Raw genomic sequence first — 258443 nt, forward strand, 5'->3', positions numbered from 1 at the left:
CGTCCCATGCTCAGGCTACGAGACAGGGCAATGACTGGACAGCAAGGGAGGAGAAATAAGATGGTTTAGGGACAGGAGCAGCTCATACAGCGTAAGTCCTAGGAGGATTTACCACATTCGTATAGTGGGGAAGCTAAAGAATCATGCCAACAGCCTTCGGGAGCGCCCCCTGGTTAAGGGAACCGGTGAGATGCTGGGGAAGCCAGCGGGGGACACTCTACCCAGGAGCGTCACAGCTCACCTGGGGGGGGGTATGGGAAGAAATAGTGACAATGCAGGGCGATCCGTGGGCGCGCCAGGGACCGCTCTCGTGGCATCGGGGGGAGAGGGCATCCAGGGCAGGAAGCTTCCTGAAAAGCAGTTTTGTCGAGGTTATGTGATCTGAGCTGGTTTTAAAATGCCTCATGGCAGCAGTTGGACAGACTGGGAAGGAGGCGGGGGTCGGCAAAGCGGAGGGAAAGAGGCAGCTCCGGGCAGGCTTCCAGGAGCAGCGCTGAGCCGTTTGCACAGGCCACGGAGGAGGTGGCTGCAGAGGCTGGGCAGCCCCGGTTGGTGGGGGCCCCTGGAAAGCCACTGAGGAGCGTGGGTTCTGCGGGAGCCACGGGAGACTTCTGATCAGGGCTTGTGCTGTGAGCGAAGTCATGCTTCAGGACCAGGAATCGAAGCATGATGTGGGGGACCCCGTCCCCTTCACTGCCTGGGCTGGATGACACTGTTTCCCAGCCGTCCCGCAGCTGGAAGTGCGGTTCCCCTGCACTGTCGGGAGGCGCCCCGCACAGTCCTGCTAGCGAGGAGAGGGCAGGGTTTTATCACCAGCTTCTCCTAAATCCACCGGGGCGATATTTTATGAGCCTTTGAAATGTGGGCTGTGTGATGGATATGCGATCGACTCTTAAATACGGCACTGCAAGCTCAGCCCTGCAATCATGTGGTTATGAAATATTATCCGGCCTGAAACCATAAGGAAAAAGCACCCTTTTAGTCTAACCTACTCACAGCACACGATATGAGAGCCTAACCTTTGAAGGGACGTGGAAATACTGGAGAACCGCTGACTGCACGAAATGCAAATGAGAATTCCATGCGGAGGGATTCTTCTCTAAGAGTTTTTGGTGTGTTTTTCTCTCTCTTGAATGTTTGCTCCAGATCACGTCACCTGTTTCTGCTCCAAATGTTTCCAAGGCCAAAGGTCTGTGCCTCAGAGATTTGAGGCACTTGCTGTTGACCTACATGTGGTCCCCAAGGGAAGGGAAAACGATAGAAGGAACGAGAGGATGGGCAGAGGGACCTTTTGGTCTTTTTGGTTAATCAAAGCTGGGCCACAAAGCAGTGCTTTCATTGGAAATCTTGGCAATAATACATGAAGTGATTGGTCCTGGCCCACTGCATCTCCTCTGCCAGGTCAGCATGAGGCTGGTTCAAAGAAACCTGAAGTTTGATTTTGACTGGTTCCTAAGGGGTACTGAATGCAGGTGGGCAAAGCAAGATTTCATTCATCGCAGAAGCCTGTGCCTCTTGCCACTGTGAACCCGGGGTTGGCAGTCATAGTGAGAACACAGGTCGGCAGAGGGAAGGAAGGGCAATGAGAACCAGTGAGTTTTCCGTAGAGTTCTGCACACAGACACGTAGCCACACAGCTGTCTCTGACCAGGGACCTCTTGTCCCTGTGACATACAGTATTCCAGCTTCCCCTTCGATGAGCCGGTCTCATTTCGCATCCGTGAAAAGTGCAGGCCTCCCGGTTTCCTTGCCATTTCATTCCCATTGTCCGCAGTCATGTGGCAGCCATTACGTGATTGCTTATGGTTATAGACTCTCTATTCTTAAATGATAGGACAAATCACGGGTTTAAAGAATACACAGAAGCTTCCCTGTGTTATTACGGGACCCTTGCTGAGATTGCCTATCCACCCTCTCAGCTGCTCCTTCATCTCCCCTGCCCCCCACCCCCTTTCAAATTGCTCTTGAGACTTTCTGAGCAGTTGGTTCTCAAAGTGTGGTCCCCAGGTCAGCAGGATTAGCACCCCCTGCAAACTGTTAGAAATGTAAATTTGAGGTCCCTACCCAGGATCTACTGAGTTGGGGGTGGGCCCAGCCATCTGTGTTTTAACAAGCCCCCTCCCAGGTGATTCTGATGCATGCTAAATTCTGGGTGTCTGAGTTTGAGAAACACTTGTCACACAACAAATGGCTTATGACATTTAAAGTGACAAATAACACATTTTGTTATCTACCTGGATGCACATCCAGGATGCAGAATAAAAACAGGATCTGATGCAGTTCACCTTCATTGCTATTCATTGTTGACAATTTCTGTAACAAATGGGGAAGCTTAGCACTTTGCAATTTAACAACTAGTTAAACACCACTTAACCCCTTAGCTCTAGCCAATTGCTTTTCCTCCACGCCTGTTTCCATCCCCACCTTCCCCACCAGTACCCTCCGGATTGCTGCAGTCACTCACTATTAGGCTAATTTGCTGCTCTGGGAGACAGTGTTAAGATGGCTCTCTGATTAGGTGGGAATTGATTAAGCAGAAGCTGCTCTATGCTATTGCTAGATCCGTGGAGGCCGCGAGAGAGCTCCTAATTCCAAGCCCCCTTCCATTTTGCTGTTGCCTCAATTAAGCTACTTTTCTATGATTCTGGCTCATTAACATCAGTGACTCCTGAATGCTGAATGGCTGTTCTCATCCTAGAGGCTTTCCAGCCATATGTGAATGATACATGCTCAAAATCCCTCATAATGACAGTTTCCTGTTGTCCTGAATGTTTGTGACAAGCCGAATAGCAAGGTGGAAATGCAGGTTTTGGATAGGATCATCCTCTTGTATATGAGGTGTGGGTTCTCTGCCATGCACCTTTCCCCCCACCTTCTTTCCTCTGGGTCAGGTCCTGAGTTAATTAAGCTTTGTCCCCGGGGCCTCAAGACCCAAGTTTAAAACCATAAGTTACTGGACTTCTCTAGGCCTTGCGGTCTTCTTCTGAAAGACCTGGCAGGAATGGTATTTACGCTAGTGGGTAGCCGTGAGTTCTGATGGAGATAATGTATGGAAAGGCTCCTGTAGTCATGCTCCCCAGAGATGAGACTCCTGCTCTCCCTGGTTTTCAGATCCCCACTCCAGTGCACCCTCTTCCCGAAGCACTTTGTTGGTGTTGCTTTCTGGCCTTGGCAATTATGTGTCTGACATTATAGTTACAATTTTACCCCTTCCTTTTAGACTGTGAGCACCTCCAGGCTAGGGGATGGCTTGGTGCAGCCTCTCTCCTCCATCACTGTGGCCACCAAGCCTGGATAAGCATCAGAATCACCTGGGAGCTTTGCAAAAAGGAACACTAGAGAATCTGGAGCCTAGATTTTTCATGAATGTCACAGATGTTCTTGCTGCAGGTGGGCCTCTGACCCCGGTTTTAGAATCAGTTCTACCAAACTCAACATTTCCTTCTATATATTTTGTAACATTCTCTTTACTTCCTGAAATGGAACTCGGGTAATAGACCACACACAGAATATTTAAAACAAACATAAAACTCTAATTGTAATATAAAGGAGAAGTAACATGCAAATAATTTATAACAAAGTAGCTTGTATTTCCATATGTGCACAGCTACATTAGAAGACAGTGAAATAGGTGTTTGCTTTTATTGTTCATTAGTTTGGATTTAAGAAGTATTTAGCAGAATATTTTCAGTAATCATATGTAAAACCTTATAAATAAGGGGTAAATAAGTCTTTCTATGTATATCATGGAAAATAAGACAACTATAAGTGTAGGCTGGTACAGGTGTGTTATGGAGAGGACTCGTTAATCATGAGCGACACTCCTGAAACTGTCATGATTTTTGGAGATGGTAAACAACTCTTTCAGGTTCTGAATAGAATAAAGCCCATCTTCCTCTCAGTTTATAGGGTAATCGAATTCCTAGAAAATTCAGTTTATTTAAAATTGAGCAAAATGTTTTCATAAAATGCAGAGTTAAACTGTAGACTGAGTTAATTATGTAAACTTTGTTTTTTCTCTTTTATGAAAGTTGTGTGGGACATGGGACAGTCTATCATCAAGAGGGACCTCCTGGGGTATTACAGGGCACTAGCATTCCCCCCGCTCCTCAAATGCCAGCAGAGCCCTGCAATCACTGTTAACAACCAAGACCTCTAGGGGCAGTGCCACTCCACTGAGAACCAGGAGACAGAAAGACATCAGCCCTAAACTATAATCAACACACATCTCTTGTGGCCCCCAGCAGGCTGTCCCCAGAACATGATCTATACATATTTGATGACTATGAATGATCAGACTTTGGATACCTGAAATAAATGACGCCTATGCAAAACAAAGTTTATGAGCGTGATTTTTTTTTTTCTTTCCTAAACCAGAATTGGCCTCTGCTCTTTGTCACATTGCAGAAACCCTGGGGTACTTAAAGCTACACAAAGCCTTTGTTGCACATTGGGCTCTCTGGAAGCAAGTGCCGAAGTGGGAGGGAGTGTGGGGTGCAAGACGCTCTTTAGGGACCAGTATCCAGGAAGGGAAGGAAGCAGGATAGGGCAGAGGAGGAGGTTGAGGCTTCAGCCAACCTGGTGGGAAGTCCTGGAATGAGTCTTTACAGTCATGGTGTCTTGCTTTGCACCCAAAGTGCTGAGCCTCAGTCAGCAGATGCTCATTGTCGCAGGAACTGCCGGGAGGGTGTGATCTCAGGGAGGCTGCTGTCTGCAGCTGAGGCAAACCCTGCCCAGCGTCTGGGCTCGCCCTTCCCCCAAAGGAGGCTCTGGCCACCTCACCTCCGGTCTACCACAGGCTTTCCTGCATATCTTCACTTGTGCCTCACAGTAACCTTAGGCGATATCATTCACACAATTATGGTTCCCATTGTATGGATCATGAAACTGAGGCTTAGAGCATTTTCACTAATTTCCCTGGTTTAAGTACCTAACTAGTGTCTCAGTGAGGACTGGATTCCAGGCCTCCACATGTCAGGTCCCCTCAGTGATGTCCACAGGAGCTTGACTATTCCCTCCCTCCCTCCCTCCCTCTTCATTTGGTTAGTGTGAGGCTCTGTGCCCCATGCTGTAAGGGGCTGACCGAGCTGCTGAAATCCGTCTCACTCATACTGTTTCTTTTGTGGTTGGTTTCGTAGCCTACAGGTAGATTAGCAGTGAGGTAGAAATATCTGAGTCCTTTTTAATTCCCAGCTTTTATCACTTGATCAGCTTAAGGAATTAATTTAAAAAATCCTTGACATGCCCGATTGCTGCTTGTTTTGTGATAAGATTTTCCTCATAGGTTGTTTCTGGCATGGCCGAGGACATTTGATTTAGCGCCTCCTAAAAAGAGCACCTTGGGCCTTCGAGGTATCACTTCCCAGGCTGCAGCCAGCTGGGGCTTGTGGGCGAGCCCGCGCCGGCGGCAGCCTCAGGAGTCCGACCTGCACGCGGGAGGCGCGCCCCGCTGGGCCGCTGGCCCGCTCCCCTGGCCCCGTGCCCTCTCCCTCTCTCTGCTGGGCGGCCTCGGTTCGGGCTCTCAGTGGCCCATTGGAAAGAAAGGCTCTCAAGTCATCTCCAGGGCCCCCAGCGGGAACGACTGTCTTTAATCAAAGACGAGGCATTTTTGCTGCTGTGTGTTGGGATAATTTTGTGTTTTGAACAAAACAAAGAAAAAATGACCACCAGGCTATGAGGTTGGCCATAGGCAAGGTCGGTGAACCCTTTGAATTGTGAACCTTATTAACTCTGACAGATGGGATGAGCACAACAGGAGCACAGTTCTTCGTATGACGGTTTAATATTTTTGAGGCCAGAACTCTTTTTAGATAGTTTAATTTTAAAAAATTACAAAATATGTGTTCTATGTTACCACGAAACCTCCTCTCACCTCTAATGCTGTCATACCCTTCAGGCCATTAATATTAATAGTTGCTCATTTATTCAAATGTACACATATACTCACCCACTTGATTCCTGTCTTTTTCATAAAAATATTCTAAATATTTTTTAAAGGGCTTTATCCACAAAACAATGTGTTATGGATATTTTACCCCCCAGGTCAATATATAGCTTTATAATAATCCATAGTGTGGATGTATCATGATTTATTCAATCATTTTTCCTATTAATAGACATTCAGCTTGTTTCCAATTTTTATTATGAAAACAATGCTGCAATGAACATCATTAGCACTAATAGTGCTTCTGCAGGCACCGTGGAGCTGGGAAGGTGAGCAAGACGGAGATGCTCACTGCTTTCTAGAAGTTTACATTGTAGTGGGGGGAAGACGTGTGTAAACAGGGAAAGCAATACTTAAAATAGGAAGTAGCAGCTAGAGATAAGAACTCTGAGAAAAACAAAGCACAATGCTGTATTAGGGGAAAGGCCTCTTTCAGGAGGTAGGTTTAAGCTGAGACCACAGGACCAGGGAGACAGCCCTTTGGGCACCTGCAGTAGGAGTGGTGCAGGGGAGGGAGGTCAGGTTCTTGTTTTGGGGTCATTTATGAATCCTGAGTCTGCCAGATAACCTTCTGCAAAAGGTGTAGCGATTCACATTTCCCTGTCTCAGAAACCCTGCTTCCCACACTCCTCAGCTCTAGGTGTTATTAGGCTTTCAGAATTTTGTCAATCTAATATGTGAAAAACAGATATTTCCCTGAGTGCTAATGAGGTTAAACAGCTTTTTATATGTTCATGATCTTTTCACATTTCTCTTCCTTGAATATTAACTTTGTGATAAAAAAATTGGGTCATCTAGTCTCTTCTGACCATTTTATAGGAGCTCTTTGTCTATTAAAAATTTTTTATTTATTTATTGATTTGAGAGAGAGAGAGGAAGGGATATATAGAGGGAAACATCATTTTGTTGTTCCATTTATTTATGCATTCATTGGCTGATTCTTGTATGTGCCCTGATTGGGCATCAAGCCCACAACCTTGGTGCACCGGGATGATGTCTAACCAGCTGAGCTATATGGCCTGGGCTGTCTGTTGCCTCGTATATGTCCTGGCTTATTTTCTCTTCATCTGTGTTCAGTCTCTCCACTACTGAGATTCTGAGATTTCTTTCCTTCAGCACCAGAGAGAAGCAGCCCTTGTTAATCCTTAGGTATTATGGGCCTTGGGCCTTGAGCCTATGAGCTTTTCAAAGGCCTGAAAGCATGTGTGAAATCAGGAAAAAAGTTTTCTTTGGCTTCTTGAATGCTGAAAGAAAGCTGCAGAATTGAAGGCAATGTATATTTAATCAAATGCCTATAAAACATAACTTTCTGTCAACTAGTCATTTACAACCCTACGCAATATATAGTTACTTATAACTCAAATAAAAGTAATGTATATTTAGTGTGGAAGGTGGGTAGATTTTTTACATTTTTAATATGGTGCCGGGCAAGGCTTCTAAATGAAAGAATGGTCCGTGGCCTCAGAAGATTATAGGCCACCCTTGAATCGCCCAGAATTCTTTAAAAGAAGGCATTTTCCTCATTCTGTGTCTCTCTCAAGTTCCTTGATATCTCCTTTTCTGTACACTGTCTTGGATTTCTCTGCTTTATCGCCCCCTGTTCACTTGGAGGTCTGCCCTCAGGCTTCTGCTCCTACGGTGCCCCTGACTGACCCAGCTCATTCCCAGCTCTCACGTTAGCCTCGTGTTCTTTGGGGCTGTTGACTGTTCTTTTTGGAAGCTCTTTGCTTCCTTTATTTTCCTCATTTTCTCTTAGTTTTCCTTCTACCTCTCTGACCATTTCTCCACAATTTCCTACCTCCCAACTCAGCGTTGGTTCTTCACCAATCCTTCATTGACTCTTCTACCCTTGGCTAATTCAGCAATTCCTTTGTCTCAGCTGCCCTCACTGTTTGCATATACTTCCTTGAATCCTTTGCAGAGGAAAAGGAATATAAATTTTCAAAAGAATCTACACATACCTCCCACCACCACAAACAAAACCAACAATCCCTTACTTAACCCAAGAGAGTGTTTTAAAACTGATTTTGCAACCCATTAGTGGGTTGTGAATCTAATGGTCAGTGACTACGTTTAAAAGATAGGACAGAAAATACAATTTTATATCACACGTAGTAAGGTAGGTATTTTTGTATGAAACTTTTGTTAAAGTTCTGTATTTGTGTGTGGTATCACAATTTGTGGGATCCAGTCAGTACAAAATGAAAACCTGGGGCGCCTTGTTAAAAAGTCATTGGGGATTTCAAGATGGTGACAGCAGAGCACTTACCCAAGAATGAAGTCCTCTGGACACGGGGCCCTGCTCATTGCACATCTTCCCCTTGAAGCCAGCCCTGGGGGGCATGGCTGTGTGATCTGGGTTGAGATGTAAAATTATTTTCTTACTATGGGTCACAGGCAAATAAGTTTCACAGTCACGTTCTAATGTGTTCCAGGAGTCACAAGCGAGGGTGGCTGTGGACATCTAGTGGGGGCAACTAGCTCTGAACCGTCTGATCACCTCTGCCCCGCCAGCCGGCTGTACTTTCTCCATTCCCGCTGCCTGGGCCCAGTTTTATGCCAGTTCCAGCATCTCCCCTTTCTCATCTTTAGTTGGCCCTCTCCCTGGCTTGCTTAGCGAGTTTGGGAAACACCCCCTCGGGAGTCCCTTGGGGAATGGCTTGGACACTGCTCACAGTGAAATGCCAAGGCTTTTCTTATTTGCAACCCAGCTGGCTCTCCTCAGCATTAGTCTATTTACCCCTTCTTAGAAGTTCCACCTGGATGTCCCTCGTGTGCTTCAGCCTCATCTCCCACCCATCATTCCATCCCTCCCAAACCCGCTCGTTCTCCCATAGTCGCCACCACTGTTTACTCAGTTGTCCAAGCTTAAAACTGTGGGGTTATTCTTCACCCGCCCATTCTTCCGTCTTCCCCACCTCCTCACATCCCATGAGTTGCCAAGTCTTGTTGGCGTGGCCTCCCACGTAAGTGCTTTGAGTGCTTTCTCTCTCCCCGAGTCCAGCAGACAGTCTGACTCCTTGGCAGGCACGCAGGGCCCTTCACGCTGGTCCCCACCTGCATTCCCATCGTCTCCCTCCCTGCCGCCCACCCCTGCCCAGCCCCACATCTGTTCCCCTGAGCTCTCGGGCTTCTCAGCTGCGAGCCAGGGCACCTCCTCCCCCCTCCCCCTGACCTGGGACATTTGGAAATGATGGGGGGAGGGGGGCAGAACTCTAGTTATCAGAATGATTGGGAGTCGCTGCCAGCAGGCACCAGGTGGGGTCAGAGATGGTAACTGTCCCGCAGTGTGTGGGACAGTCTCTCAAGCGGGGAATGGTCCCACCCAGAACTGCAGGTAGCCACCCTGTTGAGAAACACAATGGCGCTGTTTCATGCCTCTGTCCTTCGCGCCTGCCATTGCCTTGGCCTGAGATGCCCCCCTCGACCTCTGCCTGGGGAGCTCCCAAATACCTTTGAGGCCCAGCTTAAGAACGCAGCTTACTTTCTGAAGTCTGTGCTCCTTTCGCACCAAAGTGAATCGGCTCCTCCCCTTTGTTCCAGGCCGCCTGCCTCCACCTCCTGCAGAGCACAACTTTGTGTGTGTCTCTCCCTGCAAAAGAGCTGGTCTTGTTCAGCTTTGTAGTCCCTGCCCCTGGCGTAGTGCCTGCAGGTAGTGGGTGTGCAATAAGGTAAAGAGGGTGGAATGGCTGAGAGACAGGAAGCCATAGCCTTTCATCTGTGTGGTTCTTGGATTGGGCTTTACTTGTCACATTGAATTTTGTCTTCTCCTTCCTGCCCCCCCCCTTCTTTTCCTTTCTCAATGGCAGGCTTTCTAACTCTGGCACACGCTTCTTCATTGCCACAGATTGGCTATCTTCCATAGCTACAGTCATCTGCAGTTCCTCGAGGCATCTAGGAATTGAAATAGATCTTGGCCATCTCTGCTCCCGAGGTGTGATTGCAGTAGTTACAGCTCCCGTTTCCAAGGCAACAGCCTTCTGGTTAGAGTAGAGTGCTTCTCGTAGTGCGTCTCCATTAGGAGAGGGGAGCCGTAGGACTCCTCTCTCTATATTCAGATTTCTCCTGCTTTATTACGTATAAAAGGCCAGTTTACATTAGAATGGGGCAGGATAGAACATTACTCCACTCTCCCAATTTTAAAATGTTTGATTGAAACCTACTATCTCTACCAACACGTCCGTATAAGTAGCACCCAGATCAAGAAGCAGCACCCAAAGCTGAATGATTTTTTGTGGAACTGTTGGATATTTTTTTCTAATGTGCATTTCTTATTTTAACTAAGAATCACATTTCTTTTCCAACTAACCTTAATCTAAGATCCTGTGAGATGGAGCCTGATTTAAGAGCCCTGGGCAGTCAATTGACAGGTTAGAGAGGGAGCTTTAGATCATCCCTATTTGAAATAACCATTTTAAAATGCCAGCTCCCCAGCATTAGGGGGGCTCCCCCTGGATCAGCTGCTCCAGGCTGATGGACTCACTCTGATGTTTGAAAGCAGTGCATACTGGGAAGGATCACTCCAGGCTGATTCCTCAAGCCCACCAGAAACAGATTCGTGCAGACATGCAGACCCCGCTCCTCATCCCATTTCCCGGTTGGTCTGTTTCTCTCTGTCTGTCTGTCTCTGTCACACCTCTTGTATGCCTTTTGGTGCAAGAAGGATTTTAGAATCCTCTCTCTTCAGAGTGAATCCCACCTGTCATCCACACTGTGTGAATATATACAGTTTTGTTCACCTCTCTGGTCTCAGTTTCCTCACCTGTAAAATGGGAATTGTATACTCCTTTTGTAGACTTTAAGGAGTAAATGAGACAATGAATGTGAAAAATTCTAGCATTGTGCTTGGTTCACAGAAAGCCACAATAAATGATAGGTTCCTCTCTTTTATTATCATCTTAAAATTGAATTTATTGGAGTGACACTGGTTAATACAATTATATAGGTTTCAGGTGTACAATTCTATGATACATCATCTGTATATTGTACTGTGCATTCATCACCCAAAGTCAAGTTCCTGTTCATCTCCATTTATTCCCCCTTTTCCCTCTTCTACCTCCCCCTACACCCCTTTCCCTCTGGTAATGACCATACAGTTGTCTGTGTCTATGAAGTTTTTTTGTTTTTGCTTAATCCCTTCACCTTTTTGACCCAGCCCCCCAACTCCCCTTAGTCTCCTCTTTTATTACTCAAAGTTGAAACTTGTCAGAGCCTTTATCACAGTATTCCTAGATAAGTGTTGTCACCTACGTGATCTCTGCCTCCTATTTCCCCCCCACAATCTATCTCCAATGCTTGCTTCTTCAGATTTTTCTTCCTGATCCACTATTTCTGCCTTTACTATATTCATCTCAAAAAAATCAATAGATTTTCATGGCATGTCTGCTAAATCTGGCAAAGAAGGATTTCATAGGTTGGCTCCAGAGCTTTTGGCTTACCACTGTCATGTTGAGAACTGGTTATTTCAGGGAGTTAAGACACTGTAATGCATGTAGCAAAGTGTTTGAGACAAATTTAGGCACTTGAGAGACATATATAGCCTCCTCCAGCCTAAGCAATTATCTCCTTGGTGCGCCTCAAGTTTTCCTGCCTCTGTGCTCACCCAATTGACAATGCCCTCTTATTGATTTGTCATTTGGGCATTTCAAGCACAGATACTACTTTGCCCTTGGGCCATGGAGAAGGGGTTAGTTGGCAGTTCTCTGGCCCCTCTTTTCCTGCCATAATCTGCTGGGTTCCTCAGCCTTGCCACACCTGAGACATTTGAGTCCGACCTGGAGATCCTGTCCCATCTGACTTTGAGGATTTAGGAGCTCCAACTTTAACTCTGTAACTCTGGGTCAAGTCAAGTCTAGCCCTGCCTTTGTGTTTCATGTTGGAAAATTGGGCTTTGGTTTGGCTCCCAGGTTGTAATTTCAGCCTTGCACCTGATTGTGATGACTCTTCTCAGCTCCTTCTCCCTCGGCAACTTACTCATCCCCAGCTCCTCTGGGATGGTTTTCTCCCTTGGATCCTCGGAGCTGAGGATGGGTTTCCATTCCCTACAGACAGACTTCCCCACACTCCTGGTATATTGTTTTTGGACACTCCTACTCTAGCCCTAGACCAGCTTACTCAGATAACCTGGGCCCATAATTTCCAGATACCCTGTCTAATGGAACAGCTGCCTCTTTGCCCCTGGAAATGTCACGCTGAAAGAGCCTTTAGTACACTCTATTTGGAACTTGGCTCTCTGGCCTCTTACCTATCTCGAACAAGGCGGAGAATCAGGAAGTAGTCTGAAAAACAGAGCTTGTGATCAGTGAAACCTAGATGTCTTACAAGGTCTAAGGATCACATTCTTTTTATTTTTTATTTTTAAATTTTTATTATTTAAAAAAAATCCTCACCCAAGGATATTTTTCCGTTGCTTTTCAGAGAGAGTGGAAGGGAGAGAGAGAGAGAGAGACAGAAACATTGATGTGAGAGACACATAGGTTGCCTCTCGGAGCCGGGGACAGAGCCTGCAACTGAGGTATGTGCCCTTGGTTGGAATCAAACCCTGGACCCTTCAGTCCGCTGGCCGACCACTGAGCCAGACCTGCCAGGGCTGAGGATCGCATTCTTTATTCCCAGGAGGCCTCTGGCCCTCACTGAGAGCCTTGTGCTCTTACCTTAGACACATTGCTGATAGGTTTTGGCTGATTGGCTTTTAAGTGCACATTAAATTAGAAAAAGCCAATTACAATGGGGAGGAAAGACAACCTAACAGAAGAGGAAGAGTGGGGAAAGTGATAAAAGCATAAAAGAGCTGTAAAATAACATAAAAAATTCTGTAGTGATCTAGCTGGCGTGGCTCAGTGGTTGAGCGTCGACTTATGAACCAGGAGGTTGTGGCTTGATTGTGGGTCACAGCACATGCCCGGGCTGTGGGCTGATCCCCAGCAGGGGATGTGCAGAAGGCAGCTGATCAGTGACTCTCATCACTGATGTTTCCATCTCTCTCTCTCCCTCTCTCTTCCTCTCTCTGAAATCAATAAAGACATTTTAAAAAATTCTATAGTGATTTAATATTTTAAAGCATGCTGAGAGCATCTTTGAAATACAGGCTGTCCACATGGTGAAACTTCACCATTGGCAAAATGTGCGATTACAGCCCTTACTGTAAGAAAGGGTGCTACTGCACATTTTAAGAAAATTTCCATCTGAAATGGCTAATATAAAAATTATTTTCACATTTATAAGGGCTAAACTTTTATTCATTCATCTATTACTTGCCAGGCACTGTTCCAGGTGCTGAAGATACATTAGAAAGCAAAACAGACAAATTCCTTGCCTTCCTGGAGATTAATTACTTAAGTAATTCTCGACATAGATTAAATGGGAAAAAATATTTTTAAGATGTCCAAAACTGGCTCTATGAATGTCATATACCATATTGAAAATCTCTTTGGAGCTTACACTAGTTATTTCATTTTTCATCACAACAGGAGGTAGGAAGTGTGTTTTGTTGTTTGCAGGTGGGGAAATGGCAGAATTGAGAGATGTAATGACCTCCCTGAGGTTTTCCAGGGGTTAGTGACACTCCTCTATGCCCACACTGCGAGATTTCCCACTTCCAAGTTCAAGTCCCGGGGTTGGTACTGTTGTTCAGTTTGAATAAAGAAAAAGGAAAGAAAAAGTCCAAGTATTCTTTTCTTCCTTTTTGCTTTAAAGTCCAAATTTTTAATATAAAAGGTAAAATGTAAAATGATGTAATGTTTTATCAGTTCTAAAATGAATTTCTCACCCATGACTTTCTGGGTCAGATAGCAACTTAAGACCTGCTTGTGTATATTAGTGGCTTAACTGACTCTCTTAAGGATATAATTTCACCTGCAGTTTTCCTTTCCCCACCTCCCTTCCCTCTGGCATGCTTCTAGGAAGCTCCTAGCTGTTATTTGAGGTTTTCTAAATTATCAAAATGAAACAGCTACTGTAGCTTTTATTTTGGCCCTTAATCAGAAAGGACTGAAATTGGTGGTGTTCAGTGAAGAATTCTTTAGATGGTCACCTCTGATTGGCCCCCCGAAAGACTGTGGGTTCAGCCCGGCCAGGCAGCCAGCACCCTCACATAGGTTCCACTTGCCTGGGCAGTGACTTTGCTATGAAAACACAAAGCCTTCGAGTACAGTCACAGAGCCCCTTGCCTGCATCCAGCTTGTGACTTTCTGCTTGGAGAGGGAGCGTCTGATTTATTATTTTTTTACTGAAGGTCATTTTTAGAGGGATATGTCATATGCTTTGCATTCTAGACTGAGTTTTAATTACCTCAAACCAAATATGTAGGCTTTAAATTTTAGCCCTTGGAGGATGTTATAAAATACTTTTACTACTGAGGTTCAATTTGTGAAAACATAGGTGGTGTGTTATACGGCTAATAAAGCCAAAGGGTTGAAATATGATCAAAAATCGTTCTTTTGTCTTTCTTTTTAATATTAGGGAATTATGTGCGCTTTCAGAGTTAAAGGAAAGTGATACCCACTGGTTTGTGGTAGTCTTTTGGCAACATTTAATATGCTCCGTTCATAAATGCTCTCAATTATACTACGACGCATATGAGAAGTCCTACACTTAGGAGCTCAAGAATCCCAAAACAAAACACTCAGTCATTTTTATTAGACAAGGCAGAGGCAGTAAAGAGAGAGAGAGATAGGGAGGGAGAGCCAGCCCAGGCTTTCATTTTAAAAAAGCTTTTACTCAAGGAAGTACGTTAGCATTTCTGTGACTAAAATAAGGAAAAACTACCTAGCATATGGAACGGGTTAATGATATGTTTACTCTTCTCTGGGTTTTTGGCTGCGATGAGATTAGGGGTTGATATTGGACAGGGTAGTTCTATGAGGACTCACTTCTGCAGGAGGCTGACTGGGTTTTCTCAGCGTTTTTGGCTGCTGACTTTCACCATTCTTGTCATCCAGCCAAGTAAGTGGTAATGACTATTCAACTGAGAAAGTTTAGTGTCTTTTAAAGTAGACTCTGTGTTCTTTTTTTTAAAAAAAGACTTTCTTTTTTAAAGAGCAGTTTTAGGGTCACAGAAAGATTGAGAGGAAGGTGTGGAGACTTCCATGTACCCCCATCCCGCACAGGCCTCCCCCACCAACAGCTGCCCTCACCAAGTGGTATGGTTGTTACAGTTGATGAACCTATATGGACACATTACAATGTAATATTTCTTTTAAGAAAAATAAAACCTATTAAATCTGACCTGGTCATTTGATCCTAAGTATTTTGTTCTGTTATCTGGAATCGTGGGTTTTGATTTCCTGAACTATAAAGATATGATTTTTGTCTTCACCCTCAGGGGTGTGGGAGAAGATAGGTTCCCACAAGTGTTGGGAAGGACTCCAGTGCCCGGGTATGTCTGCCTTTCTTGATGGAGGAACGATGAGGACCAGATGAGAGCTTTGCTAGATGGATGAGATGGATGTTAGGGCAGAAGGGAGACTTTCTCCTGTGATGATGCCCTGAGCCGGGGGTAGGAAGGCTGCTTCTTGTTACAGATTACTTATTATAGATCTTGATTTCAGTGAACATTGATACTAACAACACAAAAGGACTGATGTTATCAAACTAACATCAAACACTGACTGTGGGTGCTAAAAACATGGTAAAAATTTTCTTTCAAGAAATTTAGGGTGCTTCCTATTTAAGGAACAGAGGCCAAAACAAGAGTTGCCCAGTTCAAGATGCTTCAAGAGATACATTAGGTAGGATACTGGTTTGGTCAAAATAATGACACAGAAATTTGTTTTAGTCTCGTCTGTCCTGGCCTGAGCCTGAGCAGACCAGGTCTTGATGTTGGGGATAAAGGTACTGTCTGTCTTACTACTGTGCCGTCTCTGTGACATCTTCCAGCTGAGATGGTTGCCCCAGTCTCTATCATAGCAAAGGGGAGTAAGAAAGGAGAGGGCAGCCCTAGCTGGCTTGGCTCAGTGGTTAGAGCGTTGACCTGTGGACTGAAGGGTCCCGGGTTCGATTCTGACCAAGGGCACATACCTTGGTGTCAGGCTTGTCCCCAGCCCTGGTTGGGGTACATGCAGGAGGCAACCAGTCGATGTGTCTCTCTCACATCGATATTTCTCTCTTTCTCTCGTTTCTCTCCCCAAAAAGCAATGGAAAGAATATCCTTGGGTGAAGATTAAAAAAAGAAAGAAAGGAGAGGGCAACCTCCTTCAAACATGTGGCTCACATCCCATTGCCCACACCAGTCACATGGCTGCTTACCTGCAAGGGGGCTGGGAAACAGACTCTCTAGGTTGGCAGGATGTGCCCAACTCAGCCTTCATTTCTGTAGAGGAAAGGGAGAGTGGGTACTGGGGAGACCCCAGGAGCCTCTGCCACACAAGAATAGTAGGGCATATTCTTCAGTGTTGCTGATCTTACGGCGGCTTCTAGGCGAATTCAGACTTGACACTACACCGTTTAAAGAGGCATAATTATTATCCACAAACAACATCAGAACATATCATGCAGTGTTTACATCTTGCTTAATGAATTACTCAGATGTCCATGTCGGGAAAGTCAATTTTGAATGTATTGTCATGAAGTTAAAAGTGATGGTACTTTCTTTAAATGTGTTTTTTGTGTGGAAAGAATGGACTCATTTTGGTGAGTTGGAATTTTTGCACAGAATTTCCGTTAGCACAAATCCGTATGCATCAAAATGAGAAAAGGCTTCCAAAAGGGTGACCTCCAGGGAGCAGGTCAAAGTATTTCATTCTGGATGGGAATTTGATTCTGGAGTTGTCAGTGGTTGGTCATTAGGGTTGACTTTATGATGTTGGTTCTAGGAATGGAGCCAAAGCGTTATAAACTCATTATAACTTCCCCCACCCCCTGTGAGTAACCATATTAATTAGGAATTTTAGGGCCTGGGTTCTAAAATAATCTTATTAAAATAGAGTGATGTCTCTTGTCTCTCTACAAGGAGATAGTGCCAGAAAGCTCTGCCATTTATTCCTTTTTGGCTACTTCCTGTCTGGATTTTGTTTACTGTTCTCTGCCCAGAGTGCTCTGTCAGAGGGAACTACTGTATGGGCAGGAAGGTTTGTTTGTATGAAAGTATGTGACTATTTTGTTCTGCTTGTTAGGAAGTGAGCCGTGGTTGACACTCAGATTCTTGCTGTAAAGCCTAGCATGCACCGTGCATTATAGATTTTCAGTTGAGGTTTCTAGATTTGTGTGTGTTTGCATTTTGCCCTTGGCGTTTCTCCTATTCCATCACACACAGCAGAGGTGATTTTGACACCTGAACTTTTCAGATCCTGTTTTCCTCATAAGGGTGAAGTAGACTTAATAGGCTCTCTGAAGAGTTAGCAGGCCCTGTCTCTTATTTAATATGGAGCAAACGTTCTTGTTGGCTTAGCATGTGTTGTGTCTCCAGCAGTGTTCTGGTCTTTTGTATGGCAATGAAAAGTCTGAGTCTCTAGGGTCCCTCGTTGTCACTGTACCTTAAACATTCTTCAGGAGACTCGTCCGTAATGACAAGCACTACAGAAGAGACAGGGATCAGCATCACCAAAACTTCAGCTTTGGCATAAAGACTTAGGGCAAAAGTTTTAGAAAAAATTGTCTTTTTTTTTTTTTTGGTTAGCAGGAAAGCCTTTGATGAATTCCTCTCTAAAAGATTGTTTAGTTCAGGTCTCTGCTTCCAGGAAAGGTATTATTACCATTTTTCAGGGGAGGCTACTGAGACGAGTGGTTTTGTTCAAGGTCATATAAGGCAGTGCGGCCTCTCTCTTCATGGTACCGCATTATTTTTAATAAGTTATAGTAAGTGACTCTCTGTTTATAGATGAGCAAAGGGCAGCTATAACCCCCCCAGGAGATACTTCAGGGCTTTAGATAAAGTAAGAACTAGAGAAGGCAGACTCCCTCCATGGTGAGTCCTTCCTGCTGGCAGTGTGGTGTCTCCAGGTCCAACTCAGCCCCTGGGACACAGGGGTCTCCAGCATATGCCTGCCGCTTGTTGAATTAATGACTATGAATTAAAAGAGAGTTTAACAATGAAAAAGAAAGAAAAAAGATTTGAAAGAGAAATTTTTTCAGGTAGCCTAAGGAAAGTTAGATCATTTGCAGGAGTTTGGAAAATCATGGTGGGTTAGAAAAGAGGAACCTAGAGCTATTTCAAAGCTGAACTTTTAACTCCCAAGTCTTTTAAGTGCCTATGTTTGTCCTTACTTCTTAGGGTTATAAAACCATTTTTATAATGAAGAGGTTGAATCTCTTGCTGTGTGTGTTCTCATTGTGTAGCTGGGAGGGTGCCAGAGAATGCAGGTGTGCACATGAGAGCACGTGTGTGTACGTGAGTGGGAGCTGATCACCTAAGGCCTCAGGTAGGAAAGATGCCTGACTCAACGGACAAGCCTCACATCTCCAGAGCCCTGGGGCCATCCTGCTTTTCACTCACTAGTTAATCTGGTTAAACTCCTTGGACAATAAACACATTATTGACTTTATAGCAGGACTGTGTTGAAGGCTACTTTACCAGTCTTTAAGAACTGGAAGGAAATTTTTAGAAATATCTTTTATGTCCAGGTCCCAAGGCTTTGGTGCCTGATTGAGATCTAGATAACTGGAAACTTTGGCTTCTTAGTTTTAGTGTGTTGGAAATTCTTAAGAGTTCATGAGTGTCTCCTTAGAGCAATGATTACATTTCTACCCTACAAAAAGGGATACTGAAACAAAACAAGAAGACATATTTTGAAACACCATTTAAAAGAAAGTGGAACTGTCACTAATCATTAGGAAAATGCAAGACAAAGCCAAAATGAATTATCACTTCATACCCTTTAGGATGGCTATTATCCGAGAAACAAAAAACAATAATATTGGTTAGGAGATGGAGATACTGGAGCCCTGTGCATTGTTGGGGGAATGTAAAATGGTGCAGCTGCTGTGGAGAACAGTGGTTCCTCAAAAACTTAAACATAGACTTACCATTGATCCAACAATTCTACTTCTGTGTGTATACCCCCAAAATGGAAAGCAGAGACTTGAATTAATAGCTGTATATCAGTGATCATAGCAGCATTTTCACAATAGCCAAAAGATGGAAACAACTCAAATGTCTATCAGCAGACGAATGGATAAACAAAATGCGTTATATCCACACAATGGAATATTATTCAGCCTGAAAAAGGAATAAAGTTCTGGTGATATATGCTACAACATGAATGGATCTTGAAAACATTATGCTAAGTGAAATAAGCCAGACACAAAAGGACAGATATTTATGATTCTACTTATATGTGGTTCCTAGAGTAGTCAAACGCATAGAAACAAAGTAGAATAGTGGTAACCAGGAGCTAGGGGGAGGGGGCGAGGGGGACTTATTGTTCAATAGGCACAGTTTCCTTACAGGATGATGAAAAATATTCTGGAGATATTGGCGATGGTTGCATAACAATGTACATGTATTTAATACCACTGAATTTTATACTTGAGAATGGTCAAACCGGTAAGTTTAATGTTATGTATGTTTTGCCACAATAAAAAAGATTTGTGTAAAAAAAGAAGTTCTTTTAAGATACTGAAAATAAAAGAGAAAAATGGAGCTGAAGAAAGTCATGACTGTTTTTCTTCAAGATTTATAATAATCAGCAAAATGCTGACTAGTACTCTTGTATTGATTCTCTTAAGTTTTATCAAGTAAAAGAACTCCTCTGTGTGCCTTTGTTTTTAAAAGAATACCTCTGAAAACTATTGTCAAGTCATATTGAACTGACAGATATCCAGCTTTCTTAGGTGGGTCTACATGGTGCCCACATTTGGCCAATTGACTTCCTTTGCAAAAGGACCTAAAAAAGAATTGATCACCTTTGCTTTAAAGAAATCCCATGCAGCTCTGGCAGCCACCTCCAAGTGAGTCCCAGGAACTGCTCAAAGTCAGGCACCTGCATTTTAAATTCTAAACCTGTTCAAGCAGTGTGGTTTCTCTTTAGGGGTTGGATTAATGTGTTTACGTATTTTTCTGTTTTTCTGAAGACTGGGCTGCTTTTAGAAGTTTAGAGACTCCTACTGACTTCTTTGTTTTCTGCACCTGCAGAGGTGCCCACAGCATGAATCCAGTTTTTTTCTGCTTCCTCCCATTGTTCAGACTTTGTCTTTAATCTGTGACCTCTGAGAAGATTGAAGCCGCTCTCAGCATGGTTCACTATTTATTGGGAATGCATGGAAACCTTGGACTGGGCTCATGTGGGTGGTTCAGATTTCACAGGAAGTAATTGGTTTAAAATATGAGATTCTTGACTTCTGTTTATGCACAGAGCCTTGCACCCCTTCTTTTCCTGTGCCATTTTCTGGAGCACCTGGGCCTTTGTTTTAAATTTATTCTGTGAGAGGTTAATGTATTTGTGTATACATGATTTCTTCTTCAGAATGAATTTTAAAGTGCATTTTTTAATAAAAATTGAGCCTGAAACTACATGCTTAACTTAAGGTTCATGATTATCTATCATCTATCTATCTATCTATCTATCTATCTATCTATCTATCTATCTATCTATCTATCATCTATCTATCTATCTAATCTATCTATCTATCTATCTATCTATCTATCTATCTATCTATCTATCTATCTATCTATCTATCTATCTATCTATCTATCTATCATCATCTATCTATCATCTGTCATCATCTCTCTGTGTCTATGTATCTGTCTCCCCTCATTACCTTCCCCAGGTTGGTTTATTTCCTGATGTAATAACTATATGCACTTTGGTTTTGTTGCTTTGATGTATATACTTGTGCTCAAGTTGTCTTATCTTTTGGCTCTGCTGTGCCTACATGTACCTTTTGTAAAGCTGTCAGTATATGGAGAATATCTAAATTTTGGAGCCTTAAAGTTAAAAGGTCTTTTAAAGACACACAGCCAAAGACACATAATAGAAAGTCACGAGTTTTTTCTGCTAATGATCCTGACACTTAAGGGCTAGTCCTGTTTTAAGTTCACACACCTAGTGATTTGGAAACCAGCCTGTTGGACACTTGCTAGAAACTCATTCTTTCTTCATGTGGAATCTTTCCTTTTTTATTTCTGTTTATTTTTATTTATTTATTTGTCTGAATTTTCTGCCAACTAGAGAAAGAGTGCCCAATTCATACCACTTTCACTTATGTCTTAGCTTTGAAAATGTGCTCAAATTACAGGTCATCCATACATTTTATGTCAAATCACATACACAAAAGATAGCCCTGTTAAAAAAAAAAATAACTTCAGAGTATTATAAGAATCTCCTCCGATCATTTTTCTAGATTTAGACCAGATAAAGATTCCTTATTAAACTGCCCTTATGGTTACCCTTTTAACAGGTCTCCTGAAATGTCCAGCACAGACATACGATTAAACGTTTCTTTCTTTGGCAGAAGCCCTCATGTTAAGCGCAGCCTCCTGCTCTGGTTGTCATTGTGTGACTAGCTTGTGTCGTTACTCTGTCAGCTTTCCAGTCTGGCTTTCTCTTGCCTTCTTGTCCGAGTGAATGTGTCGCCTGCTGTGGGGCTGCCTGGCGTGGGGATGACAGGGGGCTGCCTCCTTCCACGCGGGCAGTGGTGACAACGGCAAAGCTTGTAGCACTTGGAGAGAAAGGAAGCTCCCGCACTGCTCAAGACAGGCCTGCGCTTCATCTCCCTCTTCTTCTTTTTTGTTTTGGACCCATAACTATAATTCATAGACTCTCAATTTGAAAACTATGACCCTTTAAGGTAAGGCAGGTGAATAATACCGAGTTTGTGTCCAACTAGGAGACTGCGCGGTTGGCTGTTCATTTGGTTTTGCTGCCCTGGTGTCTATTTTTTATCTCAGGGCTGCTGGGCAAGGCTGGACCCACAGCAAAAGGGACCTGACGGTGAACGGGGCCCTGGGCTGCTGCCTTGTGCCAGCCGCACCACCCAGCTCCCGTGCCTTAGCCTGGGGTCCTTTGCGGTGAGCTGGGGTGACCTACTCGGGACCGAGCTTCCCGACTGGGAGAGCCGCGCCCAGCCAGGACGGCCCCAGATGCCCTGTGCAGGGCCCCGGCGGCCTTTCTTCTCCTCTCCTCTGCTGCTCCTCTGAGCATCTTCCTTCCCTCTCCTTCTGAAGCCCACGTAGAACACTTGGCTACCAGCCGTCCGACCAGAGTAAGAAGTCCCCGAGGTGCCCTGAGCCAGCCAGGCCTTCCCTGGCTCGGCTGCCGCGGGAGGCCCCAGGGCAGCGCCCCCGCGGGCTCTGGGAACCTGCTCTGTGGACGTGCGCGGTCAGGGGGAAGAGCCCTTTGGGTAAGGCCACGGCCTGGTGGGGGTGCACCCCCCTGGGCGGGCGAAGTGCTCTGCCGCGCCTGCCACTGCCTCCTGGAGTATCCATTTCCCTATAGTTTTAGAAGGAGCATTAATTTTTAATTTTTAGAGAATTTTTAAGAGTTAATTTGAGCCAAACTGATGACATACGCTGCGGAGCAAGATCTCAAATGCTTCAGAGAGTAACAGTTTTGCGGCTAATTTAATGCGTTTGAAATTAAGGAGGGAACAAGGAAATTTACATGGACATAAAAGAAAGCAAGGCAGGGGGTGGATTTCAAAGGTGTGTTAACCTAGATGCACAGAAACAATGGACGGGGCTTGCTTAAGGCAAAATTAAGCCTTTTGGTAACCAAGTTATATGCCTGGGGCATAACTACCCACCGTAACCCACCACATTAGGAATTTATAATCAAATCACCCTGCGAGGTTACTTTCCATAAAATCCCTTTTTTGTCCATAGTTTCCTCTTTTGGTCATAAATTAATCCAAAGGATACATTGATGGCAAACGTTTTGGTCATATAGTTTGGTTTCACAGTGCCAGGAAGGCTCATTCCTAGGAAGTCTCAGTATCAATGTCATCTTGACCACTGGGAATGGAGACAATACTGTAATGACCCAGGATATTTTTTTGTTTTTTTTTTTCTTTCTTTTCAATAAAGGCCATAGGACCTGACTGCCTTCCATTTATTTTCTTTTCCTGTTTTGGGAAAACTTGTCCTCAACACAGACCTAATTGTTAAGAAGCATAAATTTTGATACTAAAGCAAATGCATACATACAATGGGGACTCAGATGGAACATAAGCAAGAATTTTTAAGGTAACCACGAGGGAAAGTAATTTGATTTTGTATTTGGGATATGCTCCTCTGCTGCCGGAAGGATAGTTCAGGAAGCCTGAATTTCTGGCCCATTACAGACTGCAGTTGGACATTTACCATGAAACCTCATAATAAGGAATTGAATGGTTTTGCTGTTTTAGTTCAGTGAGGCCAGAAGATTTGCTGCCTGTGTATTAGAGAGCTGGATATGGAATACTCCCACGGGGGGGGGGCAAGAAACATTCATGTAATCTTTCAAGGAACCCTGGACTGATTGCTAACATTTCTAAAATGAGACTGAGTGATGAGAGGTAGCCAGTTCTGGAGGCCACAGTGTTTTAAGTAGTTAACTCGCTTGTTGGTTGCAGGACCAACCACACAGAGATGCTCTTGTCTCCTCATAGCGCTTTACACAGTGTGACTTTCTTTTCCTGGGCTACAAAAAGAAGATAAAACTCTAACCACAGTGCCTTTTCCCTGCTCAGTTGAGGCCACTGCTGAAGTCCTTTTCTGTGATTTCAGCACCCATGTGGAAATTCTGTGGAGAGTTAGTAAAGAATTAATTGACTTATGAGGCTCCTACCTCCATAAATTAATATTCTCTGGCTTTCCAATTGATCCAAGTTTCTTTTTTATATGTTTATTCCACATACATATGTGTGTGTGTGTGTGTGTATGGAATAACTCATATTAATAGAATAATGCAGAAATCAACATTATTGAGATATTATTAAACTGCCCACTATATTTATTGACATGTATGGAATACAGCAGCTACCTGAATAACATCGTTTCATTCAGTGCTGTTTCTTTATAACGTTGATGAGGTGGAATGTAACTCAATTAGCCTGTGGTAAAATTCCGTTCCTAATATGTCATTTCACCTCGGTTCCAATAACGTATCGATGACACTGAGTGAGGACTTGCAGAATGAGTGAGTGTATGTATGTGTGCGTGATGTATAGCAATAGAGTAATGTGGATATCGACATACTGGATACATTAATAGACTGCCCACTGTGCTAACTGACATCTTAGAATAAGATTCTAATAATGGCAGTGACAAAAATCCAAAACCAACCAGTAGATAAATTGGGAATGTCACCTGGGTTTTTTTGAATCCCCTTTCAGTTTTACCTGAGTGATAAAAATAGCTTCACCAAAACATTGAGACATTTGAAAAAATAAAATTACTCATGGTTGCACCACCCTCATACAAGAGCGGTTGGTCATTTCTAAGCAAACAAACAACAACAATGACAAAAAACACTTTGTAATAGGACTAAGGATTTGTGACTTCTTTGGGGAGCACCTGAGGATAAATTGGGGGTATAGGTGTAGCCTTTGCTCTCTTTTAGGTACAAGATTAAGAGTATAAGTTGTCTTTTAAGAACTCCTTTTAAAACACAACAGAAGTAAATACAGATCTTTTGCCTAGCAGGATTTAAAAATGAATATAAATAGTAGCCTTATGATTCTTGTTAAGATTTAGTTTAAAGTAAGAATTCTGCAGCTAAATATTTGAAAGCTTGGGGAATATTTTAAAAGTATAAATTATCAGGCTGTACCCCTCAAGATTTTGGTTTGTGAGACCTGGGGCAGGAATCTATATTTTTAAAAGCCTCTCTTAGAGATTTTGGTGGTTTGGGAATAAATATTTAGGTAACAGAAGATAAAAAGCAGAGCCGTGGGGTCTAAAAAAAAGTATAAACAATGTCTTATGCCTTTTCTTTTTTGCTAAAAGATTGAAGAATTTATTATTATATATGTTGTTTTGAGGAAGTTTTTTTTTACTTAAGCAAAATAAAATCTGAAGATACTTACGTTTTTTTCACCTCTGATTTTGCACCTACCTAGCAATTTCAGGATAAAACCACAAAAGAACCCTTATAATGGCTACTATCCCACTGTGAAAGAATAATCCTGTGTAGTTGACCATGAAAACAGAGACCGATGTATAAATGTTAATATTACTCTTAGAACTTTTTGAATATAGAAATATTAATATTTATTTTGGGGGAAAATTGAGCAGTAGAAACATTCTTGTTCATATTTTTATAGTGAAGATTGACATTTATGCTTCAGTTGTTGAAATTTAGGAGATTGGGAAATGATCTGGAATTTGGGTCCGCCCAAGTGTAAGTCTAGATGAACCAGTCGTTTAGTCTGCGTACAGTTTGCAGAAATGAAATTTAAGCCAATTTTGTTTTGAAATTGTGAATCACAACAGCACTAAGACCCCGAAAGATTAATTGGCAAAGAATAACAACAGATTTTTCATAGGAGGAAATACTTGTAAACAGGCCTACAGAGAAATGTTTCACTCCAAGTCAAAGGAATGGAAGTAAAAATAATGAGAAACCATTTTATGGCTATTAAATTAATGTAGATATAAATAAAACAAAGCTTATGTGACCTTAGAAAATGAGTGAATTCTTATTTTTCTGGCAGCATTGTTAACAGCTCTGTTCTTTTAGAAATCACATTGGTAGTGGATATAAAAACTTATACAAATGGTCAGACCCTCTGACCCCGTTAACCCACTCCTTGGAATTTAGTCTAAAGAAAGACTCCTAAAGAAGAAAAAAGCTATAAGAAAAAAAGACATTTGTTGTATTGTTATTTCCGATGGCAAAGAATTAGAAAAAATGTAGATGACCAACAATGGACGGATAAAATTAGAATATTTTCTAGTTGTCCCAAATGATATTCAAGAAGACTGTGGAAACAAAGAAAAAGGTTTAGAATAAAACATAGTAAAATGTATTTACATGTATTATAATGAAATATGTAAAAAAATTGTCAAGAAGTAAACAGTTTTATTATGGTGTTGGCAATATATGTGAATTTTAAAACATTAAAACATTTTTAGCAATAAATGAAAGTCATTTAAAAGGGAGCATTATAAAGTTTGTCATACCCGGAGTGATTTTCCTTTCTTCTCAGCATAATGCAGGAAAGATGGGTGAAATAAAATGCTTTTCATTTGAAATCTGAGGGACTTGACACCTTTTCTCTTTTTACTATACCTCCCAGAATGAATTTTCAGTTCTCTTTTCTGCTTAAAATTTTGTAGCCACTCAAGCTAAGTTTTAATAGGCTGTGGGTCAGACATCTGGATTTAAACCCTATTTCTACTACTTACCAGGTGTAGACCTTGGAGAAACTTTATAACCTCTCTGTGCTTCAATTTCTTCATCTGGAAAATGGAGATAACTGGTGAGAATTAAATGATATAATGCATGTAAACTACACTATAAGGTACCTAGTACTGAAAGTACTCAATAGTTAAAGCTATTATTCTACACCCATATTTTCGAGGCATTCTTGATTGCCCACCCCACTTTCTTCCTTGGTGACAGAAACCCAATTTTGTTCAAGCACCTGACTGTAATACGCCCAGCCCCCAGGGGTGAGTGAAGACGTCTCAGAAAATCAAAGCAATCCTATTCCCATTTGGCACAAATTGGTTTAGAAGTGAGCAAGTGACTTTGTTCTGGTCCATGAGATATAAATGGAAAGTCAGCTGGGGGCTTCTGGGAAAGATATTTCTCCCTTATGAAAAAAGAGAGAGGTACAGGGAGATATGTAATCTTCTCTGCCTGCCCCCAGTTTTCCTGCTGTGGACATCCTTGTGTGATGATGTGTTTTCTGCAGCTGTTACAGCCATTTTCAATCACAAGGGGATGGTTGCCAACAACCGAGGATGGCAGAGCAGAAAGAGAGGGCCTGGTTCTGTGATAACATCACTGAGCCATTGAACTCAGCCTACAACCACCTACCCCAAGAAATTTTGTTAAGAGAGATAATTGACCAAATTGCTAAAGCACATTTTAGTTGTCTATTCTCATATTTGCAGCTGAAAACATCCTAAGTGATAGATAAGGTAAGTTTAATTGTTAATTGTCTCATGTAGCGATTTAAAAATCATGCCACTTAAAATAAATGGCTTTTCTTGAGTAGATTAAAAGTTATGGAATAAGTCATCTCCTCTGTTAGTCTTTCATTGTAGATGTAAGATTTTCATTATAGAAACAATGCTTTTAAAATTTAACCTTGGTTAATACCTGTCTTGTATATTTTGAGCCTAGAAATTTCTTTGAAAGCTACTTTGATAATAAAAATGAAATGTAGATGGACTTGTATGCTTTCCATTATCAACATGAAAAATATTCTCAAAATAAATACTGTAATGAAGCAGACCTTTTGGTGAGAGTGAATGTAAACCTGTAACTCTACAATTGATGATCCAGCTGCAGCCCTGATAGGATTATGACTTAAATATTTTGACTATCTGCTTAAAAATAAACTTTAGTGCAGCTGATGAAGAGATTATGTGTTTTAATGGACGTGTTTGCAGAAATTACATATCTAAAATAAATAGGAAGTGGTATTTTTCCTTTGCTCTATCATAAAACCTTTTACTTCCCAGTGTACTGTTTGAATAAAAGTATGCTGGTGCCACCAGATTCTTGCACACACATGGCAAAAATGGGAAGTTCTTCCTCTTTTGTAATGTGAATATTGCCCTATTTTAAGAAGGTTAAATTAATAAAAATTACTTATCCAGTGTGTTGTCTAGTGGGATTTTCATAACCAATGTGAGCTTTATACTACATTTTTCTTACATATTATAGTTTTCAAGAATAATACACACTTTCTCCCTGGATAGCTAAAAATGTGAGTTTTCCCTAAGCAAAATTTTTCGCTCAAATCAAGCAGCCCAACCATCACTCCTCAAAGTACATGTACTTAGTACTTCCCTCCACATGGACACCACATGCCACTCCTGCTTCGAGTTCCCCCTCAGCTCCCCAGAGATCCTTCTTCATCTGTAGCGAAGATCTGCTCCCACAGCATTCCCTCATTGCAGGCTGGTCCCTGCATTAGTCAGGGTTCTCCAGAAAAGAATCAGCAGCATGTATATGTATGTCATGTATATGTATATGTATATGTATATGATGTGTGTATAATAGAGAATTGGTTCATAGGATTGGGCAAACTGGGAAGTCCAAAATCTGTAGTGTGGGTGGCAGGCTAGAGGCACAGGAGGGCTGATGCAGCTCTCACTGGGAGGGGTTGGGTCCCAGGCCCAAGGCAGTCTGCTGGAGAATTCCCCCTTGCACAGGGAGCCTGGTGTCTTGTATATTTAGGCCTTCAGCTGATTGGATGAGGCCTCCCCACATTGTGGAGGGCAGTCTGCTTTGCCTAAAGTTCGTCCATTTACGTTTAGTTAAAGGGAAGGGGGCCGATGGGGTGGGAGAGGCCCTGTCCAGAACCATCACTTACTGTGCACAGTTGACAGTGAATGCCTTAAGCCCACAGCGACCTTGACATAGGGCCCTGTTGCGGCCGTCTCCCACTTCTTCTTGGGCGCCTGCACTCAGCTTGGGCTCCGTCTGAGTTGGGCTGGACTTGGAGAGAGGAGACTTGGGCTCCTGCCTTCACTGTGTTGTGTGGTTTTGGGTATGTTACCGGTCATCTTGCACATCAGTTTCCTCATCAGCTAAAGGGGTGTAGTAATAAGGCCTCAGAATGTTGCGGTGTGTGTGTGTGTGTGTGTCAGAGGTTTTGTGTAAGTGATTTGTCTCCTGCAGAGCAGTATATGAATGAAGGTTGGGTTTTTTCTCTATTCCACTTGCTGCCACCAGACAAAATCTAATTCACATAAAGCAATTGATTTTGCTCTAGGTACCCAGGACTTCTGCCAATATGATTGCTTTGTGATTTGCCATTTCCCCCCCCCCCCCCAAGGAGCAAAAGGGCATAATTGTAAGGCATTTGTTTCCTCAGTTGGGGAGCCATATTTCAACAACCTGTGCCCAGCTGCTCACCCCTCCGCCCTCTCCAGCGTGACTTACAGCACGTGTGGGATGCACGCACGTTCGCGCTGGCTTGCTTGGAAGCCCTTGCTGACGGTGAGGAGATGAATAATTAACCTAACAAGTTCTTGCCTGATTTGCTTGTTGCCCAGTGTCATGTTCAGAGATTAGACTTCCTGGGCAGAAGATGAAACATTCTTTTCCCTTATGCCATTGAAAATAAGGACTATGCTTGAATGAAATTAGAACTGACTGTTCATTCATTAGCTTGGACATTCATTCAGTCAACACATATTTATGGCCAGGATTGCATTGTGAACGATGCTGTACCAAGATAGGGAGCAAGGAACAAAGGAGACGAGAGGGAAGGAGACTGGAAAGACACAGATATTTGATGGCTAGGCTGGGGAGTTTGGATTTTATTCTGTTGATGGTAAAACATGGGCGTTGTGAACACTGGGCTTGGAGTTAGACCACCGAGGTTTGCATTGTGTCTCTGCTATTTCCTAGACTCAGTGCTTCAGCTTCTTCATCTATGAAATGGGAAGAATGATAATATTGTACATATTTCCTGGTGTTGTCTTGAGGGTGAAATGAGAGAATGCTTACAGATCTGGCAGCAAGAGAGGGGGAGGCGGCTACAGTGGGGAAAGGCTGGGCGGGTGGGGAGACGGGCACAGTCCAAGCAGGATGCTTGATGGCACCAGGGGCCTGGGCATGCAAGCCCCCTTTGTAGGGATGGCTGGGCAGCGTAATTTAAGATTGGAGGGATCATTTATGTCAGGGCATAGTTATTCATGGGTTACAGCCTGGCTCTCATCTTTGGCCCCATTTCTTTCTTCCATTTTCTTCATCAAAGCCTGGCCTTCATCAGGGCTCATGTGACCATATTGTGTGAGCATTCCTGATGTCATTTTCTGGTTCGGGGACAGAAAGGAACATTAGAGATGGAACATTGAGAGAGAATCCAAAGTACTCCTCCTTTTTCACATTTTTTTAAAATCAGTTTCCTACTTTCACTTCAATCAGATAAAAGAGGTTGCCTGATAGCTGAGCACAATGTTAGGGAATATATTTTATTTCGCTTGCCTTAATTTTAAAAATGCTTCTGGAAGAATTTAGGTGCAGCTGTGATTTGATCAGCCTTGATTCACTTTTCTGTCATTTTAATTTTACCTAAATGTAAAGATATTCCAGCGCCCTTCGGAGTCGCAGTCAGCTGTGGCGGCTGCAGCTGGCTGCTGACTAGAGATAAGGAGCTGAGGCCTCACAGTGATTCTCGGGTGACCAGCAGGCCGTGAGGGACAGTAACCCCACGTACCGCTTCGCTCTCAAGTCTTCCCCATCCCCTTTACCTGATAAGAACTAAAAAGGTCTTTTTGTTATGTAAGGTATGTGAGCACCCTCGAGTTTATCTGCTTGGTAAATTGAAATTTTCATGTATTTTTTAAAATAAGCCATAAATGTATTCCTTTAAAATTGGCTACTCCTAGTGTCACCCACTTCACCCTGTGTTTTTACCGTGAATGGAGCAATGGATCATCCTGATAGAGGAAGGGGAACAGCTGAAGAGACCATTGGCATCACTGCCTGAGATCTAGAGCTTAAAAACATTGTCAGACCAAAGCTTGGCATTAGTTAGATTTGTTCATGGTAGAAAGTGAATAGTAAACTGTCTCTGTAAATGTCATTTCCTCCGTCTTCCATTTTCCTATCTCCCCAGCAATGGTTTCAACTGACGTGTGAAACCTGTGGAATGTTCTGATCCAGCTTTATCCTGACATATGCTTGGTGACAATGAATAGAAATGATTATTAGCAAACAGTGTCAGAAACATTATAATTGGATGACCCTTCAGAAAGGCAGGGGAGTAAACAAAATTACTGCCCGCTGCTTATATGCTGACCAATCCAGAGGCCGACACATTTTTCTTATTTGTTAAATAAGAGAGCGGGAATTGATTTTCCTCTAATGTCATTGCATTTTGTGATGTGTAAATTTATCTCAGTATTTTCCCATTACACCATGGGTAGTTGCTTAAGAGAGTCTTGTCCAAGCATTTTAAAAATTACTCGGCTTGTGTTGCTCCTGACATGAGATAATAAGAAGATTGAAACTTTAACACAAGCGCTTCCTCTGTCTTTTAGAGCCACCTAAGTTGGTCTGAATTTCTTTGCTCTTTGGAGGTGTGGCTCCCAGTGTGTGAGGAGTATTTGGTTATTTTGACGTTTTTGTTCTGGAATGTGATGGTAATGACTGTGTGCTAACTTTTATACATAAGTCATCTCTCGTCTGTGTTAACATAACAATAGTACTGTGTTTACTAGTAATGCTGTTTTATTTCTTCACTCCCTTGTTTTGGGCCCACAAATCTTTCCTATGTCTTTTCTATATATTTTCTTGGCATTCCCTTATGTTTTAAATGTTAGTTTTAGGAAGGCCCAACTAACTGGAACTAACACTGATTCAATTAATACAACATTTAGGGTTCAGGCCCAAGTTTCTCTTGTACAGTGCTGTTGGTCTTAAAATGAAACCATGCTTCTGTGGCACTGGATTCCTCATTTCTTAAGCTCTCTAAGAGTTCTTTTAAGCTAGTCTTAAAGTTGTCTTTGCTGCTATTGGCTAGAATAGTGACATCTTAAGACAAGTTCAGCAGTGTGAACTGGAAACATACTGCATATTGGTGAACATGTGTGTACAGTAAATACTAAAACACCATAGTTTATTTTTTCTTGCTTTGGTTTGATTTGTGGAGATTTATGTCTTTAAATAAGGAGCTTTTCTAATTTAGTGTTATGGGTCCACTATAGTCATTAGAACTCTTGGTCGGTGAGACTGGAGGAAATTTTAGCACTTTCTAGAAACGCGGTTCCAGCAGAGCTGTAATTGGAGCAGGACAGTATAATCTCCCTGAGCAAGCAAGTTTCCTGCTTACTTGGCTAGTCACAAAATCTAGGCCTCTTTATTCAGGTCTGGGAGAAAGGAACTTGTACCTGTGTGTGGTGCTTACTTCTGGGCTTGGACAACCTCATGACTGAGAACCCCAGCACTGGGGCTTTCAGCTGACAAAACTTCCCTGGGTTTTCCCCCTTTGAGTTGTAGAGAGACTCCTCACAGGTTTTCTGGTCTTGTCTCGAGTGTTGAGGTAGATCCAAGCATGACCTTTTCCTCTCTTGATAGGTGAATCAAGTCCCAGACTGCCTAGCTGAGAGCGTCCCGTTGGCCCTTCTAGACCTCCGGCAGCTGAAAGGAAGGGGGCCATTCCCAGAACTGTCTGAGCGTATTTCGTGGGGAGAACAGCCTGGTGGAGTTAGAAGTCGAATTCTCTTGTTCCTAGTGAACCTGGAGAGTGGCCATGCCAGTGTAATCTAGTCACTGTGGCTGGAATTGGGGACAGAAATGCCTTAGCAAGAGTGGTTTGTAGACTTGCTGACGATGGGCTTTAATGTCGGGCTCTTCCTGTCTCTCTTGAGAAACCTGGTATGACTGAAACTAGGAAGTCTTACGATCAAGCATATCAAACATTTTTTTCCCTTTGGCCAGAACTAGAACTTGATTTTACTTTTATGGATAGTTCAAATTACTGTAATTACAAACTAAAATTAAGTAAGACAGAGCCACACATCACATCATAAAATATTTGCTACAAAGATCTGTTATAACTTTAGATTTTCTATGCTAAATATTTTCTTTATTATTGTATAAACAGTATTACATTTATTTAGATAATTAGCTCCTAAAAGAACCAGTCATGAAGAAGGATCTTGGAATTTCCCAAGAATAATCAGCACATTTCCAGGCACATAATAGGCATTCAATAACTTGATAAAAGAATGAATGATAAGAGTTTAAATATGGGTCTATAGATAAAGTTTTCTTTACAGAGCACCCCAGCAAGTTTTTATATACAGTATAGGGTACTAGTAAAAGATAAATCAAGAAGTTAAACCTAAAAGGAGACTTTTTAATGATGGGGGGGGGGTGAAGCACAATAGTATAAATATGTATTTTTAAGATTAATATTGTACAAGTATCTTTATGTTTGCAGGCTTTAGTTTATTTATTAGTAGTGGAAAAAATCTTTAAAGAGTTTCTTTTCCTCTTTCAGGCTACCAGCAGTATGTAGTAAATCATCAAAGTAAATTCTTTCTTTTTATTACTCATATTAATATTAGAACCTGACATACTGGAGGCACACAATCTTAAGGAACAATAAGCACCTCTGTTTCTTATAAGAAAGAACTATCTTACTTACAGTTACTTCTGATTTTTAAAAATATTAAAATAATATAGATTCTAATATTTTCTTTAATCATTTATAACTTTTTAAAGATTATAAAAGTGCCCTCGCCGGTTTAGCTCAGTGATTAGAGTGTTGGTCTGCAGATTGAAGGGTCCTGGGTTTGTTTCCAGCCGAGGGCACATACCTTGGTTGCAGGCTCGTCCCTGGCCCAGTCAGGGCACATGCAGGAGGCAACCAATCAGTGTGTTTCTCTCACTTTGTTGTTTCTCTTTTATATATGTAAAAGATTATAAAAGCAATATAAAATCATTATGAAGAATACGGAAATATGGAGAATTAAAATACCCATACACTTAAGTACCCAGAGATAGATCCATTTAATTTTGATATATTTCTTTCAAGCCAGAATTTTGTCATGTAGTTTACAGAGTACATGCCATATATAATGCTTTTGGTGAACACGAGTTCTCTACACGAGTAGAGAATCTGTCTACTGCGCTCCTCTTGAAGATCCACATGCATATTGGCAGTTTTAAAGGCTCTGAGAAGGCCTACAAGAAAGAAAGTATTTTCATTTTTTAATCAGTGTTGCCCCCAACTTTATTTGACTACCAATAAGAGTTGGCTCTGGCTATGGGAAATTCCCCTTTAGTTTTTCAGGCCTGACCTCTTGGTATACCTCAGAAAGAAGATCAAGCTTCAGAAAGAGAAAATTTGCCTTGGGAAGGAGGGCTCATCTTCAAATGCATGGTCGCTGTGGGCTGCATAACACAACTTTGCATACCTTCGACCCCCAAATCAAATTTATTCACGGCCAGTGCTTCTAAGTCTTTGCCAGCTGTGGATTATATGTTTGGGGAAAGCCGATGGAGAGGCCTTTGATCCCAGGCTGGCTTGTTGTAGAATTTCCTGATTGCAAAGAGCAAACAATTACTTTTAAGAGAGGATGGGTTTGTGTTGGGCGGGTGGTGGCGAGCAGGCCATACAGTTGTGAGATTTGGTTATTCTGTAGGGACCGTGGCCTCGGATCTGTCTTTCTGAGATGACTGTTATCCGCAGTAAAACATTGCCACATGCTGCTGTGGTTAATCAAAAAACTTGCTTCAAGACTGATGCAGCCACACTCAGTCTAAACTGGGCACAGAGCTTTGCCACTCTCGGGGAAAGACTTGCTGGAAGCGAGTTAGGCAGCACTCCAGCGCTTCCGAGCAGGTTTCCTTTATGCTTCCAGCAACTGTCACTGCTGTCACTGCGTTGTTGTTCTGAGAACAGCTTGAGGGATTCCCATCTTGCTTCTTGCCTAGATCTTTCTCTTAATTTCTGAAATGCTGGCAGCTTAACGGTTGAAGTCTCAATAGCTCTTTTTTTTTTTTTTTTTTAAAGAAGATATCAATCTGGCTTGACTTGCTTCCTGAGTATATATTGCTATGTAAGTTTCCTCCTGTACCTAACAGTTCAACCATTGGTATTTTAGAAAATATAGAAATCATATGATCCAAGTGTACATAAGGGAGTGTGCTTGAGAGATTCGCACAAAAATGAAAAGCCCTTTATCTGACTGAAAACCCACATTGAAACCATTTGAGGAGAATCAGACTGGTTGCATTTGGTTTTTACGTAAGCGTCCACCTGGTCACATTTTTATCTCCTGTTTGAGGTCTGAAACCCATCAGGAGATGGAAACGGCCAAAGACTGGTTACTAAAGCAAGGAAGGTATGCAGTAGAGCCGGCAGGAATATAGAATGTGAAACTTTAAGTCGACTTTCTGGAAGGCAGCTATGCTCACCACTATACCACCAACGCCCGCTTCTGGGACAGTGTAGATGATACGAAAATTTTATGAAGATCCAAATTAAAATCGAAGCAAAACTAAAAACATGTTTCACAACTTATGATGATGATGCTTGATTATCTTGCATGGATACTAACTTGTTTGTTCATGTCGGCGCTCAAATTTCTTTTCATTGTTGAATATACAGGTCTTCTCCTCCCACTTGGTCAGTCTTACTTGCTTAGATAATGTCCACTTGAGGAGAGACCTGCTGTTACCAGGAACAGCAAACTAGGTCCCCTCGAATATTTTGCAGTCTGTAGCAGAAACTGCTGATTGTCCCCAGTATTCAGCCTTCCTTTCTTTATAAGTAATATTAGCTTCTCCTGGAATAAAGACTATATTTTCTGGCTTCCCCTGCCCCTAGGTATGGCTATGTGACTACATTCTGACTAAGGGACTTAAGTGTGAAATTTTCAGAAAGGGGGAACGTCACCCTTCATTAACCCTGCCCCCTCCCTTTTTTCTGATGCCTGGAATTGGATGCGATGGCTGGACTTGAGCAGCCATTGTGGATCATGAAGTAGAACATGAAGTGGATGCTGAGGTGAGTTTTGCAGTAGGATAGATAAAACCTGGGTCCTTATTGCTAGAACACCGTACCATTCCCGGGTAACTTTCTGTTTAGACCTTGTTTACAATGAGAGAGAAATATGCATCTGTCTTGTGTAAGCCTATTTGGGGTTTTCTGTACTATGCTGAGCCTAATCCTTCTGTTATACTATGCTAACCTTAGGGCCAGTTCTTTGTCAGGGTCACGGTCATAGCACAGACCTAGAGAAACCAAATTCACCAAGAAGAATCAACCTAAAAGCACTATGCTGAGCCAGCTGACCAGGCAGATTCAGAGCAGACTCCTTACCTCTTCACCGCTTCTTTATTTGGTCTGATCACTTACTGTGGCAGGGTGTCAGAACTTGATAGGGCTTGCTTATTCATTCATTCAGCAAAAAACTGAGTGCCTCCTGTATCCCAGGCATTGTGTTAGGCTCTGAGAATCCAGAGAGAGCAAAACAGCCAGTCTCTTTGTCCTAACAGGGCTTACAGTTTGGTGTAGAAGATAGATATTAATCCAAGAGCCACACAGTTATATTATTACTCTACAGACTGTGATAAGTGCTCTGAGGGAAAGCGCAGGAAGCTACAAGAACCTACACAATGTGGGAATCTCATCCAGACTTGGGGGATGGGTGGGGTAGTTAGGGAAGGCTGGACAGGGGCTTTTGAATTGAGATCTGCAAGGTGAATTGGATTGAACTGGCGATGAAGGGTATATAGGATGTTCTAGATAGAGGGAATTGTCTGTGTAGGTGTGAGGAGGGACAGAGCTGGTGCATTTCAGGGGTGGGAAGGCAGGCACAGCGTCACTGCAGCGTGGTGCACAATAAACAAGGAAAGCAGGGGAAATGAACCAAGCTTACATGGCAAGGATGCCACTTTTGTAAGGAATTAAGCATATCTTTTAGTACAAAACTACTTTAGGGAATCTAACAAGTTCCAAATCTATCACAAAATAGATTAAGCAGTCAGACCTTTTGTATCTTTGGGAGTGATACCCTTGGATATATAATTAAATTCAAGCCTTTTCTGTGTGATTCTCTTTTGGGGTGATTTACATATTGTTTATCAGCCATCACTTAGATATTTGCACAGGTGGACAGTGGGCACGAATGGAGCCAGTATTAAAGACATCACACAAATTGATGCTTCTGGTGAGGACGTTCATGCTATGGAATATTATTATTAACACATGTTCTCTTGAGTAGAGCCGCCTTCCTTAGCAGAGTGGCTTGAACGCAGGTGAGTTAGTGAGTCTCATTTTTGAAAAAGGTGTTGTGGAAGTGGTGCCTTTTAAATGAATGCTACTGAAAGTAAAAACAGCAGAGTCAGGAAAACAGAATTATTTTCCAAACATGTTTTATTTATAGATTGGTGAGTTCTTAGAAAAGATGTTTTAATAATTGATTCCTTCTTTGTTTTGAACAAATATAGTATTTAGTGCCTTTATTTTTAATCTTCACCCAAGAATGTTTTAGAGAGAGAGGAAGGGAGAGGGTGAAGGGGAGAGAGAGAGAGAAAAACATCGATGTGAGAGACATTGATCGGTTGCCTCCTGTACACGATCTCGCAACCTGGGTATGTGCCCTGACCTCGAATCGAACCCAAGACCTTTAGGTGCACGGGACGATGCTTAACAATTGAGCCACCCGGCCAGGGCTGTGATTTTCTTTTAAGCATAGTAACTAGGAACGGAACATTCAAAGGAGCAGTACTGTGTGAGAACAGAGGTCTATTCTTAGGGGAAAAAATAATACAGTCAGCTATTATGCGGGACCCACAATTGATGGCAGGCGACCTAAAGGGGTCGCGTTTGCTGTAAAACCAGCCTGTGCTGCCTGCCTCTCGTCAGCTCCGTTCTGTGCCACAGCCATCGCTGCCCCGCCAGGGCATCAAAGGACACTTTGTTTCTTCTATTTGCTTGACTTCTAGTGAGAGACAGACAGCAGTGTCTTGCTTCTCCCATTTTCTCTGTAATGCTCCTGAGCGACGATTTGCCTCTGCTGCTCTACCAGAGACAGTATTCAGACCGCCCCCTCTCCGTGTACTCGAAACAAACGTCTAGCGTAGAGTTGGGAGAAACTACTAGGCCCTTAGACCAAACCAGGCCTCAACATGATAGAAATAAGTTAAAACAAGAAATCTTTTATAGTATCTTCTTTTTTTTTTATTGGTCTACAGAAATATACATATTCTCCTGTCACTTTTTCTTATTTTTAATGAGTTCATTGACTAGGCGGGGCGGTGCGTTCAGGATGCCGTTGAGTTGCAGTGGGTCATACGCACGCTTGTGAGTGCTTTCAAGGTAGGGACCATGTAGCTTCTCAGTCTGGTCTTTATGTGGGTATAGTAGATGCTTGGTGATGGGTTTTGAATGTAATTACGCACAATCAGCCTTCAGGAGAAAAAAGTGCCTAAACTTAAGTTCTGATTCCTCCAAGAAGGCTTTGCAGAGAAGTCTTTTGCAGCCTGTGTGGCCTGCACAGGCGTGTGGGCTGGGGGATTCTGGGCATTTGGGGTTGTGTTGAGAGGCACCTAATTGGTTTTTACTATAGCACTATTTCCTCTGGTCCTATTTCTACCAAATGTACAATTATACTTAGATTCATTTGTCCAGGTGTCTCTTACAGTCAGAAGTACTGTTTTATGGTCATATAATAAATAGCTCTCATCAGCTGACTCCCTGTTTTAAGCCCTCACTGCAGTGCTGAGGGCCCTGCTCAGAATGACTTGTTTCATGTTATTTCCTTTGATTTACTGCCACTGAGAACTCCTCCTAGAGCACTTACTGCCTCTGCCATATATTTGCTTACCTAATCATGGACTACTTTGTATTGTTAGTTAATTTTTTTATTAATATAAACCTCATCTCCCTGTTTTATAGCTTTTGGAGGGCAGAGATTATATCTTCTGCTACTTTTGAGCCTCTCTCAGCACATAGTAGGCAATCAACAAATGTTTGAGTTTGGAAATTCCAAGTGAAGATAGTTTTGATCTTGTAGAAGATTCTAACAATGTAGTTCTATTTAGTGGTGGTTTGTTTTGTTGAGTTTTGTTTTATAGAATCCAAGACCATGCTTAATGGTGCGCTGAGATTTTTCACATGCATGCTATCTTTCCTTGGGGTATGTGTGTGTGTGTGTGTTGAGGCTGAAGTTTGTAATGCTTAACAGCACAGGAAGCCCACAGGTAGAGAGGCTCATTCTGCAGGTGAAACATAGCACTGATTGAACAAATGCTAATAACAATGGATGAGGAATGCAGTTTGAAAGAGTTAGCATTGTGTCTAGACTGCTAACCCTCTCTTTAGCCTCTTCTTTAAAAGGCTCTATTGAGTTCACACTATTTTCAAAAAAGAGCTCCAATTCTTATCACTGGGAAGAAGGTGATATTAGAAAGAACTTTACTGGAATTGGGCTTCAGGTGAAATTTGGAGAGAGGCAATCAAAAGGAGTCCATTAGCAACTTAACTTTAAAAGTTCAGCAAAGTTTTGTAGTTTTGAACATTGGCAGCCACCAAATTTCTTTCAGTAGGGTTAAGTGAAGCTTGGGGTATTTACCTAACAGAAAGCATATGCTATTAAAAAGAATGAGGTGGTAGGCATGCATGACATGAGATCATCTACAAAAAGTCAAAAAAGCAAGTTACAGAGCAATTCTTGAAATCTGATCCCAATCATATAACAAAACAAAATGAGATTTCTGTATATACGCACATATCGTCAATTCGTAGAAAGAAGTCTGGCAGGATGCACACCAGACAGATGGACGGTTGATTACCTCTGGGAAGTGAAGACAGGTGGGTTTTCTGGTTTACTCTGTATATTTTTAAAATTGAGAATATGTTTATATATTATTTGGTTATTAAAAAATACAGTCAGTGGTCCACAGACGTTCCCTTGTCATTCCAGCTTTGTAGTTTCCTATGAGAGCAAACCAAAAGAGCAGTTGAACATGTGTAGTTTTGAACAGTTTAATTGCATTATTTTTCTTGGCCAAAGGTGAGTGTAGTTAAACTTGAGTTATTGTTAACCTGTGAGAAGCTGTGGTATGAAATAGAATATAAGATGTTTCTGCTTATTCCCTTTTTAAAGTCAGTTTAGACGTCTTCAGATATTGGTAGAAAAAAGTGCAGCACTTCATTTGTTTAATAATATCACTTATGTGATCAAACTTGTATTTTTGAGCAGTTTTACTTTGGTTAGAGACATTCAGTGTCTGAGAGGCATTTTGATCACTTCTGGAAAGAGCCATGACACCACCTTACACAATGCTTTTGCACATTTTAGCCATTGGATCCTTCTAGGAGCAATGCGTGGAGGTCAGGCAGCATTGGTTCTGCTCAACACAGGAGGAAATCATGCCAGAGAAAGTCAAGTCATAGAGCTGGTAAGTGACAGTGTCAGGAATCAGATGGAGCCAAGTGTCGCAATTTTAAGTTTGTTGTCTTTCTACCTAGCATGAGGGTGTGTGCCATAGCAGGGCTACCCAGGGCAGAATGTACTGGGACCATGTTTTGTATGGATTAAGCCTCAAACCATTGAAAGGTGTTGTGAGGGAATCCTGGGCTAGAGGACAGTCAATCCTTTTATTTAATTTTGGTAAGACTGCAGGTTATGGTGTTCTGGGGAGATGCAGCCACAGATGTATCAACGTTTAAAAAAATGCTTGGCAGCCTAAACTTTAAGTAATAAAGCTAAACATAGACGGCGAGTCCTTGAAGAAAACTTGTGTTGTCTGCATTTGACACCAACATCCCGCCTTCCAAGATCGTTTTTTTCATCTTTGCTTATGAAGTGCAAGTTCTGTTTATTTTAATCAGTATTTGTTTCTTAGATTATCTGGGTGTGTTGTGATTTTCAGCATGTTAGATACTTTTGTGATTAGCTCAGCAATCACGAAATATCATTTGCTGACAAGTTATGGGTAAGCATAAAGGAGTTTCTCTTTTCTGATTCTATAGTGATAATATTGTACCTCTCTGAGAGGCAGCATAGGAAGGTGGTTAAGAACATGACTCTGGAGCCCTACTGCCTGGGTTCTAATCCCAGTTTTTTTTTGTTTTTTGTCTTTTTAAAAATCTTTATTGATTTCAGAGAAAGGAAAGGAGATGGAGAGAGAGAGATAGAAACATCAATGATGAGAGTCATTGACTGGCTGCAGCCCGCAACCCCGGGCATGTGCCCTGACCGGGAATCGAACCCCGATCGCCTGGATCCTAGGTCGACACTCAACCGCTGAGCCACGCCCAGCCGCGCTAACCCCAGTTTGGCACTTTATTTATTGTGTGATCTTGGAGCACGTTGTTTAACTTCACTGTGCCTTGCCTTTAGGAACCTGCTTCCTAGAGCCATTGTGAGAACTAAAGGGTTAATTTAGATATGATTTTAGGTGCATGCCTGGTACAATATAAGTGCTTTATAAATATTATCTATCAGTATTACTAAATGCCAAACTTTTTGTTTTCACATATTTTAATTACATGGTAATCAAAAGGAGAAACCAGTTGTCATTATTTAATTCATTAGGTCTTTAAACCTCTTCTGTGTTTTTTAAGGACTTAGAGTTATTCCCCCATTTTGGGGAAAAAGTTTTATTTTTACTTATACGTGGACAGGAAAAATGTGAAAGACTTTATGCTAAGATGTTAATAGCATCATTTCTTTGAGTTTTATTAGGGATGATCTTAATTCATTAAAAATTTTCTCATTTGCCTTTTCTGAGTCTCTATACATGAGCCTATATTACTTGTAGAATTTTGTTTTAACAGAACCCAGGAACACTACTAATATTTTTGGCATTTCCATAGAGAATGTTAGTTGTATTGTTTTACATGTGAATATGTATTTCACATATTATATGAAATTTCACATTAAGTGAATGTTTTTGCCTTTTTGTGATTCCCCCCGTTTTTCTTCATTCGAATGAAAGCATTGGTAGGATCAGTGACACAAATTGTCAATTACAGAGACTTCTAGAACATAGCTGCAAGCTTCAAGTAACTTCTCTTCAAGTAGCTTTTGCCCGTTATGTCTGATAATTCTAACATAGGCTGGATTCCCGCCGGACACCCTGATTTAGCTATAAGGTCAACTAACTGTAGAACATGGACCTACTACTTCTAAGGGGACACTTTCTGCATTTACCTTGAAAGACACACTTAACATCTGGGGCCTGGAGAAGACGGTGATACAGCTGTGACTGAACTGTGAGGGTGGTTATCTAGGACCTTCATAGTCTACCTGATATTCCTCAAAGCCTGTGAAGAATTGGACCAGGTCAAAAAGAAAATGTAGAGTTTGCAAATGTGGCCTTCAGCAGTATTTCTAGTTGTCAAAAGGGAGAGCTGGTGACTCAAGTAGAGTAAATGATGACCACCTAGTATTGAAAGCTTCCGATGTGCCATCACCTTACATATCTGATCCCTAGCATTCATCTCAGCTCTGTGACATTGGGAAGTATGACAATAACAATAATTAGGATTACACTAGTAGCCAACAACTTATGTTTTTTTGAGCACTTAACATGTGCCAGCCTCTGAGCTAAGCTCTTTACATGATTATCTCATGTCAACCTCATCAAACTTCAAGAGGACTTGCTATCATAATCCTCATTGAATAGTTGAGGACATTGAAGCTCTGAGAAGTAACTTGACAGAGCTAAGATGTGAATCCAAGTCTTTCTGACTCCCCAGACATGGTGGTTCATCATGACATTATATTGCTGAATTGTTCTATAGTTAAGTCTTTTTTTTAAAAAAGAATTTGGTACCTGAATGTCTTAACTTTTTATGTGGTGATATAAGTTTCTTTTAATCTCTTTTGTATTTTTCTAGTAGTGCTTACATTTATGTGTAGTTTTATAAGAATGTTTTTATGTAAATTATCTGTTTGTTTTTCAAAAAACAACCCATGGGTCAGTCAGGACAGGTGTTTCCCCAGCTTTCCCTATGAGGAGTGAAACCCTGAGAAATGGACTTGTCCCAAGAGCAATGGACTTGCCCCAGCATGTGACAAGTAAATGTCAGGAGCTGGAATGAAGTCTTTGGACTCCTGGTCCAGTTCTCATTCAACTCTGCTGTGATTTTGGCACCTCTTTCTCACAGGTTCTCTGCCTTTTTCTTCTTGCCCCAGAGGATTACTTTTTATTAAAACAAAAACATTGTCCTGGTTATTTTTAATAGTTTAGTAGGATGGGGACATGCACATGGGGTCGGGCAGGAGAAGCAGAAGACCAGGAGTTCGCACACCTTAAGTTGTGTGTATGGGGAGGAGTTCATTAAGCCCGTGGGGTAGTAAGCCCGGTGCCTACCCCTTCCAGAACCTTGGAAAGGGGCCAGGGGGCAGCACGTCACCCAGGACTGGCGGGGCCTGGCTCATTTCCAGCTCTCTGCCCCATTTCTGCAGCCCCTTGGGCAGCTTTCCCTGAAAGCACAGCTTCAGACCACCCGTCAGCAAATGATTTCTTTTTGAAGAAGTTGCCCTGAAGCCATTTCTTTATATGAAAGCTCTTAGTTCATCCCTACGCTAGAAATTCAATTTACCACCAAATGAAGTTTTTAAAAGGAGGTTGTTATTATTTTCTTTTAAAGAGAAGTATCGGAGGGCAGGGTTTGGTGGAAGCAATAAAGAAAACCATTACTATAGATTGAGAATTAGGTTGCTGTTTTCTGGTGAAGATGGCAGGAGGGAGTGTTTTCCATCTCACAGGATGATATAGTTGTCACAACAGCAGCAGACTGCTGGGCTTAAAGGCAGCAGCGAGACCGACTATTGTAGGGTTCTCTCTGGTAGCTCTCAGGGAATTGGGTCCAAATTGTGGTCCTTTTTTGATTCAGATTCTGACGTCTAATTTCATAAGGAGAGATTGAGTTATGAAAGAAGGAAATGTAATAGAGAAAGATCTGAAGATGTGGGCTGTAACCCTAGCCACGTGACTAATTATCTGTGTGACTTTAGAAATGTTGCTTAACATCTCCAGGCCTCAGTTTTCTCACTGGTAGACTGAGGTGGCTGGACCAGATCTGGGGTATCTGACCCTCCCTATGCGTCAAATCAGCTGGTGACCTTCTTAAAAATCCAGATGCCTGGGCCCCATCTGTAGAAATTCTGAATTCGTTGGTATGAAGTATGACCTGACATCAGTATTTTTATTTTATTATTTTAAATTTATTTTTATTGTTGAAAGTTTTACAGATGTCCCCCTTTTCCCCACATTGACCCTGACATCAGTATTTTTAAAGGGTCTCCAGGGGATTCAAATGTGTAGCCCAGTTAGATTGACTCTAAAATTCCCTCTAGCTCTGACAGTCTATTTTAAAGTATACATAGTTGGTTTCTTACCAAGGGATTTATAAACTGCACAACAGCTTGTAAATGGGTTTACTGTAATGAAGAACACTGATCATTTTGTCTTGGAAAAACACAGAAAAGTTATTGAAGAATTATTGAAGCTGTGCCATTGATTTGTAAGACAATTCTCCAGGGAAAGCCATAAAAGTTTTCTTCTATGAGATACTGAAGATGGAAGAAAGTTAGAGAATTTAATATAGCCAGAAGGGAGAAAGTGCTCGTTTTTAGGGAAATGAAAGTGTTTTTCCTTAGAAGTTTATGCTAGGAGAATTTGTTCATAGCCCTAGAAGAGAGTGTTTGGGTTACAAACTATTTTTAAGGTAAGTACAGTAATTTCTAACCCACACCACCTACCTTTTAAGTCCAAACAGAGAAAATCATATTTTTATAAATGCCAAATTATTAGGTCTGTTTTGGGGTCAAAACTTAAGTCCTTGCTAATAAAAACTACCCTTTTTTGAGAATCAAATTCCCCCCAACCAGTTCTATTTTTAAATGTAATGCACTGAAAAACAAGATTAATTGAATATTCTTTTTATTTACTTAATTTCAAGTGATTAACCCTACAGAAATTGGGCTGAATTATTTCATAGTTTATACTTGGATGTCAAAAGGGAATGTAATATGTGTGCATAAAATTTGATACCAAAGGTTTTCTTACAAGTGCTTTCTGTTCAAATCTGGTCCCTCAGATCCCCAGAGGCAGCTATCATCCAACACATAAGCGGGTCATAGTAAATCCAAGCCCAAGGTCACCTCTCTTCCCTTCCCTTTCTCCCTCCCCACCGCACACATAAAAAGCTTTGGCTACGTAATCCTCTTTGTGTCAGAAGAATCTAGGCAAGATGCTGAACCGTTGTTTCTTCCGAACAGGAAGTCATGAGAAACTTCACATTTGCTTTTAATTTGGAGCCTGTGATCTGTAACAGTTCTCTGTGAGGAAAGCGGAGAGTAAATGACCTCATGCAGCATCAGGTAGGAACAGAGAGAGTAGGGTAAGAGGTGCTTTTAAGACAGTCAGTGTGGACGCTCATTACTAACCCCTGACTCTTTTTCCTGAAAAGGGAAAGAATATTGAGTTTGTATTTAAAAATCCTATGAGGTTTTAAAAAAATGTCGGGTGTTAGATTTTTAAGTCCAGAAAAACATAATGAAGAAAACAAAATGACCCTAAATTCATCCCCTAGGTAATCTTTTAAGCATTAGAAGAAACTCAAATATCTGAAAGGGCACAAAGGCTACTCCCTGCATATCTACTTTAAGGAGAGAACTTTATTTTTTTATTTCAAATGTGAAGCTAGAATGTAATAGCAACTAATATTTTTTTGACCAATCATTATGTGTCAGGTCCTGGTCTAACTTACAATTCTCCAACAACTATTAGAACGTAGGCAGCATTATCCTCACTTTAAAGATTGGGAAGGATGCTAAGTAATTCGCCCAAGGTCACGGTTAATGTGCAGGAGAGCTGACATTTGAAGCCGGACAGCCTGGCTTCCAAGGCCCAGCTCAGAGACCATTTCTTTACGCTGCTTATCGTAGAATGTTTGGGACTGAAACTGTAGCAAGTTATAACTACTCTTGCTAAGTGACAGGACTGCTATGAAAACAGAAAGTATCTTAGGTTTTTGAAGAACACAAGTGAAGAACATATCCTTCTACTCCTTCTTCAGGCCTCGCCTTTGGGATCATCTCCCAAAAGCAGAATTTGGTTCCAACAATGATACCTGAAAAATGATGAAATTTTACATGTTGTGTCAGATGAAAACTATTATGTTTACCAGGAGGAAAATGCCAATTGTGGAGACACTTCTGCCCTCCTTCCTTTTTCATTTGTTTAATTTTTTTCTAAGTGTCTTCAAACTACGGTCAAGATAAGCCACGTAGAGCCCCCTCTACCAGAGGAATGACAATGGCTGCGACGGTGTTTCTTGTGCCCTGTCTGAAGATGTCTAGGACTTGATTTGCCTCTAGAATATATCTTCAGGGAACACTTTTGGGGCCAAGATCCTTTTTTCTAGTTGAAACCAACGGCTGAGAAGCCCACATTTCATAAGCATATATAGAAATTTCTTTTCCTAAATGTATTTTATTACACAAATGGGAGTGCATCTACCACTTTTGCGGGCTTGCTTACACACCGGTGGGCTCACGTATTTATTCATTTATCAGACTTTTTTCTTTAAAATATTTTTTTGCATTAAAACTTATTTACTGTATAAGTAATAAGTGAAAGCACAAAAGAAGCAGATGTCAACATCAGGCTTACAAGAATTAAAATCTGAAAAGAGCAAATGGTGGAGAAGGTGACACTGAGGATAAATGTATTCCTCCTGAGCCCCTCACTCGTGGCTCCGTATCCTTCGGGAACTTTCCCCTGGAGGGGATGGGCAGTTGAGGCAATCAGTTGCTTTCCTCGTTAGCAGTGACTTTTCCCTGTCGTGGAGGCTGAAGCAGGAGTTTGAGTCAGGCCTGCTAGTCAGAGAATAACCAAACTATTATGCTAAACAAGATTTCCTAACCTAGCAGTTATATTTTACAGTAATTCAAATTATGTAAATGTAGTAGAAGAATATGTCCTCCCAAATGCATTTTTAAAAAATAACTCTCACATCACATAATATATCTGAAAAGCAAATGATCAGTTCTAAGTCTACCTGTGAGTCCAAATAAAGTGGGCTCCTGAATGCCCATTTAATAAAGGCTGTTAAATGTCCAGGAGGTTTTAATGCTCATTTATATTAGTAAGTCAATTTCTAAGGCAAGATGTTTCTGAGACTGATTGCTATGGGCAAACTAAACACGTTAGCTGGAAGCTATGCTTGTAATCCGTTTTTTCTTTTTCCCCAGATATGTAATCAGCCTGACACAGCAATTAATGGAAGCATCCGTCTTCCAGCTGTGGAGCCTCCCGGCCAAAGCGCAGGGTATTTGTGATTGAGTCTGGCCGCCGAACAAATTGCCAGTGTCCACCTATAACAACTCTCCATCACAGTTCTTTCTCGAGGGCATATTCCTCCTCTCAAAATACACATTGACAATACTTTGAAGAGTGGAGAAAAAGGCAGAGAAATAAGAGAAACCCATTATATAGAGGACCCATTTTCTAGGCTAACAAACATGATACCAAGAACATAATAGTAGCTAATCTAACTCTTGGTTGGATCATCACATCATAGGATATATAATCAAATATTTAGGCCTATGAAATGACAGAAATTTACCCCTGGAGAAAATGGATATATAGTGTTATTCAAATTTAAATAGTATGGTAAGGGAGAAGAAATAAAAGCTGGGAGGAGATTAGGCCTGCTGTAAAAATAAAGGATTAGATTGTGACGACTTTTTTTTAATCTATATTTTTCTACATTTAAGAATATTGTATACTGTTGTTCTTATGTAAGTGTTCTGGATTGATTTCAGAGAAGTTTATGTTGTGCAGACTTGAAAAAAAAGTGACCCTAGAATATTCGTTACGCTTTATTTCTCTACGTAAGGGTAATAGGAAGGGTGCCTTGGGAAAGCTTGTGACAGCGACGGACTCCCTTCGGCCAGGCCTTTCGCTGCCTCCCCGTGTTGTGTGAGGCCTCTTCCTGCCTTAGGAGAGCCGTCTGTCTGGCCAGGTTGTGATTTCTTCTGCAGAATGTCTTCTTCCCTTGGGGGCTGAGATGCGAGCGTCCTTTGTGTCTTAGTGTTTTCTCCTATTACCAATAGAAAAGTAAGGAATCCTTTTTCGGTGACTTCCTCTCCGTGATCCATTTGGTTCATGATCTTCTGGTCTCCCAGACCCTGATTATTCTCAAGACCCTTAGTCAGGGTCCCATTTGCTTTCACAGTGCCAGAACATTTTCCTTTATTCACTGTGTTTAAATCAGCGCTCATATCCTTCGTGATTACTTATATCTGTGCTATACATTTGTGTATTAGTCAGGATTTTGTTAGATGCAATGACAGAAGTCCCGCTCAAACTCGTGTAAGCAAAATGACATTATATTGTGGAGAGGATGGTGGTGATGGCTGCGGAACAGTGTGGATGTGCTTAATGCCACAGAACAGTACACTTAAAAATGTGACTTATGCACCCCCCCCCCCTTTTTGGAAGTCTAAAGGGGCTTTAGGAAACACTCTTTTTTCCTCTCTACCTCTTGATATCTAATATTTAACTTCTCGTCATTTCTTTCTAAAGCCCCAGAAGTGCAAGTTTCCTTCAGCATGTGACACAGGTATATGGGAGACGGGAACTGGACCAAGGGATGGGCCACAGATGGCCTTGCGGAGAAGCTGGCTGTTGAACTTGGTTATTGGCTTGGGAGCAATTAAAAGAAGAGCTCACAAGGTGTGAAGATGGGAAAACCTAGGTAAACAGTCCACTTTGGCTCTAGAGTGCCCTGTACAGTGTGTGCAAAGTCAAGGCAGATAGTATAGCGGAGCTCAAAAAAGGTGGCTGGACAGAGCAGTGTGTCCTGTGTGTTCTAGACATTCCTGGGCAATGAGAGGAGAGGGGGTGGCTCCTGTTCGGGGACCTTGACGGGGCAAGAGTGTTAGAGAACAATCATCTCAGTAAACACTTTCCGTTCCTTCTGTTCGCGTGTCTTTCTTTTTCTTTTTAAAAAAATTCAAATGTCTTTTTTATCCCTTCATTTACAGAACAGTCTTCCCATCTCTGTGCCATTTTACAGGACTTCTCCTAAAGTATCTCAAGCATGTAATTCATTCTGTCTGGTGTCCTGATCTCAAGACTTATCCTTTCCTTCTAGCTCATTCTAGTGTTTTACCTATGCCTATACATTTTCTTATTTATAACCTAAGCCCTCATGCTATTGACAGTCTTATTCTATCTATCAGTAGGAAGCCGAGGGAACATTTTAGTCCAAGAATGAAGGGCTTTGTTGCCGAATATCCTTTCCTCTGGGGCCAATTACTCAAATGTTTTCCTGGAAGCTGTGGGAATCGTGTATCCTGAGCTGAACTGTAGACTTTTTAGATCTGGAAGGACCTAAAAAAACCCAAAACCCCCAAACCCCTCAACAAAAAACATGCCATCCCACTTGCTCATTTAACAGATGAGAAAACTGGATCCCACAGTTGTTAAATAACTCTCATGTTTATATTACCTGAAAGGATAAAAGCCTCGAGGGTGCACTTCAAGGAAGACCACGCTGGTGATTCAGAACTATGATTGCTCTGCCCCAAAGTGGAAAACGACCTCTCTGGGCTTGTTACCTAGCCGCCTTCCTATTGCTAATTTCTCGATTGTTTTACACAATAATTTCAAGTGCCTTTCAGATACAGAGTAGAGTGTGCTATTTTTGCTGCCTCCTTCCACGAGAGTCTATTATGTCATCCAAGCAAATAATAGTCCTTCTCTAGTAGTCACTTGAATTTTGGTGGGCTGTGATCACACCAACGTTTTCTATATTAAAAACCACTAATGTATTTCGGGAGCTATCCAGCCTGAGTGAAAATCTGAATCTCTGGGTTGGTTTTAGATCCCGTGAATGAAGCCCTCGTGGTATTTACATCATAGCTCACACCCAGAATCTTTCTTTGCTTCTTTATGGGTTTTGACGGACTGAAAAACACATGCATCAGTGAGGAGACAGGAGGTAACTGCGATTATTTAGATAACCTAGTAATGTGGAAGGTAATTGGGCCATGAAAAAAGTGGAAAGTAAATGAAATGACCTCTGTTCCTCAGAAAAACCAGGCTCACTTGGCAAACGGTGATGAGAAAATAGCCCCAACTCCTCCTCCTTCTTCATGCTCTTCAGGGCTGATGATTTGTTTCGGAGCTTTTACAGATCAACCAGCTCTGCCTTTCTCTTTGTGATGGTGGTTGAGTGGTGTTTTTTTTTTGTTGTTTTTTTTTTTAGCCAAAGGATTGATTTTGGTTGTATTTCTGTCACGGTGCTTGCTTTTAAAGCTCCTGGCTGCTTTAGGTTTCATGCTATTTCAGGGCAGTAACATAGCATTTCCCAGAAGTTGATGCTTGTGAGGGCAGAACATTTTTTCTGCTGGAAAAAGACCACAAAAGGTGGTTGTATGTGGGGTGATGTGAGTGCGGAATGGAAAGCCTGCTCTCTGCCAGTTGTAGAAGGGAAGAGGGAGACAGTGGGTGCCCCTTTGCTCAGTGTCACAGAGAGAGGTCAGGGTCCAAATCAATTCCTAAACACGAACCTGGCTGGTCAGCCCGGGTCACTTGCCTGCCCTGGTGGTGAGCACAGCTGAGGAAAGTGTCTTAACCTTTTCACTTGAATCACAAGGATTTAGGAGGGACAGTTCCTAACTGGGGGGGCAGGACAGACTGAAAAGTCATGGATTGTCCCCACAGCAGCATTGATTCTTCGGAGGGCATTGATTAGTCCACAGTAGGCTACTCAAAAGAAGTTTGCTGGGTTACTGATAGGATGAACCAAGTGTGAGACTTTTGGGGTGAAATATCAGCTCATTTTCTCCTTTAACTAGAAGTATCATTCTTGTATATTAGTTCCAGGTTAGGACAGTGGTTTCTGAAAACTCTACCAGAGTTTTACACTGTAGTTAGAGTGACGGTTGTCTCTGTACCTCCACGTGAGTTGCTCTTTTGAGTCTTTGCAGTAGCCAGAAGAGGTGGGTGATTCCCTCTTGGTTTTATGGATAAGGTGACAGGCACCAAGGGGTGAAGTTTCTGAACCGGCAAGGGTCAGAGCAAATCCTTGAACCCAGGTCTGTGTGACTTTTTGTTTCTTTCCTCTACACTCCAGCTGCTTGGGAGAGAAATGGAAATACTGCTGTTAATCAGGGTTGTGAATTTGAATAAAAATTGAGAAGGACACGTGGAGAAAAGAGCATCATAAATCTTAACATAGAAGCTTAAGGCTTTGAAAGACCTTCAGTATGTCATGGCTCCTAGGATCACTCAGTTTGATGAGAGATAGTTAAGCCCAAAGTCTCACCTGCAGGTTGATTTCTAAGCTGCGTGCCCCTGTGCCAGCAGGGTCTGTGTTGAGACACACACTTTAATTAACTGGAGACTTAGTGATAGGGCTTAATATATATTTCTTAAAGCACCAGATACTTTTCTCAGATACTTGGTCTGAAGAATGCATTTCTTCCTCATTAACAATATATAGAAATATTTATTTCCGTTAATTGAAGCCATTTGAGGGCATCAAAAATTGGGGAAATTTTCCCTAATCCATGGTTTTAAGGATGGATTAAGTTGGAAACTATGGATTCACTGCCTTACACTTGCCCATTTCAGTGTTAAAGTGAGATATTACTACCAGCTAACCCCTGCACCGAGAGGACCTCATGCTGCCAAAACCTTGGGTTTCTGTAGCCTCGCCAATGCCACACAAAATAGCCCTTTCTCTACCACAAGCAAGAAAAAGCTTCAGTTGAAAGATTGGGACTGGCTATTTACTTCTTAATGTTTTTCAGTAAATGGAGTAAAATAAAACTGGCATAGGAAATTCTGATATACAACTGAAGATGAGCTATAAACTTGCTTTTTAAATATAGCTGCTGGTTCATCCAGTCCCTGAGTTTTGGTTTGGTCTAACTTTGAGCATCCATCCGGAGGAAGCGTCCGTGAGCTTCTGGCCCAAGGCCTTGTTTCTCTTGTAGCTATTGATATCATCGGGCTTCTGTGTTCTAGTTACTCTTAAAAATTCCATTTTAAATGCAGTTTCATTTACACATCTGTTTTTGAATTTAGTTTTTATCATGTTTCTTGTCTCTCCCAATTATATCAGTGATGGGTTTTAACTGCAAAATTTGGAAAAAGAAAAAAAAAACAGGAGAAAATATCTCATCTGTAATCTAATCACTGAGAAATAAATGCTGTTGACGTGTTGCTATTTTTCCTTTTGTTCTTCTCTTTATGCTTACTTATTTATGTATCTGTATATATACTTAAAATATAGACTTGCTATCTGTTGTATATGTTACTTAATGCAACATATTCCTTTTTGCATGTCTGCCATGTTCCAGGCCTTGGATATGGGTGTTTTTTATTTTAATATTGTTTTTCCCACTCAATATTATATAGCAAATATTTCTCCAAGTCTTTAAAAATATTTTGAAATGTCATTATTTAAAAATATGTTTTTATTGATTTCAGAGAGGATGGAAGAGGGATAGAGAGATAGAAACATCAATGATGAGAGAATCGATTCGCTGCCTCCTGGAATTGAGCCCTTAACTTGGGCATGTGCCCTGACTAGGAATCAAACCATGACCTCCTGGTTCATAGATTGATGTTCAACCACTGAGCCACACCTGCCAGGCTGAAATGTCATTTTTAATAGCTGCATGATATTCTACCATTTGGATATGCCATGTTTTATTTCATTATATCCCTAAGATTGAATAGTTAAGAAGCTTCCAACAATTTTCTATAATAAACAACACCCCAATAAACATCTTGAACATAAATCTTTGTGCTCATCCCTGATTGCTTCCTTAGGGCAATTTTCCAAGAACTATGAGTATAAAAAATGTAAAGATAGGTATAACTTATTTGAATGCATCTTTTCAACTGCAAACTCCATCTTATTTCTTGATTGTTTGTCTACTAAAGTGACTTGATTGCCTTAAAGTGATCCTAAAGGTCACACTTTAAAATATATTTTAGAAAATAGTCTATACTTCCAAAGATATACATTTTTAATCTCCTAAAGTGACTTTGGTTAAGCTATGAATCTTTCTAACAAGGAACGAAGAATTCTAAGCTTGTTTATGCAAGAAGTCTAATAAACCAGATCATTAAAAGTGTTAGAATTGTCTTGTTTATGAAAACTTGCAGTTGGTTTAAATTGGCTATTTAAAGATTGTATGAACCAGGTGCCAAGAGCTTAGCAGGCCCAATTCCATTATTTGCTCAACAGCAGCTTCATGCTTAGGCTTAGCACATAAGACTGGTAATTGTGGAATGATAGGACTATACAGTGCTCAAGTGTATAATAAGCCTTGCTTAGTTGGAGTAGAGAAATATTTACCAGTGTTCTGCTAATGAGCTGTTATCTATATCATTTAATTAGCTGGATTTATTTTAGCTAAGGTTAAATGTGTTTAATATATTTGATAGAGGTCTTGAAATAATGTGTGCTGAAGTCAATTAGAAGAAATGCAGAAAAAATTCCAAGCAGGCTTTCTGTGGAGTAATCACCATGGAGATATTATTTTGGTTCATCTTAGAAAACCCAGAAAGCTGGTTGGAAGAAGATACACTGAATCCTAATCCATGCCAAAAATAATATTGTCTATATTATAGACACTTCTGTTATAGGCCACTTATGGAAGCAGATGTACAGTCCTCTCATTTGGAAGGTACTTCTCAGTCAACCTAATCTTGTTTTGGTGATGTACCAGACTGTGTTCCAGGCTGTGCAGCTCACTGAGTGGCTATTTTTAAGGCTGTGTATGAGGCAGCAGTCATGTAGACTCAAAATTATCCTTGAGAATCCCTTTGGAAAGTTCCACCTAGGGGGCCTACACTGACTTTCATGGAGGCCAACACAACCAGTCTTTTCTGCAGAGTTGGAATGGATTGCTGTTTCTTGAGCATCAGATAAGCAGTTGGCTTGCGTTTAGGGTCCAACTAGTATGTAAAATGTTTCTTTAAACACTGGAATCCCTCTCCGCTTTGTGATATGCTCACACTGGGAAAAGCTTGCTGAAATGAGACTGACTGAGGGAGCTATGGAATCATGTTTCCTTCTCTCTCTCACCCTGGGGCGTGAGGTCATACAGTGAGATGGTTGGCGTGCGTGCGTGAGTGTGTGGTGTCCCTGCCTCCCTCCTTTCTAGTGGGTGTTACTGAATTCTTTTGAGTGAAAGCATGTGTGACGTGACACCACAGCAGTTGCTATGAGGCAGAATTTAGAAGTTCTTCTGTGAGACCCTACAGTGACCTCATTGGTTAACACATACCATAAAAGTAGGGTAGAGAGGCAGGACAAATGAATGTGCATTTTGAAACGATCCTATAATAATACTGTAATGCTCCCTTCCCTACATTCTACGGGCATAGATTTACTGAGGGCCTACTATGTGCTAGGCGTTAAGGATACAGTGGTGACCATAGTAGACCTAATTCCTGCCCTTGTACAACTTACAGTCTGGTAGGTCCCTGAGAATTCACCTTTGCCTAGGTAACAAGGGACTGACTAGATCGTCGTTAAATCTATAGGAAACATATTTGGTGTGGGAAACGCTTGCTTTTGGTTCTTGATTTGGGACTGTGTGATGGAAATGGTTTCTTTGAGAGCTCTCCATTATCTGAGCTCACACTCTTGCTGGCTTATACAAACCGGCCTCTGATGGCAGCAGGCTCTCACCAGATCACTGCCGTCTTGCCTTGTAAAAGCCCGTGTGCTGCCTGGCCTCTGGCATCTTCTGTACCCACCAGCACCTGCGCCTCCTTGCTCCAGCTCCTCGCCCTCAGGAGCTCCATGCCTGCAGTAGCTCCCCTCCGTCCCCCGAAGTAGTGGTGGTAGGGTGTGTGCTCGTGACACAGAGACAGAGTCAACGAAGTAAATTCCTGTACGCGAGAGTTTACTTTTGATGACTCACCTTTATCACTAGTGTTGGTCATACCCCTGGAGAAGAGAGCAAAGCGATTGGATCCCCAGTTGCGTATGTTCCTGTGGCTCTTTCTGTCTTGATCTGTTGACCCTTCATGGGGCTTCCTTTTGCCGTGTCCTCTGCCCTAACCTCTTATCTGAGGTGCGCTTTACAACGTTCTGTTCTTTCTTAGTGAACACCTGGGACTTCCGAATTTGGTAGAAGAAAGAATCTCTGGTGGGGTGGGGCAGCAGGACTGTGGGACCCTCACTTGGTCCCAAGATTCTTGTGCTCAAGATGGCACACCCCAGGTATGCCAGGGTCTGCATAATTCACAGGATTAACATGACTTATCTGCCCAGACAGGTACTATTTTTGTCAGTCAGTGAAAAACATTATTTTTATATTGAAACAAACGTGGGTATCTTAAGGCATAGACTGCAAAATTTATATGAATTTTAAGTTAAAAAATTAGTTTCGAGGCAGACACCCTGAGGAGTACATTCACTCTTGTCTTCTGTTACAAGAACTTTGGAGGAAGAGATTGAACAGGGCTCATGGAAGCCTGGCTCCCTTGGCTGAGTTATGTGAGATATGTGGGAAGCATGCAATGCATGCTGGTTGCCTGACCTCCCTGCTCCCCACTCCCCTCCCCCAGGTATCCCCTGTGTTATCTCTCGCACTGAAGGTGCTTTGCTCCACCTGTCACCCCTTCTGCATGCCTTCCTGTTCCACAAACGCTGCTGGCATTGCTCCTGGGTTTCTTGGGACCTGCTTGAAGGGCGGGCCCTGTGGTCCCTCAGAATACTGAGGTGTGTAGAACAGGACTAGGGAGTGCGTGGAGGTAGCCAGTTATCAGAGTGGGAAGCACGTGCTTAGAGAAAGGGCATGGGGTCCACCCGGCCTGTTACTTTCTCCTGGCACGTCGATGCACAGTGGAGCCTACATAACATGAGCGGGTGCCAGCCGGCCCGGGTAAACCTCGCCAGTGGAGCAGGACACGGTTCGTTCGCTGCAACACTGATCAGAGCCGAGTCTGCCCTGGATGCTTCCTGTTCCACCAAAGGCTGCAGGAGGGCATTTGTCCCTTCAGCTTTCGCTGTCCACTGCATGGGGCTGAGGCCATGCTCAGCTTCTGCTTCTGACCCCTCTGAAGCTGCTTCTCTCCGTGAGGGAGGAATGACATCTGAGTCGAAGGAAGCCTATGCATGCCATTCTAGTGCATGGCCCTGGCCCCTTAATCTTTCCAAGACAGGATGTTCCGACAGGTGTGCTGATCCTTCTCTCTCAAGGCCTGTCTTGCGAGAGGAGAATTTGCTTCCTTCCCAGTCTTTCTGGAAGAAGGCGATGGAGTAAGACAGGCATCAGCCTTAAGGAAAATTTCTAAGTGTGCCAAATGTGTATTTGATACCTTCCCCGAGGATCCCAGCTCTGTGGAGTGGGAAGGCCACGAACTTTGGAACCAGGCAGATCATCATCGGGATCTGGCTTTAGTCCCTCGCTAGCTTTATAACTTTGGTCAGGTTGTTTACATTACTGAGTAATTTTCTTCATCTATAAAAGGATGGTGTTAATAATAACTCGCTGTTAATGGTGAGGAGGAAGCAAGGTAATGCTTGGCATGTAGTAGCAACTCAATAAATGCTCCTCACGGCTGCTGTACTGTATGTTTCAAGCCCAGTGTTGCACCCAGGGTGGCCCTTCTTAGGAGGTTCTAACACACACTATTTTCTTTCCTTGTCTCTGTTAAAAACACCTACCCCCCCCCCCCCCCCCCCCCCCCGCTGCTGATCCATTTTTAGGAGTCAAGAAAACAAACAGCACCTATATAAAGGAATTCTCTAACTAGCTCAGAGGTGATCTCAGCCTAAAGGGGAAACTTTAACTCAAGGGAACTTGTGTTTTTAAGAGAAATCTTTTAGATAGCAGGAGTGGGATCCCACAGTTACTGAGAAGTGCTGTCTTTCCCCAGCAGCCCGCCTTCTCACTGCAGCTCTCTTTTCACCTCCTCGTAGACGAAACCCTTGCGCGGATCCTTTGCTCTGATTCATAAGGCAACCTTGTGCTGTGTGCTGAGCCAGCACGCTTATCTGCCCGTCTTACAGAGATCAGAGGCAACTGTTAAAGCACTCAGCCCTTTCTGACTTTTCACTGCAATTTCCACAAACTGCCTCATGTCTTAGAGGAAAATAAAAAATGGGTCAACTTTTAAATCTTTGAATGCAACTGATGGATCATCTAGGTTTCTCTTACAGTAGAGTGGCAACTAGGCTAACTTATTGATTGGAAATCATTGCCTGAAGTACTTCTGAGGTTGTGTCTGTGTGAGATCAAAAGGAGTGTCATGCGTGGTTAGTGATGTCTGCTGGAGGCACAGGAAGGGGAGGGGCAGCTTAGATCACATATTTGTCATGACTTTCTCAAGCTCTCCAGCCACTAAATCATTCCAGCATTTCTCTTCTCATTTGCTCTCCCACTCGAGAGCAGCGGGGAATCAGAGGTGTTTCCCAGCTAGGCTTACTCTGGTAAATGACTTAGCAGGGCTGGAGCATGATGCCAACTAAAACTTTTCTTTGGTTTTTCTGTAGATTTCATATTTATTCTATTCTTGATGCCCATTGACGTGAATAATCGAGTTGTTATGAAGTTCGGGTCTTGGCTCCCAAGGCCTATAAACAGCATCAGGATTTGGTCCATTCGAAAAAAACTCCCCAGAACGTTCTGCCTTTTCATCTCTGAAGAGCCATGAGCATGCGGACTGTAGGCAAAGAGATGAATTGCGTTCGTGAATCACTTGAGCAGCACAAAGGAAGCCAAGAGCTGCCTCTATTAGTATTGCTGTTGTTTCCACTTTGCCTGTATTCGACATGCCTGGTGTTCAGATGGCCTAATGGATGAATCACACTATGTTCTGAGAAAGGCAGACAAACAGCCTGGAGAAAATGGGTCACTTACATGGAGTTTCGGGTCATTCTTTTCCAAGGTTACATTGGAATCCATTTGAAAGCATTAAAAGGAAAGCTCTTCTTTAAAAATAGACTCCGGTGTGTGGCGTGGCTCAGCTTTGCCCACTCAGCTCTCCCAGTGGGAAATGGCTGGTCTTTGGATGTTGAAAGTGGAAGCACTAACTGCTCTTTCAGCTCTTTCAGGAAGTTTTGTTTAGTCTCCATTCTCTCCTCCTGCCCCCAGTGGGGGGAGAGGTGGGGTGGATTATCAGATACATTTTTTTCTTAGAACTAAGGAGAACCTGGCCAGCTCTGCTCTCTGGCCTCCATGTGGCTCCGGCACTGTTGGCATGTGTGTGGGTGGTTCTTTGCACCGTGACCCTGACGAGGGCAACCGTGGGCAGGTTTAGGTTACACCTTGGTTTTGAGAGTTTTCTGTGAAGTTGCTTAGAGAGAAAATATCTAAAATACCTAACAAATCTTGAGCATCCAGAGTAAAATACATATTTAGAAAGTTTGAAGAAAATAATTTTAATAAGTTTATCAGTACTATCCAAGACTACTATAAAACCATAATCCAATAATAACAACACAAGCCCCCATCACCATTTGGCATCTCTTCTTTCCTTGCTGTGCAATTTAGAAAAGGGGGAAGGGGGACTTTAAAATTTTACTTTGAGGAATCTGATACATTTTTAAAATCATTTTTTAATCCGCTGATCCTGTTTGGAGGCTGACTCATAAGTACCCAGGGAATATCAGCCTCTTCCTCATTTCTGTTTTTCTTTGATTTGCCAAATATAAAGGTTAGGATTATTCAACCATATGGGACAGGATTTCTTTCTTTCTAGAACATTTTTGGGACTGCAAATTTTGACTCAATACTACCAGTCCATGGGGTATGCTCCCCTTGGCTGGTGGGCAGGGAAAGGTGTGTCACACACACATGAAGGAGAATCATGGCAAAGGAAGGAACTAGAATAGGGTCTCTCTCTGAGACTTGAGATCAGTGGTAATGACCTGAGTTGGTGTGAGAAAGGGGAGGGAACAATTTCATTTTCTAATGTCCTTTTTTATTTCTTGCTGGCCATGGAGATGCTAGAATGATAAAAGATCAGAGGAGTCATCTGAGAGGTCACAAAAAATATAATCACCTATAAAAAGAGAAACCGCTTAATGTGCCAACACAGGCACAGTTGTTTAATTCAGGATGATTCTTACACGGGGATCAAGTAAAGGAATGGAAAGAATGTTGTGACTGTGCGTCAAACTACAAGGGCTCTGGCAAGAATGTCCCGGCCTCATCGGTGACCTAGGACTGGGACCTCAACAGAGTTATGTAGGAAATGGAGTGGTGCAAACTCCTGGGGACAGTGGTCTGAGGGACTTGGGGAACCCCTCCAGACCTCTTGTAAGGCCCTGAGCAGGAAGACCCTTCAGATACCTGCCACCACCCTCGGAGCTGTGATTTTCTGGTTGCTTACTCTATGGTCAGTTTCTGGGTAAATCTAAACTTGTTCCCAAAGCACCCAGAACTTTCCCAAATACACCAAGAAGAGTTTTCATTTAATTTAGTGTGGGGCCACATTTCGCAAGTTTTTAATAATTCTTCTACTTTATTAATTTACTATCCCATCCCCATTTTAAAAATCATTTCTGCTTGAGGAGTGAATTAAAATATAGGTAAATTCCTCTTACTTTCCATGAATGAAATACCCTGAGAGCAGGTCTGATGTATGTTCTCACATACGAATATTAGGAATGTATTCTGAGGAGCACTGGCCTTATTAGGATATACCTTCATAGATTTATATTTCGGGCTCTTACGCTGGATGACTGCTTCAGAATTGATGATGGGCAAGGGAGGAGTCGGCCCCTCATGTCCTTTACCTTCTATGTTATTACTGATAACACAGTCCACCAGTGTGCTTTCTGTACATCACTTGAGACTTTTGGAAGTACTTCCACCAACCCCTATTGCCTGGCAGAGGGCAGCTCCATGACGTCAAGAACTGTGCTTGTTTTTGCGCATTCTTGTGTGTCTAGCCCTAGTGGTGGCCAGCACATGTCCAGGGCTTTGTGATATTATTTATTAAGGAGAGGAAGGAAGGGAGGGAGGAAGGAACATCACCTCTCTGCCTCACAGCATCTGCCCTGCCAGTACTTTCGGGTGCGTTCCATCACCTCTTAGCTGAAATTGCTGCCACAGCTTCCATGTGGTCCCCTCCCTTCAGCTGATTCTGCCCTGCCAGTCCATTTCCACACCACAGCCAGTTTGAGCTTTGTAAAAGGTGATTCTGAATACGTCACTTTCTGCGTGAAGCCCCAACTGCCTCCTGTTTCCCTGAGGATACATGGCAGTCCTTTATCCCACCTTGCCCGCCCACACCCTGCCACTCTCCTCCTCGCAGACCACGCTCCAGCCACCCCGAGCTGCTCCTGTTTCCTCACACCTGCCACATTACCTCTGGCCTCTGTGCCTTTGTAGATGTTGAGCCCCAGCCTGGAGTCCCTTTACCATTAGGGCTCCAGCATTGATGTTATCTCCTCCCAGAAGCCTTCCCTGATAACCAAGGCTGGGTTGGAGGCCCCTCCTGCGTGATCCCCCAGTTTTCACCGTGATGTAATTGCTTACTTTTCTGCTTTCCACTAGATTCCAGAGTTTCTTGAGACTGGGGACTGTGTCTTATTGCTGAGTCCGCCGAGTGCATTGCCTCATCAAGGGCACTTGAGAGATGTTTGTTGAGTGGGTGAGAAGACAGCATTGTAGGGTAGTTGAACTAGTTAAGTGTGGTAAATAAAATGCCACACTTTATTTACCTGTTCATCAGTCGGAGCCAAAAAGAGCCTTTCAGTGACCGGCAGTAAGCTTGGGCCATACTCTGATTCCCCAAACCTTACCTGCTGTCTCTGGGAAATGGGATGGGGGCGTCGCTTCTGACCTCACGTGGTTTTGTGAAAATTGAGGGAGATAGTGTAGGGAAAGCGTTCAGCACAGGGCCGGCTCCATAATGAGCTGCAGTAAATTGTTCTTCCTTTCTTAATCTCTTCTCCCCTCACCTGCCTGCTAGGCCACCCTGTGGATTAGAAGAATAGAATTTGGGCATCAGATTGGGAGGTTCAGTGCAATGGTTTTAAATCCTCTGCCAGACAGCTGAGACACTTTCTAAAAATACGGACTCCTGGCCTCACCCCGAGGGTCCTGGATGGGTCCAGAAATCTGTAGTTTTTTTCAAGTTTCTGATGCTCAGCCATCATTGGGAGCCTTTGATCTCGTCCAGCTTCTCACCCAACGCAGGACTGCTACTTACGTCGCCTTTTCTGGAAAGTCTCAGGGACTGGGCAGCTTGCTGCGTTTTGAAGTTTCCTGTTTGTTGTTGGACAGCTGCTCTAATCGTCAGAAACCCGCCTATCTACTGGGCCCAGTTCTGCTTCTGGACAACGCCCGGCCTTTAGTTCAGGTCTGTCTTCTAGGGACATGTGGATTAATCCGCACCGTCCTCCACATAGCCACAGGTACTCACAGTTACTACTACATCCCTGCAGAGATTTTTCTTTTCCAGGCTGAACATTCTTGATCCTATAAACTAGAGTTTGCTAACTGGCGCCTGTGGGCTTCATCCGGTCCGCAGATGTGTTTTGTTTGGCCTGTGGTGGTTGAAAAATATTGAATAAGTTGCCAACATTTAAAAATCATAGCATTTCACTGAAAAGTCTGGAGCTCCAGCATCTCTTGAAAACTCAAAAGATCTGGATTCATAATTTCCGTTTTGGACGAGACACACATTCTCCAGATTGTTACACTAATTTGTAGATTGTGGGTTCAACCTCTCCATTTTATTGCCCTGCCCCCACCACGTAAGTCGTTATTTCACGTGTCTTTAGACCTTTCATTATTCTTGTCTTTTCCTATCTGTGCTCCAAAGTGTCAAGTGCTTTCATCGTTTAAAAACATTATTTTTATGGTTATGAAAATATTTAACAAAAGTATTATAGAAAATTTGGGAAATTACAGAAAAATAAAACCCTGTTTAGCATTTTTATAAATTTCCTCCGAGTCCTCGTTTTTCTGTGCATGTTTATATATTATTATGAAACAGGGATTATGCTGTAAGGAGTTTCATAGGCTGCTTTTGCTGCATTTTCCATATCTCATTAAACTCCTTTGAAAGATCAATTTTAATAACTAAAGTATTCTGTTTTTTGTATTGTAACTTTTTTATTGTGGTGAAATTACACATAGCATGAATTTACCGTTTTAACCATTTTGAAGTGTTCAGTCCAGTGACAGTATATTTACAGTGTTGTGCAGCGAGCACCACAGTCTAGTTCCAGAGCATTTCGTCACCCCAAAAGGAAACCCCATGCCCATTAAGCAGTCACTTCCTGCACCCTTCCCCTCCCAGTCCCTGGCAAACACTAATCTGCATGCTGTCTCAATAAATTTGTTTTACCTGGATATTTCATATAAATGGAATCATATGGCCTTTTTGTAAATTTTGTGGCTTCTTTCAACTTAGCATGTTTTCAAGGTTCATCTGTGTGGCAGTGCCTGTCGCCATATGTCATTTCTTTTTATGGCTTAATAATATTCTGTTGTATGACAATGCCATACTTTATTTACCTGTTCATCAGTTGGTGGACATTTGGGTTGTTTCCACCTTTTGGCTATTGGAACAGTGCTGCTTTGAACATTTGTGTACAAGCTTTTGTTTGAACACCCATTTTTAGTTATTTTAGTATATACCTACGACTGGAGTTGCTGGGTTATATGGTAATTCCGTGTTTGAGTTACTGAGGAACTTCCAAACTGTTTTCCATTTTATACTCCTGTGAGCAATATTCCAATTTTTCCACATCCTCATTTTTTGTTTTGATTTGTTTTAGCTGTCCTAGTGTGTCTGGAGTGGTATCTCATTGTGGTTTTGATTTGTATTTCTCTAATGATTAATTATGTTGAGCATCTTTTCATGTGCCTGTTGGCCATTTGTATGTCTTTTTGGGATTTATGTATCATAACACTGAGTAGTTTCCCGAGCTTTGACATTGGTTTCTTTCTAATTTTTGCTATCATGAATATTGTTGTTGTGAGCATTTCTATACAAAAATTGTCTAAATGTCTTGTTATTCTGTAGGATAGCTTCCTTGAAGTGGGATTATGGGGGTCAGAGGTATGCTGTTTCTAAGTTGTTGCTATGAAGGATCAGATTCAGCACTGCCTGGTTGAGGAGTGCATATAAGTTGCTTGGAAAGTCTTCTCAAGTACCTGTGCTGGGATTTTATCTCTGACTTACTGCATAAGGCTCATTGCAGGGGGACACAATTTCCCAGGAGATTCTGATATTCAGCCTAGCTATGAACCGTTAGTCAAGTTTCTTCTGTGGCCATGTAGGTCTTCCCAAAAAGAAAGAAAGAAAGAAAAAAGGCAGCATTCACTGTCCCAATACTCTGACCAGTTCTGAGAAGATTGGTTCTGCCACTTCTTCAGGTGTGGGCAACATGCTTGGGGCCCTGCCGTTCTCATAGTGTGAGCTTAACATCACCTGGACCCCTCAGTGGGTTTTTCCCTCATAAAATCTGGCCTTCTCCTTCTTGTTCTTGGGGAGTTGATTGTTTTGAACTTGTCTTTTCTGGTGAGGAAACAGGCTTCTACCAACTTTGTGACTTGCCCTAGTTATATAACACCTACTCTCCAAAGCTAAAGCAAACCCAGATCTCCTGGCTGCCCAGATAATTTCTTTCCACTTCCCCCAGTGGCCTTGTTTTGACATTTTTGATTGGTCGTGATTCAAGAGGGGAAATGTAGTCGCACATGCCAAATGTACTCAGAGCCCTCTAAGAGAGAGGACGGGCCTCAACACGTCTGGGCAGGCAGTTGCCGTCACTTGAGACCTTAGTTTTCCTGCCTTTGGCCAAACCCAGTTCTATCCCTGGGAGGAGGAAGGGGAGCCAAAAATCCCCTTAGTTGGGACAACGGGGCCATGATCTCAAAGGGGCCATGAGCATGTTGTGCATTTTAGAACCGCTGGAATGTTGTGTATTGACTGGGTAACAGTTGCTAAGGGTTTTGATGTTAGGTGTGTAGTATAGATGCTCAAATCTAGATTTAACTTGCAAATATACAAATGGGGCCTCCATGCTATTTAGAGCTTCTTCAGGGAGAAGTTGATGAGAAGGGTGTGTGGAGCCACCAAGAAAGGAGCCCTCTCAGTTATGGTCTGGGGGCCACAGGAGGCTTCAGGGCCCAGCTGCCTCCCTGACACCCAGTCTCAGGACTTAGTTGCCTCTGTGGTTGGGCTGGTGCAACTGAGGTCAAGGGCTCTCCCCTTCCCCCTTACTGCAAAATAGAAACACACAGCAAATTAGGTTTTATTTAAACTCAATAATTCCTTCTCTTTAGTAAAAGGTCATACTTTCTGCAATGTGGCTGTCAAGATTATGTCCTTCAACTTGGCATTCAAGTTCCCATCCTCTGAGTAAATCTTGCTTTCCTAAAGTTTAAAAAATATGTTGAAAGCTAATTTTAGATTGGGAAGGGTAATAAAAAAGAGAGAGAGAGAGAGAATCCCAGACTTCTCTGTGGCGCCACCTCAGTTAAAAATTATATGCAACTTTTAAATCTGAAGACTTTGAGATAAAAGGCACATTAATTTTCTTATGCCTAATTCATCTTCAGAGCTTTCTCAGAGTTACTTATATTCAGTATCAAGGCATAATATATGTCTGGCATATATACCGAGCTCTCAAATCTTATTTACCAATATGATAAAGTTTAAGACATGTTGCTAAATATATTTTATATTTAAATGGACTTGGTAAATTGCAAACACAGCATTGCAACATGGAGTGAAAGGCCAGTGGTAGTTTATCATATACCAACTAGTTCATCAGCTAGTTTATCAATACCAACCTTTTAAACAGAGCTTTTGATTCTTAAATGAACTCAGAGTTTTTTTTGTTTTTTGGTTTTTTGCTTTAAATTACAATCATTTAAACTTCATTATTACTTTCTCCCTTGTTATTCATGTAATTTTCTAGATGAATAGGTACAGTTTAAATGACTATTGTTTAATGGGCCCAGAACAAAGTGTGTGTGTGTGTTGCAGGGGGTGGGGTGGGGCATGGGAATGATAGGGAGGGAAGAGATTTTGGAGTATTTTCAAGATTATGCAGGCTGGAAGTAGTGCATTTTATTATTATTATTATTATTAGAGTATTGTTGACATACGGTATTATGTCAGTTTCAGGTATAAAGCATAGTGATTCGACATTTATATACCTTACAAAGTGATCACCACAATAAGCCTAGTTACCATCTGCCACTGTGCAGAGTCATTATGATATTACTGATGATATTCCCCATGCTGTGCATGACTTCCCCGTGACTTTTGGGAAGTAGTGCATTTTACATTAGTGTTAGTGCAATGCTCTGTGGCAGCTCAGCTCAGGATTCATTTATGTCTTTAAGCAGAGGCTAGGTGGGGGTCGGGGGGAGTATATGAGAGGAGCTGTTCAGAAATGCAGTGACTTGGAGAAGGGGCTCCTGAGCATATATGTGTCTGAAGTCACTGCTGCGCCCTGCTTATTTATCACTCCAAAGTATAATTTGTTTTTTCTCTATCGAGCTCATCTATTCCCAGGCCCTATTCAAGTCCTGCCTTCTCCACAGACACCACTGACTTCTTAGCTGTTCTTATTCCCCCCTTTTCTGAGTCAGAGGACGCCCCTAAAATGTTAGGGCTGAAAGGACCTCCGAGCTATCTCTCCAATCTGTCATTGTGTTGAAGGGAAACTTGGCACCCATTTGCGTGAAGTCTGTGGAACACGGCTCAGTCCTGTCTCGCAGTTTAATTGTTTTGTGTGGGTTAGGCTTGTTTCCTAGCTATATTTGGCTCTCTCTGAGGAAGGGACTAGGTCACACATTTCTTTTGTACATTTCATAAAAATAGTATGTGGTAGGTACTTAGAAAATTCCTGCAGCTCCGGTAGCACTTGCTGTGAAATGCTCTGGAAGGATAGATACTGATAGAGGCTTGTTTGTTTCAGCACAGACTAGAAACAGCCCGGATGGTCATCCAGAGGGGATAATTGAATATAGTGTGATATTTTCATATTGTGCAGCATTATATAGCTGTTAAGAGAAATGAATTATTTGTATAGCAACTGACCTTGGGGATGTCCTCAATATATTATTGTTCTTGCAAATAACAAGAAAGGAAAATAGTAAAATCCAACTTTGATTAACAGTGTAACTTCCTATATCTGGCTCTATATTTCTATATATTAGCAGGAACATGGGGAAAGATCTGGAAGGATGCTCATTAGCCTGTTAAGAGTGGTGGTGGGAAAGGTTCTTAAGTTTTTTCTTAACCTATTCTCTGTATTGTTGCAACAGGGGAAGATTAAAAACCAGCAAGAGGAAAAAGAAAACGCTTAGAGGTTTTCAAGCATTAGAAAGTCCCTTTCCTGTGATAATTCTTTCTAGTTTTAAAACTTTGCACAATTAAAAAAATGAGTTTGCCCTTCAATTAATTTTTAGAATTAGGAACTAAAGATAACATTGTACTTGGGTTAGGGTTTTTGCTTGTTTGTTTGAGCTTGTGACATGAAGATAAGTTTTTATTTTTCTTTCTCATGACATGAAGATACTTTTTTTTAAACAGAACCTAAACTATGAAGGTAGCACCAAAACCGAAAGCCCTGTAGCTCTGGTTTCTGTGGTGGGGTGGGGAGAGAAGAGCAGGTTGTGCAGATGCAGGATGCTAACTGACTTCAGAGCCCTAGGAACTTCCTGTCCCAGAGCTGAACAGAACAGAGTGCAACCGAGGGCCTTGCCTAAGTGGAAAAGTCAAGAAAGCAAGTGCTGCAGGGCTTCCGGTGCTCCCCCGCTGGCCGGGGTGGCTCTGCGCCAGGGCCTGCATCACACAGGGGAAGCTGGGGAGAGCCTTTCTGAATGTGGGCAGCAAGCCCGAGCTGCTGGCTCTTGCTGCAGAAAGGTGGACATAGTTCATTTACCTTTCAGATCCACGTCTTGGCCACCAGGAGAATGTGCTTTCTCACAACTGATGGACACTCTGTCCCCAGGACGTCTTCTCCTTGGACTGTTGTTGCAATCTCCTAAGTTGTATTGCTGTAGACTTTACTTCAGGTTCATCACACAATCTGTTTCCATAGTTATCATCCTAAAGCACAGCTCTTGGGTCACTTCCCTGCTCAAAAGCCTTGCATGGCTCCCAAATTCTGTAGAAGAGGGTCCACATTTCTTAGCCTGGCATTCAAAGCTTTCTATCCTATGATCCCTGTCAACTTCTGAGCTGACCTCACTTCCCTCATGCTTCAGCCAAATGAAATTGTTCCCTGTGCATGTCCCGTCTTCCCAGCTTCTGCTCATATTCTTCTGAGGTAGGAACACTCTCTTCCCTTTCATCCACCTCTGCCCAATTAAGTTCTCTCTGCTCTTCAACATCCAGATCAAAGGCTGCTTCTTTCAGGAGGCCACCTATGATTTCACTTTCTTCCCCATGTACTTCTCCTATGTATTTACCTTACACTCAAGTTGTGTTTACTCACACACTTCCTCTCACATCTTAGTGACTCCATCCAGGGAGCCACTGACCACAGCATCTCAGTGTCGGAATTTTTTATGCTTAGTAAATTTCGTACATTTAATTAGTCTTTGCTGGATTTTATTGAATACAGTTATCTGAAACTTACCAGATTAATCTTTAAAAAACATGTTTTGCATCTCTTATTGGCGGGGGTGCTGGCAGAGAAAAAGAAAATAGGAACTGGGTTGACGTCTCTGGAAGGAAATACGATGTGACCATTCTTTTCTGCAAATTTTCCCATTTTATGTTATTTAATATTTTTCAGCCTCTTGGACTCCTCTTTTCCTGCTGCCTTATCATTTCCTTGTGACATCTGTCACTGATTGCCCTCGCCATGACATGGGGTGGGGAAGTGGAGAAGATTCTTCCTGGAAGACTATATATACCAAGGGAATCCCTAATGTATTTGCATTCCCATGACTTCCCTGGTTTTGCGGGCAGCAGGGGACCCTCCAGTCATCTCAAATGGGGAGACTAATTGAGGTCCTGGTTGAGCTCCCACCTTCAGCGGGTGAGTGGTTTGAACAGCCAGAGGGGGGAAGGTGACTCAGTTTTGCACCTGGTTCCCTGTGGAGAGGTGGTGGGAGTTTACCCGCGATCTTCTTTTCCAAGGAATATATATGGAATTCAAAGAAAAAGAACTACAGAAAGGAGGGAGCAGGTTTAAAAGAAAACTATCACGGTCTTTGGAAAGACTTGGTTGGGCAAAAAGTGGCTTCCTGGTGTTTTGAAAGAATCGGGGTTCTAACAAATTTCAGACACAGCCAGTTGTGAGTTTGCCTAAATCATGAATGACTTCCTGTGACTGAGTTAGTCCACATGTCTCGTATGTGGCCCTTCCACCCTCCTCAGACACGGCGCGGAGCTGCCGCCTTCCTGATGAATGCCTTTTATGTCTGCACGCGGATTTTATTGTTGTTGTTTTTTTAAAGTTATTATTTTTTTAAACATATTTTTATTGATTTCAGAGAGAGGAAAGGAGAGGGAGAGAGAGAGAGAGAAACATCAATGATGAGAGAGTCACTGATCAGCTGTCTAGCCCGCAACCCGGGCATGTGCCCTGACCGGGAATCGAACCCCGATCGCCTGGATCCTAGGTCGACGCTCAACCGCTGAGCCACGCCCGGCTGGGCTTGTTGTTGTTTTTAAAGGACACTGGAATTGCTTTATTTAGCTTCCAATTTCTGAGATTCTCAAAAATTGTAATTACTATCAACTATAAGAAAATATTACTTTCTAAAAAAATATGTTTTTATTGATTTCAGAGAGAGGAAGGGAGAGAGAGAGAAACATCAGTGACGAGAGAGCCATTGATCGGCTGCCTCCTGCACAACCCCCACTGCGGATCCAGCCCGGAATCCGGGATGTGCCTGGACTGGGAATTGAAATGTGATCTCCTGGTTTGTAGGTTGATGCTCAACCACTGAGCCACGCCAGCTGGTCAAAATATTACTTTTTTTATAGCTCATTTTCTATTATATATATATTTTCAGGAATACTATTTTATTTTTGCCCTTATTATGATAAGGGTTGTACATCCCGAGCATTGATAAAAACCCATGTTTGTACAATACATCCTAAAATTGAGAACCACTTTCTGTGTCTGAATAGACACACAAAAAAAATTACTCTGAATACACTTATTGCCCTGTAAATTTTCTTCTGGTTGTGTACATTTTCCCCCCTACAAAGATCACTAGAATGACTTATATTGATTGACATTATTAAATCATCTTTCATATTTGAAACCACATGAATTCAATATGTTATAAGATACAGCTATACAAAGAATGTAAGCAAAACTAAGATAGGAAATAAAACATCTATAACAATTTTTCAGAACAGGAAACTTGTAGAAGTATATTGTTCTTTTCATTTAGCAAAAATTACAGGGATTTAAATATTCTGTATGAATTCACCTCTTGGATCCATTGTGCTCTTACTTAAATGAACCTTCTTTAAAAGTTAACTCCCAAGTGCTATTTAATTGACTTGGCTAAAGTTTAGATTTGATCTCAAACCATTTGAAACTAGACAGAGTGAAAAAAGATGTGGAGAGTTGGCAGCAGACCTCAGTCAAAATATGGCGTTTGGCAAAACATATCTGCCTTGTTTTCATTTGCTTTTCTCTTTATGGACGTGGCTTATTTTTGAAATACTGTGGTTTAAATTCAGTGATCAAGTGACAAGTCTGACAAAACAGAGCTCACTTCCACCGAGGTTCTGTAGGGGAAAAATGGAAGTGTGCCAGGAACGAAGGGAAGTAACCTCTGTTTCACCTGGAAACATTAGTGTCTCAGGGGCAGGAGATTTGAGCTCTATATAAAGAATGGAGGAAAGTGGCCAAGATGCTGAGCCAAGCTTGCATCCAGGAACAGAGCAACATCAGAGAACTGAAAACAGTATCTGTTGTTTCTACTCTACATATCCCTGTAAGTAGCCGTTGGGGAGCCCAGGTAAAGGAAGATCGGAAAGTTCTCGCCCGTGGTGCCTTGGGTTGTGGCGATGGCCTTCTCCTACATGGCCCTCCAGCTCCATCTCAGCCCCTCCAGCGTTCAGCGCACACCTTGGGCGGCTTCAGTGTTTGCATAAACTCTTGCTCAAGAGCCCAGTTCCTGTTTGCCCACATGATTAGGCTAAAATTCCTTCTGCCAGCTTAGTGCTCTCCCCACTCAGTTATTTACTTTTCTAACCTCTTCTTTTACTCTTCTCCATCAGGAAAGATTTATTCCAGTCTCAGTCTTCAAAGCCCAGTGCAACACCAACCTTCATCTTTCAGATAACACACCCACACCGAGCTCCCCTACTCTGAAAGATTGTAGCTGTTTGTTTTCTAACTTTTGGCAAGGTTGTTTTTTTGTTAGTTATTGTTAGAGATATGTACACATATGTAGTCACCATGTGGCATATATACACACACCCCTGCATGTGTGTGTGTATATATATATATAGAGTATATATATCGTGATATTTTTTTTTAGTGAGTCATGTAGTGTATAATATTTCTCTAGAAAACACATAGAAACTGAGGCTGAGTTGATGATCATGAATTATATATATTGATTCCTTCTTCATTGCATTGCATTGTATTAACATGACTCGTGAGAGAAAGTATGAAACTTCAAGAAGCAAGAAAACTCAGTTCTGGTCTCAGATCCTTTGACCTCTTCACAACATGGAATTAACCTCCTTATGAGCATCAGGAGATCATAAAGTAGCAGTATAACTGTACATGTTCGTGATAACCTTCAGTAGTAAAGTTATGACTTCACATCCCATCCAGTGGACATGAATATGTGGCACACTTTTTTTTTTTTCCCCCCAAATCTTTATTGATTTCAGAGAGAGGAAGGAAGAGGGGGAGAGAGATAGAAACATCAATGATGAGTCATTGATCAGCTGCCTCCTGCACGTCCCCCACTGGGGATTGAGCCCACAACCTGGGCATATGCCCTGACTGGGAATCGAACTGTGATCTCCTGGATCCTAGGTCGATGCTCAACCACTGAGCCATGCCCAGCCGGGCATGTGGCACACTTTGATTAGTCAAAGAAAGATGATATGTTATTCAGGTGAGTTGCTTTGATTTCGGTTTTATAAATTAGGACCCTAAGTACAGAGAGCTTGTGTGGTGTTTTTGAGTTTGTCCAGTGTAATAAAGGCCAAGTAAGGCTCAGTTTGATTTTTGCTCCCCTGCTTGTAAAAGCTTCTCTCCCAGTATGATGGTCCCCTGTGCTTCACAGGTGGTGTTCAATGGGTTATAATCCTAACTCGATTTATTTGCTCTGTGATTTGATAGGAGATCTCCCTAGATCCCTTGGTTTTCCTACTGTAAGATGGACACACACTTGACTGTGAAAGTTTTTAAGCTTCTTAATGCAAAGTCAGCACTAATCACTATTTTCATTGAGTGCACATTAGGCATCTGGCCCTGTACAAGGGGTGCTACATATGTTATGTAATTCCTTAAACACATCTTATAAAATAGCTATGATAACACCATTTTATAGATGAGAAAATAGTATCTCAGGTCAATCTTATACCATACATTAATCTCCTACTGTGGATGAAAAAGAGAAAGCTCTCAGGCCTGTGAAAATCAACACTGCCTCCAGATTTCAACTTAACTGATCATGTTGTTTCATCGCTTCCTTTTGCCTAACCTTTTCTGAGTGCCTGGGTTTCATTTTCCCTCATGGTAGCTATTCTTTGGTAAGGGTGGTAATGAGCAGCACTGTATTAAAGAGCAGAGAAATGTCCTAGGAAGAATTCAGGAAAGGAAGGTGCAACAAAGGATGTACATGTTCCCAAAATTGGATAATTGGTCTCTAGATAAATATAGTCAATGCCTACGTGTTATTTTCATTTTGGACAAGGTTAGATAATAAATTAATTTTTAAAATTTTCTGACTAAATATAGTTATTTTTTCATAATGTACAAAGAGTTGATGAATAGCTGCAGATAAGGAGGGTATTACTGATACTTGGGATTTTATGGTTTTTTTTCTGTTATTAATAATTGGAAATAACTGGAAATGTTACAGACATTGGCTCTGCAGCATAGTTTGTAGGAGATGTTTCAGACATGCAGTCCTGCATTAAAAAGTGTTTATGAGGATTCAGTATATTCTGTACAGTTCTTAAGGGAACCAGGTTTTGATTTTATGATTGTCATTATCTTTCTGTGATGGAGTGAACTTCTCCCCTAGTAAAGAGTGATCTATGTTCAGGAGGCGCCTAATGGCCCACTTGCAGCAGGTTGCACAGCAGGACCCACGTGAGTAGAGCTAACAAGTTTTGTCCGTTAAATTTAGTGACTTGAACAAATTTTCATTTTCCTTTTGTAAAAACACAAGCCCTGCCTTTTACAGAAACCAGTTGTTACTTAATGAAGTGTTTCAGCATGTTCATATAAGTTGATGGTTTCATATGGCCAGATTATCACTGCATCAGCTATTAGCTGCTAATAACATGCCCCCAGCTTGCTTTCATGACATGCTGGACTCAGAAGACTCGAGGATGGGCAGATGTTGTGGAATATCATTTTTCCCCTCTTGGCTATTGATTGATTCCCAACACCCACTCCCGATTAGAATGCAAGATGTTTTCTTTGATACTCGGAGTCTTTAATTACCCAATCAAATCAGAAAAAGATGAGCAACACACCGGGAATTTGGGACGCACAGCGAGAGCATGTTCTTGGACTTCTCACCGTTGACCGTAGTTGCAGATGCTCAGTGACAGCCTCGATCACTCTGCCTGTCTTCCAAAGCCAATGGATTAGTAAAGGACATGCAGCTCTGACAGGGAGGGTGAAGTGCACCGTACAAAGTTTTAGCAAAAATCAAAGCAGCGGTTTCATTAGGGGCTTTTGGAGGAGGGACTCACGACCTGATTGCAGGTGGGAGTGGATACTCTCCACAGGCGGCACTCTCTTCATAGAACCCACGGTGGGCTTTCCTCTTAAACTGTCGGGTGCACTTTTTAAAAGTGGGATTGAAAGAATAATTGAATCGGGTTTTGCAATGATGAAAATGATCCTTTAAAACAATACATTTTCTTAAGAACCTGGACCCTCAGGGATCAATAGGAAAGTTTTGGGGTTTTTTTTTCTTTTTTTTTCTTTTTGGTATGTAAATAGTGTGTATGTTTTCTTATTACTAAGAACTCTCTTAGAAGCTGAGTTTTTTAATGTCTCAAAGCGCATTCTCCTGCCACCTTACTTTTCCTTAATTACACACCCTGAACATTTACCCCTGTCTCCCAGGTGACAAATTACCATCTTGCTCCCCCTAGTGGAACTGTAACTCTACTGCAAAATTTGAGAAGACTAGTATGTGTTTGATTTAGCATCATATTTGTGGAAATTGGGTATTTTCTCAATTTGTTTTCAAAGGCGGGATAAAATTAAGAAATGTTGCATTGTGTGGGCTGATAGGGGATGTGCTGATAGAGAAACTGGTATTTTGCTGATAAATTTTCAGTTTCTCTTGTTAGCAAGGTTAGCTACATAATTTATAGTGGCTGCCAAATCCAAGGGGCCTCTCTGCTCTGCACTTCTCCATCTTAGAGGGTTCTGATTTCATCAGCCTTGTAGACGGTCACCTCTAGCAGACGACTGTCAACACTCCTGGCAAAGATGTTAGGGTGTGGATAGTTGGTGATGTTAAAACAGGACAGGTCGCGTCTGAATATTGGATCCCGCTTGTGCCATTGGTAAAGTAGGCCCAGGAAGGGAGATTCAGTCCCTTCTGAATCTCCACGAGGGACTGTGACGATATCCATAGCACCTGGCGATCGTTTCCAGTTTATAGCTGCTGACCGTGCTAAGAAAATGCTGAAAGGACTGCATACCTCTCTTAAGAGTTTAAATTTCTTTTTAAAATGGAATTTACTGGGGTGACATTAGTTAATAAAATTATATAGGTTTCAGGTGACTTAACACTGATATCTTGTTGGATTCTGCCTCTGCTTGTCATCTCGTGGTTATTGGGGTTTGTTATTTGTTTTCTCTTGGGCTTCACAGAGGCAGAAAAGTGCACACAGGCATTTGGCCAGCAGCACGGAGACATAGAGTTATGAAGCAGATAAACAAGATTCAGTATTTTTGTTGCAATCCTGAGTTTGTGTCTGACTCTGTTTTATGTGAAATATAGGCCTTGCCATGGGGCAGTTAGCCTGGAGACTTGGTCAGCGGGTAGTCAGCAAGCACGTGGAAGGAGCTCCTTGTTTCAACAGAGCAACCAGCTGACACTGAGCTAGGAGAACACTTGCATTCTCTTCAAGACTTCTTTCCCACAATTTAATTGTTGGCAATTTGAGAACATATCTCTGAATTGTATACCTTGGCAGGAAGGTGGCATTTTGGGCAAAAAGAGATACATCAGGCCCAGCCAGCATGGCTCAGCGGTTGAGCATCAACCTATGATCCAGGAGATTGTGGTTCAATTCCCAGACAGGGCACATGCCCGGGTTGTGGGTTCGATGCCCAGCAGGGGCTGTGCAGGAGGAAGCCGATCAATGACTCTCTTTCATCATTGATGTTTCTATCCCTCAATCTCCCTCTCCCTTCCTCTCTCTGATATCAATAAAAAATATATTTTAAAAAAAGAGAGAGATGTCTGTTTACTTGCTGGAAACTTTTATGGCACAGGGGAAAGCTGTGGAGTTCTTGGCATATTGAAATATTTATTTTCAGTTTTAACAGTTTTTATATAGTGTTTGCTCAAGGAATGTTACTATATCCCACTGACAGTAGTTATATTGGTCCCCTCATTGACAAGAAACTCCATTAAAACCTGTAAGAAAGGCAGCTGGATGGTAAAAAAGAAAGTTTACAGAAACAATAAGACTTGGATTCTGACATAGATAGCACAGGGAGAGGTTGGGGCAGGTGATGCTGAAGATTTTACCCTTGGCCAATGTTCACCAGTTCCTTAGAATTAAGCAGGCATTTATTAAAAATCTAAATTCACAGGCCCGCACCCTGGATATACTAAATCAGAATCTCTAGGGAAAGGATCTGGGAATATTGTTTTGTGGTTTTTTTAAAAAAAAATATCTTTATTGATTTCAGAGAGAGGAAGAGGGAGGGAGAGAGAGAGAGAAACATCTCATCATTGATTGGTTGCCTCCTGCACGCCCCCAACTGGGGATTGAGCCCACAACCCAGGCATGTGCCCTGACCGGGAATCAAACTGCAATCTCCTGGATCCTAGGTCAATGCTGAACCACTGAGTCATGCCCAGCACAATATTCTCCAGGTCAGAATAAACTGATGAACAAAATAGATCCAGAGACAAAGAAGCTTGGAACAGACTGAGGAATCTCAGAGGGAAAGGGGGAGTGGGTGGCTGGGGGAGTGGGGGGTGGGGGGGTGGGGAGAGATTAACCAAAGAATTTATATCTATATGCACATAATCCCTGGACACACACAATTGTGAGGTGAAGGCTTGGGGGGGATGAGTACAGGGTGGAAGGGGTCAGGGGGGAAAACAAGGGAGACATCTGTAATGCTTTCAACAATAAAGATAAATTTTTAAAAGAGACAAAAAGAAAAAAAAAAGAAGAAAGAAAGAAAACGTATTATTTGTGTAGGGTTATATGGCTACAGAGGGGTTTTCCCATATAGTATCTCATTTGTCCCCAATAACGGTCCTGTGAGGGCTGGGCAGCGAAGATCGAGCTCGCCCCCAGGTTGTGCAGGGGAAGCGAGCTCCGCACGTAGCCGGCAGGCAGGGGGGCTGGCTCTGCACAGGAATCTTCACCATCTGGGGCAAGCCCAGCCCCAGCCCCAGGCCCACCACGTTTCCTCTCGTACCCCACACTCTGGTCACCGGGTTGATGGCAGCGTTTCCAACACATCAGGCTCTTTGTGTGTCCATACCTCTGCGTGCCCTCATTCCTCGGCCTGGAACGCCCTTCCCTCCCTGTGTGCAAGCTCGTGTTCATTAGGGGGCCTTCCTGAAGCTTTTCTGGACGTTCTCCACACCCCACCTGCCACCCGAGCAGAGCTGGCTTCCCTTTCAGCCGTGTCTCCATCACACTTATAGATCCTACTATGTGCTGCGTCCTGTGTGATGTAGGCGAGGCCAGTGGGAAGCGCTCGGTAACGCCCTGCCTTCCTGCTCCTTACGCACCACGATGCCACATCCTTTGGACAGGCGGTGGGTTGTAATCGTGTTTAAAATACTCAGTGCTCGTTGGCTGAAGCTATGGGAAGTGTCCAGCAACGGTTTCAAAGGTTTTCCAAACATTGACAAAGACGTGTTCAGGGGGCCAGCAACATGGCCATTAATGTCCCCTAGGCATGGAATGGTGTGAGGACACCCCGTGAGAGGTGGCAGGGCCACGGGGGACTCAGGCACAAAACCACCGATTTGGTCGTTTCCGTGATGGGGAAGTTAAGGGCCTGTCAAGGGCAATTTCAACTGTGGGTGATTTTCATGTTATACTCACAGCCCCAAGTGAGATGTGACTGTCTGCGATGGCCTTCAGGTCGTATTGCAGTTGTTTCTTTATGCACATAGCCCCCCACTAGACTTCTAGCGGGGGTGGGTCTGAGCCACAGTCTTTGTCTGCCAGCTGATCATTGTTGAATCAACTTTTGGGGAACCTGTTTTCTAGCCATCTGTCTCTGAATGCAATGAAATGTATTTAATTATAGTTGTAATTCAGATTCTCCTGTGTTTACAGCCCCCACTGGTCCAAGCCATCTTCAGCGGTGACCCGGAGGAGATACGGATGCTCATCCACAAGACCGAAGATGTGAACGCTCTGGTAGGTGATGCCGTGGTTTTAGCTGCTTGGGCCTCTTCACCTTTTCTGTGCTGTGGACCTCGCTGGTACCTGGTGACAGCTCAGGACTGCTTCTCAGAATTCTGTTTTTAAACCCATAAGATAAAATGTATAGGGTTGGAAAGGAAAGATATTGAAATACAGTTATCAAAACATTAAAAATAAAATTTGCGATATAATAATAGATGTGCTTCTTTAGCAACACATTTAAATAGCACGATACAGCAGAAGATCTAACAATGACCTTAATTTAAAAATAGCAGTGAGCGTGATCAATCTTCTGCGTTGTTTGAAACTAATGTAGTGCAAACATACCTGTGATTGCTGCTGGTGGCCAAGTTACTGCTGGCACTCCTGAGGTTGGCTGCCTACATTCATAATGGAAGGAAATAGAAAATGTCCACTAGAAGTCAGTGAAAATAAAGGTGTAATATTTTTTATCTAGAACCCATGCTCTATAGCAGGGCTTGACCAATTATGGTATGCCACCTGTTTCTGTACAGACTACCAACTAAGGATGGTTTTTACTTTTTAAATGGCTAAAAATTGGAAAAGAATAATAATATTTAGTGACATGAACATTATATGAAACTCAAATTTCAGTGTCTATAAATAAAGCTTTGTCAGAACACAGCCATGTCAACTTTTGCACTGCAACAAGGAGTTGAGTAACTGTGATGGAGACTGTATGTGGCCCAAATAGCCAAAAATGTTTACTATCTGGCCCTTTCGAGGGACAGGTTGCTGACCTCTGCTGTTGTGTGTCCATGAACCTGGGATCTTGGATGAACTAGGCATCTGATGTGTACCTGAAATCATGTGTAATGTATGTGTGCACCTGTGGACATTTATATTTTTCCATGAAAGGGTCAAAACATTTCACCAAATTATTCAAAGGGTCTATGACCCCTAAAAGATTAAGAACCACTGTATTGGGAACATCTCCAAACAAATGGACCTGTGATGAAGAAAGAATTAGTCAATAATTTACCCTTTTAATAGCTTCCTAGACCTGGGTCGAACAAGCAATTATATGCAGTATGTGCTGCTAATTCTCTTAATGTAATTCAGTTCCCTACATGCTCCAGTCCATTGGGGAGAGGCTTTCTCTTTGAAGTCTCTAGTGTTAAGTAGAAACAGCAGAAAGAGTCGAGCACATTGTAGTGTAACGAAAGCTCTGCCACGGGGAGATGAATTCTGTCTGAGGTTGTATCCCTATCTGGTCGGCTGAATGCTTCATTCAGAAGGCGGGACATTGGGTGTGACCATTGTTCTGTGGCTGTGCAGGTTGCTGTGGCTTTTTGAAAAAGCTTTTGGAAACCTCTCCCCTGGAAACAACGGGGCAGTGTTTTGTGGCATTTTTGCAAAGTAAGCACAGATGAGGCCAGGGCCAGACAACTCGAGAAGGCAGTTGGGCATTTGTCTAAGATCTGTGGGGTGTGACCTGTATTTCTGAGAGGGTCAAGGCAAACAGTGTTTTGACATCACTGGAATTTGCTCAGCATGTTTTGTGGCTGTGGCCCAAGACCAGGCAAGCCAAAGGCAAGGTTCCTATCTCTTCCTGATGATCACGAGCGAACAGAACTTTGGTTGTCTTACATACCAAGGAAGGTTGTGCTGGCCTCTGAATGGCCTCCGTTTCTCCTTAGGAAAGTGACAGTCGCTGGCTGATGGCGGTTAGGAGAGCTTAATCTTCGTTGTCGCTAAACTCTACTACTGGATTAGTCAGATAGGTTAACTACAGTAACACATAGACTCCTAAATGTAAATATGAGAGAAGTTTAGTTCTCTTATGAACACATTAGAGGGGTGGTTCCTTTCCACACAGGATCCCAGGTGTCAACATGTGGCTTCTGAGGTCACCCGAGGGGTTCGTCTCCAGGCTAGCCAGCCAGCGGGAGTGAAAGCATGGGAGCGAAGCCCGGGAGGGTTTTTATGAGTCACCTTGGAAGTGGCACAATCACTTCCACTGCCATCACCGCCACCGGAACTCGGGCGCTAGCAGCACCTACCCGCCAGCGAGGCTGACGATTAGCGCGGCTGTGTCCCAAAGAACTGGAGCAAACGGACGCCGGTGAACACCTCGGGTCTTCGAGAATGCTAGGGAACTCGAGCCGGAGCACTTTTCTGTGCCCTGCACTCTTCATTCATTGAACGGTTATTTACTGAGATGAGGCCCAGGGGTCCCCGGGGTACAGCCGTGAGGAAGCAGCTCTTTTCCGCATGGAGCTTGCACCGCGGCGGGGAAGTCAATGAAGAAGTCACACTGCTGTGCATTTGTGACGGGGAAAGTCCAGGGTGCTGCGGACGGGCCTGGGTTAATCACAAGGGACCGATGAAATGGTGTGTAAATGAGACCTAAGAGTTCTGTGCACTTTGCTTTTATTTGTAAGCCACTGGATGTGCGGCAGCAGGGCCGGGAGGGGGCCGGGAGGGGGAGGAGTGAATGAGCCAGTGAGCGGCTGAATGAAGGGATGAACAAACACGGGAGGGCCTGAGTTCCTTGGGTGGGCCGTGTGGCTCTCCAGGGTTCACAGCCCCTTTCCTCCACTCACACCTCTTTTTTTTTTTTTTAATTAAAAAATTTTTTTCAACTGCAGTTTACGTTCATTGTTGTTCTGTATTAGTTTCAGGTGTACAGCACAGTGGTTAGACAGTCTTGTAGTTCACAGAGTGGTGCCCCAATGCTTCAAGCACCCACCTGGCCCCGACATAGTCGTTATAACAGTACTGACCATATTCCTTATGCTCTACTTTACATGGCCACTCTCACCTCCTTAGGCTCCCTCTTCACACCCCCTTCTCCCTCCCTCAGGTGAGTCTGAAGGAGATGATTTGCTCCCCCACCCTGTTATTAGGAATGGTGTAGACGCTGAGCTGCCCTCTGAACATCAAGCTTTTCTTTCGCCAACACTCTCTAGGGATCAGTCGCGTGGGCTCTTTTGCTGAGTGTGGATTAGGTGGTTTAGGGGAAGTGGTAGTTAACCAAGGGACAGGGAGAAGACAAATATGGATCAGAAACCTCAGCCTGGAGATTCCTTTCAGGAGGGAAGAGAAGCTGCAAACCAGTACATTTAAATGTCAAGAAAGGGGAATTAATAGTAGAGGATCCTCCTGTGAGTGGGAACACAATGATCACCTTCTTTCCTTCTCAGCCTTTGCTTTTTTCTATCCCTGTTTATTTACTTAATTTTTCTTGTCTGGCCTAGGTTCTGATTTGGGGGGCCTTTCTTTTCCTTTTACACCTCTCTGTGTCTTTTGATGGGTTGCATGTTATTTGGTGTAAGCACCCTTTGATTAATGGAATCAGATATAGAAAGCAGTCTCATTCAGGTTTGCCTCTTTGTGTTTCTCCAGACTTGATTTCCCACTAATAGTATTCACGAACCCTATGCTTTAGCCAAATCAGATTGCTCAACCCATTGGTATTTATTCTGTTCTCACTTCTCCCCTGTTCCAGTCCCTCCTGCCCTTGCTTTCTTCCTTAGGTTGTCCTAATTTCACTTCCTTTCTGCTTCCTTTTCTGCCACCTTGCCAGCTCAGCCAAAGAAACCCAACTCTTCTCTCAACCCCCATAGCTCTTTGTATCACACTGGTCACGTCACTTGAATTATTTATATGTTTTACTTTTGAGTCACTGTGTGCTTGTTGACATGGCCACTATGTCATTTATTCTCATTTTCTCAGTCTCCCAGTCCAGTCTTTGCAACACATGTTGAGTGAATGACTAAAGCTTGCTTTGGTACTTATGTTGAGCCAATTTGTGGTAACCTATTTTTCGTTTCTGCCAAAGAAAACAAGTTGTCTCATAGTGTGTGGCTTAGTGTCCCTCAGGTCACAGTTGTAGGATTGAAAGTTCTCTTTGTAAGACTGGCAGTCTGTAGATGGATTTGAGAAGCCACTGAAGGATCAGGAAGGGCACTCTGAGTCTTTTTTTATAGTTTCTCTGGCCAGTAGCATGCCAGAACCTGGAAATGTGGGAAGACAGTGGTATGCTCGGAGAAATCCATTTAAGTTGACCCAGATGTGGCTGATAACTAGAAAGATTTTAGGAGGCTTCAACAGACTAACCAAATTGAGCTCAAGATAGAACATCTGAATTAAAAATGAATGCAGAGATTCTGAAAACCAAAATTTGAACTCAGTAAAGGCATTTTTTGGATTATGCTTTGACAAAATGACATTAACAGTTTTACTGTGCTACTGTGGGAGAGGGGCAGAGACAAATTGGTGCCTGTCAGTGGCGAGTGGTGAGGATGGGGGGAGGGGCAGAGGGGGGACCAGGCCGTGTGAGGAATGGTTGATGTTTTAGCCTTGGAAAGGACAGGAGAATGTTCCCAAATAGTTCAAACACTGTCAAGTCAAAATGGAACTAAACTTAATCATTTTGTCATGTGGTGGTAAGCTATAGAAAATAAGATTTCAGCTCAAAATATAAAAAATAACTTAATAGACAGAGTTGTCTAAAGAAGTAATGAGTTGACTTGACAAGTAATAAGCTCCCTGAAAGACTACTAGGCTCTGGGTTCTCAAGGTGACTGATAGTTGTACATATGGCCCTACTCTCCTAACTTGTGCCCTTGGCCAACGTTGCTAATGGATCATGACTTTTTTTCCTTTGACTTGTAAAGACCAAAATTTCTTCTCAGTACATCACTATTAAATTGGATTTGGCCTGTAAATTGAAATGTTTTTTCTATGCCTGGCCTAGGTGATGTTTAAAGTCTGTTACAACTGTGAAAGACTATAATTACAAGATTTGTAAGTCTCATATGATAGCAAACCCATGATGTTCATTTCTTTTTTAAAGCATCACTACCAGATATGAACACACACACACATGCCCACCACCCAAATAAAATGAACAATAATTATACCAAATAAAATGAACAATAATTCCTCAATATCATCTAATACCCAGTGTATATTGAACTTTATTTTGTTCTAATAGTCTCAAAAATGGTTTTTACACTTGGGTTGTTCCCAAGTTGATTATTTTAATCCATCTATTTTGTCAAGCTCTTAATATTTATTATTTAACAATAGGATTTGGCCCAAATATATTGGCATATTTTGCTTACTTTCTCCAATTCCAGGATGGGAAGGGATGATATGTGAATATAATAGAATAAATTTTGAGGTAACAGCTAAGCTTATGTTGGCAAAGAACTTATAGCGGAGAAAAGAGGGAAACAGGCATTAAAGATGCAGTTCTAGACTCTGGCCATTAATTCAGGTGCTAGCCTCTGATCCAAGTGAGAAAGAAGAAACTGTATCAACATTGTATAATGAAGGGACTTTTCAAAAAACAAGATAAATTATCCACAGTAAACTCGTAATTTGTTCTTGTGTGCACGTGTCTCAGAATGATGAGCACAGTGAGTGTAGTAAACATTCATCACCATGCATAGTTACGGATGTTCTTGTGATGAGAACTTTAGAGATCTGCTCTCTTCGCAATGTTCAAATATGCGATACAGTATTATCAACTATAGTCACCATGCTGTATATTATTATATCCTCACAACTTATTTATAACTAGAAATTTGCACTATTTCTTTAAAAATAGAATATTTATTTTATTTTTTTCCTTTACCATTTATCCCCTCTATGCCTTCTTCTGCCTCCACCTCCCCCTACAACCACCACAGTGTTGTCCATGTCCATGAGTTCTCGCTCTCTCTTTTTCGTCTTTTTTGCTCAATCCCTCCTACCAAGTAAAAATAGAATATATTTTTGAATCCACCCAGAAGGGTGCAGTATGACTTTACCTAAAGAACCTGAAGTGATAAGTGTAATGTCTTCTCTAAATTTTTCTCAGCTTCATTCTGCCAGGTCAAATTCCCTGAACATTAGAAATACAAACAGTGTAGCTCAGCCTTTGAAGCTTCCAGATTTCTTGTGTATTTTCACTCACTGGTGTATATTTTACTTTTTTTTCTTTTTTAATAAAGAATTTGACAGGAATAAAGACCTGGGATGTTTTGTTAGTTTGGGGACCTAGGTGGCCAGTGGGTGTGACGACCTGCTGAACTCTCACTCAGTGTTGCCACACCGGAATGCAGGCACGGTGTGGCCCAGACTTAAGTTTTAAAGAGAAAATACAGGAAATCTCTAAATTGTTAAATGTTGGTTCCAAAAAAAAAAAAAAAAAAAAGTCCAACATTGTTCAGGCCAAAGAAAATACATCTGTGGGCCAAAGTCGGCCCGCAGGCCACCGTTTTGCTAACTGTGGATGAGATCAGCAAGTGTTCAGCAGTTAAGGTTGCTCCGGCCACTTGCATCTGGAAATCTAAAGTGTGCGCCTGAAGCCGGGGACTCAGTTTTCCAGAGCGATCAGTGGCCTGTGTTCTTCAAGCGCTGGCAGCACTTCTGCCTCAGTGGCTCCCGGGGCAGGTTGGTGGTCCCTTCATTGCTCTCCGAGGGGTGCTTTTTATCGTGAGGGCGGGTGCCTGGTCTCTCAGCACGTGCCGGGCATGGTGTCACATCCCCTGCTCCTTGCTGGACCACTGCCCAGGATGTGGGGCTGTGGTTTGGAGGCCATGACCTGTGTCCTGTAGATAATGATTCCCGGACTGCAGATGGCACTTAGCAGGCTGCAGCAGTGCGGCTGCACGGCCAGCTAGAGTGCGTGGAGGCAGGCTGGTTAGCGTCATTCCTGAGTGCCCTCCGCAGGCGCTCAGCAGCTTGCGGCCTCATGTCTCTAGCACTGGCCTTGGAGGTTGGAGGAGCAGCCTTGCAAAGCTATACAGTTTGCACCCTCCAGATAGTAGAGACGAGTGTTTTGCAGCTATGGAAACTATATTCCAAATGTGAAGGCATTGGTATTATTTTGCAATCGTTGGGCCTTTTTGACAGCACAGAGAAAAACGTTGCCATAAAAAGATGTACTTTGTTAAGAACTTGAGAATGTAAACGGTTTTAGGATAAAAGGTATGTATGGACCTTTTTTTCATATTAGATATTAAATATTGGGAGGAGGGGCTGTAAATGTGCATAAATGAGCTCATTATTCTTAGAAGGAAGACCGGCAGTCTCTGACATAGTATGTGACAGACTTTTGTGACATAGGAAATGCTCTGAGCACAAAAAATGTATTTATGTACTATTGCTCTGAGGCAACCTCATGTACATTCATTCATTCACCAAATGTTTATTAAATACTTGCTGGAAGTGTAGCACTGCAGCTGATGCCCCAGGTACTTCTTCATACATTTTTTAAAAAAATTTTATTATTGTTTAAAATATTACAGCTGTCCCTTTTTCTCCCCAATGACCCGTTCCACCCTATTCCTTCCCCCTCCCCTGTCCCTCTCCCCACCATTGTCCATGTCCTTGGGTTGTGTATATATGCACATAAATTCTTTGGTTACTCTCCCCCTCCACCCACCCGCCCTCCTCCATCCCTCTGACATTCATCAGTCTCATCTGTGCTTCGATGTCATTGAATCTGTTCCGTTCATCAGTTTATTAAGTTCCTTAGATTCACGTATAAGCGAGATCATGTGATATTTGTCTTTCGCTGCCTGGCTTATTTCCCTTAGCATAATATTCTCCAGGTCCATCCATACTGTCCCAAAGGGTACGAGATCCTTCTTCTTTACAGCTGCGTAGTATTCCATGTGTGTAAATGCCCCACAGCTTTTTATCCACTCACATACTGATGGGCACTTGGGCTGTTTCCAGATCTGAGCTATTGTAAACTGTGCTGCTATGAACATCAGGCTGCATATATCCTTTCTGATGAATGTTTCAGGATTCTTAGGATACATTCCTAGGAGTGGGATCACTGGGTCAATTCTTCATACATTTTCTTAGTCAATGGCTAGGCAGCATTGTCCGTTACTGGCTATTTCTCAGGGAGCCCCAATATGTAGGAACCCCTAAGGAAATAGGATCTGCAGTTACAGGCTCAAGATTTTCCATTTGGAAGAAATCTGGAGCTGTCTGATACCCTTCCTCCTAATCTTTCAGGAATTGATGGTAGTGGGCTTTCTTTTTAAAAAATCTTTTTGTTTTATTATGAATATTTTCAAACAAAGAACAACTGTGAACCCACCACTGAGGTGGAACAAATGTTAACACCTTGCCATATTTACTTAAAATAAAATTTTATAGATGTAGAGCTTTCCCCAATATAAACACATGGTCCATGTGTCATTCATGTCTTTGCATAAATACCACCTTATCTGGGACACCTTCCCTGATTTTCTTGTATATATAATAGCCCCCTCCATCAGCCTCTAACCTCTTCTGGCTAGCACTTTTCACCAGCTAACATACAGGGTGTTTGTTTGTCTTCTGTGTGTCTCTCTCCACTAGCATGTCAGTTGTGTGAAAGCTGGGATGTGGCTTTGTTCCCACGGCATCACCCCTATTTCCAGTGGGGCTGGCACAAAACAGGAACCAGTGAACAGAGCTGAAGCCTCTATAGGCTTCCTGAGCCATCACCTCCCTCCCTGCCTCTCTCCTCAGAGATGTTTCATATACCCTCTCACCCTTGTCGTTAAATACTCTGATTTTATTTATACCTTGAAATCTATATGTATGTGTTGTGTACATATGTGCCGAAATAATAGATGGTGTTGTGTATCTTTAAGAACATTACGTATGTCAACTGTTTCTATCCTCTGTAACTGGCTTTTTCTCACTCAACATTATGTATTCGAGATTTATTTGTATGAATACATGAACATTTACTTCACATATTTCATATTCCTACAATGTATCTTCTAGGAGTTTATCACAGTGGGTCTGTTCTTGGCCAGAGCCTTTTAACCACAGGTATATCACTCTTCTTTTTCAGGGACTCTCTGGGTCTGACCTATGGTAGCAATTGTACCAATCCTAGAAATGGGTTAGAAAAGTGGTTAAGATGGTACATTTTATGGTATGTGTATTTTTCCAGAATTAAAAAATTTAAAAACTTATCAAATTGTACACTTTGAAAAAATAAATTAGAAGGGGGACCAAATCAGAATGCTCAATAAGGATTGCATTCTTTGTAAATATAAAAACGTGGTAAATGGTATTTTTAGAGAGTGAATTTTACCCAACACCAGTGAATACATTTATTTATAAAATCCTTTTTTCCAAGGAATTGTAATGTAGTTCTTGGTACCTTAGAAGATAGAATTCCCTCAAAGAAGACATACAGGTGGCCAACAGGCTGAAAAGATGCTTAACATCCCTAATCACCAGGGAAGTGCAAATCAAAACCACAATGAGGTGTCACCTCACACCTGTTAGGATGGCTGTCATAAAGACAGGAGACAGGAAGCGTGGGTAAGGATGTGGAGAGAAGGGAACCCTTGTGCACTGTTCATGGGAATGTAAATTGGTGCAGTCACTATGGAAAACAGTATGGAGCTTCCTCAAAAAAAAAAAAAAAAAAGAACTACCATATGATTCAGCAATTCCACTTCTGGGTATTTATCTGAAGAAAGCAAAGACACTAACTCCAAAAGATGGAAGCACCCCATGTTCCTGATAGCATTTTCACAGTGGCCAGCTGTGAGAAACTAGGTGTCCATGGGTGTATGAGTGGGCAAAGAAAATGTATGTGTATGCAAGGGAATATTCTCTCCGGCCATGGAAAGAAGGGAATCCTGTTTGCAACAATATGGATGGACCTAGAGATTATTACACTAAGACAGAGAAAGACAGATTTCATATGCTGTCATTTATATGTGGAATCAAGATGAAAAGGTAAATATGTGAGGTGAAAGAAGTGTTAACTCCATGGGGGAATCTTCTCACAGCATATATGTATATCAAATCATGTTGTATACTTTAAGCACCTTACAGTTTTATTTGTCAATTATAGCTCAGTAAAGCTGGGGGTGGGGCGGGAAGAAAATAGAATTCCCTCAGAGATCAATCATATTTCAATATAGAGTTCATCCTTATTACAAAATCTTTAATGATTTTTCTCTTAAGGAGGAAAACTGGACAACAAATATATTGAGTTGCCCTAAAATGACAGTCAGAGTTCTTGGCTTTTGACAAGATTCATTTTACCCCCCATAATTTTGAATAATGACTCAGTAGCCCTTGGCTAAATGTGAAACTGTTCTAGAAAGATCCCATGACTGACCCTGTTTTGCATTTTGCTCATATGAATTCATCGGGGCTGTACAATGAATATCTTGTTTCTAGAGATATGGTCAGACTTTAGTTAGCTATTTAGCAATTTCAAAACAGGTCATGTTACTCATTTCCTAACTTTAATTGGTGTATTTCCTCAAACCTTATTAAACTTGAATATTGAAAGACCATATGTAAAACACATGTGGCAGTTAAATTAACTATATAATCATTGCTGTGTCACTTCTATCAAACCAGCAGACGTTTATTGAGCGTCTACCGTGTTCCTGGCACTGTGCCAGGGGCTGGGGCCGTAAGTTGAATAGGACTGGGTTCCTGGGTTCCGGGACATGTAACCCGGTGGCTGGGACAGATATTTAATCAGCCTATCAAAGGAAATGGTCAGTGTTACCATAGAAATAGAAATGCTGTCCTTGTACACGGTGTGGCCAGGACCCTCAGCCGCAGCGGCAGGAAGCACTCGGGGGGGTGCGGGGTGGGGATGGTTGGGCAAATGTACAGTGACACGTATCCACCATTAGAGTATCAAACAGAATAGTTTCACCGCCCCAAAACCCCTCTGTGCTCTGCCTGTTCATCTCTGCCTCGTGTTTTACTGAATTTTACATATAACCTAAGTAAGAACAGTTTGCCTGCCATGCCGAAGCAGCTCCAGCTAGACTGCCCCCCAAAGCCCTCGCAGGCCACCCTGGACGCACCGCTGACGGCATTGACTCCTCCGGCCACCCTCCGCGAGAGCGGCTGTGTTCAGCACAAATGCCCAGAGTGCATGCCAGGGCCCGTGGCATTCGATTCTGCAGTTTCAAAACCAATGAATGCGACGCATGTGCTCACGACCAACTTGTTGGTCACTGCCCTCCCTCTCCCATTGCGCTTGACAACCCTCATCTTTATAGAGAGGCTGGAAGTCCCTGAACAGAACCGCCTCTGTGCTCCTGAGGGTTGGGGGGTCGCCTGTGCTCCAGATGTCTGATTATAGTACAAACAGACCTATTTGCTTTTAGAGAAGCAAATGTTTTCTGTGTTCAACTGAGCTTGTGAAATTTCATTAAGAAGCTAATCATTAGCCCTGATTAAGTAAACACTGGATGTTTGGCATGAATATTTTAACTTCCTATTTCCAAGCTGGCTCAGCCTTCTCAAGGTTACTGGTTGTCAGCTGGGACCAATAATTTTTCAGTCACCTGTGCAGTTTTTATTCCATCATCAGAAAATCCTGCCCCTCCCCCCCTTCACCTGGGGAAGAAAGCCAAGGCTCTCCCAGAGCCCCAGGCATGAAGCTGGTTCTCTAATGCTCATTAGAGGACTTTTCTGCCTCAATTTAAATAGGGGATCTCTTGGCTGCCTACCCAGTAAAGGACAAGACACTAAATTCTGCTTTCTAATTCAACTTGAAATTGCTGCCATTTTCTATCCTTTTATATTTGCCCTTATAAACATTTTAGGTTTAACAAAGATCACACTTCTTTTTACTGACATTCAAAAATTCTGAAGGCAGGTTAATATTAAGCTTTTATCTTCAAATATAGGAAAGAGCAAAAGAGATAAAGATGCGCAAAGCTTAAAGCAGTTACTGCCAGGAACTGAGATGTTAATGTCACCATAGACACAATGAATTGGGGTGGTATTAGAAAGATTTTCTCTGGGAAACAATACATTATGGCATTTTCCAAAGTGTGTTTCTCAGAGTCCAGAACAAATGGAGAGGAAAAAAGAGGTTTTGTGGCTAAATTAAATTGGGAAATAGTTCTGCCAATTTCCCTGTGTTTTCATGATTTACAATGCATGTTGACGTATTAACGATTCTGAGAATTCCTGCCATAAGAAAGTGTGTTCAAGTTCTTTGAACACAGTGTTTTCCAAAGCCATTTAGCTTTGAATACCTATCTTTTTAAAATTTATTTTAATCTAATACCTAGTACTGTCCCTCAAAACCAGTGGAATATACTTACACTTTGGGACATAACTGTTCTAGAATGAGAGTCTCTGGAATGGTCTGTGGCAGTAGTTCTTGAACTTGCGTGTGCATCAGAATCCTGGAGGTTGTCTCAGTACAGGTTGCTGGGCCTCACCCCCACAGTTTCTGTGTTGGGAGGTGCAGGATGGGGCCTGATAACCTGTATTTCTAATATGTTTCCAAGCTATGCTAATGCTGCTGGTTGGGGACCACACTTTGAGAACTACTAGTCTGTGGTCAAGCTGGAAGGAAATGAAAATTCCAAGGAGGTGGGGGTAGGGGTGTTGTAACTGGTGCACTGATATACAGTGTGCAAGTTAACATACTCATTCAGCAGGTGCTGATTGAACCTGCTGTATACCAGGCACCGTGCTAGGCCCTGAGGATGCAGCAGTGGTAGACACAGGCCTGGTCTTGGCCTTTGGAAGCTTATAGTGTAGTGAAAAGACAGTCAGTTAACAGGGAAAGGAAGTGAGTCAATAGTCCATGTAAACTGAGAAGACTGCTGTGATCCTGAACAAAGGTGGCCAGGAAAGAGCCCTCTGGGCTGGTAGCAACATTTAAGCTGAGACTGGCCATGAGCAATGGGAGGCCATAAAAGATGGGGTTCATGTTGCAGTCCAGGTAGACACAAGCAAAGGGCCTGAGGGGCTTGGAGGGAAGGGAGTGACAAGTTGCAGGAATTGAAAGAAGGCCAGTGAACTGGAGGACAGTGAGTGAGAGAGAGAAAGGGGAAGAAAAGGAGGTTGGAGGGGAGATAAGGAAGGGCCAGGTCATCACAGCTGAGGGAAGAGTTTCAGGTTCAACCTGAATGCAAAAGGTTCTGGTGAATATTTTAAAGAGTGTTGTGTGAGGAAGGATTGTGAGGGGAGGAATAGAAGCTGTGAGACCAGCAGGAAGACCATACCTGGAGCTGGGGTGGAAATGATGAGTTTGGAGTTGGGCTATAGCTGTGGTCAGGGCTGCTGTGCACTCAGGAGCTCTAGGGGGCATCACTCACTTGTAGCCGCTGGAGGTGGAGAGACTTGGATTGCTTCCAGGTGTATCACAGAGGTAGATCAGGAGGTAGATCACACAGGGTTTGATGAGGGATTAAATGTGAGGGGCAAGTGGCCGGTGTGGCCCAGTGGTTGAGTGTCAACCCATGAACCAAGAGGTAACGGTTCGATTCCCAGTCAGGGCACGTGCCTGGGTTGTGGACTTGATCCCCAGTAGGGGACGTGCAGAAGTAGTTGATCAGTATTTCTCTCTCATCACTGATGTTTCTCTCTCTCTCTCTCTCTCCATTCCTCTCTCTGAAATCAATAAAAACATATTTAAAAAATTATTTTAAAAAAATATACAAAAAAATGTGAGGAGCAAGGAAGAGGGAGGTGCCAAGAATGACCCCTGGGCTCCTGGCTTGAGCAGCAGAGATGGGGAAGAGATGTAGGAAGAGGAGGAGGGGGAGACAGTTCATTTCTGAGAGAGGGGACAGAACTAAGAGCTACTTCTCCGGGGATAGTGAAGTCACCATAGCCACCATTATCCTTCAAATATAGTAATTGGCTGTTTGCTGATACACAAAATAAATGGTGCTGGGATTTAATAAATACTCCTATTAGAGAGTAGCCTTATATATCGTAGATCAATGACTACATGATTGCCCTGAATTAGAAAACAAATAAGGCCATTTAATACTAAACATAATGTTGCCTTTCTCTAATAATTCAGAGAGCTCTTCGGAATCTCACAGAGACTGCTACTATTGCTGTGTAACAAACCACCCCACAGTGCAGTCTCATAAAACAGCCATTGTGTTATACTCATGGATTTTGTGGGTTAGGAATTAAGACCGGGCAGAGTGGGATAACTTTTCTCTGTTCCATGATGTTTGGGCTCAGCTGCAAAGACTTGTCAGCTTGGAGGGGCTGGAGTCACCTGGAGATGTCTTCACTCATGTGTCTGGGGTTGATGCTGGCTGTTGGCCTGAACACATACACAGAGCCTCTCCACATGGCCATGGCCTGGGATTCCTCGCAGATGGCACCTACAGGGTAGCTGGATTTCTAACTTGGCAGCTCAGGACTCCAAAGGTGAATCATTGCAAAGATCTTGAATCTCTAAATTACATGGGACAGGTAACTAAATTCATGTTCTGCTTAATAGGATACTAGATAAGAAAGAGATTGCTGTGCTCAGCATGCTGCTGCGGGGGTAATTTGACTTGTAGGGAGGAAGAGCCTGTAAAGGGAAAAAGCTGGCTGTTTTGCATGAAACTAAATGACAAGGATACTCTCCTTTTGACCGTGAGCCAGTCATGTGGTAACAGGTATTTTTCCAGTCTTTTCCACTTGCCCAGCCCTGAGAAGTGAAGCAACTGAGCATGGTTCATGCTTATGGGATAATATAAGGATGTTCATAAACTAGGACATATAAGAACAGGTTTGAATTATTTATAAAACGTTACCTGGACACAGATTTCCCAAGACCTCTATTCTGAGATCTCTCTGGGCGGGCTTCACCACGAAGTAGCAAAGCACAGTGCTTCCATTAGTGTAGAAATCATTCTTTTTTTGTTAAATTTAATAGGGTGACATTGTTTAATAAGATTATATATGTTTCAAGTGTACATTTCTTTTTTTTTTTTTTTCAAGTGTACACTTCTATGATTCATGATCTTCATATTGCACTGTGTGCCCACCATCCAAAGTCCAATCATCTTCTGTCACCACATGTTTGACCCCCTTTGCCCTTTACTATCCTCAACCCGCTTCCCTCTGGCAGCCACCAGACTGCTGTCTGTGTCTATGAGCTTTTGTTTGTTTGTCTTGTTTGTTCATTTGTTGCTTTATGTTGTATATCTCACATTTGAGGGAAATCACATGGTTCTTATAGAAATTATTATTTTTAAAAATATGTCTTTATGGATTTCAGATAGAGGAAGGGAGAGGTAGAGAGAGACAGAAACATCAATGAGAGAGTCATTGATCGGCTGCCTCCTGCATGCCCCCTCCTAGGGGTTGAGTCTGCAACCCGGGCATGTGCCCTCACCCAGAGTCGAACCCTTATCTCCTGGATCTGCTGAGCCACGCCGGCTGGGCTAGAAATTATTCTTGGTGTGGATTTTGAGTAGGCCTTGATGATTGGAAGATACCAGTCTGAGTTGGATGTTCCAGCCCTAAGTAAGATCCTTGATCTAAGGCAGTAGATTTCTAAAAGGGGAGCATAGGCATCCCAGGAAATGTGCAAGATCACTAATTGGAAGCAATAGATTACCTACTTCTATTTCTTAAAAACATTTTAATGTATATTTTTGTGTGCATCTTACAGATGTTAAATATGATAACATAGTAGTGAGTGTATAAAATTGTGAATGATTAGTTAAATAAATGTTTTTGTGCTCAAAAAGTTGCTTTTTTCTGGTGGGGTGCTGCTTGAAGGCATTTCTTATCACATTTATACCTTGTAGCTAATGCTTTTCAAACTTTATTATGCATACAAATGACCTAGAGAAACTTGATTTTCCACAGCTCAATGCAAGAAGGATTAGAATTTGGGGAATCGGTTCACACTATTTTTTTTTCCTCACCTGAAAAAATATTTTTAATTGCTTTTTAGAGAGAGAAAGAGAAGTGGGGGGGGGGGGGGGGGCAGAGGCATCAATTGGTTACCTCCTGTACAAGCCCTGGCTGGGGATAGAACCTCAGCCTTGGCATGTGTCCTAACCCGGATTCAAAACACAACCTTTTGGTGCATGGGATGATGCTCCAACCAACTGAGCCACCCAGCCAGGGCGCGGTTCACACTATTTAAGGTTGGAAGAGACTGATTTATAAACTTAAATGCCATATTTATTACTTTCCAAAAGCTTGAAAACCAGACCTATCATTTATGCTTGTTATGCTTTTATCCTTGGAAAAAGTAATTTCTCTCAGGGTAGAAAACATCAGAAAAGAATTGGCTTAATGAACCTTAAATTGAAAAGATAATTAAAGTTGGAGGAATCATGCTACCTGTTGTCAAACTATACTACAGGGCCATTGTAATCAAAACAGCATGGAGACTTGACTTTGGGTGGTGAACACACAATGCAGTATACAGTTGAAGTATTACAGAATTATATACTTAAAACCTATATAATTTTATTAACCAATGTCACCCCACTAAATGCAATTAACAAACAAACAAACAAACCCCCAGCATGGTACTGGCATAAAAACAGGTAAATAGATCAATGGAACAGAATAGAGAGCCCAGAAATAAACCATGCATTTATCATCAATTAATATTTGACAAAGGAGGCAAGAAAATACAATGGGCAAAGATAGTCTAGCCAATAAATGGTGTATGTTCATTGCAGCGCTATTTACAATAGCCAAAACTTGGAAGCAGCCCAAATGCCGTCAGTAGATGAGTGGATAAAAAGCTGTCGTACATTTACACCATGGAATACTACTGGGCCATAAAAAAGAAGGAAATCTTACCTTTTGTGACAGCACTGATGGACCTGGAGAGAATTATGCTAAGTGAAATAAGCCAATCAGAGAAAGACAAATACCACATGATTTCACTTATATGTGGAATCTAATGAACAAAATAAACTAACAAAACAGAAACAGGCTCATAGATACAGAGAGCTGTCAGAGGGTGGGGTGTTGGGGGGCTGTGTGAAAAAGGTGAAGGAATTAAGCAAAAAAAAAAAAAGAAAACACAGACTGTATAGTGATTATAGGAGGGAAAGGGGGGTGGGGGAGGTAGAAGAGGGTAAAGGGATAAAGGTTGATGGAAGGAGACTTGACTCTGGGTGGTGAACACACAATATGATACACAGAAGATGCATTATAGAGCTGTGCACTTGAAACCTGGATAATTTTATTAACCAATGTCACCCCAATAAATTCAATTTAAAAAAGAAAAGAAAATTTTTGGTCCATAAAGAATATTTGCAAGAAGCCAATTTAGCTTATTGGTAGGTTGATCTTGGGATGCAGCATAGAATAGGCTAAAAGGCGAGTTCTGGTGGCCAGACTGCCTGGGTTCCAGCTGTACAAGTGGTACTGTCACCTTGGGCTGGGTAATTCATCTCTGTGTCTCTGTTTCCCCATCTGTAAAATGGGGATACTCACAGTTCCTACATGCTCTGAACATAATTCATGGGAAATGCTTAGATTAGGGACTGACACATGTTATGAGTCTAACCAGTGTTGGTGGTTCTTCTCTATTCTAAGGATGTTTCTTTCTAAAAAATTTAATTTTTCTCTAGACATATTGTTATCAGGTAACATCTTCTTTTCAATATTCCTCAATTTCATTGGGTGCCTTTGTCATTTCAGTCTTTTCAACTCAATTGTAATAGAACAGGGATTCTTACTCCTTTATCTTTGTATCCTGGAACCTATTACAATGCCTAGTTTTTACGAACCACATAACAGTTTATGGCATTACGTGTGTCTCAGAGCATGTCTTTGGGTTGCAGTTTATTTGGTCCAAACTATTGCTTTTGGCCAAAGGCATGAGCATACTTAGAAAGAAAAGTACAGATCCCAGTTGTCAATTGGGAAGCTTTGGGAGTCCAGCAGGCAGAGGCAGTGTGTAAAGAAAGTGTTGGGATGGGGGCGGGGAGCTGTGCTAAACTGGAGCATGCATACCCCAATAAAGAAATTCCAATTTTAGATGTTAAAAAACCACTGTGCCAGCTAAACAGAAGATCTCTGGGAAGACTTGGGATGTAATTTTTGAGCCCTGATATAATTAGCTATAGATTAAAATTTACAAATATATGTTTGTTGCTTCTACTGAAGTATGAACTTAAGGCAAGATCAGCGTCATTTCTCTTTGTCTCAGATCCCTTTCCCAGGCCCATTGTAAAAATTACTAAAAAATCCTTCTGTCCCTTTCATAAAACGAGTCAAATCATTTACATTATCACTGTGTCATTTGAAGTGTATTTTCTAAAATAAGTTCAAGTTTAGCCCAGCCGGGCGTGGCTCAGCGGTTGAGCGTGAACCTAGGATCCAGGCGATCGTGGTTCGATTCCCAGTCAGGGCACATGCCCGGTTGTGGACTTGATCAATGACTCTGTCATCATTGATGAGAGATGATGTTTCTACCTCTCTCTCCCTCTCCTTTCCTCTCTCTGAAATCAATAAAGATATATTTAAAAAATAAAATAAAATGAGTTCAAGTTTAAATGCTGCCACATGTAAATAGAGGCTCATAGTTACTATTAAACTACTTCATCGGTTGGGTTTTAGGGTGAATGGTTCCTGATGCTGCAGATGGCAGCAGCTTCTCATCAGCAATGCTTCCACAGCTTGTATTTTATGGTGGAGTCCTCAGGCAAAAACTCCAGCAGTTGGCTGATTTGCCCATTGTCTTTTAGACATAGAGCTACATTTTCTGAGCTTCTGTAGTGTTCGGGGCTCTTCTTATGTTTGGCCTCCTGGTTATCAATCTCTGCTCGCCCACAGGAAGTGAGATACTACATTGTGTGGCCTAGTCACTGTGGTCCATTCTCACTCCAGCTTTCTTTTGCCCCAGTAATTACCAGTGGTCGTGGCAGCAATTATAGTTTGTTCACCAAAGATGAAAGGCTTTTCTGGCCAGGTAACACCTCCCACATGCTGAGCATATTTTTATTTCTTTCATCTGGTCCTGCGCATCTCCAGTCACAGCCCCTACGCGAGAGGATGTTTATCTGGCCCTTGGACACATTTTCCCTCCTCCTGTTTGGATGGTGCCATCTTGATTACTCTGGAATTTAGATGAGACTGGGTGGGACACCTTATCCTTCCCCATCTCTGTCCCCACCCCATCTTCTTTCCCTATTTCCACCAACTAGTGGGAATGGGCTGTCGGGGAAAGAGTAAAAACCAGATTAAATGATCCTGGGCAACATTTGTTGAGTGCTAACCATATGCTAGGTTTTATTAGCATCATTTCATTTCATCTCACAAATCCCCAGGAGGTAGGGATTATCATTATTCCCATTTTACAGACAAAGAAATGGAGGTTTATAGGAGAGTCTTGTAACTTTCCCGAGGTCAACGTGGCTTTAGGGGGCAGGGCCGGGATTTGAATCTGGTCCTCTGTCTCCAGAGCCCACTAGGTTGCACTGCCATGGTCAAGGTGGCTAAAATCCAAGGCAGAATCAACTAAGTGCAAAGTCCGGGGAGGACTTTGGAGAGCCGCTGCTGGGAGGGCCTTTGGGAGATGAGGCTGCGCCTTCTAAAGTAAGACATCTTAGGGCTGGAGAAGATGGAGCAGGCGGTTCTGATTAAGAGGCAGGCCTGGCTGAGTTGAGGCCTGGAGTCAGGAAAGCCAGTGTCCTGGGGCTGGGAGGGGTCCCTTGGCAGAGGGTGGGTTTGACAGGTATGGAGGGGTAGGGGAGAGCTGCAGGAAAGGGATCAGTGGGAGGTGCAAGAATCCTATTAGAGGAAGACTGTGCCCCCCCTCCCGTTGAAAGTGAACTGAGATCTCCCAGCCAGGGGAGGGGATTCATGACCACACATGCTCAGTGTGGAGGCCAAGCCTGCCTTTCTTTCTTCCACTAAAAAGACAGTGCTGTGGGGAGGGGCTCTCCTGAGAGCTGCTCTTCAGCTGGGGGAACATGACCTGCCTGACCCCACAGTGTGGCCTGGAGAACAGAGGGAAAGGCTCCTGTATCAGGCCTGCCTGGGACCTCCAGCAGCACAACAGCTGTGCTCCCCTCCTCCCACTTCAGCCCTCTCCTCCCCACACCCTTCACCTTGTGCTGCCAGAGAGGGGTCCTGCTACCAAGGCACAGCTGGTGGCTTCAGAGGCCAGCCCTCCAGTGACCTGAGGTGTGTAGAAAGTTCTCACTCAGCCAGATTGGAAATAAAGTCCTTTCTTACCCTCTGAATAAAAACTTCTTCGGGAACCCTTGGTCGTAGCCACATGACATTGGCTGATTTGGATGTGAGTCCTCTAGCACATTTTTTGGAAATCCATCCCTCTGGGAAATTCTTGAGGGACTGAGAAAAAATTAAATACCACCTCTGACCCTGCTTCCTTGTTGTTGTTGTTGTTGGTAATCCTCACCCAAGGATATTTTTTCCATTGAAATTTTTTTTCCCCCCAGAGAGAGTGGAAGGGAGGGGTGGGAAGGAGGGAGAGGCATCGATGTGAGAGAGCCACATTGACTGGTTGCCTCCCTCATGCACCTTGACTGGGGCCGGGGGTCGAGCCTGCAACCGAGGTACGTGCTCTTGAACCTGGGACCCTTCAGCCTGTGGGTTGACGCTCTAACCCCTGAGCAAACCGGCTAGGGCATTCACAAACTTCTTTTAATTCCCCACCTTAAAGCCAAGCATCTTTCTTATTTGCCTCTTGTTTGACTTAAATCTATTACTTGTCTTCCGCTTTTTTCCTCATGTGAATTGAAATCTCTCCAAGGTACCTATTTTGTGTTCAGAGTTTCTTTAGACATCTCGCTTCTAGTGATCTCTGTTTGTTATCACACGAAGCTTGTTGGGCCTAAGTTGTCAGTTATTTCCCTGCTTCTTTGATATTAATGGGAGTTTGGACTGATGATTGGAACTTCTGTGTTTCACCACAGGAAGGCTTTGCAGGGCTTGTTTTCTTAATATTGCTCCATCTGTCTGTCTTGGTATGTAAGATATTTATATGTAGGGAGGGATGTTTGTCTTAGCGCACGACAGATACTTATAATGAAGATTAGATCATGCACTTCTGAGAGTCTCTAAAGCATGTAATAAACAATTCTTAATCTTTAAAACAAAGGCTTGGGGCACCCCCTCAGTCTGCACAGTATTTTTAGCTGCCAGAATAAACTCTCTGCCCATGTCAAGCTCACTTCTCGTGTATATACTCCAAGTTCCTTATTTTCTTTCATCTGCTTCTTTGGTAAACAGACGGCAAAAACTTCCTCTGCCTGATCTCTCTCTGACACACTGCAAATTTAGCTCAGACGCCAACTGGCTGTGTGTGTCTTTGGCTATTCATAGAAAGGAAAGGTTTATCTTCCTTCCTTCTGGAGAAACCTGGGTCTTTTCCTGGATCCTAATCTGCAAAGGTGCTGTTTGTAATTGGAGGTACAGGGTAATGGAAAAATCTCTCTTTTTTTGATACTTGAACAATCTGTTAAAAATGACTCCAGTGTGTGTTGATCTTACTGTGCCTGCTTTTTGAAGTAGTTTCTCCTCTGGTGTTCATGGGTGGTGCAAAGACCCACGGGACCACTCATCAGTGTTGGTTATCACAGTGAGTCCACTTGGGCGACAGATGGAAGTGCATGCCACTGGCACAGAGCGCTTAGCTTGGCTACTCTGCCTGAACACTACTAGAGTCCTGGCCTGGTCCAGGTTTCTAATTTTGATCCAGAAACTACCCTTAGGTCAGTATTAAGATACAGATTGGAAGCCAGGAACCTAATTCTTTGACATGTTTGCTGTGTTGGGCAAGTCATGTAACCTAATCCAAGTGCTCAGATTCCCTCTCATTTAAATGATGATATTAAGACTTAACAACAAGGTTCTGAAAGATGTGCTTCTCCTGAAGGGGATGTTATGCTATTCAAGTAGTAGAATAGATAAAAAGGTATTTTAAAAAAAAATTAAGAACATTCCATAATTATGCGGTAGGCTTTGTTTCTTCTTCTAGACCCCCTAGGGGTATCGCTGGCCTAGAATCTATTTTTACTGTATTATTACTAGTATTCTCTTTCCCCTTCTATCATTGTATCTCCTACTCTTTGTCTAGCTTATGACAAAGTAGAGTGGCCTTAAACTGAGGCAGAGGGTGAACTGCAAAGTGCTGGGTACTTTCACCTGATTGAGCATGGGGATGACTGTGGCTCTGTGAGTCACCCTTGGTCCGGTACATCACTCAGGTTCCCGCTAGAGAGCAGGTTTGAGCAACCCTTGGTCCATAATAGACATGCATGGATGTACTGGACGCTACAGGAAACTTTTAAATGCATATTAATAGGGACACTGGGATTTACAATCAAGAATTTTTACAATATGATCTCATGTAACACACCCATTTTATACTATAAAAACTTTAGTTTGAACTAGCCATGTCATAAAAGGGGCCACAAAATTGGCAAGGCCAGTCATATAATAACAGGCCAACAGATTTAGATACTAGGGTGTTCTTGGCTTTATTTGAGGCCAGATTCTCAAACAGTGCACTAACTTTGCTTCAGGTTAAATGAAGTCATAATTTGGGTTGGGTTAGTCCTTGTTGAAATCACTTAGGTGAGGTTTAATTTGTTGAACCAAACCCTGGAACCAGTTTAATTCATAGAAGAACATATAATTATATAACTTTTATCCCAAGACTCAAGAGAAATTTTTTGGTAGCTATAGTGGTGATTCAAAGGACATATGGGGCTAAAATTGAAAGCACTTGTAGAGATCTCAACAGAAGAAACAGAAATAGAAAATATTTGCGGAAGTCTGGTCTTGGTTATTTTTATAATTCATCACTAGTAAATATACTGGATTCTCAAATAAGCAAGTGTGTTTTCAAATATTGAATCTTTTTTTTACAGAAAGGTAATATAGCTATAAGAGGGTGAATCATGGTTGTATATCTTACTGAATTTTCCAAGGCATACCTTTATTTTATATAGAATAGTTGCATGACTGCTTGATTCCCACTTACCTATAGTAATTACCTGCGCATACATTGACAACATAAATTCCCAGCTAATGCAGACTCCTCTTTTTATCCACTTAAAAGTTAGTCCATCCCTTCATAAAATCTACTTACCAGACCTCCTAACAAATAGAGTGGTTTGAAAATCATTTCTTGTCATGTGTGGCCCCTGCTTGCCATCTGTTTGAGATATCAGTGAGTCATGAAATGCCTAAAAGCACTAGTCTGACAGAGCAGAGGGCTTGAACTGTCAGAAAATAGAATAATCTTCTTGGGCTAATCAGATTGTTAGGTGGGTTGTGTAATCAAGTAATCACAGGAATGATGATTAAAATTAATAGTGAATCCACGAATCTCTGGAAACTAAAATGCATGCTAGTTTTATGAGAAACCTCAAAGACAGCATACAGACTAGTTACCGCTGTTACGGAGCAACCAATGGAAGTTTGTGGAAGAGACCATGCATGCAGACCAGCTTGCTTTGGCCAGTTTCTACTGAGCACCTAGTGTGTTGTTACTCTAGGGATAAGCTGGAGTAAGACCTAGTCTTTATCCTATGAGTTCTCGGTGTTGAAGTCACACGATTATCTATGCTGATGGCAGTAATGGCTCTGCGTGGAGCACTTGCTGTGCAGGGGTCAAGCCTCATGTCTGCCTAGGGCTTTGTTTACTTGAATTATCTTGAATTTTCATATTTGTTTTCTAAGGTAGATATTATTATCTCCAATGTGCCAATGGGGAAGTATTATATTCCCCTGCATGTGATTATACTGCCTCTTGGCACAATATGTTAGATATCTTGCCAAGGACTTGGACGGAGTCTGACTGGTGAAGGTCGAAGCTTGGCTCTGCTGTGTACTTATGGGGTCTGGAGGAAATTTCTCAACTTACTTGAGCCACAGATTTTCATCTATAAAACATAACTAGTAATGTCTGCCTCAGCTCTCAGGTTCGCTATCAGCATCCTCAGAAAGGCCTTACTTCACCCCTCGAAGGAATTTTATTCCCATCTTCCCAGTTACTCGATCCCATTGTCCTGTATTATTTTTGTTATAGTGATAATTACCATCTGGAATGATCTTAGTGTCATTTGTTTACATGACTGTTGTTGGTCCCCCACTTGAATGTAAGTTTCATGAAGTCAGGGATTGGGCCTTTCATGGTTACCCTTCTGTCCCCAGAAACTGGTTTTTGGCACATAGTAGGTAATCAGTAAGTATTCCATGAATGGGGGTCTAAGCAACAGTTAATGGAGATAGAAAGGAGAAAGTAACCATACTCATGTTTAATGTCCTTGTGAGCAATTCCAGAAAGAAAATAAATCATTGAAAGCTTTGAACTATGCTGTTAAGGTAGGTAGAAAGGCTCGGATTTGTTTTTAGCCATTACGGAAGGTTTGAAAATAAATTCAGATTCATCACCCAGTGAATGATGGTCCGTTCTTGACCTGAGCTGGTCTTTCATAAAAGGAGCAGTGAGGCCATCACAACAGGGACACAGAAAATGGGATCTTTTGTACATGTGACTGTGGGAGATGCTGAGGGAAATGTTTAACCAGAACTCACCTGAGTAGGCGTCTCTTCCCACACGCATTAACCTCAGAGAGGGTGACTTGTCTTACTATGCCTACAAAAGGCACCTCCAGGCACCACTGACTTGTTTATTTTTGCCATTGTTTCAGGATTCTGAGAAGCGGACTCCACTCCACGTGGCCGCGTTTCTGGGAGATGCAGAGATCATTGAACTCCTGATTCTTTCAGGTAAATACCAGCTGTACTTAAAGTCAACTGCAGATGAAAATTTAAATTTTATTACATTGACTACTATAATGAACCCAAACAAAATGTCTTTATTGTGCTCATGGAAGTTTATATGATCAGCGATTTTGCCAGTAGATGTGTAAAACAGTGCAAGAAGTGGTTCTTATTGAAAAATGACATCTCCAGTAAAACTTACATATTCCTTTGAAAAACGGATTCCTGACTATCTAATCAGGCCCAGTATTGTATTTGAATTCAGCATATTTGCATATCTTTATAAAGGAACAAACAAGAAAACCGGTTCCTTAAAGCCTATATGAACAAACACAAATGTGTGTGTATTTACACGTATTTGAATTGCATAAAAGCCTACAACTCTGTAAAGTATTTTATTTTCTAAAAATTGGAAGCAAATATGGCAAACACATGTTAAATCTGATTTACGTGTGCACTGGTTTTTGTGATATCATTCTCTTTATTTTTCTATGGACTTTAAATATTTTATCTGATTTTAAAATGCCAATGCTTTCATGTTTGGAAACCTGTATGCTTGGTACATCTCACCAAACAGGTTTCTAAAGTCAGTATGTGCTTTCTGCCATGAGTATTTGCCAGACAAGTCCCCGGAATGAATCTGAGCACATGTATGCGTCTTCGTGTGGATCGCATGCAGACTGGCTAGCTTTCTTCCTCCTTCCTTTTATTTAGGAAGATTAAAGCCTAGAGGAAATGCCTCTGCCCACAGACTGCAAAAGGCCTCTTCTAAGGTTTGGCCTTTGTTCGTAGTAACAAAGAGAAACTGTAGAACCCAAAGTAAGCTCCACCAGGGTAGGAGCTGATACAGGTGTTTAAGCAGATGTGAAGAACGTTGTGGGAAGGAAACTGGAATTGTGCTGGGATACACAAGGAAGATTCACATTGCCCTCTTTTTGTTGTGTTCATCTTCTGGAGGTGGGATTTCCCAGGAAACAAGTGTTCTGTGCCTTACAACATGTGCGCCCTATGCTCCTGACAGTTGCGTAGAGATCAGGTTATATTTTCTATGGCGTTCCTTGTGTTCTTGAGAGCTGGCCTTCCTTCTGACAGTTCTAAAGCTATTCCAAGGCTGCATGCCAAACAAACATGCATTGTTTGGTGCTGGCACAGGCTATGGCTAAGAGCTAGCACACACCTGGCCAGTTGCCCCAGCAGTGGAATCTTGGCCCATGGAAAATAGTAGGCAGAAATCAGTGGGGCTGTAAAATGAAGAATTTTGTGGTATGATACCTAATGGTCCCAACTAGCTATACTCACCATCCAAATACTGTATTAAGAGACATGTCAGAGTCTCAGAGTCATGTTAGGGTCATGAATGTGCGAATTCAGAACTTTGTCTTAGACCACCAGCTTTGGTTTTTGTTTATGTGTGTTTCCACATCTGAAAGGAAGATTGTAGTTCTGCAGCATGAAGGTGACCCATCTGTTTCCCTCAGGTGTCTAGGAGTTGGTGACTGAGAAACTTGGCTTCACATCACCTTCACATGACGTGGAGTCCACCAGCCGCTCTTAAGTGTGGCTCATTCAGTAGAGCCAGGAGAAGCTGTTCCATATATCTTGATCTGTATACCTCTTTGGTCTTAGAATTACTAAGCTGTTAGCCTCTCTAGTGTAATTTTGGGTGGCACATGCCATGGAATCTGTTCCCCCTCCAACTCCCGCTGCCATCAAATTAGAAAGATTTAGGGTATGAGAGAGCATTGGGAAAGTTCTTTAGAAATTTTACCCAACCGTGGAAGCTTAGATAAACGCTTGGGATTCACACGGCTGTAATTTTCCTTTAGAAGTCCTGTAACCAATTTGTATATTGTAGTCCTAAAGAAATATCACTGTAAGAGCATGATGATTTCATCTCTGAGCTTACATCTGGCAGCTGACCCTTTAGGGAATCCAACCAAACTGTTTTCCAACTTAATAATGAATGAGGTGCTAATGATTCCCATGTTGGACAAATAATTTGGCCTTGCCAGAATAGCCCATTACAGCTGTGTTTTCTATTGTTGTATTAACTTACAGAGTGGAGTGCAACCCAACCCTGCTTAATTCCTACCGACATTATCTCCTATTCGCCAGGCGGATGGAGTCCCGAATGCCTCTGAGCAGACAGGGGAATTTAGGCCTTGCGAAATTCCTCTTCCTGTCACTGCCAGACCGGATTCTGGCTTTATTTCTCCACACCTGACTCTAGCTTCTGTTTGGGAGTTGGCCTTGTCAGGCTTAATTCAGAGAGAAGGTCAAGAGCTTGCTTTTTCCCAGAGATGTGTGAATGAGATCAACATGAACCAGTTAGTGGATAGGGTTAAGAGACAAGGGTTGAGCACAGGAAGCGGAGCACACAGAAAAATGACCACAGTGACAATAGCTTGTAGAGAAACTCTGGGATGCACAAGAGTTAGAGCCTTGGGCTGAAGGAAGAAAACTGGAAGGACCCTACTTCTAACATGGGAGTGTTTGTGAGGTATAAGTACTAATTTAAAAAAATAATAAATTTATTTGAATGTAGGCCACCAAACAAGTGGTGTTCCTATAAAAGTATTTCCTGTGACTTTTCAAAATGTGATTTCCACTCCCAGTGAAAATTGCCTCCTGAGCCATGGCAGGTCATTCTTTTGATTCTCTTATGCATAACAAGCATTCATCCCCAAAGGTTGGATTTGTTTATTTATTTTCCCCCCAGGGGCAAAAGGGGTGATTAAATCAGGCAGTCCTGCTTTTGGCCCCCGGTGTGGTGTGATTATAAAGGGATGAGCCATTATCTGGTAGGTAAGTAAACTGGCTCCAAAGGCAAATCCAAGGGGAGTTCTAAAAATGTTCTGAGTAATTGCCACATACATGGAATTATCATGCATGCTTCCAAGGTCATTGCTTTGAAGGGCACCGCTCCCGGACTGTGACCGTGATAAGATTTGGTTTGTTTGGTAAAAACAAGAGTAACTCTGATCTCATGATATTATATTATAATCGTATTTCATGTGACCTTTTGTTTATATTTATTTCTGCAATTAAGCCAAGCTTTGGCTAAGTCAGCCTTAAGAATCAGTTATTCTCTTTGACCTATAAGATTTTTCAGTCAGCTAGTCCTCCCTTTTCTTTGTGCTACTTTTCCCTAGACAACAGGGCTAAGAGAACAGAAATCTTGCCTCTGGAAAAGATGCCCAGAGTTCTCGTTACTCCTGATCTCTGAAAATAAAATCAGGTGTTCATAGGAATGAGATGAAAAACATGCTTAACTTGTAATCAGGGTTTATGCCTGACAGCTCTTAGTTGGGTCTTTGTTTCTAAAGAATCGGTATAGCCTAGCACTTTCTTTCTTTTTAGTATTTAAGCTTTAAAATGTCCTTGGGTAAAATGCATTTGCCTTTAAATCATTAGTCATGCAGACCCCGTGTCCTTCAGTGCACAATGGCTCCTGACAGGCAGGTAAATAACATGAAGCTTCCTTTAGGAAAATCAGTTATAAATATTCAGCCATCTGACGCCTCCCTGTGACATGTAAACAAGGCTGGGATGTGTTCGGGGAAGGGGTGAGGAAGGCAGTGGCAGGGGTGACGCTGATGGAGTGCTGCTTGGTCCCCGTTCAGAGAGCTCTGCTTTTGTCGTAATGATTCTGTTGTTGGGGAGAGGAGGCTTTCCTGGCAGCTGCCCCTTCAATCTTCTGGAGGAGGGGGAGCGGCGAGATGGGGACTTCAACAGTGACCTGCGAGGAGCCACTTCCTAGTCATTGTCTTCCAATAACTCAGGCTGCAGGGAAACAATGCCGTGTTGTTTGTCACCCGCGGGGGCGTGCTGCTCTATGAGCTCAGCAAGCTCGGGGCCATTTTTCTCTTTGAAAGAATTTTAATATTAAAAACCACATTGGGATCTGCATCAAACTGAAAGTTTTCAGAACATATAAATAATAATACTAATAGCAGTGCAATGTAAATGTCTAACTATAACTTATAAGGAAAAACAATAATAGAAAAATGAGGGACATAGGCAAAGAATCTGAACAAGCAGTTTTCAGAGAATGAATTATAAATGGCCAGGAAACAAACATATTAGAAGATACCCAACCTCGCTATTAAACAGGAAAGCCCCCAAATGAGATACCATTTTCTTCTAATCAGATCTGCAGTATTTTCAATGACCAGCAGTGTGAAGTGTTGGTGAGGATGTGGGGAAACCAAGCAATCTTACTCACTGTGTGGGTGAGCAGGCTGGCACACTTTGGAAGGTTGAGGCTATGTATTAAAACCAAAAGTATGCATCACTTATGACACACAAAGGCCATTTCTAACACTCTATCCTAGACCAACGCTTGCACATTTGCATATGGAGTCATTTTATGGATGTTCATAGCAGCATTGTTTGCATAGTGAAATACTAGAAACAACTGAACTACCTATCAATAGAGAGAATGTCTTAAAAATGTTGGAGTACATCTGGCAATGAAAACCATCAACATAGAAAATACATTTTTGAGTGAAACAAAGGGATTCAGAGTGTTATTACAATACGATACAATATATGTAAAAACATGCTTAGGAAACAATGCTATAGATTTTTAAAAATTATTGTGTAACATTTAAAATATACCAAAAGAATATCATACTACTCAGCTTAGTTTTCTCCTTTTTCTAAGGATACACATATTTGCATATGAAGGCCTGAAAGAAACTGGAAGCCCCCCCAACACCCCCCACCCCTGCCCCAGAGCTGCCTGCCTGCTCTCTATCTATAAGTCTGTCTCTAGTTTGCTCAGTAGTTCAGTTTGTTCATTAAATTCTACATATGAGTGAAACCATGTGGTACTGGTCTTTCTCTGACCAGAGCAGGAGTTTTCTTCAGGCACTGGGGAGAGTGCAGCACTGGGGATGGTAGTCAAGGGGACTTTACCTAAATCTGTAATGATCCATGTTTTAAAGAAGAATTCATCCAAAGAAATAAAAATAAGAATTCGTGTATTACTTGCATGATCAAAACATGAAGTAGAACAGGTCTGTTGCTGTTCGTTGTGATAGGCAAATGTTCATAGCTCCCGGTCAAGCCAGCTCAGTTGAGGAGATATTGCTGAATCTCTCTTTTAACTAGAAATCATCCTCCAGTTGGCAGCTCTTAATATTAGGTCTGGCCTGGGCTTAGAACTGTGCCGTGGCAGATGCCCCCGGTCCCTATCCCTTCATCCCCGACTGCTCCAGTAATAGTTAGCAAGCAATTATATGGTGCTTACTGTGTGCCTGGAAGTGCTCTCAGGGCTTTTGTGGTATATCCTTCTAGACTGTCCGGTGTTTTTTACAAAAATGCACTCATTCCCTATGTAATGTTTTAGTATTTGTTTTTTTGCGTAACAGTAGTATGTGAGCATCTCTCAACATTGTTAGGCGTTCCTATAAAGCATCACAGCTGTGCTCTTCCTCTCACGCCAGCGTTGCTTCCAGTATTTTACTTTATGATACCCTTTCATAAAGCATGCTTGAAGATTAGTCTTACTAGTCCCTGATACCTATTTCCTTTAGAAACATGTTGTAGAGCATTCTAATGCATACACACAAAGACAGAATTGGTTGTATGCAGTGGGGGTGGGGAGGGAGGGAGAGGGAAAGAGGAGAAGGGGGGAGAGGAAAGAGAGGGAGGTTGAAGGTAAAACTCTGACATGCAGTGGCAAAAGCAGGTAGACTCGGGTCTGGGCATGTGCTACCCACGTGCGCCTTGGCCTTGTCAGCATCCTGGTAGGCTGGCTGGTGAGGGAGCTACTGGGATGAGATGCTGAGATTCCGAAAGTGGTGAGAGCAAAATGACATTTGGGGAGTCAACATAAAATTCCCTAAGATTCTAGACCTCTGCCACGTGTGGGTAGGCATGGCTTCCTTGGTCCAGCCTTTCCTGGGGGAACTTACCTTGCCTCTGTTCTACAGCTGGGGGTCTGCCTTTGGGTTCAGCCGCAGTGATTGTGGAGAGAGGAGAGCATGAGAAAAAAGTTAGGACACTAGCATGTAACACATCCTTAACTGAAAAATTTCTTTTCAGATTGGACTGTACAACCAACAGCATCTTGCTGTTACTCTCTTACTCCCCTAGTGTACACCTTGGGAAACCCTGGAGGGCACTGTATGGCTGGGCCACTTTATATAGAAAGGGTGGAAGTGTCATTTTCATATCAAGGGCCACTAACAGAGAAAAAAAATAGTGTAAAAAAAGCAACTTAACCCCCCCCCCCCATTTTATTAAGAAACATAAAACTTTAACTGTGTTAGCTTTCTTAAAAACATTGTATTAGTAAATATTTCAAATATACAGAAAAGTGTGGAAAAATATAATTAATACCCATGTCCACCCAGCTTTATGAAGTCAAAGTTTCCATATTTGCATTGTATCTTTTTTTAAAGGAAATAAAACATTGAAGACATAGTTGCAGCCCATTGGCTGTGGAATTGCTGGGTGGTAGGGTGCACATTGCCAACTTTACTAGGTAGAATCAAATTGCTTCCAGAAGGGGCTTATACCAATTCACACACCCACCATCTGTATTTAAGTCTTCCTGTTGCTCCATACTCTTACTAACTCTTGGCATTGTCATCCTTTATAATTTTCACCAATTTGATGGATGTGAAATGGTATGTTAGTGTTGCTTTCATTTGCCTCTCCCTGGTGAATTTTTTAAAACTTCCTGAATTATTTTATTTTACAACTAGTGCATTTTGTCATTCAAAACATCCAACTTTTTTCCAATTATAGTTTACATTCAATATTATTCTGTATTGGTTTCAGGTTTACAGCACAGTGGTTAGACAATCATATTGATATTTAAAGTACCCACCTGGCACCGTACGTAGTTATTACAATATTATTGACGATTTTCCTTTTCCTGCAAAACAGTCATCCCCATGACTATTTTGTGACTACCAATTGGTACTTCTTGTTTTTCTTTTAAATATTTTATTTTTTATTTTTCAAGGGGTAGATGGAGGTGGAAGAGGCCATAGAGGGGATAAATGGTGATGGAAAAAAGTAAAGCAAAAAAATTTCTTTTTCCAACTACAGTTTATGTACAATATTGTATTAGTTTCAGGTGTACTTCTTAATCCCTTCACCTTTTCCACCTAGTCCCTCCCTAATGAATTTTGAGAAGTATCTTTTTATAGGTGTCTAACTATTCGGGTTCCTTCCTCTTATATTAGCTTTTTAAGTTTATACACAGACAACACAAATTTACTCTGTCAAGGACAATGAATATAATAAAATATTTATTTCTTTTTCATATTATAACCCGTGTTTGGAGGTAGGGGGAGAAAAGTGTGACAGAAAGACTATGCCTCTCACTTCCATGAGTCGTAGATTGAGAGCTGAATGAGGCATTGGAGGGGATTTGGAAATAAGAACTGCTAATATTTTTCTGGTGCTCTGCAATTTACACAGCACCTTCCAATTCATTTTATTCTCCAAGCACCCAGTGAAGTGGGTCGAGGGCTATTACTATTGTGTGCTTGTTAGCTCATTTTACAGATCGGTGGCTCTTGGTCACTGGGCCTGTACGTAAGTGCGGGACTCAAACCTGGTCTTCTGCCCAGGGATTCCACTGCCCTCGTTCATTTCCCTCCAGAGCGTTTGGCCCAGGGCTTCCTGCTGCTGGGGAGGGAGATGCCTGCTCCCTTTAATTCTTAGCAGGCCCAAAGTGATTTTACTTGGTCCTTACTGATGTAAGGGGCTTGCACTGTCTCAGGTAAGCTGCCTGGATGGAGTTAGTAGAATTAGGATTTAAATAATTTTCAGCTTAATAAACTAAGCAACAATTTTATCAGTGGCTGTCAACCTTGACAGCATATTATAATAGCCTCGGGAGCTTTTAAAGTACACTGGGGCCTGGCCCCATCTCAAACCAGTGATGTTAGAATGCGGGAGGGGAGAGGAGGCAGTCTGCCTCTTTGTTTTAGGGATTATTATGTTCTTGTTGTCCCTAATTAATATTGTTGATGGTCATTCTTCAGTTAAAGAGAAAAAAAATTATGTACCTTCTATGAGTTGTTATTTCCTTTTAGCTGATGTCTTGAACTAAATTGCTAGCTCACTTTTACCCATGAAAATATCTTGCTGTCTTTAAAACACACACACACACACACACACACACACACACACACACACACACACACACACACAAGGATTCTATTTTTTAAGCTGTCAGCTGGCCTTGGCCTTGGCCTTGGCCTCGCAGAGATTAGTCAGCCCCGCTTCCACTTGGCCCAGGTTCACATCCGGGTCCCAGAGGCACCTCCGCCGCCTTCCCCTCCCCCGCCTCCCTTTCTAGTTGCTTCGGTTCATCTCTCCACTGCCCTTCCTCACGAGCTTCCTTCTTGTTGTCCTGAAGCTAAAACAGTCTCGTGTTCCTGCATCGACACAGATCCCTATATTCACTCCTCCTCTTCCTCTTAGGGGCCCTTTTCTAAAACTTTCTATTTCTGATCAGAAGATTGATTGAAACCCTGAACCCCCCCAAAAGGAGCTGAGATGGGGTGTTTTTATCATTCAGTTGTAGACTTGGAGGGCTTGTATGCGTGGGGATTTGTGAGGGGCCACGGAAGGAGGGCAGGGTCTGTTTTCCCTGAATCCGTTCATATGGAGCTTCTCCTCCCTGGTGAGGTGGCTCCAGAGACGACCATTAGGCACATCTGTGAGTGTGAGCTGATTCTGGCTCGTGTGTGAACCCGTCTGCCCATCCCTCGTGTGAGGGAGCCATGAGCAGCCTACTTAGGCTTTATGTTGTGCCGTCCAGTAGCTCTGTGAAAGCTGGCTTATTCCTACCGAAATATCTGGCTAGTCTCAGAGAAAGAATTGGGATTCCTGGATAAAGCAGATTTCTGCTAATCCTCTCAGCCCAGATGAAATCTCATCAGAACTCAGCTTTACAAGATTTGTTTGAAAGTTGACTGGCCTCTAGTACACATTCATTGGAAGGCTGCTCATCGCTGACAGCTTGCCAACAAGGGTGCTATGGGCCCTGCGAGAGAAATATACTTAATGACTAAAAATAAAATAATAGATCTGCTTATATATTTTATATTCAGGAACACACACACACACACACACACACACTCGAAAAGTTTTTTATTTTTCAGAACATACATCTCCGTAGACCTGGAGACTCTCAGTTTTCTCACCGCTGTGTCTCCCACCCAGTGAGATGCTGCATTTCTCATCTAGTCTTTACCCAATTCTGTGACATTCTCAGTTCTTCATCTTGCTCCTTCTGCTCTACGGGGTGTCTCCTCCTGTGTAGTTGCCAGAAAGCACATGACTGATACAAAGGAAAAACAAAACGAAACGTGGTGATCGTACCAGGCAGATGAGAGTGCGAGGGACAGGATCTGACGTAACGTGAGCAGAACTCCCCTGACTGCGCCATGCCTCTAACCTGTGCCGTTTGGTTCCAGGAGCTCGCGTAAACGCCAAGGACAACATGTGGCTGACCCCACTGCACCGGGCTGTTGCCTCCAGAAGTGAGGTGAGTGACTATCTTATTTGATCTAGCACCGTCAGTCCCTACATAGAGAAAAACTCTTTCTGCTGAATTAGGGGTTCTCACTGGTGAGCAAAAGGCTTTTACTTCTAATGCAAAAGGGTTACCAGCATTGAACAACTGTTTTTTTGAGTACCCCCTGCATGCCAGGCATGGCTGGGGGTGACGGGGTAGTCCGAGATCGGCAGCATGGGCCTTGATGTCAGTGAGTTCTCGATCTGGAGGGGGAGGTAAACAGGTAAGCTGATCAGTACAGCACCAGAACTGAGTCAGAGGAGGAAGCAGCCAGCCGTCTTCCAAGAAGAGATGCCACTTGAGCCAGGTCTTAGAGGATGAGTAGGGACTTACCAGGCCAGGAGGAGGAGGGACGGTACTGGAACCTGGGGTGAGGAGGAAGATAAGCCTGATAGTAGGACCTGGGTTAAGTGGTAGAGGGCTGGGTGTCCTCTGAGCACCGGGAAGTGGTCAGAGCAGAGATAAGCGTGAACAGGACAGGATTGGGAACCTTGTGAGGTGAGTTGGAAAGTAAGCCAGTGGGTGAATGTTGATGCTGTTATCTGAGAAGACAGAGGCGGAGGACCAGGGGGTGGGAAGCTTATCAGTTCTGTGTGAACAAGTGAGTTTGGCAAACACATGTCTGGAATGTAAGCCCATGAGGGCAGAGACCTGTGTTATGTTCCCTGGTGTATCTCAAGCCTGGTACATTGTAGATGCTCAAGAAGAATTTATTTGAATGCTGGAAATTCAAGTGAAAATGGTTAATTGATTACTATTATTTATACAGATCTAGAGCTTAGGAACAGAGAGTGATCATTGAAACCATGGCAAGTGTTTCCGCTGGTCCAGAGAAAGTGTAAGGGTCAAGAAGAGAAAACCAATGTGGGGAAGGGGTGGCAGGAACCCTGGTGAATGTGAACGTTGGCCTGGTCAAGAAAGGGATGCCCACAATGCAGGGATCCAAAAGGCTCTAACCTCGGAGGTACTTGGCATTGGATAACTAGTCTTTGTAGCTGGCTTTACCAAAGGACGTTTCTCCTCTGCTCCTGGAGAGGTGATGTTCTCCAGGTACACCTAGGAGCTAGGGGTGTCGCTGAGAATGCACACACCAGTGTTGCAGGCGTCGATGGCTGGCAGTTGGCAACTGTCTGGAAACCGCACAGTGTACTTGGTAGATGACTGCCTAGTGCTCACAGTCTTCCTTGCTGTGCTGTGTGATTTGGGTAGGTTTTATTTTTTTAAATTTATTTTTATTTTATTTTTGTTCAAAATATTACAAATGTCCCTTTTTCTCTCCAATGACCCATTCCATCCTGTCCCATCCCCCTCCCCAGTCCCTCTCCACACCATTGTCCATGTCCTTGGGTTGTGCATATATGCATATAAGTTCTTTGGTTACTCTCTCCCCCACCACCCACCCGCCCTCCTCCATCCCTCTGACATTCGTCAGTCTGATCCATGCTTCCATGTCATTGATCTGTTCTGTCCATCAGTTTATTAAGTTCTTTAGATTCCGAAACATGTAAGTGAGATCATGTGATGTTTGTCTTTCTCTGCCTGGCTCATTTTGCTCAGCATAATATTCTCCAGGTCCCTCCATACTGGGTAGTTTTTAATAAGAGGTTGGTTGTATTCTCTTTCCAAATAGCCCACGTGGAAGGAGGGACGCATATGACCCTAACTTGCCTGGCTTGGACCCTGGGGAATCTTCTTATGGTCCCACAATCTTCTTATGATCCCACATTTCATTTCTTTTTAAAAAATATATATATATTTTTTATTGATTTTAGAGAGGAAGGGAGAGAGAGAGAGAAACATCGATGAGAGAGTCACTGATCGGCTGCCTCCTGCACGCCCCCTACCGGGCATCGAGCCCGAAACCCAGGCATGTGCCCTGACCAGAAATCAAACCTCGGTCTCCTGGGTCATAGGTTGATGCTCAACCATTGAGCCATGCTGGCTGGGCCACATTTTCATTTATTTTACCTGGGAAAGCAGGTACGATGGGCTGCTTGACTTCATACAACCAGCTTTGTGAGACCAGCTCCTTCACAGAGGAGTTTTTCTCGGTCTTTTAAAACCTGTTCATCTTTGGTAAAATTAAAAATAAAATAAAAATTAAGTATCTTTTGAACAGTATGGGTTTGTTTCCTCTTTTAACAAGAACCAGATCTTTTTAGTTTAGGAAGACATTTACTAAGCACCTCCTACATGCCTGGCATTGTGCTTGCTGGTAGAGCTACAACAACAGAAAAGACACATGGCCCCTGTGCTTAGGAAGCATGTAGTCTGGTGGGACAGAAAGGCACAAAAGCAAGTGACTTTGGTACTATGTGATCTTCACCTTTTTTAGCTAGACTAGTGGCAAAGACTTCAGTCCTCAAAACATCTATCCTCCATCAACCATCAGCTTACCTTTTTACGTTATCTTTGTTATGTTTGAATTCAGTCAACTCCAAGATGGATCAGCCTTCCTATCTGGGGAAGGCATTTGCTGTTTCTCTAAAGAACCAGCTCCCTCTGCAGGTTTTCTGTGGGGGGAAAATCCCTTGCAGGTACCTCTTGCCAGGAAGGAATTAAAATGCAAACAGGACCTGAGTTGTAAATAATCAGGGTCATTTATAAGCTTGTGCAAGAAGATGTCTTCATACTAATATCTTTCACAGTAGATTGAAAAGTTTACTATGAAAATTGGAGTGTCTGTAACCATTGTTAGAACTAACTGAGGGCCTCTTAGCTCCAAAGCACATCACCCTGAGTGTAAGAAGTCCAGATTTAGGAAATTCAGATTTCCCTTTTTTGAAGTTGATCATGTTGCCATTACTCCATGACTCCCCTAAATCATAGCTGGGGAAGGGAAGCAGGCTTTAGGGGGAAAGACCAGGGAAGGTTCGGGCTGATAATTTGGCTGTTAGCACTTGCCAAAGGGGATATGTGCGTTCAACATGAGCACTGGCACATCTGTCTATTGCTTAGATCCACAAGCAAAGCTATTACATGAATATGTATTAACAATCATTCCTTCGTTGAAAGGCTTGTAAACTCTATCCTGTCCTTGAAGTCCCTGTGCTTCTAAAATGCAGGTAATGGATCTCTCAGGGTTCAGCGTTGAATCGGGGAAGCAGAACCACCATGGGAGTTAGAGAATATGATATTTATTATAGGAATTAGACCGCGCACAATTGTACGAGCTGCTGTCACCTTGGTTTCTGTGGGGTCCGGAAGTCACTGTGGTCCAGTAGGGTCTGCAGTTAATGAGAAAATCTGGATGTGAAGTGGGGGAGAACAGGGACAAACGGGAACCCCTGCCTGCCTCTAAAACTGCCTCACCCTCGTGGGTGTGGGTGACTTGTAGAAGGATCTGGATGCTTCGCCTCTGGACTCTCCCATGCCTGGCCCAGGCCTGGCAGACACTGAGGAAGCTGTGGCAATATCACCTGGTACTGCCCTGTGCCAACGCGGTGATCCAGCGGGCCAGTGACGTCGTGCACGAGCTGCAGCAGCACCCACCAGCCAGCGCGTCAGCCAGGCCGCGGCTTCACCTGTGCCTTCCCAGATTCATGCCCATGAGTCTTGTGGCCAACCCTGAGCAGAACCGTGCAGGGAGGGAACTCTGGGAAATGTAGTTCGACTTGGCTAACTGGACACAATATAAAGCGACCATTGAAATTGTTACTCTGTTTTAATGAAAAAGATCTTCTAGACAGTAAGTTCCTTAAAATTAGTGCCATGTACATTGCTTATCATTGTATTTCTAGCAACCAGCCTGCTCAGTACACAGTTATTTCTGAGCAATTCATGAAAGACTGGGGATTCATGTTAACTTCAGCTCCGTGAAGATGCTTTTCTGTACAGCTGCTGTCGTGCAACTGGTATACCCCACAGAGAGTGCTGGAGATAACCATCTTCCACGCATGCAAGGTGAACTGACTTGGAGTGCCCACTAGAACTTGCAAAATCAGGATGAGTTTCGAAATCACATGCAACACCCATATCAGTGTAAGTCCAAGATATCAGTCAGCACAAGTCAAAATTCCTGAGCCTTCTCTCCATCTAGGCAAGTTTTATGTTCAGATTTCTGTGCCTGGAAAAATAATGTGTATTGCTGAATTCATTTCCTGAGGCTGTTATAACAATAGGAGTATCAGGTCATAATCTTGCTGAAACGTCCACCCCTGCCTGAATTATGAAAGCTCCCCTGCAGACAAGGAAGCAGATCGAGACATGGCCATAGCCCTTAAAATCGTGCAGCATAGGTTGGGTTCTGGAGATAAACCTTCAGGGGTGGCTTGGTGCTGACCAGGCAGTATTGTGTGCTCCCTTCTAGGCCCAGTCCCATATCCTACTTCCACCTCTACCCCTCCCCATCTGGAATTCCCGGGAAGGAAACAGCCAAACAGATTCATCAGAGCCAAACAGCATTGTCTCCTGTTGATGCCCTAAGGGCTTCGCTCATCCCCCTCTTTACTTCCAAGGCTGTGAAGAAATGGATGCTCTCTTACCAAAATATTAGGGAAACATATTTTGCAATTCTAGATAATGTAGATGAGCAAGATTTGGGGCTTCCAGGGAGAATTTTCTGAGCTGTTGTAGATTATTTCATATTGTTTCCTCTGTTTAATTTGTTCTTGTTACATTTTTGTTTTTCTTTCTTGGAAAAGAGCAGCTGTAGGGGAAAGGAATTAAATGCTTGCAAACCTGGAGTGTTTAACACATGTTTATTGAAGCCCACTGGATGGAAGGCACTGTTAAATGTGCTAGAGGGGCCCTGAGGGGGTACAAAGGGAGCTTCTGGGACACAGTGTTTAGGGCAGACGGCCAGCACACAGCCTGTGGCCTGCATGCAAATACAGCTAGCTGGCGTTTCACACATGCCTTTTCTTCTATAATGAACTGATATAGCACAGAGGAGAATTGATGGACTTTACAGTTTCCTGTTCTGGAGGCTATCCTTTGGATAGAAAAGTTAAAAATGGTTGTATCCTGTCTTTGGAGTGTAGCATCGAGGATGTTGTGTGCAAATATCTATTGCCGTGATGAACACTTATTGAGCACTTGCTGTATGCTAGACAGTATGCTAAACACTTATTGTGCATGATTCTGTTTTAACCTCCGAGCCACTCTTTGAGATTGATACTGTGATTAAGCCTAATTTAGGAAACGTGACCTCGGAGAGGAACCTAAGGTGGCAGTAAGTTGAGGAGAGTATAACTAGAGAACCTGCTCTCTTAACCACAGTGCCCTACTGCTTACTTTCAACCATCTGAGCCCCCTTATTGATAGTGTTCCAGCCAATAAAATGGGTCTGTTCCTGTGTCCATGCAGACAGACGTCCCAATGGGTATAAAGGTGTTTCCCAGAGTTGAGTAAGATAAGAATTTTATAGCTTAAATGTTAAAAACTCATGTTTTCCTCTTCCTTCTAAAAAAAAAATTGTTATTATTGTGGGCTAAATGACAGTAGACAGGAGAATTGGAAAAATTATATGAGAGACTAGAATATTATTGCCTTCCTTAAATTATCTTTATAATTATAAAACGATAACCACATAGAGAATATAGCTCATACCTGGAATGGGAAGAAAGTAAGCATTTTATGACCTTTTTGAATAGAAATGAGTCGTACTCAGACTTAGTGTGCAGTCAGGTCATCTGGATGCTCGTTAAAAGTGCCTGTTCTAGCACCTCACCCCAGTGATGAAGCCTGTGGGTGGGCCCAGAAATCTGTATTTTGAAAAGAGGATTCTGATGCATGTGGTCTACGTACCACACTTTGAGACCCAAGATTGAAGACTGAGGACAATTTAATATCTGGCCTTCCCAATGTTTGAAGCTAGCGCTTCTTGAATAGTTTCTTTTGAATTTTTCATATCCCACAGTCTCCAGTGAAAACCCCCTTTATACTACTAGTTCTTAGAATAATCGTCCTCAATAATAATTATAATAATAAAGGGTGAGTTTAATTTAATAATGGGTACTTTTTAGAGGAATCATCTGATTAATTGAACAAATTAGTTCGGCTCCAATTTATAGAATTCTTACAGAATATGAAATTGCTCTAAGTAGTAGGGGGTGAAAGCCCCAATGATTTTAGTAATAGAGTAAATGCCTTCAGGACTTGCGTGCAGCCTCAGGGACAGCAGCGCATGGTAAATGCCTTGTTAATACTTGCATATTATTACTTAGTTTGCTAATGATTATACTAATATATTTATTCTACCCAAATTTATTGAATATACACTGTGTGCAAGGCATCTGCCAGGTTTTGTAAAGAGCCCAGAAAATTGTATAAGGCTCACACCCTGGTCTAAAGCAACTTGGCAGTTTATAAAATTGACGTTGCCTGTGCCTGCAAGGACTCTGGAGTCATAAACAATTACTTTTCCATGAGTAATTTTTGACCACTTAAATACAATGCACATCTAAGAGTAAAAAAACAAATATTAGAGGTGACAGTGTTTAGGACGCATGCTTCCTATTTCTTCTCATCTTTTCCATGTGCCACAGTGTATGTCTCTACTTTTTGTTACAGGGCTGGAGCGGCCTTTTGTAAAAAGGGAAAGTCATAAAAAATAGAAATAAAGCGACTGCAAATGCCATCTCCAATTCCTTCCCGTGTGACATCCTATGACAGTCCCTTCCTGTGTCTATTAGTACTTATATAGGACAGCCTGCTATGGAGTGGAACCAACAGGCCCAAGATCCTAACGCTGAGTGTTTGCTGACTGAAACCTCCTTTCAGGGGAAATGCCAGAATCTTCACACTTTCTGGTTCATTAAAAAAGAAAGAAAGGCTTTGAGGAATCACCACTCACAGTGTGGCCTGAGTACTGGTCCAGAAGCTTTCGTTTACTTGCCGTGATAAGAGTGAGCATTCAGAACCTTTTAGGGCAATTTGATAGAGTAATTTCACGCCTCCCAAATTTAATAATAAAATAATTGAGTTTATAATTTGCGTCTTTATTTTTTCCATTTTATTATTCTACTTTTAATTGTATTTTACAAAAATATTGGCTCTTGATAGATTTGAAGTGATATAATTTTAAAAACTCGTCCTTTACCACAGATAGTTCGAGAAATATCATGCAAGTAACTTTTCTTGATTCAGAAAGTGTTCAACTTTTTTTCCCCTACATTAGTTTCTGTTTTACCTTCTAAATTTCTGTCAGAGCCAATATGTGATACAGGAAGAGAGACTTTTTTTTTTAAATTACAGAAATCATTAATTCCCTAAGTAGCCATAAAATTATGCCCTCTTAAAACTATGTTAAAGTGCTTCCAAGATTAAAATTTGTGAAATGTCCTTGTGTATTTTGTTTTGTTAGTCTATCCTGAATTTACATAATATTTAATGCAAAGCAAGAATCTGTACAAGTGCAATAAAATAATGCACAAGGCAAAGGTATTAAAGTAACAGTGTGTATTGTTATTTTGCTGTGAATGTATAAAAAGGATACTGTACCAGCTTTTACAGTACTGCTTTGAGATGATGATCTTCAATCTTTTTGGCCATATATCTGCAAAACTTTTTCAGCATGCATTTCAAGATGTGCATCTCATTTATTTATAAATTATATACTGGAAATACTATCATTAGCTAATATTTCAAGGCACAATATCCTTAGGGGGTGAGGCTTTTCATTTATCATAGTCTTACATAACCAAGGTAGATAATAGACTTCTGATGATTTTCCTCTGTTTTGGCCAAGCTCTTGTCAGATCTGATTAAATTTGTCATTACTTTTACCTTGTAATGTAGGTGATAGAAAGCTTTTACTAGGAGTAGAAGTGTCAGCTCTGTGACTTCCACATTATTTATATGGGTTCCTTGCATAAATCTTGCTTATTTTAGAATGCTTTTAGTTTAAGGGTACATATTACAGTCTGTAAATCGACTTGGCAGGCCCATCCCTGTCCCTTTGGGTGCACTCCAGGCTAATGAATGGAGCCAGGGCAAGGCCCACCCCCTCAGCACTGTGGAAGTCCCTCTCTTCCCTGAGGGCATCTCCAATACTGTGAGGCAAGATCCTCTATGGAGCTGACTGAGGGCACAGTGCCAACCCAGAAGTTAAATACCAGCTAAAATGCTTTCCTTTTTAAAGAAAATAAATATAAATGAAGGTTCCAATATTTTCTTCCCACATCATAACAGATTGTCTTGCATCTACATAAACCGTATTTATGAGACCAAAGATGATAAAAGTATTATTTTTCTAATTTTAATTTTAATGCTTCATTGTGATGTAGCTTTTCTTTATTTTTTGTGTACCCATCTAGTTTTTAGGATAGATCCTGGGTAATGTTTTCCTCAGTCTTCCATAGTTCTAGTAGGTAAGCATAACATATACATGTTTGGCTCTGAAATAGGTTCAAGGAATATTTAGTAATCATTACTTTATTATTCATCTTGCTGAGGATGGGTGGCTTATATCTTTCCCCCCCTTTTTGATAATCTTAAGTTGTTTGGATGAGCCCTATGAGCTCATTACCCTTTATTTATAGCATCTGAATGAACTCACACTATTTATTTAAACTATAGTCTCTAATTAGCAAAGTTAATTTCTCTTTGCTCTCATTCTACTAAGTTAGCCATTCATCTCAACATGTTCCTACTACTGATTCACAGAACATTCTTTTTATTTCATCATTGATGTCCCTGGTAAAAGTACTAATTTTGAGAGTTTGAATTATCTGCTATCTGGAGGCATTTTTATATACTTGCAAGATCAAGCAGATTGGACAGTCCAGGCCTGTGGGGATTAGGGTGGACAAAGGTGAGCTCTTAGTCCATGAGGGGTGGCAGGAATGTGGGACTGATGCTTTTCATTGGCTCATTGATGACACATTGTTAAGCTGTCCATAAAGAAGCCCCATTAACTACTCCAAAGGGTGTCCCTGGAAATAAACAGAAACAACCAACAGCTGTATCATTCCCTTGATTGAACAGAACAGTGTCTTCAATCCTGGCTGCATAACCAAGTCCCCAGGGAGCTTCAGAGAAATTCTGAGGCCATATAGATTCTCTGGAGTGGGGCCAGGCATCTGTATTTTTAAGGCTCCCCAGGTGATTTCATTGCACAACTCAAGTAGAGGTATAGTTCAAGAGGCTAACAAGCTGATTAGGTCCTCAGAAGGAAAATAAAAAGTGGGAGGCTCAGTAAAGGAGAAGGAACTCAATAGTAGGAAAAAAAATGACCCCACTGCAATGTGGAAAAGGTTGGAAAAACAAAAGTCTGTAACTTCTAGTTGAGGTAGTAACAGACATCCTCTCTGCTTGACTGCTTATTGATCACAGAGTGAGAGCTAAGATGTTGGCTGAGAGAACTAAAGAGTTATAAATTGATCCAAGAATGTCTGAAGGGCTTTGAGGCCATTGGCTTTGGAAGAGGGAGACTTATTGACAAACACCTCTAACCTCAGTTGATCTTTGGGGGCCTTTTGGCCGATGGATATTTCACCCTGATGTGCACACTTGCACATGCATGCTCTCTTTTCACTAAAAATACCTGATACCTTATAAGGAAGCCTTATCCTTAGAAGGTTTATTTGGTTTTGGAGATGTGCCAGGGCTTTTGGCCTAACAAAGAAATGTAGAGTGAAAACCTGTTTTAATCTGTGCCACTCTTGATCTTAATGACTCATTACTTTCTTGTCACAGAAGAATATCCATCTGAAGCCAGCTTGTGAGGGGAGGGAGCCTTCCCTTTCCGTAGCTCCAGGGTCTGGTGTAACATCTTACACCCGAGTATTGATCGAGCATTTGTCAGTGACCCGTGCAAACTCTGCTTTGGTTGTAGGAAGCAGTGCAAGTATTGATTAAGCACTCAGCTGATGTTAATGCAAGAGACAAGAACTGGCAGACCCCCCTCCACGTAGCAGCAGCCAATAAGGCTGTCAGGTGTGCAGAAGTGATCATTCCCCTGCTGAGCAGCGTCAATGTCTCCGACCGAGGGGGCCGCACAGCCTTGCACCACGCCGCTCTCAACGGCCATGTGGAGGTGGGTGTCCTTATCGTTGGCAACCAGAATCCTCCCTATGGGCTCTCTTAGCCCCAAGTGGGACCTAATATTACTTCTGAGACTTTTATAGAACGTGATGATAATATTTGTATGCAAAACTATTTTTAAATTTAAAGCCACAATGAACTGAAAAAGTAGCCGTCACTTCAGTCTTTTTCTCCGATGCCTGTGCCACAGGGTTGGCTGTGATGTCATCTTCTTACTTTGTTTGAACTCCGGATCTCCAACCTGCCTTGACACTATTTTTGGCTCAGATCACTTGCAGGTGGTAAGGGACCCTCACCATTACACGGTGTATGCTTGATTTCATTATTGGTTATCTTTCAGATGGTCAATTTACTCTTGGCCAAAGGGGCAAACATCAATGCATTTGACAAGAAGGACCGGCGCGCTCTGCACTGGGCAGCATACATGGGTAAGGATGCCATGAACGGAAAGCAGAGTGCATGAAACCTTCATTAAAGAAGCGCTGGGTCTCTCACTGACCATATAGGTTTTTTCTTGGGCAAGTCTGACTTCTTTTCAATCTTGGGATTCAATTGGATTAAGATTTGGTCCATTTTACTGGCACTCCAGGAACCCTGTAGTTGGGCAGTTGCTTTGCCAGAGATTTACTTTTCCTATAAGGAGGAGGAAGGATGAATCGTGGCCTGGACCTCACTGAATATATTTCAATCTGGATTGAAAAGCTGCACAAATTGTGCTTATTTTACCTTGTTGTGGAAGCAAGATAAAGTGTTTAAAAAGAAAGAGGACTGGCTAGTGAAGGAAGGACATAAATTCTATTTGTCTTTTTTTATTTATAAATATTTTTGAAAGAAACAAAAAGGAAGGATGGATGGACAGCCCTCTGGCTACTGTGTAGGTTGAGGTGACCAGAGTCACTGTGGATTTTCCTGTTTGTCCACTGCTAGCAAAGCTGGGGCTTGCCGTCCTTGCTTCTGCCAGCTTGACTGGCGGAGATGGGACAAGAAACGACATTTCTATATTTTTCCTTTTCACTTTTGTTGGCCCAAATACCACTGAGAAATGATAGACCATATAGAGTTTATTCCCAGTGTAGTCCCGTGGGAAATGAAGATCCTTCCTTTTGTTTCTCATTGGAGAACATCCTGCAATTGGAAGAGCAGACAAGATTCTATCAGCACCAAGTTATAAACAGCCTGAGTGCCCATCCACAGGAGATCGTGCTGGTAAATTATGGGAGATCTACACAATGGGACGCTGTGCAGTAACTACAGTGATGATGTCATCAGTATTTATTAACATGGGAAGACTCTCTGATGTGTTAAGTGAAAACAGGTCATAACACAGTATAAATAATACGATCCCCATTTAAAAAAATCTATACAATAAAAACAACCTGGGATATATTATAGACTGAAATGTTAACTGATTATCTCCAGGGATTGATGATTGTGGATGATTTCGGTTTCCTTTGACTACCTTTTGGCTTTTTCTGAATCTTTTTAAAGAAGCATACAGGCTTTTTATCTCATAAAACACACACACATTAATTGTGGGGAGAAAGAAGAGAGTGGGCTGGATCAGGGATGACATAAGTTATGCGCTACTGGATCTGAATGAACCTTTGGGCTTAAAAAAACAGACTCTTAAGATTTTGTAAGCATTTTCCTTTTTAAGGTGACGTGGAGTTCTGGGCTGGCTGAAGTGGATTGGCCGTCTGCATGGTCCTTGCAGGACTGGAGCCCTGAATGTTTGCCAGGCCGATCTTCAGGCAGAACACATACTAAGCTAGTGTGAGATGGACTCAAAGAACCTGGGCTTCCAAGTTTGTTCTTTGCTGATGTGCAGAACATTAGTGTAGAATTGCTTTAAAGAAGTAAAGTCATCATTTTGTGTGTCATCAGGATTCAAATAGGAAAAAACATAGTTGACTATCTTTAGGAAATAAAAGACAAAACCAGGACAAAAGATAGCACCACTTAAGCTTAAGATAGCACCACTAGTAACTGAAAATATTTTTTTCTATATACAAGGCTTGGGGGGAAAGAGTCAAATTTTAATTAAACAAGCCAAGACCAAACTCTCTGCCTCTCTCTCTCTCTCAAACACACACACACACACACACACACACACACACACACACACACACGTATGCACGCACACACGCTCCTGTTTTTTCACACACAGAAGACACTGCACACACATTTTAGACTCAAGAGTCAGTACTCATCTCTACCCTTCAGTTATCAACCATGTTTACAGCAAGGACCCTGAAGTATCGAACCATCTTGAGTCACAAAATAAAGGTTAAATACATTCATCATATTGTATGTAGTGCGATAGGGAACAAAGGAAAATATTCTCAAAAATATGCCAATAAGTGTTGAAACTAGATGGGTTTTCTGTTTAGCCAATAATTCATGAGACTACTTTTAAGTTGAACCATCTGAAATTGCCATTTCTGTGGGCAAAAAACACAACAACAGAAAATTGGTCAAACAGCAGCAATTTCGTATAATTTAAAAATTAATCTGGAGTCATCTAATTAACTGATTTTTCCCCACTAGTTTTTCCAAACCAAGTTGCCATTGTTGAGCTTTTCAGCAAGGAATAGCAGTTGGTTTCAAAAACATTGCTTTCATTTTAACATAATGTTTTTAAGGCTGTGGTACTAACATATTATAGGATTTGGTTCTTATTTATTTGCAAGCAGGCATCTATCTCTTCTACTAGATCTTGAAGAGAAGGCTCACGTGAATCATCTATTTCCCCCCCACAGCATTTACATAAAGCCTGGCACATAGTAGGTACTCACAAAGTATTTGTTGAATATTTTCATGAAGCAGCTTTTTATAAATAGCTCAGCAAAATACCGGTGGCAATAAAAGGTAACAGTGATAATTTAGGTGCACTGAATCATCAAATTGTCCTGTAAAGGTTAACGATGTTTTCTGCTGCTTGCTTTGTGAAGGCCACCTGGACGTTGTGGCACTGCTCATTAACCACGGCGCAGAAGTGACGTGTAAGGATAAGAAGGGTTACACCCCCCTGCACGCTGCAGCCTCCAACGGACAGATCAGTGTTGTCAAACATCTCCTGAATCTGGGGGTGGAGGTGAGCTACGATTCATGCATCACCCCAAGGTGTATTTGGGGGCTTTCTGTTGTTCTGAAGTGAAATCCTATGTATTTGTGGGTTTTCTTTTGTTCTGAAATTAAATCCTGTTTGCATTTTATTTTTCAATGTTTATTTATTGATTTGAGAGAGAGAGGAAAGGGAGGGGAGAAAGGGAGAGAGAGAAACATTGAAACATTGATTTGTTGTTCCACCCTTTTATCTACATCTATTCATTGGTTGATTCCTGTATGTGCCCTGACCGGGGATCAAACCCACAGCTTAGGCATATGGGGACAATGCTCTAACCAGTCATTTTTCAAAGCCTGGCCAGGATTCCTCACCCCACCTTCAGAATCTGGCCTTCTAAATTGTGGCTTACAAGCCTAAATGAGCAGGGACAAACAGCAGAAGTGTCCAGTGCTGAGCTGGAGAAGTCAGCCCAACCTTCAGGTAGCAGAACAGGAGCAGCGGTGAGTCTCTGGAACATCCCTGTCTCTGGAGGAAAGGAAACCAAGTGACAGTACTGAGACCATGATGGTGAAACCCAGCAGTCGGGGCAGCAAGAAAGAGCTATGGCCTAAGCACCCAGGACAGCCTCACGGCCCCGCTACAGAACGAGGCCTTGTGAGGTGTCAGACGGCAGAGCCAAACCCAGAGTGGCTTCTGAGCCCAGCTTCTGAGTTGTGGCTCCACAGCACCTCCCTGCGCGTCTCCCACCCCTTTCGCTTCAAGTTCACTGTTGAGTCCCAGGCTGCTTTCTCGCTCCCCTGATTCAGTTCTCCTCTGGCTTTTCCAGACAGCTGTGCCCTTCACTTTTGAATCCCTTCCGTAGTCCCAAACTCTTTCTCCACAAGTTGAAACCTCTCACTTACTTGTCCTCCCCAGTTCACTTTTTGTCACGTTCGGTCTTTGCTGATCTTCATCTCTAGTGACAAGCATTTGCAGGGTGACCACAATGGCAGGAGTCAGCACTGAATAATTATGTCAACAGGTGGACATTTCCTTTCTCTGGCATAGCCATTAGGCTTTTTGTGGAAAATGGGGTAAATTGGCTCCAGTGATTTTAATCACCCGTTTTGGACTCATTCGCAGATCGATGAAATCAACGTCTACGGAAACACGGCGCTTCACCTGGCCTGCTACAACGGGCAGGACGCTGTGGTCAACGAGCTGACGGACTACGGTGCTAACGTGAACCAGCCCAACAACGGCGGCTTCACCCCCCTGCACTTCGCTGCTGCCTCCACGCACGGTGCTTTGTGTCTTGAGCTGTTAGTAAACAACGGGGCGGATGTTAACATCCAGGTATGACACCCTTCGTTTCTCGCTCTCAGTGTTAAACACCTTTGCATCGCACCTCTATCTGAGCAAAATCAATTGCTGTAAATGGTGTCATGTTTGCCACACAATGATTTGTAACCCTGAGGACCTCGACTCCCACAGCCCCCTCCTGTATTGGGATGCGATAGAAACTGAACGGCATTGTTTCTGCAGGAGTGACTGTCCAGCTGGAAGGCACTGAGCTTCTAGCCATGTGTCCTTGGTAGCCCAGTGAATGTTCCAGAGGAAATAAGGGATCTCACGGATGTTGATTTGGTTTAGATTCTGATACTGAAGTGAATGCTGAGCTGATAGGGCAGAGCTGCTGCGTGATTTCCGGTCTGTTCCCAGCCCTGGCATGGCCCTCCAAGGTGTTTCTCAAATGCCTTCCTATAGTCAACCCCAGATAGTGGCTTCAGTGACTTAACATTGACCTGGTCCTAATGGTGAGCCCTTTATTCAGCAAACTTACTGAGGGCTACCTACTGCCCCGTTTGGTACTAAAGGAGTCCTCCAAGATGAGAGGTGATCTCCAATCTTCAAACTTGGAAGATTGAAATCAGTTGAGATGAGGAGAGGTAGAAAGAATTTGAGAGTAGGTATTCTAGATAGACCAGCATGAGCAAAGGGGTTGGGAGTTCTGGATAGGAAAAGCTCTGGACAAACTTTAGGAAACTAGTCAGTTTCTTATAACAGATAACCAGGGGGAACTTATGCATGCAGTCCTCATGATCCTGATTTACATCACTTGAATGCATTTTGATTATAGCAGAATATCTTATCCTGCACCAGGTGAATTCCTCTCAAGCACAAAGCAATCCTGAAGCCAGGTTCCAGTGTATTCTGCCTCTGTTTTTGAAAAATTATTTTTAAGATTTAATCTCAAGAATATTGGATCAATCTATTTTCATGATTTTCTCTATTCACTATTAAAATCTTTCAATATTTTTCTTGTAATTTCTAATTGTGGGGAAATATGGAACAAATTTTCAGAATAGCAATTTTTACTGCTTGAATAGAGTATAAGTCATGTGAAAGGAAAGAGCCAAGAACAAGCTGAAATGTGACCTGAGGAAGGAAGAGGGCTTATTTACTGGCTAAGGACTTTGAGCTTACATAGGCTGTGAGGGCCATTAATATTAGAGAGGTTGTATGATCAGAACTGAGCATTAGAAACAGTAATCTGGCCATAGAGACACCAGAGACAGAAAATATAAAGGAAAAAAGAAGACTACACAAAATTTCAAACTTTTATATGATTAAAGAAAAAACAACAAAAGAAATAAAAAACAGAACAAAAACCCTAACATACACTTGAAAGAGGGAAAACTCAGGTAAGTTTTTCTGCAATATATATGATAAGAATAGAATTAATATGCTCAATATATAAGAGCTCATAAAAATCAATAAGAAAAAGTTTGATAACCTACTCAAAAATATGGGCTAAGGCAGATCACAAGAGAGAGCATGCAATATCCATTAAACCTATGAAAAATATTCAGTATCACTAGAAAATTAGAAAAAATGCAAACTAATACATAAATAATACTAATACATAAATAGTGTATAATACACTAATACACACCAATGTTTCTCTCTCCCCCAACCCCTCTCTAAAATCAGTAATGAAAAAAGAAGAGTTAGAGAAGAAAGGAAGGAAATGGAGGGGAATGTAGTGTCTTCCTGAATGTGGAAAGCAGGTAATAACAAAAAAGTAGAATAGATGAAGAGAATTTCAGAGTTCTAGATCTTGTAAGTGGAGACCCTCCAAGGTCCTAAGATGAACATCTTTGGTGATATTGAAAAGTAGGAACTGGAGTCCAAGGTGGGAGAGTCATCTTGTGGGATTGAAGTTAGAGAGGATGGTGTTGAGAGGCAGGAGGCTGGCAGGTGGCCAAATCCTCAATGTCCCTAGACTTGTGGACATTGTCATCCTAGTGTCTGAGGGACATCCTTAAAGCCTCCAAAGAAAGAAAAGTTATTGAAGTTAAATAAAGTAGCTCTCTTCACCAACCTTCATTTCATTAACTCGCAGGGTTTTCTATCACCTATGTAAAACTTGCCGACGAATGCTCTCAGGGTGCTTGATCCCGAGGTTAGAAGGCCCTTTTCTGACAACCTACCTGCTTCTCCCAGTTAACTGACAGGGGTCAGTTCAGGTTGGATAGGGGCTTCAGCTGTATGTGGTGCATCGGTTCATGGCAGCCTTCGCTTCCCCGTAAAATGGATCTGGAAAGCACAGTTACTTCGTTTTAATATTTAACTTTTCCTGTGGACTGCTAATCATCAGTAGAATATAGGAAATAGCATTTTTAAAATCTGAGACTTGGGTTTATGTGTTTTTTAATCTATGTAAATGGTATTTTGAGTCAACTCTAGTCTTCTCCCTCAGTCTCCCTATATCTACTTGGCCTACATCCTCTTGATTTCCTAATTTTCTAGAATCTTCCTTTGCCATTCCAGATGGCCTCTGGATACACAGGTCATCTAACATTTCCGTAGAGCCATTCTGTCTGACTCTGGAGGTAGCTTTCTAATTGAAGTTGTTATCTCTCTTTACCACGTTGCTCCGTGGAGTTTGAAAGTGTTTGTAGATTGCAAGACAGTTTATATTTGTTTAGACATTCTAAAGTTTGAGGGAAATTGCATATTGAAATGTAGCCAACACCCACCCACATGTTCACTTTGTTTTCCTCTATCCTCACAAAACACTAAAAGCAGTGTCTTCATGGGCAATGACAAGATAATTGAAAGAAGAGGAAGGATATGTGTCCTGTGTGCATTTTACAATCTCTCATTTTGCTTAGATTGACCATGACTTTGACCTTGTAATATTAGTTTATTTGTGACAAATAATGACGACATAATACTTCATACAATAATCCATTGAAGGTTCACTTTATTTTACAAACAGGAAGAGCATGAGAAAGCATAAAATAATATTTCTTCTACATTACAGACCACATTGTAATTTCTGCAGCTTCTCGAGGCTCTCTTTGGGAAGCATTCAAAATGGTAAAAGCACTAAACACATAGCCACGCCAGATATGCCAGGTTGCCTATCTCCTGGTCACTACCATTCAGCCTGCCCGTGGTCTCAGTTCTTTTCTGTCTGTGGGCCCTTAGATCATTCAGCCCCAAGAGAGGCTGCATGTGAAGCCCATCACACATCTACTGAAGTGGGCCTGCTCCTCTTTTTATATGTACCAGGACCAAATCATAGAATTAGGCCTGTTTTGTAGAGGTTGAAGGTGAAACTGGAGTAGGCAGTGAGAGGGACATGGCACTTGGAACTTTGGAGAGCATGTGGGAAGGAAAGGAGAGGAATGAATGAATGAGCCAACTATGTATCATCTCCCGCCTTTAGAACCATTAAAAAAAAAAAAAAAAAAGGCCTGTGTATGACCTTTTTGCAAACCGGGGTTTTATATTGCTCTTCCATTGAATTAGAAATCCCTTTTGAGCCCTAGCCAGGTGCTCAGTGGTTAGAGCGTCGGACTGCGGACTGAAGGGTCCTGGTTCCATTTGTTTCTCTCTCTTTCTCTCTTCCACTCTCTCTGAAAAGCAATGGAAAAAGTATCCTTGGGTGAGTACTAAAGGAAAAAAAGCACTTTTGAGTTTCTGACTATATCTGGACCCCCCTCTCCCCCAGGGGACCTTAGTGTTAGACTCTGGAGGCACCATTGCCTTTTCGTAGGGCCACTGAGCTAGTGACTCCCGGAGGCAGCATACCACAGAGGACACAGTGCCGCCAGGTTCCCGAGGAGGGAAATGTCTGTAAGTGCAGGGAAGGTTTTGTGAGATGTTGGAGGATGCGGAAGGAAGGCATGAGGCCTGGAAGAAAAGAAGGAAGGGATTTCCGAGAAAACTCATGGTTGAGAAAATTGGAACATTCCATTAGGCCAAGGATTCATCTTCCTTGGATGATGTTGAATTCCGTCCTGAAAGAGTACTAATATTTGTCATACATATTCTTAATCCCCATTATTTCTTCACAATTTATGACTGAACTATGAATCAGTAAAAGAGCTTTTTGCTTAATTAAATAAATCCTCAAAATAACAAATTTTCCAAGTCCTAAATCTGATGAGAAAATGCATCTAGAAATTGGAAGGAGACTAGAAATTAAGAATAAAATTTATAAAAGCAAAGCTTTGAATAAACAGAGGAACTGAACACATCCTCTCTTTTGAGAACGCAGGGAATAGTTTATCTTTGAAGTTCTCAGAACAGCGGCAGCGAAGGCAAGTCATCCCCCCCCACCCTGTGTGAAAAAGTCTCAGGCACATATGAAACTTATGAGGATCCCTCGTTTCAACCTGAACATCCTGAGTTCTAACTTGTAAGGCTGGATGCAAAGTATTGTCCTTTTGACCTTCGTTAGTGTTCAATGCTTTTGGACATGATGAATTCCTTTTACATCTATACCATGTGAACAAAACTGCCCCAAATGACTGCCATGACACTGGTAATGCTTCCTGCCCCCCCCCCCCCCCAATATTTATTTATGAGAAAAAAAATAATCAGCAGTGGCCTGGACGAAGTGTTAGATGCACCCAGGCAGCCATCTGCAAGGATAAATCTGAAATAAGCATCACCACTGACCATGACACTGTCCTTTGAATTTTACCTGACTTTGGTCATCCTGTTTATTTGTCCCTTTACCAAAGACACACACACTCCAAGAGAGAAGAAGGGTGCGGTGCTTGCTGTCCCTGAAATGGGACCGGCTTTGTAAACTACACACTGTAGAAGCCGGTTACTTCTGCTTTGGCTCACTGGCTGCAGTTTGGTTAGTGACTGCCAGGTTGGGGGTTACTCCTTGGAAAAGCCTCTAAGCTATTTTCTAGGCGTGGAAAAGTGCTAAGTTAAATATTTATAAAGATATTGTCTAAATACTGAAATATTTATGGCTTTATCTATTTAACGAAACGCTAGTTATGTTTTCATATTAAATTTAAGAGAAAATATTGGAGCAAAAGTTAAAGAAATAGCACCACCTAGGGACAAGTTGATGTCAGCTCTGCAATTTCTGTTTTCTCTCTCCTTGAGTCTTAGACAGTCATCACTTTTTTATTGGAGGGGCGTATGTTTTATGTCCTATCCCAAGTAGTTCCAGAGTCTCAGTCCTTTAAACTGCCAGCACTCCCACAGGCAGGACGCAGGCTCGGGGGTCAGAGAGCTTCCAGGGGCCCTCCTCCGCTGTGGGCCCATGGTCAGCCACGGCCGCCGTCATCATCTTGGTTGCTGCTGCTTTTCCCCTAAAAGCACCATTTCAGTAAACCTCCCAGTTTACTTTCAGCTTTCTCAGCCTTTTCTGATTCAGGTTATAATGATATAAGATGGAGAAAAGATCCTATGAGCTCTTGTTTGCCGCCTGCCCGAGAACCTTTCGCTGAGATGCAGTTCCCGCTCTGGTTCTCTCTTCCTTCGGCACAGACTGAGCACAATGCCTTTCTTCTTTCTCAGGGATAGACTCATATGATAAAAATTCTCTGTCAAAGCTTTGTGGTTTTATAAGCTATTCCAGCCCCAGTCTAAAGCAGTGTGCTGTGCCAGTTACAAATGGGGCTCCCCTTACCCCAGTTCTGACTCAGTGGGCCTGGGTTTGGGCACAGAATTCACATTTATAACAAGAAGCCCTGTGATTAGGTGCAGGTAAGTCCCTCGTTCACTCTGAGAAACACTTGCTTAAGTAATTATTTGTTTTCCACTGTAGAATTTTTTAAACAAAGAGCCATTTTAAAGCACAAGTATATGAGTTGCATAACAAAAATGAACTTGCACTTTAGAAACCACATATTTCAACCTCAGACTTAAGAAAAATGTTTCTCCTGAGCCTTAGAAAAATAACAATTACATACTTTTTTTCTTACAATACTCGAATGAAAGAATACATTCTATTGAGGATACCTTTGGTCTGAAATGACAGTCATATTTTTGGGGGTATTACTATTTTAAGAAGAAATTCTGTAAAAGACTATTTCTTCTTTTAAAGTTTATCTTTATTGTTGAAAGTATTACAGATGTCCCCCCTTCCCCCCCATTGATCCCCTCCCCCCGAATCTGCCCTCCCTCCAGGCCTTCTCCACACTCTTGCCTGTGTCCATGGGTTACGCATATATGCTTATGAGCTCTTTGATTAATCTCTCCCCATCCACTCCCCCACCCCCACCTTCCCTCTGAGACCCCTCAGTCTGTTCCATGCTTCTATGTCTCTGGATCTACTTTGTTCATCAGTTTATTTTGTTCATTAGATTCCACATATGAGTGAGATCATGTGATACTTGTCTTTCTCTGCCTGGCTTATTTCACTTAGCATAATACTCTCCAGGTCCCTCCATGCTGTCCCAAAGGTAAGAGATCCTTCTTCTTTACAGCTGCGTAGTATTCCATGGTGTAAATGCCTCACAGCTTTTTACCCACTCATCTACTGATGGGCTCTTGGGCTGTTTCCAGATCTGAGCTATTGTGAATTGCCCTGCTATGAACCTAGGGGTGCATAAGTTCTTTCTGATTGGTGTTTCGGGTTTCTTAATTGTGTAGGACTTCAGTATTTGGTATACTGATGATCAGTATATAGATTCTAGACATTTTTTATGTTTTGGCTTAATCTGTGTCAGGAAGTTCCATCACTTATATCTTGAATAATAAAGAGATGTATAAATTCAGTACACATTTCCAGGTGATCGTTAAAATGGCAGTTTGCTAGACAGCTGAATGCCTTAATGCTGTGATTTCTAATGAGTTCAGTGAAGCAGCGTTTCTCTTTTGCAACAATCGGAAGTGCTGTTTTCCTCTGGAGTTAGAGTGGGAATGGTGGAGGATTCTAGGTCAGCTCTGAGAGCTGCAGTGACTTACAGCAGTTTGGTCACCATCAGGTCAAACAGGGCCAAGCAAGTTAACACATTGTCTTTTTTCATGTACTATGGACAAAAGTTGAAAAAAATTCCTTGGAGGAAACTTTCTTCATCAGTAGGTTACCGGAGATGAAAAAAAGTTTGGGATGATTTCTTCAGTTTGAAACAAGGTGGTTTAAAAATTGTTAGTATAACTAGAAACATTGCATTTCTTCTCTAAAATATTGACTTCTCTAGGCTTCTTCACAATGTGATGTTATGCAGTAACTTGAGATATAATATATACTTTATCTTTTGATTTCTAAATCATCTTTTACGTCTTGTGAATTTTTTATCATATTAAAAAAAATTTTAATTGATGTTTTCAGGACATTGCGAGCAGTATCCACAGGGATGTTTCAGACATGGTGTGCCTGGTCCATTGTTTCTCTCTCCCTTCCTTTTTAGAGTAAAGATGGCAAAAGTCCCCTGCACATGACAGCTGTCCATGGGAGGTTCACACGGTCACAGACCCTCATTCAGAATGGTAAGAGATTCTTCCACAGTGTCACTATTTGGGCAGTTTTCTGGTCTGATGAATTTGGCTGCCTGTCATCTGAACGTGAAAGATGAGGCTCTGTTTTAGATTTTATTAAGTTCGGATTTACAGTTTCCTTTGATGTACTTTGCTAAAAGCTCTTGCTCAGACATCACATCACCATCCTGCTTAGGAGTGACGATATACAGCAACCAAGTTTCTCAGTCCATTCCCAGCCCGTCAAAGAACGTGTGAGTTTTGAAACTAGAAATGATATGCATGCTCAGGCTCAAGGTCCTGCGCTTTTCGCCCGGAAGCGAATAAAAATAAGTATTGTACATTTCCTAGCAGGAAATCGGAATTATTTAAAAAGTTTAGAATTCACCATCGTTCCCTAAGTTAAAACTCATTGGGCTACTTGGGCAAAGGTAGGAAAAAATTAGGTGATTCAGAAGAAAGGCAGGTAAGAACGTGATATAAAGAATCATAACAATCAGATGCTTGATAGAGAACTTGGACAGTCACATGATCTAGTAATTTTCCAGGCTCACAACAACAGTGTACTTGAACCAGTGAGCTGTCCCTGCAGCCAGAGTACTGGGGAATGTCGCTTCACATCGTGGGTGGTGGCTGGCACCTGTGAGTAGATTCACCTTGACATTACAAGTCTGTTATTTTAGCAAATGTTAGAGACAATTGAAAAAAAAAAACAACCAACAGGTTTCGCCCAGATTTTATGCTGACGTTCCAGGTGATTCCAGCAGTTCCTAAACTATCTTTAGTTGACCCACATTTCTCCTTCACAAAATTCTGGCATCAGTCAGTTTCCTTGGACCTATTTTTCTCTCATCTGTAAGGACTTTAGATGACATGCACTTGAATTATTAGTGACACTAAGTTATATTGTAGGCACTCAGGTCATAAAACCAAACAGTCATTTGACATTTGGATGGAAGACCAGCCAGTGAAATTATGCTTAGAAAGCAGAATATCTGCAGCAAAGCAAATGGAATTTATAAGCATTTCAGTGAAACTGGAAGGGGGGGGGATCCTAATCAGTTCCTGGTGAGTCAAGGAAGGTAAAATGAAAATTAACTGCACAACACTCATTCTTTCTAATTAGAAAATGTGGTGTGCCTTTGACGTTCACTTTATTGAAAGGACCACTTTAATTGTTTCATTTTATTGGGTGTGATCAAGGGGAGGTGGCAAGGAACCTAGTGTCTCTCTTTTGGTCAATGTCCTTACCCTACTGTATTTCTCAGTTTCTCTGTTTTTCAGAAACAATGTCCCCTGCCTTTAAAATAAACAAAACTAGGGAGAAATTTGGTATATATATTTTTTAATTTAATGTGAATTTAATCAGTGGGCCTTACCTCTGGCATAAAAAGCTTTGTTCCCTGTTAAAGCAATTTCAAGCTCCAGTGACCAGACCAGAGAGAGATCAATTTTTCACCTTGTAAGCACTCCCTTCCTCAGGTCCATCCTGTGGGCTAGAGGACACAGGCCATCTCCTTTGAATCATGTTATGCTAGTGTGCTTATAGCAGTCACTCCAGCAAGGGAAGGGGGTTGCTGGCTGCTTTAACCTCTCCAGAAGCCATCCCTGTGGACCTGAAGACTTCCATGTCCTCTCTGGACATTCTTGCTAGACTTTTGAGTTGACATGAGACCTGAAAGTGACCCCGTCTCTTGTCCTCTGTGATCATGGAGCTTTGTTTCAGAGCCTATCTCATTCTTGGCTGGCCTGGCATCTTGCTTATTGGTTGGATGGGGTCCAGGGCTCTCAAATGATGGGGATATAGTGGCTCTAATATATAGCCCGTTCTATGTAATTACAAAGCTAACATTGGTTGAGTGTTCACACTCTATCAGGCCCTTGGCTAAGCATTGCACATAAATCCTTTCAACCACCTCATAAGAAAGAAGTATTGTTATATTTACATTTCAGAGATGGGGAAATTGAGGCAGAAAGTGTGTGACTTTTGTTGGGATATGTGGGAGGTATGTTAAGGCACAGAGATTGGAACTGAGGCAGTCTAACATCAGAGACTGGATTTTTAACTACTAATGTGTTTTCTGGATAAACAATAGCATACTAAAAAATTTTTTTTAACTTGAATTGTATTTACTCCAGGAGTCACTTATATTTGGAATAGAGTTGTCCCTTTGAAAGGATGATCTTGAATTCTCTTCTCAGCTGAGAATTCTTTGCATTCATTACACACGTGAGAACTGGGAGTTCTTCCATTTGACATTTTAAAAAACTCCCTTAGGGAGAATAGGAAGCTCTTTCCTTCCCTCCTGTTTGTTGGCTTCCTTCTGGGAAAAATACAGGGGCTCACACCACAGGGCCCGGTGTCCACCCTCCAGAGTGGGTCACTGCGCAACAGGACCCGGAATGCCAGTCCCATGTGGGGCCAGGGGCGGGCTCCCCAAACCAGTGAACATGCTGCTGAGGAACATTCTCTGTGTTTGTTTATTTGTTTTGTTAAATCACTCTGGTGTTTGGACTTTGTGTGGCATTTTTCTGCCCCTCTGCTCTCTAGTCAGGGCTATTAGTTCTTCATAATAATTTTGTTTTTCCAGAATTATTCAGCTTTGGTAAGACAAACATTAAACACACACACACACACACACACACACACACAAACCTCTTTAATTTTTTTAGTTAGCAGGACTGCCTTTGCTGTTCAGTCACACCCTTATCTGAAGCTGTGTTGTCACAGCCAGAGCGGGAAGGAACTGAGCAGAAACACCACGTGGTAACAGGAGGCATTTGATCCAGACATTTGCACCAGGCAGCTGCTGGGATGCTGTTCAGTAGGTTACAAAAGTTCAAAAATGATGTTTTCTTCCAGAAGCTTTATAAATAAATAGAGTTTGAAGAAGAAGAGTCAAGTGATAGGTTATGATGATTTATTGTGAGATTTTTGACCTTTTGGCTTACAGTTCTTCTGAGGCAGCTTAGTGAGATGACCAGTCTTGCTTATGCAGTGAAAAACTAACTTCAGATGAAGGCTTAGGCCGTGCTGCATAAACGCTCCCTCTGACATGCTCTGCACACGTCTGAATTCACAGATATGTATTTTCCTCACTATTGTCAGTGACAGATTACCAATATTTGACTTGCAACCTTTAAATGAATAGTGAAGGTACTTAATTTGCATTCCAAAAAACCTTAAAGGTTTTCAGGTAAAAATGGAAAGGTTTGGGTAAATGTAAAATGAAAATTCATTCATCTAGAGGTTCTATTTTAATATAAAACATTTATGAATAACAAACACCCATTCTGTCTTTTACTTTTCCACTGTTATGTTTTCTTGAAATGTATTTTATTATTTTTAAATTTTTAAAAAATTTTAAATACATTTTTTCTTATTTCGGAGAGAGGAAAAGAAAGGGAGGGAGACATAGAAACATCAGATTGGCTGCCCGCTGCGTAAGCCCGCAACCCGGGCATGTGCCCTGACCAGGAATCGAACCCTGACCTCCTGGTTCATAGGTCGACTCTCAACCATTGAGTCACGCTGGCCTGGCTTTATTTTATTTTTTGAAATGTATTTTAAATGACAATAAAAGTATATGTGGAAGTTATCTATATATTTTTTGCAGTTTTAAATTGACTTATTAAATGATAGTACAATAGCAAGAAGAAACTTTATCAATTCAGCCTCTCTTTTCCATCCTTTTCAATTTTTTTTTCACTCTTCTTTTCCTCTACCCAATTTTTGGCATGTTTGAGGCTGATAAATATGGCAGTCCTAACATTTGTTAAGAAAGGTTTGCTGGCTTTTGGCTGGGAAGGACCAGGAGTGATTTAGTGTGTTTTCAGGGTAAAGGCTTCTCTGAAGTCTGGGGGGCTGCCTCCCACATCTCCCCGGCTCAGCTCCGTGAGTAGACCTTTCAGGCCGACCACTGTAGGCAGTTCTTAGACAGGTGCGTGTACCAGGATTGCTCTGAGGTATCCATGGAGACACGGTGGCTGCCTGTCCCCAAGGTTACATCACATCATAAAAATGATTGATCTAAGTTGGATGCTTCTAAATTCGGATAAGTAAACAATCTGTTGAGTCCCTGGAAGATCATAACTAATTTTTTTAAATTATTTTTCCTGATTATAAAATTAGTATATGCTCACTGTCAAATAAAATTAAATCATTAAAGAGATTGCCCATGATATTCACCGATGTGTTTCCCCAACTCCATCCCAAGAATTTCTATTGACAATTTGGTGAAACTCCAGATTTTTCTATGTATTTAAGAATGTATATATAAAGATATGTAATCATTACTTTTACTTTTATAGAAATGATTCTAGTCTATTTTAAAGTATACAATTCAGTGGATTTTAGTATTTTCACACAGTTTTGCCACCATCACCACTATCTAATTCCAGATCATTTCATCACCCCCAAAAGAAACCTCATAGCCATTAGCAGTCACTCCCCATTCCTCCCTCTCCTTGATTCCTCCTTATTTATTGATTTTCAAGGGCTTTTAAAATCTTTGGGAGATTACCCGGTTATTCACTTATCAGTAATACATGTTGCAGATATTTTCACATGTCAGTTTCTTTATTGCCAGGGTGTGGGTAAAGCCTTTCTAACTACAACTTAAAATCTAAGTACAATAAAAGACTGATACATTACAAAAATAATTTTTTTAGAGTAAAACACCAAAGACAAATGAAAATCCAGAGGGAAAATATTTGCAACATGTATTACTGATAAATGGGTAATCTCCCAGATGTTTTAAGAGCCCTTGAAAATCAAGGGATAAAAGAACCCCCTTACACACACACACACACACACACACACACACACACACACACACACATTTAGAAATATGGGCAAAAGTCAATAACAAATAGTTCAGAGAGAAAGATAAACAAATGGTTCTTCCATATGTGAAAAGATGCTCAACTTTCTTGATAAGAGAAATTCAAGTGAAAACTACACTAAGATGCCAGTTCTCACCCATCACATTGCAGATACTCATAAGCTTGACAAGGCTGTGGGGTAAAGGCACACATACATTGCTGCTATAATTGCAAAATTGCACAGGGCGTAAAGAGGGAAATTTAGCAAATCTAACAAAACCACATATTCATTTACCCTTTGACCTAGAAATCCCCTTCCTAGGAATTTACTTGGGAAGAGATACCCAATAAATATGAAACAATATATGCATGAGGTTGTTGACTGTAGCATTCTTGATAACAGCAAAAATAATATTTACAACCTAAGTGCTCATCCATACGTGACTGGTGCAGTGAACTGGTACGAATCCATGCAATGGAAACTAAAGCTGTACAAAGATGAGGAAGATCTCCAAGAAGTGACCTGTAAAAGCAACTTCCAGGATACGTTGTTAAGTGAAAAGAAAAAGAGAAGGTGTGAAAGAGTGTGTGCTTACTTTTGCAGAGAAATGCGGGAAGCATAAACCAAAACTAGTGAAGATGATTACTACAGGATGTGGTTGAGGATGACATGGAAGGGATAGAAATGACAGTGAGGCTTTTTAAAAATCAAATTTTGACTTTTGAAATGTGCACTAAGTACATTCACATTGTTGTGTAATCATCCATATGGAGAACTTTTTCATTGTCGCAAACTAAAACTCTGTAACCATCACAAGCAACTGAAATGTGCATCACCCAGTAATGGAGTAACTTGACCTGATGTGTCTGCTGAGGAGATGGAGGGGGAAGCGTGCATCATCTCCGGGGTATTCTTGCCAAAATGTTTAGCCTGAATCTAGTAATAAGGAAATAATCAGGCAATTCCAGAATGTAACATTCTACAGGACTCCTGTCTTGGCCTCCAAAAGTATCAGTGACATGAGAAACTAAAAAATAAATAAAAGGCCAAAAGATTGCTTTAGATTAAAGGAAACTAAAGAGATGACAACCAAATGCTATCAGAATTTTTTATTGGATCCTGGATATATTTTTTAAAAGGTTGCTTTTAAGCACATTTTTGGGACAATTTGAGAAATTGGAATATGCATTGCATATAACATAAAATTATTGTATCAATGTTACATTTCTTGGGTATAATGATGGAATTATGGTTATGTAGGAGAGTGTCCTTGTTTTAGGGTTGAAATGTCATATGTCTAATTATATTTACATATATATAAAAAGAGGAGAGAAAGAAATGTAGGAAAATAAAAAGTTGGGGGAAAAGGCAAAAACTGAAAATACGAAGAAAATATATTATTATGGGCTGTAGATGGTTAATGTGATAGTCTTTATAAATATATTTCAGTTCATAGTTTATGCTTTTACTCATTTTACTCATCATATTTTAAATTAGATAATCAAACTACATAAAATATTTGCCTGAACTCTATTTCCCTTGGTTTTTATGCTTTGGTATAAGTTTTACATAGGTCTTTAGTTCAGCAGGTAAAATTAAAAATGAATATGTCTTCAGAATTACATTTAATGGAATTTGATTGCATTGTTCCTTCAGAGCAAGAATCTAATTGTGAGGTTTTAGGTCCTTGAATACAATATGGAAAGATTTTTCAAAAGCATGTCTGATAGACTTCTTTCTATGCAGATTTAATAATACTCGTACTTCAGAAGGAGAAGCATTCTTATACTTCGGAGTAGAGAGTCGAAAAGAAATCAGCATGTGATCAACATGAGTGACTAGCATAAAATGCACTATCTGATCAACCTGAATCCTTATATTATCCTGTATTAAAAAACCTTTTCCAGGAGGTGAAATCGACTGTGTGGATAAAGATGGCAACACTCCTCTCCATGTGGCTGCAAGATACGGTCATGAGCTTCTGATTAACACCCTGATAACCAGCGGAGCTGACACAGCCAAGTAGGTCACTGCAGAACTACGGGGGAATAATTGCCACGTGTGGAAACACTGCCAAAGGGATTCTGACATGCAGCAGATAGTCCCATTTATCCAGGTTAAGGTGGATCGGTACCATTATGCTAAAGCCAAATTAAATATGAAACTAAATTAAGTGACTTTTAACGACAGATATAAGGAGGAATCAAATATATTTTTTAGCCACATCAGTAAGAGGCCTATTCTAGTGGTTTTAATGAAGGAGACTTGAACTTTATTCCTCACTCTGCTTTGTAATCTTCTGTTCTTTCCCATGTTCAATGTCAGTTAAGCAGGAAAAATAAGTCATAAGTGGGCAAATTTAGAATTTATTCAGGATGCTTGCTTAATTTTAATTATATAATTATAGGGTACAATTGAGTAAATATGCTATGTAGGGAAGGGGACCTGACTTTATTTTACACTTCAGTTCAACATGAATATATAAAGCATCGGTACCAGTCTCTCACAATGCTGGGTGCTATTGGAAGTTTCAGAAGTAAGTTACGTGGTTGCTACCTTCAAGGAGGCCATAATTGTGTTGGAGAACCAAGGCCTACCTAAGACAAAGAACCATGCCAGATGGTATATAATAAAGTTCTAAATGAAACAGGACTTAAGTGGCAAGATGTTTGGTGTGGACAATATGCCATAGAGTGTGGACAGGAAGGAGAGAGCTCCAGTGTGGCCAAAGTTTTCAGAAAAGCCTCTGGGGAAGGTGAGGTTTAGGTAAGCAGAGGGTGGCAGACACCCTAAGCAGAGTGGGAAGTAGGAACAAAAGATGAAAAGAGTACAATTCTGGGAAGAGTTTGGGCCTGACAGAGTGTGTGTGATGATGCCATGCTCTGCCTAGAGGTGGTATCATGTCCCGGGTTGGGGGCCTAGGCTTTCACGGGCACTACCCAGGCTCCAGCCCAAGCTATTTTGCTTGTGAGCTGTGTGCCCTTGAGCCCATTGCTCAATCTCTCTGTGCTTTGGTTTCCTTGTTTGAAAAATGGGAGTAATAATAGTACTTACCCATTGGTTTGTTATGAGGATTACAGGAGGCTCAATTACTAGTACAGCTCTCTGGAATAGGTTAAGTTCTGTATGAATTATATAAATACATTTGCTAAGGTTATGAAACAAGATAATCCCTGTTAAAAGCTCTTTGAACATTGCCTAGCACAAAATAAGCTATCAGTAAATGTTAACTGTTATTTTATTACTTAGTAATGTGTAGTGGAACCAAATTAAAGAGGGCCTTAGATGCCTGAATAAAGAGTTTAGCCTTGATCTCAGAGACTGTGGGTAACAGTAGCTAAATTTTCAGGTGAAGAACAGTATGAGGGCATTGTTCATATGAGGAATTTTATTTTATTTGACACTTTGGTACAACAGAATTGAAAGTCTTGCTTGAGAATGAGCCAAAATGTAAATGGCCCAGGCAGGTGTGGTGGGTTTCAGTGGCCTTCTGGGCTCTAGTCGAGTGGTAGAGAAAAGATCAAGAGCAAATGACCGTGGTTTATGAGGTTTGTTATGACAGTCACTAGGAACATTGACTCTGGATTCTGCAAAAGAGGGGACAATTCAGCAAAAGGAAGGATGGATAGCAGTTTGCCAGGTGGACAGAAAGATAGAGGGGGGAGCAAGGAAGGATCTTCCAGAAAGAGGGAACAGTAGTTACAAAGGCATAAGCGTGTGAAGGGTTGAAAGCGGGTTCCTAAGGCTGGATTATCTGCTGGGGGGGGGGGGGGGAGGGAGAAATGAAGGGGATAAGCAGGAAGAGCCACATCTTGAAGGACCTAAGGGGAAAATATCAAATGGAGGGGGAGGAGAGTTGGAGAAGATTAACTTTGCTAAAGGCCTCCCCAGAAAATCACTGTTCTCTGGACTCCTTGTAGATCTATGTAGGCTAGCTGATTAACGGGGAGAAAAGTAGGTCTTTCCTTCTGTACATAAGTAAACAAACACATAACATTTATGAAATAACCCATTTATTTATTTATTTAATTTATATATTAGTTTTTAATCCTCAGCTGAGGATATGCTGTTTTATTATTTTTATTTTTATTTTTATTTTTATTTTGGACAGAGAGGAGGGGAGAGGGAGAGAGGGAAAGAAAAACATCAATCGGTTGTTTCCCATATGCACCCCAACCAGGGATCGAACCTGCAACCTAGGTGTGTGCCCTGACTGGGAATCAAACCTGCCACTTTTTGGTGCATGGGACGACGTTCCAACCAACTGAGCCACACAGGCCAGGGCATAACCCATTTTCATTCATAAACAGTATGGCCAAGTGTATTTTAAAAGATCTCTATATGGCCCTAGCTGGTTTGACTCAGTGGTCAGAGCATGGGCCCATGGACTAAAGGGTCCCGGGTTCAATTCCAGCCAAGGGCATGTACCTCGGTTGTAAGCTTGATCCCCGGCCCTGGTCAAGGCATGTGTGGGAGGCAACCAGTCCATGTGTCTCTCTCACATTGATGTTTCTCTTTCTCTCTCTCTCCCTCTCTCTCTCCACCTTCCACTCTCTCTGAAAAGCAATGAAAAAATATCCTTGGGTGAAGATTAAAAAAAAAGATCTCTATACAACAAGTTTTATGGTCATTACTTTCTTATGAGTTTATTTGAATTTTATTCTCAGGCCTTGATCGAATGACCTTTGTTGTTCTCCTTTGCTTCTCTGAACTCTTAAGTCAGAGCACTTTCTGCAGCTTGATTCAGCACTCATGTAACTTTACGTGGAGTCAGAGCCCTTTGGTTTTTCTTTAACTTTTTCAAGTTTGGGGCACTTGTCTCTAGGGTTTTAATTTCTTTTCTACCTGAAAAATTATGCTCTCACTTCTTTTTCTGTCTTAACTGTGGCAGAATTAGGGATATTGTAGTTATGCAGTTAACTGTTCTGACATTCATTTATTCACTAAATGGTTGTTGAAGGCCTGTTAAGTGTCTCCCACTGTGTGAGGTCCTGGGGTTACAGAGGTCCCTGACCTCTTGGAGGCAAGAATTAAAAAAGTAGTTATAATCATGTGTGCTAAGTGTAGTGCCAGAACAATTGCCAGGTGCCACTGGGATATTCAGGGGAATGTATCTGGGACACAGCAGAGCCAGGGACTTAAATTATTTTTATTTAATGTTACTTGAATCTGTATAAACCTAAGACTAGATAGAAACTCCTTAGGCTTTTGACTCTAATATATCAATAAATCCAAATAAATTACAAAACACATACAAAAAACATTCACTTGAACTGCACAGGCTGTTGAGCAATATTCATAGGTGCTTCCCCATGACAGGCGCCATTCTGAAGGGTGACATCTGTCACAGTAACACTGTGGACTAAGTGCTAGGACTATTACCATCTTACAGGTAAAGTAGATGAGGCACAGAGAGGTTCAGTTACCTGCCCAAGGTCACAGAGCTAGTGAAGGGTGGAAATGTGCCTCCATCCTGGCTTTCTGGATTTGGAGCTCACGAGGCTTGCTGTCTCTCCAGGAATGAATGATGTGATAGTCCATGTTTCACCAAAATTAAAGTACCATTTGTATGTATTCTGGTCCTGGAGGCTATGGTGCTGACTCCTTAGAGTTTAGTACATGCTACAGGAGTGGAGGTTTTGCAGTGGCTTAAACAAAGTGGTGGGACAGTGGACTTGTCACACAGCACAAACTATTGCCTAATTTTGTGCATTCAGAAGGCCCACTGTATGCATTTTCATTGGCCTGCCGTAGGTTCAGACATCATTTATCTATTAAGTCCACCTTTATTTTTTTTCTGATTGCCCCCTGCCACTTAAAGTAGTACTGCACTGCAGCAATGGGATCCTAAATACAAGCCCAGGCGCTGGATTTGCAGAGGGATGTAGTGATAAGGTGGCGGTTCAGATGAAACAGGCTATGCTTTTGTGCTAATTGCTTTAACTTATCATCAAAAGGAAAAGACAGTTTTAAAAATTTTTGTAGAGAGCTCTTGAAAGCCCAAGGATATTTTCAATGACCCTCAGAGATGCACTGAGTCTGAGAAAGGCTATGAGAAGCAGAGGGGAAAGGTAAGAGAGTTTCAGGTAGAGGGACCCGCATGTGCAAAAGCCTGGGGCAGGTCAGAGCCTCCAGGAAGAATGGACAGAAGTTCACTGAGATTCCAGAATTCATGTAGGTTAAGCAACAGCCAGATCCAGGAGGGGCCTTGTAAACCACATTAGTGTTTGCACTTGATTCAAAAGAAACAACTGAAAATGCCTGTAGGTTGCTGACAGCAAGGACCAGGCTTCATTGTTGTCACTTATACCCAAATACTATAACTTTAGGGGTGCGTGGATAAATACTTAAATGACATAAATAAAATTAATAAGAAATTGATTTTTTGATTTGGGTTGATCAGTAGAATAAGAACCATAAAATAATTTGATGATCAAAAATCATCAAATGTTTTTGTCTCATTTGCTCAATAGGGAGAACTACACCAATGCCATCTACCCTGGGAGAGTCATGAGATGGGTATAGTAAAGGATTTGAAACATAGAAAGACAGTAGAAATGCTAGATCATCACAATTCCTTAAAAGAAGCTTTTAAGGAACCACACACCTGATTTTAAGGAAGTACAACCTGATTACAACTTCAAAACTCAAAGACTGCTGATTATCCAACTAAGCTAATAATAATTGCAAGGACAATAATAATACTAACATGTATGATAATCGCTTACCAAGGGTCAGGCCCTCTACTTAGCATCTTGTGTACATTATCTCTAATTAATCCTTACAGTTGCTTGATAAAGTCAACATTGTTGTTATCTTTATTTTCTGGATAAGGGAACTATTATGTAGATCAAATAGGTAGCAAGTAGCAAAACTAAACTCAAACTAAAGTTTCTGACCCTGTTGCCTTAACCACAGTGTTCAGCTTAAGAGAAAGTTCTAGAAAAGACTAGATGTGGGAAGGAACAGTCATGTCTCTCTGGTACCAAGGCAAATGCTTAGAAGAGCTGATATTCTAATGGTGCAGAAGTCCTTTTCTCACCCCTGATAGCTGTCTACAAATTATTCTGACCTCATTTATCCTGAAATAACTGGATAGGAGACACCAGCTAACAGCTAAATTTGAAATAGCTTATATAAATATGTTCCATTAATTTTATGACTGGTCAGATAAATGTAGCGGTTTATTGGAATTGGTCTCCTCTTTCCTGTAATTTATGCATTGTTAAGTTTAGTGTTATCTGACATCTTTAGTTCTTGATCTTCCTAGATGTATACCTGATGATGTAAGAGTTATCCTTCTTATTTGACTTATAAGACAGTTAAACCCTAGTTTTCTTGCTAAAGGTTTTACTATCCTTCCTTTATAAGCAGTCTTATTTTATAATAATAAAGGAGTAATTTTATTTTGTGATGCACGAATCATTTCTGAAGTGATTCAGAAATTCTGAATTCTACTTTTACGTTCTCTCCAATCTTGGCCTAATATTTAGTTTTCATATTTGAACCATAGAAGCATATTCAAGTTCAAATTCCAATGGAACTTGAGTCTAAATTAATATGTTTTCAAAACCTACACTGAGGTAGTGACTTTTTGTTAACTGTGGAATGAAAAATATATATACCAAACAGAATTTTTGCTAGACCTTTTAGAGTAGTTCTCCCTCCCTTATCTTCTCAGGTTTATAAGAAACAGAAAAAATAAAATCATGATGAATTATCTAAAGACAATGGTTAAGTGATACAGTTGATTAGAAGTATTGATAATGACGATTATAGACTGTGTTATAATACTATTGCTCTCATATTATCACTTGTACTTTTTCTGTTTTCCTGATTGGTTTCTTATAGAGTTTGATGCTATTTTCACTAATTCATTTGCTTGTATTATTTTATATAAATATATTTTTCTGTATCTTTATATCTTGTTATAGATGATATATGTTATATATTGTGCATATGTATACACATGTGTATGTATATATATTATGTATATAATATATAACATACAATTTTAATATGCTTATATTTTAACATTTCATATATATAAGGAATGAGGAAGGCTCAAGGAAACCTCGAGCAATCCTTCCCTTGATTTCAGGCATATTTTTTCAGGAACTTGAAACAATCCTAGAAAATATTCTATCCATTTTCCTCTTGCAAATGTCCAGAGATATTTAATCATATGTTTTTGCTTCAACTGCCCAAAATAAATAAAGTTGTTAGCTAAAATCTCATTAGCTTAAAGCTCCATTTAGTAAGAAGCATTTAAAACATGCTATACATTAAAAGAAATTGCTCTGTTTTACTGGCATCAAGAGGGAGCAATATAAATAGCAGCTCAAACAGAGAAGCTTCTCCCCCATCCTCCAAAACATTCTTCCTTTTCAGGAGCATTAAGGTTGTCACTGATGCAATTGCTTTTCAGAATTTTTTTTAGTAAATGATGAGAGAGGCAATTACAAGCAGTTCTGCGCATGACACTGCCCAGAAGACTGGCAAATTGCATCTCTTGATGGATGCCAGCTATTATATACACTGGGCTGGAAATCTCCATATAGGGAAAAGAAAAGGAACAGAGGGAAGACTGAACAAAAACACTAATAAAAGAAAGACGTTTTCATGGAAAGAGAGAGGTGGTTAGTTGCTGGCAGCCTCAGATTTTGCAGAACACTGAATACCTTGAAATATCTGTGAATGTGTATGGTGGACACATTCACACACATCATAATAATTTTTGAGATAGCAAATAATGGTCATGTATCCAAAACTTAACAAATTCAAATCATATGTGTTTTTTATGAAGTGTAGAATAATAAAGTGGGCCACTTTGTACAGAGAAGAAGCTTAGGTAATTTATCCTGCAGGTGAAAATAGACGCACTTGCTTGTGTTATGCAGAGGATTTACAAAATCTGAGATCTATTATTTGAATATAATGAGATGTTATGAGAAATGATCACTAACATTATAAATGCTTATAAGTACACAGGAATCTACAATTCGGCACACGGCTTTGGGTCCTTGTTCGAGGAGAGATGGTGGGCGAGAGGAGGATTGATTCTGAAGGCACAAGGCGCTGCCCTCAGAAGGCTGCCTGGCCCTTAAGGGAGCATCCTGGGCACTGTTATGGTGGGGGATCTGTCTACAAAGTGCTTTTCTAGATTCTTTCTATACCACTGTTAGGGAAAATATGCTAGATTTATGAAAGAGATGCAAGATAGTGTTTATTACTCCCAGCTGCGTTTTTGTGGCTGGCATCCTGATGTGGGTCGATGTGCCATATGAAAGTCTGTTAGGAAGATGAAGTTTTACCTGCAAAAGGTAAACAGTTTTTATTCTCATTTTTATTTATTTTTAATAACACACCCATTATTAACTTTCACCAAAGTGCTTGGCACATAATAGGTGAATAATAAATATTTATGTATTAATTCAAGGAATTCAGTGGGTCGAGAGAGAATTTGTCTTATCTTTAGCACTTAGTATAGTATCTCATACTTAGAAAGTGTTGAATACATGGATTAATTAATTAATGAGATATTAAATTTCTAACCTGAAAGAAAAAATAAAAGGAAATTAATTTTAAATGTAAAGAGTCAAGTAATGTTTATGTGAAACACTTTCTTTAAAATATCCATCCCTATTGTTATGGTCTTTTACTTCTGATTTAGGTCCATGACTTTATGATTTTAAGGTAGAAAATGACTGCATAATTATTTCTCCAGTGGAAGAATTACAGTTATTTAAGCCAAGAATCCCTTAACGAGGCATTGTGGATTTAATTTTCATCAGAGAACTTTTAGAATGGTAATTGTCCTTCTGCATGTAGCTTGAGATCTGTTACCGTGAGCTGCTCTGTTTTTTTCCTCCTCAGGTGTGGAATCCATAGCATGTTCCCTTTACATTTAGCAGCCCTAAATGCTCACTCTGACTGCTGCAGAAAGCTGTTATCGTCAGGTAAGTAACTCCATTACCACCCACGAGGCTTAATGTGTCCTGTAAGTGAGCCACGTGGCTTCAGGTGTCTGGTCAGTGAGTGGCTGCCTGTGATTCATGTCATTCATTACCTGCTCTGGGGACAGCTCCCAGCAGTCCTTGGTGTTGTCGCTGTTGGAATGTCAGTATTCCTGCCTCTGAATGGGAGTCTTGTCTGTTTATCAAGTTAAAGCTTGGGTGATCCAGAGTGAGAGACAGGCAGGGATGGCCATAGCTTACAGAAAATTTGTTTGTCATAATGGAGAAAACATCTTGGAAGCTTAAAATGGTGGCTTAGCATTTAATATTTTTTAACAAAGGAAAGAGGCCAAATCCCCACATTTTGACAGTAGAAAATATCATGTTACCTTTCTACTCCATGGGCTCTGAAAAATCACTATGGTTGATTTCCTCCAATTAGATTTAATTTTTATATTTTTAATGTGAGCCTGTTTGAAACCAAGAAATTTCTCCTGGTTTGGAGCTTTGCTAATCTTTCTTATCACTGCTTCCACCAACCTCCATGTATTAAGAAGTTCCTGGCTTTCAAGGGTGATAGCTGCAAAGCAAAGATTGTTTATGAATTAATTCAACCGATATTCCAGAGGCATTTTTCCCCCTTTAAGTACTTTACCTGTGGTTGATTCTGCTTTCACTGCTTTTGGCACGTTTAAAAATGATCTCTGCATGAAAGCACGTTTCCCAAATCTTAAGCCAACTGAAAGCTGATAATACATTAAGAAAATATCTGTTCCAGCATGTTAAGATTACTTCTTTACCTCCCATGTTTTCTCCATGTGTTCTGTCTGCCTATCTATTGCCCTACTTATCTCAAATTGGCTTCATAAATTTCTTTCCTGGGATTGAAATGTGGGGCTGTGGTTCACCCAGAGCTGAATGAGAATAAATCCTTCTTGACTTCACGGTTCTTCCTGTAAAATTGCCAAGCTTGAGCAGTTACCATTCGTTTCCATGACAACCTCTTTCTGACTACAGTTGCTTGCATTCTGGTTTTTCTACTAACTGATTTTTCTGTCTCTGCAATGTTTCTTGTGGTTTAACTAGGACAAAAGTATAGCATAGTATCCTTGTTTAGTAATGAGCACGTGCTGTCTGCAGGCTTTGAAATAGACACCCCAGATAAGTTTGGAAGAACGTGCCTTCATGCTGCTGCTGCAGGAGGGTGAGTAGTTAGCAATTTGAGTTATTTTCATTTATAATTACTAACTCATTTTAGTTGACTTAAGTTGTCTGTGATTCAAAGGCAATTTCTTTAGTAAAATGGATAAGAATCATTTCTACCAACACCAACTATCACTATATTGCATTTCCAGATTTACTCGCATTGTTATTCCAAAGAAAAATTTTAGCCCATCTCTTATAGAAAATAGTTTTTCTTTTGTTTTATTCTCTCTTTTTACTTTACGTTCTTCCCATTTTTTTTTTTTAAAATTGTAGATTTTCACCCTATAGAAGATGCATCTACTTGGTACTCACTGCACTGAAAGAAATTAATTTGAGATTTGTTCTTAAGTTTTTCCTTTTTGTTGCTGGTAGGTGGGTGATGATTAGGGGAATCCACGGTGGAATTAATTCGTGTTCATTTATAGGCATTTTTCCAAAACTTATTTCAGAACTGATTTTTAGGTCTTTATAAATGTTAAATGTGAACAATGGTTAAGAAAACCCAAAAGATAAGAAAGAAGTGATTTAATTCTTGCCTTTTTCTTTAAGTTGTAAAAAGAATTTTTCATCAGGTACTCTTTTTTTATACCAGTGGTTAGATTATGGCTCTGATCAATATATTGTTGATATATGACTTACACACATTAACCAAACGTGGCCTTTCTCAAATGGCTTTGTTTTGGTAAGATGTTGGTTCTTAATAAATTTCCTAGTCCTTAAGGACCAGCAACATTTCTCCATTTATCTCTATATCAGAAGTGGATTGACTATGAAGGTTTAGGGCCCCTTATTTTCATGGTTCCCTTCTGAAGTCATATTTAGTTTTATATTAATAATTTGGTATAATTTTTTTAAAGAACCTCCTCCCCACCTCATTCCCCCAGATCACATGAGCTTCATGAGATGCACAGCTGGGATCTGTCTCTGCCCTCGATCCTTTGGCTTTATTCAGAAAGGACAGGTGCCTTCTATCAGCTGGCATGCTACACCAACACAGAGTGGTCTCAGAAAGTTCTTATGTTTACGAAGGAAACAGCTAGTTCTTTTAGAAAGGTGGCTGTAAAGAGCGATGTGGGGTAAGGAGAGCCCTGCTCAGGTTTATCATTAATGAGCTCACTTTTCTTAAATGATAATAAAACAGTAAATCCTAGGCCACTTCTTAGCATTCTAAGTTTAGAACAATGATGGATGATTGTCTCCTTTGATGCTCACATTTTAAAAAATCAGAATTGTATAGAAATCGACAACACACCATTCTGAATTCATGTATTAGAATTAATGTTTAGCTACATGCCCTTCAATAGGAAAATTCACTTCAGTGGGTCCTCTGCTCTCTACTAAACATGATTTATTGCTTCTGCGAATAACAAAGAAGCTTTGGAAGATCACTGTGCTCCATTACATCATTTTCGGCCTTGGTTGTGCACATTCATTTACCTAGATTACAAAGACAGGGAAATGCAGCTGTTTTATTTTCCATTAAGGAGAGTCTGGGTTGAAAAGGTTATCATGGTGAATCCATTCTGCTATGATATAATGTGGTGCTCATCCACTCTGGCTCATTGTTTAAAGGTGACATAAAACTCTAGGTTTAAAGGGTTGTTTCATAAACTCTTCATGGTTTTGAAAGAGAATTTTAGGATAAATGATTTAACCATCACTGAAGGGCTTAATCATGTAATAATCATTAAGATCTATAGTTATGGAATTGAAAATGTTTCATCAAGCTCTTTCATGTATTGATTTTTTTTAGCTTTGAAAAAGTAATTTTAGGATCTTTAGACCCTTCATACGGCATTGCTCTAATATGTTTAGATTATTTTTGTGTTAGCAGAATTTAAAGCTGGATATATCGTTTCATCTCTCCCTGCACTCTGCAGAACACAGCTCTTTCTGAAGAGAGCCCGCAATTCACCTCTACCACCTTAATGATGTTTTCCCTGTCTTTCTAGTAATGTGGAATGTATAAAACTCTTGCAGAGCAGTGGAGCGGATTTCCATAAAAAGGACAAGTGTGGGAGGTATGTAAACAGGGAACTCTGCTTCAAGTGCCTAAATAAAAGAAGCAGGGAGCAGTCCATCTGGAGATCACGTGATGTTGAAATGGTAAACAGGGGAGCTAGCTGGGGAGATCCCATCCTCAGAAGGAAATCCCTTGTAGTGAAACCCTAGCAAAGCAGGCGCTAGCCACAGGAAAGCATCTCCCAGCTTCTGTTTAGAGGTGCCAATTGTCTGTCTTCTTCTTCTAATTTTTAAAAATCCTCTACGTGGATAGAGTTTAGAAACTTCTGTTTGCAGCAGAGCAGAGCAGTTTAGCCCTCCTGAGCCAGAATGTGGTCACATGATCTAGAGCATTTTCTTATATTTATTGAACATTTCATCTTGGGACAAATCTTTAGACATATTTAAAGCATTAAACACACACACCACCACCACTACCACCACCACCAGTAGTGGGTCATGGAACTTTTCTTACCTTATTGGTCCTTTACATGGCTAAATCATGCCATTATACTATCACAATACATGGATATAAATTTTTTAATTAAATTAAGTTTTTATTTATTTTTTCCATAACTTCTCTCTCGCCCTCCTCTCCACATGCACCCTGGATCTTAGAGTTGCTACCGATTTCTTCTCTTATCAACCAACATAGAACATCTCCTATTCATCTTCCAGATTTATGTCGTGACACCCCCCTGCCCCTCTGACAGCTGCCCCTCCCCTCTGCTCCCCTTGCCCCCCCGCTCCATGACTGCAGCATCTACCACACTGTTCCAGTGGACTCTGCCTCCTGCCTCTCTCCTCACCTGACTATGGGTCTCTTGAGGACAAGGACTGGGCTTCATTTTCTGTTTAGCTCCAGGCTCTGCCACATACCTAATAATTTTCAGTCTAATTAATAAAAACACAAGCAAACCTCAGGCCATTTAGTTGGGATTCAATAATGGGCTCATCTAGGGGAGAGAGAGATACTCCATAAAGGTAGATTGGGACCAGCTTGGGAAGGTCTTCAACTTCAGACTAAGGAATCAAGGCTTTTTGTTCAGTGGAGAGAACCAAAGTTTTGGGACAGGATTGTCATATGTGGGTATTGGACCTTAGAAGACCTAGTTCTTCATTCTTAACAACTAGAAATTCAATGGAAGTTTGAGTCAAGATAGGCTAATAGGGATGGTACTGCAATATCCCATGTAAGCAGTAATGTAGACCTGAGTCAGGGTAGGCATGAGGAAGGGAAAGAAAGAATAGACTGGCAGGTGGATGGTCTTGTCTGAAGCCTCTGTTTTTGTAGCCTCAGTTGCAATTTACAAAGTCAAAGGAAGGCCTATCCCTTGGCCTCCACACTGTGGGAGAGGAAGAGCTTTCCACGCCCATAGGAATACTGCAGTCAGTGCTAGTGCTGCTGATGGGTCTCTTCTTCAGACTGAATGAAGTTAATAAATTGCTGTTTGTTTTCCAGGACCCCTTTGCACTATGCAGCTGCAAATTGTCACTTCCACTGTATTGAGACACTAGTGACCACGGGGGCCAATGTTAATGAAACAGATGACTGGGGACGGACAGCTTTGCACTACGCTGCTGCTTCAGACATGGATAGAAAGTAAAGACAGCCTGTTCCCGTTTCCTCTGGGGGGAGGGCCGGGAGGGGCAGGGTTGGCTGATTTTCTTCATTCTGCCTCAAGGAAACTGTCACTGAAGAATCTGTCTTACCCAGACCCAAAGGAGTTGGAAATGCTTCACCCCTATCCCCAGTTCCCCCATTCTGCTCACTTTACGTGTGATTATTACATGTCACCGCACAATTACTTCTCTGATTTTTGGGTTGAATGCCAAGTGGAGCTGTCAAGACGAGGTTTTCAGTTCATTGTAAAATCTGTTATAATTTATTTTGTCATATGCTGCAGTTTTCATTATCACCACTTAAATGCTTCATTTGCTGGAAAACTTACATTTGCTAATATGTATGTCATATGTCAAAAATACCCATCTATGCGTAATCCTGGGAGCCTTCAAATGCAGTGTCAGTATGTGTAAAATAGGCACTGTTGTTCCAAGCCTGGGTGTGAATGCTCTTTCAGGAGCCAGTGGGAAGGAAGTTGTTGCCCTGGACACGTTTGGATTCTGGGTGGCTAGGATGGAAAGCAGAATTGAGTGAACCAGTTCAAGGGGAAAGCATAGGAGAGGTGTCCATGATTTATGAGATTGTTTTCAAAGACAAGGACCAGGGCCTCCTTCATAGGAATAGTTCTTAGTGACCTTCTCTTGAAAGCTATTGAGCCTGCTGCCTCATGCTGTGGAATTGATCCTAGGTCAGTGCTATCTCCTTTTCTTACAGAGCAGTGGCTTCTAGACAGTGACTCACAGTAAGAAGTACATTGTATATCATGGCCCAGCACATGCAGTCACATGTATATGTTTTATGTATGTTAAATGGAAACAGAAATTTTATAAAGCCGTATTTACTTTTACTATGCATAATGCATTCCATGTTCTTTCTTTTCATTAAAAGATTAGTGATTGCAACCCACTAAATTGATTTTATAGTTCAGTGATGGATTATGAGCCATATTTCCATAGTTTGGAAAACACTACTTTCCCCCCCTTCATGTTTAATATAATATTGGCAAGTCAGATGTAGTATACATAGCCATGCAGGTTATTAACTCAACAAACATTTATTGAGTATCTACTATGTGCCAGGCTCTATGCTATTCACTTGGAATAGAATCAGGGAACAAGTATACTTCATCTGTTAAGAGCTGGAAAAGGAATCCTGGATGATGAAGAATTGCTTTGGCAGACAAGGGGTGATTAGGACCCCATTCCTGGATAAGTGAGGTGAATTGGTGAGGAGGCAGCAAAGAAAGTGGTAGGAGTCAGAGAAGTTTAAGCTAAATTACCTCTTTTTAACTTGGAGTGTTTAGTATATTTATGGAAGGGTAGACAGCTTGGTTGATGTCTTAATTGCTGATACCTGGATGGAAGTTTTAGGAAAGTCACATTCTCAGTTGGATTCCTTGGGAGAAAATGGATTTCCTGCATAGTGCTGGAGAGAACCATGTATAATATATATCTTCATTGAAAACTCAACAGTGCTTATCTCTTTTGGGTTGTGGGGGAATCATTGATATTTAAATTGCACCAAAATCATTAGAAACTTTGCCATTAAAAAATTAATTGTAATTTTTTTCTTTTCCTTACGCTGAGAAGTAAAACTACATTGGGAAACGCCCATGAAAATTCAGAAGAACTTGAAAGAGCCAGAGATTTGAAGGAGAAGGAAGCTGCATTGTAAGTTACGTCTCAGCTTAAGCACAGGTGCAGCTACGATGCTCTGTCACTTCTCTGAGTTGCCATGTGGGCCAGCCTTACTATTTTTTTTTTTTTAAATGTATCTTTATTGATTTCAGAGAGAGGAAGGGAGAGGGAGAGAGAGAAACATCAATGATGAGAGAGTCACCGATCGGCTGCCTCCTGCACGCCCCCAACTGGGGATCGAGCCCTCAACCCGGGCATGTGCCCCAACCGGGAATCGAACCCCGATCACCTGGATCCTAGGCTGATGCTCAGCCGCTGAGCCATGCCTGGCCGGGCCAGCCTTACTATTTTGGGGTTTCTCTTGGGATCTTGAGAAAGTGATGTGGGCTTGTCTTTAATGAAGAAGAAACTGTCTTTTAATACATCCTTTAATTATGCTATTTTCACCCAGGGTACTCTTTCTGAAATTGTCAGCTTTGACATGTCCATCACTGTGATTGATCAGCAGGTTTGGGAACCAGGTGTGACTCAAATATCATTTCTGACTCTGCCATGTATCATGTGCCTCCGGCGACACATTGAAATTCCTCTTAGGGCCTTAGGCTCTCCTTTTATGACCCGCAAATGATTACTTAGTGGATTCAGTAAATAAATGTTTTGAGATTTCTGTGTGAAATACACCTGAAATACACTTTCCTCTTCATCCCCCAAACACACACATCAACTTAAAAACAGGCCCCTGCTCCCTGCAGCCAGCTGCTCTTGTCCCCCCCATCCCACCTGCTTAGCTATTGCTGTGATAGGGGTGGGAGGGACTGCCACCACCCAGGGGTGTTGATTCATGGGAAGCCCTAACGCTTCATCCTATGCAAGCCCTTCCTGCACTACAAGTCACAGTGACAAGCGTGTGCTGCCCAGCGTGGTGACCAGCACATAGCTGGCATTCAGTAAGTATTTGTTGAATAAATGAACAAACGAATGAATGGTGCCCACACTTTGTGTCTTGGGACCCAGTGGCTATAGGGCCCTAAGAGGCTGCACACACACAGTCCCTCTCCGGTTGTCAGAGGAACCAGTTTCTCTGTGATCTGAATGCTGTGACCCACTCTAGGGTCTTCCTACCGCCCACTAGGCTCTCCTCTGGTGTCCAAACCATGGAATATAGTTAGAAATTGTGTATAGAAATTAGAAGGATATAGTTAGAGAGTATGGCTCTGGTGCAGGTTGTGGGGCATAACGTTCCTGGGGCGGGGACATGAAACACAGTTGAGTAAAGCAGAATGGCCGAGGCTTTACTCTGCTACTCCAAAATTAAACTAATCACATTAAAGACCGTGGAATTTTAAGCCACCTCAGCAAATGCTCCAGTCTCCTGTGAAATGCAAGCTTGCCCTGGGCCAGAGCAGTCCTCTTATAGCTGGTGGAGAGGGAAGGGGCAGGAGAGGCAGGGGAAGGCGAGGACCCGTCGCCTGAGAGATCTTTTGTGCAAAGAGAGGCTACTCCCCTTATCCAAATACACCCCTGACCTAATGTGCATATCCCGATGCTGCAGCTGAGGTGCCAAAATTGCTAGCCAGGCCCTGGGAGGAGAAAAGATAAGCATTTCCAGTTAAGTCGTGTTATTCACTGACCCTTGGAGAACAATGTGGGGACTGTTCCGAATTCTATACGACTGCTGTTATTTCTAATAGCGCTGTGGGCAGTGTAGGTCGGGTGTATTCTAGATTAAATAACTCTTTGGGAGCAATTCCAAGTGTTTTCCAAATTACATACTAAATTTGTCAACAGATCTTTAGAATATAATCCTTCCAGAAGCTGGGGCTTGTGTGTCCACTAGCATGCCGTTCCTATTGAATGATTTTATTTAAAGAGCCAACTTCGGTTTAAAAGGAGTCACACCTGGAATCCTGCCCATGGGCATTTAATTACCAAAACTAGAAAGGACTTCCTTATAAGGCATAAATCACCAAAGGCAGTGTGATATCAGGGCTCCAGTAATAGTTTGACTTATTATGGATCAGTCATGTGCCATGGAGGTATTTGGTTTTAAAAATTTATGTCTTTCATCACTTTTTCTAGAAATTAAAACACCATTTTAAACTGTTGCTATGTGCGATTTGTTTTCTCTTTTTGCCTTTTGCCAAAAGATAGGTAAATGTCATTTTCAAGTTTTTGTGTAAACTACAGAAGTTTTCCATTGGAAGTTCTTATTTAAAGTACAGGCTTATATTTAGAATCTTACCATTTTTATTTGATATGAAATTGAATCAGCTTGGTTTTGTGAAGAAATTGTTTGTCCCACTGCCACAAAAATAAAAATCGAGATGACGGAGTAAGTGGTGTTGCCGACTGACACCCCTTTCCCCAGCAGTAGGCCCTGAACAGAATGTACATCCTCAGGGACTTGTGTCCTGGGGCTCTGGGCCCTGGGAAAGCTGGAGCCACACACTGTCCTCTAACCTATTCCAAAGATTGAGGCTTTTTTAGATGAATCACAACTTTGTCATTAAAGCCTTTTAAAATGTATTATTTATTATTTGTTTTAGTCTGAATTCCTAATGGTGCAGTTTGAGCCTTTTGTTTCATTTTGTGGTTCCCGAATTACGCTTTTAAAACGGTCACCCATTCCTTTAATCCTTTTATTGTTTAGGCTCCTCTTGGTTTCTTTGTTATTGTTTTCTTATGCTTCTTAACTTTCGTTTTCCAGCCTTTTGGTCTCAGCGTCTCCAATGGCAAGGTTACAAATAAACCCCCTCTGTGAGGCTTACCCTGCTGCCAGGGCCTGGCCGCTTCTTTATTACAGTTGAGACTTTGTCTTTTGAACATGGGGCTCTGACGCTTATTAGTCAGTGACCCTGATGACAGAGAGGATGAGAAGAACTTAATTACCCTCTTGTTGCTAAAGGCTTTCCTGAATTCTAGAATGGCAATTTTAAGCTGAAATAAAGGAAGCTGCAGAAAACACACCTCTACACGCCTTCCAGGACATACATCCTCACTGCTGTAGGATTTTTAAAGAAAGACTTAAACTCACAAAGGGTGGAGCATTCATAATTGGAGGAAATTTACATTCATTATCTCTTTTGGTCCAGAGATATTTTCTAAAACAACCTCATCTTTATTCTTACAGATGCCTAGAGTTTCTGCTTCAAAATGATGCAGATCCGTCCATCCGGGACAAGGAAGGGTACAACAGCATACATTACGCGGCTGCCTATGGCCACAGACAGTGTCTGGAACTGGTGAGTTGTTTAATCCTGTTCTGCTTTCTCTAACACGCACACACATGAAACCTGAAAATGCTGGTTTTAATGCCTCAGTAAATGACCGTACTGCCTAGTTAGGTGCCCAATAGAAGTCACCTTGAAGATATTCTGTGTGATTAACTTGTTTAACTTTACGATATGTAGGTCTCTTTGTTCCTTTTCTGCCCATCCTCTCTTAGAAATGACTGGCAGTTAATTCTTTCCTACATTAATTTGGGCTGAGCATGTTGGACCTGTGTTACGGACACAGTCTGTATTTTAAAAATCATTTGGATGTATCAAATAAGCTCAGTTTATATTTCTGGAGGCACACTCAGCACCCCAATATTCAGTAACAGTGTTGTAAGGTGATTTACTTAATCATGAGGCATATTGGTTTGTTATGGTCCTACATTGGTAGTTTAGGGAAAGAAATTGGCCAAGGGCAAGAACATCAGAATTGACTGGAGTTTCCAAACCACTGAGTGTTTCAAACCTACAGTGAGCAAGGAACAGCGTGGGGTATGGAGAGACACAAACTCAAATGCCCACAGGGACCAGACATGTAAAGGAGTGAAGGAGCCCAGGTATAGAATAGGGAGTGGTGGGGATTGTGGCAAATGGAGAGCACATGTTCTGTCTGAAGGGAGAAGCAGCTAGTCAGCTCCAGCTGACTGAGACCCGATAGGAATGCATACCTGGGGTTACTAGACCTCCAGTGTTTCAAGAGGAGGTAGAAGTCTAGACTTTTAATGTGAAATTTCCTGTTTTGAAAACCGTGGGTGGGCCAGGAAGAAAAATGTGGATTTGTGGCTGAGTTCTCTCTGCTGGCCACCACTTACCATCTACTGAGCATCACCCTTGGGTCAGCTTCCCCAGACACATGGGCTATCCCAGCCTCACTATTTCTGGTCCGATAATAGGGGCCACCTTTACTGACTAGACTCCAGCTCTTTTACTTATCCCTTTAAAAGGAGAAGTCCTGCTTTTCAGAGTTATTTGGAGGTGTGTTTGGGGAAACACTTGCACAACTGCACAGTCTACTGAGAAAGGCATGAGGCAGAAAGGAAGTGAGCAGTGACGTCCGTGCCTACATAGAAATGACTAAATGATGCCCCAGCTCGTTCCTTTACCTTCGGTTTTGTTGCTTATTTCAAATGGTTCCAATTAGGGTCATTCTTACTCTATTTCTTTTAACTATGAATAAGGTCACACAGTTTGGAAGTAAAAAGGTGATTATTCTAGTGGGTTTTTGTGTGGCATTTATTGGTGAATTGTACCTACCTTCATCATTCTTGAATACTTTGAAGCCTTCTCTCCTGTGGTTCTTGTGGATGCTAAGTATTTCTTTGTTTGACCTTGGGGTGGCATTTCTCCCTTCTAATTTTGATTCCATCACAGTTCTTCCAGTTACTGTGGTCATATAACAAATCACCCCAAGAGTTAGTGGCTTAAAACAACAATAATCATGTATTAGCTCTCACTGTTTCTATCGATCAAGAACTCAGGAGTGGCTTAGCTGAGTAGCTCTAGTAAAAGGTAGCTCTATAATCTATAATCTTATGATATTATAGTCAGACAGTGGCTGAGGCTGGCGTGATCTCAAAGGCTTCCTCACTCACATGTCAATCATCTGGGTCGGAAGATTCAAACAGCTGACTTTCCTTGGGCCTCTCTCTCTGTCTCTATGTGGTTTCTTTATTTGGTTTTCTATAGCTTGGTGGTTTCAGAGTAGCTGGGTATCTTCCATGGTGGCTCAGGGATCCAAAGGCATGTGTCCCAGGAGAGAGCGAGAGTGAGATGGAGAGCGAGAACAAGTGAGAGAAAGAGACCATATCACTTTCAATGATTGATCTAGCCTTGAAGTTCACACAGGGTCACTCCAGCTGTATCCGTCCAGGGAGGTGAAGTAGACTCCACCTTTCAAAGGGAGAATTGTCAAAGAATTTGTGGACATATTTTAAAAACACCCAGTTTCATAGGAACAGGGAGAAAGCCAGTGATTTGACAGCCTTCTATAAGATACATTGTTATACAGAATCACAAATGGCAATGGGACAATCCCTAATCTTATTGACAGCAAACCAAAACCACAGGGGCATTAACTGGTTTGTCCAAAGTCATAGCTCTGGTCAGTGGAAGAAGCAGGACCATGAATCAGGAATCCTGATTTAAAAAAATATTTACCACACCACTCTGCCTTCCATTGCAGGTTAAAGCTCCACCACCCCTCAAGGCTTTTCCACATAGAGCAAAATCTTGTAGGAATTGGTTAAAATATAAGGCAATATCACTTTTGCCTTCTAATACCAGCATTGCTGTGGAAGTTGATCTAGACCTCTCAGCAAATAAGACTTAGTGTTTAGATTTCACATAAGAAAGGCTCCTCACAAAGTGTGTGTGTGTGTGTGTGTGTGTGTGTGTTCAGGTATTAATCAGTGACGGAGCTACTGTAACTACCTATTATGAGCCTGCATCCCAAAATGTACTCGAGACACAGTTGCTTTTAATTAGTTTTCTCTATGAAAACTATATGTCATAATTGGACATATCAACTTTTATTACAAAGTTTATTATTATAGTCTTAAATACTTGTGCTGCTTTACAGTACTTTGATAAGTTATCTTTAATCCCACAGTATAGTAACTACGAGAATGATTGTCCTGTAACACCTTCTTTCTATGTAAATAATATATTGCACATTATTTTTATTTTTCAGGAAAGTCATTTCAGGGCCCTATGTCTGTTAGCCAATGAAAAGGTTTTTTGTCCACAAGAAGGTTTCACAAGTCCAGTTAATAATGAAATTACCCCTTTGATTAGATCAACACTTGCCCTGTGTGATTTACAAAGAGATGATTATTCTTGGCACTCAGGTGTGGGTGGGAGGAGGCTGGTATTAATTGAACATAATTTGCACTGTCAGCTGAAAAGGACCAGATTATCAGTATAAATTGGTAGAAATGTCACCATTATTTGCTTTCATAAAAGAACCTTAGTGGGCCATTTACAACAGGGAGAGGATAGAAATTATCCTCTCGTTTTCCTGAATCATTGAAGTTATGTAGAAAGTTCTATGTATTTCCATTTTGAAATGTATCCTAAAATTCCTCTTGAGTGTAGTTCAACTAAGCAAAGATCCTGAGCAAGCTATAAACATTCCTGCACCCTGAACCCTCCTACTAAAACCAAACACCACCCTGGGCTCTGTCCTGGGAGTGGCATCATAGCGCCAGACCATTGTAGTCATCTTATCCCCACTGCTGGCTCGCCTAGCTGGGGACGGATTTGGGAGAGGGTGGGACCACCACCAACGGCATTTATTGTGTGTTCATCACACACCAGGAATTTAGCATACGTTATGCCATTTAATTACTTTTTCTTTCCGTTTTATTGAGAAATACTTGACATACAGCACTGTCTATGTTTCAGGTGTATAGCATAAAGACTTGACTTACATATATGGTGAAATGATTACCACAGTAAGTTTAGTTAGCATTCATTATCTTATATGGATAGGAAAAGAAAAATAATTTTCCCCTTGTGAGATGAATAAGGCCTGTTCTTGATATAAGAAGTGGGTTTTTCTGGCGGCACCTTTTCTAATTTTACTCTCTCTCTCTAGGACCACGTTAGGAAAGCAAACTAATTCACCAGTATGCACTAGAAGGTACACTTCTAAGACCCATCACTGCCGCGCCAGTTTTCTCCCTCATCTCACCACAGAAACACCCCTGTCCTCTGAGGGCTCAGACTTTTAACAAAGTGGTTCTGACTCTGTGCTGAGTGTGAGAGTAAGGCCAGTGAAAGACATGTTTTTGGTCCTCTGGATAGCTTATGGGAGCCTCTGAGCAGGAATTATGCAGGGAGACCTTTGTTTTTCTGTTTGTTTTTTTTAAATTTATCTTTATCGTTGAAAGTATAACCGTGCCCCCTGCCCCCCCAGAGACCTTTCTGTATGTCATGTTCTAGCCTGTTTCTGGCCTGTGGAAGGACTAGAGAGGATGAATGAGTGTTCGTGGCCTCTGAGCCTTTCTTACCCAGCCAGGGCCTTTGTCCTTTGGGAAGTGGAGTAGGATGCAACAGGATGGTTGGCCATTAGAGACACCTGATTTGTGAGGTTGGTAAAAATGTGTCTTTTGCCTCTCTTCCCACCTAGTGGAGCAATTACTGTGATTACGCATATCATTAAATACGTATCATTAATTTTGATGCATATTTTATTTGACTGTGACATTTAGCTTGGTGTGTGTTTACTTGGCATTCATGGTTTGTGGGTCCTGTCTGTGATCATAAGCTTAGAATTTATAAACCGTATTTTGTGTTCAGCCTGTTTTGCTATAATAAAAAAAAGGAACAGACATTATTTCAGTTGTTTTCACTCTATTTTCCTAATATAAACACATACTGAATTTGTTCCATAAGCACCAAACTTCTAGAAAGTAGTGTGAACCCCTCGGCCTTGATAGAAGAGCCAAGGTTCAGAATTCTGCCAAGTCTGCTTGCTTAGGCCAATGCTCTCGGCTGAACTTGATCAAAGATATATATACTACTGCGTGTGCAAGCAAAAATCTGCCCACAAATGTATGCCGAGAGCTGTGATCAGTTATATTCAATTGTGCACAAAATGTCAAAGCAGATGGAGGAGAGTTGGCTCATACGGCATCTTGTCTGAACAGAACTTATGTTTCAGTGGTAGAAGGGAGTTGGCAAAGAAGAGCTCTCTGCCTCCCTGTTCCTTTATCTGGACTGTGTTCTTACTGACTCTGAAGAGAACAGAGAATCATGCTTCTATTTGGAATTTGTGTGTTTATACGGGCATACTATATTGCTTTTACAATATTAAAGATTTGTCTGTGAACATAAAGATTTTTGTGGTTTTGTTATTGAAATGGAAAAATGTATGTGCCAATTACATAAATTGCCTACAGAAATTGAGAGCGATTGTTTGAAAACTCCAGGCTTCTGATTAAATTCAGTCCAAGATTTTGCCATGCCAGGTCACTGGGAATTTGGCTGCTTCCCTCTGGCCTTCTCCCGCTGTTCTGAGCTAACTTGAACTTCAACTGTGAGAGTATGTGGGGGTGACAGATGCCCTTGCATGTATATTCTAGGAGTTTCTGAGATTCTCTGAAGAAAGACAGAAGGCAACTATATTTTGAGCAAATGAACACTGAAATTATGCTACTTTCAAGTAAACTACTCAATGTTTTGGGTTGTTTCTTGTGTTTATCACAGGACTTTAAGAAACCATTACTCCTTGGGTCTGTCTCTGATGTACTTATATTAGCTATGTCTAATTAAGCATTTTAAGGCTAAGAATGCAGAGTATAGGAAAGTTTTAAAAAGAAGAGCTACTAAATAGTCACCTGCAGACAAGAAGATGAAAAACCAGCAAACTTGAACCCTAACCTCAAGCAAGCCTTTGATGGCTTTTTCCTATCCCCAGAGGTACTGCTAAGAGAAGGACTTGGGGGTGTCCATGACCTCCTAGCAGGCGAACTTCCAGTGAGCAGTGGAAACCTCAACAATGCTGGTCTTGTTTTTTCTTTGCTTTAATTCAACCGAGACATAAAATCTTATGGGAAACTCTCATTAAGGGAAGGAGTAGAGGGGTGGGCATATACTTTGATGCTGCTGGCAGCCTACTCACTGCTATGAATGTAAATATAAGCCCACAAATTTTGAATCAGGCTTTGTATGTGAGTCTATGTTCAGAACAATAGAATAGACAATATTTTATGACAAAATTTTCTCATGATTTCTTTGTAGTATAACAGATAAAAAATATATATTTTGGCTTTACCATGAATGAATTTGGCAGCTGATGAAAGAACATTAATGGAATGTATTACAACAAGCAATTTCAGTTTCACCTTTAGTTGAGGGGTCAGGAGAGTGGAGCCATTGCCCCTACCTTTCAAAGTGAGATGCTAGTGTGTCAACCCCCGGCCCCCTTACCCATTTAGGAAGCTCGATGTCAGAGGGCAGGTTTCTTTGGAGACAGCTCTGCTGTGAATCCCAGCCCTGCTGCCCTCCTCACAGTGCAGGGGGCAGGGATGCTTTCTCCTGATCCCAAGCTCCACGAGAGAAGTTTTGAGGAGATTGTTCAGATATCTGATCCATGTCTCATGCAATTTAGGGAGTCGAGTGGACTGGCTTGTGATAAATCTGAAGACTGAATGGCTCTGTCCAGAGCTTGCTTGCCAGAAGTTAAATAAAAAAAGATCTGTGTTTGAGAAATATTCTACCCTCACCAGTGAAGGGTCAAAAGTGTATGTTTCCCAATGTCCAAATGTAATCCAAGGGCCAGAGCTGGCCTGGAGTTCTGGGTCCTTCTCAAGGGGGGCTGCCTAGAAGGGTGCGGAGACCCAGGATGCTGGTGGGGAGAGGAGAATGTATGTGAGCAGCAGGCAAGTGCATATACCCAGGCAAGGGAACTGCAGGCGACAGCCCCAGCCATAGGGGATCCTGGAGAATCTAAGTAAGCATCCCAGAGGGACTTTTTTTTTTTTTTTTTTTTTTAAATATATCTTTATTGATTTAAGAGAGAGGAAAGGAGAGGGAGAGGGAGAGATAGAAACATCCATGATGTCATTGATCGGCTGCCTCCTGCACGCCCCCGGCTGGGGATCGAGCCTGCAACCCGGGCATGTGCCCTGACCGGGAATCGAACCCCGATCGCCTGGATCCTAGGTCGACGCTCAACAGCTGAGCCATGCCCGGCTGGGCAAGGGACTTTTTTTAAACATCTGACCTGGTCAAAAATTTCATTGCAGGAAGGGTGCCAGTCAGTGAGACCGTTGTCCCTGTCCCCTCTGTGTCCCCCTTCCCCTCTCCCCTTCAGTCCTGGAGGAAGCAGAGGCACCCAGAGAGGGGAAGGGAGGAGGAGCCCTAGGCTGGGGACCGGGGGGCGGGGGGGCCTTTGGGATGGCAGAGAGAAGCTTCAGCGTTACAGAGTTTGTGATTACTAAGGTAGAATAGACATACTAGTCACTGACCTGACAACCAAAGAGCCCAGAGGCCCTTTTATTACTTGTTGGAGATTTGGTGTGAGGTGGCAGGGAAAGAAGTAGCCTCGGAGAGGAGACTGGGGCCGGGATAGGGCAGGAGAGCAGCCTGACTGTGTGATGATCCCCGCGACTCACTAGTTCAAGGAGCGTGTCCTAAATATGTATGCACTAGACAGCAGAGCTGCAGTATGTGGGGAACAAAGCTGACATAGAGAGATTCACAGCTATAGTTGGGGACTTTAGCCCCTCTCTCTCCACAACTGATAGACCAACTAGACAGAAAATCATCAAGCATATAGAAAAACTCAATAATATCATCAACCAGGAGAATCTAATTGACATTTATAGAACACTTCACCCAATAACAACAGAATATGTATTTTTTTAAGTGCCCATGGAACATTCACTAAAATATCCTGAACCACACGATAAACCTTAACATTTTTGAAATCATATGTAGCGTATTCTCCCGCCACAGTGTACTAAAACTAGAAATCAGTACCAGAGAGATAGCAGGAAAACCTCCAATACTTGGATATTAAATAAGAGACATCTAAATAATCCATGGGTCAGAGAACATCTCCAGGGCACCCCCCCCCCCTCAAAATACATTGAACTGAACGGAAATGAAAATACAACACATTTAGGGAAACAATTAATGCCAAAAAATTTATTGCACAAAATGCTTACATTAGAAAAGAAGAAAAACCTCAATTCTATAATCTAAGCTTCCATCTCAAGAATGTAGAAAAAGAGCAAAATGAAACTAAAATAAGCAGAAAAAGGAATTAGTAGAGAAAGGAGCAGAAATACATAGAATGGAAAAAAGAAAAACACAGGAGAGAATCAATGACACAAAGATCTGGTTCTTTGAAAAGATCAATAAGTTGGCAAACCTCTACTAAGACTGATAAAAAAGAAGACAAAATAAATTTCTAATATCAAGAATGAAACAGGCTGCCACTACAGACCTTGCAGACCTCAAAAGGGTAATGAAGGAGTGCTATGAATAGCTCTACACACATACATTTGACAACTTAGGTGAAACGGAGCAATTCATCAAAAAAACACATACCATCACAACTTGCCTGATGTGAAGTATATTATTTTAATAGCCTTATAACTATTTGGGAAATTGAATTTTAGAAACTCTCCCAAAAGAAATCTCCAGCTGCAGATTATCACACTGGAGAATTCTACCAAATATTAAAGGAGAATTGAAACTAATTTTATGCAATCTCTTCTGAAAATGGAAGAGGAGGGAACACTTTCCAATTCATTTATAAAGCTAAAACCCTGATACCAAAACCAGACAGTACAAAAAGAGAAATATAAACTAGTATCTCTCATAAATGTAGATGCAAAAATCCTTAAACTATTAACAAATAAAATTCTGTAATATATACAAAGAATTCTATACCATGACCAAATGGAATTATGACAGGGAAAGCCTATTTTGATATTCAAAAATCAATCAGTGTAATTCACCATATTAACAAACTAATGAAGAAAATCTACCTGGTTATGTCAAACAATGCAGGAAGAACTTTTGACAAAATTAAACACCCACTCAAGATTTTAAAAACCCAAAAACCTTCAGAAAAATGGGAAAAGAGGGGAACTTCCTCAATTTGATGAAAAGCATAGAACAACTTGAAAAAGAACAGCTAACATTGTACTTAATGGTGAAAGACCAAAGGCTTTCCCCTAAAATAAGGAATATGGTAAGGATGTCTGCTTTCACCACATCTTATTAAACATTGTGCTGGAAATTCTACAACAGTAACAGGCAAGAAAAGGAAATAAAAGGCATAAAGATCAGAAAGAAAAGAAATGAAACTTTCTCCATTTGCACAGTACAGGATTGTTTACATAGGAAATCCCAAGGAATCAAGAAAAACCTCTAGAATTTATAGGTGAGTTCAGAAAGGTTGCAGGATACAAGATAAACATATAAAAACCAATTGCATTTTTACATATTAGAAACAAGCATGTAGACATCAAGTTAAAAATACATTATTTACAACTGCCAAAAAATGAAATATGAGACTTGTATGCTGAAAACTACAAAATGCTGATGAAAGAAATCAAGGAAGACTAAAGAATGGAGAGCCATTCTGAACTTCATGGCACCTAAGTTCATGGAACTTTGATCAACTTGTCATTGGACCCTCATTTCTTAAAAGAATCCCTTAAACAAAACAAAACCCTAATTCTCCTTCAAGGCCTTTTCTCATGGGGGAGAATTTAACAATCATTCCCGTTTTTAATAAAGTCATAATAATGAACATTTATTGCAAGCAGGTTGGGCTAGGCCCTGTGCCTGCATCATCTCATTTAATCCGCACAGCAACACTAATGGAGTAACTCCTATTTTTATCCATACTTCACATGTGACTATTCTAAAGTACCAAGAGATTGAATAACTGGCCCTGGGTCATGCAGCTGGTATAATGTAGAACCAGGACTCAAACCCATGCTTATCTGACTCTGAAGTCCAAGCTTTGAACCATATGCTCTACTGGACTGGCAAACTCCAGGCTTTGAAGGACAAAGCTGTCTCAGAGCACCTGCATTTCACAGCATCCGAGACTGACATCCAACCAAGATAGCACTGAGACAAGCAGCCTGTAGGCTTTGTCAAAGGGAAGCAGGAGAACCTTGGACAATACCAGTGACAGTTATGTCTGTGTCGTCCGTTTCTTTGGAAAGCCTTGTCTTGACTGGCAGTCTGTATTTTCTGTTTCTGTCAGGAGAGCAGAACCACCTTATAGCATTAAGCACCCAGTGAGGGGTAAAACAGTCCTAGGTGCAGTTTTCAAGTACATCCCATTTGCAATCTTTAGCACTAACCCCTGGACTTCGGCACATATTTTTATAAAAGGACCCTTGAACCCAGCCTTCATCCTGGAATCTCTGTTCAGTATCTTTGTAACAGCTGCTGTCAGCATGGCCTCACTCCCCTTATTGATAACAGCTGCCAGGGATAACCACTTCCAGTGGGGGGGGGGTTGGGAGGAGGAGTGACTTCCCAGCAAGATTGTTTCTCCAAAGATTCTTTATCTTGAGCAGCTGCCAAGGATGCATCACTTGGGAAATCTAGACCTGTCCTCATGATAATCACTCCCGTCTTGACCCCCATTCAGTGAGGGAAAGTGTAGCGGCCTGAGCATTTTCCATTCAGAATAAGAGCCCACATACACACCTGCGCCTCCAGGTCATGAGGTGATGGTACAAAGAACAAAGAGCCTTTCTAAGATTCCAGAGGGTAGAGCTCAGCCATCTGTAACAGCTGAAAGGGATATATAGCAAAACCAAATTGCTCAGCAGTAACTGAGATTTGCTTTCTTGTATGAGCAGATCCCTATAACCTAAGTGGTAACATCACTGCATTTAAATTTTCTGGGCCATTCGGCACTTGGCAAAGTAATTTTGTTGATATTAAACAACAAAATATACTTGGTCACTGGGAAGGCAATTTAATATAAAGTGACAACTTCATAGCACTTTTTTCCCCTCAGAAAAATCTATAATTTCCCAAACGTGTGTTTTACTTCACACATACAAACTCATTTTTTTAATTACGCAAAGATTTTTCAGTTTGTAGCAACCTTCTTTGGGTCTCAAATTCCTCATGTTGATATGAGACTAACTGTAGTAAGAAATAACCTGAAGTAATCATTTCAGACAAGCAGTATGTTTTTGGTGTCATTCTCTCTTAAAATATATATTTTAAATGAAAGGAATATTACAATAAAGATGATACTTAGTATTTCCTCTGTACTGACTGGTCTTTTAAAGGCTCTACTGGTATTAGCAGTTGGTGAGGTTGGAGATCAGGGTCAGCGTATTGCCTCTTACAAGATCACAAACTTTATTAGTTTTCCTTATCAGTCATATGAGTTGTATAAGCAAGAACATCCTTTGTGAGTTTACAGTGAAAAATCCAACTACTCAGAGGACCAGGGGATTCATGTCATTTGCTACAGCTATGTTCACTTCTAAATAGTAGGCTCAATTTTATAAACTGAATGAAGATCAGAAGTTTTCTTCCTGAATATAGAATTAAAATCAAAGGAACTGAGTAAGTCAATGAGCTCGAGCTCTAGTGACCTAACATCTCTCCTGCTCAATACCTAGTGCCTTGTCAATCAGAATATCCTTGGCAACCTGTCCAGGAGTTCTCTTCCCTAGGCAGGGTTGGAGAAACCCTTATCATTGGTGCTATTTTTCCTTGATTCCATGGAAACCAACCTTGTAGTCCATTGGGACAACTTCTATGATGTGACTTCTCTTACATTAGCTACCTTTAGGATGGCTACCTTCTGGAGATACAGAGTGAATTATAGGGCACTGTGCTGGGACCCATGACTGACATAGAAACATGTTAGACATGGACATTACTTGCAAGAAGATTATCATCTAGTATGGGAGATAAAACATGTGCAATATAAATATTGGCTCAAAATGTCACTCATATTTTCTAGTTCTCTATAGAGTAATAATAGGATTAAAATAACCACCCCCAAATTATTTCTCTGGTGCTGTTCCCTCCTATTCTGCCAAAGCTTTGGCTTCAATTCCTTCTGAAGAGGTTTGGTTGTGTTTCCCATGCACTCAATGCAATTCTCTTGGCTACCACAGGACACTCACTATTTCCCTCTTCTCCTGCTCTTGCTTGCTCTGGTGGTATCTCTGATTATTGTTAACATCCAAAAAAGCTGGTAGGTCACAGGAGTCTAGTAAAGATGCTGCTCCCTCACACCCACCAATGGCAGTGCAGAGGCTGCCAGTGGCTGTGCCCAGTGTGTGGAGCCTACACTCCACCTCTCCCACTGACTATCCTTAGATCTCCATACCACGTGGTGATGTTGAAAATTCAAGAACCCACATCACACGGGCCTGAATTGGAATGCCAGCTCTGCCATTACCTACCTGCAAGGTTTTTAAGCATTTTACTTCACTTCTGTAAACTTCCATATCATGCCTAATCTATCAAGTTGTTCTGAGGATTAAATGGAATGATGTAAGTAAAGAGTCTAGCAATCTGGCATATCATAGGTATAAGTAGAGCTATTGTTGTATATTTATTTAATGTATCTTGATTGCCCCTATCTCCTGGGCACTGGGCTATATGCCAGGTCTAAAAAGATGGAGAAGTTTCTGTATCTGGGAGCTTACTGTCCAGTAATGGGAATCAGCATGTAATTAAATAACTATAATAAAGGACTACAGTTGCTCTGTTAGAATTCTGGACTTCTCTTATTCTTATCATTCATTATCCAAGATAAAATATGATGTCCCAGAAGAGAGATACAGGTGACATGCTATGAGAGAGCTAAGGGGACAGAACGTCCCATTTTGGGTTCAGTGGTTAATGGGATGTAGTGACACTCACCAGCCTGATGTGTTTTCTGTTTGTCTTTGGAGTTCTTGTTTCATCACCCCACCATTTGTGTGAATGAAGAGTAGGAGACCAAACCTGAAATGAGTGATGGAGGATGCATGTGGATGTTTGGACTTGCTTTGATAAATTGACCAACATCTCATTTTCAATATGTCAGAGAGCCTGTTTTCATGATGGTCTCTTTCTTTTTGGTGATATTTGCATCATCCACTAAATAGGAAAGTTGTAACTGACATAGCACATTGGAGTAAAAGGAAAATGGATGCTGTATGTCAACTTGTGCTCCTGAATCCCATCACCATCTGGGATCAGCCATTCATAAAAGATTAAATGTGAGGCAGGCCCACATCTGAAGACATGTGTGTCAGTCTCTCCCATCTGTTTTAATTTTGCTTAAACTAATAACGGTTTTCTTTACCCACTTACTTGAATCTGTGCTGATTCTTTTAATGTTCATCAGCCAGAAATAGTCTATGGTGCTTAGCCAGTGTTTCAGAATCTCACTAAGATTAGCTTTAATTGAACCAGTAGAAAAAAATTTTAAAGCTGTATATTTTATTGTCAGGGCTAGAATCACTAAAATGTTATTGATACTTAGAGCAGGAAATTTATACTATAATTTAACATTAAAAATGGTATCTGAGGAGACATATATTTTGGTCTGCACAGTTTTTGTGGGGACTAAGAGCAGTACAGCAAAATGTCCTTCTGAAAGCAGGATACTTTTCTGTTGCATAATTTTTTTTGGTATTCAAATCTATTATCTCCTTTGTTCTCTTTTTATGCATTTTAAAATTCATATTGCCATGTCCCTCGGCTTCTAAATTGCTCCCCAGCCTAGCCCTAAATAAAATACCTCTTGCCCTAGGCAAATAAATTTACCTTGTACTGAGGAAAAAAGTAAATTAACATGATGATAATATAATTCCGGGTAATTTGGGGATATCATTTTAATGAAAATTATAGCTGATTAAAAGAGGTAACTTTTAAACTTAAGAATTGCTCTCAGAAGTCACCATGGAAACATGAGGCCAGTATTGTTGTTTTTTCTGGTAATACACAAAGAACTGTATATGCTCAGCAAGTAGAATTGATCAAATGTAACATCTATGACCCTGAATATTTTACAGGCTTGACTACCTGTCACCATTTCAATATGCCTGTCACTTAATGCAATCAAGTGTTTTGCAGTGCAAAACTTCAACTGAATTAGCTCTCAGATGATTACTTTTGTTGATAGGTATGTGGATAATGGATGGGGGACTGAGTACATTTTAAATAGTTTGAAACCAAGGAGACCAGCTGCCTTTTTGTCTTAGATGCCAACTTATAGTGGTGTTTAGGCCCCAGAGTTATATAAAGACTCTCTAATAATCAAAGCCTTTATAGATACCACCTTATTAATAAACGAATAAAGCCCTTGGAGAGAAATTAAGCCAACTGACATAAAATCTAGACTTCTTTAAATTTCATTAAAATTATTTATTATTCCTTCTCATCTTGTATGATGTTCCTTCTCTGTTTAAAAAGACCTTAATTTGCAGAACACAGAGCAATAACAATTCAATGCTGGGGGGGGGGAACCTAAAAAGGTTCACATTCTAAATGTCAAGAGAATACATGTCTGAATCCCCCAATTTTGCTCTATAGAATATAAAAGAAACCTTTAAAACCAGTAAGAAAAAGATAGGCAAGCCAACAGAAAAATGGGCAAAGGATTTGATCAGGCACTTCTCCAAAAAGGATATCCAATAAACATAGGAAAAGTTGCTCAACTTCATTAGTTATCAGGAAAATGCAAATTAGAACCACAATATGTTTATTAGTGTTCTATTGCTGCAATAACGAATTACCCCAAATTTAGTAGTTTAAAATAACACCAGTGTATTATCTTACAGTTCTGTAGGTTAGAAGTCCAATACACTGTCCTAAAATCAAGGCATCGATAACAACGTGCCTTTTCTGGAGGCTCTAGGGAAGAATCCATTTCCCTCCCTTTCCAGTTCTAGAGGCTGCCCTCATTCCTCAGTTTGCCCCCTCTCTCCATTTTCAAAGCCAGCACTGTTGCATCTCTCTGACTCTTTTTCCATCAACAATACAACTGTGTGTGAGCATAGCCCGTAAAGTTTCTCCACTTTTAAGAACTCACGTGATTAGATTAGGCCCACCCAGATAATCCAGGATAATCTCCCAGCCTCAAGGTCTATAACCTTAATCCACCGCAGATTCCCTGTTGCCATGTAAGGTACTATATTCAAAGGTTCTGGGAATTAGAATATGGACATCTTTGGGTGACCATTATTGTTTCTACCACAATATGTTACAACTTCATATTCACCAAAATGGCCAGTGAAAAAGAAAATACTGTGTTTTGGTAAGGATGTGGAACAAGTATAACTGTCATACACTACTGCTGAGAGTAAAACCATTTTGTCTAAAAAAGACTTTTTTGGTAGTGGGAGGCACCTTTTTGAAAGAGATCTTTCACAGATTATAGAATGCTGTATTGACAACTTTTTTATTTCAGTACTTTAATAATGTCACTCTATCGTCTTTTGGCTTGCATAATTTCTGATGGAAATCTATAATTCTTTGTTCCTCTGAATGTAATGTTTCTTTTTTCCTCTGGCTGTCTTCAAGATTTTATCTTTATCTGTGGGATAACAGTAGCTCAGCTAGCATATATGTGAGTGTGTTACTGCCTCCCTCTCCACTTTGGTATTTATTCTGCTTGAAGTTCCCTTGAAGTTTCTTGATCTCTTTTTGAATTTGGAAAATTTTTCAAATATTTTGCTGGCTCAGTTTCCCTTCATTTTCTAGGACTCCAGTTATACATATGTTAGACTGTTAGCCCCACAGGTCTTGATTTTTTTTTTTTAACTCTTTTTCTCTCTGTGTTTCCACTTGGATCTTTTCTATTGCCCTATCTTTAAGTTCACTGATTCTTTCTTCCATAGTATTTAGTCTGCAGATGAATCTGTTGAAGGAATTCTTTATCTCTGATATTATAATTTTTTTTCTAGTATTTCCATTTAACTCTCTTTTAAGTTCTCTCTGCTGAAATTCTCTATTTGTTTCTACATATTTTATACCTTTTCCACTTTAACATGTTGATCTTAGGTATTTTAAAGTCCACGCTTGATACTTCTACCATATGAATCATCTGTTGTTGAATCATTTTGTATTACTTTATCTCTTGAATATTCTTGGGGTTTTTTTCTTGCTTTTTTGTATCTTTCATAATTTTTGAATTAATGATTGGTGTTGAGTGTGGAAGAATAGTAGAGACTGTGGTAAATAATATTCACAGCTGGAAATGGGTAGGATGCTTTCTCAGTGTAGGCATGTGTCAGTCTAATGAAGAGCTGAGCTAGGTTTAAGTTTTGTTGTTGCCATGGTTATCCTCAGTACACCAGAGGCTTCAAATTCCTCTGGATGGCCTGCTGTTACCTTGGGCTTAAAGTGGAAACTGAGGTGCCAAGTGTTTTTCTCAGTGTTCCTGCTTCACTCTCACCTTTCAGCAGTCCCTGCATGCCTCCTCTATAGAAGTAGTTCCTTTCCATGCTCTTGGTTCCTTCTCAGCAGTAGGTGGTTGTTGCTTGTTGCTTGATGCTATGCTTATTGTGGGGATAAGAGAAGGACTTTTCAAATTGTTGGTAATGCTGTTTCTTGGTCTGTGAACTGGTTACGTAGAATTCTTGCCACTGGAGTGATTCCTCTGGGTCAAAGTATTATGTTTCAGTTAAGCTGAAATTAATTACTACCTGCTAGTGTCTTAGCTCAGAAAGAGAAAAACCCTGAGAGAATGAGAAATAGGACAGGTAAATTTTGTTCTGTGAGGGAGACTTGAGCAAAGGCCAGTGTTAGAGCACTCAGTACTCTTCCATTTTCCCAGGTCTGTCTACCACAGGTGATGCTACCTGGACCCATATCTTTTTCATATTCTATGGTCTCAAAACATCTATCACAATAGCATCCATACAGAAAGTATTCTGTAATGGTGCTTTAACCAAAGAGTTACAGGGACTGTTATTTTAAAAGAGCTCTGTGCTCATTGGCAAACTGTCATAAAGCAAACAGGAATTTCCCCATGTTAACAATGTGGAACTGGAAGTAGCTAGTGAACAAGATCAGTTACCTGCTGCCCACATAATTTATTTCTCACTATTGACATTTCAAGACAGCCTCATTATGACTGAGTGGTAGATACAGGGATTTTCTTATTTTGTACTCACACAGGAATTTCATTATCTTTTGCTTAACTCTCTAGACTTTAATTTTAAGAGGATGTGTTTCTTTTCAATGATGATACTTATTAGTGTTTTATGTGGCTTTGCCTTTGAACCTGAAATGTTTGCTGACTTTTTTTTTTTAGGTGGAGTTGTCACCTCTTGCTTTGATATGCATAAGTTCAGTCATTTGAGTTTCCCTAGGATCATAGCAAAAGCAAACATTTTCTCTCAATTCTTTGTTCACCATAAAATTTAGGTAAATGTATGCATCTCATATATTGTAGGAATTTTTGTGCTTCACTTAGGCCAACATCAGGTACCTTTTATTATCACCTGCCAGAGAATTTCATTGAATGTATACATTGTATGCAACTTTGGACATTGATTTTCATCATATTATATTTTGGAGTCTTTTCAAGGTTTGAGCCTTATATATTCAATATTTCCTAACTGGCCTGTTTGTCACCTGATAATCTATTCTCCACTTTTGTCCTTTCCTTCTATCCTTATATTGCCAGAATATAAGGATATGTATACCATGGAAAATAGAATTTGAGGAGTCTTTTGATAAACTAGTTCTTGAGTAACATGTTCACATGTTACCCATTAGCAATATGTTATACAGCCAGCTCTATAAGTAGGTAATACTGGGTGAGATTTTGATCTGATTAGTATCTATGACTAGTTATTTATACTTTTCCAGCATAAATACTCAGGGTCAATATTTAAAGGATAGCCTATAGGTAAAACTGGATTATAATTAGGGAATGAAATAGAAAGACAAAAATGGTATAGCTACCTTATTTCAGGCCTTTTCTGATTGTAAAAATAATATGTGCTGAATTGTAGAAATTTGGTAACATCAAAGAAATATACAAAGAAAATTGAAATCCCCTATAACCTCACCATCCACAGATAACACCACCTGTTTAAATTTTGATCTACTTCTTTCCAGTCTTTTTTCTCATGTGTATGCAGATACATGCATGGGTGTGTGTTTGGTATGTTGGAGTAGCTTTTTAACTACTCAACATCTTCAAAACAATAACAACAACAAAATAGGAAATCATTTTTAAAAAGAATTAACTGCCCTAGCCAGTTTGGCTCAGTGGTTAAAGTGCAGGCCCATGGACTGAAGGGTCCCGGGTTCAATCCTGGCCAAGGCCACGTACCTCGGTTGCAGGCTTGATCCCTGGCCCTGGTTGGAGTGTATATGGAGGCAACCAATCGATGTGTTTCTCTCACATCGATGTTTCTCAATCTCTCTCTCTCTCTGAAAAGCAATGGAAAAAATATCCTCGGGTGAGGATTTAAAAAAAATAAAAAGGAATTAACTTAGTTTCTTACTCAGGAGTGGGGCAGTCAGGCAACAATTTAATTTTTAAACTTCAGCATAAAGACTATTTTATGTAGAATTTGGCTAAGGAGACAAATTGGGGCCATCTGGTTTTAATCCCCCTTTTACCAACTGAGCCGAGTGGTTCACCTTCTCTTCAGTCTTCACTTCCTGTGCTATTTGGCAGAGCTGTACACACCCTGGCATGATTACCAAAATAAATTAATCTTTCTTAAGTCTGCTTATAATTAATAACTCCTGACAGGACGTGAGTCTTCTATAGGGTTGGAATCCTTCCTAATTTTCTCTAAGATAAGTAATTCGATGCTAAGGACTGATAAGACTCTTTCCTCTGAGTATCTGCCAAACAGCCTGCATCTGAAATGTGGGTAAGATAATTAAAATCTGAAAATGGCTGGAGGTTTTTTCACGTGTCACAACATTGAAGAAATTTATTCTACCCCATCCCCCAAACCCAACACTTTCCCAAACAAGAAAAGATTTAAAGTGGATCAAAAATTTCTATACCGTCTGTCATTTAGATGGTTTGGTTAACATCTGTTTTCTATTTTATTCTTTGTTCAACTGACAAATTTTGTGTGCAAATTAAATGTGAAGGTTGGGTTTCTCACTAGCTATGAATACTATCGAGGTGATGATTACACTTTTCTCTGGAACTTGGTCTATATGCCAATGGAATCATGTTTGCTAAACTCCTTTATAAGAATATATTGGGACATTTCTATCATAGGGCTTCTCTTTGATAGCTTGTCTGACTATTATGAAAGTCTGCTTCAGAAGTCTATACTGCCCCGGTAATAATGCTTTCCTAAGGGTCAAAGGAAATATTTTTCTTTTATCTGCTTTTATTTCATTTCCTTAGAGCAAGATTTTTCAACCTTGGTGCTATTGACATTTTGAACAAGATAATTCTTTGTTTGTGGAGGCACTATTGTGTGCATTGTACGATGCTTAGTAGCCTTGCTGTTCTCTACCTACCAATTCCTCCCCCACCCCCAGGTTTTGAGAATCAAAAATCTTTCCACACACTGCCAGATGTTCCCTGGAGTTTATAATCCCCTTGTTGAGAACCTCTGGCCTACAGAATAGTACTAACATCTCAGTGGTGACAATATAATAGGTAAACCTTTATTCATTGGTGAGATATAACTGGGATTCCAAGCTAGTAGTATTGTTTATTCATCTCTTCTACAAAGTTGCTATTAAGTAATTCAGAAGGCACAAGTAGAGAGCAGTTGAAGGAACACAGATTCTGATTTAACCAAGCTGGTTCCTCCTAGTAGCTGGATTTGGTAGAAGCTTATAGTTTTGAAAAGGTTGGGTCTTACTCTTTGTAAGGAGGCAGATGAGTAATTTCACATGTAGAGTCATTCATCCCAGGGGCTCAGTTCTGCTTCTGAGAGTGCTATGTATGCTCTGTCAGAGCCCAGGCACAGCTAGGGATAACCAAGGTTTATTTATACAGCTTTCATTAGTCAAGAACTTTCAAAAAATAACCTGGTGACTTGCCAACAGACGTAGGCTCAAATTTAATTGACCCAAAGTAGCTATAATTATTTAGAGAGAAAGGTTTAATTGCAAAAAAGGATATTGCAGCCTGGCTGGCATGGCTCAGCAGTTGAGCATTGACCTAGGATCCAGGAGATCATGGTTCGATTCCCAGTCAGGGCACATGCCCGGGTTGCAGGCTCGATCCCCAGTAGGGGGCGTGCAGGATGCAGCTGATCAGTGACTCTCTCATCATTGATGTTTCTATCTCTCTCTTCCTCTCCCTCCCTCTCTCTGAAATCAATAAAGATATATTTAAAAAAAAAAAAGGATATTGCAAATTTGGGATGAGGGAGAAGTAGAATGCTTCGTTATTGGTGGTCAAGGAGTGCCCTGGCCAAGATAGGCCACTGGACTTGTTTGGAAGGAAGAGTAGTATATGTTAGAATAGAGGTACCACAGGAATCTTCTTTCTTTGATTAAAATTACTGCTAGGGTCAAATTCTTAAAGGTAAGAAGTCAGAAAGGCATGTGATTATTCTAAGACATATATATGGCATGAAAAACATAAGGCGTATTTAATGTAAAAATATGAAAGTTAAATAAGCAGTAAAATGTTCCCTTGACAGCACAGAATTTAAATATTAGAGCCTGGTTGTGTGGATGCTACGGGAGGCTAGACAAGAATGCTTTGCTGCCTTGCACTTATTTAGAAACCCCCATTACCCTCTGTAGTAGTGTCCCATGGACTTGTAAAGGTTATGGGAAAATACTTGGCGCATGAATTATTAGAAGATGACAAATCTTTAATGACTAGATACATGAAAATAGGTCTATTTAGGAAAGCACAATATAAAAAAATTAATTATGTCACAATTTTCAGGAAATCTATAAAAAATATTCATTCAGATAGCTAAAAGTAAGGTTTAAGATTTAACTTCTTAAAGGACTGGCAAAAACGATTTCAACAAAGAAATTGTGTGGGTTGGTTTGTTTGTTTTCTCTGAGAATCAGATATTTTAAGTTCCAGAAGGCATATGTTTAGTTATTCAAAAATTTACTTATTAAATGTCAACTGTAATTGAAAAATAAATTAAAAAAAAAAATTTCACTGAAGTCAATCTTAAATTCTTACCTCTTACCCTCTTACCCTTCCTTAGAGTCCCTTTTGGAAAAGATCCTTCTCTGCTAAGGTCCTATGACACATGCTGAGTATCTTTCATTGCCACAAACATGTGGCACTAGTCTTCTAAGATGAGAAATTCTTTCTTCATTAATTTGTAGTGGTTATTATTAAGTGGACAAAGCACTTAATTACTTAAGTGATCACTCTGAGCCCAGTGTGTGTATTTTCCAAGAACAGTTAAGGCTAACTGAGTAGACAGTTAGATACCATAATATTTTGTGTTCACTCATGTTTGTAGACCATTGCATTTTGGTTATCATCTTAAAATAGCAATTTGGATACTTTATTTACCAACTGGAGATAAATGTTTAAAGAAAATTTTAGTAGTCTTCTAGAGACTAGTAGTTATAAATACTTTTTTTTAAATAGAAAGGCTAACTTTTTATTCATTTTCTTGCAAGTTGAAATTCATTTTTATTAAACTAGTGGAAAAGACCAGGTTTTGTCTATTTGTTTTGGTTGAAACATGAATCAATTTGTATTTTATTTCACTTACTAAGGATGAGCACAGTAAAGCTTTGAAAAGTTGTAACAGTACACGATTCATTTTAGAAAATATGCTTCTTACTAAGAAAAGAATTTAAGGGCAAGTACACTACTGCAGCTGGGCATGAAAGAACAGCTGGAGATGCCATGGAGCTATTTTTAGTGAAGGAGAGACAAGTTTCTTGCTCTGTTTGAGGGTTCAGTAACTGGCTCCTTGGAGATCAACTGCTTTGATGAGCCTTGCAGATATAAAAATCAGAGACAGGAGTGGATAGTGTTGGAAACGATAAACTAAGACCCAGTGAAGTGTATCTTCAAGCATCGCACCTCAAGTGGCCCCCCAAAATTAGTTAAATTACCAAAAAGAGTTTGCCAACTATAAATCAGAAGCCTTAATATTCTACTTTTTGCAACTTATCAGGATATCATTATGAATATTCCTAAAGATTCAGCCATACATTCATAGCTGTTAATATCAATAATAGTAATAATATCTAGAAGGGGAGAAAGTTAAATTATTGAGACATTATTACACCAATTCATTGGGATGCTGTGTAGTTAGTTATTCAAGTGGCATGGCAAAAGAATATTCAGTGTATGCAAAAATGTTCACTACACGTTAATCACAAAAAGAAGAGTTATAATATAATACGTACATCATGATTTATGTGTATTTATGGCCTTTTCTTTGCCTAGGAGGGCTCATAGTAAAATGTTAACTAATTATCTGGCTGTACCCATTGTGGATTAGAGTCCATGTTATTTTCTTTCTTTCTTCCTTTTTTTTGCCTGTTTTTTAAAGAGTGGTTTACAATCATCTCATTTTTTTTGTGTTTTTTTTTTTTTAAAAATATATCTTTATTGATTTCAGAGAGAGGAAAGGAGAGGGAGAGAGAGAGAGATAGAAACATCAATGATGAGCGAGTCATTGATCGAGCCTGCAACCCGGGCATGTGCCCTGACCGGGAATCGAACCTTGATCGCCTGGATCCCAGGTCAATGCTCAACCACTGAGCCAAGCCCAGCCAGGCACAATCATCTCATGTTTTTAAAAAAATTACTGCATTAAAACAAATTTATTGAATAACTTCTCTGGGCCAGATACAGTTATAGCCAGGCAGTGTATTAAATAATGCATGCATCCCTGAATATATCTTACTTAGAAGTTATATTTTATTTAACTTAAAAAAAAAAAATAGAACTTATATTTTAAAAGTCCAGGGGAAGAAAAGTTGTCAAAACTTAAACTAAGTTCATTTTAAAGGAAAATGAAGCTCATCAGAGTGTCCAGTAGTGCTTAGAAGAGGAAGCCTCCTGGCCTGCCTTTAGCCAGAGGAAACATAACCAGCACCCGAACGCCCACCCCGTTCTCGCTCCCTGGTACCAACAGTGCTTTTAGGCTGCCTGCCAGGGAGCGTGAACGGAGGGGCAAATAAACACGCTGCAGGTGGGACTATCTCAGAATTATGGGGCAGGATTCAGATGGCAGTAACCGCACTACCGTGGCAAGGACAGCACAGCAGTGCAGCTTCTTGACTGCAATCGAGGAGGGCAGGTTTAATGAAGACAGCGTGGTCAGCGTGTGGAAAGGGTAAGAAGAGGGCCTGTCTGTGCCGCAGGGTCAGGAGAGGACGGCGTGGAAACAGCGCAGCATCGGCCTGTGCAACTCCACTCACAAAGGCCCTGTGCCTTCCTGCTGCCTAAGTGGGGAAGCGGGACAGAAAAAGAAAACAGAAAAAAACACCCAAGTTATGTTTTAAGCTGTGTATCTGTTGGTGAAATTATTGGAACCTTTGATACATTTTTTGGCACTTTAATAAAATCCACCATTAATATTTAATTCTAATAACTTTGAGTTAGTTTTTCCAATCCGGCACTCTCCCTGAGCTGGAAACTTTTTTTTCAAAGCTATTTCAGCAAATACATGCTGAAATTAAGCTATATTTAATATTTTTTTGCTTAGACATAAAACTTCCTTTTTGTACCTTTTTTTTTTTATGGCATAGCAAGGAATTTGTAGAAGCTATTTACAAATTGATGGGTTACTTTAATATTTTAAAACCAGGTGAAGTCTCAGTCTGTGCTTTGGGGTGTTTGTGCATTTATCAGGATCATGTCACTTTTCAGGCATATACTTAAAATTGATCCTCATAAATAAATGCAAAGCGCCCGCCCAAGGAAAACATTCATTATGGGCCAGACTTTAAAACTGGATTATGCAATTGGAAGCTGCAGGCGTTGGTGTGGAATTTAGCACTTACTGAGTTTATCAACCATTTGGGCAATTTCAGACTAATTTGGTATTTTAAGAGAAATCCTTACAAAACACACCTTTTTACGGTGATAACATAGAGAAATCTCCCAATATTTTTTATGCAGTTATGTTTATTGCCATTTTTATTAGTTAATAAAATTCTAAAGGCATCCTGCTAGTTTTGATTTTGTTCCTTTCAGATAAGCTTTCTTGATATTAATCTTTTGATCACTGACCCCTTGACTTAAACAAAAACCGAAATCACACTTCTATTACAATTACTTTTACTTTTGACACTTTTATTTGTGAATAGATCATGCTTCTATAACTTTCAACAATCTAATTTATCTTGAAATGAGTGCTTTCAGTCTCTAATATATTCCTAACTAATTCAAACACTAAATTAGAGAATAAATGATACTGTATGTGTCCTCAAAGGAAAAAAACAACAGTCTAACTTTGGCAACTGCACTTTTGTGCAGCAAAGGAAGGTAGCTTGGACCCATCAGTTTTGAGCTAACAGCGTCAGTACCGATTTTCTAAATATAACTGAGTTTTTTTAGCTGCCTTTCTGCTGCACACTGACATGTTTGAAATCCCACATTTTAAACATTAAAACAGAACTGCATTTGAATTAGATTTTCCCAGAGTTTTTAGAGAGTGCATGAAAAGTATTTTTAAACGTGGCCCTTTTTGAATAAAGCCTTGTTAAAACCAGAGCAATGTCATTCTGATAGATAATTGGGAGCAACAGGGAAACTTTACAGGCGTATAGATTTCTTTTAAATTGCTCTTCTGAGTGACAGAGTTACACAGCGTTTTAAGGTTTTCTTTCATTAATAGGAATAAGGTAGTAGGATAAGTGCATGGATAACATGAAACTTAATTTTAGTCAAGTTTCACCTGTCTTCTTAAATCCCTTATTGGGGCTATTAGCAAGCAAGGAGACTGGTCACTGTGAGAACTCCGAGAACCTTCGTGATATGCTTTATCAAATTAAGTGCCCCTGCCTCTCGCACCTTCTGTTCAAAGAGCTAATTAACAGCTAGAAGGAAAAGACAAACAACAGATGGGGAAGGAGGCATAGACACCCCCAAATTGGTGAAAGACCCTCTGAATACCAGGGTTGAGATGGCTCCGTTTGCATCCTGGTGGCCTAAATCCCCAAAATGTTGTGTGTTTTAAATGATGGACGCTCTTTGCTGAAGATCCTTTATTCCTGCCATCAGCTGAACACGACTAACATAGAATTGCTGGGTCTGTGAAACTAAAAGGGTTTAGGACCTGATTTCCAAACTAATTAAAATTTATGAGTTATCCATGGGCTTTGTGGGCTTGTGACACAAATTATATTTTGTATTGTGGTGGGGGGTAGGAAGCAGGGTGCTTCCCCAGGAGACTGGAAGTTATTTACAAATGTGCTCTGGAGGCTGGGAAGTCATTTTTAATTATGTTTTTGTGGGGTTATTTTGTTTTGTTTTGGAAGTGGAAGGGGAAGCTGTGGAATGGGAACATGAAATTGGAAGAAACAGGAATTAAGTCCTATGGACGCTATGCTTCCTTCTTTCCCGTGAATGCTGGCTGCTCTGTAAGGAAGGGTGGATATTCCCTGTTCAATAACAGCAAAAGGACAAGATAACAGGAGTCTGAGTGGGGTGGGTGGATGGCCTAACACCTCCTAGAAAGTGAATCCAGGAGGCCAGATTGGCCAAAATGCCACCTGCAAACTAGCTCCCAGCAACCCCTTCAACTAAGGAAAGGCATACTTATCAGGGTAGAGTGTGGCTAAGGTGGGTCTGCAGTAGAAAGACCCTTAGAAGAAACCATTTTTTAAATTGACACACACACATATAAGAAAATGGGCTTTGGAGTATCATAGTTGCATCACATTATTTTTTATTGTTTTATCTTTTCAAAATCTGAAAACATTTTTCTGTTTTCTGTATCAATAAAATAACTATGGCATAACAGTCATCTTACATAAATGAAAACATGATTTAATGAAATGAAGTTTTATGAGCTCTGAGAGAAACAATTCTTTGAATTATCTTATTTAGCTTAAATGAAATTACTGTGCCCTTGTTTTCAATCATAAATGATCTGTGCTTTCTTGTGTATTTCATTTTCTTCTGCAGTGAGATTTACTTCTGAAGTAAGGTGAAATGGGGGAGGGGAGAGAGGTCTGCCTCTTGGGCTGTAGGTGATCTGAGATTTAAGTCCTGTAGGCATCTGGCTGGGGTAAGGTTCCCTTCATTTCTGTTAGGGAGTCGAAATAGGGAAGGAGGCCAGAAAGGGAGAAGAGATGCTACACTGTCAGATCTCCCCGAACTGTGCTGAATGAACTGAGCACTCTAAGGCAAACCTCACCTCTTAGAATGGAGGCAAGAAGTGGAGCAATGTTGGTATCTGGCAGCTCCTGTTGGTTCCTGGGAGACAGATGAGCAAGTGCAGACCATAAGGCCTTCAACGCATATGAAAAGTTCTTGGCCATTACCATCATTCTCTGCATAAAGTAGACACATGAAGAAGGGAGAAGAGCCCATTTCTGAGTCTCAGAGCCTGAGAAGAGTTCACTGGAAATCCAGTGGGATTGATATTCTAATCTTGGGATAGCATAGCTCTGTGCCCTGTATCTGCACAAATCCCTTTGGAAAGAAAGGAAGGCCCCTTCTCAGGTTCTCTCAATGTTCCCATGAAAAGAGTCGGCTGTGGAACAATGGGGCAGGGGGAAGAGAGAGTGATAGGCGTTTCCAAAGGATATTTAAGACTTTTAGGTCTTGCATTAACTGGAGCTGATGGGTGATGTCAAAGTATATACTTCTTAAAAAATTTAAACAAGACTCTCATACAAAGAGAGGAGGGATGTGTGTTAAAGATTGTTTTAGGTAATGATGGACTTTGTGATATGCTAAACTTTATTCAAGAAGCACTTGAGGCATAGAGCATTTATAGGAGCTTTGATGAAGTAATATTCTAATAAGATTGCTGGGTTAGATATAAAACTGGTTAACATCCTAAAGGGCCATAAGCTGTAACCTCTGGACTTACCTTTTCTACCACACAGAAATACTATGGGTCTCTGCTGGAAACAAACCTACAAGTTAATGTGTAAATTCATAGAGACTGAGTCCTTAATTAACATTATACTAAAACATTAATCCTTGGATGGAGTTATTAAAACAATGCTCAGTATGATTTTAAAAGGACACAGAATTATCCTCGTTGTATTATTTACAAATTTTGGCTCATTTTTCCTAACAGTAGGGAATCCATAAATATAAAATACTTCTTGATATTTATCCCTCTTGTTCTTTTTCCTAAAGTTATGTTACCCATGTATGATAATGGTTGATTAGCAGACCTTTTGCTTTTGTCTTCTCCCCTGCCCCTTCACACACACACGTGTGCATAATACAGGGATCCAAAGAGAAAAACAGAATAAAAGAGAATCAGGTGACTCTTCCACTGATAGAGTACACTATGTTGAACTCATTGCTGAAGCAGAAGGGAGAACTTAACTCCTGAATTACTCTGCAAAATTCAGGAGGTAAACAGGTGTGGTCAAGGCTAAATCCTTTCCTATGAATATCAAGGAAATAGCCAAGGTTTTTTTTGTTGTATTGAAATTTCCTTTTAACAGTTGTTGCCAGATCCAAGAGGACCTGCAGCACTCATAATCACATCCTCGGTAGATATATTAAGGGTCCCCAAGGCATACTTTGCTGGTATCAGCAACCAAGGCATACACTTTGTATCTGGAATTTGCTGATGGCTACAGCCTCTTTGTGTTCCCTCAGAGATTTTCATAGTGACCCTTTTCAGCTATTTCTCTAGTTTATCCTGTCTCCAAGACACGAACATTCCTTTCCTCTTCTGGCTCAACACTCACACAAAAGAATGAAGCCAGATTCAGTGTCCCCTCCCTAATCAGTTTTGGCTTCCTCTAGACTTGATCAGTCCTTGTGTTTTCAGCGACCATGGTGCCTTAACCCCAAAGATAGTGACTTATTTCTTCAGAGTCAGTACCCTCCCTCATCTGGAGTGCCTGTGGCAAGAGGGGAAGAATCATAGTATTCTCCTGTTTCAGAAACATATAGCCTTGCTTTTTCTGGACTGATTTAGGTATCTACCACCAGAAAATGTGTCTAGAATTCTTTTACTAGTATCTCTCCTTCTTTGTAGTATTGGTCCATTGGTCATATCAAAATTTAATTTGCTATTAGTCTTCTTTAGTACCTTATGACAGAGGAACAGAGGGTCCCCTCATGATGAGTTATATGATTCATAACAGCAAACTGACGTGGTTTAGAAAGACACTTATCCTAGAGCATTTTTCAGTTAAAAAACCATGTTCTGTGAAAGGTCAGGTTTGTTTATTTGTTTGCTTTGCTGGTGGGTTGGTTGGTTATTTTTTCAATGTAGCAATGAATATGTTTTCAGATTGTTGTAAAGGGAAAAATCCACGTACAATATAAGATACTAATGTGTTTGATAGTTCCGCACTGTCAAAACAGGTAAGAAAATATGTTACCACTCTGTAGTTAATTCCACTAATGCTCTCTCACTCATTTATCAGATTTAAATTAAATTCAACAAACATTTATTGACTGCATGCTACATGGTACAGGTAGTCCCTACCCCTAAGGAATTTGCAGTTTAATGTCCATGAAGAAATGCGTGCAGCCAACAGTAATACTGACCAGAATGGTATTAAATTCTGGCTGGATACCATGTAAAATATAGCTAAAGGGACCTTGGAAATCATCTAGCTCAACCCTCTCACTTTTAAACAGAAATTTATCTTATTCTTTACTAGAATAATCTATATTTGTTGTAGAAAGTTTGGAAGATGTAGAAAAGTGGAAACAAATCAAACACCAAAGCCTGCCACCCTAAAGTAATCATTATTAACCTTTTGGTGTATTTCCTTCTAGTCTCCTCATATATTTTATTTTTCACACATATATGATAATACTAAATAAATTTTGTACATTGATTTCCCCCCCCATAAAATATGAAAATTAAGAACTCTTGGTAAACACATATTAATTTAAATAATGTTCAATTATTGGGTCAATCATAACTTAGACATTCTTCTACTATTTAGATTATTTACACTATTTTACTATTAAATGGCTTTAGGCTTAACACTTTCTCAGGATAGAGTCCCTGAAGTAGGTTTATGGGTCAAAGTGTGTGAACATTTAAAAAACATATTTCTATTGTCTTTTTTTAGAGAGAGAGGAAGGGAGAGGGAGGAAAAGAAACATCTATGTGAGAGCGAAACATCGATTGACTGTCTCCTGCACACCCCCTATTGGGGATCAAACCCATAACCTGGGCATGTGCCCTGGAGGAAATCCAACTGGCAGCCTTTCAGTGCACGGGATGACACCCAACCAACTGAGCCACACCGGCCAGGGCTAAAATATATGACCATTTTTCAGGTTCTTGCAAGATATCTTTGAACACTATGCATTTTGTATCTTGTATTTGGCTTTATCTTCACAGCAGGTTTCATTAGCCTTCCTTATACATACTACAGGCTCTTCTGCCTTTTAATTGGCAAGGAAATTACCAGGAACTGACTATACACTGGAGGGAGGAGATAAGCAGAGCAATCAATATCAGCTCCCAAGAAGAAAGGGAAACTTAATCTAGCTAAGCTTCTAGTAGCACCGTCCTTAATTCATATTATCTCCTTTTAAAGTTGCATAGACCTTGATTTACACAAGTGTAGAAAGTTAATGATTCCTGTCTTATGGAATTGTGGGGGGAGGCAGAAATTAGATTAGGTTCATACATTTCTAGAAACCACTGAGTTTCTGGTAATTGTTGTTAATAACAATTTCAAGCAAGACAGCTTCTTCTAATAGCTGTGAACGGATGTGAGCAGAGTCATGAGCAACAACAGACAGTCACTGCTGTGACTGATGAGGCATCCTGGAGAAGCTAGTTTATTTGGGGGAGGCCCAAAGGCCTGGGGTCCATTGAGGTCCAGTGTGGCCTGGAACATCTTAGCAATTCTGAGACTGAAAGGCCTGTGGGACCTCCCCCTCCCCCCGAGCTCTATCCCAGGCCCCTGAGAGCGTCTGCATGGAGTGTATTGACACAGGCTAGGTGGTCTGAAACTTCTGCAGACCCAGCACTCCCTTGAGGACTGAGCCAGAGCCAGCTCTCAGCACAGTGGACTCGGGAGTGGCCTTGAGGTTGCCCACATAGCATTTCATTCTCAAGCACAGACAAGTGGAATGTGAAATAGAATTTCTTACAGAGGTTCCAGCTTTCCAGGGGGCCCTGGCCTGCCTCCAACCTTTCACAGACTTGAAGACTTATAAATGTCCTCTTAGTCCTCACTGCTAAAATATAAATAAATCCATTTTTCAACCTTTTCTTAGAGCACCTCCTTTACGTGGTCCCCATGGGTATTTTCTGATTGGTTTTCTAGCTCCTCCTCTCTCTCCTAACTTGTGGAAATGAGCTGTGTAGCCAGAGTCTAACCATCGCCAAGGGGGGGGGGGGGGGGGGGGAGGCAGGCAGGCGAGGGTTACCTCACAGGCCCACAGGCTGCACATTTCTGTTTTTACAGTCTGAGCTTGGGTTTCTAGTTCAAGTGTAATATTTATGTTTCCTGACAGTTTTGGACAAGATTACTGTGGGTTTTTTTTAACCCAGCAGCCAGTTGGATTACCACTGAGTTTATATTTATCCTTGATTTTGTTATCACAGATTCACTTTGTAGAGAAAGCCTTAAACTTAAACTTGTCCTTCTGTTATCTTTGCTGCTTTTAAATCCAAGACCTCGCGATGTTCTTTGTGTGAGCCCACTAATCCTGCGGAAACACCCTCCAGAATCAGAAAAATGTCCTCTAACTTGTAATAATCTCAAATGCAATCATTTTCTCAGGCCCCTAGAATCACAGAGAATACAATCCCCATCTCCTCCTCCCTCCCCATTGAAGCAGAGAGTGCACATTTCACTAATAAAACAGTTTAAAAGTCTGCTTGCTCTCATCCTAGCTTCCTTTCTCTCAGTCACTTCTGGGGCCCATCATTATTTGTCAGTGGGAGGTTGGAAATGGCTTTAATCCCAACCCTTCTGGTTTTTCACCCAGGAACACCTTGGCAAATGCAAGGTTGTAGGAGGCTGCGAGGGAAGAGAGAGGGTCGAGCAGTGCTACACTCCCCATATAAACTTCATAAATGATTGGTCAATTGGGAAAAGAAGCAATTCTGGGATTTGGGAGATGACAAGGAATAGGATTAAGTCATCTAGATAAAGGCTTTATTAAAGTAGCCATTTTAACAGATTGTTTAGGCAGAGGACCAAGTCAATCCTCGGAATGAGTGCAGGTTTTTATTGTACCAATAGAAGCCTGTGGTGACATACTGGACGTGTACGTTAGATTCGTGAGTGTAATTCAGTGTGAAAACTAGTGTGTGAATGAATGGGTTGGGTAAATGGTGATGATAAACCTGAGGATATATTAACTGGAAGTAGTCTTAAAAGAGAGAAAGTTATATAGTTAGTCTGCTTTAGATTATGCATATCAAATTGTAGTTTTTGATTTATAACTACAAGCTTTATAGGCACCACTCATTGCTTTTTTCAGTGCTGCTTCTTGGCGTGTATTCTTAGCTCTAACTGCGTTTCAAAAGCACCACTGCATTTCTGATTTTGACAAGGTCGGCCGAGGCTGAGCTCTGCACAGCAGTGCTCTCTTGCAGTAATGCCGCCGACCGCGAGCTGAGCTGCGCGTTTGCACGGGGGCCAGGCTCTCTCTGGCCCCCGAACTCCCTCCCGAGATGCTTATGCAGAGGGCAGTGTCTGCACAGGGCTGCGGATCTGCTTCATCCCCTGGACTTGATATGTTTAGGATGAAATTTTAAGTTAGAAAGAAAAGTGAAGTCTAAATGTAATTCAGTTTTGAATGACTTGCAAATGGTTTTTCTCCCCACTTTTTCACACTGTCTTCCTAACGAAAAGACTCACTGAGGGAAGAGGGGCACCCAGAGGAGCTAGATTCCCATTAACGCCTCCTGTGCTTGCTGTGTAACTAAGACGGGTACTCACCACTCCTTAGGAAGTGAAGGCAATCTCAAAGAAAAGAAAATTGTTGAAATTAGAGACGTAAAAGGACCCACATACTTAAAAACCAAAACCAAAATATCTCCTTGTTTTCTACGCTCACCCCTGCTGCTTTTTTGGAAACCTCAGGGGAAAGTTGCAGCTTATTAGTTGCCAGGAAGGCGTTGCTGTGTGGGGTAGTAAGGGGCCCTGATCTGTCCTCTACAGGGTGTGTGAACTTGAGTAGATCACTTAATGGATTACTTGAGGATAGATTGAGGTGATCCATGAAGGCCCCTAGTAGAATGCTTGGCTCATAGTAAATGCTTAATAACTTCTGGCCGTTGTCAGTGAGAACCTTCATCATCATCACTTATCACCACCACCTTCGTATCACGGTAATCGTGGCTGCCCCGGCCACCTCACCATAATCACCTTACTCTCCTGGTTTTTCTCCTGCCCCTCTGTGTCCTCACAGCCCCACATGCAGATTCCCTTCCTCTCCAAACCCTTAAACACCAGGGGCCCGGAGGCCTATGCCCTGTACCCCTTTCCCTTCTCTCGTTACACATTCCCCAGGACAGTCTCATCCACGGGGGGGCTTCATGTATCCGCACTGCTGATGACTCCCAGATCCATTACTCTAGCCCACATCTCCCTTCTAGGCTTCACTGGACATCTGTCCACTGCACATCTCCTCTTGAATGTTCCACAACACCCAACACATCTTTCTTTCCCCTGATCTCTGTTTTCTCTTTGTTTCTTACCTTAGAGGAGGCATCACCATTCACCCTGTTACCAGAGCTAGAAAACAGGGTATCATCCTTGACTCTACCCTTTTCCCCTTCCTCCACAGCTCAATGAATGAATGTGAACATTACACCTCCTAGGCTATAAGTTTCATGTGGTTAGGGCCCATTATAGAACTGAAAATGTCAGTGCCTAGCACAGTGCTCCAAAAATAATTACTGAATGAATGAATGAAGGAGTGAATGAAACTCCTGACTACACCCACCAACTTCCACTTCCACGGCCTCTTCTGCAGTTTAGACCCCCATCAGTTCTTACCAACTTAATAATTCACAGGTCAGAAGCCCCATAGTTGAAATATCCTCACTGATCTCCCTGCTTCTAGGGTGCATTCCCCACCCCCAGCAGCACCGGGGTTCATTTTCCGCACTGCAACCAGGGTGATTTTTATGAATTCCAAGAATCTGATGAGGATCATGCCTCTTCCCTGCTTGAAAGCACTTCAGCGACTCTGAATGATTATCCCTATTTAATGCCCTGGTCCACAACTGCTGTCCCAGCACAATTATCAGTCTTAAAAATATCCTGGATTGCACAGTAACGGTATGATCACCCTATAGCTAACCTACCCTCTGCTTACGTTCCAGCCTCGTTGCTCCTCACTTTTCCCTCGCCCCTGGGTGCTCTTCTTGCCTTACTGAAGTTAACGCCTTTCCAATTCGTTGCACCCACTGCTCTCACACTGTCTTCCTTCTGCCTGGAATTTCTCTTGTCTCCTTGCCGGGCTGACTCCTACCATCCAGGTCTCAGCCCAGACCTTCCTTTACAGAGGAGTCTTCTCTGACTCCCAAGGCTATGTCAGGTATCTGTTTGTGCTCCCGTAGCATTTTGTGTGCTAGCTCCTGCCTCCCTGTTTTCATTACCTGTTAACTTCAGTGGTTCCCCACTAGTTTCTAAGCTCTTCTCTTGGGTCGATGACCATGTATGTTCACTGACAGTTGAATCTGGATGCCTATCCCAGAGTCCTGAACAGGGATTCTCCGTGAATATTTGGTGAGTGGTTGAAATAAAACATCACATGCTATTTGTATGATCAGAGTATATGTGTGGAAAATCATACTCCACAGCAAACCTGGGAACATGCCTAATTTGTGGCTATAAACAATATATTGTCTTCTTACCTCTGTTCATCGTGTTTGTGATAATGGTGGAAACAGTTCTGTGTTTCTTTGATTAAAAGTTCATTCCAGGACCAGATTTGGAGTTGGTGCACACTGTCAGTTCCAGGAAGTCTTGCAGGTGGTGATGTTGTAAAACAAAGCAAAGAACTAGCCTTTTCAAGCAGTTAAAGCTACTTTTATTTCCACTATATAAGGCAGACTGGTTTTAAAGTTATTTGCTTTGAAGTTAAAATTAAATTTTTTCTCATTATTCCAACATACCCTAGGTTGTTTAAGTGCCATATTCTGTTCTCACACTAATGAAACAAACATAAAATGTCTCTTACTTCCAATTTCATTTTTTGTGTTGTATTATCTGAAAACTTGAAATTGTGTGCCTTTAGGTGGTAAGTTTTACACTGTTATTTGATCTACTAAAGGATCCAAACATTTTGTTCCACATGTACTGACTAGAAAAGAGTTTTGGACCTATCTGGGGGGGTCTGTGGACATCATTTATTGAATGAAAAAGAAGGTCAATAGCTTTTTTTTCCCAAATAGAAAGAGCTTCAGTGCTTTTCTGATTATGAAAACTACACACTCACTGCAAAAAATCAGGATAGATAAAAAAGAAAATAAAAATCATATATAATCCCACATTCAGGTTATTGTGTTAAACGTTTTAGGGCATGTGTTTCCAGGCTTTTTTTCTGCATTTATAGTCATGCCAGTGCAATTTTTAAAAATGGAAATGGTATAATTCCACAAATATGGCTTTTCCCCTTGACAAGTTTGAGATTTTCAGGGAGAAAAATGGATAAAGCGGATTTTAGGAAGTTTTGCTTCCTAGTGTATTGAGTGGTCTCATTTCCCCTCATCCGCATGGCTATTTACTTTTTTCCTATTTTTTTCATATAAACAGTGCTTTGATTAATTGCTCCTAGCAGAGTCACCGATAGCCTCCATGTTGCTAAACTCAGTGGTCAATTATCAGGCCTCATTTTACTTGAGCTATCAGGACTTTTGACATGACTACTCATCCTCTCATTGAAACTCCCTCTTCACGTGGTTTCCACAACCCCATGCTCTCCTGGTGTCCCTTCTAGTTCACCTGCTCAGTCTAAGTCTCCTTGCTGGCTCCACCTCATCTCTCCAGCTCTTAATGTTGGGTGCCCCTGGATTCAGTCTTTCATCTCATCCAATTTTATAGCTTTCAGTACCCTGAATTCCATACCCAACAGTTGCCTGGTCAACATGTACCTTTGGATGTTCTGAAAACATCTCAAATTTAACATTTCCAAAACTGAACTTCTGGTCTTTCCCACTACATCTACTCCACTCAGCCTTCTCCATCTCAGTTCTAGAACCTTCATCCTTCCATTTGCTTAGGACAGAATTCTAGGAGGCATTCCTGACTTATTTATTTCTCCTTCTTTCACATTCAGTCCGTCAGCAAATCCAGTTTATTCTATCTCCAAAATAACCACAATCCAACTGCTTCTCTCCATCTCTACTGCTTTCCACTGCTCCAAGACACTGATTTCACTCTTGGATGTTGCCCCAGCTCATCAGTGGTCTCTGTGCCCTCCCTAAAAGTTAGAACATGTCACCCCTCTGCTCAAAACCCTCCAGTGAAATTCCATCTCACCCAAGATAAAAGTAAAAATTCTTACAACCCAGAAGGCTCTTTATGACACCCCCACCCCCCGCACTACCACCATCTCTCTGATTTCTTTTTCTGTCATTCTCACTCTTGCTCACTTTGCTTCAGCCTCCTTGATGTTCTTAAGCACACCTGTTCCTAAGGGACTTGGCAGTTGCTGGCCCCTTGGAATGCTCTTCTCCCAGCTATCCACAAGTTTCTCCCATTGTCCTCAAGACTTCGCTGTGTCATCTGCTCAGTAAGACCTTCTCTGGTTCACCCTATTTTAAGTTGCAAACTGACCTCCCCTCCAGCCCTCCAAACTCTCCCTTTCTGTTTTATTTTTCTCCATAGCACCTACCATTTTCTAATTAACTACAAAACTTCTTTCTTTTATTGTCTGCCCACTCCCTATGAGAAAAATGGATTTTTAAAATATTTATTATTGAATCCTCAGTGCATGGGACAGTGTCTGAGAACATTGGTGATCACTTATTAAATATCTGTTGAATGAATAAATTTCTTTATACATGCATCATTGTGCACTGTGTAATTATTTATTGGAAATTAATTCCTGGGGTTAAAGGTATGCACAAATTGCCTAGAAATGTCTTAATAATTTGTTTTTCCGCCAGGACTCCCTGAGAATCTTTTTCCTGATACCCTCGCCAACATTGTGCCCTGGTCACACTATCCTTTCTGTTCCTCGAACTCACCATGTTCGTCCCCTCTTCATGGGTTTGCACTGACTACTCCCTCCTCCCAGAACCCTCTCTTGCCACAGCTTCACTTGGTGTAATTCTTCTTTTTATTCAGGTCTGACTTTAACCGAGAGGCCTTCCCTGACCATCGGCTGTAAAGTAACTTCCCAGTCACTCTGAACTCATCTCACTGTTTCATTTTCGTTATAGCATTTATCAACACCAGATATTTTTTATTTGTGAATTTGTCTGGATTTCTTTTCTACAGTGTAAGCTCCATGAGGACAGGAGCTTCTTGCGTCTTTTACAACATTATCTCCAGTAAATGTGTGTTTGATAATGGAATAAACTAGGCATTGTAATTTCTTCATTACTACCATCTGGACTTAACATGCATTATTTTTCTGGATTGGTGAGGCTGAGCACCTCTTGAAGCATGAAAGCCTTTTTAAAAAAACCAAATACTAAGACAGTCTAGAAGTTGAAATACTGTGTTTTGCTATATCCCATTGCTTATATTGCTGATAAGTTGCATAATTTCGTAAGTTTCTGACACTTCTTTCCTCCTTTATGCTAACACTAATATCCATAAAGTAGGATTTCTTTTGCAAACTGCACTTATGTACTGTTGTTTTCCTTTCATCTCCACAGCTTCTGGAAAGAACCAACAGTGGTTTTGAAGAATCCGATTCCGGTGCTACCAAGAGTCCGCTCCACTTAGCTGTAAGTGAGATGCTGTGGGCAACTTTGCTTGTTACAGAAGGAACCTAAACGTTCCTAAAACTAGGCCACTCTTAAAATGGAAGCATAGTAATGCAGAAATAACTAATAATGAAAACAGCGCGTGGGCGAAGGCTCAGGCCGTGAGGAGAAAGACTGCTTTAAGTTCCAATCCCAGCTGCAGCCACTGGGACACATGAGGCCAGTGAAATCAGGTTAAAAATATGCATAAATCTTTGTTCTTAGAGATGGATTTGGAATGGAAAAGGTGGATGGATAGTGGGATACTACTGTAAAGTTTTTGTAAAAAAATTTATACCAGTTAGCTTTTAGTATTGGTTGCTCTAAAGGTTGCTCCCTGAAATGTCTGCCCAACCTTCCATGGGCTGTGTCTGGAGAAGTTACCCCAAAGCTGAGCTGCCCCTACAGAGGCTTATTTGAAAGGTTTTCTCAGATAGAATCCTGATGCCCTTTGAAGGTGGGGTTGATTGCATCGCCAGGCCTACTGCTAATCTGAGGAGAGACTTTCTTAGCTTCCAGAAATTCTATCATCTCTCATTCATTTTAAAAAAATTATTGTTTCGTGCTTATTGTATGCCAGGTGCTCTGCTAAGCTCTATGGGTTTCCAGTCATATAAAGACAAGGGCTACAATATCACTGGCGACAGTTGGGTTTGGTGGCTCTGCAGCCGGCTGGGGTCTGGGAAGTACATAGAGAGAGGGGGTCCCAGCCACCACTCTTCTCATTAGCAGCTCACCTGGACATGGTTTCCCCACCTGTAAACTAAAAGCAGTGAGCTAGTTAAGGATCCCCAAACCTTTCCTGTTTGTTAATTTATTTAGTTGCTTGTTGTATGATCTCGCGTCTCCGCTCTCCACCCACTGTGTGGGGAGAATTGCTGTACCTCTCTCCCAGGGCCGATGCGGGGATGGCGTGAGGTAATGCACGTAGAGCACTTAGAGCAGCGCCTGGCACGCGTGCGGTCACCCAGCCTCATCGTCACTGTCATTAACATGAAGATCGTTCTTTCATTTGGCATATACTGACTGTGAATGTATTAAGCACGGTTCCAGGAGCTGGAGACGTTGCACTAAACAAAACCCAGGCTCTGTCCTGGTGCAGTTTCCAGTCTGGGAGAGACAATAGGCAAGTGATTGTGGCAGGACAGATGGCAGTAAGTACTGCGTGTGCTACAATCGGGATCAGTGAGGCAGAGAGCATCGAGGTGGCAGACAGGGTGCTATTTTATGTAGCACAGAATCTCACATTTGAACGGATACCTTAGGGGTACCCATGTTGATATCTGACAGAAGAGTGTTCTAGGCAGAGGTGCCAAGGGGAGAGCATGCTTGGCAGGTTAGCGGAGAGCAAGAAAACCGCTGTGGCTGGAGGAGAGCCGAGGGGATGAGGCCTGGCATGTGGTGGAGGGGCAGGGAGCGGTGCAAGGGCTTCGGCACATCACAGAGGGCCTCATACTCCGTTTAAGAACTTTGACTTGTACTCTGCGCAAAATAGGAAACCTTTTGGAGAAGTTTGAGGAGACAGATGATACGATATAACTTCTGTTTTTAAAGTGCGTTGAGTTTAAATTATAAAAGAGCAAAAGCAGAAGGAAGACAACCAGGCAAACAGTGATGATGATGACTTTGACCAGGGTGATGGCAGTGGGTTATTTCTCAAACTATTTTATTCTTGCCTCTAAATGCTAACTAATCCTTTTAAAAAATATTATTTGCTTCAAGAACTCCACAAGGACGCTCATCAGCCTCTCCAGGGGCCTCTGTAGCAATTAACTTGATAAAAACCCAAGGCACATTATTTCTTAGGTGGAAGCATTCTAGCAATGAAATGGAACCAGATGCCCTCAGACCTTGAGTGCCACAAGATACCTGACCTGCCTAGAGTTACCATTTCCTGGCTGAGTGATTCAAGTCTCCAGGGTGATCAGCCCAGTGAATTTCATAAGCATTTTCAACCACTTGAAAAAATTAAATCAAGAAGCAGGGCTATGCAAATGAAGGGCTCCAGCTGTCGAGATTTCCAGATGGACCCATTGTTTAATGGATTCTTTGGAGATCCCAAATTCTTTCTCCTCTTGCCCTCAGTTCCAGTCTAAAAAGTTCAAAGAAATTAATCATGTTTTAAAAATATTTGTTACCTAATGAGATTTAAGGAATTTTCAAAAACAAATTTAAAAAATGTTTGCTCCTTCCAGCAAAGGCTTAAACAGGGTTGTCTACTGAAAGCAAAAATATTACATGCTTTTTGAACCAGCATATTTGTTCTTCGTGTGTTACTTCCTCTTTAGTTTTTTCAGAAATTATTTGTGGAATTACTACAAAACACCTGGTTTAAGATGGGAATAGAAAAATATGACAGTTTTCATCATGTACTCCTGACACGAGGAAGTTCTCCTTTCCTGGCTATTTGCATCTCTTTCAAAGAGTTTCAAGTTTTATTGTATACTTTTTAAAATACACTCCGAAAGCCATATAACTGCCTAAAGACAGAATCTTGCATTTAACCCTAAAAGAGAATTCCATAGGGTTAAGCTATGAAGTGTGAAAGTAAATGAAAGTTCTTGTACAATCAAAGTTACCTTTATTATTCTCCTTGTATTGCCCTTGAAGTTTAGTACATAATTGTATGTCTTTAATTCTGTATTGTAATTCATATGCATACTAAAATTCAAGAGCTCTCATGGCACACATAAACTAATTACTAAAATACTGTGGCACATCAAAAAATATATTTCTTGCCCATCTGACCAAAAAATAGGTATAATTTTGATTCATTTGGACTGGTCGGCTATTGTTGTGTTGGCTGTTGTTATTTTTTTATTTGACAATTTAAGGGAAAAGAGACCAATGCCCCTGACTAAATAGTTAGGTATTGCATGTTTTAGACATTTTTGTGGCACACCTTTTGAAAATTGCGGAACTAGACTAAAGGAAGAAACAAGAAGGATTCTACAGATATACCTGGACTTTCAACAATTCTGTCTCTAAGAGAATTTTCAAGCACCTGGTATAGAAGAAAATGTGGATTGGAATTCTGAAGCTTTTCTAATCACCAGCAGGGTTCACTCCATTTTGTTTTGATATTAAGCCTCTTTGACTCTGACACATGCCAATGGATTTGTTTTTTGTTGTGAAGTTTAAAGGGGTCTTTTAGAGGAGGTAGGTTCTTAAGTCAGCAACTAAGTGCCCTGTGATGAGACTGCTGTTCTGAGGTGCCGATGCCTTCACACCAGCTTCCTTCCCAATATTGTGCTTTGTACATGTGCATGCAGTTTTTAAGTTACTGGTTCTATTTCCTTAGGCTGTCCTGATGACAGAAATTAAAATGTTCACTATTTTTGTCATAATAGTAACTGGCACTGAAGGAAACACCGTTTACAAATAGCATCTAGAATCTGCTGTTATCTATGTGGAGTCATTTCCCTTTGGTGTAAAGTCAGAATTTCTACACAAGCTGAATTAGTTGCTACCATTACAATTTAAAATGAGAGGAAGTGTTATGCAAAGTCAGTTTTCAAATACGCCACAGACTCAAGTCCAAGGGGAGATCAACTGATTTACAACTCTCATGTAGATGCTCCTGTTACCACAGCCGCTTAAAATCACCTATGGCCTGAGTTGGTAGTGGCTGAGGCTAGGTGATGGGTACGTGGGAATTCATTGCCCTATCCTATCTTCTTTGTATAGTTGGACATGTCCTATAATAAAAAATTAAAGAAACATATACCTTTTGGCCCCTTTGCACCCTTTCCATAGGAGCTCGTGAAAGGGCTGCAGCCCAGGCTCTGGGGTCTGAGTGGTCCCAGCTCCACCACGCAAGGCTGTGTGACCACGGAGGGCTGGGTAATGGCTCTGCCCTTCTGTGTCCTCGTAGGTAAAATGTGGCTAACAATAGTGCCCAAACCATGGGTTGCTGTGACAATTAAATAAGTGCTACATATAGATTATTGTAAAGTCTAGTAAAATAATTAGGAAACAATACGTTTTGAGTAGTATTTATTTCCTGGGGTATTTTTTTTGCTTTGTTTTGCTTTTTATTGAGTTATAATTGACATGTAGCGTTGTGTTAGTTTCAGGTATGCAGCATGGTGATTTGATATTTGTATATACTGCAAAATGATTACCACAGTAAGTCTGTTAACATCCATCACCACACATAGTTGCAACATTTTTTTCTTGTGATGAGAACTCTTTACTACCTTTGTTTTTAATATTATGTATTTAAAATTTTGTAAAAAGTGCTATGAAGATAGAATAAACTAGGATCAGTGTGGTGGACAGTGGGAGTGTGTTGAGATGGAGGCTGCTCTGGGAAGCCTCCAGGTAAGGTGCTATTTGAAGCAGAAGCACCAGGAAAGCCATGTGTCTCTCTGGGGAAGAGCTTTGCAGACAGAGGAAACAAAGTTCAGATGCAATGGCCCAGAGGCGGAAATGCATGTATTTAACCATAGTGGGGGATAGTGTGGCTAGAACAGAGTAAGTGAGGGGATGTGCTGATGATCTGGGTCGAGGGAGGCCAAAGCCTAAGGGCCTGAATGGTCATGGAGAGTTTTGAAATTTATTATCAATGAGGGAAGAGGCCATAGGCTAGTTTTCATCGAGGAGTGATATGTCTAACTCGGGTGTTAGAAGATTTCATCTGATGGCTGTGTCAGCAGTAGATTGTAGGGGGGAAAATGATGGAAAGGGAAGCTTTTGCCATCATCCTGGAAAAAGAGGATCATGGTATAGTGAGAACTGGATAGATTCTGGGTATATTTTAAAGAAAGAATAGAGGTGATCATGGCTCGCAACTAGAGGCAGATGATCATGGCCTTGAGAGCTGCTACCAGTCATACAGTGCCTGTGTGTGAATTAGAAAAGGGAGATGGGTAGATATTTTCCTGCCAGGTGCTTGAGAACTTGATGACATCTCTGTATGGTCAGCAAAAGGTATCCCCTCCTCTCAGAAGACACATCGCTGTACCAGGGCCTGGCAGGGTCGGTGAGGGGGAGTGAAGGTGGAGAGAGGCTGTTGTTCAGCACTCGCTTGCCCTGATGTCCCAGAGCCCTGGTGCAGGACTGCAACCCTGGGATTAAGGGGAAAGGTAAAGATGACTCCCAAGTTTTGGGCCTGAGCAACTATAAGAATAGAGTTGTCACTCACTGACATGGGAAGGCTGCAGGTGGAGCAAGTTTTGGGAGCGAAAATAAGAATATGGTCTGGGCCCGGTCGGCATGGCTCAGTGGTTGAGCATCGACCTAGGATCTAGGAGATCGAAGTTCGAATCCGGATCAGGGCACATGCCCAGATTGTGGCTCGATCCCCAGTAGAGGGTGTGCAGGAGGTGGCCGATAAATGACTCATTGATGTTTCCATCTCTCTCTCTCCCTCTCCCTTCCTCTCGCTGGAATCAGTAAAGACATTTAAAAAAAAAAAAGGAATATGGTCTGGGACATGTTAGGCTTAAGATACATATTAGACATTCAAGTGGAAATACCAACAGGCAATTGAATGTACAGGTGTAGAAATAAAAGAAGTTGGAACTCGGATATAAATTTTGGATTCATTAGCATATGAGTTTATGTTATACATATTATATATATATATTTATATATATGTTTAATGTACAACGTAATAACATAATCATTCACAAAAAGTAATGTAATGGGAAAGTTTTAAAACAACTGTCAGTCCTCTTAATTTCTCTAATCTCTGTTATTGTTTTAAACATATACTCAGAGGAAAAAATTCAAACGATTTAAAAAAGAAAAGGTGAAAAAAGTCCATATGTTCATTATCTCTCATTTGTAGAGGTTGTTTCTCTTGTAATCTGAAATTTGCTATAAATACAGAAGTATACATATATATAAATATGTGTATCTCTGGATATGCTTTTTGTATAAATGAAGTCATGCTATATGTACTGTTGCAACTTAGTTTTTTGGATTTTTTAAAAAATAGCTTTTGTCAAATTGCTCTCCACAAATGTCACACCAATCTATATTCCCACCAACAGAGAGTAAGATTGCTTTTTTCGCTGTTCTTAACTAATACTGGACATGACCAAACTTAACTATTGGCAATCAGGTAGTCAAAAAATAGTACCATAAAAATATACATAATTTTTTCATAAGTTCACTGACCTTTTATATTTCTTTTTATTTGAGCTGCCTTTTTATGCCCTTTGCACATTTTCTAGTTTTTAAAAATGTTTTGTAAAATCTCTTTTATATTAAAGAAATTAGCCTTTTTCCATACTAAGCCTTTTTTCAGATAAATTATGCCTTGAGTAATCACTGCAGGGCAGGCGACAAAAGAGGGGACTTTGGCTGCTGAAGGCCCTCGGGACAGGCTTTTCCTCTCTCCCCCTCTATTTCCCTTCCTCCTCCTGTTTCCTTCTCCCCACATTCTTATAACCTTTTCTTTATTTCAGTGCCCTTTGTCTTATGTGTACATATACATTTTTTTACCTCATAGATTTAATAAAAATCATCTCTCAGACTTTTGATTTTGTTTTTTAGTAGCATAAAGGCTCTTAACATAGTGTAGGACCTCATAATAAATCCAAACGTGGTGCTGGTACATAGACTATATTTCCATACTTTTTTTTATGTTTTCCTTATAATCACGAAGTAAAGGAGAGAGGAGGAAACATCCACAATGCACAGGATGCTATGCACAGCCTGCGCAATTTCATCTCTTCTCATCTTCCCTGGGAGGCACCTTTTATTGCTCTCATTTTGTAGGTGAGGAAATAAACTAAGTGAAATTAGGAAACTCACTCAGGGTCACATGGTTAGAAATTAAAATGTTGAACTGTAACTGTATGCCTCTGTTGTATTACGAACACCACACGTTTTTTGTAACTTTTTTCTCCAGGTTGAACAGGAAAGTCTCCTGAAAAACATATTCTGATCATGTCAATGTGTTTAGACTGAACAGACAAAATAATATATTAATTAATTCAGCTACCAGTCTCTATTAGATTAGTAGGTCAACAGATATAAGAATACATTAGTACATTTAGTGCCTTTGGGGCAGATTATTTGGCAAAAGAGAGAGGACATGAAGGAATTCATACATAACTGAGTTTCATGCATTATGATTTTTCAGTCTAACTTTGGTTTTCTGTGTTTTCAGAATTATCCCAAGTGTCTTTCTGATATGCTCTTTGGGGTGGCCTCTCTCCGTGACCTTGGAGGCCCAGCCCCTCTTTTGGATGGTTGTGGGATTTGAGGCGGGCGAGCATTTGTGTTGTTGGTTTCTTCTTTGCAGGCCTACAATGGGCATCATCAAGCCTTGGAAGTCCTTCTGCAGTCACTGGTGGACCTGGACATCAGGGATGAGAAAGGCCGCACTGCTCTGGACCTGGCTGCCTTTAAGGGACACACGGAATGTGTGGAAGCTCTTATCAACCAGGGTGCATCTATCTTGGTGAAAGACAATGTGACAAAAAGAACCCCACTTCACGCCTCAGGTGGGTCTTGTCAAGAGCCTAGTTACCCTAGTTTTGCGGCCCACTTGTAAGTCTGAGTAAAAGGTTAGCAGCATCTTTTGTTGTTGTTGGTAATCCTCACCTGAGGATATTTTTTCCATTGATTTTTAGAGAGAGTGGAAGGGAAAGAGAGAGAGAGAGAAACATCAGTGTGAGAGAGACACATCTATTGGTTGCCTCCCACATGCCAGGGATTGAACCAGCAACCCAGGTATGTGCCCTTGACCGGAAATCAAACCTGCTCCCCTTGGTCCACAGGCTGACACTCAAACCACTGCTCAGGGCAGAATCTCCTTTTATCCTGATTTTTAAATAGGGTTTCTTTCTACATCAGACATGCCCACTCTTCCAAAATGCTTAATATCCACTTTGAGATGATTGGTGTTCTCTGGCCAAGCGAGCTCTGGCCATCTTCTTTAAAGACTTTATTTTTTAGATCAATTCTAGGTTCACAGAAAAAATTGAGAGGATGGTTCAGAGATTTTCCATATATCTCCTGCTCCCCCCACACCCACGCATAGCCTCTCCCATTATCAACATCCCCCCAGAGTAGTACATATGTCTCACCCCAAGCCTGTAGTTTACATTAGGGCTCACTCTTGGTGTTGTACATTCTATGAATTTGAACAAATGTATAATGACATGTGTACATTATTGTAGAATCATATAGGGTACAGTACTATAAATCCAGCTCTAAAATCCTCCATGCTCCATCTATCATCTTCTTAACTCAAAAGAGCGTTCAGAACCTTTGGCCAATAGCCATCACAAACTTTCGGAAAAAAAGGGCAAGGCCTGATGTGATCTTTGGATAAGTTACATAGAACAAAATCACAGCATTTTAAAAAATAAAATTCATGATGTTTCATAAAAGGGACAGTCAGACAGCAAACTAATCAGTATACCATTCTGCTAGCATAAATGATGCTTCTTAGTTTTTGCTCTGATTCTTGATGCATCAAGTGTAAAAATAGAGACTCTTAAAAAGTGCATGTATATATCAAAAAGTAAGTAATTTGCCTTTTCTGGATTTTTCTCTAATATACATAAAATAGAACTGTATCAGGACACTGCTAGACATATATACAGATAGAAAGGTAATGTGGAGAGTCTCTAGCTCAGCTAAGGCATAAATTTCTTTTCGGTCAGAATTCAATGATATTTACCTTTGATCAGGATAGTAAACATTGTCCTATAATGAGAAATAACTGTCATAAACCATTAAATGAGTGTGTTGAGGAAGCATAGGAGTGAAGATGCTTTTCAGAAGACTTACTGATCTTGTTACTTGGGAGAATTTTCTCAGAATGTTAGGCTTTGTAGAAGTATTTCTACCCACATCCCTGAATTTCCAAACCACTGAAGGAAAACAATATGGAAATAGAAAAAAACACAAACCATGGCTGTTGCCTAATTACCTGGAAATAATTATTCCTGGAAAAACACTTTAGCCATGAGATCAGCAGTGGTTGGTTAAATTGTAAATTCTTATTTTCTATCACATTTAGTCTTTTTGGTATTATTATAAAGTTTGATATTCTAGACATCCTTGGTATTATTCTAAAGTTCAAATTTCTTTCTTTTTAATATTGGTTGCCTATCATTAAGGCAAGCATCCTGCTTTCGTTATCAGGTACTTCCTGTTTTCATTGTGGAAGATCGCTCTTGTAAACAAGTAAACAATGAAAAAATAATCGTCACTCCTTCGCCGTTGCGTAGGTGATGGTCCAATGGAGCCCCCTCGTGGTCAAGAAGACTCCCTCCTTGTGGCTCTCCCTCAAGTCCTTGGGTTAATAACAGGCTGTCATTTGACTGTTCTCCACAAAATGTCCGCAGTGTGGAAGCTTTAGCCTGTGCTCTGAGGATCTGCTGATCCAGAATCGTTTCCAACACATTTGAAAGGCCAGCTTACTTTGTTTTTTACAGATCCTGGGAATACTGTGAGGAGCAAGAGTGGGTACGAGAGGTTTTGGTACAGTCAACTGCAATGACAGTTGTGGTCGTTGAGCAACATGAAAAATTTCACCGATCGTGAGAGAGAGGCTGGGCTAGTCTGAGACAAAGCTGGACTGGGCCGGGCACAGCTAGGGAGATGTCCGCATCTTTCTGCTAGCAGGCAATCGGGGGAAATGTAGTGGGTGGGAAGCCAACAAGAATTCTAGTTTGGCTACACTTTTCCAGTAAGGGGGACTTATATTTACCTGAGGGCTATTAGCTCAGTTCAAAAAGCTGCAGTACCCCTCCTCCCCACACACACACACACACTGCTGTAGATATTGGTTTGCTCTCCAACACAGTGGGTGAGTGATATGAACTTGGATTATTTTTTTCCTTTTCCTGTTTAGCCAAAAATCAAATATCCTTGGAACTATTATGATTATGAGCATGTAAGGAATGTCAGGTCGATATAGAAAGAGGCATCAAACCTCCCCTGTACCTCCCTCCACTTTATGAACCCATTGCCTGTAATATTTAGCTGTCAGTCCTCTGCTAATCATTTCCTTTTAAGGATACATTAAACTACTTAAAAATAGTAGTTACCAGTGGTAACAGATTTTATGTGCTGTTTCAAACAAACAAACAAAAACCAACAGCAACAACAATGCATTGCCTGCATCCCAGTCCCCAAAATTTCCTCCTGAGACACATAAATGGGATATTGTTGAGAATGAGCTGGATACAGCGGTCTACAAAATGTGGGCATTATTCCTGTGCTTAATTTGAGTGGTTTCGATGAATGGGAGCTAATTCTAATATGTATTGTCCCTGAAAATTGTGTCAGTTGTTAAATTAGCATTCTCTCATGACTGGCATGCAATAAAAAGGACTGTAAAATGGTGCAGCTCTTAGAAGAGCCTTCATTAACCTAGCATAGCTGCATCTATTCCCTTCCCTCTCCACTGCCATAACGAAGTAAATGCAGTGTATTCTGTAGTGTTCTCATTGTTCAGAGAGGAGAGAGGTCACGTTTGGAAATGTAAACATTGCTCTTTCTCTTCCTGCTCCCCCGGCAGAAAGCCATGTCTGTTGTAAGGCTGTGGGTTGCACTCAACAAGCTGGAGAAAGTAGCTTACCTGCCCCCTGCCCCCCATCGTCATCCTGGGAGGTTGGCTTCGGCAGCGCCCAGAGCATCCACTCCTAAAAGCGGCTTCGTGCCTGACGTGCACACGGCACGTCCATGTAGCGCACCCTAGCCAGCCAAGGCCAACAGCAGTGTCCTGGCTGCATGTCCTGCCCATTTTCAGCCCCCACTGCGACCGCTGGGTGATGAGGGGTGAGGACCAGGCAGCACCTGGGAAGCGGCTGGAAGACCTCCACAGGGGAAGAGAGGGGAGGGCAGGGGACGGAGGGATCCAGGGGTGTGAGGCCAATGGCGTGCTCCCCCCCAGCATGTTTGAGACTCTGCCAGGCAGAGAAACAATTGGCTGTAGTTTGAGGAACTTGGGGACAGAGGTGCAGCCGCAGGCAGCAGGTCTACTCAGTCAATCAATGAGCAGTGAGTCGATGGCTTCTGTACATCTTGCCGCCTTGAGGGTTTGCTTTAAGTCACCGCTAATCAATCAGAACTGTTACTTGAATGTCTACTCCGAATGTACAATGACCAGGGGGGAAAAGAGCAGAACCTGTTTGCTTTCTTCCTCCCCCCTTCTTTCCCTTCCTCCCCTTCCCTCCCCTCCTCTCTACTCCTCCCATCCTATTACTGCTCCCCTCTTCTTCCTCCTCTCCCTTCTTCTGCCCCTTCTTCCTTATTATTTTTTAAATTTTTTTAATTTAAAATATCACAGATGTCCCTTTTTCTCCTGCTTGACCCCTTTCACCCCTCCCCCCCTCCCCAGCCCCTCACCACACCATTGTCTGTGTCCTTGGGTTATGCACATATGCATATAAATTCTTTGGTTAACCTCCCCCACCCCCCTCCTTCCCTCTAAGATCCATCAGTCTGATCCATGCTTCCATGTCATTGAATCTGTTCTGTTCATCGTTTATTAAGTTCTTTAGATTCCACGTATAAGCGAGATCATGTGATGTTTGTCTTCCTCTGCCTGGCTTATTTCCCTTAGCATAATACTCTCCAGGTCCATCCATACTGTCCCCAAGGGTAGGAGATCCTTCTTTATTACAGCTGCATAGTATTCCATGGTGTAAATGTTCCACGGCTTTTTATCCACTCATCTACTGATGGGTTTGGTGCTCTCTTCCTTCTTAAAAAGGTCTGAAGGCAGGCTGGACACAGGGTTATGTAGTGTTGGGTGGCTCCCTCAGAGAAACAAAAAAGATAACTGGAAATTGGGGAGAAATTATCAATCCCATTCAAGCAGATTAAAAACAAAAGGACATCCCTTTTAAGGGACATTAACCCTCAGTACACGAACCAGGGGAAAGTCGGGTGAGGCCCAGAGCGCCCGGGGAGGAGGGCAGGAGGAGACGGGTAAGGTGAAGGCCGCGGCACGAGCCCCCAGCTCGAACGCCTGGAAACCTGGCGACGGCGGCAGCTGGAAACCGACGCTTTGAAGTCCAAGTGGATTTCACTTTGGAAGGCTGTGTGTAATCGTGCTGAGCTGTTAAAAGAATGTCTGTTGTTTTCTTTTTCAGTAATTAATGGTCACACGCTGTGTTTGCGGCTGTTACTAGAAATTGCAGACAACCCCGAAGTGGTTGACGTGACAGATGCCAAAGGACAGTAAGTACTTCCCGCTCGGCCTGGGGTGGACGTTGCAGTCACGGCGGGTAATGGGCCGATTTAGAAGCTAGGAGGGCTGACTTTTGGGTTGGGAGGTATGTGTTTGGGTGAAATTGGTTGCATGAGAACCCTGGAATAACGAGGTGCCCTGGTGCTAGAGCATATCCGAGAAAAGTATGCAGGCTGTGTGTGTGTCTTGATGAAAATGAGCCAACTTTTCATGTCTGTGGCCATGTATCCTGGCCTTTTAAAAATAGTTCTCCTTTCTCCTTCTTTCTATCCATTTTACCCTCTTTTGAAGCTGCTACATTCCCATTTTAATGTTAATAATGGCAACGGCTTCGAGAAGTTACCTCAATCATGGGTCTGTTTTTCCAAAGCCCTTTCCATCTGTTAGCCTGTGCCTACACCCAGTCTCCTCTGACAAGCAGGAAATGCAGAGCAAACAGCGCTGGGGACTCACACCAGACACATGCGTCAGTGTTGCAGTCAGACCCAGGACGTCCCCTCCTGGATTCCAGCGCTTTGTTCTTTCCTCTATATTTGTCAGACTTTTCAGTAAGGCAGTGAAGCTTTGTTCAAATGAAATATTGAGCAAATGCCAACATAGAAAACTATGAAAGTAGACCTACTCTGGTAGAAGCAAGAGGGTCTCCTACATGCATGCACTCCCTACTCAATTGATATTTAGAAATGCTATGTACTTTTGAAAATTATGGGATTCCACTGACACCATTCCACATGGCCATTAAACACCAGAGGTAGCTTGTTCCAAGTAGCATAGAGTAAGTTGGGGGCACTAAAAATATCAAGCAACTGTCAAGAAGGGGGGGTGGGGAAAGGGGGGAAAGGGAAAGAGGCAGGGAGGGAGGCAGGGAGGCAGGGAGGGAGGGAGGAGATCCTCCCACTGGAAGTAATGAATTTTTTTTTTTTAAATCTTCTTCTAAAAAGCCTAATTTATCTCTCTCCCTAGAACCCCACTGATGCTTGCGGTAGCATATGGACACATCGATGCTGTTTCATTGTTACTTGAAAAGGAAGCAAATGTAGATGCGGTTGACATCATGGGATGTACAGCTTTACACAGAGGGGTATGTATGTCTTCCTCAGCTATAGTCAAGCAATTTAGTAATGAGCGTGTTTCCTCTTTACTTTTCCATATGAATGTTTAGTAGAAAGATTGATTCCTAAGAAAACCAATTAACCTCAGTCAGTCTAAAAGAAATTCCAAGTCTTTTGCAAAAGTAAAATAATGGCAGATATTCTTAGATCCTGCTCTTGAGATTTCATGTTAGATTGTGATCATAGATACAGGACCTCCTACTGTTGGTAGAATTGGTTCTGCTTTCTGATTACAAATACGTGCACATCATAGAAAACCTGCAAAAGGGTTTTTTTTGTGTGTGTTTTTTCAAAGCACAGAGAAGAAAATTACAATTGCCAGTAAACCTACCTTTTGGAGATAACCATTTTTTGGTTTATATACCCAATTTTTTTTTTTCTGTATATAGGTTTATTTAAAAAATTTCTTTAAAGAGAATACTAAAGATACTATTTGGAACCTACTTTTTTCTTTTAAAATATCAAGAACCTTTATCCATGTCAGTAAATATTTTCCTGCCCCATCATTGTTAATGGTCCATTGTGAGCAGGTGTCATAATTTATTCCAGTGATTGCTTAGTTTTGAGTAGTCATGCTATTTCTAATTCTCACCTGAAATATGTATCCTGCTGAAATATGTATCCTGTGGATAGTTCTTTATACACATCTGCTCAGTTGTTTTTTAAAGCATGTTGAGGAAATGAAATCAAACAAAAGCAGAAATAAAAGTGCTACTTGGGCTGGTGCTGAACACCATGGTCAATGAAAAGAAGAGGAACTCTAAGTGCTCAAAGTCATAATCATAGTTCTTATATTTGGGTACTTTCCATGGGCCATGCAACAGGCTGGGGCCTTTACGTATCTTATTAGTCCCCACAACAACCTGTGGGGTCATTATTACTGTTCCCATTTACAGGTAAATGAAATGAGACAGAGAGGTGACTCGACCTCTCCATGTTTTACCGGGGGAAGCCAGGATTTAACTCACATCTTCCTGGTTCTAAAGCTGATGTTTTCTACTATATCATGATACCTTTCATGGGTATGTTTGGAGAGTCAAGAGATGTTTCCAAAATGCTGATGTTCACATGGCCTTTTCTGATATGAACTTTGCTGGGGGGTTCTGCCTCTCTCCTCTGAAGTAGGGCAGAGTTTATTTCCCGTAAGGCCCAGGCATTTATGTCCTCTTAATCTGGGTGCAGCTCACTTAGTCACCTGTTTCACTTCCTGAGTCTTCTGCCCTTCTGACATTTGTTTTGTGTTTTTACTTGTCGTTTATCAGATTATGACAGGACATGAGGAATGCGTGCAAATGCTGCTAGAACAAGAAGTGTCGATTCTCTGTAAAGATTCCAGAGGGAGGACACCCTTGCATTATGCAGCTGCGCGTGGTCACGCCACATGGCTGAGCGAGCTGCTCCAGATGGCACTTTCTGAGGAAGACTGTTCTTTCAAAGATAACCAAGGCTACACACCACTGCACTGGGCGTGTTATAATGGTGAGTTGATTGTTGTTTGACTGATTACAGGAGGTTTCCTATGAACCCAGCACCACTGTGATCTCAATGGAGGTGAAAACATAGCATAATGCTGTAAACCTGGATTTCCAATCACCCAAGATAACTTTTGCTTTTATGGCTACCATACCTTAATGGAATAAAAATTCACTTTTTGTTAATTAGTAACATATAACTACTAATCAGAACTTCCTATGAACTGAATAACCAGTTTTAATCAAGGTTTCTGATCTACATCATATAACCAGGGATCATACAATGAATTAAAATAAGGCAGCTAAAACCAAAATATATATATGATGTAATAACCTGTCACTATTGACTGCTAGTCAGGCTGCTAGATGAATGATTTGTCTTTTGGCATTTCTCTTTTTTATCACATTTCCCCTATTTATTTTGTTGCATTTGTAATTCAGAAGACTTAAAACTTTTTATTTCACTTATTTGAGTAAAAAAGAAATGCATATTAATCATAACATTTCAAAAAGATTGATGTGTCTAAGGTAAAATTAAATCTCCATGTAATTTGGTGTGTACCTTTAATACTTTTCCCTTGAGAATATAAATAAATACAAGTATGTGTGTCTGATTTTTTTTCTACTAGAATCAGATAACAACTATTATTCTATAACTTTTTTTTTTTGCTGTTGCTTTCTTAACATACTGTCCAGTGGTGAGGCCAAGGTGTAATCGCCACCAGAACAAGAAGGTATCTTCAGACAGAAAAACGAAGCAGGCAACTCCATGGAATATAACAGGAGTTATTACAGGGTGATCTCCTTACAGGGATCTAGGGCCAGAGTGGACAGATGACACCACACTCTGTGCAGATTATTCTCCGCTAGCAGACCCCTAGTAGAGTGCTTTTTTTTATAGTCTAACTGAGGTACTAATGGTTGACAAGACTAAGGGACAAAGAATGCAGTTAAAGAATGCAGTAGCGCCTGGGGCCATACCTCCTGGTGGTCTTGTGATGGAGGAGGGTTTATCATCGATACTATCGCCAGTTTAATATTTATCCCAGTTGTCATGACATCCTGGCCGTTACTAACAAAAATATTTATGGTGCATTTTATGGAACACAGATAATCATCAACTGGAAGGCTCTGATATGCTTGCTAGGGAGAGGGAGGTTGACCAAAGGTCACAGCATAAAGGAAATCGGGACACAGAGTCAGTTTTGTCTACTTCTCCGCACATTCTACTGCAGATATTCTTACAAGTTATTATGTGTCGTATTGATTGATCTTGGTGTATTTCAGAGCAAATAAATACAGATGTGTGTATATATCAGAATTTATTATTTATTCAACCAGGTTCCTATTGATGGACATTCAGATTTTTTTCAGCCTTTTTCTTGTTACAGTGCTGCAGTGTGTATATTCATGTTATTATGTACCTTAAATTCTGTCAGATAAGTTTCCAGAAATGAAATTATTGATAAGGGGACATGTATGTTTTCTAATTTGATAAATTATACCATGTTACTTTACAAAAAGGATATAATTTATTACCCCTGCAAACATGTATAAAATTTACTATTTCCCCAAGCCTTTGCTAGCCCAGGATAATAGCATCTTTTTCAATTTTGTGACTTTGGAGAGCAAAAAATGTTATCTCATTATCTTGGTTTGTGTTTCCCTGTATAATAGTGCATTTATTTATTTGTATTTCCTCTTCTGGAAATAACCGTTTCCATCTATTGCTTTTTTTTTTTTTTTAATGAGTTTTATCTTTTCTCATACCTTTGTTGGAGCACCTTGTCGTAGAGATATGAATCCTCTGTGTGTGTTCTGTGTGTTGCAAATATTTTCTCTCAGTCTATCATTTAACTTTGTTCCTAGTTTATGATGTTATTTTCCATGCAGAAATTTTTTCTGTGTAGTTGAATCTGTCATGTTTTTATTTTATGGGATCTAGGTTTCCAGTCTTGCTTAAGGTCTCCCACCCCTAAGTTTATATGAATATTTTCCCATTTATTTCCCACTCTGCATCTACAATTTTATTTTTCTATTTCCAATTCTTGTATTAAAATATTCACTCAGAAACTTTGATTACTAGGTCCAGAAAGATTTTCAGGGTGCTCTAATTTAAGAGATTTCCTTTCATTTTTGTTATAGCCCTCTTTTTTCATTGGCTCTTGACCTCAGTAAGGGCCAAATTTTCTACTTGCTCAACTTGGTTGTCCCCTCTGCCCCTGGAGAATTGTGTTTTTTTAACCTACTAATGAGTGAAGGCTTCCTAACTCCCATCTAGGTCAAGCTCTGAGATCTCTCTGGCAGGAAGGGGAAGATGCAGTAAGGATGTTGGTCATAATGGCAGGTGGCAAACCCACCAGACCACATTCCCTCCCCTGAAGTGTGTGTGTCGGGGGGGGGGGGGGGGGGGCAAGTCTTTGTTCCTAGGCCCCTCCAGGTGCAAGCAGGGGAAAAGGAGCAGTCCTCTCCTAAGCAATTCCGGTGCAGTATTCTTCCAGGTCTGAGCTTCAAGCTCCCATCTTCCCAGAATCCTTTTCACTGAGCACTTTGAAATATTGAAAGTCATTCAAGAATCCCCAGACCTATCTACACAAACCCTTAGATTGGGATTCATATAGTCCCAAGGAGTGGTATGTGTAGACGCTTCCTAAGCTAAATCCCCTGGGGGGATTCCTACTAACAGAGGGTTGGATATAGTTGGAGAGCTAAACAGTATAACTTGCATAAAGCTAGGGGGTTTTTATATTCATTACTTCATTGATTTTTTAATCCTCTTAAAAGCAGTTTCACTTTTTATAGGTAAAAGAAAAGTTTGATTTGTGATTTAATACTTAAAATTGTCTGATCTACATCATTCTAAGGTAGATCAGGGAGAACTCTCACTAATTTAGCACTGAGTTCAGCCAAGAGGAGGTTCCAGGACAACAATCTGTATTCTAAAGCCAAATAACTTTGCCTTCTTGCCTGAGTAACTCCATCACTTCACATACTACATTCAGGTCCTGCAACAAGTAAGCTCCCATCATCCTGTGACATTGGTAGGGCAAGTATCCCTCATCTGCTTTTTTTATATATGTGTAATTGAAGCTTACAAATCCCAAGTGAGTTGCCTTAGATCACATAACACATAAGTTAACAGAGTTGAGGCCTTACTTAAATTCAGTTGATTTAGGAACTACTTGTCATTTTGTTGAAAATAATTCCTCACATTCATTCCTCTACTTATTTTTAAAAAAAATACTTATTGGGCACATATTAGTTGCCAGGAACTGGTCTTGGTGCCATTTTAAACACTTATACAGTATTTTACAGTCACAGCCTTTTCAGCTACATTATCTCAGATTCTGTTTTCTGTCAATCACATCTTTTCCCCTTCACTAAGGAACATAATTATAAGTGAACCTGTTCATATGGGTGAAAGGGAAATTTCCTGTTGTAAGTATGGTTAAGCATCTATCTACCAAGAGCTGAGCATAACATAAAATCTATTCTGCTTGCAAATGAGGTCTCCTTTTTATCTTTCTCTCTCTCTGCCAGACCATATGGACTTCATTGTTTTATTTGTTCATTATGTCTTGGAACACCTGTGAGCATAGTTAATAACATTTTGGCATTTTGTGTACTTTATTCCACGGAGAATGAGCATTCAGCCAATTCAGGAAAATTCATAAGCTAGAATTCAGTTCTTAATGACAAAAAAATTTGATTGTGTCGAACAAAATTTCTTTCTTGGAAACTTCCTAAATTCTTTTACTTCCTTGCAGGTAATGAAAACTGTATAGAGGTACTTTTGGAGCAAAAATGTTTCCGCAAATTTATTGGCAATCCCTTTACTCCACTGCACTGTGCAATGTAAGTAGGAAAGCTGGATGTTAATGGTGTTGCTTTAATTCTTTTAACAGCACATAGGGAAATTGCCTTTTAGGGAAGGAAAAAGCATTCCCATTACAGATAAAACCAATGTATTCCATTTTGCAACTAAAGACAAATAGGTCTGATAGCAAAGTGTGAGCCCTGACATTAATGATTTTCTGGGAGATTTTTGTCGAAGGCCATGGTTCCAAGGTGGCTACATGCCACCTTAGGGAAACTACATGAAGGGGTGGACTGAGGGGCATATTACACGCCATGTGAGAGTTCTTCAGATATATTTCACATCTGTCAGCCGAATTCTAAAAATAAGTTGGGGCTAGCAACAATATGCCTATGAATCCTTAGAAAGGCACTTTATATCTAGAAGACTTTTCATATATAGTAATTCTTTATCCTTCATACATTGTAAGGTTTTTTTTTCTTGGTAAATGTAATTTTTGCTCCAATCTCATAGTGTGAACCACTGTTCAGAGACTCCAATGACTTTAAGTCAGACTTCCATGGTCAGCCTCGTGGGCCATGGTCACCTGGGGCCTCTGTTCACCAGAGGATCATGTCACCGAGGCAACCATGGTCAGCCTTGGGGCCTAAGGCTTGGGAATGCTTTGTCTTTGCCTTGTCTCTGGGCTTCACGTGAAGTTGGGTCATTTGATTGCAAAGATATTGGAGGCATAAAGTGGATCAGTAAGGAAGGGATGAGGGATACAGAGTAGAAGTGATTTTAAATGTGAAGGAACCATGTCTTTTTCACTTTGGTATCCCCAAAACACCTAACGTAATGCTTGTACAGTGGTGCATTGAACTCCCTCCTGGATGCAGGGGTTCTGCAGAAATGAGTATGTGCCATTAGAACTGTTAAAGTGATAAAGAAGACAACTTAGGTGATACAAACAAACTTTATTTAACACTTTATGAAGCAGGCAGTGTCCACTCTCAAGAGTTCAGAGACCTGCAAAGCAGGGCGGAAGGCAGGGAGCTTTTGCAGGATAAAGAGGAGAGACTAAGGAAGGGAAGGAATAAGCATATCTGATTGGCTGGTGTTAACATCTTGCCTCTTTGCATTATCATAAGAACAGGGCAATCACCCTTGGAGCTGGGTGATCACAAATTGGTTACTAAATGGTCTGACTTTGGGGCAGGTGGAACGTTTACAGAAACATGAAACCTAAAAGGTAAGTTTTATTTTGGTGACATAATTTCCCAGGGTCAGAGTTGCCTGGCCTACCAAGGAAAAGTTAATGTAAGATCAATTTGACAATTCCCCTCCCCCCCTTTGATCAACCTTTGGTCCAGCAAGAGGTTTGATCAAAGATGGTGCTGCAAGTTATTCTCAGTTATCATTTTCTCTTTGGGTCTCAGTATGTATTTCACAGGAGATGGTGTCAAGTATTATCATTTCAGTTGGAGGGAAACTATTTGTTAGTTGGCTGATGGCTTAAACCCTTGAGAGAACACACAACAGACCAGGGAGATAATTATTATTAGTAGTAGTAGTAGTGGAAAAGAATTCCTAAGGCTTACAGGGTGCTCCTGAGCCAGGGGCCCCATGAACCAAACCGGCTAGAATCAAATAAGTTAAGAAATCCTAAAGAGGAGATACTTCTTTAAGCTAGTTGGCCTGTTCATGTATTTCATGTGTCTCCACACCCCCAGAACTTCTTATCCAGCAAGCCTGTTCCTGAGACACTGAGGCATTAGAAATCAGCAAGAAGTTTGTAACAGGCAAAACTACAGGATCACCAGCTTGTAGCAAATCCAGCAGTCATTTGCAGGTTGGATTAGCCCCTTTTGCAATGGCCTGAGATGTGTGAACAGTGGCTCTATCTTTTTAGGCCAGGGTGAGACAAACAGTAGACAAACTACTCGTGAAGATCTTTGTGGTGTAAAATTAGAAGGATGGACAGTGAGGGAAAGGGAAATGGAAAGAAATGTTCTCGCTGCTGGGAGGAAGCAGTATACTTCTATATCAGTTACTTCTCTTTCTGGTCGGTTTCGTTTTGAGGTCTCCAGTGTTTACACAGATGTCATGTGGAACCTCCTTCAGTTGTGAAATATGCACCCAAGGTTTGGCACCTTAATAATTCAGCAGGGGTGTCAGTGGTCAAGAGTGCTTGGTAGGGTGCTTTCCAGGAATCTCACTTTTGTAAAAGCATCAGAGAAAAACAATAACTGTCTAAAAATGACAAAAGACTTAATGTCCATGGTTAAAGATCTGCTGAGAGTTCATTATAGAAAATTTAGTTATTTCTGTGGCACACATTTTAAGATGACAAATGGAATTATGACTGACAACATTATACCAGGACATATCAGATTTTTAGGAATACAATTATCAGTATTATACAGTTTCTGGAAAACTTATATTAATAACCTGTACCCAAAGATTATCCTAGATCATGTGAACTTGAAAAACATTTGGGTTAGTTTCTACATTTCTGAGGGTATACTTGATTTATAAAAGAGATTCATTTTCTTTAAGCCAATTAAATGGAGCTCCTTACAAAATAATTTAGGCAGAAAAACCCCTGCATATTTATAACATACATATATAGACATACTTAAATATATAGACAGACACAAACAGAGATCTTATAGCTTTCATTTCAAAATTTTGGCCATGAGACAAATATGATGATGCAAACCCCGCTAGTTTATAAATGAACAGTTGGATCCAAATTGTGTTTCTGGTAGATGGAATAAGTCAAGGTTACCTACTCAGGTGATTATACTTTTTACTGATATTGATGGAGAACACTTTTAAGATTTTTTATTCTTCTGTTTCCAAGTAGCCTTTCCTTTTTTTTAATTCCTTCTAATAAAAATTACCTCCCTGAAGTTTGCATTTCAAAGAGATAGCACTTTGTTCCTAGAGAAAACACAGTAGAACATTTGTATCTCAAAGGCATGGGAAAAGAATGCAGTTCCTCCAGGAAGGACTTTTGATTCCTGAATTCAGAATTTTTACATGTACAGCCTTTTGAGATAAATAGGGGAGGTTTGGGGATAGGTAAAAAGGATCAATGGGCTTTTCTGTTCTTATAAAGACTTGATTTATAAGGCAAGGACAGTTTTTTTTTTTAATTCCTGAAAGAATTGGGTTGCAACCTGAATGATATCAAGGGGCTGTCATCCATCATTAACTTTAATTTGCTTCTTTATATTAGGAAGAAGATCTTTAACTAAGATAGAAATTAAAAAATTTCTGTGTTCTAAATTTTGAGCTGTTTGTCTTTGGAATCCCATCCCTCCACTTTCCCACCCCCCACCATGAGTACATAGCTTCAATTTAGCTTAGGGGAGAAGTCCTAGAAAATGTTCCTATCAGGCTCTGAATATTAGCTGCCAATTTGGCCAACTTCTGACCATTGAGCTACTTATAACAAAAAAAATCCCTTCAAATATCTTGTCAAGTTTTCAGCTGAGACAAATAGTAAATATTCCTGGCTATATTGAACAACCCCATGGATGCCAAAGCTTTCCCCAAAGAGAGTGGGAAAAAATGCTACCCTTCCAAGATCCAGAGCCACTCCCATAGATAAAAGAAGGAAGGACTATGCCAAACAAAAAGGCTGGAGCGAATGCATAGCATGGTGACTATAGTTAACAAGACTGTATTGTCATTTGTAAGTTACTAAGAGTAAATTTTAAAAGTCCTCAACACAGGAAAAAAAAAGTATAACTACATGTGGTGATGGATGTTAACTACACTTAATGTGGTGGTTATTTTGGAATATGTACAAATATCAAATTGTGTTGTACACCTGAAACTAATATAATTATGTTTCAATAAAAAAACACACAACCTGTTAAATTAAAAAATATATTAAGGCAGCAATAGCTGTTCCTGGGAGAGAAAGGGATAGATAAACAATGAGTACCTCAAAACTAAATTCACAAGAATTTGAATTCGGAAAGGAAGGGACAACCTGAAATTTCACCTTCCTCTCATGATCGGGCATGACTAAGATTGGGAAGAGCTGCTGATTCTGGTAAGAATTCTCACCTTTTGCCAGCTCCTGCCAGTTTTCCCAGGTCCCCTTCTGTAGGCTCCAAGTGAGTAAGCTTTAAAGTAGACTGCAGCCCCCGTAGCTACCAGAATTTGGCAGGGTTTTTCCAGTGATTTTAATTTCAATTTCCCCGTGGCTGTTTAGGGAATCCCTCAAAGTCTCATCAGCCCTGGGAGATGTTCATGTAGGGTTCCTCCTTTTAAGGTAGATATGGGGGTGTTGGAGTTGGTTTGAAAGATTTGCACAAAACCTTCAAGGACAGTCTTTGTTCCAGTGTCCTGGTGGATTGCAAGTGAGACAGTAATTTCTGGGCCAATGATGACCCCCTAGGAGGGTGCAACAGGGGAGACCCACGTATTGATTTAGGTTTCTGGGCTTGGAGCTATGGCAGCTGTAAGGCCACGATCTTTGGGAAGACTTTTATGGTCTTGTAGTCTCTGTGGAGTGGAAAAGTGATTCAGATAAAGGATTAGTAGACTGTAAGTACTTAGGTAAAGGAGGAAAGAGGCAGAGTAGTAAGAGTCATGTCAGTCTTACAGTCTTTTGTTTTAGGCACCTCTTGTATGTTTAATTTTTTAATAGCCTTTTGCAGTGAATCTTTCAATGAAGCTATTTTGGAATCTTGAAGCCTTTTGGAGGCTTGTGCATACCAATAAAATAGGTATCCCAGTCCGTTTGTTAATTTGGGAACCCTGGATTTCATGCGTACTTCTTAAATGAATACTCTTATCTAACTGGAGCAGCCCTCATAATGACCATTGTAATTGTAGGTTCTCTTAGTAAGATTTTGCCATTTTTACAGGCACCTACAGCTTCCGGGACCAAAGATCTTAGACTTAAAATAAGGTGTGCTGGAAGGTAGAAATCTCAATTCATTGAAACTTGAGAACATCATTACTAAGCTACTCCTAGAGTCTCTGAGAGCCAAATATATACCTGAGGGGAATGTGCCACTGGGCTGGAGATTTTATGGTGTTCTATAGTGTGCCTCATTACATGGACATTTTTTTGAGATTGGCAGGTGACCTAGTGTGAATCTAACCTGTTTCATGACCAACTTGTCCCAGCACAGGAGTCTTAGTCTAACAGCTTTTAAGTGCTCGACCCTTGCCCACCAATTTTTCGGCTTTGGCTTCCAATATTCCCATTAACAATAGATCTATTATTTCTCTCACAAGAAGAGTTTTTTATAGTGGCAGACACCCTAATGGCTTTTAATGATCCGGCTTGTGCCCACTTAGATTTTGATGTGCTGTTGGTCACAAATTGCATGTCTTAATTTATTCCTCAAAGTCCCTGTTAGTCTGTTAGCAGTAGCCACTGGCCATGGAGTCCCAGAATAACTGTCCTGGAACCTTTCCAGGAACTTTAATAAACCCCTTTCCTTTAACAGTTTGTATAAAATTTGTTTGGATCTGAGAGCTTCGCACAAGGGAGTGGAGCTCAAATGCAAGAGTGACTTACCCATGACCCTTGGTGAACTCAGAATTCAGAGGGTGCCTTCCCTGTGCTTCTTGTCCCACAGACCTTCAGAAGTCAGCCTCAGATCCTACCCTCATCACCAAAACTGTTAAAATGACCAAAGACAATTTAGGTGATATAAACCAATTTTAATACTTCTTAAAGCAGACTGTTCTCCAAAATCTTGAGAGTAGAGACTGCCTGCTTCAGGAACTGTTAAATAAAATGTGTTTGTATCACCTAAATTATCTCCTTTAAACATTTTAACAGACATAGACTACAGATTAAAAAATATATATCAGATTATTAAATATACGGTGCATAGGAAGATGGAATAGGAGGGGATATGTAATTTTTTAAGTAGTGAGATTTTTACATGTTAAACCCATTTTTGTTTTAGAATAAATGATCATGAGAGTTGTGCATCATTGCTACTTGGGGCCATAGATTCCAGTATTGTCAACTGTAGAGACGACAAAGGCAGGTAAGTGATCCTAAGATGGTATGCCTCTTTTCTTGATGAATCTTAGTCTCTGCTTTGTGGTTGCAGAGTAGCCACACATCTTTTTATTTCTTTTTAATTGAAAAAGTAATATATAAACATGGTTTTTAAAAATTAAATATTATAAAGGGCATATCATTAAAAGAAATTTTCCTCTTAGCCCAGAAGCCCCAGCCTCTTCTACTAAGGAAGCTACTTTAAATTGTTCTTTCCAAATTTTTAATATTCTCTCAAATATCTTCTGTACATAAGTGCAAACATATGTAAAAACATATATGCTTATATGCTTTATATGCAAATAGAGCATTCTATAGAAATGCTCTGCTTTTAGTATATCCTGGAGATCTTCCCAGATTAAAACCTTGAGATTTACCATATTCTTTTTAAAGCTGTAAATTACTCACTTGAATGGATATATTATGATTTAATCAGCTTGCCCTCTATGGGAGAATATTTAGGTTGTTTCCAGTATTTTACTGTTTCAAAGAGTGATGCAGTTCATATGGCCCAAGTGTATCTAGGAGATAACATCCTAGAAGTAGAATTACTTGGTTAAAAGGCCAATCGTTTTAAATTTTGACAAATAATGTCACGTTGTCCTCCCCAAAAAATCAATCATCCACTTTAGATGGTGTGGACTTTAAAAAAAACAACAAAAACCCAATTATCTACAAATTTGAGGTGTAATTTTGAAAGTATCCGTATCAAAGGGGGGAGAAAAGTCACTGGGGCTGAAGATTGGAGTGATCAGTAAAGATACCTTTCTCATGATCAGGGCCACCACCTATCCCCCACTTAGGTGACACTCCGTGTCCACTCCGAATGTTCTTCAGAGGGGTCCTGATCGCCACCTCTGTCAACTCAGAAGGTTTCAGTCCCTCATACGAAACCCTGCGTGTTTCTCCGGCACTGACAGAGCCGAGAGTGGGCTAACGTCGTACTTGTTTCACACGCAGGACACCGCTCCACGCGGCCGCCTTTGCTGACCACGTGGAGTGCCTGCAGCTGCTCCTGCGACACGGCGCCCAAGTGAACGCGGCCGACGACTCGGGGAGGACGGCGCTGATGACAGCGGCCCAGGGCGGGCGGGCCGGCGCCGCGGGTACGTGCTCAGGTCGATCCTGCCCGGGCCAGAGTCACGCAGAGTCAAGAAACCAGTTAGCCCGGGCCTGGGCCTGTCAGAGGACCCGCATCTCATTTAAAAGCCGCCTGCCTCCACTCGATAACTGTAGTCCGTCCCTGGACTGTCGCTGGGCCTTCCAGAGTGAGCCAGCCTTTCTGCAGCGAAATCTCTTGACGTTTAGAAACAAATATAACAACAGAATCATTTTATCTTTAACTGTAAAGACAATTAAAATGAATGCCTACTGACCTTAGATTTGGGTAGAACAGATGTGGCAATAATTTGTTCCTTTTTTGGTTAAAAACATTAAATATGATTATTTGAGCTGTACTAATTTAAATACGTTATTGTTCCTGTAGTAACCTGCAAAATGCATATAATTAGCATATAGCCTAAGAAGCTGTCTTTTGTTTCTTTCTATAGATATTCTGGTGAACAGTGCCCAGGCTGACCTGTCTGTGAGGGATCAAGACTCGAACACACCCTTACACTTGGCTTGTAGTAAAGTATGTAGATGAATTTGAAACACTCTTCTTTAGTGTTATAACGACAGTAATAATAATATCACTTAAATTCTATCTCAAAAGTACGTAGCACGGCTCTTAATTAAGATGAGCATTTCCCCAGGATGTTGTCAGCTCCAAGGGAATCGAAGGAGAACAGCAAAGGGTGACAAAGACATGCTTTCCATGGCATTTGCATTCTCGCTGCCATCTGTCTCGATGTTGCCACGGCATCTGTCTCCGTGGTTGTGATACCACATTTTGGTTTTAAACACGTTAGGACCTTAGATATATGGCTTCTATAATATGAGCAGTTCCAACTTGTTTTTGTTTTGCTTCATTTGAAGGCATTGTGATAACACAGCCAAAAAATACTCTCCTATGAGGCAAATAAAGGTGTTTGTGTACATTTCTAACCTCCCTTTTTTTCTGGCGCATAGTTCAATGGAAAGAATGCAGTTGGTTGTTTTAAAAAGTAGCATTGCGTTCACATGTAGTTCAGGATCCCTGCTTCAGTAAAAGATAAATGGTACATATGAATATATGATTTTACGAAAGTGGGATCATACTGTTTGTAACCTGCTTTTGTTAACGAATCATATGTTATGAATATCTTTCTTTTAGGCATTTTATGTTTTAGAAGATGTTGGTGTTCTGCCTTAGGAATGTGCCATCCTTTATTCAACACATCCCCTACTGTTAGACATTTGCTTGTTTTCAAATATAAGCTACTACAAATAATACTAATTGTGGAGAAAATTTTTTAGGGAGCCTTGTTCCTTTAAAATAAATTCCTAAATGTGAAATTATTGAGCCTGACGCTATGAACATTTTAAAGACCAAATTCCCCTGTAATGAAGTCACAGCTGTTAACACTCCACCAGTAGTATATCAGAGTGAAACCTCCATGGACGTTTCTAAAATTATATTTAAGGATCTCCCTTCTAAGGCATTATAGTATGATGCCAGGTGACACCAGTCATGGTGGTTTATTTTAAAATAGTTATAGCATTAAAGGTGTTACCTGTACCCAGTGGCACCAGCCCTCTCAGCTGTTCTTTTCATTAGTTGGATTTCCTCACTTCCTGTTCTGAGAAGCCCATGGAAACCACAAAAAGTGCTCAGTTTCATAAAGTTTGTTTCAAGGTGTAGTTTTCATAAGAGTAAGTGTGGTGCTTTTCAGACGTTATTGTGCCATTAAATCACCTGAGGATATTGTTAAAATTCAGCTTCTGATTTAGTAGGTCTGGAGTGGGGCCCGAGATTCAGCATCTCTAAGTCCCAGGTGATGCTGATGCTCCAGTCTCAGGGACTCAGGAAGCCATGACTCTTAACAGAGGGTAGGCCTGGAACCGTGAAAGCGTCTCTGATCAATTAAAAGTATGAACTGCCTGTTGTCATAAGATGCAGAGATAATTTCCCCTGGTCGAGGAAGAAATGAATAAGCTTTCTTGAAAAAGAATCCTTTCGCAATAGAAGGCAGTAAGTGATGAGTGATACAGATAATAGATGTAATGTGAATTCCAAGGATACCAGCACTGAAGTGGCTGGTAATTGAAGACTTGAGCAAGGAGATGGGACTTGACTTGTTTTAAAAAGTGATGCTGAAGGATACTTTTATTCCTACTCCCTGTTTACCAGCTGACCTAGTCTCAGTTTCAACTCTCTGGACATTAATTCTAAAAGTTACCCTAGAAATATTAATATTTCAGGTCATATTTATATTAACCAAGTTCTAGTGGAATTCATTCAGAATCTTGGAGAATCTAGGGCCCTTTGACTATTTTCTTTTTAGAACAAAAGAATTACTCAGACGGTGGCCTTATAAAATGTATATAGGCAGATGGCATTCATTTTCAATTTAAAGCATAATTAAGTGATTGTTCAGGAACTTCTCAATGTCTCCATCTTGTGCTTTTTATCTTTTTTTTTCTTTATTAGGGTCATGAAAAATGTGCCTTGTTAATACTTGACAAGATACAAGACGAGAGCCTTATTAATGCAAAAAATAATGCACTGCAGACGTAAGTGTGACAACTAAAGTTTGACTCAGACCCAAATTCAGTCATTGATTCAGCAAATATTAAGAGCTTGCTTTGTGCCAGGCTAGAGCTGGGAAACACAGTGGTGAAAAACAGACCTGGCTTCTCCTTCATGAAGTTTAGTCACAAACCAACAAATGCAGACCAAACGGGACATTTTTAGTTAGAATCTTTATTTTCATATGCCTTCATAGAAATTTGTGAGTTCTGTGTTTTTCTTTGCTGATATTTCTATGGTAATATTATACATTTAGTGGGTGGTTAGAAAATCTTATGGGCTGAGATATTTGGGCAGTGTTTATATAAATGTATTAGCATTATGTATTCTTATTGGAAGATGACAGTTTTATAAATTAGGCTCCAGAATATATGTGAAGAATTTCTAAGCTATTTGTCTTAATTATATTTTAATGTAATTCAGTGTCATCCTCAGTGTGAAAGATCTAAAAGCTGCTTCAGCCGTGGCCGGCTGGTTCAGTTCGTTGGAGCATCATCCTATACGCCAAAAGGCTATGGATTTGATTCCTGGTCAGGGCACATACCTAGGTTGTGGGTTCGATCCCCGGTCAGGGAGTGTACAGAAGGCAACAGGTCTTTCTCACGTTGATGTTTCTTTTTCTCTCCCCTCCTTCCTCTCTTTCTAAAATCAATTTAAAAAAACAACAACATATACTTGGGTGAGGATTAACTAACTAACTAAATAAAGAAATGCTTCTGTATTCTCTATTTTAGGAAATTACATATTTGTTTTAAGGGCAAAAGGATATGTGATTTTTTTTTTCATTAAAATTCTTAAGGAATATATAGCAGACTACAGTGGGTTTGACATTGTTCTTTAAGGTGTTCTAAATTCAATAAAGTATCATTTTTGTAATAAGAAGGTTTGAGATTATCTATATGGGTTATATTCAACAGTCATATTGATAAACTGTCTGAAACAGTGATTCAAATGCCCGAGTAGAAATCAAGGGTTAAGGAACCTTCTAGAAAACACACCAGAGTTCTTCATCCAGCTTTCTATTTACTGTCACTGGGATTGTTTGAGATGCAGAGTATTTGTAATATCTGCAGAGAAATCTGGGCCAGCGTGGAAGAACTGTTGGATCATTGGCACCTGGAAAAGATCTGGTCAACAAATCTCTCTTTTTTTTAAGTAAAAACATTCATATACTATTTATAGATTCTTAAGTACTTTCTTCCTTTTAACAACGAGGGCTACCCAAATGACACGTTCTTGAACAAATATGTATCACAGCTGGCGCTTGTTCTTTTTGCAGACCCCTCCACATTGCTGCACGCAATGGCCTGAAGGTCGTAGTGGAAGAGCTGCTGGCCAAAGGGGCCTGTGTCCTCGCGGTGGATGAAAACGGTAAGTGGAAGAAGTAAACAATTATGCAGGTACCTTCCCTATGCTGTGAAGCCAGAGGAAATGAGAAATATAGGAGCTAGTTAAAAAGGCAATAAGAATTCTCTCCCCCCTAGGAAGCTCCATGTGTGTGAGAAATCGAACAAGGATAATTTGTCCTGTCTGTCTTTGTAAAGCACAGTCTACTTGTAGCCCACCACTGCCTTCCATTTTGCATGTAATGTCAGCAGCTGGTCTCTAACTCCTCAGCGTGGTGAAAATATTTCAGACACACTGAAAAGCTTTCAAGTTGGCATTCACAGTTCTGACTGCATACGCTGAAGAGTTAGGAACTACACATCATTAGTGCATGCTCAAGGGCTCACATAAAAACCAGGTCTCTGTATTTCAGTTCATTCTGAGATCAAACCTTTTTTTTCTTTTGGAGGACAGATAAGAACGCATATTCCCAGTATGGATATTTGGGGAACGTGAATAAAAATTTTAAATTAATGCCTAGGCTTGAAACTTCTCTTGATATAATGTTCCTTTTTTAAATGAACTAACTCTTAACAGAAGCTTTCTATTCTACTTCCTAAGAAATTCTGAATACTAGAATTGTATGAAACTGCCATTTTGAGCACAATGCCTATGAACCTTCAGGAGCAAAAGAGGGACTTCTGGATATTTATGAATTAAGTAAATTTTTTAATGTGGCATTAATTGTGGCATTTAATTAAAGTATTATAATAAAATGTATTAACATGACTCAATTAACTGCTTATTACAGGTATTGGAATTAGCAGCTCATGCCTATTTCTCAGAAGTAAGCAGCCATATGACATCATTAGCTGACTCCTGTTAGTTTTGGTTTTGCAGCCCCATTTACCCTAGCATGTTCCCTCCTCTGTCCCCAACCTGACTCATCTAGGAGGCATAGAAACTTCTCTATTACTCCATCTCTTTGGTTTTCCTGCCTCACCTTCCCTCACCCTCTGATCACCATTATATACTTTCGGGTTGGCGTGCAGAGGCCCACAATGACCAAAGAGACCAGAATATATTAGTTTTGCGACTCTGGTGTAAGTCTGATACAACTGAGGCTCGTCCGGCCAATAATGACCTTGGGCCAGTGGAACTGTGGCTTGTCTTAGAGCTTAGCTGCATCCCGAAGACCTGGAAACATTTGGGGCAATTTAGTACAGCACTACAATCATATTTCCTTTACTAATCACAGACCTTTGTGGAATAGGGTGTTAAGATATCTGTCCATTCTTGTTTGTTTTTATACCAGAAAAGAAATACTGGGGCAGAGGATGGGGAAAGCAGAAATGAGGTCAAGTGCTGATAAACAAACAAAAATAAGTTAAGTTTTATTGAGCCAGTTTCTGTGAATAAATGAGTGAGTAATAGTAGGAACTTTGGCCAGCAAGGAGAACAGGGTAACCCGTTCAGGCCAGTAGAGTCAAGGTGGAATAAGGTAGTAATAATTGCATCAAAGAATACGTCTACTTCCCCACACACCTGTTTCATGCTTTGAGATAATTTTCCCTTCTGGATGGCACCCATCAAGTCTAAATAGTGGAGAATGGCACAACTCTATGTCAACCACATCTGCTACATTTAGGTTGGTAGTGTTGCTATTTTTAAAAAATTCTGTTAAGTTTCTTTTAAATGATAGTACACTTTTAATTACAAACAACCAGTGCCTTCCTGTGTCTGATCTACTCAAATGATTCCCTTTTCCTAGAACCAGTTAATCGCTGTATACTTTTTAGAAAGTATATATACATAAAGTGACAAAGCTGCGTGACTCACGTTTACAGACATCTGATGTTTAGTCTTTTCTAATGTGACACACGACTGCCTACAACGGAAAGTCATTGTTCTCAGAATGAGAGTGCTCTGGCCCCAGCCTGCGCGCATGGTGTGAGTGTGTGTGCCCTCCGTGGAAACCCTCCTGGTTGTCCTGTGGCCGTTTCTGTGGCATTGTGTCCCACCCCACCCCCTCGTGTTTCTGTTCACTAGAGGAAGGCTGGAATTCTGCCTAACTTTGGATAATAGGGTGCTTGTTGTCATGTAAGCTGAAGAAAGTCCCCCGAACCCTCCATAAAAAGTCCCCTGGAGCCTCACCCCTGGCATGACCCGAGAAGTAACCCGTTTGCCTGGCATGATCTCTAACGCAACATGCATCTCGGCGCGAGGCCGTGGGAGATGCACTGTGGACGCTCGCGCCCCCTGGGTTCCGGGACTAACCACTGCCTTGTCTGCATTTACGCCCAGGTCATACCCCGGCCCTGGCTTGCGCTCCTAACAAAGACGTGGCTGACTGCCTGGCCCTCATTTTGGCTACCATGATGCCTTTTTCTCCTTCCAGTACAATGACGGCTGTCAACTTGGTTTGTTTTAAAAAAGACAATTTGAACAGGACGACCCTCTCCAACCTGGGTAGCATGGTTAGCCTGTGCAGTAACAACGTAGGCTCGGAGGATGGGTACAATGAGAATGATTCCGATTCCGAAACGTTTTGACTTCAGACTGGACGAGTTTGTCCTTGATCAACCATGTTGGAGAAAGGGAAAGAAGCTTGAATTCCAGGTTTATGTTGTGTTTAAGTATTACCGTGGGCCCGAGCCGCCAGAAGCCGGTAGGGAAGGAATGAATCACACGGAGAGGGCAGCGAGGCTGTAGGACAAAGCATTCACACAGTGGGGCCCCAGTTTTGATTTGTTTCATGTTTTCCTTAGATCTAAGATACTCATGGGAAAGTCTACCTCTCATTTTAAGTAAGGAATTTAAAAAAATGCATTTAATTCTTTTTCTTTGGGGATAATGCACCGAGAGGGAACTGTTGTTCCCTAAAAAGTGGCTTTTTTTTTCATGTCAGAAATATATCAATGTGACATTCCCCAGGGAGGGGAAGAAAGGGGTAGATAGAAAATGCCTCTAACCTCTTCTCACTTTGATGTTTACTTCCTTACTAGAAGCCAAAGGTAAAAGAATTTATCGTCAGAAAGAATGCCTGTAATAATCTTTTTAAGGGAGTCCAGTTATTCATGTCCTCTCTATAGTAAGCACTTAAATATCCAGAACTTCTTTCTGAGGATATTTGTTAAGGTTGCCAGATGAAGGGGAAAAATTCATTGAAAACCGAACTTACTTTTTTTCATTTAAACACAAATATGGCACCCACTGCTCCCCATCACAAGTCTGTGACTTATTTTCACCCAAGTGATTGAATCCAAATCTGTCCAATAACCTTTCAAGTGAAAACTATATTGCACCAAAACTTTGAGACATACGAAAGTTTAATATGAAACTTCCCCTTTATTGGTTCGTCCTTAAATCAATAGTAACTTTTAAAAAACATCAAGACCATCAGCAGTGTTCATCAGCAGTAAAATGTTCGATGAGCTTCTCAGTCAAGGTCCTGCCAAGTGAGTGAAAGTGTGGTTGCAAAAGGGAACAAAGAAAGTAAATGCAGGTGGTAGAAATGGGTGATGTGGAAATTAAAGCCAATTGGTAGCTGCTTGATGATGACATCAACCTAGTGAATACTGTGTCTGCTCCCTCTGCCAAAGCTTCTAGGTCAAATGGACCCCGTTCCGCACCTGGAATAGCTGTACAAAAAGAAGAATGAGACTCTTTAAAAATTACTCACATACACGCGCGCACATAAGTGTATATATTTATGTCTGTATTTCATCAACCAGCTGAACACGAGGACCAAAATGCTTCAGTCTAAAATGGAAGACTTAAATGGTTTTTCTTCAAAATGAAAGTGAGAACTGAAGTAGCTTTTCTATGGAGTTAAAAATGTAACCTTTTTGTGTAACAGTCTTTGTTGTATTTTATATTTCTTATGACAGAGATGTCCGGTTGATGGCTTAACATTTGTAACTGATGATGTGTTGACCACGGCTTATTTTTTTGCCAGACTAGAAAAAAATGTTCATATACTTTTGATGTAAATGTGTTTATATTTATTTGAAATGAAACAAACACCGAGGAAGCGTCCTTTGTTCTCCCTTTTCATCGCTGTGTGTCTTACTTGGAACAACACAAAAGCAGAAGAGCACACAGGGCCCTCCCTGGGCTGGCCAGCAGCCCTGGGCCAAGACCAGCATTTCCTCTGCTAAGGTTTCCAGCCGATCCTCAGGATCTCTCACGTTGATTGGAGAGGGGGACAGCATCCATCGCTCAGCCCAGTCTGTGGCCAACTTAGAGCTTAGGAGACATTGGAGTCCTTATGCTCCTCTGCCAGATGAAAACTGAAGCATGTAGTGGATCATATGCACAGAAGTGGCCAAAAGAAAGGTTCAGAAATTATCCTAAAAGCACTGAAATTTCACATGGTCCCAGTAACCTCATTGGAAACTGTATCAGTGTGTGGACACGTGTACCAGGAGAAGAAATAAAAATCACCAGCTCATGCTACTTTCCACTTGAAGAAGAGACAGGAAGGAAACGCTGCATTTAGGCAAGTACTCTCCGACCGTTTTATAATCGGTTTCATTTCACCCTGGAAATTTCAGCTTCATAGTGTATGTGAGATATTTTTTAAAACAGTGTTTTATCATATCTGGATCAAATACAGATACTGTATTATATTTCTCATCTAACTGTAAGAGACTTTAATCTCACTCTTTTACTCTGCTGGATTTAATTAAAAACTCACGTTGGGTTCTTCACAAATGAGAACTTGTTCTGAGGACTCATAGAATTGGTATTAATTTTACTGAAATTTTTCAATGCCACCAATATTGTATTCTAATGTCCCTCCTTCCTTTGTCCCTTTTGTTTAGAGAAGATGAATTTTTAAAGTAGATAAATTGCTAATGAGTAATAATGACCTTCTCAATACCAAAACACTGAAAATAAGAGAGATCCAACGCTGAGAAGCACGATCTACTGCGGTGTCTTTTTCTAGAAGTGAATGGAAATCTTGCTCCGTTGGCGTTTAAAGCAGGAAAAGAAACATCTGCTTTAATGGCAAACAAGGGACTTGGTCACAAAGCAGCGCCAGCCCTGCGACATCATCTCCATGGAGCTGCGTTAGACTTCCCCCCTCTTTTCCTGATAGAAAGGACAGAGGGGCAAAATGAAATCATGCTTTCTCTGAACTGTTCCCTGAATCAGTCTCTCCTCTTTCTCCCTCCCCACAAGGCCAAATTTTTCCTTTAGGAAATGACATTAAAACCTCTGAGTTCTGTGTTTTTCAAGTACATCTTATAGAAATAAAATTAGATTTGCAACACAGCTTTCTAAGGAAAAAAAAAAAAAAAAAGCAAACCCAGAAAACATTGTGCTTTTCATTGAGTCTCAGTTGTTTCGTGCTTCTACTTAAATGTGTTATTTTTAGCCTGTATTTTAACCACAGCCACAGGGATCACGTTTCATTGCACTTAGCCTCTTCGCCGCTGTCTGCCTATCCTTGGTAAATACATTACTATCTCCAGATTGCCTAAAATCTGCTATGATTCTACAGTAAATAGCTCAGGGGATTTCTATGTATCACTACTAAAAGGGCACCATAGTATGTTTTGGTACTTTAGGCAGTAAACAGCTGCTTGACTTACTATTTTATTATTAAATTAGAACAGGAACATCAAATGGATTCGCTGCACTAGTTATTCTTTGTACTGTTGAGCAACTTGGTTTGCTTATTTGTTGCGTTGGTTGAAGAACTCATCCCTTTTTTTTGTCTTGTAATATGAAGTTAGAGTGCCTTTTTATATTTGTATATTCTGAAAATGTTCTGTGAAATGTTTTGTATTTTTTTTCATTTGAGTGTTATCAGAGCAATATAATACCAGTGAGTTTTCATTTCAGCCTTTCTTTGAATGTATAAAGTGTCTTTTTTCCAATTTCCCCTTTTACCTGCTTTGAAATGGAAATGGAAATGCCGAAGTTTTCTCTAGGAGTTATGTTTGATTTTTGCAGTGCTAAAATGCTTTCTTCTTACAAAACTGTAAACCATAGGTCAGGTCAGTATTATAGGGGAAACACGTTTCAAGATAGTGACAATCTGAGTGTGTGTACAAATGTAATTCTATGCGTTTCTTATGCAGTGAACTAAAAGCTCAATGCAAATATCTTTTGTTTGGTAGTTCGTCTACATATTTTATGCTTTAGCATGTGCAATATATCTTTGCGAAGCACGATGATACAAATCTGGTGCCAGTGTTATATTTTGCATAACATATTTGTAACAGCATAAAATATTGTTTGATGATTTTGGTGGGATTTTGTCTGTAATGTTTTCTTATGTAAATTGGGCTTGAATGACTCTGGTAAATGTCATGACTGTAAAAATGAGGAAAATGACTTTGAGTTCAGTAAATGACTTTGAACCAATCTGAATCTTCTCAAGCACAGTTTAATACTTTTTCAACTACTGAATGCTAATAATGTAATGAAGTACTTAACTGTAATATACTATGGAAATGCATTCAGATGGTTATTTTTACAAATAAAAACGGTACAAATATTGTTGCAATTTCTGTTGTCTTTAATTTTTCCAGTCTATGCTATTTTTACCAATTATCCTGCTAATTGAAATCTTTATCCCCCCACCAAAGCCAAGTTAACCTTAAAATTTTTAAATAAATAATCAAGGTAGAAGCGTGTATCCAGATTTGCTACTTCTGTTTATATCATCACAATTAGAAAAAATTTCAAACATGTATGTTTGTGTTGATTATATTTATTTATGCCTCTGACTTTTGTCATAAAAGATTTGAGCTGGCTTGTAACAGAAGACGTGGTAAACTAGAAGTAGAAAAATCAAGACGGAGAAAAGTACAGACAAACATGGGAACTGTAAAGTTTAACACATGGACTCTGACTGAACTTGAGTTTGCTCTAAGCGTCCTTGTGCTCAAGGTTAGAAGGGAAATGTAACTAATTGTCTTGATCACATATATCAGAAAGAAGGAGGCCTATGAGGTCATCAAAACTGTGAATTCAACCATACTATTTTTGTTGTTTTCACCACTGCCCTTCAACTGTTTCATAGCAACACAAGACCCGACCTCTCTTCACTATTCTTAAAGGTGTATGTAGAATTTTCTCTCCATCTCACCATCAAAATTTTCTCCCCCCGAGTAGTGATTTCAGGGACAGTCCCTAGAAGCACAAAGGAACAAATTCCTAATGATGGAGTTTCCAGCTGATGAGAAGAATATTTGGGGTTGGGGCCTTCCTGAGTTCCTTAAATCAGTGTCATAGCGGGTTAGCAGTTCTTACAGTCTAGTCCAATCCCATCACCATCTTTTTCATGAAAACACTGAACCCAGAGAAGTAATATAATTTGTACTTGTGTGTACACATATTCAGTGATCTGAATGTGCAAATTGTGCCTCTATAGATGTTCTCTCTTCTGTGCCATCCTACCAAAAACAATGTTCTGTGGTTGTTTTTTTATTATTATTATTTTTCCTAGAAATGCTCAGAGAGGTTGCACTCTGCCCTGTCCTTATTCAAATATGCAAATCTACGTGCTTTTCATTGTTGAAGATTATAAAGCATGAGTCGTACCACAGGTGAGTACTTTCTGTAGTTTAGAGCAGACTAGAATATATTAGTTACTTAAAGCTGTGTAACAAATTACCCCAAAACTTAGTGACTTAAAACAACATATGTTTATTACCTCACAGTTTCTGTGAGTCAGGAGTCCAGGCATAGCTTAGTTGGGTCTTCCGCCGCAGGGTGGGTCCCCGCACAGGCTGTAATTATGGTGTTGACCAGGGAAAGATTCATTTAGAAGCTCACTCATATGGTTGTTGGACCAAGGGTTTCAGTTCTCATGGCTGTCGGCTGCCTTTGGTTCCTAGCCAAATAGGCCTTTCCATAGGGGAGCTCACAGCATGGCAGCCTGCTTCATGAGAGCGAGCAAGCTGAGAAAAGCCAGAGAGGGCAAGAGCAAGACAGAAGCCGTCGCTTTTTAACTGAATCTTAAAGTGACATTTTGTCATTTTTCCCATGTTCTATTCATTAGAAGGTAGTCACAATGTCCAACCCATATACAAGGAAAGATTACCAAAGGTGTGATACCAGGAGGTAAGAATCACGGGGCCATTTCAGAAGCTGTTTTCCACACAGTGTCTTTCCAAAGTATAACATCACTAGGGTAACTTCTTTCCAGTCATGGTTAAGGACATTAGTTACTTGACTTCCTAACTTTTTCAAGAAAAATGTAGGATTCCTTAATCTTGCTTGTGCTCTTACAAGCAAGCAGGAAGAGGGAAATGGCCTCTGCTGCAGTAATTATAACATGGAAACTTGATGTGGCACTTTGTCTCCAAACTGCTTGTCAAAGGAACCGTCTCTCTTAATTCCACTCAACAGGTATAAAATCCTGAACATCTATCCCTCACTTAACACAGTAATGTGTTCCAGAATTAAGATTGCAAGGCACAAAGGCATTAAGCTAAAAGGGTATTAACATAACATAAGAATAGTGAAGGTAAAAGTGCTGTATGAATTGTCTCCTCAGCAGATTTCATACTGAAGGTACACTTGCTGTAAAATATAAAATAGCAAAGATAATGGCTCTGCCATTCATTAATTTTCCAGCACTCCAGGGGATGATTGGAAATGTATGGATATTTGTGACTGGCACAACAAGGGGGCAGGAGGGGTTGCTACTAGCATTTACTAGGCCAGGGATACCAAAGGTCCTGTCCAGCCCGGGGTACAACTACGCCACCCTCAATACCAGTGCTCCCCCAACTCACTGCTCATCTACTTCCTCCCCTCTTTGTTTCCAAATCATTTCTTCATCAATATATTATTGGTGAAGCCAGTCATATTTTAAAATTATTTTCACAAAGAACTACATAAACAGGCTCTAATACACATCTCTTGTAAAGAGATCTTACAAACTTAAGATCAAGAGCTTCAGAAGCAATGTTGAGTACATGTTCCCTGGTTGTGTATTTTTCCAGGAGAGATTGCATATAGGTGAGTGGAAAAATGTGCTGCAGAGATTTGAGACAAATATTTAATTCTGTTATTAAACACACGAATACACACGTTTTAAACAAAGGATTATTGCATCTACCTTCAGTGAGGGAACCCTGCTCACAAAGCTGGGGCCCTTAGCCCACCATCACATAGCAAGATCTGCAAACACATTACTGTATCTCACAGTTCTCTAGGTAATCAATTTCTAGGATACCATTTTCTACCTTTAAGTGTCCACTTAATGAAGCATATTTAAATTCTAGGGGAGTTTTATAATTTTCAAAAGTAAAGACATTGAAGCAGCACTTAGAGCCCCCCGAATTGACCTGTGTTTATATTCAGTTGATAAAGCACCCAACAAGTCTGAGAACTTGAATAACTCATATATCTTATAGGTAGGTTTCCTAAGAATTACAAACATTTAAGCTCAAAACTTAATGACGAGAAGTTGCCAGCAATATAAAGATCAGAGGAGAAAACATTCTAGGGAGAGGGAGCAGCCAGTGCCAATGCCCGTAAGGCAAAAATGAGCTTGACATGTAACAGGAACAGAAATGGGGTCAGTGTGGCTGGAGACTTGTGGGGTAGTGTAGGGTGGTATGGGATGAGATCAAGAGCTACCTGAGGTCAGATCTTAGAATGTTTTTTTGAGCCAGGAGAAAAGCTTATATTTTATTCTGACTGTGATAAAAATCCACTGGAGAAATGTATGCAGAAAAATGGCTGTGGTCACTCTGGCTGCTGTAGGGAGGCAAGAAAGGAACCCTTGTGACCGATTAGGTGGCCACTGCAGTAGTCTAGGCAGGTAAACATAGTGGCTCAGATTGGTGTGGCGACAAAGGAAATGCTGAGAATGTGGTGCATTTTGGATATTCTTGAAGGTAGAGTTGACTGAATTTGCTGATAATGTCATGTCAAGTAAACAATCTAGAGTTTGAGGAAGATACTGGGGCTGTGGTCATATGAAATTATAGATGACCAGAGGAGATTGCCTTGGGAATAAATTGAGAGCACTAAACTGTGGACACTCCAACATTTAGAGGTCAGCAAGAGACTAAGGTATCTCCAAAACCCTAGGAAAGAAAGAATGTGATGGAAGAAGACATTTCAGTTGTATCTACTGTCTTAATTGCTCCTGGGAGGTCAAATAAAATATGACAGATAGAAACCATTGGATTTGGCAACCGAGTCTATTAGTGGTCTTTCTAAGGACAGATGCATCAGAGGGATTGGAACAACAATCCAAAGAGGATGGGTTGAGGAGAGAAAGAGGAGAAGGGGAAAGGAGGAAGAAAAATGAGGCAGTAGCTGGAGGACGAGGGGCACACCAGGCAGGGTATTGTCTTGAAGGTAGGAGATGCTGTAGCATATGGATCTGAGGGAGATGTCTGGGAGAGCGCAGGAAGAAGGTCTGAGAAGGGATGGGAAGGTAACTTTGGAAAGAACATTTTAGAGCAGCAGAGGAGGACTGTTGAGTAGGACTTAGTACATTTGAGATTTATAACCATAATTTTAAAATGATACCAGTCAGGGCCTGTTTGGCTCCAGGGCCTTGGAGGTAGGGGTGGGGCAGTCCCAGGCTGGCCGTGGGCATAGCATGCTCCCTAGGACTTGGGGACCCCCAGCCAGGCCTGCTGAGAGAAGACACGGCCGACCAGCGCTTGGGTCCAGGACATCTGTCCTGCTCCTCCATCCCTGGAGAACCGTGGGGCCGAGCAGCTGGGAGAAGCAGGCCAGAACCCCCAGGGCCTCTGGCTGGGGGCCCGTGGAGGCTGAGCTGGCTCATCCCCCTGACCAAGAGCACCTCCTCATCTGCAGCTGGGCCCTCCCTGGCCTCACCAGCCTCCAACTGCAGAAGTAGCACCTGGTCAAGTCCCTCTGGAACTCACGCCAGTTTACAGTGCACTCAGAGGAATTATTCAGTCTGTTGGATGAGTTTTGGAAGAATCCTCCAGTTTTAGCTCTTACTTCAACAGCATTTCCATACCTATCCAGTAACCCAGGTGGGATGCCTCCTTATGCTTCTCGGGGTTTCCCATTTCCTCCTCCGTATCCCCCACAAGAAGCTAACAGGACTATCAGTTCTTTATCTCTTGCTGACACTGTTTCTTCATCAAGTTTTACAACAGCCAAACCCGCTGCTCCTTCATTTGGCGTCCTTTCAGATCTGCCGTTACCTGTTCCCACAACGGACACTTAAAGATAAGCCAAAATGGTTTTGGTGACAAGATGCCAGATGTCCCTGATGCATTTCCAGAACTCTCAGAACTAAGTGTGTCACAACTTAACACATGTGAATGAACAAGAGATAATACTAGAGCAGTTTCTTACTTTGTCTCAACTAAAACAAATTCTTACTGACAAGGGTAACTTATTAAAAAGTATTGAGGAGCTGGCAGAAAAAACCTGCTTTTGGAGCCCAGCTTGAAAGCCAAAAGGCAAACTGTTTTAGACTGTTTTAGATAAGTATGAATTACTTACACAAATGAAACCTACTTTAGAAAAGAAGATGCAAAGACAGCATGAACTTGGTGGGAGCTGTAGAGCAAGTGCCCTACAGGCAAGATTAAAAGTAGCTACACGTGAAGCTGAGAAAAAATCTGATAACACTGCTGAAGATATCTTGGAGGAAAAAACTAAAATAGATGATTTTCTCGCTTCATGGAAAAGACAACAATTTGCCACTGTAGAAGAGCCAAGGAAGAGAAGTTTCAGCAGGCGATGGCGATGCACACAGCCAGTTTCATGCTCCACTGTAGATTTTCCTGAGAACATGAACTGCCAGGAGAGGAATGGGACACGTAACGAAGCATATTTATGTTTATGATTTACAAGTTGGCATTTCAGCACAGCAGCTGGCTTCACAATATACTCTATAGATTGTTTACAGAACTGAGATTGATTTTGTACACATCAGAATGATTGCTATCTTAACTTTGAGAAATCTTTCTGCACTATCTGCACTACAAGTGTTTATTATTGATAAATCTATCATATTTATAAATAACTAACTAAATAAAATTATACCAGTCATTCCGGTGGGTTTCTTCATCAAATGTTTAGGTACATCACAGAGTAAGAAGCTAGTGGAATTTGAACAGGGGTAGCTCTTGGCCAGGTAAGTCCAAGGGAAGCTATGGAACGAGGGTACTTTCAATAGACTCGATTATTTAGATCACGGATTCTAAGCTGGTTAAGGAGGGAAGTGGGGACACGAGGGAGCCGATGGGTAGCGGGAATGGTACAGTCACTGCAGTGAAGACCTTGGTAAGGCGGGCGAGTGGCTGAGTTGTAGCGCCAGGGTTGGTGAGCTAAACACAGGGCTGAGAAGTGAAGATCTCAGAGTGCTGCGGCTGTGACCATGACAAAGCCAAGGGGAGCAGATGGCTGAGGAAAAGCAAAGGGGGATGCTTTGCAGGTGAAAAACCCGACAGCAAAACGCAGGGCTCGAAGGCCGCTTGAGGGAGAAGTTAAGCAAAACTGATGGGAAAATCGGGCCACTTCAAAGCCTGCGTCATTCAGGTGCTTTAAGTGGATTCACACTCAGAGCTGATTTATCCTCAGACTGAGGTTTGGTTACAGGGCGAGAATGAAGCTTTTAAAGAAGTAAGAACGGTCAAGTGCATTTCTGTTCAAATATCAACAACAACAACAAGGCCTTAGCTATGATACAGTGACAGGCTTTATGACCATGTGGTTTAACCAAAATGTGTTGTTAGTCTCTCCAAGCATGACAGGTGGCTAAGAGCTGCAGATAAACAAAAAGAGTGTGTGGATCAAATATCTTAGTGATAACAACGAAAAACTGGATACTTCCCAGGGGGCCTTCCACAGAGGACAAAAGACTAAAGTCATTGGAATTCTGTATTGCTCCTTAAGTGAAAGTTAAATTTGCTTTAAAATGTTAACTTTTCCTGAAATCTCAATTTTTAACCAAAAAAAACCTAGAAAGCTAATTTGAATTTATAATTCCTTTTTTAATTTCTTTTTTCAGAAATGATTTTTCCATTTCTAAATCTATGCCCTGTTGTTATTTTACATTTCTCTTCAGGCCTGAGATTTACCACTTGCTATTTTACTATTACTTAAAATCTATAAAAAGTGTTGTCAGAGGAATGTTACCTGATAATTGATGGATTTTCTGCTTAACTTCATTCGCAAGGGTCTACCCATTAGCATGTAAATTTTGATCGGACTTCTGGGCCCTTTGTGTTTTGGCATCAGCGCTAACAAAGCTGATAAAGGGCTCTGTTGATGCCATCTGGAAGCTTGCTTTGTGATGTCACAGCTGACACTAGAAATTAGACTGAGAGAACTAATTAACTTCCATAATATATTTCAGATACTGGAAAAGGAGAACCTTTCAGGGTGCTAACAATATATCCTAGAGATTAGAACATATTTTCTAGTATATATTGATGATCCACCCTCATTTCCTTTACTGTCAGCCGCCTGATCTGATAGGGACCTGATACTGCAAACAGAGGACACCCTTATGAAACTCTTGGTTGTGACCAGAACTTCTGAACACCCAGTAAGAATCCTTACTAAACTGCTGGGGCTGCTTTTCAAACGGAAGTGAATAATAAAAGCCAACCCCACAGAGTGCTAAGTATGTGCCAGCACTGCTCTGAGAGCTCTACGTGTATGAACTCATTTCACCCTTCCAACAGCCCTCGACGGTGGCTACTATTATTGTTCCCAAGGGCACACAGCTAACTAGTGGCAGATCTTGGATTCAAACCCAGTCAGGTGGTTCCATAATTCATAATCTTAACTACTATGCTATATATAGGGTGTCCCCCCAAAATCTATGCACACACTGTGAATAATTATAAAGGCAGTGTTTATTAAAATACATTTCATTTTCAAAATTGAACTATCAGCTGTTAAAGTGTGCATACATTTTTGGGGGGACACCTTGTATACGGGGAGGAAAAAACCTGTTTGATGTCAATTTTTCTTGAATTGAACCCGAGACCCTTCGGTCCACAGGCTGATGCTCTAACCAGTCAGCCAAACGTCTGGAATGTAGCCTTTTTTTTTTTTATTGTTTCAAATACTACAGATGTACCCTTTTTTCCCCATTGACCCCTTCCACCTCACACCCACTCCCCTCTCCAGGCCTTCACCACACTATTGTCCATGTCCTTGGATTGTGCATATAGGCATATAAATTCTTTGGTTAATCTCTCCTCACCCACCCATCCACCCCCACCTTCCCTCTGAGATTCGTCAGTCTGATCCATGCTTCCATGTCACTGAATCTGCTTTGTTCATCAGTTTATCATGTTCTTTAGTGTCGCGTGTAAGTGAGATCATGTGATATTTGTCTTTCGCTGCCTGGCTTATTTCACTTAGCATAATATTCTCCAGGTCCATCCATATTGTCCCAAAGGGTACGAGATCTTTCTTCTTTATAGCTGCATAACATTCCATGGTGTAAATGCCCCACAGATTTTTTATCCACTCATCTACTGATGGGCACTTGGGCTGTTTCCAGATCTTAGCTACTGTAAATTGCACTGCTATGAACATAGGGGTGCATATGTTCTTTCTGATTAGTGTTTCAGGATTCTTAGGATATATTCCTAGAAGTGGGATCACTGGGTCAAAAGGCAGCTCCATTTTTAATTTTTTCTACTGTTTTCCACAGTGGCTGCATCAGCCTGCATTCCCACCAGCAGTGTACTAGGGCTTCCCTTTCACCACACCCTCGCCAACACGTGTCATTTGTTGATTTGTTGATGGAGCCATTCTGACAGCTATGAAGTGATACCTCATTGTGGTTTTAATTTGCATCTCTGATGATTAGTGACGTTGAGCATTTTTTCATGTCTCTTGTTCATCTGTATGTCCTCTTTGGAGAAGTGTCTATTCAGGTCCTTTGCCCATTTTTTAATTGGATTTTTTGACTTCCTCTTGTTGAGTTGTATGAGTTCTTTGTTCGCTTTGGAAATTAGCCCCTTATCAGATGTGTCCTTGGCAAATATGTTCTCCCAGACTGTGGGGTTCCTTTGTATTTTGAGGCTGATTTATTTTGCTGTGCAGAAGCTTTTTAGTTTCATGCAGTCCCATTTGTTTATTTTTCCTTTGTTTCACTTGCCCTAGAAGATGTATTGGAGAAAATTCCACTACGTGAGATGTCTATGACTTTACTGCCTATGTTTTCTTCTAGGATTTTTACAGTTTCTGGACTTACATTTAAGCCTTTTATCCATTTTGAATTTATTCTTGTGTATGGAGTAAGTTGGTGATCTAGTTTCATTTTTTGCATGTACCTGTCCAGTTTTCCCAACATCATTTATTGAAGAGACTGTCTTTACTCCATTGAATACTCTTGCCTCTTTGTCAAATATTAACTGACCATAATGGCGTGGGTCTATTTCTGGGGTCTCTGTTCTGCTCCATTGATCTATATGTCTGTTGTTGTACCAATACCAGGTTGTTTTGATTACAATGATATAGCTTTTTTTAATTGACAATATTGTATGGCCTTTTTTCTGTGACTATAAATATTGGTCTACAACAGAAGGTTGGTAAATGTTGACCCATGGACCAAAACCAACAGCCACTTTTTAAAAAATAACAGCTTTATTGAAATATAATTGACATACTATAAATTCACCCTTTTAAAATATACGACTCGATGGTTTTTAGTGATTCCAAAAAGTTATATAACCATCATCACTATCTAATTTCAGAAACCTTTCGTCACCCCAAAAAGAAACCCATACCTATTAGCAGTTGTTCTCCATTCCCCTCCTTGTCCCCTTCCCTGCAGCCACTTAGCTACATCCTGTCTCTATGAATTTGTCCATTATGGATATTTCATATAAATGAAATAATAGAATATATGGACTTTGTGACTGGCTTCTTAGCATAATTTTTTCAAGGTTCATCCAGGTTTTAGCATGTATCAGTGCTTCATTTCTTTCTATAGCCCAATAGTAGTCGATTATATGGATATACTACATTATCTATTCATCAATTGATGGACATTTGAGTTGTTTCTACATTTGAGCCATTATAAATAATGTTGCTATGAACATTTGTGTACAGATTTTTGTGTGAACATATTTTCAATTTTCTTGTGTATATACGTAGGAGTAGAATTTCTGGGTCACATGATAATTCTATGTTTATCATTTTGAGGAACTGCCAAACTGTTCCACAGAAGCTGCCAAACATTTCATCAGCAATGTAGGAGAGTTTGAATTCTCCGTGTCTTTGCCAACACTTCTTATCCCCATTTATTTTTATTATGGTCACCCTAGTGAATGTGAAGTGGTATCCATTGTGGTTTTGATTTGCATTTCTGGTTCATAACTAATGATGTTGAGCTTGGTTTCGTGTGCTATTGGCCATTTGTAAATCTGCCATTCAATCCTTTACCCATTTTTAAATTGTTATTTCTTTTTTATTGTTATTATGTAAAAATTCTTTATATACCTTGGATATAAGTCCCTTATCAGATATAGGATTTAAAATATTTTCTCCCATTCCATGGGTGGTTTTTTTTCACTTTCTTGATAATGTTCTTTGAGGCACAAAAGTTGGACTTTTGGTGTCATAGCTTAAAAAACACTGTTATCTTCTTGTTGTAGGCTCACTTGGTGGAAGGGGTAGGGTGGCTCTCTGGGTTCTCTTTCATAAGGGCACCAAACCCACTCATAAAGGCTCCACCCTCATAACCTAATCACCTTCCCAAAGGTCCCACCTCCAAATATTATCACATTGGGGATTAAGTATCAACATGAATTTGGGGGGGGGGGGTGTTCAGAGTGGAGCAAAGATGTACCATTATTTTATCTAAGGAAATAAAAACCTGCAAATTATATTATGAAACAATACTTTCTTCTCTTTGATCATAAGATGCATCCCAATTTTAGGGACATTAAATGGGAATAATAAAATATGGTAATATACCAATGTCCATTAAAATTAAAATTATACATATCCTTTCACCAAACAATCCCAGTTTGGGGAATCTGTGCTGCAGAAATAGAAATACAGGTAAGCAAGGGTGATATTTAAAATATTTAGCAACTGGTATGACACAGATACCTACCAATGAGAACAGACACTAGTCAAAATAGACACCAACTTATAGGCCCACCCTAACATTCTCAGGTCCTGGGCAAGAATACAAATGTAAGCTTTCATACCAGAGTTTTACATACTTAAAGATATTTTTAAAATCAAGCTAAAAAAACACCTGTTAAACAAAATATGTTCTATCACCATACCTTGACAAACATACTTTTATAACAACCTAGAAGAACTGGCTCAGATTTAAAATTATTTCCCTTCTCAGAGTTTGAGTCAGACCATGGTAGAACAGGGAAGGTAACATCCCACCTTCAAGCTGTGGTTCAGTACCCACCCCATTTTCTTCCTACGCCCAGCATCATCCTGTAGAAGAGCCTTGCATACACACACAGACACCCTAGCCCACATGGCCAAACTCTGTCTATACCCCCAGCACCCCTTAAACCTAGGGATGTTTGTAATAGTGACATAAGCTACCCTCAAGAGCTCAGGACCTTTCAGCAGGGAATTTCAGTGTCTTGGAAATAAAAATAGTCTAATAGAGGGTCACAGATTCCAACTGGGCACATACCCTTTGGCCCACAGACTCCTTCCCCATGAGGAGGAGCATAGCTGGTGGAGGGCCAGAGTGATTGACTTCTAGTCAGGGGCCCAGGGCTAAGGTATTTGTGCTAACACTACACTTTCCTGGTACCTGCAAGTTGAATATCAGTGCTTCAGAAAAACAGAGACATATATGCCAAAATGTTTATTGTAATATTCAGGAGTAGTAAAAGAAAAAAAATAAAACGAGACAATTTGAATGTCATTTTGTTATACCCCTGCTATGGAATATGAAGCTATTAAAAATAATGACTGTGGTTAAGAAATATTAAGTATGGCTTTTAAAAAGCAAGTTTTAGTAAAATATTATTGGTTACATTCTCAAACAACATCAACAAAAGATTCATGTGTAAGTTTATATGTTGTATGATTAAGGACATAAAGATGGCAGATTCACCCTGTAATGTTAAAGGAAGGGGGTGAAAGAAAATGGTGAAATTGTAGTTAAGTGGGAAAATGTACCTGGCATAAAATGTTAAGTGAAAATATTAAATGTAGAATATAAAATTCTTATGTCACAAAAATAGGTCAAAAATTGATTATGTTTATGAAAAAGGCTAGAATGTAACAAATTAAAACATTGATTTAACTGAGTGACAGAATTATGGGCAACTTGTGCCCTGAATTTATGTTGTTCATTGTTTTTTGCAATAAAATCTTTTTAAAAAGAGACTGGAACACATAAGTAGAAACTGGGAGATAAATTTGTCATTCTGTTTAGTGCTAAGTTAATACTGTTCATTAGAACCAGCTCCAAGTCCTATAGTTAAAGAGCAATAAAAATACAACCTTGGAGATGCTTCAATAAAACCCACAGATATATTAAGAATTGAAGAATACATCCTTTTAGGGAGAGTGCAAAGAATTGAACTTAAATAACTGAAAGGTTTCTTCGACTGTAAAAGGAGATTTGAGTGAGTAATTTCTCATATCTTCCCAGCTCTGACATTTTATGTTCTTAGACCAGATCCGTTAGTCAACAGAGTCCCTGCCAACCCCTCCGCCATCTGAAGCAGTGAACGAGGCATATCGGATGCTGGGGATACACACAGGGTAAGGCTGACGCGCCGTTAGACCTTCCACCAGAAGAGGAATTTCTTCCAGACAGAAGAGGTTAAGGAGACGTTCCTTTCTCCTCTGAGCAAGGAAACAAATTTAGGGTCATGAAAAGTTATCTGAAAAAATGTATAGTAAATATAGAGATGGTTCATACAAGACTCATTGTAAAGTCCCTTCCCTGGAGCCTTTCAGAACTAAGATTGTTAACTCATCACTCCAGGGTGGTGGTAGAGATGTCCGAGGGCCCATGTGCTCCACAGCTCAGAATTCTTTCAAGTACTATATACACAACTATCTCCACCAGTTGGTTGTCCCACGGATACTCAAACACGTTCCCTTTCTCCCTAGAACAACCTGTAGCAGCTTTCATATTCAGTGGCATCAAAATTAAACCTGTGTCTCCCAGCTGAAAACCAGACATTCTAGACCCCTCCCTCTCCTTTGCTGTCCTTACCCAACTGGTTATGAAGTCCTGTTCCTTCTGTGCCTTGAAAGTGTCTTGGGAACCAATGAGCTCATTTCCTTATTCAGGACTCCTATTTCAGACCCCCACAGGACACCTAGATTACTGCAGTTGCATTCTAACCTCTTTGTTTGCCTTCTTGCCCTTCTTCTATCTTTTTATCAAAATTGCTGCCAAAAACTGTATATTTTTAAAAGTTTAAGCTCTTTTGCCTGAAAAAGTGCCTGCCCCATCTCTTCATCTCCATTTCCCACTGCTTACACCAGTCACCCACCCTAAACTAGAGACATTTTGGAAAGACTGAGATCTTCCTCTTTCATATATTCCTGCCTTTATTTGTGCTAGTCCTCTCCTGTGTGCCTGTTGAACTGGTTTTCAGATCTAGGTCAAATGTTACCTCTTCTCAAGTGTTTCCTAAACTTTTCCTAAACTCAAAAGGTAGAAATAATAGGTAAAATAAAAGGTAAAATTTCTTCCTCTGTTTCAAGGCACCCTGAATATGCTAATAGCAGCATTGGTCATATCACTTTCCATTGGAATTATTTGATTATAGGCGTGATGAAGATGAAATATTCCTGTGTCTCTGCTCCCCACTCCCCATCTCCTCCCTGCCACATGCCCAAGGACAGTCAGATCTTTTCTAGGTGGAAGAACAAGGCATGAATAGAGGAGAAAACTGTAAGGACCTAGCAAAAGCAGCTAAATCTATCAGTAGATGAAGAGCTCAGAGAAAGGGAGTGTTGCTAGCAAGGCTGGAGGGGGGTTGGGAGGATTAGCACCTGAGAGCCTCTGGGTAATCAAAGTCTCTAAGTATGGGGGATTGACTTGGTATAGGAAACAACATCAAGCTGTGAGAATTATTTTTCAGATTCTGAATTTTAGCACTTTTTATTATTGAATTTTTTCCAATATAGATAATTCTATTACAGGATCAGCTTTTGTTGCCGTATGAAATTGAGTCCTATATTGTTTATTGCATACAATCATTTGTGTAGGTAGTCCTTAAAGAGCTAATGTCTACCGAATTAAGTCAGGCACTGGTATCATGTTTCTGCAAATATTTCCTTACTTGAGCACTCCCCGTTCCCCATTTTGAGAACATTAAAATAATTGCACATTTTCTTTTTCTTTTCTTTCTCTTTTTAAACAGCACCCCAAGCTGGTAACCCTTCAAGATCCAAGAACATGGTTCTGCTGCATAACAGGAACCCTGAGGGACTTACTTATGGATCAGAACCTGCTTTATGCCAGTCAGAAGTGCTAAGGACTACACTCTGCAGGGAGGCACAGTGGGTGCCCTGGGGCAGGGGAGAGGTTTTCCTCACCCAACATTCTTGGGAGCACTCACCCTTTACCTTCCTGCCGGGAGCAAGGTACTGGAAATTCCCCTTCCACTTAAAAAATAGAAGGCAAGGGTGCTTCTTGCTGTGGGGATTAGAGAGAAGTGGGTTGTATTTCTAGAATACTTTGGAATTCTTTCAGGGTAAGTGTTCTAAGCACACAAATTATTTCTTTTATTGTTAAATTGTGTTCCCATCATCAATAACTCTCCAAGCCAAGCCTTTTTTATTAAAGGTCCCAGAGCTGTAAATCACTAACAAGAGAACTTTGCCATGCTATGAGGGAGGAATCAAAGACATGCAAAAAAATCAGCCTCTGATTAAATTACCTTTGCCCCCCATATCCCTTCACACATTAGGTATAATGCTTGCTGGGTAAAAGTGAGAGGGAGGGGGTAAATGGAGAAGTAGGAGAAGTCCTTCAAAATGTAAGCCCCAAAGCTCACAAGGAAAGAGAGGGGAGAAACTAAGTGTGATGTAGAGACAAAGAGATGTGCTTGATGGAAACGAAGTCCACTAAGGTTCTGAGTTACAAGATAGGAAGGAAGTCAGCAGGTGCAAACTCACCAATGAATGTGGGAAAATAGTTGGTAATGTTTTGAAATGGTCTCTGGGCTGTACAAAATTAAAGTATCACACTTTGCAGACCATTGCTAAGAAAAGTGGTATTCCTTCACGCCCTTGGTTCATTATTCAGTGTATGTCATCTATAAAGAGTCAGCTCCGGGAACCCACATTAACTAATTTATACTACCGTTACCAATTTTTCTGGTCAGCCTGGTTCCTGTCTCGTGCAGTTGAAGAATGAATTCACAGACAATTTGAGAGGTAAGGGAAAACAAAATTTTATTGGAGAGGAGAGACAAAAGCTCCCGCCGCAGCAAGAGGGGTCCAGAACAGGTAACCATGGGAGCTTCTTTGTCTGGGTGTTATATCTACCTGAGAGTAATTCTGTTGGCTATTTTGAAAGATCCTGCTCTGGCAACATCCAATTACTTTGGCCCTTTGCTCCCCACCTTAGTCTCCTGCTCTCAAGGTTACAAGTTTTGCTGGCCCTGAGCTGCCTGCCAGATGTCACAGCCTACTTCCCCTTTGTTCTTTCTTGGCTCCATGTCCCTCAGCTGCCTATTTTAAATCTAGCTTCTCACTTTCAAGTTGTTCTTACGTGAATAACTAATGACAGTCATATATGTAGGGATATACCATCTTTTTATTTGCTACAACTAACTGCTTCCAAAGATGGATTCTGTTTTAACATCTTCATGTCCTCCTAACCTAAATGTGTAATAAACAGTTTAGACACTCACCAGTTTTCTCATCAATCTCAGTTTAAGGCCCGGGTTCCTGGATTTTTTCAATTTTATTTTTTGATATATCTGTATTGATTTCAGAGAGAGGAAGGGAGAAGGAGAGAGTTGAAACATCAATGATGAGAGAGTCGTCATTGATCGGCTGCCTCCTGCACGCCCCTGACTGGGGATTGAGACCACAACCTGGGCATTTGCCCTGCGCAGGAGTCAAACCTCGATCTCCTGGATCCTAGGTCGATGCTCAACTGCTGAGCCACGCCCAGCCAGGCAGGTTCCTGGATTTTATCCCATCCCACCACCACCCCCTTCTTCTTTTCTGTATCAGCTCTTCTGAAAATGTGACCTGCAGACCCTTGGCATCCAAGCAACCCTTTCAAGGTCAAGAATTATTATTATTTTCATAATAATTCTAAGACCAACTGCCTTTTTTTACTGATAGTGCCCCCTTGGACTGGTTTTGAGCCCTTAAAGCTACAGAAATTTTTTCACAGAGAAGGAGCCCTGCTTTGGAGCTCAGGTATCAAAGAGTAGCACCAAGTTGAAGAGGGCCGTCTTCTCTACCTCCCTGTGGAATCCAGCATTGTTCTGACACGTGAGATTGGAGGCTTTGGGATATTAGGAGACATCATTCTTGGCATATTCTTGGTCAAGTGTTTCACAGTAAACTTCCTCAGCAGAGGCAGTAATAAACGTTTCTTCCAGCCACTTGCCAGCAATGGATGTTGACAAATGAGAACTGGAGTAGACCAGGAAAAATACTGTGGGTGCCCAGGAGGCCTAGGACAGAGATGTCTGTAAGACTCTGCTATACCCTCTCCCAAGGCAGGTATTCAGTACCTATTAATTGAATGAATGAGTGATGTCATGTAGTGATGAAATCTGAGAGACTGGTTTGTGAATGTGGGGAAGACACTTGTCTAGGGACTCCCAGAAATAATCAGGACCATTTTGGAGAAAAATAGCTCCTGTTAAAGAGGATGACGTTTGGGTCCTTTGTAATTTATGCATAGGTATAGTGTGGCCATATTTGTATCCACAGACTGTTAAAGACAGGTGAAATGAGGTTAGGAATATTTTCTAAACCACAATTGCTAAAATAACTTTTATTAAATAGATAATCTTCAGACCCCACCCCCATCCCCCAGGAATAACATCATTTCTAAAATAGGGCAGCATCCATGGGAGTGGTCTTGATTATATTTTTCTATGAGCAATAGGATCTAGTAACTCCAGACTGAAATTATTCTACTTTCAAAAACGTAAATATGCTTTAGGGGCAAAAGTTCTGTGGACACAATATAGCTTCCTGAATGTTTTTGTCCTGTCTCTGGGTTGTTGAAACTGAAGCCAAATGTGGGACGACTTGTGACTACGAGTGCTTGGATCTAAAGACTAAATAATCATCAGAGTCTGTTAAACTATAACTAACAAGCTCCCTTATAATTCTCAGACCTGATTTATCACAGAGCTTTGTGTTTGCATTTTAAAATTTATTTCTAGATAATGTCTTGGATAAGGAGGAGAAGGAAGGAAAAGAAAGTAAGTTCTGTTTGGCTTTTAAGGTCAGATAGCCAATTTGGCAGCTGGGCTTAACCTTTAAATTCTAATTAGAAATCTTTGTCAGGTTTCATGTTAATATTATACTCATTTCTTAAAGGGCTTAGCAACTCCATATCCTATGGTGGTTCCAAAATGCAAAATCTATGGATGGGAGAATTACTGGGAGTGGAGGTGGGAGGGGAAGGGAGGACTTTCCTTTTTTTTCTGGGTCCCACACTCTGTAGAACTGGGGTAGAGCTGAGGAATCTGCCAAACCCTAGAAGATGAGATCATCCCAATGCTGTTTAATTCCATCCAGAGTTCAGGAAAAGAGAAAACCAATCCCACTTATGAGATGTAAAAACTCTTAAGTATTAGCAAAAAGAACCCATAGCATACTTAAAAATAATTTATATTTACAAAATGTGTTCCAAGACTATAAGAGTGTTTCCATACTAGGGCATCAATTAATATGATTCATCATATTAATAAAGCTAAGGATAAAAATCAGATTAGTGCCTTCATAAAAACCAAAAAGGCATTTGATAAAATTCAACATCCATTCATGTTAAAAATCCTAAGTTAGCCCTAGCCAGTTTTGCTCAGTGGTTAGAGCATTGTCCTTCAGACTGAAGGGTTGAGGGTTGGATTCTGGTTAAGGGCACATACCTCAGTTGCAGGCTTAATCCCCAGCCCCAGTCAGGGCTCATGCGGAGGCAACCAGTCAGTGTGTCTCTCTCACATTGATGTTTCTCTCTCTCTCCCCTTTCCACTCTCTCTGAAAAGCAATGGAAAAAAATATTCTCAGGTGAGGATTAAAAAAAAAAAAATCTTACCTTACATAGGAATTGAGAGATACTTCAGCCCATAAACCAGCTTCTTACCTATTGGGAAAACATTACTAGAAGTAAGAAGACAAAGATGACCACCATGTCCATTACTATTTAACACTGATAACATAGATATTAGCTAATACAATTAGACAAGAGAAAGCATTTAATCCCCCAAGAATTGGAAGATTAAAAAACCTCTCTTTGCTTATAACATGATTATATATTTAGAAAATAAAAAATAAATGGAAAAATTAATAGAAAATCTGAGAGAACTTAGGAAAGAAGGAGAATGTAAAAGTAATATAAATAAGTCAGCCTCATATAAACAAACAGTGAACAGATAAAAGAAAAAATGAAAGAGCAGACCCTATTTAGAAGAACAAAAATATAATAGTGGGGCATAAATTTAATAAGAAGTGGGTAAAATCTATATAATAAAAACTATTAAGCACTCCTGATGACACAAAAATAAATTTGAAAAATAAGAATATACATGTATGACTTACAACATAAAAATGTAAACTTTTCCTGTTAATTTATAAATTTAATAAAATTACCATCAGACTTTTTTTCTGAATCTGGATGAGTTGGTTATAAACTTTATCTAAAAGTACAACAAAAATAATAGTCATAAAATCCCTAAGAAAAGAATTGGGGAGGGGAGGGAGCACTACCAAATATGAAAACATGATAAATCTGCATAATTGAAACAATGTTGTACTGATACATGATTAGACAGAAAAACCATGGAAAGACCATGGAAATGGGAAGCAAATTCAGAAATAGATTCAAGTGAAGATAAAAATTAAATAAATGATACAAGTTGTGTCTCAGATTGATGCAGTGTATAGATCTTCTTTGGGTCCTAATCCAAAAAATTCAAAATAAAAGACATTTTTGAGATAATGGAGGTAAACTATACTCAGAATAAATATTATATGATACTAAGAAGGTATTAATTATGCTTTGTATGATAATGGTATTGTGAATATATTGAAAATACTTATCTGTGAAAGATATAAATGGAAGTGTTTGTGAGTGAAATAATATATAGTCAGAATTTGTTTGAAACTCCAGCAAAAAAGGGGGTGGGGGGTATAGGGTATAGAATTTAAAAAGGAAAGCATTACTCATTGTTATAGCTTGATGATTTGAATATAGAAGCTCACTGAATTAATTTTTCCATTTTTGTATAGGTTTGAAAAATATTTAAATACCAGACTCCATAACCAATAAATGACATGCATTTACATGTGTGTGTATATAATATTTTTAAATGCACACACACTAGGAAGAAAACTCAAATTCCTGAGGAAATAAGACAGATCTATTTCTGATTTTGCAAATCTCAAATAAATTGTAAAGAAGTAGTTGTTACCTATATGTATTGGTGAGATATTCTTTTACTACAGAGAGCAACTTTGACTTTTCATCTTTTAACCTTCCATTTCAATGATTAAAACTTTATAATGTAAAGTTTATTTAATTTTAAAGTTCATAAAACTTTTAAAAAACTAGTTAGTAATAGGAGTAAAAATACTAATAATGTTAAAAAAGAAAAGAAAAGAAAAGAGGGCTTCCAGAGCATTATAATGGATGAGCTAAAATGCCAGGCATTAGCATGTAAATCCTGGATGATCTGGAGCCTCCAGAGGTGCCTGTGGCCACATCCCATCCCACATCCCTTGTGCCAGCCAAGTCCCACCTGATTGCAGCTCCTAGCACTGCAGGTTGTTTCACAGCTCTGTGCCTTGCTCTGTGCATGACATGCTCTTTGCCAGGCAAACTGGGAAGAGGTAGTTTCCTCGGAAGTGTCACTCTCACTAAAGCCTCTCTTGAGTGCCTTTCCTTTCTCCAAACCCCACCCCCAGCTCCAAATAGAATTGACTGCTTTCTTCTTTGCATAACTCTATGAACCTTGCTCATTTCCATGTCTGCTGCATCCCACGGGGCTGTCTGACTCCTCTCTAAGCATAGCATATTCCTTGCCCTACCGTATCCGGTCAATAAATTGAGTAGGAGAGAAAAGAAAACGTTTGGTTTAATTACTTGACAGTTGCTTGCTTTCTGAAGTAAGAGACTGTAAATATACCTACTCTGGTTTTCTAGCCAGAATATTTGCCATATATCATGATGGTGAGTTGGTTTTGAAACATACTATAAAAGAAGTATTCATATTTCTTTGAAGTAAAGCAAAAAAATGACCATGAAAAATACTTTCATTTCAAGCTGTATCCATTAAAACTAAGAGGTGGAAAAGGTACCATTAAGCAGAATTAAGTAGATGGTCAACTTTTGAATGGTCTTTGTAAGTTAAACGTAGGTATTTGTCCAACGGTCATTGCCACCTCTGACCTTGTACTATAGAACAAAGCTACAGCTGTGGCACCCATGAGTGCTGTGCCCCCCAGCGCCTAGGGTGCTATCAGTGCCACTGTGGTCCAATTGCCCCACCCCAATCAGCGGGTGGTTCCCATGGTGTATGTTGTTACCCTCCCAGAAGTTCAATCACAGCCTCATCCACCTTCATAGACACGTTTTGTTGGTCCCCACGTCCCTGTGAATTAGCTTGAATGTTCTAGTGTAGAGACAGGGAGAAGAGGGATGGTTTCTGCTAAGATTTTAGAGTAGGGTAAATGGTAGAGAATTTGATATATTTCTCATAGTCTTTGTTAAAACTTGTAACACATTTAGCATAGAAACTACATGATTAAATGTGCTAGGTTTTATACTATTACGTGTGCTATATTTGAGGTATAATTGAAAGTTAGTGAGTCTCCTTAAGAAACCAGAAACAGAAATTTACCCTGCAGTCTGAATTCCAAAGGACTTGCAAGCAAATTGTGCTCTAAGACATCATTTGTAAATTGAGGACTTTGTACTCATCAAATCAAGAGGAGAGTGCAAATGAAATAAAGCACATCTCTGATGATATATAATTAGAAAAATAACTTAAAAGTAATTGCCATGGTAGGGGAGAGACTGTTCACTTTATTTGATACCCTTTGAATTTTGTACCATGTGCATGTGATAATTATTCCCCCAGTAAGCTTTATTTTTATTTTAAAAATGTTAAAAGTTACTGCCAAATTATATATTTAGAACATTTCTCTAGAGTGCACATGAATATATACTGTTTAAATTCTGGTGTCTTTCTCTGTCCTGCTGTTGAACTGAACCTGCTTGTTTATGGTGATGATAAACCTCAAGCAACCTACCGTTGCTGTAAAACTTATTCTACTTGCTGACTACCCCACCCTATAAAAATAACTATACCATTGTGGGAGTAACTTGTTTTGCCTTGAGAATAAAGTGTCTATCTTTAGTGAGAACATTGATTCCCTACTGCTGGTGTTATGTTCTAGTTGAAGGGATGCCAATTAGCATAATCCCCCTGACCCCTCGCCATCCCTACACTCTACCCTAAGAAGGAGAAGTGACCAAACGGGCCATGAACTTGGAAGCAGGAACAAAGCAATCAGTTCTTCTTGGGGGCCAACTGCCCCGAGGAAGCACCCTATCTCTAAGCTGCAGTGTTATAAGGAATAGACCCCATGGTAGCAGCCAGTGGTGGTCCTCATCTAAGTGGGTATGTCAGTCTAGTTCTGGGGTTCAGTACTGCTCACAGACATAAGCCACATTTCTGTCAGTATGGTAGAGGTTTAATGGTGTTTCATTATGATTTCGTTTTACATTTTCCAGATTACTATACTGGTAAGTACTTTTAGGTATATTTTCATTACCTTTGTGTTCTTGCTTCTTATATTTAGTTTTTTTATCCACAAGAATCATATATTATCATTTGATTGATTGATTGATTGATTTATATTTTGAAAAAAAATATGTCTTTATTGATTTCAGGGAGAGGAAAGGAGAGGCAGAGAGAGAGAGATAGAAACATCAGTGATGAGAGAGTCATTGATCAGCTGCCTCCTGCACACCCTGACTGGAGATTGAGCCCGCAACCTGGGCATGTGCCCTGACCGGGAATCGAATTGTGGTTCACGGGTTGACAGTCAACAACTGAGCCACACAAGATGGGGCTAATTTTTCTTTCTTGATTCTTATCCCATTTATTTATTTTTCTAATTTTAGCACATTGGCTAAAATCTTTGATTCAATTTGGATAGTCATGATAGTGAATATCCTTGTCATAAATAGGGAATATAATATCTGGTAGTGGATATTCTTTTCCTGTTCCTGAACTCACAGGGAATGCTTTCAACATTTTGGTATTAAATATATCATATGTATGGACCTCTAAACAAGATGCCATTATATATAAACATGGTGTTAAATCAATCTTTTTATTTCTTAAAAAAATTGTAACATCTTTTTTATACATTGATAGGTCTGTTCTTATTGTTGTTTAGGATTGTTGCATCTATTTTCATGGATGAAATTTATCTGCAGTTTTTCCTTTTTAGTACTGGGTTAAATATGAAGATGTTTGAATTCATAAAATGACCCAAGGAGTCTTTATTTCTGTCTTACACATTTGTGTAAGAATTGAAATTATTCTGTTTAAGTCATCCTATCCTTATTGATTACTTTTCTGTTTTATCTATCAATTATTGAGATATATTCTTGCACTAAGGTTGGATTCCTCATGTTCTTTGTAATCTTTTTGATAGGGTTTCAATTATATTTGGCTGAAATACAGAATTTTTTTTCTCATTAAACTTTAATGGGTCCCTAAATTCTGTGACAGATTTTTGGCAAGTTGTTTCCATTTAAGAGTATTGATTTTAAAAGCTAATAACTTAAAACTGCCACACACACACACACACACACACAAATGGTCCACAGAACATTCTCCTTTCCTTCTGAAGGATTTTACAATACATTGTTGTCATTAACCTGTCTTTTAGTATTAAACTTAAATGGCCAGCTGAGACCCCTTTAAGAGTAAGGAGAGGTTTCCCATATGTCTCCACCAGACTTCTCATTTCATCATGGCCAGAACTGTTTCACAAGCCCTTGTCATATCCCAATCTAGGGTAAGAAATACCCTCCCTTCACACAGCTGGAACTGAGACCAGTCTCCCCGAAGCATATGGCTATGTGGAAGAGAAAGGGCCCTCCCCAGCAAAGAGGAAAGGATTATGGGCAGCCACTAAAGGTGTCTGCTATCTGAGTCATCCCAAAGATATAATAAAAAGAGGAGGCATTAAAAACAGCAACAACAAACTCCAACTTTTAGAGCACGTAGCCCACTTGTGTGTTTCTGGGGAGTACACTTAAGTAATGGAATTATATCAGGATTTGTCTTCCTTTTCCCCCGCATTGATTTTTTAGAGAGAATGGAAGGGAGAGGGAGAGACAAAGAGAGAGAAACATCGATGTGAGAGACACATCGATTGCCTCCAGCTCCAGCCCCAGTTGGTACCCAGGTACATGTCCTTGACTGGGAATTAAACCCGAGACCCTTCAGTCCACCGGCTGACGCTCTAACCACTGAGCAAAACTGGCTAGGGCAGGGTTTGTCTTTTAAAGAGATTAATGGGCAGGTGCAGGGGGCAAAGGTTTGCATTCCTTAAGAGGTTATAGCTTATAAACTAGCCTTGAAGCCATGGCCCAGAGTGTTCCCTTGTGATATACTTGAGAGAAATTATTAACTTGGTCATTTCTCAACTACTATAAATACATCCTCTAATGGAAGAATACTGAAATCAGTCATTTATTTGTTTTATTGAAATTAAAATTATTTTCATCCCAAATTAATAGATTTTATTCTATTACAGATGATAAAAATTGGATTCCATCCTATGGGCTAGCTTCAACTTTTCATCACAAAATAAAGAACAAAAAGCCTTTGCTTCTCTTGCAACACTTTCAGCACGGTGCTATGAATACAAGACACTGAATAATACTTCGATTGCAAACGAATTAATTCACTCAGGAAAACTCTGGAGCTGTCTTCTCCCTCTCCAGTAACACTAGAGGGAATAATCAAGGATTTAGCGTTTCCATGAAGGCAATATATACCCTTATGCTTTTGCTTATAAATTGTCTGCCACAGGATGAAGTGGTTTCCATGGTAAATTGGGAGGATCAGCACGGCAGGCTATTATCTTGGCTTTATTCCTAAAATTCAGATTTCAAAGGCTATTCACAGTAATGGAGAGGTAATTGGGACTGCTACAAAAGTGGCAGAGATTGATGCCGGTTGCCAAAAACAAATGCCTGCTACATTTACTGTGTGTTGTGGTACTGTGCTAAATTTTCGTACATGTATCAATCAATCTTTCCACAGCCCCATTGGGTTGGTGCTATGTTATCCTAATTTTACAGATGAAAGAAATAGGACATAGGTTAAGAAACTTGCCCAGTGGTATACTGCTAGAAAGTGACACCATCCGAGTCTGTCTGACTCAAGTGTTCACACTCTTAACCACCGCACTGAGAGAGCAAATGGTAGACAAAGTCTACCTGGGTTTAAATAGTTTCAATACGGCCCCTTTCTATAGGTCTTGATTTAGGCCTTCCTGTTTAAGCATGTAAAAAAAAAATCTTGCACAGCCAATCACTTATATCCTAGACCTTTTAAAATCTAGAGCCATGGTTCTCATAGTGTGGTCCCCAAACCAATAGCATCTGGCATCCTCTGGGAGCTTATTAGAAGTGTAAATTTCTCAGTCCCCAACCAAGATCCACTCAAGAAGAATCTCTGGGTGTCGGCACACTCTACTCTAAGTCTTCGGGTATTTCTGACGCGTGCAGAAGCTAAGGAGCACTGTTCTAGAGAGAGTGTGTAGATGCTGTTTCGGCTTATTGCCTCCCACAGAGGGTTAGCGCAGCTCACAGGTGGCTGAGGTCCATGCTGGGTTTTCTTTCTAGTCCCATTTCATTCTGCAGTGTCTTCTCTGTTGAGCTCTTGGCTACAGGTTAAAGAGCCTGTCCCTTGAAGTTTCACAGTCCTCGGGGCTATGCTTGCTGCTGGGGGTTTTATGTTGCTTTCTACTTTTCGTTTCTCTCCATTTCCCCTTTTTTCTTTTTCTTTTTCCCCAGCTTTTTCCTGAGCACATGTGCTCTGCAGGGCACATTGTGTAAACCTATTTCCTTTTCCTTTCCTGCGCTCTCTCCTAGTAGGATGGGCTGTTAATAACTACTCAGGAAACTATCACTTTGGGCAGAAAAGTACTGGGTTCTTGGAGGTGCCAATAGGAATACCCTTCCATTTGTAAGTAATTCCTACAGTTCCTAAAAATATCTTTCTATACTTTCTCTTTCCGAAAACAAGAATCATTGGGTTTCTCACTAAATTGAAAATGCTTTGAGGGAGGATTCGTGTATAATTCACGCCAGCTATCCACTGCTATGAAAAGTGATAATCCTCCAAGGCAATCACCCTCTTTCTAAAAAATTGTGGTAATATACACATAAATTCTACATTCTTAACCATTTTAATGTACAGTTCAGTGACATTCGTCCATTCACATTGCTGTGGAACCATCACTGTTCATCTCTAGAACTCTCTTCATCTTGCAAAGCTGACTCTGAATCATTTATTAACACCCCCACCCCCACCCCCACCCCCTGCCAGCCCTTGGTAAGCACCATTCTACTTTCTATCTCTATGAGTCTGACTGCTCTAAGTGGAGCCAAGCAGCATTTATCTTTCTGTGGCTGGCTTATTTCCTTTCACATAATGTCCTCAAGTTTAATCTATGTTGTAGCTTGTGTCAGAATGTCCTTCCTTTTTAAGGCTGAATAATATTCTACTGTATATATGAATGCTGCTGTGAACATGGGTGTACAAATATCTGTTTTGAGGCCCATCACCCACTTTTACACATCATAGCGGCACTATCAACCTGTGTATGCTCCCTGTATTTGGGATGAAGAGGTAGCTATGGATGGGGAAGGGTAACAGGCAAGGCCCACAAGAGCACACCTAGTGCCTCCAAGACACGCTGGCATCTGACCATAGTGGAAGGCTCTAGAGCCAACTTAACCAGTACAGTTTTAGTTCTTTTGCTCACGCCCGTCTGCCAGCGCCGGCCAGCAGCCATCCTCATTTCATTACTTTGACTCTGGTTCTCTCCTTCTCTTTTGTTCAGATGGAGTCCTCAGCCCTCGTCGTGGTTCCTGGCTTTGTTCCGCTCCTCACTCTGCTTTGACTGACTGAGCTTCAGTTTCTAAACTCAGTTTCTAAACTCTACCATCTCAGTTTCTAAACTCGACTTTTTGGATTTTTTTTTTCACTGACTGCTTGAAGGGACCCATCTCGGGACCAATTATGAGAAAGAAGGATCCACCTTCCTCCACCTGGCTAGGCATCGGGGGAATTCGGGAACAGCGGGGCAGGAGCTGCTGGGCTACACTGAGCAGGCGGGCACTGGCACATACCTGTCTGCCTACAGTCTTAGTAGCACGTGACCCACCCACAAGACACAGAAAAGAAATAACAGCTGGAAAATCAGGGCTAACTCCTCTCAAACATACTCTGCTGGCTTTGTCTCTGCGCAAAAATCCAAAAGGGTATTAGTCATGCAGAACCTCTCAGAGGGGAGTTCCTACAGCCTTCATAATGTGACTCATTGGATTGAGGTTTTTGAGAACAGCAGGACCAGGGACCCTTCTGTGCACCCATCTTGGCATTGGCCTCTGCATCATCCAGCAAGCAAGCCTACAATCTTCCCATATGCTTTCATATTTTGGGGGCTTTGAAGCAGAGCTTTAGCAGCAGGCAAGTGCACCCCAGAGAGGCCTTAAGAAGCTGTAGGTCTGCGGTGGGCCTTGCAGTAACAGAGGGAGAACGGGTCACACAGCTTTAGGGACAGCCACTAAACAGAAAACCAAAAACATGCTGGACAGCTGCCTCAGACCATGGGTGTGATGGGGGTTCAAAATCAGCTGTCCACAGAAATTTCGTGCCTTCACTGAAATGTGCTTCCCTTGGAGGACTCCCTCACCCTTAAAAAGGGAAACAAATAAACAAACAAATAAACAAAAAAACCTTCCACTATCATCTGCTGCCTGTAAGGAAAGTGTACTCCTCTCTCCTTTTAAGGATTTACCACCTTCTTTAAGTCAGTATTTTGTGCCATACATCATGTTAGCCTTTTGGTAGAAAGATGATGGTCCTTATGTTCAACGAATTGTTCATCTTTCCCTTTTCCCTCCCTTTTGGTACTAGGAAAGTGTTTTACTGTAGCAAGTACTAGTTTTTCCAAATAATCAAAGTTCTATGAAGCTCATAGTAATAATATCTACTTTTTTTTTCAGTGCCTATTACATATCAGGCACTTTAAACAGATATCTGGAATCTTCCCAGCAATGCCTAGGGTAGAATTATTATTCTTATTTTACAGATGAAGAAACTGAAGCTCAAAGAAATTAATTTCCCAAATCATAAAAATAGTCTAAAGTGAAGCTGAACCAGGCCTCCTTACATTATGCTGATAGTCGAGAAAAGTTCAGTTTGGAATTTGAACTCCTTGGAAACCCCCTCTGCTTCTTACCAAGTCAAAAGTAATTCAGCATTAAAAAAGCCAACTAACCAATGAAAAAAGTACCCACAACAATTCTTCCTAGAAATGTCAATTTGCTTCCATCTCCCTCCCCTTTTTACTGAGATTGTGTCTTAAATGGGCATTTGTCCCTCAAGTATAATAGAAACCTTCTGCTAACCCTGTTTTTTTAACATAATATTTTCTAAATTTGATTTTTTCCCCTCAGTTGCCTAGCACCAGGACCAGGGAAGGTATACATTAAGAATTCTATAGATGAGACACTGATATGGTAAGAAGGGCAACTGTAGAACTTTGTTCAGGTGTAGCTTCTGTTACAGCTCTATGAATGTCCTAACATGTGAGTGGCTATTATTTGTTCCCTTGCCCTCTAAGAGGAAACTTAAAATTCTTAAACATGAGTAGTCTATATTTAGTCTTAAAATTCCTTATAGAGATTTCCTGTATCTATATATGTTTGAATATGCTTCATGAAATATATTAGGTAGCTATTTTAAAGGAATCTATTAATAAAATTAGTCATGATACTACATCAGGCAGTGTCACAATATTTCATATATATTGCACAATGATACTAAATAGACAGAACTATAGTTAAATTGATGCACATGCTTAAGTTGAATTATGCTTAAAGCCTAAGTTTTCTGCTATTTCACCATTAATAACATTTCTTGACCAATATCTGATGAGTTTGGAAAATCCGAAAATCCATGTTAGCTAATGTTAACATTCACAGATACAGAACATTGAATATGGAATATTGAATTAGAGATTATCTAGTCCAGGAGGAAACAAACTATGGCCAATAGGCCAAATCTGGCCTGCTAGTTTTTTGTAAGTAATGTTTGATTAGAACAAAGCCACACTCTTTTTTTTAAAAGCCTACTGTCTACAGCTCCTTTCATGTTACATCAACAGGGCTGAGTAGTTGTAACAGAGCCCTCATGGCCCACAAGGCTGAATACATTTATTATCTGGCCCTTTACACAAAGTTTGCTGACTCCTGATTTAGTCCAGCCTCCTCAATGTAGAGATGACACATTTCTAGACCCTTTGTTATTTCCATAGGTCTTATCAAGCTCTGTACTTTGCTTAAATATAAGGATATGTGCTTTAGCCAGACTCGCCATCTTTTCCTGTGTGTGTTACCATTCTCAAGACGAGTACATATTTGTTTCACATGTTGGTATCCTCTTTTAATATAAAGTCTTTTATGTTAGCTAATTTTCTTTTTAAAAATTAGTCAGTGTAACGTTGGTTAATAACACTGTGTGCATTTTAGGTGTGTAACTTTAAAATACAACATACGTATACTCCATAGTGTGCTCACCACCCGAAGCCTAGTCTCCTTCCGTCGCCGTATACTTAGCCCCTTTCCCTCTTCATGCTTCTCCCACCCTTCCCCGCTGGCGACCACCATTCCCTTGTCTGTGTCTGTGAGTTTGCTTGTTGTTCATTTGCTGCTTTTTGTTTTATATCCCACATACAACTGAAATCATACAGTTCTTGTCCTTTTGCGTCTCATTTTACTTAGCATGCTACTTTCAAGATCCATCAGTGCTGCTGCAAATGATAGTGCATCTTTCTATGGCTGAGTAGTATTCCACTTATGTATGTACCACATCTGCTTTATCCAGTCGTCCACTGAAGGACACTCAGCTTGTTTGCATATCTTGGCCACCGCAGTGAATAATGTTGTAGTCAACATAGGCATACATATATCCTTATGTTTTGTTTTTTTTTTTAAATTTTTGAGAGAGAGAGAGGAGAGGAGCGAGAGACATGGATTTGCTGTTCCACTTACTCAGGGACTCATTGCTTGATTCTTGTATGTGCCCTCACCAGTGACTGAACCCACAAGCTTGCATATCACGATGATGCTCTAACCAACGCAGCTACCCTGCCAGGACCTACAAATAAGTGTTTTAGATTTGGGGGGTAGATACCCAGGAGAGAGCTTGCTAGGCCATATAGTAGTTCTATTCTTAATTTCTTGAGAAACCTTCATACTGTTTTCCATGGTGGCTGTGCCAACTGACATTCCCTCCAGCAGTGCGAGGGCTCCCTTTTCTTCACATCCTCCCCAACACTTGTCATTTCTTGTCTATTGATAGCAGTCATTCTACGAGGTGTGAGGTGATCTCTCATCATGGTATGATTTGCATTTCCCTT

General features: G+C 41.0%; 1 protein-coding gene and 1 pseudogene across 2 annotated transcripts; both read left to right on the forward strand.

Moving 5' to 3' along the window:
- Positions 1-76104: 76104 nt before the first annotated feature.
- On the forward strand, positions 76105-229128 carry ANKRD44 (ankyrin repeat domain 44). 2 transcript variants are annotated; one of them, XM_016219539.2, is made up of 28 exons: positions 76105-76248; positions 100638-100716; positions 110160-110230; positions 120039-120239; positions 120588-120675; positions 123199-123341; positions 124437-124649; positions 131972-132050; positions 138771-138885; positions 146740-146822; positions 147960-148023; positions 149978-150046; positions 151489-151629; positions 153240-153320; positions 156418-156529; positions 192928-192999; positions 200276-200477; positions 205089-205176; positions 206150-206267; positions 207561-207777; positions 211538-211625; positions 217515-217598; positions 218573-218718; positions 219163-219245; positions 221184-221266; positions 222562-222653; positions 223420-223455; positions 224913-229128. In XM_016219539.2, the coding sequence occupies exons 1-28, from the start codon at positions 76120-76122 to the stop codon at positions 225158-225160; spliced, it is 3225 nt and encodes a 1074-aa protein (XP_016075025.2). In that variant the 5' UTR covers positions 76105-76119; the 3' UTR covers positions 225161-229128. The 2 variants fall into 2 exon arrangements, with proteins under 2 accessions (XP_016075025.2, XP_016075090.2); XM_016219604.2 differs by lacking the exon at positions 223420-223455 and having other exon boundaries at positions 226211-229128.
- A 1029-nt stretch (positions 229129-230157) lies between these two features.
- On the forward strand, positions 230158-234355 carry LOC107523845 (vacuolar protein sorting-associated protein 37A pseudogene; annotated as a pseudogene).
- Positions 234356-258443: the final 24088 nt, after the last annotated feature.

This window comes from Miniopterus natalensis, chromosome 8, assembly GCF_054644295.1.
Source record: "Miniopterus natalensis isolate mMinNat1 chromosome 8, mMinNat1.hap1, whole genome shotgun sequence".
Taxonomy (NCBI): domain Eukaryota; kingdom Metazoa; phylum Chordata; class Mammalia; order Chiroptera; family Miniopteridae; genus Miniopterus; species Miniopterus natalensis.

Excerpts from the sequence above, each read along its gene's own strand:
- ANKRD44 (XM_016219539.2), top strand. The coding sequence starts at position 76,120 with ATGTATTTAATTATAGTTGTAATTCAGATTCTCCTGTGTTTACAGCCC. Across the intron at positions 120,240-120,587 it reads CTCTCAACGGCCATGTGGAG|ATGGTCAATTTACTCTTGGC; the intron begins GTGGGTGTCCTT and ends GTTATCTTTCAG. Across the intron at positions 120,676-123,198 it reads GCACTGGGCAGCATACATGG|GCCACCTGGACGTTGTGGCA; the intron begins GTAAGGATGCCA and ends TGCTTTGTGAAG.